The sequence below is a fragment of the Acipenser ruthenus genome, chromosome 32 (assembly GCF_902713425.1).
Source record: "Acipenser ruthenus chromosome 32, fAciRut3.2 maternal haplotype, whole genome shotgun sequence".
NCBI lineage: Eukaryota > Metazoa > Chordata > Actinopteri > Acipenseriformes > Acipenseridae > Acipenser > Acipenser ruthenus.
Genome location: NC_081220.1, coordinates 4,770,605 through 5,014,397, shown reverse-complemented (window position 1 = coordinate 5,014,397; position 243,793 = coordinate 4,770,605). Strand labels below are relative to the sequence as shown.

Sequence of the window (243,793 nt, the reverse complement as noted above, 5' to 3'; positions counted from 1 at the left end):
GGAGGAAAAGGAAGTGAGAGAAAGAACAGCAGGAGGGAAAGCGAGAACGAGTGACTCGTTTGGAAGTGTAAAGGGATGAACTAATGAATGAATCAACAAATTAATCACTGGAATTCTCGAGACTGAAAGATACATAGAAGTTTATAACCGTTTGTCTGAGGGATGCTGTGACAGGAAATGACCGAGGTTGAGACTCAGAGACAGTTTAAACGTTCAAAAATAAAGTTTTTAATAAACAAAAATACAAAATAAACCGGCACAAGGGCCAACCAAAAAGGTTTTAAACATAAAATAAACAAAACAAAAAAAGCAAAACTTACAAAAATAAAGGTTTCCAGGCTGGGCGTTGCCTTCACTGGATTCAAAAACAAACAACCAGAAACACAGCCCACACAAAACACTCTTGTTTCTTCTCCTTCTAGAACACTCCCCCTAGCCAGGGCCTCTCCCCTGGCTTTTATCCCCTGTGGCTGGAGCCCAATTAATCAATAATTGCTGATTATTCAATTAGGGCTCCAGCCACATTCTCACATGTTTTCCTGGCACGGAGGAATTTAACCCCCTCCCTGCCAGTCCCAACCACGTTCTTAAAGACGGGGCAGTCCCCCGTCACAGATGCCTTTTCAAGCAGTCACCCCCTCAAATGTTAACATCAAAGCATATCAGTGTTTCTTTTTTTTTGGAATCGTCAATTATTTTTACCCCGTGATTTCTCCCCAATTTGGAATGTCCAATTGTTTTTAAGAAAGCTCCTGTCTCACTGCTTCTACAACCCCCCACCCCACCTCCCCACCTCCCCCCCCCCACCCCCGCAGTGACTCCTCCTCGGCTGGGAGAGGCTGGAGACAGACAAGCGCACTCAAGCTTTAGTCCTCTGAAACAACACCGTACTTCAAGCTGTCAAGTCAAGCTGTCCACTTTCTTCTTTCTTTGTTTTTTTGTTTCTTTCTTTCACACTGCAAGCCCAGTGTAACACAGCCGGCTCACAGGCAGGCGGGCGTCTGGCCACCCACAGGAGTCACTGGTGTGCGGTGAGACCGTGATTACCCAGCTGACTTGAGCCCCCCTGCCTGGGTGGCACTCTGCTAATTGTGCACTGTCCCCTGGGAGCCCCTTGGAAATCCTCTAGGAATCCCCTAGGTACCTCCTAGGAGCTCCTGGCCACAGCTGGCGATGGCATAGGCCCGGATTCGAAACAGTGCATTCTGCACTCCAGGGTGTGCCTTTACAGGATGCACCACTCGGGAGTCCCCTATTATTGTTAAAGATAATAAAATATTATAATCAGATTTGTAGGTCAACAGATCCACCATAAATAAAGCGGCTTCTTGTTCCTGATGAAGTCATTTCCACCGTGCTGCTGATGTGCTGCTGTGTGAGAGTGCTAATCTGGAGTGAAATGTGTTCAGGCTTTCACACACACACATTGAGAAAGACACACACATTGAGAGACACACATACGCACACTGGAGCACACACACACACATTGAGAGAGAAACACACTGAGACACACACACACACATTGAGAGAGAAACACACTGAGACACACACACACATTGAGAGAGAAACACACTGAGACACACACACACATTGAGAGAGAAACACACTGAGACACACACACACACTGAGAGAGAAACACACCAAGACACACACTGAGACACACACACACACACATTGAGAGAGACACACACTGAGACACACACATTGAGAGAGAGACACACACACACATTGAGAGAGACACACACACACACATTGAGAGAGAAACACACTGAGACACACATTGAGAGAGAAACACACTGAGACACACACACACACACATTGAGAGAGACACACACTGAGACACACACTGAGACACACATTGAGACACACACACACACACATTGAGAGAGACACACACTGAGACGCACACATTGAGAGAGAGACACACACACACACATTGAGAGAGACACACACTGAGACACACACACACACATTGAGAGAGAAACACACTGAGACACACATTGAGAGAGAAACACACTGAGACACACACACATTGAGAGAGAAACACACTGAGACACACACACACACACATTGAGAGAGACACACACTGAGACACACACTGAGACACACATTGAGACACACACACACACACACACATTGAGAGAGACACACACTGAGACACACACATTGAGAGAGACACACACGCACACATTGAGAGAGACACATACTGAGACACACACACACAGAGAAACACACCGAGACACACACACACACATTGAGAGAGACACACACACACACATTGAGATAGACACACACTGAGACACACACACACATTGAGAGAGACACACACAGAGACACACACACACACATTGAGAGAGACACACACTGAGACACACACAAATTGAGAGACATACACTCACTGGAACACACACACATTGCAAGAGAAACACACTGAGACACACACATATTGAGAGAGAAACACACTGAGACACACACACACATTGAGAGAGAAACACACTGAGACACACACACACATTGAGAGAGAAACACACCAAGACACACATTGAGACACACACACACACACACATTGAGAGAGACACACACTGAGACACACACATTGAGAGAGAGACACACACACACACATTGAGAGAGACACACACTGAGACACACACACACAGAGAAACACACCGACACACACACACACACATTGAGATAGACACACACTGAGACACACACACATTGAGAGAGACACACACAGAGACACACACACACATATTGAGATAGAAACACACCGAGAAACAGACACACATTGAGAGACATACACACACACACACACACACACACAATGAGATAGACACACACTGAGACACACACACACATTGAGAGACACACACACACACATTGAGAGAGACACACACTGAGACACACACACACACATATACACACACATTGAGATAGAAACACACCGAGACACAGACACACATTGAGAGACACACACACACACACACACACACACACACACACACACACACACACACATTGACAGTGTTCTCCTCTATTCATTGTCTTCCCTGAATTATAGAAGGCGTTCCTGTTTTTCCGAGTATTCGGGTTCTTCTATAAATGTCACCAAAGTCTCCGAGCCTCTCTCTGAGTGACTGTTCGCCCAGTCAGTTCTGTTATGTGCTGAGAACATTATATCATTGGGTCACTCGGGGTCAGGGGTCACTCTTAGAGAGATCTATGACAGACAACTGAATAAATGTTCATTGAGACATGACTTCAAATCTGTCTGTCTATTTGTTTATCTGCCTTTCTGTCTTGTCTGTCATTCTGTTTATCTATCAGTCTATCTCTCTCCCCTCCCTTCTCCTCTCTCACACTCTCTCCTCTCTCTCCCCACGCAGGCTCGGTGTCTGTCTGGCTGTTGCTCTGGCTGGCAGTCTGCTCCCCTAGCCCTGCCTATTCCTGCCCCAGGCTGTGTGTCTGTTACCACTCCCCGATGGCGGTCAGCTGCCAGTCTCAGAACTTCTCGGCGGTGCCGGCCGGCATTCCCTACGACAGCCAGAGAGTGTTCCTCCAAAACAACCGCATCACAGAGCTGCGGGCGCAGTCCTTCGGCTTCCAGACACAGGTACCATCTTGCCCTGTTCACACTTCACATTTATTTGTAACCCCCTTTTCTCCCTCAATTTATAAATTGTTTTTAAGACTATGTCTGCCTCACCACTGCTGCTGCTGCTGCTGCGATCTCCCCCGCAGTGACTCCTTCTCGGCTGGGAGAGGCTGGAGATAGACAAACGCACTCAAGCTTTTGTCCTCCGAAACAACAACGTGCAAGCCCACACAATAATCTAAATGTAATTCAATTCCAGTACTTATTTTGTTCATATATGTAGTCTTTTACAGAGTTTTTTAAACATACATATATAATTACAGGAAGGTAGGATGTCGGAGACAAATTGAAAATGTATGGGGGGGTCCCTCTTTTAAGTGACACTATTTAACTGTCCCTTGAGTGCAGGTCTCTTAATCGAGGTTTGACTGTAACTCGAAATTGAGCTTGAAAATGATCTTCCTCTCTCTCCCCCACCTCTCTCTCTCCCTCTCATCAGGTCCTGTGGCTCTACTCCAACAACATCAGCTCCATCAAACCCGATTCCTTCAGCGACATGCGAGATCTGGAGGAGCTGGACCTGGGGGATAACCCCTCCCTGCGCACCCTCCACCCTGACTCCTTCCGGGGGCTGGACAAGCTGCAGAGCCTGCACATATACCGCTGCCAGCTGGGGACCCTGCCCGGAAACATCTTCAAAAAACTCTACAGCCTGCAGTTCCTTTACCTGCAGGACAACCTGCTGCAACACATCCAGGTGAGAGAGAGAGAGTTAGACCTCCTATCTAATACAGTGCACCTCCAACCCTGCTCCTGGAGCCCCCCCCCACCCCCCCATCCTATCTAATACAGTGTGTCTCCAACCCTGCTCCTGGAGCCCCCCCATCCCCCCCCATCCTATCTAATACAGTTTGTCTCCAACCCTGCTCCTGGAAAGCCCCCCATCCTATCTAATACAGTGTGTCTCCAACCCTGCTCCTGGAGCCCCCCCATCCTATCTAATATAGTGTGTCTCCAACCCTGCTCCTGGAGAGCCCCCTCTATCCTATCTAATACAGTGTGTCTCAATCCTGCTCCTGGAGAGCCCCCTCTATCCTATATAATACAGTGTGTCTCAATCCTGCTCCCAGAGAGCCCCCTCTATCCTATCTAATACAGTCTGTCTCAACCCTGCTCCTGGGGGGGGGGGAGGGGTGACAGGAGGCAGATACATACAGGAGAGCTATAACACAAATAATTTTAATTTCATAATTTAACATACAACTTTTTGGTAGTACTGAATTTTCATGTGCCAAATATCAATCTCTGTCCCTCCCCTTCCCCCTCCCTCTCTCTCCCCCTCTCAGGACAATCTCTTCTCAGACCTGGTGAATCTCACTCACCTCTTCCTCCACGGCAACCGAATCCGAGTCCTGTCTGAAAATGTCTTCAGAGGGCTGGTCAACCTGGACAGGCTCCTCCTCCACGAGAACCGAGTGCGACAGGTCAACCGCAAAGCCTTCAGGGACCTGGGTCACCTCACCACCCTGTTCCTCTTCAACAACGCCCTAACAGACCTCGCTGCTTCGGCCCTCTCCGATCTCTCATCCCTGCAGTTCCTCAGACTCAACGGAAACCCCTGGAGCTGCTCCTGCCAGGCCCGCCCTCTCTGGGAATGGTTCCGTCAGGTCCGGATCTCCAGCTCCGAGCTCCTCTGCGCCGGTCCCGAGGAGAGGAAAGGTCTAGATTTGAGGTTCTTGAGAGAAATCGATTTCGCTCCCTGCCCCATGATGCCTTACTATCCGAGAGCCCGCGTCACTTACACCTTCAGCACCAGAACGAGATGGTGGTTCCCCAAATCGGGCAAGGCAAGCGGGGGGAATTCGGACAAATCTAAAGGCTTGGATGGAAAGAAAGGACAACAGCAAGACAACAGTTACATCAGTCCAGATAAAAGTCAAACCAAAAGTTACGAAGCTGAGTCCACATTGACGAAAGTTAAAGAGCAAGACTACTGGGAGAAATATGAAAACGAAGACTCCACTATTCGTTGTTACAAGTTGGATTGTTTGAAAGAAGCAAATGGGAAATCCAGAGGCGTTTGTCCAGACGCGTCCCTCTTTCTCCTCTCTCTCTCCCTCACTCTCACCCTCTCCCTCTCTCTCACCCTTCACTTTCTTTTTCCTGAAACCATGTGAAGAGCATTTGTGAATTTCCCCTTAAAGTCTATATTGAAAAGATATTACGATTCAATTACTGCTCTGCAGTGTTGAGTTTCCTATAGACCAGCTCTGCTCTGAAACTGCTGTGCGATAACACCGTGTAACAATTTTTTATTTTTTTTTGGTTCCTGGGTAGTAAGTGTTATTTCCTAATTGCTTATGCCTCAAAAGTATAGAAAATGGCTATTATTCCCCACAAACTTTGCTTTTGTGACCAGGACAGTGATATTTTGAAATTTACCTATTTTCCAGAACATTCCAGATAGATTCAGTGCTGAGTAAACTTGGAGTAACTTCTAGAACTTTCCAGTAATATAAATAGTAGTATAAATACAGGGGCCTTAAGCCCACCAGTTCAGTTTAGTTCCACCTGCCTAAGTGGATACATATCTGCATTTTTCTGAGATGGCATCAAGAGGCTGCAATGATGGCATTCCTGATGGGTCTCCAAGGCGGTTTTACCAAGTTTCCCTGCTATCTTTGCCTTTGGGACAGCAGGGACACCAAGGCGCACTACCACAGGCGGGACTGGCCACAGCGGACCGAATTCTCTGTGGGAAGGAACAACGTCAAGTGGGAGCCACTGGTGGACCCCCGGAAGGTGCTGATGCCACCACTGCACATCAAATTGGGCCTTATGAAACAATTTGTCAGAGCTCTAGATAAGGAGTCGGCAGCCTTCAGGTACCTTCAAGACGTCTTCCCTAAGCTGTCTGAGGCAAAGGTCAAAGCCGGTGTCTTCGTCGGACCACAGATAAAGAAGATCCTGGAGTGCAATGAATTCCCCAAGAAGCTCACTAGTAAGGAGAAAGCGGCTTGGAACAGCTTTGTCGCAGTGGTTCGGGGCTTCCTGGGCAATCACAAGGCCGAAAACTATGTGGAGCTGGTTGAGACTCTGGTGAAGAACTACGGCACAATGGGCTGTAGGATGTCCCTCAAAGTCCATATCCTTGAGGCTCATCTTGATAAATTCAAGGAGAACATGGGAGTGTACTCGGAGGAGCAAGGCGAGCGCTTCCACCAGGATATACTGGACTTTGAACGCCGCTACCAAGGACAGTATAACGAGAACATGATGGGAGACTACATTTGGGGGCTGATTCGTGAAAGTGATTTACAGTATAATCGTAAATCTCGAAAAACTACTCATTTCTAAATCTTTTGTAGTCATTTTTGTATTACTTTAGTATTAATACATGTTAATTTGGATTCATATGTTGTTTTTTTCTGACTTTATGTGAACGAAAAGATACAAATTCGCCCGTTCTCATTGGAAATAGGTAAATTTCAAAATATCACTGTCCTGGTCACAAAAGCAAAGTTTGTGGGGAATAATAGCCATTTTCTATACTTCTGAGGCATAAGCAATTAGGAAATAACACTTACTACCCAGGAACAAAAATTGTGTTACATAGTGTAATGAGTCTTATTAAAACTGCTGTGCGATAATGAGTCCTATTGAAACTGCTGTGCCATAGGGAGTCTCATTGAAACTTCTGTGTGATAGGGAGTCTTATTGAAACTGCTGTGCCATAGGGAGTCTCATTGAAACTGCTGTGTGATAGGGAGTCTTACTGAAACTGCTGTGCAATAGGGAGTCTTATTGAAACTGCTGTGCGATAGGGAGTCTTATTGAAACTGCTGTGCGATAGGGAGTCTCATTGAAACTGCTGTGCAATAGGGAGTCTCATTGAAACTGTTGTGTGATAGGGAGTCTTATTGAAACTGCTGTGCAATAGGGAGTCTTATTGAAACTGCTGTGCAATAGGGAGTCTCATTGAAGCTGCTGTGTGATAGGGAGTCTCATTGAAACTGCTGTGCAATAGGGAGTCTCATTGAAACTGCTGTGTGATAGGGAGTCTCATTGAAACTGCTGTGCGATAGGGAGTCTTATTGAAACTGCTGTGCAATAGGGAGTCTCATTGAAACTGCTGTGTGATAGGGAGTCATTGAAACTGCTGTGAAATAGGATAAGTCTCATTGAAACTGCTGTGCAATAGGGAGTCTTATTTAAACTGCTGTGCGATAATGAGACTTATTAAAACTGCTGTGTGATAGGGAGTCTCATTGAAACTGCTGTGTGATAGGGAGTCTTACTGAAACTGCTGTGCGATAGGGAGTCTCATTGAAACTGCTGTGCAATAGGGAGTCTCATTGAAACTTCTGTGAAATAGGATGAGTCTCATTGAAACTACTGTGCAATAGGGAGTCTTATTGAAACTGCTGTGCAATAGGGAGTCTTATTGAAACTGCTGTGCAATAGGGAGTCTCATTGAAACTGCTGTGCAATATTGAGTCTCATTGAAACTGCTGTGAAATAGGATGAGTCTCATTGAAACTGCAGTGCAATAGGGAGTCTTATTTAAACTGCTGTGCAATAGGGAGTCTCATTGAAACTGCTGTGCAATAGGGAGTCTCATTGAAACTGTTGTGTGATAGGGAGTCTTATTGAAACTGCTGTGCGATAGGGAGTCTTATTGATACTGCTGTGCAATAGGGAGTCTTACTGAAACTGCTGTGCGATAGGCAGTCTTATTGAAACTGCTGTGCGATAGGGAGTCTTATTGAAACTGCTGTGCAATAGGGAGTCTTATTGAAACTGCTGTGCAATAGGGAGTCTTATTTAAACTGCTGTGCAATAGGGAGTCTCATTGAAACTGCTGTGCAATAGGGAGTCTTATTGAAACTGCTGTGCAATAGGGAGTCTCATTGAAACTGCTGTGCGATAGGGAGTCTCATTGAAAGTGTTTGAGAGAGACCCAGGGAAAGCACTGTTTTAAAAGGAACTAATCTAAAAAGTTATATAAAAAAATGAAATGGTGTCTTTCCTATAGACTTGCTCTGTACAGCTCTGCAGTGTTGATCTCTCTTTCCTTTTAACCTGTTCTGTACAGCTCTGCAGTGTTGAGTTTCCTACAGACCTGCTCTGTGCAGCTCTGCAGTGTTGTTTTCTATAGACCTGCTCTGTGCAGCTCTGCAGTGTTCAGTTTCCTATAGACCTGCTCTGTGCAGCTCTGCAGTGTTGGTTCCTATAGAACAGCTGTGTGCAGCTCTGCAGTGTTGAGTTTCCTATAGACCTGCTCTGTGCAGCTCTGCCGTCTTGAGTTTCCTATAGACCTACTCTGTGCAGCTCTGCAGTGTTGAGTTTCCAATAGACCTGCTCTGTGCAGCTCTGCAGTGTTGAGTTTCCTATAGACCTGCTCTGTGCAGCTCTGCAGTGTTATTTTCTATAGACCTGCTCTGTGCAGCTCTGCAGTGTTGAGTTTAATATAGACCTGCTCTGTGCAGCTCTGCAGTGTTGAGTTTCCTATAGACCTGCTCTGTGCAGCTCTGCAGTGTTGAGTTTCCTATAGACCTGCTCTGTGCAGCTCTGCAGTGTTGGTTCCTATAGACCAGCTGTGTGCAGCTCTGCAGTGTTGAGTTTCCTATAGACCTGCTCTGTGCAGCTCTGCAGTGTTATTGTCTATAGACCTGCTCTGTGCAGCTCTGCAGTGTTGAGTTTCCTATAGACCTGCTCTGTGCAGCTCTGCAGTGTTGAGTTTCCTATAGACCTGCTCTGTGCAGCTCTGCAGTGTTGAGTTTCCTATAGACCTGCTCTGTGCAGCTCTGCAGTGATGAGTTTCCTATAGACCTGCTCTGTGCAGCTCTGCAGTGTTATTTTCTATAGACCTGCTCTGTGCAGCTCTGCAGTGTTGAGTTTCCTATAGACCTGCTCTGTGCAGCTCTGCAGTGTTGAGTTTCCTATAGACCTGCTCTGTGCAGCTCTGCAGTGTTGAGTTTCCTATAGACCTGCTCTGTGCAGCTCTGCAGTGATGAGTTTCCTATAGACCTGCTCTGTGCAGCTCTGCAGTGTTGAGTTTCCTATAGACCTGCTCTGTGCAGCTCTGTTCATAATGAATTACAAATTACACTTCTTTTAAAGTCTTTTGCCATTTCTTTCCCAGTTTTATGTCTCTCTCTCTCTTTGACTTTCTTAATTGATACGAAAATCCCTACAAAATATTCTGCAACTGTTTTAAGATGTTTAAAGATGATATATATATATATATATATATATATATATATATATATATATATATATATATATATATATACAAAATGTGTTTCAGATGTTACAATTTGAAACTGTTTTCTTTTTAGTTTGGAATTGCGTGTATTTTATTTAATTTAAGTGCAAAATGACTATTTTTTTTTTGAAGGGACTGGTCCATTTAGGTGCAGTCAAAGAGAGGGGTGAGGGAGTTTGGACTAGTAATAATATTGTAATAATAATAATAATAATAATAATAATAATAATAATAATAATAATAATAATAATATGCACAATAGCCTTAGACCAATCACCCCCTATACTAACTATAATGGACTGTTCCGTGTTACTTTGTACTTTTTTTTTTAAAAAGGTGTTGGATTGACTGAATTTGTGTAATTTTAGGAATTTGTTTATAAAGTTGTGTATTGATTTTTTCATTTATGTATTTATTTGTTTATTTCGTTCATTCATTTTCATAAGTGTTATTTCTCAGGAATTTAAGATTTACAACATTTTATGGATTTTAAAAACAGCACTGTACTGTACTGGAGATATGAGAGCCAGCTAATTCAATACAGTCCAGTCTAATCTAACAGCACTGTACTGTACTGGGGATCTGAGAGCCAGCTAATTCAATACAGTCCAGTCTAATCCAACAGCACTGTACTGTACTGGGGATCTGGGAGCCAGCTAATTCAATACAGTCCAGTCTAATCTAACAGCACGGTACTGTACTGGGGATCTGAGAGCCAGCTAATTCAATACAGTCCAGTCTAATCTAACAGCACGGTACTGTACTGGGGATCTGAGAGCCAGCTAATTCAATACAGTCCAGTCTAGTCTAACAGCACTGTACTGTACTGGGGATCTGAGAGCCAGCTAATTCAATACAGTCCAGTCTAATCTAACAGCACTGTACTGTACTGGAGATATGAGAGCCAGCTAATTCAATACAGTCCAGTCTAATCTAACAGCACGGTACTGTACTGTACTGGACATTTTGGTAGGGAATGTGTTCACATGCGACAATTGACAAGCTCTTACCAAGATGGCAGCCCAACAACAAACAGAAAAAAAAAAACGAAAAAATATTTTAACTATTGTCATTCTTTTAACAAAAAAAAAACATTCTGTGTTGTATTGTGTTGTATTTTTATGTATTTTTGTAAAAAAAAAAACATGTTGAATAAATGCTTTATTTAAAAAAAAAAAAAACTAAAAAAACACCTTTTGTGTTTCCTCTTTTCAAGCAAAATGCAATGGGACTTTATTTGATTTCATGCGAAACACACATACATCAAATATATTTCTGTCAATAAAAACATAATTCTTAAAGGTTATTAAATTAGTTTTATCTTTTCTTAATGAATGTCTTTTAAATTTGTAAAATTATAACCCATTAAAATAGAACAAATCGACAGAAATTAATGCATTTGTCGCTCGTTACCCTTTTTCATTTTTTTATTATTATAAAGTCCAGCCACTGTAAAATATCAGAAATTATCGCGATCGCTAAAACCCAGCCCATCACTGATGTATCATGGGAACAAAGAACAGTCGTTTGAATTTGAATACGAATATATTCAATATTTGACCAAAAAAGAGGGGATATGGCAGGAAGACAAGTAAGAGAATAATCTTTTTTATTGTATTTTCTTAATTAAACAGGAAATAGGAAACTTTTTTTTTCTCAGCGTCTTTTCTGTGTTTTCAACGTGTTGTGTTGTCAGGATACCGTACACACTTAACTCGCTCAGTCAAAAATAGATTTTTTGAAGCTTAACTATTTATTTTTTTGTTGTAATATTTTAAAAAAATCTCCCAATTTGGAATATCCAATTGTTTTTTTATGGCGCTGCTGCAACTTCCCGTATCGACTCGGGAGAACGAAGACTCATCATGCGCATCCTCTGAAACAAACGCCGTCAGCCACCCTCCTCTTGTCACACTGCAAAAGCAAAGCCAGCCGCACCTGGCTGTAGCGGTGTTGGAGGAAACGCAGTTCCGCCCACAACTCGCAGGCGAACGGTCGCCACAGGAGTTGCTGGAGCTTGTTGAGACAAGGATTACCAAGCTGACCTAAGCCCTCCCAACCCGGGTGGCATTCGGCTTATTGTGCGCCGCCCCCTCGGTGTTCCTGTCGGCGATGGCATAGTCTGGATTGGAACCAGCGATCTCCAGGCTATAGAACACACCCTGCATTTCAGATGAAGCGCCTCAGCTGGATGCTCCACTCCCCCCCAACAATTCAGCAATTCAGTAGGCTACATTTGACCCGTTCAGTTAATCAGTGCAGTGTTTTTCACTAGTTTTCTGTTAGGTTCTCATCTGTTTTCTTTCTCAGTATTAGCCGTGATTTCCTGGAAAATGTGACAGTGGCGACCTGCAAGTTTGGTCCATCCATAATTAAATACTCTACTGCAGTTACTGCTTGCTCTTAAATATAACTCTATTTAATGTATTGCAGCTGCTCTTATTTAAACTGCCTTTACATTGATTTCCACATTCCATTTTGCACTCGTTATTCGTCCGATTTGATCTCCATTCTGCTTCCAAGCTGATGGCTGGGAAGCCTATTGTTTCTGTTAGGATTAAATAGCTACGTATTTTGAAATAAAGATGTATTCATTATTATGAACGTTAACAGAAAGTATATTGTATTTACTTTTCCCATGTGTGCTTGCCTTGTACAAATCTGACAGAGTTTCAACAAAGGCATTTGACTTGGGTTCATTAGTTAGCCTATACTGCCATCTACAGCATTACTGCGGGAGCCGTTTATTTCTTTTGGATATTTTCACAACTAACCATGCGAGCATGTAGTCGTGGCCGAGTGGTTAAGGCGATGGACTTGAAATCCATTGGGGTTTCCCCGCGCAGGTTCGAATCCTGCCGACTACGTAAGCTTTGTTTTTAATTGATTGTATGTGTTCATTGTTAATGCATGTTTAAAGCACAGGAAGTCTGAAATATTACTGGTTGTACTTCATATCGCTTCGGTTCATTTTGTTAAAGATTGTTCATTTTGGCACCATTACAAATGCTGTGGTTTCTTTAAAGAAGAAAAGCCATGGCCCGTACGGGGATTGAACCCGCAACCTTGGCGTTATTAGCACCACGCTCTAACCAACTGAGCTAACCGGCCACACACTCAAAACTTGATACTAGAACCCGAGGAAAATAAGTCCTGCGGACATTATGTGTTCTACCAAGATGTTCTCATGTTAAACTGAACAATAACACATTCAAAGTATTGGAAAGGCATAATTAGAGGCCTCGTCATAATGAGGCAGTTTAACAGTGTGAAGGATGTGGTGAGGTGCAGGCTTGCGGTGACTTTCTCTCATTTAACGAACTTGTGATTTGAATACTAACAAGAAAAACAAATCAAATTACCAAGCATTCGATGGACGTTTTAAGAAATAAATAAACAAACAGGTTTGTCAGAAGTGGGATTCGAACCAACGCCTCCAGTAAGACTGCGACCTGAACGCAGCGCCTTAGACCGCTCGGCCATCCTGACTTACACCGACGACTTTGCACAACACTGCAGTACACTGCTGAACCTCCAATGTCTGACGCTACAGTAAATCACCTGGTGTGTGCGTGAACTTATTCTTTATCTGTTTATATTAAGGAGGGCGACCTTTTTCGTCGCATTCTATATGGGATCACAAGGACACTCCTCTTACAGACAGAAAATATACGGCAAACAGAGCGATCGCTTCACGGTTAGAAACAAATCAGAACAGTCTGTTAGCAAATTAACTTCATGAAAAAACCACACAGACATTACATAAATGTTACAGATATGTATCGTAGACACAAAAGTTGTAACATAATTGAGTACATTTGTAAACTATCCGCCAGTAACAGACATTATCTCACATTATCTCTAGTTTCAAACGCATTATCACAGGCGGCACAATTACGACATGGAAAAAATCCAGTATATTTGTCCAGTACACCTAGATCTCTCGAACATTAAAATGAGTCAGCCCTTAAAAAATCATTACATAATCACATCACCAAAACATACATTTTACAAAAATAAATCTGTCATTGAATTAATTTTCCAGTTTTTCATTGCATTGTTTCTTCCCAAGTTCTTAATATCCATCCATATATAATCTTTCACTCTACCAAAAACAATTTTACAAAAATCAATTTCTGTTGCTTGATTTTTTGTTTTATTATACAGATTCATGTTTCTCAACAACCACAAAGCTTCTTTGGCACTGTTGATGATCAGCCATGCCTTCTTCCAATTATCTGTTTTTAAAGCCCCTCTTGGCCCATACATAATCACATTACATGTCAATTCATTTGTTTTGATAAATTTTTTTCAGAAGCACTTTTACCCTCCCCCAACATCCTTTAGCAAACTTACAGTTACAAAAGACATGTTCAACCGACTCAGTTTCTTTACAATCAACTCTTACACATGTATCTGTCATTGCCATTTGTCTTCTGTACATAAGCTGCCGACAAGGTAAGCGTGCATGTACAGATAGCCAAGCTATATGCTTCTGAGTATTAGATAAGCCAGGATATCCTACATTTCTCCACACAACTGTTGACACGTGTGCACATTGAAAATTAACTTTGATTAATTTAACATTTGCCAGTTTCTTTTTCTGCAAATCTCTAGGTTTCCACTTTGCTTTTGGCCAATCCATCAGATCATATTCTAAAATAAACCGTGAAGCCTTCTTGTATACAAAAGGCATCATCCAACTGTAGGGCACTGTCAAATTTATATAAATTAATCCCATCTTTCTTACAAAATGTCCAAAAAAATACCTGGCAAAGGACTGCATTTCTTATTCATCTGAAGAATTGTGTTAATTAGAAAACAGACAAAATTTACATACAAATAAAAAATGACATTAGGAAAACCTTTCCCTCCATTTTTCTTTTCCAACATTACAGTTTCCCTTTTCACCTTTTCCATTCTCCCCCCCCCAAAAGAAAATAAACAGCTCCCTATTAATCGATTTGCAAGATGCTCTGTCCGGAGGAAAAACCTTTGCTACATATAAGAGCATTGACATAAACACCACTTTAATTATTAAAATTTTACCTTCCATTGACAACTTTCTGGGATTCCAGAAAGTGATTTTCTTTCTCACTTTACTCATCACCTCCACCCAATTCCTTACCCCACTCACATTTTTATCAAAAATCATGCCTAAAACTTTAATGTAATCATTCTTCAATTTTAACATTTTCTTAATTTCATCTCTCTCCTCCCACTCCCCCATACAAAAAGCCTCACTTTTCTCCATATTAATTTTCGAACCAGAAGCTTTCCCATATAAAACCATAATTTTCAAAGCTTCCTGAATAGAGTAGAAGTCTTTACACATCAATGTCACATCATCCATGTATGCTAAGGCTTTAACCTCCTGATGATCAGAGCCAGGAATTACCACCCCCTCAATCTGTGTATTCTTTCTAATTTGTAAAAGTGCAGGTTCTAAACAATAAATATATAACAGGGGTGACAAAGGACACCCCTGTCTCACCCCTGACTTCACCTCAAAACCAGCAGACATAAATCCATTAACAATAACTTTACTACTGATGCCTCTGTACAGCATCTTCACCCATCTAATAAATCTTTGATCCAAACCCATGTACTCCAAAACTTTAAACATAAAACAATGATCAACCTGATCATAGGCCTTTTCTTGGTCAAGATTAATTAAACATAAAGGTGAATCTCTCTCCTTTGCATAGATACATGTATCTCTAATCAATACTAAATTCTCAGCAATAGCTCTTCCTGGAACACCACATACTTGGTCAGGATCAATTAATTTTGCCGTTATATTTTGAAACCTAAACATTATTATCTTGGACAAGATCTTATAGTCACAATTGAGGAGACTAATAGGCCTCCAGTTTTTCAGCTCCTCTTTTTCCCCTTTATTTTTAAATAGGAGAGTTATCAGCCCTTCCCTCATAGAATCACTCATTAGTCCACTGCTCAAACATTCATTGAAAACTTCTAATAAATCTTCTTTAATCACTTCCCAAAAGGTGCAATAAAATTCTATGGGCAACCCATCTGATCCAGGAGTCTAACCTGTTTTAAAAGAAAAGCATGCTTCTTTAATCTCATCCAAATTTATATCCCTCAACAAATCATTATTCTCTTCTAATGTTACCTTGGTTTCCAGACTTTTAAGAAACAAATCTTGTATTACAGGAATTGTTTCTCTCTTTTCATAAAGAGATTTATAAAACTCCTCTGCAATTTTTAACATTTCATCTTTCCCTTTCAGAACTCCCCCATTCTCAGTTCTCAAGCCTTGTAGACAACTCTTCTTCCTAAACATTACTTTAAAGAAAAACCTACTACAAGTCTCGTTTTCTTCCATGTAGTTGACTCTAGCCCTAAACATAACCTTTTTTTCCATTTCTAAAAATATCTTGTACAGTTTCTCCTAAATATCTCTTATTTCCTCCTGGAAATCAAACCCCTGACTCTGCAACCCAAACAAGTTTTGTAATCTTTTTTGTAACTTAACATATTTATTTTTCCTTTCCTCTGCCCTCCTCCTTCCTAGTGATATAAAATAGCCTTTTGTCCTACTCTTGATCATTTCCCACCATTCACACACCGAATCAAAACACACTTTCAACTCTTTCCACTCTGTATACCTTTTTTTAAAAGCCTGAACCAAATCCTGATTCTGTAATAATGCACAATTAAATTTCCAAAAACCTCTTCCATATTCAAAATTGTTAACCAGTTCAACAGATACCACCAAACTCTTGTGGTCTGAAAAAAAAAACAGTTTCCAATTCAACATTTTTCACATTTAAAAACTGTGAAACGAAACAAAAATCTATTCTAGAAAAGGAGGACTGTGCATTATTGAACCATGTAAAACCAGGGTCTAATGGGCAAAAGCATTTTGCTGCATCCTTCAAGTGAGCATCTTTCACTATTATTTTTAACAATTTTCCTGATTCATCTAAATTCCACTTCCTTTTATCAGCAGGTAACAATCCACAATTAAAATCTCCCGCCACTATTAGAGTTTTGTTGCTCACTAAAAGCAATCTTAAGTGTTCAAAAATATGTTCCCTCTCTGCACACGTTTCAGCCCCATAAATATTCACTAAACAAATTTCTGTTTCATGATACTTTATATCAACTGCTAACAAACGCCCTGGAATTATATCAGAAACAGATTTAACTTCAATATGAGGGTTTTTAAACAGAATCCCCAACCCTGCAGCCTTTTCTACATTTGATCCCGCCCACACAGATATCCCAACATTCCATTCCTTCTTTAAATTTGCATAATCATTTGAAAAGGAAATACTGCACTCTTGTAAAAATATAATATCGGCACTAATAGATTTAAGGTAACCAAAAACACTCTTTCTCTTATCAGTCCCTTTAATACCTCTAACATAAATTCAATATCATCATTGTATAAACACGAATGACAGAAAAAAACCCAAACTTAATCATTTGTTTGTCCCTTTTTTCCCCCTTCTTTTTCTCTCCCACGTTATGCCACTGATAGTCTCCTCTTGTGTTCTCAATATTATCCTTGTCGTTGATTGTATTGTTATCAACTCCTTTATCTTTGTATTTGTTTGTGGCAGCCATCTTGTCTTTGTCTTTGTCTTTGTCTTTGTCTTTGTCTTTGTCTTTGTTTGTGGCAGCCATCTTGTCTTTGTCTTTGTCTTTGTTTGTGGCAGCCATCTTGTCTTTGTCTTTGTTTGTGGCAGCCATCTTGTCTTTGTCTTTGCCTATGGTAGCCACCTTTTCATTGTTATCTGACTCACCCTCTGCTACAACTGCTGGTTTCAAAAATACAGACACAGCAGAGAATGTCTGCACATCTCCCTCCTCCAGAAATGTAGAGCCCTGGAAATCAGTTCTTTCAATTTCCAGCCCCCGAGTTGGAGTGTCTGGACTACTAATCACAGCCAGGCACTTTTCTTGCTTCCCAATATGTGCAAGTAAATGCTCTCTTTCCTGATCGTGCACAACATCAGGGGCAATATTAACCCCCCAGACTTTCTTTTTTGTTTTAGCCACAGCCTATTCTTCAGGCTTCCGTTTACCAGTCAGCTGTATTATCTCCATTTCATTATCACTGTTATCCTCCTCTGCAGAGACATCAGGCTCATTTTCCGAAAACTCTGAGCTATACAGGTCCTCTTTAAGACTCCTGTCTTCATCCTGCTGTTCCTCTGTTCTCTCTTTGCTGGCTTCCTCCTCCCTTTCAACATCCTGCTGTTGTGTTACTCTCTGTCCTTTAACTATATTGGTATACAACTCTGGGCAAGTTTTGAAAACATGGCCCTCTTCCCCACTGTGGCAAAGTGCCCCACCCCTGTGTGCATTTGTGTGCTCTGTGTTGTATATATGCATGCGTATGTTAATGTTGGTGTATAGATTGGTACACGGGATATAAACAGGTCTGTGTTTCACGTGTGTTTAAATTGTATATTTGTATTTAGGCACGGGATTGCACATCACGCACGTGCATTTAAAATATAATATGCGAGCACGGGGTTGCACAGAATTAATTCACGTGCTGGGATTCAAGTGAATAATGAATTAGTAATTGAATCCCAGCACAATAGTATATATAGACGCACATTTCTTGCACTCAGGGTTAGGTGTTCGGAAGAGGAGAACGGGTGAGAGAGAGAGGAGAGTTAAAATCATTAAAAGTAAAGTGTTTTGTTTGTACTCACCGTGTTTGTTCGTCTGTCCTGCACCGTCTGTTTAGTGTTTAGTCGTTTTGTATGTCTGTTTATTTTGACGCAAGTGCCGTGTCCTGTGTTTTTGTGCTGTTTGAAACCTTTTATTTGTTAATAAACGCTGAGTGCAGCCATTGCACTCAGCTCATCATCACCACCGTCTGTGTATTCCTTTTCTGGTCTGACGCCACCCACTCTGGCCGTCTTTGTGACACGTGGTGTCATCGTGGGATAGCCGCGCCTCCAAGCGTCAGACCAGGAGGGGTTTTGTTAAAAAAAAAAAAAAAAAAAAAAAAAAATATATATATATATATAATGGCAGAAGACGCCACAAAATGGCGGGACTGGTTCCTGGAGAATGCTGGGCTGGAGGCCCAGGCTCTGCCCATAGTCGTTCGGGCCCTGTGGATGATGGACAGTGAGAGATGGGAGGCCTATCAGCAGGAACACACCCCAAACACCTTGGAGGAAGGTGTGGAGTTTCTCCTCAGCTACCTGGAGGCAACGATAAACGGAACAGCAGCCCAGGTAGCAGGACCACCAGCAGAGGAGTACCTGCTGTCCCCATCTCCACCAGCAGAGGGTGAATGCCTGCTGGTTTTGCCTCCACAGCCCAAGCGGGAGACAGATAAAGAGGTGAAGGACAGGGAGGAGGAGTGCCGCCTAAGGGCCAGGCATCCACGGCGATGTAACAAGCCATCGTCGGGGTGCCTCCTCTGCGACCAGGATCACCTGTTCGGCGCGCACATGCCCAGCCGCCACAGCAGAGGGAGCCAGCACCGCCAGGAGCAGAGGAGCTGGAGCTGCCTCTGCCTCCACCACCACCAGGAGCAGAGGAGCTGGAGCTGTCTCTGCCTCCACCACCACCAGGAGCAAAGGAGCTGGAGCTGCCTCTGCCTCCACCACCGCCAGGAGCAGAGGAGCTGGAGCTGCCTCTCCCTCCACCACCGCCAGGAGCAGAGGAGCTGGAGCTGCCTCTGCCTCCACCACTGCCAGGAGCAGAGGAGCTGGAGCTGCCTCTGCCTCCACCACCGCCAGGAGCAGAGGAGCTGGAGCTGCCTCTGCCTCCACCACCGCCAGGAGCAGAGGAGCTGGAGCTGCCTCTGTTTCCGCCACCGCCCGGAGCAGAGGAGCAGGAGCTGCCTCTGCTGCCCGTACCTCCACAGGGAGTACGGTGGCCGGAGCCCCAGAAAGGGGAGCTGCCGGCCACGAAGAAGGGGGACGAGGTCTGGAGACCACTTTCCCCAGCAGCAGTTTCGCTGCAGGAGTTCTTGTGGCCGGAGCCCCACAGGAGGGAGCTGCCGGCTACGAAGAAGGGGGAGGTCGGGGGACCACCTGCCCCCGCAGCTTTTTCGCTGCAGGACGGGACCAGCATGCTGTCAGCCGTGCCACTACCGGCAGGGGAGCTGACAGCATTTCCAGCCATGGGCCCACTGAAGCCTCCCTTCCCAGCCCGAGACTTTGTCCTGGACTGCTGGGTTTTTAAGGGGGGAGGTGGCCGTTGAGGTCATGTGTGCTGCGCACAAGGGGGGGTATATGTGGCAAAGTGCCCCGCCCCTGTGTGCATTTGTGTGTTCTGTGTTGTATATATGCATGCGTATGTTAATGTTGGTGTATAGATTGGTACACGGGATATAAACAGGTCTGTGTTTCACGTGTGTTTAAATTGTATATTTGTATTTAGGCACGGGATTGCACATCACGCACGTGCATTTAAAATATAATATGCGAGCACGGGGTTGCACAGAATTAATTCACGTGCTGGGATTCAAGTGAATAATGAATTAGTAATTGAATCCCAGCACAATAGTATATATAGACGCACATTTCTTGCACTCAGGGTTAGGTGTTCGGAAGAGGAGAACGGGTGAGAGAGAGAGGAGAGTTAAAATCATTAAAAGTAAAGTGTTTTGTTTGTACTCACCGTGTTTGTTCGTCTGTCCTGCACCGTCTGTTTAGTGTTTAGTCGTTTTGTATGTCTGTTTATTTTGGCGCAAGTGCCGTGTCCTGTGTTTTTGTGCTGTTTGAAACCTTTTATTTGTTAATAAACGCTGAGTGCAGCCATTGCACTCAGCTCATCATCACCATCGTCTGTGTATTCCTTTTCTGGTCTGACGCCACCCACTCTGGCCGTCTTTGTGACACCCACACAGATTGCAGTGTTTCTCCTCATGGCAGAGAGCAGTTACATGCGGCCCTCCACAGTTCTTGCATTTAGTTAAAGAACAACTCACAGCCAGGTGTCCCAGTTGTCCACAGTTACGACACAGCTTCGGCATCCCATTGTATACAACAAACCCACGAGCTGCCCCCAAAGTCACATTACTGGGAAGGTGACGCACCCCACCAATCCCCTCTGGATCCTTAAACAGTTGAATGAGCCACTGACGTGCTCCATTCCACACGCCATCTCTGTCCACAACTTTGCGGCTAGATGAAGTAACTTTGCAGTATCTCTTAAGCCATGTTTCCACGTCATATTCATGAACAGACTCATTATAAAACTGTATAGTCACAACTTTAATCTCCCGGTCAGACAGAGGTTCAACCAAAAAATGTTTCAGAGGAAGTTCATTCTTTCTCATTCTATATCTTTGTAAAAACTTTTCCATTTTTTCAGAATTTACAAAACTTACATCAAAGCTTGCCTCAGTTCCAGGTCTCTTGATTAAACAGTTCAGGTCTTTTGAAGTCTCCAACATTTTCTGGATAATCTTTCTACTGAAGTCAATTCTAGTTAGGTAATTCTCTTCAATTTTGCCGCACAATGTAAAACGAATTACATTGTGCCTCCGCACACCTGGTTGCATCGGCATCCCCACAGCTCCTGAAGAAAGCCCCTCCAAATCCCGGCAGAAGACTTCCTCCGAAGCAGGAATGCTTTATACTCTCTAGATAGTTTAGCAATTCTGTTGAAAACAAACTGCAGAAATGATCCCTGAAAGTATTGTTTTATGGGCAAGTGGCCGACCGTCTCCCTCCAACTCTGAGTGGCACCGGTAGCTGTGCCGCTGACAAATTAACAGGAGCTTTCATATAATGCAATTGCTGTTGCCCAGTGAGGTGTTACAACAACATTTCAAACTCATTCCAGACTGCAGGCGGTTAAAAGCTAAATTGGGTTCAAGTTTCTCGTATGATTTAAAAAGTAGGAGCCAGTTGCCTCATTTGCATTGTCTGCCTTCCTCCTTTGCACTGTGAAGTCTATCAGATTTGTGCTTAAAATCTGAATACGATTCCCATTTGAATCGTATATATTTGGTTTCCATTTTAGCTCTATGCATACACACTGTTCTGTTGAGACTCCCAAGGTGTTATGTAATAAAACACCATAATCGGTTAGCACGTTGGGCTGTTAATCGAAATTTTGGTGTTTCAAGCCCACGCAGAGATGATGCTTTTTGCATTTCTTTATCGTATTAGAAAATGGCACTATAATACGTTTTTATTTCCTCCAATTACACTGAAGAAATTATGTGCTGTTTTTTTAATTCAAAAATTAATTAAGAAAAAATAGCCCTAGTCGTGCTGTTTGCAAAAACCCGGGATCGAAGCAGGGATCGTTACAGTCTAACGCTCTCCCAACTGAGCTATTTCAGCTTGACGCGATTTTGCTATCGAGACAGCATTCTTTTCGTCAATCGCCTTTTTGTCAAGCCAGTAAACCTGCATGTAATGAGAAACGTTCAACAGTTCGGAAACACCACAATAGAATCCAATGCCTTTGCAAATGTGTTTCCAAACTGTTAGTTTTTCTCCCAAATGCGGTTTCTCAAAAAATGGTTTTGCCTACTTTTTATTATTATTATTACTTTTTCCAGAGTAAGACCAAAAGGCAAACATCCAGGAAATAGTTAAACACTGCTACAGCGCTTGAACTGTCTCAACAAATGTTTAGCTCTAAAATGTGTACATTAAAAGTCTATTAACATCTTTAAAACAATCATCTGTGTTCCAATAGCGGTTAATCCACATGGTGATCAATAAAGTAAATGCTGGCTTTGTTCACATATTCGCAAGACGTTTTCACGATTCACGCATATTCTGAACAAGCACACTAGAATATGGTAATGAAAGGACAGGAAAATAACTGCTTTATTGGCTCTGGTCTTGTATCGTCACCTTGATTACTGTCCGTAAGAAAGTGGCATTAATCAAAAACCTAATTATGTAAGGTTCCCAATGCGCAAATACGCAGCATACTTAAACTTCTTCACAATCTTAAATCTTCCCACATGAATGTCAAATACGTACTGACAAGTACGGCCCTTTCCCAGTGTAACACTCTGCTGTGTTTGAACACCAACGATGGCTTGGATATGATGTATTAAACCACGATACTATTGTTCCCACTTTCTTTATTACTACCAAATGTGCTTTTCGTGTCAGTCCTTGTGGCCTAATGGATAAGGCACTGGCTTTCTAAGCCATGGATTGTGGTTTCGAGTCCCATCTGGGGTGTGATTTTGTTATAGGAGGCTGTGTGGTCCAGTGGTTAAAGATAAAGGGCTTTTAAACAGGAGGTCCCCCGGTACACATCCCACCTCAGCCACTGACTCATTGTGTGACCCTGAGCAAGTCACTTAACCTCCTTGTGCTCCGTTTTTCGGGTGAGATGTAAATGTAAGTGACTCTACAGCTGATGCATAGTTCACACACCCTAGTCTCTGTAAGTTACCATGTATAATAAAAACGAACATAATTATGGTATGTTTTATTAGCATGAAATATTTTGTAGATCTTGTTATCTGCTAAGTCCGCTCACGCTAGCCAGAACGTGCTCGAGTGCTCTGGCAACAGCCATGAAGCAAGTCAATTTTTCAGTTCAATTAAATAACTACTTTGTTTTTGTGGATGGGGGTGTTTCTTGAAAAGATCAGTTAAATAGCTACGTATTTTGAAATAAAGATGTATTCATTATTATGAACGTTAACAAAAATTATATTGTATTTACATTTCCCACGTGTGCTTGCCTTGTACAAATCTGACAGTTTCAACAAAGACATTTGACTTTGGTTCATTAGTTAGCCTATACTGCCATCTACAGCATTACTACTGGTTTCGTTTACTTCTTTTGGATATTTTCACAAATACTCGCGCGTGCATGTAGTCGTGGCCGAGTGGTTAAGGCGATGGACTAGAAATCCATTGGGGTTTCCCCGCGCAGGTTCGAATCCTGCCGACTACGTAAGCTTTGTTTTTAATTGATTGTATGTGTTCATTGTTAATACATGTTTAAAGCTCAGGAAGTCTGAAATATTACTGGTTGTAGTTCATATCGCTTCGGTTCATTTTGTTAAAGAATGTTCATTTTGGCACCATTACAAATGCTGTGGTTTCTTTAAATAAGAAAAGCCGTGGCCCGTACGGGGATCGAACCCGCAACCTTGGCGTTATTAGCACCACGTTCTAACCAACTGAGCTAACCGGCCACACACTCAAAACTTGATACTAGAACCCGAGGAAAATAAGTCCTGCGGACATTATGATTGTTCTACCAAGATGTTCTCATGTTAAACTGAACAATAACACATTCAAAGTATTGGAAAGGCATAATTAGAGGCCTCGTGACCTTGTGATTTGAATACTAACAAGAAAAACAAATCAAATTACCAAGCATTTGGTGGACGTTTTAAGAAATAAATAAACAAACAGATTTGTCAGAAGTGGGATTCGAACCCACGCCTCCAGAGAGACTGCGACCTGAACGCAGCGCCTTAGACCGTTCGGCCATCCTGACTTACACCGACAACTTTGCACAACACTGCAGTACACTGCTGAACCTCCAATGTCTGACGCTACAGTAAATCACCTGGTGTGTGCGTGAACTTATTCTTTATCTGTTTATATTAAGGAGGGCGACCTGTTTCGTCGCATTTATATGGGATTACAAGGACACTCCTCTTACAGAAAGAAAATATACATCAAACAGAGTGATCGCTTCATGGTTAGAAACAAATCAGAACAGTCTGTTAGCAAATGAACTTCATGAAAAAACCACACAGGCATTACATAAATGTTACAGATATCTTTCGTAGATAAAAAAGTTGTAACATAATTGAGTACATTTGTAAACAATCTGCCAGTAGCAGACATTATCTCAAAGCGCTATCATTTAATTATTTTCAGCTCTTATGAAAGACAAGTATGCTTGCACATTATATCACAGATAACATGATAACCCTAGCTCTTCATTTAATCCCTCGGGTTGTACCGTATGGAAATAGAAATCCATTTGGATTCACATTGTAATAGTTTTTGATCGAGATTATCACCTCCTCGAGCTTGAAATATTTTTTTGTATGCCACGGTATTTAAGATCTGAAACGGAATGTTTGGCATCTATAAAATGTCTAGCTAGTGGTGAGTGGATATCTTTTCTCCTAATTGAACTTTTATGCTCGCTCATTAATGTGCAATCGTAACTGTCTAGTACTTTTACCAACATGCTGTAAATGGCAAGGACAAGAAATCAAATAAATGACATGAGTTTGTGACACCGACCACATATAATGGGGTAAGAAACTCCCATCTGCAACTTAATTGTTTGCAGTTAGTCTGGCAGGACACCTTAATCCAAAATGTAATTATCTCAAAGTGGTCACATACTTGTTCAATTAAGAATTATAAAAAAGTGGGTATACACCTTTCCCTTTGTGCATCTGTGCAATTTTGTCTATCATGGCTTCAGATTCTACCACACTCTCGCCCATTGCTGTTACTGACACTGGTTGTTCAGACCCTGTTGCTTTTACTGACATAAATGCACCTGTGGTGACTAGGAGGGATCAAACAGATCATTTAGCTTCTTCTCTTAGTCTCTTATATCTGAGTGAGCCAGAGAGTGAAGATGAAGGAGACTTGGTTAATAGTGTACAGGAGTTGGAACAAGTGAAACAGGATATACAAGCCATAAATGACCGTATAAGGAATGTAGAGCAGGATGTACGTCAAGCTCAAAGAGTAGCTTTAATCGGGAGGAGATATTCAGAGAGCAGGTGCGAACACGTTTTGGGCAAACTGAAGAATTTGTAGTACAGCCTGTGTTAAAATTGGAAAAGGCTATTATTGATTGTTTAGGCAAGCGAGATAAAGCTTGGGAGCATAAACTTAACAAATTAGCCAGAAAGGCTAGTATCCCTTTATTGTCTTCGGTTCCAGCTGTGAACCAGGCTGAGAAGCATTACCTAGTGAAGGAAGAGGGTCAAAGTTGCCTATTAGAATTAATTTTCCAGAATTTGGTACAGATGAACAAACATCTGACGCAATGATATATGTGGAGCTGTGTGAGGAGTTTTTAGCCTTGCGCCCTATGTCTGACCCTGGATTGATGGCTACCTTGTCGTCTGTTCTGAAAGGATCAACAAAAAGTTGGTGGATTGCGGAACGCCACAATTTACATTCATGGTATGCTTTTAAAATCTCTTTTTTTTAGGCTTTTTTTACCCTCCGATTTCCAAACCGAAATAGAAGATCGACTGAGGAACAGAGTGCAGTCCCCCCAGGAGTGCATTTGAGATTCTGCCTATGACTATCGTGCCTTGTGCATTAAGTGGAGACCTGAAGATTGAAGAAGCAGACGTGGTGCACCGAATCCTCAATAATGCCAATCCCAAACTTGCTAGTGGGCTGCGTGGGGCAATTAAGTCTGTGTCTGAGCTCGTGCAGGTGGGCACGATGATTGAGAGAGACTGGGCTAATCAAAAGGAATATTGGGCGAAGGTGAATAACAAGAACCTTCCATAGTCACGCCCACAAAAGAAGCCAAAGAAACTGGCAGAGGTGAGTGTTATCCACAGCAGGCCTAAAAAAACGTTTAATGAAACCTGGCCTGGATGTTTTATCACTTTTAGCAGTGCAGATAGAAGCAAGAGGGGTTTGCGGACAAGCTTTACTGGACACAGGTAGCACATACTCTCTAATCTGCTGGAAGCTATGGAAGGGGCTTTGCCGTCCAGAAGAAGAACTGACACCTTGTGCGGAGCAGCAGTTTTCCTTGGCAAATGGAACCTCTCACACAGCAATGGGTAAAGCTCACGTTACTTTCAGCTTTCATGACACGTTCTGGTCAATTCCTGTTTTCATCCTGGCAGATAAAGACCTGGCGTTTCCTATCGTCCTCGGGCTGGATTTTCTCGACAAGACCAAGACAAGAATTGACGTGGCAAATAGAAAGTATGGAGTTTGGAATGGAGGGAGATATATCTTTCATCCCTTCCTGGAAAAGACAGCATGGGAACAGGCATGGCGTCCCAGAGACTTGTTGCCCAGAATCTGTTTGCATTATGCGCTTCCACCTCAGAGCCCAAAAACTATCACGGGGCACATTAGCACTATTATCACAGAACCATCAGGTGCGTTGAGTGATTTATTGTCGTTGTTATGACCTGACCTTGTGGGAGTGATGAGGCAGTGGACACGGGTGTGTTCAAACCAGTTGGGAAGAACCAATGTTACAAAGCATGTAATACATACCATTGATGAAGTTCCTGTGCGTTCACGTGCCTATAGAGTCTCTCCACAGAAGCGAGCCATCATTGAGCATTATCTGCACCAGATGAAAGAGGATGGGGTTATTGAACCTTCGACTTCCGCCTGGGCTTCTCCTGTTGTGCTGGTGCCTAAGGCAGATGGATCTTGGCGTTTTTGTGTGGATTATCGGCGGATTAAAGTAAAAACACATTTTGATGCATACCCCATGCCCTTGATACATGATATCCTCTAGTCTTTTAACCCTTTGCAGTCCATTTATTAAGTGTGCGTCAGGTGCGTCAGGTCCAATTTATTTTCACACGTGCAGTTAATTTTAGACGTGCTGTTTAAAAGTATTTTTTTTCCACAGTCAAACAGGTTTAAAAGGCCCTGCATATCAACAAAGCACTCACTAGGCATCTCCAGCCCCTCCCCACCCTTTCGTTCGCTATCGCTTTCACATATGCTAAGAAATAAATAATAATAATAATAATAATAGTCGTACATCCCGATCAATCATCTCCTGATCACTCGTTTTATCACCAAACTCCTCAATAATGCAATCCAAGTCATTATTTTATTACTATAACATCTCAAAAAGCTCGGCAAATGTCCGTGATAGTCTCTGTGCACTGCTACAGTAACAGCCAGCTTGTTTCCTTATGACCGCCCATATGGGATGCTAGGGGCAAGTATGACTATTAAAGATATGCCTTTTTTTATTGGCTTGTCTCAGATCCTGTTGCTCCCACTCGGCTATTGAATGGTTTTCTTGGCTTTTTCCTGAGAAAAAACGACTAGAAAGCTGTTTTTTGCGTTTTTTGATGTCGGACAGGGTCCGACAATGGACCGGATAGTTATAATTGCAATGTCGGACCAGATCTGACATAGGACCACAAAGGGTTAAAGGAGCTAGTGTTTTCAGTTCTCTTGACCTACAGTCAGGGTACTGGCAAGTGACGATGGCTGAGGATAGCAAGAAGAAGACTGCCTTTACCACCCCTTTTGGATTGTTTCAATTCCACGTTATGCCTTTTGGATTGAAGAAAGCCTCTGCCACGTTTCAGCGGCTAATGGAACAGGTCCTCGGTGAATTAAAGGGAGTATCTTGTTTTGTTTATATTGATGATACTAATGTGTATTCAAGGACGGAGGAGCAGCACTTAAGGGACCTTGGAGAGGTGTTTAAGAGATTACACCAAGCTCACCTTTCCTTAAATTTAAAGAAGTGTCATTTGTTTAATCACACTTTGACTTTTTTAGGTCATGTGGTTTCGGGAGATGGCATTTCTGCAGATCCAAAAAAAATTGGATGCCATTCAGTCTTACCCTGAGCCCACAAACCTGAAGGAGGTCCAGCAGTTTTGGGAGTTGACCGGATGGTACCATAAATTCATTCCAGGTTTTGCTGACATCGCAGTACCCTTAAATAACCCGAAGAAGAAGGACATGCTGTGGAATTGGACTACAGAGTGTCATGAGAGCTGGATGAAACTCAAAGCAGCACTACAGTCTCCACCCATCCTCACGCATCCTGATCTTTCTAAACCTTTTAAGGTCTACACAGATGTCAGTGATGTGGGGTTGGGCGCAGTGATGGCTCAGAACTTTGATGGAGAGCATGTTATTGCCTTCTCATCCCGAATCCTCAGTAGTGCTGAAAAGAACTATTCCACTTCAGAGAAGGAGTGTTTGGCAATCGTTTGGGCTGTGGAGAAATGGCGTTATTTCTTGGAAGGAATACAATTATTATTATTATTTATTTCTTAGCAGATCCCTTATCCAGGGCGACTTACAATCATAAGCAAATACATTTCAAGTGTTACAGTACAAGTAATTCAATATGAGCAAGATAAATGCAATGACTTTGGTTCAAGCAAGTACAAGTGTGACAAAATACAATTCAATAATACAGCAGATAACAGTGACAGTGATAGTTACGTCAAGATATGATTAAATACAAAATACTACAGATTAAACACTTGGCAGATTACAGTATTCTGAAGTACAGGATTAAATGCAGTAAAATAGGGGGCAGATAAGAGCAAATAAAGCGCATTTAAGGGAGGATGATAGTGTCCCAGAGGAAAAACAGAGGAGTTCTACAGGTGCTGTCTGAAGAGGTGAGTCTTAAGGAGGCGCCGGAATGTGGTCAGGGACTGGGTGGTCCTGACATCTGTAGGTAGGTCATTCCACCACTGCGGAGTGAGGGTGGAGAAGGAGCAGGCTCTGGAGGCAGGGGAGCGTAGAGGAGGTAGAGCCAGTCCTCTAGTGCAGGAGGAGCGGAGAGGTCGAGTGGGGGTGTAGGGAGAGATGAGGGTCTGGAGGTAGCTGGGTGCAGTCTGGTCAATTTGAAGTTGTAACCGACCATGCAGCTCTAGCCTGGGCCTTCAATTGTCCAAAGACATCCTCCCGGCTCACTAGATGGACACTCAGACTTCAACAATTTGACTTCACTGTGCTGTATCGAAAAGGAAGTCTCAATACCGTTCCTGATGCTTTATCGAAGGTTCCAGTATCTGGTCCATCCAATATTGCAGTCTACTCCAGCAATTCACAGAGCTTCAGCTTGGATTTGCCTGTTTTGTTTGACGAAATTGCGGCCTCTCAGTCAAGGGATAAGAACATCCATGAGATCCTCGCTTCATTAACATCTTCCAACACCACCACCAAACCTGACCGCATCACCTATGTGGAACACCAGGGAGTTGTATATAGGCGGGTACCAATCAAAGGCGATGCATTCAAGTTTCAGCTTGTGGTCCCCTCTGAGTTAACATCAACTTTCTTACAGTACTTCCACAACAATCCACTAGGGGGACATCTGGGCAGGCTAAAGACACTTCTCAGAATGCTGGAGGTGGCCTGGTGGCCAGAGATTCGCAAGGAAACTTGGAGACATACTAAGGAATGCCAGACCTGTCAGCAGTATAAGGCATCGAACACAAAACCTGCAGGAATTTTACAATCCACCACTGTTCCCGAACAGAGAGAAATGCTTAGAATCGACCTGATGGGCCCATTTCCCCGCAGTAAGAGCGGTAACACCATACTTGTGGTAGTTGTTGATTATTACTCAAAATGGGTTGAGTTTTTTTCCATTATGAGATGGCAAGACTCCCCGGATTATTAACATCCTGATTAGGGACATCTTTACTCGATGGGGCACACTACGCTATTTGGTGTCTGACAGAGGGAGCCAGTTCACCAGTCAACTCCTGAAAGGTATCTGTAAGACCTGGGGAGTTGTGAACAAGCTCACTACAGCATACCACCTGCAAATCAACCTCACAGAACTTATAAACTGCACGGTGAAGACAATGATCGCCTCTTATGTGGGGAATAACAATGAAGAATGGGATAAGTGGATTTGCTGATTCCGATTCACCATCAATTCTGCTCGCCAGGAATCCACAGGATTTAGTCCCACTTAACGGGCATTGGGGCGAAGATTAAAAGGGCCATTGGATCGGCTTTGTAATGTAGCTCCCCAGCAAGAGTCGTTAAGACAAAACTTACTTGAAAGGCAACAGCAGTTAGTTCATCAGGTGGTTAGTAATGTAGATAAGGCTCAGACTAGGCAGGCCAAGTATTACAACTCCAAACATAAATATGTAACATTTGAGGAGGGTGATTTGGTCTGGGTTAGGTCACACCCTTTATCTGAAGCTGCTTCTAAGTTTTCAGCTAAGCTTGCGCCCAAATGGACTGGTCCATTTACAGTAATGAAGCGACTTGGACCGGTTAATTATCGAGTGCAGTTTGGTGATCACAAGTGTGACACCTTAAATGTAGTTAACTTAAAACCCTACTTTGGTTTTAAACCCAGTTGTGCCTCTTGTTTGGGGGGGGGATATGTGACACCAACCACATATAATGCGGTAAGAAACTCCCCATCTGCAACTTAATTGATTGCAGTTAGTCTGGCCAGACACCTTAATCCGACATGTAATTATCTCAAAGTGGTCACAAACTTGTTCAATTAAGAATTATAAAAAGTGGGTATATGTGGCAATGCGCCCCGCCCCTGTGTGCATTTATGTGTTGTATGTTGCGTGCGTGTGTAAATGTTGGTGTATAGTCATTGGTACACGGGATATAAACGGGTCTGTGTTTCACGTGTATTTAAAAAGTGTATAATTATATTTAGGCACGGGATTGCACATCACGCACGTGCATTTAAAATATAATATGTGAGCACGGGGTTGCACAGAATTAATTCACGTGCTGGGATTCAAGTGAATTATTAATTAGTAATTGAATCCCAGCACAACAGTATAAATAGATGCACGTTTAGTCACTCGTGGTTAGGTGTTCAGTGAGTGGAGAACGGGATTGGAGACGGAGGTGAAGTAAAGTAATAATAGTAAAAGTAATAGTTAAATCTGCTCACCGTGTTTGTTCGTCTGTCCTGCACCGTCTGTTTAGTGTTTAGTCGTTTTGTATGTCTGTTTATTTTGGCGCAAGTGCCGTGTCCTGTTTTGTGTACCGTTTAAAACCTTTTTATTTGTTAATAAACGCTGAGTGCAGCCACTATAGAAATGATCCCTGAAAGTATTGTTTTATGGGCAAGTGGCTGACCGTCTCCCTCCAACTCTGAGTGGCACTGGTAGCTGTGCCGCTGACAAATAAACAGGAGCTTTCATATAATGCAATTGCTGTTGCCCAGTGAGGTGTTACAACAACATTTCAAACTCATTCCAGACTGCAGGCGGTTAAAAGCTAAATTGGGTTCAAGTTTCTCGTATGATTTAAAAAGTAGGAGCCAGTTGCCTCATTTGCATTGTCTGCCTTCCTCCTTTGCACTGTGAAGTCTATCAAATGTGTTTCCAAACTGTTAGTTTTTCTCCCAAATGCGGTTTCTCAAAAAATGGTTTTGCCTACTTTTTATTATTATTATTACTTTTTCCAGAGTAAGACCAAAAGGCAAACATCCAGGAAATAGTTAAACACTGCTACAGCGCTTGACCTGTCTCAACAAACGTTTAGCTCTAAAACGTGTACATTAAAAGTCTATTAACATCTTTAAAACAATCATGTGTGTTCCAATAGCGGTTAATCCACATGGTGATCAATAAAGTGAATGCTGGCTTTGTTCACATATTAGCAAGACGTTTTCATGATTCACGCATATTCTGAACAAGCACACTAGAATATCGTAATGAAAGGACAGGAAAATAACTGCTTTATTGGCTCTGGTCTTGTATCGTCACCTTGATTACTGTCCGTAAGAAAGTGGCATTAATCAAAAACCTAATTTATGTAAGGTTCCCAATGCGCAAATACGTAGCATATTTAAACTTCTTCACAATCTTAAATCTTCCCACATGAATGTCAAATACGTACTGACAAGTACGTCCCTTTCCCAATGTAACACTCTGTTGTGTTTGAACACCAACGATGGCTTGGATATGATGTATTAAACCACGATACTATTGTTCCCACTTTCTTTAGTACTACCAAATGTGCTTTTCGTGTCAGCCCTTGCGGCCTAATGGATAAGGCACTGTCTTTCTAAGCCAGGGATTGTTGTTTCGAGTCCCTCTGGGGTGTGATTTTGTTGTAGGAGGCTGTGTGGTCCAGTGGTTAAAGATAAAGGGCTTGTAACCAGGAGGTCCCCCGGTACAAATCCCACCTCAGCCACTGACTCATTGTGTGCCCCTGAGCAAGTCACTTAACTTTCTTGTGCTCTGTTTTCGGGTGAGATGTAACTGTAAGTGACTCTGCAGCTGATGCATAGTTCACACACCCTAGTCTCTGTAAGTCGCCACGGATAAAGGCGTCTGCTAAATAAATAATAATAAAATGAACATAATTATGGTAAGTTTTATTGGCATGTGATATTTTGTAGATCTTGTTATCTGCTTAGTCCGCTCACGCTAGCCAGAACGTGCTCGAGTGCTCTGGCAGCAGCCATGAAGCAAGTCAGTTTTTCAGTTGAAATAAATATCTACTTTGTTTTTGTGGATGGGGGTGTTTTGAAAAGATCAGTTAAATAGCTACGTATTTTGAAATAAAGATGTATTCATTATTATGAACGTTAACAGAAAGTATATTGTATTTACTTATCCCACGTGTGCTTGCCTTGTACAAATCTGACAGAGTTTCAACAAAGGCATTTGACTTTGGTTCATTAGCCTATACTGCCATCTACAGCATTACTGCGGGAGACGTTACTTCTTTTGGATATTTTCACAACTAACCGGGCGAGCATGTAGTCGTGGCCGAGTGGTTAAGGCGATGGACTTGAAATCCATTGGGGTTTCCCCGCGCAGGTTCGAATCCTGCCGACTAAGTAAGCTTTGTTTTTAATTGATTGTATGTGTTCATTGTTAATACATGTTTAAAGCTCAGGAAGTCTGAAATATTACTGGTTGTACTTCATATCGCTTCGGTTCATTTTGTTAAAGAATGTTCATTTTGGCACAATTACAAATGCTGTGGTTTCTTTAAAGAAGAAAAGCCGTGGCCCGTACGGGGATCGAACCCGCGACCTTGGCGTTATTAGCACCACGCTCTAACCAACTGAGCTAACCGGCCACACACTCAAAACTTGCTACTAGAACCCGAGGAAAATAAGTCCTGCGGACATTATGATTGTTCTACCAAGATGTTCTCATGTTAAACTGAACAATAACACATTCAAAGTATCGGAAAGGCATAATTAGAGGCCTCGTCATAATGAGGCAGTTTAACAGTGTGAAGGATGTGGTGAGGTGCAGGTTTGCGGTGACTTTCTCTCATTTAACGACCTTGTGATTTGAATACTAACAAGAAAAACAAATCAAATTACCAAGCATTCAGTGGACGTTTTAAGAAATAAATGAACAAAAAGATTTGTCAGAAGTGGGATTCGAAGCAAGCCTCCATTGAGACTGCGACCTGAACGCAGCGCCTTAGACCGCTCGGCCATCCTGACTGACACCGACGACTTTGCCCAACACTGCAATACACTGCTGAACCTCCAATGTCTGACGCTGCAGTAAATCACCTGGTGTGTGCGTAAACTTATTCTTTTTCAGTTTATATTAAGGTGGGCGACCTGTTTCGTCGCATTCTATATGGGATTGTAGCAGCCACACCCAGTGACACCCATCGAGAGTCCTAATACCGACACTACTAAAAATTAATTAAAAGGTTTGGAATAGGAATGACAACAGAATGACAAAGGCAGAATAACAATTCACAAAGCTTTATTACAATGATCCATGATTCACACAAATCAGTTCAAATAACTAACAATAAAATGTATTAAAGTTGTACTAAAAACAAGGAGGGGAAATTGAATAAAGCCAGCCGATAGCCACATTTTAAAAGCATGGGGTATTAGACCAACATATAGCAGCGATTACACTTCTCTTTAAGAGTGCTAGGTGATTGGAAACAGCTCTTCCCAGCAAGGGTTCAACAACAAAAGCCAGATTGTTAATACACACAAGTTTTAACAGTATTAGGGAACGTTAGCTGCAACATTACAGGTTTAACTATATTAGAGCAATTCAACAACAATACAAGTTTAGTTAAGATAATTAGCAGCAACGTTCAGCTTTAGCAGCGGTGTAGCATAAGTAAACAGAACCAAAAGGTGTGGGGACATTTACCTGCTGCTGGAACACTTTTAATCTAACAAAACAAAATTGATGAGACCGGGATTTAACCACACGTCTCAGAGCTTTATTCAACAGACTAGCTCTCGAATTATCCAACACTTTACTTTTGGAATATACTCACACGGCTGTAACACCGCAGACACAGACACAGCGCGTCTCCAGAACACTCATCTACAGCAGCAGCACACCGAATCTCAGGTCCCACGCACCTGTCGGTACTTCCTCTCTCACCCCGCCTCAAAGAAAGAAACTTTCTCCCGACAGCCCGGCTAGCTCAGTCGGTAGAGCATGAGACTCTTAATCTCAGGGTCGTGGGTTCGAGCCCCACGTTGGGCGTCCTTTTTAAATACAAATTGTAGATGTTTCTTCGAGGCAACGGAGCAATGTCTGATTCTGTTCACATTGTATAAAGTATTGCAACACAATTACTTATTGGTCATTGTCATATAGCAATTGCTATTGTAAAATGCGTGCATCCTTTAAAGCTATACCGATATTGAAATAAAGAATCTTACTTTCGTGGGTTGGCTTCAATCTGATTCTTTTTTTACACTTGTCATTACATCATTCATGGAGCAAGTTAGTATGTGCATAATAAACCCAATCGGGCCTTGATACGAGACAACCCTAGTCTGTGCTGAAATGAAATAATGCGGTTTTCTACTAAAGCAAACGCAGCTTGTCAGAATGGTCGAGTGGTCTACGGTGCCAGACTCAAGGACGCTGTCTTTCCAAAGAATTGTGTGTTCTGGTCTCCGAATGGAGGCGTGGGTTCAAATCCCACTTCTGACAGTTCACTTTGACTTATTTTTTAAATGAATCAATTTGTTCATTTTACTATAAAAGATTGTTTCAAGGAAATCAACAGCTGATACCAAACTCTTGTCAGCACTCAATACCATTTTCATTTCCATTTTAAATCGGACTAAAATAGCGTTCCTAACACAGATTGCATTTTTGTTGTAAACTGGCTACTTGTCGAAGTCACTGAAAAATATTTTGTGTAGAAACATGTGTTATTTAACTAAAGATTGTTTTAATATTTCAAATAACATATTACTTTGAAAAACATCTCCGACTGCCACTGGATCGTGGTCTCAGGCTGGGATGCGGACCATTGAGAACAGTATAAACAATCTATTAGTGGAAGTAGCTTACATGAGAAATGCCCTCGTTTAACATGCTAGGATGATCGACTTTGGTATTCTCCAACTGCTGTTTACATTTTCTAACACGTTATGAGGACGAATACAAAGGTTGACAGCTTCCTTGTAAGTGGGGGTAAGCACAAGTTATTTTCAGATGTAATGTCTATTTTAAACTCAATCTAGTCCTGCGTAGTGCAAAAGACATTGCTATATTTTTATATTAGTCAAGCCCTATTTAAAGTGTTCTTAAATTGTTTTGACATTAGCAATGATCAATTTAAATGTGGTTATTGATTTAAACAACTGAACAATTGTGGGCTTGATGGTTTCTTTTTTCTACGTTTCTACCGGAATGAGATACACACTCAAAATGTGTCCCCTTCCTTCAGCAACCCCCGACTGAAGATTGAAGTGGTCATTCCTTGCAGCGAGTAGGTTCCCGATAACAACACTCATTGTCAGCTCGGTGCTCAGAAGAAAACACTGCCACTCCTCCTGGTGGATACCGAGACCAATCCCTTCAAAACGTGTTTCATTCTAGAAATGATCCTTGCAAATATAGTCTTAACTTTTATTAGCAGACCGTCGCCCCCAACTGGCAAGCTCTACTTCATATGAAACAATGACTGGGCAACAACGAGGTGTTACATTAACAATACAAACTAACTCGAGACAGCCAAGCCGTTAAAGCATACCTTAAGTTAGTCATGTGATACAAAAGCAAGTATTGGCATTTTTGCATCGTCTGCCTCGTCAAACAAGCTCGAGCCACAGCACACAGCGCTGCAAGCGACTGAATAAACGAGCTGAGACTACTTTTTAAAGAAATTGAAAACATACCTCTAGTCGAAATACTTGCTATTTAGTTAATTAAATTATTTTTTTTAAATTTGCAATCACAGACTACATTGCCAAAATAAAAAACAACTGACAATCTGATTTGCTCGTATCAAGCTGCGATGAAGCCTATGAGAATCCCTGGCACCATTAAAGGGGAATTAGCTCAAATGGTAGAGCGCTCGCTTAGCATGCGAGAAGTAGCGGGATCGATGCCTGCATTCTCCAAATAATTTTAAAGTATCTGCGTATTTTGTCCCGGCGCATTATGGAGATAAATACAAAGTGTGACAATTCTTTGTAACAGAGACGCCCACCCTGCATGTGTATTTTAATGCACAGTCTGCTAATTTGTAATAATCCCCGGACTGAAAAACTGCAGCGCGTGATATTTTGTAGTTCTTCTTATCTCCTATGTCCGCTAACGCTAGGCACAACGTGCCCGAGTGCTGTAGCAGCAGCCATGAAGCAAGTTAGTTTTTCAGTAGAAATAAGGCTTTTGTGTATGGGTGTTTTGAAAAGATCAGTTAAATAGCTACGTATTTTGAAATAAGGATGTATTCATTATTATGAACGTTGGCAGAAAGGATATTGTATTATTATTTCCCACGTGTGCTTGACTTGTACAAATCTGATAGAGTTTCAACAAAGGCATTTGACTTGGGTTCATTATTTAGCCTATACTGCCATCTGCAGCATTACTGCGGGTGTCGTTTGCTTCTTTTGACAATAATACGGCTGTTTTCACGGAAAACCGTGAGAGCATGTAGCCGTGGCTGAGTGGTTAATGAACAAACAGAGCTGTCAGAAATGGAATTCGAACCCACGCTTCCAGGGTAACTGTGATCTGAACGCAGCGCCATAGCTCGCTCAACCATCCTGAATTAGACACGTCTTTTCACAACATTGCAGTACACTGCTGAACCTCCGATGTCTGACGCTGCAGTAAATCAACTCGTGTGTGTACTTATTCTTTTTCTGTTTATATGAAGGAGGGCGACCTGTTTTGTCGCATTCTATATGGGATTGTAGCAGCCACACCCAGTGACACCCAGTGAGAGTCCTAATACCGACACTACTAAAAATTAATTAAAAGGTTTGGAATAGGAATGACAACAGAATGACAAAGGCAGAATAACAATTCACAAAGCTTTATTACAATGATCCATGAGTCACATAAATTAGTTCAAATAACTAACAATACAATGTATTAAAGTTGTACTAAAAACAAGGAGGGGAAATTGAATAAAGCCAGCCAATAGCCACATTTTAAAAGCATGGGGTATTAGACCAACATATAGCAGCGATTACACTTCTCTTTAAGAGTGCTAGGTGATTGGAAACAGCTCTTCGCAGCAAGGGTACAACAACAAAAGCCAGATTGTTAATACACACAAGTTTTAACAGTATTAGGGAACGTTAGCTGCAACATTACAGGTTTAACTATATTAGAGCAATTCAACAACAATACAAGTTTAGTTAAGATAATTAGCAGCAACGTTCAGGTTTAGCAGCGCTGTAGCATAAGTAAACAGAACCAAAAGGTGTGGGGACATTTACCTGCTGCTGGAACACTTTTAATCTAACAAAACAAAATTGATGAGACCGGGATTTAACCACACGTCTCAGAGCTTTATTCAACAGACTAGCTCTCGAATTATCCAACACTTTACTTTTGGAATATACTCACACGGCTGTAACACCGCAGACACAGACACAGCGCGTCTCCAGAACACTCATCTACAGCAGCAGCACACCGAATCTCAGGTCCCACGCACCTGTCGGTACTTCCTCTCTCACCCCGCCTCAAAGAAAGAAACTTTCTCCCGACAGCCCGGCTAGCTCAGTCGGTAGAGCATGAGACTCTTAATCTCAGGGTCGTGGGTTCGAGCCCCACGTTGGGCGTCCTTTTTAAATACAAATTGTAGATGTTTCTTCGAGGCATCGGAGCAATGTCTGATTCTGTTCACATTGTATAAAGTATTGCAACACAATTACTTATTGGTCATTGTCATATAGCAATTGCTATTGTAAAATGCGTGCATCCTTTAATGCTATACCGATATTGAAATAAAGAATCTTACTTTTGTGGGTTGGCTTCAATCTGATTCTTTTTTTACACTTGTCATTACATCATTCATGGAGCAAGATAGTATGTGCGTAATAAACCCAATCGGGCCTTGATACAATAGACAACCCTAGTCTGTGCTGAAATGAAATAATGCGGTTTTCTACTAAAGCAAACGCAGCTTGTCAGAATGGCCGAGTGGTCTAAGGCGCCAGACTCAAGGACGCTGTCTTTCCAAAGATTTGTGTGTTCCGTTCTCCATGTGGAGGCGTGGGTTCAAATCCCACTTCTGACAGTTCACTTTTAATTATTTTTTAAATGAATCAATTTGTTCATTTTACTATAAAAGATTGTTTCAAGGAAATCAACAGCTGATACCAAACTCTTGTCAGCACTCAATACCATTTTCATTTCCATTTTAAATCGGACTAAAATAGCGTTCCTAACACAGATTGCATTTTTGTTGTAAACTGGCTACTTGTCGAAGTCACTGAAAAATATTTTGTGTAGAAACATGTTATTTAACTAAAGATTGTTTTAATATTTCAAATAACATATTACTTTGAAAAACATCTCCGACTGCCACTGGATCGTGGTCTCAGGCTGGGATGCGGACCATTGAGAACAGTATAAACGATCTATTAGTGGAAGTAGCTTACATGAGAAATGCCCTCGTTTAACATGCTAGGATGATCGACTTCGGTATTCTCCAACTGCTGTTTACATTTTCTAACACGTTATGAGGACGAATACAAAGGTTGACAGCTTCCTTGTAAGTGGGGGTAAGCACAAGTTATTTTCAGATGTAATGTCTATTTTAAACTCAATCTAGTCCTGCGTAGTGCAAAAGACATTGCTATATTTTTTATATTAGTCAAGCCCTATTTAAAGTGTTCTTAAATTGTTTTGACATTAGCAATGATCAATTTAAATGTGGTTATTGATTTAAACAACTGAACAATTGTGGGCTTGATGGTTTCTTTTTTCTACGTTTCTACCGGAATGAGATACACACTCAAAATGTGTCCCCTTCCTTCAGCAACCCCCGACTGAAGATTGAAGTGGTCATTCCTTGCAGCGAGTAGGTTCCCGATAACAACACTCATTGTCAGCTCGGTGCTCAGAAGAAAACACTGCCACTCCTCCTGGTGGATACCGAGACCAATCCCTTCAAAACGTGTTTCATTCTAGAAATGATCCTTGCAAATATAGTCTTAACTTTTATTAGCAGACCGTCGCCCCCAACTGGCAAGCTCTACTTCATATGAAACAATGACTGGGCAACAACGAGGTGTTACATTAACAATACAAACTAACTCGAGACAGCCAAGCCGTTAAAGCATACCTTAAGTTTGTCGTGTGATACAAAAGCAAGTATTGGCATTTTTGCATCGTCTGCCTCGTCAAACAAGCTCGAGCCACAGCACACAGCGCTGCTGCATCGGGACACAGATTGTGGATTTCTAAGCGACTGAATAAACGAGCTGAGACTACTTTTTAAAGAAATTGAAAACATACCTCTAGTCGAAATACTTGCTATTTAGTTAATTAAATTATTTTTTTAAATTTGCAATCACAGACTACATTGCCAAAATAAAAATAAAAAACAACTGACAATCTGATTTGCTCGTATCATGCTGCGATGAAGCCTATGAGAATCCCTGGCACCATTAAAGGGGAATTAGCTCAAATGGTAGAGCGCTCGCTTAGCATGCGAGAAGTAGCGGGATCGATGCCCGCATTCTCCAAATAATTTTAAAGTATCTGCGTATTTTGTCCCGGCGCATTATGGAGATAAATACAAAGTGTGACAATTCTTTGTAACAGAGACGTCCACCATGCATGTGCATTTTAATGCACAGTCTGCTAATTTGTAATAATCCCCGGACTGAAAAACTGCAGCGCGTGATATTTTGTAGGTCTTCTTATCTCCTATGTCCGCTAACGCTAGGCACAACGTGCCCGAGTGCTGTAGCAGCAGCCATGAAGCAAGTTAGTTTTTCAGTAGAAATAAGGCTTTTGTGTATGGGTGTTTTGAAAAGATCAGTTAAATAGCTACGTATTTTGAAATAAGGATGTATTCATTATTATGAACGTTGGCAGAAAGGATATGGTATTATTATTTCCCACGTGTGCTTGACTTGTACAAATCTGATAGAGTTTCAACAAAGGCATTTGACTTGGGTTCATTATTTAGCCTATACTGCCATCTGATTTCCATTACACGAGAGTAGATGTTAAAACTTCATGCTGATTTGAACTCGGCTCTCGTTAAGATAAGCACCAACTAAGACGTAGCTTTACAGTAAACTAATGTGATCCATATGTGTCTCCATCCATTTACGTTTCCTTCCATATGATGATGTAGATATCCTTCTGTCTGGTGTTAATGGCTGAAGTGTAATGCTGGCTCCAGGGATCAGCTTATTTTGCCTCCCTGGCGCATCAGCACACACAACGGCTGCGATGCTGGCTCCGGGGATCAACCAAAGTGCGGCCTCCCCAGCGCATCAGCATGACAACCGTCTGGATTGAGCTAAGTAGGGTACATCTCTGGGGTTTTCAAGTGGGCACCTTCCATCCTCAGTGTTTCGTCGACTAGCCCACGACACCTCAAGAGGGCTCGACGGTGATTCTGGCGTCCCAGCATCACCCCCCTCCGTCCCCCACTCAACTCAGCCCAGCTTACTTACCTGTCCCCAGCCAGAATCTTTCCGTCTCAACCACAGCCAGTTGCTGCTCCTTTCTGCTGCTTCAGATAAGTTCTTCACTGTGCGACGCAACTCTTGGCCACTGAATCCGACGTCTCTGAGAAACCGGGTTGTAGAGTGTGCCACAAATCCTCGACAACCCACTTCCACTGGGTAAACCCGAACTCTCCATCCTCGCTGTTCCGCTTCAGTGGCTAGTTGAGCATACCGCAGTTTCTTCCTCTCATACGCCTCATCTACAACATCCTCCCATGGCACTGTTAACTCTACCAGGTGAACAAGGCGTGCTGATCCAGACCACAAGACAATATCTGGTCGAAGGTTAGTGGTGGCAATCTCAGGTGGAAAAATAAGCCGCTGACCAACATCTGCCAGCATTTTCCAGTCTCTAGCAGCTTCCAGTTGTCCTGGGCGAGAATTGGTTTTAACACCTTTTCTTGGTGGTTGCTCTCCTGGGCGGAGGAATGTTGTCTTTTGTGTGTAATTGTGACAGTCTGGCTCGCAGTGGTGAGGGTGATGACGTCACGGACCAGGAAGTAACTGAATCACAAACAGTGGATGGGCGGGTGAAGCTGAGTGCAGTAGCACTCAGCGTATTTATTAACAAACAAAATATTAAACAAACCAACAAAACACAAAACAAAAGGGCACGAGGGCCAAACGAATGAACAAACAAACAAGTAAGTGATGTGCTGGGTAATCCAGCACGTTTTAGCAATTGTTTTCCAAATGTGGCTTTCTCTCTCCTCTCTCCGCTCTCCCGTACTCTCCTCTACACTCTCAACCCCAAATGCAGAGAGCTGCAGGTTTATATACTCTGGCCGAGGGATTAACTAGTTGGTAATTATCTTATTATCCCCCGGCCAGAGTCTGCACGCGTTTGGTAAGGATGCATGACTGTCAGCTATTTAAGTAATCAGTAGCTGATCAGCCATGCATCCTCACGGGGTTTTTAAATAATAATAAAAGACGCGGCGCTTTTACCCGCGCCGCAAACAAAAATACAAATAATAATAAATAGGGGCGGGACACTCCGCCACAGTAATGTTTTGATGGAACAGGTGACAACTTATTGGTCATGTTACGCTTGTCTTCCAATGCTAAGGCCAAACATTGCAGCACCTGGTCATGGCGCCAAGTAAACCGTCCTTGGCTAAGAGCCACCTTACATCCTGTCAAAATGTGCCTTAATGTTGCAGGTGATGAACACAAAGGACATGAGGGATCCTCTCCTACCCAGAGGTTTAGGTTCTGTGGTGATGGGAGAACATCATATGTTGACCTGATGAGGAAACTGATCCTGCTCTGTTCCATTGACCATAGGTCTTTCCAGCCAATCTTGCGTTGTTCCACACTCTCCCATCTCATCCATTCTCCCTGCTTGGCCTGGGAAATGGCCTTTATACACCTCATCCTCTCCTCCTGCTTTTGCACCTCGTTGACTACCAGCTTCCTCCTTTGAGCTGGGGCCGCCTTGTGCCATGTAGGAGGAGTTGAACTGAAACCAAGACCCCCTCTTCCATGCTGAACTTGCCCCATGATATCACCAATTCGAAGGGCAGCCTTTGCATCTTCCACAGCTTTCTTTGCCGCCCACTTTCTTCCAGTTTTCAACACAGGTGCTGCCTCCCTTACGCATTTATCGCGTGACTCTACTAAAGTCATTTCCAGTCTGACCTTGGCGCACTTAAACTCCTCGGTTAGAGCAGAGACTGGTAGCTGCAGTATTCCTTTACCATAAAGTCCCACTCTGCTGAGGCAGCGTGGAACTCCCAACCATTTCCTGATGTATGAACTGATTAAAGCTTCCAACTTCTCTACTGTTGTCAAAGAAACCTCGTACACAGTCAGTGGCCACAGCAACCTCGGCAGTAGACCAAACTGAAAGCACCAGAGTTTTAGTTTACCTGGTAGAGCCCAGCTGTCTATGCTCTTCAACCCTTCCACTGCTTGTTGTCTAACTTCTCCCACACGAACTGTGTCCTTTAGATCCCCGTCGTACCATCTCCCAAGACTCTTCACTGGCTTCTCAGACACTGTTGGTATTGCCTCACCATTAATGAAGAATGTTTTATCTACTACTTTGCCTTTAATTATAGAGATGCTCCTTGATTTAGTGGGCTTGAATTGCATTCGTGCCCATTCAATGTTATTGGTTAATTTGCCCAATAATCGATTAGTGCAGGCTACTGTTGTAGTCATGGTTGTCATGTCATCCATGTATGCTCGAATTGGTGGTAGTCGCATTCCAGAAGCCAAGCGCTCTCCTCCTACTACCCATTTTGATGCCCTAATGATTACTTCCATTGCCATGGTAAAAGCCAGTGGAGAAATGGTGCATCCTGCCATTATTGCATTGCAGCATTACTGCGGTTGTCGTTTGCTTCTTTTGACAATAATACGGCTGTTTTCACGGAAAACCGTGAGAGCATGTAGCCGTGGCTGAGTGGTTAATGAACAAACAGAGCTGTCAGAAATGGAATTCGAAGCCACGCTTCCAGGGTAACTGTGATCTGAACGCAGCGCCATAGCTCGCTCAACCATCCTGAATTAGACACGTCTTTTCACAACATTGCAGTACACTGCTGAACCTCCGATGTCTGACGCTGCAGTAAATCAACTCGTGTGTGTGTGTGTACTTATTCTTTTTCTGTTTATATGAAGGAGGGCGACCTGTTTTGTAGCATTCTATATGGGATTGTAGCAGCCACACCCAGTGACACCCAGTGAGAGTCCTAATACCGACACTACTAAAAATTAATTAAAAGGTTTGGAATAGGAATGACAACAGAATGACAAAGGCAGAATAACAATTCACAAAGCTTTATTACAATGATCCATGATTCACATAAATCAGTTCAAATAACTAACAATACAATGTATTAAAGTTGTACTAAAAACAAGGAGGGGAAATTGAATAAAGCCAGCCAATAGCCACATTTTAAAAGCAGGGGGTATTAGACCAACATATAGCAGCGATTACACTTCTCTTTAAGAGTGCTAGGTGATTGGAAACAGCTCTTCGCAGCAAGGGTACAACAACAAAAGCCAGATTGTTAATACACACAAGTTTTAACAGTATTAGGGAACGTTAGCTGCAACATTACAGGTTTAACTATATTAGAGCAATTCAACAACAATACAAGTTTAGTTAAGATAATTAGCAGCAACGTTCAGGTTTAGCAGCGCTGTAGCATAAGTAAACAGAACCAAAAGGTGTGGGGACATTTACCTGCTGCTGGAACACTTTTAATCTAACAAAACAAAATTGATGAGACCGGGACCACACGTCTCAGAGCTTTATTCAACAGACTAGCTCTCGAATTATCCAACAATTTACTTTTGGAATATACTCACACGGCTGTAACACCGCAGACACAGACACAGCGCGTCTCCAGAACACTCATCTACAGCAGCAGCACACCGAATCTCAGGTCCCACGCACCTGTCGGTACTTCCTCTCTCACCCCGCCTCAAAGAAAGAAACTTTCTCCCGACAGCCCGGCTAGCTCAGTCGGTAGAGCATGAGACTCTTAATCTCAGGGTCGTGGGTTCGAGCCCCACGTTGGGCGTCCTTTTTAAATACAAATTGTAGATGTTTCTTCGAGGCAACGGAGCAATGTCTGATTCTGTTCACATTGTATAAATATTGCAACACAATTACTTATTGGTCATTGTCATATAGCAATTGCTATTGTAAAATGCGTGCATCCTTTAAAGCTATACCGATATTGAAATAAAGAATCTTACGTTCGTGGGTTGGCTTCAATCTGATTCTTTTTTACACTTGTCATTACATCATTCATGGAGCAAGTTAGTATGTGCGTAATAAACCCAATCGGGCCTTGATACAATAGACAACCCTAGTCTGTTCTGAAATGAAATAATGCGGTTTTCTACTAAAGCAAACGCAGCTTGTCAGAATGGCCGAGTGGTCTAAGACGCCAGACTCAAGGACGCTGTCTTTCCAAAGAATTGTGTGTTCTGGTCTCCGAATGGAGGCGTGGGTTCAAATCCCACTTCTGACAGTTCACTTTTACTTATTTTTTAAATGAATCAATTTGTTCATTTTACTATAAAAGATTGTTTCAAGGAAATCAACAGCTGATACCAAACTCTTGTCAGCACTCAATACCATTTTCATTTCCATTTTAAATCGGACTAAAATAGCGTTCCTAACACAGATTGCATTTTTGTTGTAAACTGGCTACTTGTCGAAGTCACTGAAAAATATTTTGTGTAGAAACATGTGTTATTTAACTAAAGATTGTTTTAATATTTCAAATAACATATTACTTTGAAAAACATCTCCGACTGCCACTGGATCGTGGTCTCAGGCTGGGATGCGGACCATTGAGAACAGTATAAACGATCTATTAGTGGAAGTAGCTTACATGAGAAATGCCCTTGTTTAACATGCTAGGATGATCGACTTCGGTATTCTCCAACTGCTGTTTACATTTTCTAACACGTTATGAGGACGAATACAAAGGTTGACAGCTTCCTTGTAAGTGGGGGTAAGCACAAGTTATTTTCAGATGTAATGTCTATTTTAAACTCAATCTAGTCCTGCGTAGTGCAAAAGACATTGCTATATTTTTATATTAGTCAAGCCCTATTTAAAGTGTTCTTAAATTGTTTTGACATTAGCAATGATCAATTTAAATGTGGTTATTGATTTAAAAAACTGAACAATTGTGGGCTTGATGGTTTCTTTTTTCTACGTTTCTACCGGAATGAGATACACACTCAAAATGTGTCCCCTTCCTTCAGCAACCCCCGACTTAAGATTGAACTGGTCATTCCTTGCAGCGAGTAGGTTCCCGATAACAACACTCATTGTCAGCTTGGTGCTCAGAAGAAAACACTGCCACTCCTCCTGGTGGATACCGAGACCAATCCCTTCAAAACGTGTTTCATTCTAGAAATGATCCTTGCAAATATAGTCTTAACTTTTATTAGCAGACCGTCGCCCCCAACTGGCAAGCTCTACTTCATATGAAACAATGAATGGGCAACAACGAGGTGTTACATTAACAATACAAACTAACTCGAGACAGCCAAGCCGTTAAAGCATACCTTAAGTTTGTCGTGTGATACAAAAGCAAGTATTGGCATTTTTGCATCGTCTGCCTCGTCAAACAAGCTCGAGCCACAGCACACAGCGCTGCTGCATCGGGACACAGATTGTGGATTTCTAAGCGACTGAATAAACGAGCTGAGACTACTTTTTAAAGAAATTGAAAACATACCTCTAGTCGAAATACTTGCTATTTAGTTAATTAAATTATTTTTTTAAATTTGCAATCACAGACTACATTGCCAAAATAAAAATAAAAAACAACTGACAATCTGATTTGCTCGTATCAAGCTGCGATGAAGCCTATGAGAATCCCTGGCACCATTAAAGGGGAATTAGCTCAAATGGTAGAGCGCTCGCTTAGCATGCGAGAAGTAGTGGGATCGATGCCCGCATTCTCCAAATAATTTTAAAGTATCTGCGTATTTTGTCCCGGCGCATTATGGAGATAAATACAAAGTGTAACAATTCTTTGTAACAGAGACGCCCACCATGCATGTGTATTTTAATGCACAGTCTGCTAATTTGTAATAATCCACGGACTGAAAAACTGCAGCGCGTGATATTTTGTAGGTCTTCTTATCTCCTATGTCCGCTAACGCTAGGCACAACGTGCCCGAGTGCTGTAGCAGCAGCCATGAAGCAAGTTAGTTTTCCAGTAGAAATAAGGCTTTTGTGTATGGGTGTTTTGAAAAGATCAGTTAAATAGCTACGTATTTTGAAATAAGGATGTATTCATTATTATGAACGTTGGCAGAAAGGATATGGTATTATTATTTCCCACGTGTGCTTGACTTGTACAAATCTGATAGAGTTTCAACAAAGGCATTTGACTTGGGTTCATTATTTAGCCTATACTGCCATCTGCAGCATTACTGCGGGTGTCGTTTGCTTCTTTTGACAATAATACGGCTGTTTTCACGGAAAACCGTGAGAGCATGTAGCCGTGGCTGAGTGGTTAATGAACAAACAGAGCTGTCAGAAATGGAATTCGAACCCACGCTTCCAGGGTAACTGTGATCTGAACGCAGCGCCATAGCTCGCTCAACCATCCTGAATTAGACACGTCTTTTTACAACATTGCAGTACACTGCTGAACCTCCGATGTCTGACGCTGCAGTAAATCAACTCGTGTGTGTGTGTACTTATTCTTTTTCTGTTTATATGAAGGAGGGCGACCTGTTTTGTCGCATTCTATATGGGATTGTAGCAGCCACACCCAGTGACACCCAGTGAGAGTCCTAATACCGACACTACTAAAAATTAATTAAAAGGTTTGGAATAGGAATGACAACAGAATGACAAAGGCAGAATAACAATTCACAAAGCTTTATTACAATGATCCATGAGTCACATAAATCAGTTCAAATAACTAACAATACAATGTATTAAAGTTGTACTAAAAACAAGGAGGGGAAATTGAATAAAGCCAGCCAATAGCCACATTTTAAAAGCATGGGGTATTAGACCAACATATAGCAGCGATTACACTTCTTTTTAAGAGTGCTAGGTGATTGGAAACAGCTCTTCGCAGCAAGGGTACAACAACAAAAGCCAGATTGTTAATACACACAAGTATTAACAGTATTAGGGAACGTTAGCTGCAACATTACAGGTTTAACTATATTAGACCAATTCAACAACAATACAAGTTTAGTTAAGATAATTAGCAGCAACGTTCAGGTTTAGCAGCGGTGTAGCATAAGTAAACAGAACCAAAAGGTGTGGGGACATTTACCTGCTGCTGGAACACTTTTAACCTAACAAAACAAAATTGATGAGACCGGGATTTAACCACACGTCTCAGAGCTTTATTCAACAGACTAGCTCTCGAATTATCCAACACTTTACTTTTGGAATATACTCACACGGCTGTAACACCGCAGACACAGACACAGCGCGTCTCCAGAACACTCATCTACAGCAGCAGCACACTGAATCTCAGGTCCCACGCACCTGTCGGTACTTCCTCTCTCACCCCACCTCAAAGAAAGAAACTTTCTCCCGACAGCCCGGCTAGCTCAGTCGGTGGAGCATGAGACTCTTAATCTCAGGGTCGTGGGTTCGAGCCCCACGTTGGGCGTCCTTTTTAAATACAAATTGTAGATGTTTCTTCGAGGCAACGGAGCAATGTCTGATTCTGTTCACATTGTATAAAGTATTGCAACACAATTACTTATTGGTCATTGTCATATAGCAATTGCTATTGTAAAATGCGTGCATCCTTTAAAGCTATACCGATATTGAAATAAAGAATCTTACTTTCGTGGGTTGGCTTCAATCTGATTCTTTTTTTACACTTGTCATTACATCATTCATGGAGCAAGTTAGTATGTGCGTAATAAACCCAATCGGGCCTTGATACAATAGACAACCCTAGTCTGTGCTGAAATGAAATAATGCAGTTTTCTACTAAAGCAAACGCAGCTTGTCAGAATGGCCGAGTGGTCTAAGGCGCCAGACTCAAGGACGCTGTCTTTCCAAAGAATTGTGTGTTCTGGTCTCCGAATGGAGGCGTGGGTTCAAATCCCACTTCTGACAGTTCACTTTTACTTATTTTTTAAATGAATCAATTTGTTCATTTTACTATAAAAGATTGTTTCAAGGAAATCAACAGCTGATACCAAACTCTTGTCAGCACTCAATACCATTTTCATTTCCATTTTAAATCGGACTAAAATAGCGTTCCTAACACAGATTGCATTTTTGTTGTAAACTGGCTACTTGTCGAAGTCACTGAAAAATATTTTGTGTAGAAACATGTGTTATTTAACTAAAGATTGTTTTAATATTTCAAATAACATATTACTTTGAAAAACATCTCCGACTGCCACTGGATCGTGGTCTCAGGCTGGGATGCGGACCATTGAGAACAGTATAAACGATCTATTAGTGGAAGTAGCTTACATGAGAAATGCCCTCGTTTAACATGCTAGGATGATCGACTTCGGTATTCTCCAACTGCTGTTTACATTTTCTAACACGTTATGAGGACGAATACAAAGGTTGACAGCTTCCTTGTAAGTGGGGGTAAGCACAAGTTATTTTCAGATGTAATGTCTATTTTAAACTCAATCTAGTCCTGCGTAGTGCAAAAGACATTGCTATATTTTTATATTAGTCAAGCCCTATTTAAAGTGTTCTTAAATTGTTTTGACATTAGCAATGATCAATTTAAATGTGGTTATTGATTTAAACAACTGAACAATTGTGGGCTTGATGGTTTCTTTTTTCTACGTTTCTACCGGAATGAGATACACACTCAAAATGTGTCCCCTTCCTTCAGCAACCCCCGACTGAAGATTGAAGTGGTCATTCCTTGCAGCGAGTAGGTTCCCGATAACAACACTCATTGTCAGCTCGGTGCTCAGAAGAAAACACTGCCACTCCTCCTGGTGGATACCGAGACCAATCCCTTCAAAACGTGTTTCATTCTAGAAATGATCCTTGCAAATATAGTCTTAACTTTTATTAGCAGACCGTCGCCCCCAACTGGCAAGCTCTACTTCATATGAAACAATGACTGGGCAACAACGAGGTGTTACATTAACAATACAAACTAACCCGAGACAGCCAGGCCGTTAAAGCATACCTTAAGTTTGTCGTGTGATACAAAAGCAAGTATTGGCATTTTTGCATCGTCTGCCTCGTCAAACAAGCTCGAGCCACAGCACACAGCGCTGCTGCATCGGGACACAGATTGTGGATTTCTAAGCGACTGAATAAACGAGCTGAGACTACTTTTTAAAGAAATTGAAAACATAATTCTAGTCGAAATACTTGCTATTTAGTTAATTTAATTATTTTTTTAAATTTGCAATCACAGACTACATTGCCAAAATAAAAATAAAAAAAAACTGACAATCTGATTTGCTCGTATCAAGCTGTGATGAAGCCTATGAGAATCCCTGGCACCATTAAAGGGGAATTAGCTCAAATGGTAGAGCGCTCGCTTAGCATGCGAGAAGTAGCGGGATCGATGCCCGCATTCTCCAAATAATTTTAAAGTATCTGCGTATTTTGTCCCGGCGCATTATGGAGATAAATACAAAGTGTGACAATTCTTTGTAACAGAGACGCCCGCCATGCATGTGTATTTTAATGCACAGTCTGCTAATTTGTAATAATCCCCGGACTGAAAAACTGCAGCGCGTGATATTTTGTAGGTCTTCTTATCTCCTATGTCCGCTAACGCTAGGCACAACGTGCCCGAGTGCTGTAGCATCAGCCATGAAGCAAGTTAGTTTTTCAGTAGAAATAAGGCTTTTGTGTATGGGTGTTTTGAAAAGATCAGTTAAATAGCTACGTATTTTGAAATAAGGATGTATTCATTATTATGAACGTTGGCAGAAAGGATATGGTATTATTATTTCCCACGTGTGCTTGACTTGTACAAATCTGATAGAGTTTCAACAAAGGCATTTGACTTGGGTTCATTATTTAGCCTATACTGCCATCTGCAGCATTACTGCGGGTGTCGTTTGCTTCTTTTGACAATAATACGGCTGTTTTCACGGAAAACCGTGAGAGCATGTAGCCGTGGCTGAGTGGTTAATGAACAAACAGAGCTGTCAGAAATGGAATTCGAAGCCACGCTTCCAGGGTAACTGTGATCTGAACGCAGCGCCATAGCTCGCTCAACCATCCTGAATTAGACACGTCTTTTTACAACATTGCAGTACACTGCTGAACCTCCGATGTCTGACGCTGCAGTAAATCAACTCGTGTGTGTGTGTACTTATTCTTTTTCTGTTTATATGAAGGAGGGCGACCTGTTTTGTCGCATTCTATATGGGATTGTAGCAGCCACACCCAGTGACACCCAGTGAGAGTCCTAATACCGACACTACTAAAAATTAATTAAAAGGTTTGGAATAGGAATGACAACAGAATGACAAAGGCAGAATAACAATTCACAAAGCTTTATTACAATGATCCATGAGTCACATAAATCAGTTCAAATAACTAACAATACAATGTATTAAAGTTGTACTAAAAACAAGGAGGGGAAATTGAATAAAGCCAGCCAATAGCCACATTTTAAAAGCATGGGGTATTAGACCAACATATAGCAGCGATTACACTTCTTTTTAAGAGTGCTAAGTGATTGGAAACAGCTCTTCGCAGCAAGGGTACAACAACAAAAGCCAGATTGTTAATACACACAAGTTTTAACATTATTAGGGAACGTTAGCTGCAACATTACAGGTTTAACTATATTAGACCAATTCAACAACAATACAAGTTTAGTTAAGATAATTAGCAGCAACGTTCAGGTTTAGCAGCGGTGTAGCATAAGTAAACAGAACCAAAAGGTGTGGGGACATTTACCTGCTGCTGGAACACTTTTAATCTAACAAAACAAAATTGATGAGACCGGGATTTAACCACATGTCTCAGAGCTTTATTCAACAGACTAGCTCTCGAATTATCCAACACTTTACTTTTGGAATATACTCACACGGCTGTAACACCGCAGACACAGACACAGCGCGTCTCCAGAACACTCATCTACAGCAGCAGCACACCGAATCTCAGGTCCCACGCACCTGTCGGTACTTCCTCTCTCACCCCGCCTCAAAGAAAGAAACTTTCTCCCGACAGCCCGGCTAGCTCAGTCAGTAGAGCATGAGACTCTTAATCTCAGGCTCGTGGGTTCGAGCCCCACGTTGGGCGTCCTTTTTAAATACAAATTGTAGATGTTTCTTCGAGGCAACGGAGCAATGTCTGATTCTGTTCACATTGTATAAAGTATTGCAACACAATTACTTATTGGTCATTGTCATATAGCAATTGCTATTGTAAAATGCGTGCATCCTTTAAAGCTATACCGATATTGAAATAAAGAATCTTACTTTCGTGGGTTGGCTTCAATCTGATTCTTTTTTTACACTTGTCATTACATCATTCATGGAGCAAGTTAGTATGTGCGTAATAAACCCAATCGGGCCTTGATACAATAGACAACCCTAGTCTGTGCTGAAATGAAATAATGCGGTTTTCTACTAAAGCAAACGCAGCTTGTCAGAATGGCCGAGTGGTCTAAGGCGCCAGACTCAAGGACGCTGTCTTTCCAAAGAATTGTGTGTTCTGGTCTCCGAATGGAGGCGTGGGATCAAATCCCACTTCTGACAGTTCAGTTTTACTTATTTTTTAAATGAATCAATTTGTTCATTTTACTATAAAAGATTATTTCAAGGAAATCAACAGCTGATACCAAACTCTTGTCAGCACTCAATACCATTTTAATTTCCATTTTAAATCGGACTAAAATAGCGTTCCTAACACAGATTGCATTTTTGTTGTAAACGATCTATTAGTGGAAGTAGCTTACATGAGAAATGCCCTCGTTTAACATGCTAGGATGATCGACCTCGGTATTCTCCAACTGCTGTTTACATTTTCTAACACGTTATGAGGACGAATACAAAGGTTGACAGCTTCCTTGTAAGTGGGGGTAAGCACAAGTTATTTTCAGATGTAATGTCTATTTTAAACTCAATCTAGTCCTGCGTAGTGCAAAAGACATTGCTATATTTTTATATTAGTCAAGCCCTATTTAAAGTGTTCTTAAATTGTTTTGACATTAGCAATGATCAATTTAAATGTGGTTATTGATTTAAACAACTGAACAATTGTGGGCTTGATGGTTTCTTTTTTCTACGTTTCTACCGGAATGAGATACACACTCAAAATGTGTCCCCTTCCTTCAGCAACCCCCGACTGAAGATTGAAGTGGTCATTCCTTGCAGCGAGTAGGTTCCCGATAACAACACTCATTGTCAGATCGGAGCTCAGAAGAAAACACTGCCACTCCTCCTGGTAGATACCGAGACCAATCCCTTCAAAACGTGTTTCATTCTAGAAATGATCCTTGCAAATATAGTCTTAACTTTTATTAGCAGACCGTCGCCCCCAACTGGCAAGCTCTACTTCATATGAAACAATGACTGGGCAACAACGAGGTGTTACATTAACAATACAAACTAACCCGAGACAGCCAGGCCGTTAAAGCATACCTTAAGTTTGTCGTGTGATACAAAAGCAAGTATTGGCATTTTTGCATCGTCTGCCTCGTCAAACAAGCTCGAGCCACAGCACACAGCGCTGCTGCATCGGGACACAGATTGTGGATTTCTAAGCGACTGAATAAACGAGCTGAGACTACTTTTTAAAGAAATTGAAAACATACCTCTAGTCGAAATACTTGCTATTTAGTTAATTAAATTATTTTTTTAAATTTGCAATCACAGACTACATTGCCAAAATAAAAATTAAAAACAACTGACAATCTGATTTGCTCGTATCAAGCTGCGATGAAGCCTATGAGAATCCCTGGCACCATTAAAGGGGAATTAGCTCAAATGGTAGAGCGCTCGCTTAGCATGCGAGAAGTAGCGGGATCGATGCCCGCATTCTCCAAATAATTTTAAAGTATCTGCGTATTTTGTCCCGGCGCATTATGGAGATAAATACAAAGTGTGACAATTCTTTTTAACAGAGGCGCCCACCATGCATGTGTATTTTAATGCACAGTCTGCTAATTTGTAATAATCCCCGGACTGAAAAACTGCAGCGCGTGATATTTTGTAGGTCTTCTTATCTCCTATGTCCGCTAACGCTAGGCACAACGTGCCCGAGTGCTGTAGCAGCAGCCATGAAGCAAGTTAGTTTTTCAGTAGAAATAAGGCTTTTGTGTATGGGTGTTTTGAAAAGATCATTTAAATAGCTACGTATTTTGAAATAAGGATGTATTCATTATTATGAACGTTGGCAGAAAGGATATGGTATTATTATTTCCCACGTGTGCTTGACTTGTACAAATCTGATAGAGTTTCAACAAAGGCATTTGACTTGGGTTCATTATTTAGCCTATACTGCCATCTGCAGCATTACTGCGGGTGTCGTTTGCTTCTTTTGACAATAATACGGCTGTTTTCACGGAAAACCGTGAGAGCATGTAGCCGTGGCTGAGTGGTTAATGAACAAACAGAGCTGTCAGAAATGGAATTCGAACCCACGCTTCCAGGGTAACTGTGATCTGAACGCAGCGCCAAAGCTAGCTCAACCATCCTGAATTAGACACGTCTTTTTACAACATTGCAGTACACTGCTGAACCTCCGATGTCTGACGCTGCAGTAAATCAACTCGTGTGTGTGTGTGTACTTATTCTTTTTCTGTTTATATGAAGGAGGGCGACCTGTTTTGTCGCATTCTATATGGGATTGTAGCAGCCACACCCAGTGACACCCAGTGAGAGTCCTAATACCGACACTACTAAAAATTAATTAAAAGGTTTGGAATAGGAATGACAACAGAATGACAAAGGCAGAATAACAATTCACAAAGCTTTATTACAATGATCCATGAGTCACATAAATCAGTTCAAATAACTAAAAATACAATGTATTAAAGTTGTACTAAAAACAAGGAGGGGAAATTGAATAAAGCCAGCCAATAGCCACATTTTAAAAGCATGGGGTATTAGACCAACATATAGCAGCGATTACACTTCTCTTTAAGAGTGCTAGGTGATTGGAAACAGCTCTTCGCAGCAAGGGTACAACAACAAAAGCCAGATTGTTAATACACACAAGTTTTAACAGTATTAGGGAACGTTAGCTGCAACATTACAGGTTTAACTATATTAGACCAATTCAACAACAATACAAGTTTAGTTAAGATAATTAGCAGCAACGTTCAGGTTTAGCAGCGGTGTAGCATAAGTAAACAGAACCAACAGGTGTGGGGACATTTACCTGCTGCTGGAACACTTTTGATCTAACAAAACAAAATTGATGAGACCGGGATTTAACCACACGTCTCAGAGCTTTATTCAACAGACTAGCTCTCGAATTATCCAACACTTTACTTTTGGAATATACCCACACGGCTGTAACACCGCAGACACAGACACAGCACGTCTCCAGAACACTCATCTACAGCAGCAGCACACCGAATCTCAGGTCCCACGCACCTGTCGGTACTTCCTCTCTCACCCCGCCTCAAAGAAAGAAACTTTCTCCCGACAGCCCGGCTAGCTCAGTCGGTAGAGAATGAGACTCTTAATCTCAGGGTCGTGGGTTCGAGCCCCACGTTGGGCGTCCTTTTTAAATACAAATTGTAGATGTTTCTTCGAGGCAACGGAGCAATGTCTGATTCTGTTCACATTGTATAAAGTATTGCAACACAATTACTTATTGGTCATTGTCATATAGCAATTGCTATTGTAAAATGCGTGCATCCTTTAAAGCTATACCGATATTGAAATAAAGAATCTTACTTTCGTGGGTTGGCTTCAATCTGATTCTTTTTTTACACTTGTCATTACATCATTCATGGAGCAAGTTAGTATGTGCGTAATAAACCCAATCGGGCCTTGATACGAGACAACCCTAGTCTGTGCTGAAATGAAATAATGCGGTTTTCAACTAAAGCAAACGCAGCTTGTCAGAATGGCCGAGTGGTCTAAGGCGCCAGACTCAAGGACGCTGTCTTTCCAAAGAATTGTGTGTTCTGGTCTCCGAATGGAGGCGTGGGTTCAAATCCCACTTCTGACAGTTCACTTTTACTTGTTTTTTAAATGAATCAATTTGTTCATTTTACTATAAAAGATTGTTTCAAGGAAATCAACAGCTGATACCAAACTCTTGTCAGCACTCAATACCATTTTAATTTCCATTTTAAATCGGACTAAAATAGCGTTCCTAACACAGATTGCATTTTTGTTGTAAAATGGCTACTTGTCGAAGTCACTGAAAAATATTTTGTGTAGAAACATGTGTTATTTAACTAAAGATTGTTTTAATATTTCAAATAACATATTACTTTGAAAAACATCTCCGACTGCCACTGGATCGTGGTCTCAGGCTGGGATGCGGACCATTGAGAACAGTATAAACGATCTATTAGTGGAAGTAGCTTACATGAGAAATGCCCTCGTTTAACATGCTAGGATGATCGACCTCGGTATTCTCCAACTGCTGTTTACATTTTCTAACACGTTATGAGGACGAATACAAAGGTTGACAGCTTCCTTGTAAGTGGGGGTAAGCACAAGTTATTTTCAGATGTAATGTCTATTTTAAACTCAATCTAGTCCTGCGTAGTGCAAAAGACATTGCTATATTTTTATATTAGTCAAGCCCTATTTAAAGTGTTCTTAAATTGTTTTGACATTAGCAATGATCAATTTAAATGTGGTTATTGATTTAAACAACTGAACAATTGTGGGCTTGATGGTTTCTTTTTTCTACGTTTCTACCGGAATGAGATACACACTCAAAATGTGTCCCCTTCCTTCAGCAACCCCCGACTGAAGATTGAAGTGGTCATTCCTTGCAGCGAGTAGGTTCCCGATAACAACACTCATTGTCAGCTCGGTGCTCAGAAGAAAATACTGCCACTCCTCCTGGTGGATACCGAGACCAATCCCTTCAAAACGTGTTTCATTCTAGAAATGATCCTTGCAAATATAGTCTTAACTTTTATTAGCAGACCGTCGCCCCCAACTGGCAAGCTCTACTTCATATGAAACAATGACTGGGCAACAACGAGGTGTTACATTAACAATACAAACTAACCCGAGACAGCCAGGCCGTTAAAGCATACCTTAAGTTTGTCGTGTGATACAAAAGCAACTATTGGCATTTTTGCATCGTCTGCCTCGTCAAACAAGCTCGAGCCACAGCACACAGCGCTGCTGCATCGGGACACAGATTGTGGGTTTCTAAGCGACTGAATAAACGAGCTGAGACTACTTTTTAAAGAAATTGAAAACATACCTCTAGTCGAAATACTTGCTATTTAGTTAATTAAATTATTTTTTTAAATTTGCAATCACAGACTACATTGCCAAAATAAAAATAAAAAACAACTGACAATCTGATTTGCTCGTATCAAGCTGATATGAAGCCTATGAGAATCCCTGGCACCATTAAAGGGGAATTAGCTCAAATGGTAGAGCCCTCGATTAGCATGCGAGAAGTAGCGGGATCGATGCCCGCATTCTCCAAATAATTTTAAAGTATCTGCGTATTTTGTCCCGGCGCATTATGGAGATAAATACAAAGTGTGACAATTCTTTGTAACAGAGACGCCCACCATGCATGTGTATTTTAATGCACAGTCTGCTAATTTGTAATAATCCCTGGACTGAAAAACTGCAGCGCGTGATATTTTGTAGGTCTTCTTATCTCCTATGTCCGCTAACGCTAGGCACAACGTGCCCGAGTGCTGTAGCAGCAGCCATGAGCAAGTTAGTTTTTCAGTAGAAATAAGGCTTTTGTGTATGGGTGTTTTGAAAAGATCAGTTAAATAGCTACGTATTTTGAAATAAGGATGTATTCATTATTATGAACGTTGGCAGAAAGGATATGGTATTATTATTTCCCACGTGTGCTTGACTTGTACAAATCTGATAGAGTTTCAACAAAGGCATTTGACTTGGGTTCATTATTTAGCCTATACTGCCATCTGCAGCATTACTGCGGGTGTCGTTTGCTTCTTTTGACAATAATACGGCTGTTTTCACGGAAAACCGTGAGATCATGTAGCCGTGGCTGAGTGGTTAATGAACAAACAGAGCTGTCAGAAATGGAATTCGAACCCACGCTTCCAGGGTAACTGTGATCTGAACGCAGCGCCATAGCTCGCTCAACCATCCTGAATTAGACACGTCTTTTCACAACATTGCAGTACACTGCTGAACCTCCGATGTCTGACGCTGCAGTAAATCAACTCGTGTGTGTGTGTGTGTGTACTTATTCTTTTTCTGTTTATATGAAGGAGGGCGACCTGTTTTGTCGCATTCTATATGGGATTGTAGCAGCCACACCCAGTGACACCCAGTGAGAGTCCTAATACCGACACTACTAAAAATTAATTAAAAGGTTTGGAATAGGAATGACAACAGAATGACAAAGGCAGAATAACAATTCACAAAGCTTTATTACAATGATCCATGAGTCACATAAATCAGTTCAAATAACTAACAATACAATGTATTAAAGTTGTACTAAAAACAAGGAGGGGAAATTGAATAAAGCCAGCCAATAGCCACATTTTAAAAGCATGGGGTATTAGACCAACATATAGCAGCGATTACACTTCTCTTTAAGAGTGCTAGGTGATTGGAAACAGCTCTTCGCAGCAAGGGTACAACAACAAAAGCCAGATTGTTAATACACACAAGTTTTAACAGTATTAGGGAACGTTAGCTGCAACATTACAGGTTTAACTATATTAGACCAATTCAACAACAATACAAGTTTAGTTAAGATAATTAGCAGCAACGTTTAGGTTTAGCAGCGGTGTAGCATAAGTAAACAGAACCAAAAGGTGTGGGGACATTTACCTGCTGCTGGAACACTTTTAATCTAACAAAACAAAATTGATGAGACCGGGATTTAACCACACGTCTCAGAGCTTTATTCAACAGACTAGCTCTCGAATTATCCAACACTTTACTTTTGGAATATACTCACACGGCTGTAACACCGCAGACACAGACACAGCGCGTCTGCAGAACACTCATCTACAGCAGCAGCACACCGAATCTCAGGTCCCACGCACCTGTCGGTACTTCCTCTCTCACCCCGCCTCAAAGAAAGAAACTTTCTCCCGACAGCCCGGCTAGCTCAGTCGGTAGAGCATGAGACTCTTAATCTCAGGGTCGTGGGTTCGAGCCCCACGTTGGGCGTCCTTTTTAAATACAAATTGTAGATGTTTCTTCGAGGCAACGGAGCAATGTCTGATTCTGTTCACATTGTATAAAGTATTGCAACACAATTACTTATTGGTCATTGTCATATAGCAATTGCTATTGTAAAATGCGTGCATCCTTTAAAGCTATACCGATATTGAAATAAAGAATCTTACTTTCGTGGGTTGGCTTCAATCTGATTCTTTTTTTACACTTGTCATTACATCATTCATGGAGCAAGTTAGTATGTGCGTAATAAACCCAATCGGGCCTTGATACAATAGACAACCCTAGTCTGTGCTGAAATGAAATAATGCAGTTTTCTACTAAAGCAAAGGCAGCTTGTCAGAATGGCCGAGTGGTCTAAGGCGCCAGACTCAAGGACGCTGTCTTTCCAAAGAATTGTGTGTTCTGGTCTCCGAATGGAGGCGTGGGTTCAAATCCCACTTCTGACAGTTCACTTTTACTTATTTTTTAAATGAATCAATTTGTTCATTTTACTATAAAAGATTGTTTCAAGGAAATCAACAGCTGATACCAAACTCTTGTCAGCACTCAATACCATTTTCATTTCCATTTTAAATCGGACTAAAATAGCGTTCCTAACACAGATTGCATTTTTGTTGTAAACTGGCTACTTGTCGAAGTCACTGAAAAATATTTTGTGTAGAAACATGTGTTATTTAACTAAAGATTGTTTTAATATTTCAAATAACATATTACTTTGAAAAACATCTCCGACTGCCACTGGATCATGGTCTCAGGCTGGGATGCGGACCATTGAGAACAGTATAAACGATCTATTAGTGGAAGTAGCTTACATGAGAAATGCCCTCGTTTAACATGCTAGGATGATCGACTTCGGTATTCTCCAACTGCTGTTTACATTTTCTAACACGTTATGAGGACGAATACAAAGGTTGACAGCTTCCTTGTAAGTGGGGGTAAGCACAAGTTATTTTCAGATGTAATGTCTATTTTAAACTCAATCTAGTCCTGCGTAGTGCAAAAGACATTGCTATATTTTTATATTAGTCAAGCCCTATTTAAAGTGTTCTTAAATTGTTTTGACATTAGCAATGATCAATTTAAATGTGGTTATTGATTTAAACAACTGAACAATTGTGGGCTTGATGGTTTCTTTTTTCTACGTTTCTACCGGAATGAGATACACACTCAAAATGTGTCCCCTTCCTTCAGCAACCCCCGACTGAAGATTGAAGTGGTCATTCCTTGCAGCGAGTAGGTTCCCGATAACAACACTCATTGTCAGCTCGGTGCTCAGAAGAAAACACTGCCACTCCTCCTGGTGGATACCGAGACCAATCCCTTCAAAACGTGTTTCATTCTAGAAATGATCCTTGCAAATATAGTCTTAACTTTTATTAGCAGACCGTCGCCCCCAACTGGCAAGCTCTACTTCATATGAAACAATGACTGGGCAACAACGAGGTGTTACATTAACAATACAAACTAATCCGAGACAGCCAGGCCGTTAAAGCATACCTTAAGTTTGTCGTGTGATACAAAAGCAAGTATTGGCATTTTTGCATCGTCTGCCTCGTCAAACAAGCTCGAGCCACAGCACACAGCGCTGCTGCATCGGGACACAGATTGTGGATTTCTAAGCGACTGAATAAACGAGCTGAGACTACTTTTTAAAGAAATTGAAAACATACCTCTAGTCGAAATACTTGCTATTTAGTTAATTAAATTATTTTTTTAAATTTGCAATCACAGACTACATTGCCAAAATAAAAATAAAAAACAACTGACAATCTGATTTGCTCGTATCAAGCTGCGATGAAGCCTATGAGAATCCCTGGCACCATTAAAGGGGAATTAGCTCAAATGGTAGAGCGCTCGCTTAGCATGCGAGAAGTAGCGGGATCGATGCCCGCATTCTCCAAATAATTTTAAAGTATCTGCGTATTTTGTCCCGGCGCATTATGGAGATAAATACAAAGTGTGACAATTCTTTGTAACAGAGACGCCCACCATGCATGTGTATTTTAATGCACAGTCTGCTAATTTGTAATAATCCCCGGACTGAAAAACTGCAGCGCGTGATATTTTGTAGGTCTTCTTATCTCCTATGTCCGCTAACGCTAGGCACAACGTGCCCGAGTGCTGTAGCAGCAGCCATGAAGCAAGTTAGTTTTTCAGTAGAAATAAGGCTTTTGTGTATGGGTGTTTTGAAAAGATCAGTTAAATAGCTACGTATTTTGAAATAAGGATGTATTCATTATTATGAACGTTGGCAGAAAGGATATGGTATTATTATTTCCCACGTGTGTTTGACTTGTACAAATCTGATAGAGTTTCAACAAAGGCATTTGACTTGGGTTCATTATTTAGCCTATACTGCCACCTGCAGCATTACTGCGGGTGTCGTTTGCTTCTTTTGACAATAATACGGCTGTTTTCACGGAAAACCGTGAGAGCATGTAGCCGTGGCTGAGTGGTTAATGAACAAACAGAGCTGTCAGAAATGGAATTCGAAGCCACGCTTCCAGGGTAACTGTGATCTGAACGCAGCGCCATAGCTCGCTCAACCATCCTGAATTAGACACGTCTTTTCACAACATTGCAGTACACTGCTGAACCTCCGATGTCTGACGCTGCAGTAAATCAACTCGTGTGTGTGTGTGTACTTATTCTTTTTCTGTTTATATGAAGGAGGGCGACCTGTTTTGTCGCATTCTATATGGGATTGTAGCAGCCACACCCAGTGACACCCAGTGAGAGTCCTAATACCGACACTACTAAAAATTAATTAAAAGGTTTGGAATAGGAATGACAACAGAATGACAAAGGCAGAATAACAATTCACAAAGCTTTATTACAATGATCCATGAGTCACATAAATCAGTTCAAATAACTAACAATACAATGTATTAAAGTTGTACTAAAAACAAGGAGGGGAAATTGAATAAAGCCAGCCAATAGCCACATTTTAAAAGCATGGGGTATTAGACCAACATATAGCAGCGATTACACTTCTCTTTAAGAGTGCTAGGTGATTGGAAACAGCTCTTCGCAGCAAGGGTACAACAACAAAAGCCAGATTGTTAATACACACAAGTTTTAACAGTATTAGGGAACGTTAGCTGCAACATTACAGGTTTAACTATATTAGAGCAATTCAACAACAATACAAGTTTAGTTAAGATAATTAGCAGCAACGTTCAGGTTTAGCAGCGCTGTAGCATAAGTAAACAGAACCAAAAGGTGTGGGGACATTTACCTGCTGCTGGAACACTTTTAATCTAACAAAACAAAATTGATGAGACCGGGATTTAACCACACGTCTCAGAGCTTTATTCAACAGACTAGCTCTCGAATTATCCAACACTTTACTTTTGGAATATACTCACACGGCTGTAACACCGCAGACACAGACACAGCGCGTCTCCAGAACACTCATCTACAGCAGCAGCACACCGAATCTCAGGTCCCACGCACCTGTCGGTACTTCCTCTCTCACCCCGCCTCAAAGAAAGAAACTTTCTCCCGACAGCCCGGCTAGCTCAGTCGGTAGAGCATGAAACTCTTAATCTCAGGGTCGTGGGTTCGAGCCCCACGTTGGGCGTCCTTTTTAAATACAAATTGTAGATGTTTCTTCGAGGCAACGGAGCAATGTCTGATTCTGTTCACATTGTATAAAGTATTGCAACACAATTACTTATTGGTCATTGTCATATAGCAATTGCTATTGTAAAATGCGTGCATCCTTTAAAGCTATACCGATATTGAAATAAAGAATCTTACTTTCGTGGGTTGGCTTCAATCTGATTCTTTTTTTACACTTGTCATTACATCATTCATGGAGCAAGTTAGTATGTGCGTAATAAACCCAATCGGGCCTTGATACAATAGACAACCCTAGTCTGTGTTGAAATGAAATAATGCAGTTTTCTACTAAAGCAAACGCAGCTTGTCAGAATGGCCGAGTGGTCTAAGGCGCCAGACTCAAGAACGCTGTCTTTCCAAAGAATTGTGTGTTCTGGTCTCCGAATGGAGGCGTGGGTTCAAATCCCACTTCTGACAGTTCACTTTTACTTATTTTTTAAATGAATCAATTTGTTCATTTTACTAAAAAAGATTGTTTCAAGGAAATCAACAGCTGATACCAAACTCTTGTCAGCACTCAATACCATTTTCATTTCCATTTTAAATCGGACTAAAATAGCGTTCCTAACACAGATTGCATTTTTGTTGTAAACTGGCTACTTGTCGAAGTCACTGAAAAATATTTTGTGTAGAAACATGTGTTATTTAACTAAAGATTGTTTTAATATTTCAAATAACATATTACTTTGAAAAACATCTCCGACTGCCACTGGATCGTGGTCTCAGGCTGGGATGCGGACCATTGAGAACAGTATAAACGATCTATTAGTGGAAGTAGCTTACATGAGAAATGCCCTCGTTTAACATGCTAGGATGATCGACTTTGGTATTCTCCAACTGCTGTTTACATTTTCTAACACGTTATGAGGACGAATACAAAGGTTGACAGCTTCCTTGTAAGTGGGGGTAAGCACAAGTTATTTTCAGATGTAATGTCTATTTTAAACTCAATCTAGTCCTGCGTAGTGCAAAAGACATTGCTATATTTTTATATTAGTCAAGCCCTATTTAAAGTGTTCTTAAATTGTTTTGACATTAGCAATGATCAATTTAAATGTGGTTATTGATTTAAACAACTGAACAATTGTGGGCTTGATGGTTTCTTTTTTCTACGTTTCTACCGGAATGAGATACACACTCAAAATGTGTCCCCTTCCTTCAGCAACCCCCGACTGAAGATTGAAGTGGTCATTCCTTGCAGCGAGTAGGTTCCCTATAACAACACTCATTGTCAGCTCGGTGCTCAGAAGAAAACACTGCCACTCCTCCTGGTGGATACCGAGACCAATCCCTTCAAAACGTGTTTCATTCTAGAAATGATCCTTGCAAATATAGTCTTAACTTTTATTAGCAGACCGTCGCCCCCAACTGGCAAGCTCTACTTCATATGAAACAATGACTGGGCAACAACGAGGTGTTACATTAACAATACAAACTAACCCGAGACAGCCAGGCCGTTAAAGCATACCTTAAGTTTGTCGTGTGATACAAAAGCAAGTATTGGCATTTTTGCATCGTCTGCCTCGTCAAACAAGCTCGAGCCACAGCACACAGCGCTGCTGCATCGGGACACAGATTGTGGATTTCTAAGCGACTGAATAAACGAGCTGAGACTACTTTTTAAAGAAATTGAAAACATACCTCTAGTCGAAATACTTGCTATTTAGTTAATTAAATTATTTTTTTAAATTTGCAATCACAGACTACATTGCCAAAATAAAAATAAAAAACAACTGACAATCTGATTTGCTCGTATCAAGCTGCGATGAAGCCTATGAGAATCCCTGGCACCATTAAAGGGGAATTAGCTCAAATGGTAGAGCGCTCGCTTAGCATGCGAGAAGTAGCGGGATCGATGCCCGCATTCTCCAAATAATTTTAAAGTATCTGCGTATTTTGTCCCGGCGCATTATGGAGATAAATACAAAGTGTGACAATTCTTTGTAACAGAGAGGCCCACCATGCATGTGTATTTTAATGCACAGTCTGCTCATTTGTAATAATCCCCGGACTGAAAAACTGCAGCGCGTGATATTTTGTAGGTCTTCTTATCTCCTATGTCCGCTAACGCTAGGCACAACGTGCCCGAGTGCTGTAGCAGCAGCCATGAAGCAAGTTAGTTTTTCAGTAGAAATAAGGCTTTTGTGTATGGGTGTTTTGAAAAGATCAGTTAAATAGCTACGTATTTTGAAATAAGGATGTATTCATTATTATGAACGTTGGCAGAAAGGATATGGTATTATTATTTCCCACGTGTGCTTGACTTGTACAAATCTGATAGAGTTTCAACAAAGGCATTTGACTTGGGTTCATTATTTAGCCTATACTGCCACCTGCAGCATTACTGCGGGTGTCGTTTGCTTCTTTTGACAATAATACGGCTGTTTTCACGGAAAACCGTGAGAGCATGTAGCCGTGGCTGAGTGGTTAATGAACAAACAGAGCTGTCAGAAATGGAATTCGAACCCACGCTTCCAGGGTAACTGTGATCTGAACGCAGCGCCATAGCTCGCTCAACCATCCTGAATTAGACACGTCTTTTCACAACATTGCAGTACACTGCTGAACCTCCGATGTCTGACGCTGCAGTAAATCAACTCGTGTGTGTGTGTGTACTTATTCTTTTTCTGTTTATATGAAGGAGGGCGACCTGTTTTGTCGCATTCTATATGGGATTGTAGCAGCCACACCCAGTGACACCCAGTGAGAGTCCTAATACCGACACTACTAAAAATTAATTAAAAGGTTTGGAATAGGAATGACAACAGAATGACAAAGGCAGAATAACAATTCACAAAGCTTTATTACAATGATCCATGAGTCACATAAATCAGTTCAAATAACTAACAATACAATGTATTAAAGTTGTACTAAAAACAAGGAGGGGAAATTGAATAAAGCCAGCCAATAGCCACATTTTAAAAGCATGGGGTATTAGACCAACATATAGCAGCGATTACACTTCTTTTTAAGAGTGCTAGGTGATTGGAAACAGCTCTTCGCAGCAAGGGTACAACAACAAAAGCCAGATTGTTAATACACACAAGTTTTAACAGTATTAGGGAACGTTAGCTGCAACATTACAGGTTTAACTATATTAGACCAATTCAACAACAATACAAGTTTAGTTAAGATAATTAGCAGCAACGTTTAGGTTTAGCAGCGGTGTAGCATAAGTAAACAGAACCAAAAGGTGTGGGGACATTTACCTGCTGCTGGAACACTTTTAATCTAACAAAACAAAATTGATGAGACCGGGATTTAACCACACGTCTCAGAGCTTTATTCAACAGACTAGCTCTCGAATTATCCAACACTTTACTTTTGGAATATACTCACACGGCTGTAACACCGCAGACACAGACACAGCGCGTCTGCAGAACACTCATCTACAGCAGCAGCACACCGAATCTCAGGTCCCACGCACCTGTCGGTACTTCCTCTCTCACCCCGCCTCAAAGAAAGAAACTTTCTCCCGACAGCCCGGCTAGCTCAGTCGGTAGAGCATGAGACTCTTAATCTCAGGGTCGTGGGTTCGAGCCCCACGTTGGGCGTCCTTTTTAAATACAAATTGTAGATGTTTCTTCGAGGCAACGGAGCAATGTCTGATTCTGTTCACATTGTATAAAGTATTGCAACACAATTACTTATTGGTCATTGTCATATAGCAATTGCTATTGTAAAATGCATGCATCCTTTAAAGCTATACCGATATTGAAATAAAGAATCTTACTTTCGTGGGTTGGCTTCAATCTGATTCTTTTTTTACACTTGTCATTACATCATTCATGGAGCAAGTTAGTATGTGCGTAATAAACCCAATCGGGCCTTGATACAATAGACAACCCTAGTCTGTGCTGAAATGAAATAATGCAGTTTTCTACTAAAGCAAAGGCAGTTTGTCAGAATGGCCGAGTGGTCTAAGGCGCCAGACTCAAGGACGCTGTCTTTCCAAAGAATTGTGTGTTCTGGTCTCCGAATGGAGGCGTGGGTTCAAATCCCACTTCTGACAGTTCACTTTTACTTATTTTTTAAATGAATCAATTTGTTCATTTTACTATAAAAGATTGTTTCAAGGAAATCAACAGCTGATACCAAACTCTTGTCAGCACTCAATACCATTTTCATTTCCATTTTAAATCGGACTAAAATAGCGTTCCTAACACAGATTGCATTTTTGTTGTAAACTGGCTACTTGTCGAAGTCACTGAAAAATATTTTGTGTAGAAACATGTGTTATTTAACTAAAGATTGTTTTAATATTTCAAATAACATATTACTTTGAAAAACATCTCCGACTGCCACTGGATCATGGTCTCAGGCTGGGATGCGGACCATTGAGAACAGTATAAACGATCTATTAGTGGAAGTAGCTTACATGAGAAATGCCCTCGTTTAACATGCTAGGATGATCGACTTCGGTATTCTCCAACTGCTGTTTACATTTTCTAACACGTTATGAGGACGAATACAAAGGTTGACAGCTTCCTTGTAAGTGGGGGTAAGCACAAGTTATTTTCAGATGTAATGTCTATTTTAAACTCAATCTAGTCCTGCGTAGTGCAAAAGACATTGCTATATTTTTATATTAGTCAAGCCCTATTTAAAGTGTTCTTAAATTGTTTTGACATTAGCAATGATCAATTTAAATGTGGTTATTGATTTAAACAACTGAACAATTGTGGGCTTGATGGTTTCTTTTTTCTACGTTTCTACCGGAATGAGATACACACTCAAAATGTGTCCCCTTCCTTCAGCAACCCCCGACTGAAGATTGAAGTGGTCATTCCTTGCAGCGAGTAGGTTCCCGATAACAACACTCATTGTCAGCTCGGTGCTCAGAAGAAAACACTGCCACTCCTCCTGGTGGATACCGAGACCAATCCCTTCAAAACGTGTTTCATTCTAGAAATGATCCTTGCAAATATAGTCTTAACTTTTATTAGCAGACCGTCGCCCCCAACTGGCAAGCTCTACTTCATATGAAACAATGACTGGGCAACAACGAGGTGTTACATTAACAATACAAACTAATCCGAGACAGCCAGGCCGTTAAAGCATACCTTAAGTTTGTCGTGTGATACAAAAGCAAGTATTGGCATTTTTGCATCGTCTGCCTCGTCAAACAAGCTCGAGCCACAGCACACAGCGCTGCTGCATCGGGACACAGATTGTGGATTTCTAAGCGACTGAATAAACGAGCTGAGACTACTTTTTAAAGAAATTGAAAACATACCTCTAGTCGAAGTACTTGCTATTTAGTTAATTAAATTATTTTTTTAAATTTGCAATCACAGACTACATTGCCAAAATAAAAATAAAAAACAACTGACAATCTGATTTGCTCGTATCAAGCTGCGATGAAGCCTATGAGAATCCCTGGCACCATTAAAGGGGAATTAGCTCAAATGGTAGAGCGCTCGCTTAGCATGCGAGAAGTAGCGGGATCGATGCCCGCATTCTCCAAATAATTTTAAAGTATCTGCGTATTTTGTCCCGGCGCATTATGGAGATAAATACAAAGTGTGACAATTCTTTGTAACAGAGACGCCCACCATGCATGTGTATTTTAATGCACAGTCTGCTAATTTGTAATAATCCCCGGACTGAAAAACTGCAGCGCGTGATATTTTGTAGGTCTTCTTATCTCCTATGTCCGCTAACGCTAGGCACAACGTGCCCGAGTGCTGTAGCAGCAGCCATGAAGCAAGTTAGTTTTTCAGTAGAAATAAGGCTTTTGTGTATGGGTGTTTTGAAAAGATCAGTTAAATAGCTACGTATTTTGAAATAAGGATGTATTCATTATTATGAACGTTGGCAGAAAGGATATGGTATTATTATTTCCCACGTGTGTTTGACTTGTACAAATCTGATAGAGTTTCAACAAAGGCATTTGACTTGGGTTCATTATTTAGCCTATACTGCCACCTGCAGCATTACTGCGGGTGTCGTTTGCTTCTTTTGACAATAATACGGCTGTTTTCACGGAAAACCGTGAGAGCATGTAGCCGTGGCTGAGTGGTTAATGAACAAACAGAGCTGTCAGAAATGGAATTCGAACCCACGCTTCCAGGGTAACTGTGATCTGAACGCAGCGCCATAGCTCGCTCAACCATCCTGAATTAGACACGTCTTTTCACAACATTGCAGTACACTGCTGAACCTCCGATGTCTGACGCTGCAGTAAATCAACTCGTGTGTGTGTGTACTTATTCTTTTTCTGTTTATATGAAGGAGGGCGACCTGTTTTGTCGCATTCTATATGGGATTGTAGCAGCCACACCCAGTGACACCCAGTGAGAGTCCTAATACCGACACTACTAAAAATTAATTAAAAGGTTTGGAATAGGAATGACAACAGAATGACAAAGGCAGAATAACAATTCACAAAGCTTTATTACAATGATCCATGAGTCACATAAATCAGTTCAAATAACTAACAATACAATGTATTAAAGTTGTACTAAAAACAAGGAGGGGAAATTGAATAAAGCCAGCCAATAGCCACATTTTAAAAGCATGGGGTATTAGACCAACATATAGCAGCGATTACACTTCTCTTTAAGAGTGCTAGGTGATTGGAAACAGCTCTTCGCAGCAAGGGTACAACAACAAAAGCCAGATTGTTAATACACACAAGTTTTAACAGTATTAGGGAACGTTAGCTGCAACATTACAGGTTTAACTATATTAGAGCAATTCAACAACAATACAAGTTTAGTTAAGATAATTAGCAGCAACGTTCAGGTTTAGCAGCGCTGTAGCATAAGTAAACAGAACCAAAAGGTGTGGGGACATTTACCTGCTGCTGGAACACTTTTAATCTAACAAAACAAAATTGATGAGACCGGGATTTAACCACACGTCTCAGAGCTTTATTCAACAGACTAGCTCTCGAATTATCCAACACTTTACTTTTGGAATATACTCACACGGCTGTAACACCGCAGACACAGACACAGCGCGTCTCCAGAACACTCATCTACAGCAGCAGCACACCGAATCTCAGGTCCCACGCACCTGTCGGTACTTCCTCTCTCACCCCGCCTCAAAGAAAGAAACTTTCTCCCGACAGCCCGGCTAGCTCAGTCGGTAGAGCATGAGACTCTTAATCTCAGGGTCGTGGGTTCGAGCCCCACGTTGGGCGTCCTTTTTAAATACAAATTGTAGATGTTTCTTCGAGGCAACGGAGCAATGTCTGATTCTGTTCACATTGTATAAAGTATTGCAACACAATTACTTATTGGTCATTGTCATATAGCAATTGCTATTGTAAAATGCGTGCATCCTTTAAAGCTATACCGATATTGAAATAAAGAATCTTACTTTCGTGGGTTGGCTTCAATCTGATTCTTTTTTTACACTTGTCATTACATCATTCATGGAGCAAGTTAGTATGTGCGTAATAAACCCAATCGGGCCTTGATACAATAGACAACCCTAGTCTCTGTTGAAATGAAATAATGCAGTTTTCTACTAAAGCAAACGCAGCTTGTCAGAATGGCCGAGTGGTCTAAGGCGCCAGACTCAAAGACGCTGTCTTTCCAAAGAATTGTGTGTTCTGGTCTCCGAATGGAGGCGTGGGTTCAAATCCCACTTCTGACAGTTCACTTTTACTTATTTTTTAAATGAATCAATTTGTTCATTTTACTATAAAAGATTATTTCAAGGAAATCAACAGCTGATACCAAACTCTTGTCAGCTCTCAATACCATTTTCATTTCCATTTTAAATCAGACTAAAATAGCGTTCCTAACACAGATTGCATTTTTGTTGTAAACTGGCTACTTGTCGAAGTCACTGAAAAATATTTTGTGTAGAAACATGTGTTATTTAACTAAAGATTGTTTTAATATTTCAAATAACATATTACTTTGAAAAACATCTCCGACTGCCACTGGATCGTGGTCTCAGGCTGGGATGCGGACCATTGAGAACAGTATAAACGATCTATTAGTGGAAGTAGCTTACATGAGAAATGCCCTCGTTTAACATGCTAGGATGATCGACCTCGGTATTCTCCAACTGCTGTTTACATTTTCTAACACGTTATGAGGACGAATACAAAGGTTGACAGCTTCCTTGTAAGTGGGGGTAAGCACAAGTTATTTTCAGATGTAATGTCTATTTTAAACTCAATCTAGTCCTGCGTAGTGCAAAAGACATTGCTATATTTTTATATTAGTCAAGCCCTATTTAAAGTGTTCTTAAATTGTTTTGACATTAGCAATGATCAATTTAAATGTGGTTATTGATTTAAACAACTGAACAATTGTGGGCTTGATGGTTTCTTTTTTCTACGTTTCTACCGGAATGAGATACACACTCAAAATGTGTCCCCTTCCTTCAGCAACCCCCGACTGAAGATTGAAGTGGTCATTCCTTGCAGCGAGTAGGTTCCCGATAACAACACTCATTGTCAGCTCGGTGCTCAGAAGAAAACACTGCCACTCCTCCTGGTGGATACCGAGACCAATCCCTTCAAAACGTGTTTCATTCTAGAAATGATCCTTGCAAATATAGTCTTAACTTTTATTAGCAGACCGTCGCCCCCAACTGGCAAGCTCTACTTCATATGAAACAATGACTGGGCAACAACGAGGTGTTACATTAACAATACAATCTAACCCGAGACAGCCAGGCCGTTAAAGCATACCTTAAGTTTGTCGTGTGATACAAAAGCAAGTATTGGCATTTTTGCATCGTCTGCCTCGTCAAACAAGCTCGAGCCACAGCACACAGCGCTGCTGCATCGGGACACAGATTGTGGATTTCTAAGCGACTGAATAAACGAGCTGAGACTACTTTTTAAAGAAATTGAAAACATACCTCTAGTCGAAATACTTGCTATTTAGTTAATTAAATTATTTTTTTAAATTTGCAATCACAGACTACATTGCCAAAATAAAAATAAAAAACAACTGACAATCTGATTTGCTCGTATCAAGCTGCGATGAAGCCTATGAGAATCCCTGGCACTATTAAAGGGGAATTAGCTCAAATGGTAGAGCGCTCGCTTAGCATGCGAGAAGTAGCGGGATCGATGCCCGCATTCTCCAAATAATTTTAAAGTATCTGCGTATTTTGTCCCGGCGCATTATGGAGATAAATACAAAGTGTGACAATTCTTTGTAACAGAGAGGCCCACCATGCATGTGTATTTTAATGCACAGTCTGCTCATTTGTAATAATCCCCGGACTGAAAAACTGCAGCGCGTGATATTTTGTAGGTCTTCTTATCTCCTATGTCCGCTAACGCTAGGCACAACGTGCCCGAGTGCTGTAGCAGCAGCCATGAAGCAAGTTAGTTTTTCAGTAGAAATAAGGCTTTTGTGTATGGGTGTTTTGAAAAGATCAGTTAAATAGCTACGTATTTTGAAATAAGGATGTATTCATTATTATGAACGTTGGCAGAAAGGATATGGTATTATTATTTCCCACGTGTGCTTGACTTGTACAAATCTGATAGAGTTTCAACAAAGGCATTTGACTTGGGTTCATTATTTAGCCTATACTGCCATCTGCAGCATTACTGCGGGTGTCGTTTGCTTCTTTTGACAATAATACGGCTGTTTTCACGGAAAACCGTGAGATCATGTAGCCGTGGCTGAGTGGTTAATGAACAAACAGAGCTGTCAGAAATGGAATTCGAAGCCACGCTTCCAGGGTAACTGTGATCTGAACACAGCGCCATAGCTCGCTCAACCATCCTGAATTAGACACGTCTTTTCACAATATTGCAGTACACTGCTGAACCTCCGATGTCTGACGCTGCAGTAAATCAAATCGTGTGTACTTATTCTTTTTCTGTTTATATGAAGGAGGGCGACCTGTTTTGTCGCATTCTATATGGGATTGTAGCAGCCACACCCAGTGACACCCAGTGAGAGTCCTAATACCGACACTACTAAAAATTAATTAAAAGGTTTGGAATAGGAATGACAACAGAATGACAAAGGCAGAATAACAATTCACAAAGCTTTATTACAATGATCCATGAGTCACATAAATCAGTTCAAATAACTAACAATACAATGTATTAAAGTTGTACTAAAAACAAGGAGGAGAAATTGAATAAAGCCAGCCAATAGCCACATTTTAAAAGCATGGGGTATTAGACCAACATATAGCAGCGATTACACTTCTCTTTAAGAGTGCTAGGTGATTGGAAACAGCTCTTCGCAGCAAGGGTACAACAACAAAAGCCAGATTGTTAATACACACAAGTTTTAACAGTATTAGGGAACGTTAGCTGCAACATTACAGGTTTAACTATATTAGAGCAATTCAACAACAATACAAGTTTAGTTAAGATAATTAGCAGCAACGTTCAGGTTTAGCAGCGGTGTAGCATAAGTAAACAGAACCAAAAGGTGTGGGGACATTTACCTGCTGCTGGAACACTTTTAATCTAACAAAACAAAATTGATGAGACCTGGATTTAACCACACGTCTCAGAGCTTTATTCAACAGACTAGCTCTAGAATTATCCAACACTTTACTTTTGGAATATACTCACACGGCTGTAACACCGCAGACACAGACACAGCGCGTCTCCAGAACACTCGTCTACAGCAGCCACACCCCGAATCTCAGGTCCAACCACCTGTCGGTACTTCCTCTCTCACCCCGCCTCAAAGAAATAAACTTTCTCCCGACAGCCCGGCTAGCTCAGTCGGTAGAGCATGAGACTCTTAATCTCAGGGTCGTGGGTTCGAGCCCCACGTTGGGCGTCCTTTTTAAATACAAATTGTAGATGTTTCTTCGAGGCAACGGAGCAATGTCTGATTCTGTTCACATTGTATAAAGTATTGCAACACAATTACTTATTGGTCATTGTCATATAGCAATTGCTATTGTAAAATGCGTGCATCCTTTAAAGCTATACCGATATTGAAATAAAGAATCTTACTTTCGTGGGTTGGCTTCAATCTGTTTCTTTTTTTACACTTGTCATTACATCATTCATGGAGCAAGTTAGTATGTGCGTAATAAACCCAATCGGGCCTTGATACAATAGACAACCCTAGTCTGTGCTGAAATGAAATAATGCGGTTTTCTACTAAAGCAAACGCAGCTTGTCAGAATGGCTGAGTGGTCTAAGGCGCCAGACTCAAGGACACTGTCTTTCCAAAGAATTGTGTGTTCTGGTCTCCGAATGGAGGCGTGGGTTTAAATCCCACTTCTGACAGTTCACTTTTACTTATTTTTTAAATGAATCAATTTGTTCATTTTACTAAAAAAGATTGTTTCAAGGAAATCATCAGCTGATACCAAACTCTTGTCAGCACTCAATACCATTTTCATTTCCATTTTAAATCGGACTAAAATAGCGTTCCTAACACAGATTGCATTTTTGTTGTAAACTGGCTACTTGTCGAAGTCACTGAAAAATATTTTGTGTAGAAACATGTGTTATTTAACTAAAGATTGTTTTAATATTTCAAATAACATATTACTTTGAAAAACATCTCCGACTGCCACTGGATCGTGGTCTCAGGCTGGGATGCGGACCATTGAGAACAGTATAAACGATCTATTAGTGGAAGTAGCTTACATGAGAAATGCCCTCGTTTAACATGCTAGGATGATCGACCTCGGTATTCTCCAACTGCTGTTTACATTTTCTAACACGTTATGAGGACGAATACAAAGGTTGACAGCTTCCTTGTAAGTGGGGGTAAGCACAAGTTATTTTCAGATGTAATGTCTATTTTAAACTCAATCTAGTCCTGCGTAGTGCAAAAGACATTGCTATATTTTTATATTAGTCAAGCCCTATTAAAAGTGTTCTTAAATTGTTTTGACATTAGCAATGATCAATTTAAATGTGGTTATTGATTTAAACAACTGAACAATTGTGGGCTTGATGGTTTCTTTTTTCTACGTTTCTACCGGAATGAGATACACACTCAAAATGTGTCCCCTTCCTTCAGCAACCCCCGACTGAAGATTGAAGTGGTCATTCCTTGCAGCGAGTAGGTTCCCGATAACAACACTCATTGTCAGCTCGGTGCTCAGAAGAAAACACTGCCACTCCTCCTGGTAGATACCGAGACCAATCCCTTCAAAACGTGTTTCATTCTAGAAATGATCCTTGCAAATATAGTCTTAACTTTTATTAGCAGACCGTCGCCCCCAACTGGCAAGCTCTACTTCATATGAAACAATGAGTGGGCAACACGAGGTGTTACATTAACAATACAAACTAACCCGAGACAGCCAGGCCGTTAAAGCATACCTTAAGTTTGTCGTGTGATACAAAAGCAAGTATTGGCATTTTTGCATCGTCTGCCTCGTCAAACAAGCTCGAGCCACAGAACACAGCGCTGCTGCATCGGGACACAGATTGTGGATTTCTAAGCGACTGAATAAACGAGCTGAGACTACTTTTTAAAGAAATTGAAAACATACCTCTAGTCGAAATACTTGCTATTTAGTTAATTAAATTATTTTTTTAAATTTGCAATCACAGACTACATTGCCAAAATAAAAATAAAAAACAACTGACAATCTGATTTGCTCGTATCAAGCTGCGATGAAGCCTATGAGAATCCCTGGCACCATTAAAGGGGAATTAGCTCAAATGGTAGAGCGCTCGCTTAGCATGCGAGAAGTAGCGGGATCGATGCCCGCATTCTCCAAATAATTTTAAAGTATCTGCGTATTTTGTCCCGGCGCATTATGGAGATAAATACAAAGTGTGACAATTCTTTGTAACAGAGAGGCCCACCATGCATGTGTATTTTAATGCACAGTCTGCTCATTTGTAATAATCCCCGGACTGAAAAACTGCAGCGCGTGATATTTTGTAGGTCTTCTTATCTCCTATGTCCGCTAACGCTAGGCACAACGTGCCCGAGTGCTGTAGCAGCAGCCATGAAGCAAGTTAGTTTTTCAGTAGAAATAAGGCTTTTGTGTATGGGTGTTTTGAAAAGATCAGTTAAATAGCTACGTATTTTGAAATAAGGATGTATTCATTATTATGAACGTTGGCAGAAAGGATATGGTATTATTATTTCCCACGTGTGCTTGACTTGTACAAATCTGATAGAGTTTCAACAAAGGCATTTGACTTGGGTTCATTATTTAGCCTATACTGCCATCTGCAGCATTACTGCGGGTGTCGTTTGCTTCTTTTGACAATAATACGGCTGTTTTCACGGAAAACCGTGAGAGCATGTAGCCGTGGCTGAGTGGTTAATGAACAAACAGAGCTGTCAGAAATGGCATTCGAACCCACGCTTCCAGGGTAACTGTGATCTGAACGCAGCGCCAAAGCTAGCTCAACCATCCTGAATTAGACACGTCTTTTTACAACATTGCAGTACACTGCTGAACCTCCGATGTCTGACGCTGCAGTAAATCAACTCGTGTGTGTGTGTACTTATTCTTTTTCTGTTTATATGAAGGAGGGCGACCTGTTTTGTCGCATTCTATATGGGATTGTAGCAGCCACACCCAGTGACACCCAGTGAGAGTCCTAATACCGACACTACTAAAAATTAATTAAAAGGTTTGGAATAGGAATGACAACAGAATGACAAAGGCAGAATAACAATTCACAAAGCTTTATTACAATGATCCATGAGTCACATAAATCAGTTCAAATAACTAAAAATACAATGTATTAAAGTTGTACTAAAAACAAGGAGGGGAAATTGAATAAAGCCAGCCAATAGCCACATTTTAAAAGCATGGGGTATTAGACCAACATATAGCAGCGATTACACTTCTCTTTAAGAGTGCTAGGTGATTGGAAACAGCTCTTCGCAGCAAGGGTACAACAACAAAAGCCAGATTGTTAATACACACAAGTTTTAACAGTATTAGGGAACGTTAGCTGCAACATTACAGGTTTAACTATATTAGACCAATTCAACAACAATACAAGTTTAGTTAAGATAATTAGCAGCAACGTTCAGGTTTAGCAGCGCTGTAGCATAAGTAAACAGAACCAAAAGGTGTGGGGACATTTACCTGCTGCTGGAACACTTTTAATCTAACAAAACAAAATTGATGAGACCGGGATTTAACCACACGTCTCAGAGCTTTATTCAACAGACTAGCTCTCGAATTATCCAACACTTTACTTTTGGAATATACTCACACGGCTGTAACACCGCAGAGACAGACACAGCGCGTCTCCAGAACACTCATCTACAGCAGCAGCACACCGAATCTCAGGTCCCACGCACCTGTCGGTACTTCCTCTCTCACCCCGCCTCAAAGAAAGAAACTTTCTCCCGACAGCCCGGCTAGCTCAGTCGGTAGAGCATGAGACTCTTAATCTCAGGGTCGTGGGTTCGAGCCCCACGTTGGGCGTCCTTTTTAAATACAAATTGTAGATGTTTCTTCGAGGCAACGGAGCAATGTCTGATTCTGTTCACATTGTATAAAGTATTGCAACACAATTACTTATTGGTCATTGTCATATAGCAATTGCTATTGTAAAATGCGTGCATCCTTTAAAGCTATACCGATATTGAAATAAAGAATCTTACTTTCGTGGGTTGGCTTCAATCTGTTTCTTTTTTTACACTTGTCATTACATCATTCATGGAGCAAGTTAGTATGTGCGTAATAAACCCAATCGGGCCTTGATACAATAGACAACCCTAGACTGTGCTGAAATGAAATAATGCGGTTTTCTACTAAAGCATACGCAGCTTGTCAGAATGGCCGAGTGGTCTAAGGCGCCAGACTCAAGGACGCTGTCTTTCCAAAGAATTGTGTGTTCTGGTCTCCGAATGGAGGCGTGGGTTCAAATCCCACTTCTGACAGTTCTCTTTTACTTATTTTTTAAATGAATCAATTTGTTCATTTTACTAAAAAAGATTGTTTCAAGGAAATCAACAGCTGATACCAAACTCTTGTCAGCACTCAATACCATTTTCATTTCCATTTTAAATCGGACTAAAATAGCGTTCCTAACACAGATTGCATTTTTGTTGTAAACTGGCTACTTGTCGAAGTCACTGAAAAATATTTTGTGTAGAAACATGTGTTATTTAACTAAAGATTGTTTTAATATTTCAAATAACATATTACTTTGAAAAACATCTCCGACTGCCACTGGATCGTGGTCTCAGGCTGGGATGCGGACCATTGAGAACAGTATAAACGATCTATTAGTGGAAGTAGCTTACATGAGAAATGCCCTCGTTTAACATGCTAGGATGATCGACCTCGGTATTCTCCAACTGCTGTTTACATTTTCTAACACGTTATGAGGACGAATACAAAGGTTGACAGCTTCCTTGTAAGTGGGGGTAAGCACAAGTTATTTTCAGATGTAATGTCTATTTTAAACTCAATCTAGTCCTGCGTAGTGCAAAAGACATTGCTATATTTTTATATTAGTCAAGCCCTATTTAAAGTGTTCTTAAATTGTTTTGACATTAGCAATGATCAATTTAAATGTGGTTATTGATTTAAACAACTGAACAATTGTGGGCTTGATGGTTTCTTTTTTCTACGTTTCTACCGGAATGAGATACACACTCAAAATGTGTCCCCTTCCTTCAGCAACCCCCGACTGAAGATTGAAGTGGTCATTCCTTGCAGCGAGTAGGTTCCCGATAACAACACTCATTGTCAGCTCGGTGCTCAGAAGAAAACACTGCCACTCCTCCTGGTGGATACCGAGACCAATCCCTTCAAAACGTGTTTCATTCTAGAAATGATCCTTGCAAATATAGTCTTAACTTTTATTAGCAGACCGTCGCCCCCAACTGGCAAGCTCTACTTCATATGAAACAATGACTGAGCAACAACGAGGTGTTACATTAACAATACAAACTAACCCGAGACAGCCAGGCCGTTAAAGCATACCTTAAGTTTGTCGTGTGATACAAAAGCAAGTATTGGCATTTTTGCATCGTCTGCCTCGTCAAACAAGCTCGAGCCACAGCACACAGCGCTGCTGCATCGGGACACAGATTGTGGATTTCTAAGCGACTGAATAAACGAGCTGAGACTACTTTTTAAAGAAATTGAAAACATACCTCTAGTCGAAATACTTGCTATTTAGTTAATTAAATTATTTTTTTAAATTTGCAATCACAGACTACATTGCCAAAATAAAAATAAAAAACAACTGACAATCTGATTTGCTCGTATCAAGCTGCGATGAAGCCTATGAGAATCCCTGGCACCATTAAAGGGGAATTAGCTCAAATGGTAGAGCGCTCGCTTAGCATGCGAGAAGTAGCGGGATCGATGCCCGCATTCTCCAAATAATTTTAAAGTATCTGCGTATTTTGTCCCGGCGCATTATGGAGATAAATACAAAGTGTGACAATTCTTTGTAACAGAGACGCCCGCCATGCATGTGTATTTTAATGCACAGTCTGCTAATTTGTAATAATCCCCGGACTGAAAAACTGCAGCGCGTGATATTTTGTAGGTCTTCTTATCTCCTATGTCCGCTAACGCTAGGCACAACGTGCCCGAGTGCTGTAGCATCAGCCATGAAGCAAGTTAGTTTTTCAGTAGAAATAAGGCTTTTGTGTATGGGTGTTTTGAAAAGATCAGTTAAATAGCTATGTATTTTGAAATAAGGATGTATTCATTATTATGAACGTTGGCAGAAAGGATATGGTATTATTATTTCCCACGTGTGCTTGACTTGTACAAATCTGATAGAGTTTCAACAAAGGCATTTGACTTGGGTTCATTATTTAGCCTATACTGCCATCTGCAGCATTACTGCGGGTGTCGTTTGCTTCTTTTGACAATAATACGGCTGTTTTCACGGAAAACCGTGAGATCATGTAGCCGTGGCTGAGTGGTTAATGAACAAACAGAGCTGTCAGAAATGGAATTCGAACCCACGCTTCCAGGGTAACTGTGATCTGAACGCAGCGCCATAGCTCGCTCAACCATCCTGAATTAGACACGTCTTTTCACAACATTGCAGTACACTGCTGAACCTCCGATGTCTGACGCTGCAGTAAATCAACTCGTGTGTGTGTGTACTTATTCTTTTTCTGTTTATATGAAGGAGGGCGACCTGTTTTGTCGCATTCTATATGGGATTGTAGCAGCCACACCCAGTGACACCCAGTGAGAGTCCTAATACCGACACTACTAAAAATTAATTAAAAGGTTTGGAATAGGAATGACAACAGAATGACAAAGGCAGAATAACAATTCACAAAGCTTTATTACAATGATCCATGAGTCACATAAATCAGTTCAAATAACTAACAATACAATGTATTAAAGTTGTACTAAAAACAAGGAGGGGAAATTGAATAAAGCCAGTCAATAGCCACATTTTAAAAGCATGGGGTATTAGACCAACATATAGCAGCGATTACACTTCTCTTTAAGAGTGCTAGGTGATTGGAAACAGCTCTTCGCAGCAAGGGTACAACAACAAAAGCCAGATTGTTAATACACACAAGTTTTAACAGTATTAGGGAACGTTAGCTGCAACATTACAGGTTTAACTATATTAGAGCAATTCAACAACAATACAAGTTTAGTTAAGATAATTAGCAGCAACGTTCAGGTTTAGCAGCGGTGTAGCATAAGTAAACAGAACCAAAAGGTGTGGGGACATTTACCTGCTGCTGGAACACTTTTAATCTAACAAAACAAAATTGATGAGACCTGGATTTAACCACACGTCTCAGAGCTTTATTCAACAGACTAGCTCTAGAATTATCCAACACTTTACTTTTGGAATATACTCACACGGCTGTAACACCGCAGACACAGACACAGCGCGTCTCCAGAACACTCGTCTACAGCAGCAGCACACCGAATCTCAGGTCCAACCACCTGTCGGTACTTCCTCTCTCACCCCGCCTCAAAGAAATAAACTTTCTCCCGACAGCCCGGCTAGCTCAGTCGGTAGAGCATGAGACTCTTAATCTCAGGGTCGTGGGTTCGAGCCCCACGTTGGGCGTCCTTTTTAAATACAAATTGTAGATGTTTCTTCGAGGCAACGGAGCAATGTCTGATTCTGTTCACATTGTATAAAGTATTGCAACACAATTACTTATTGGTCATTGTCATATAGCAATTGCTATTGTAAAATGCGTGCATCCTTTAAAGCTATACCGATATTGAAATAAAGAATCTTACTTTCGTGGGTTGGCTTCAATCTGTTTCTTTTTTTACACTTGTCATTACATCATTCATGGAGCAAGTTAGTATGTGCGTAATAAACCCAATCGGGCCTTGATACAATAGACAACCCTAGTCTGTGCTGAAATGAAATAATGCGGTTTTCTACTAAAGCAAACGCAGCTTGTCAGAATGGCTGAGTGGTCTAAGGCGCCAGACTCAAGGACGCTGTCTTTCCAAAGAATTGTGTGTTCCAGTCTCCGAATGGAGGCGTGGGTTCAAATCCCACTTCTGACAGTTCACTTTTACTTATTTTTTAAATGAATCAATTTGTTCATTTTACTAAAAAAGATTGTTTCAAGGAAATCATCAGCTGATACCAAACTCTTGTCAGCACTCAATACCATTTTCATTTCCATTTTAAATTGGACTAAAATAGCGTTCCTAACACAGATTGCATTTTTGTTGTAAACTGGCTACTTGTCGAAGTCACTGAAAAATATTTTGTGTAGAAACATGTGTTATTTAACTAAAGATTGTTTTAATATTTCAAATAACATATTACTTTGAAAAACATCTCCGACTGCCACTGGATCGTGGTCTCAGGCTGGGATGCGGACCATTGAGAACAGTATAAACGATCTATTAGTGGAAGTAGCTTACATGAGAAATGCCCTCGTTTAACATGCTAGGATGATCGACCTCGGTATTCTCCAACTGCTGTTTACATTTTCTAACACGTTATGAGGACGAATACAAAGGTTGACAGCTTCCTTGTAAGTGGGGGTAAGCACAAGTTATTTTCAGATGTAATGTCTATTTTAAACTCAATCTAGTCCTGCGTAGTGCAAAAGACATTGCTATATTTTTATATTAGTCAAGCCCTATTAAAAGTGTTCTTAAATTGTTTTGACATTAGCAATGATCAATTTAAATGTGGTTATTGATTTAAACAACTGAACAATTGTGGGCTTGATGGTTTCTTTTTTCTACGTTTCTACCGGAATGAGATACACACTCAAAATGTGTCCCCTTCCTTCAGCAACCCCCGACTGAAGATTGAAGTGGTCATTCCTTGCAGCGAGTAGGTTCCCGATAACAACACTCATTGTCAGCTCGGTGCTCAGAAGAAAACACTGCCACTCCTCCTGGTAGATACCGAGACCAATCCCTTCAAAACGTGTTTCATTCTAGAAATGATCCTTGCAAATATAGTCTTAACTTTTATTAGCAGACCGTCGCCCCCAACTGGCAAGCTCTACTTCATATGAAACAATGACTGGGCAACACGAGGTGTTACATTAACAATACAAACTAACCCGAGACAGCCAGGCCGTTAAAGCATACCTTAAGTTTGTCGTGTGATACAAAAGCAAGTATTGGCATTTTTGCATCGTCTGCCTCGTCAAACAAGCTCGAGCCACAGAACACAGCGCTGCTGCATCGGGACACAGATTGTGGATTTCTAAGCGACTGAATAAACGAGCTGAGACTACTTTTTAAAGAAATTGAAAACATACCTCTAGTCGAAATACTTGCTATTTAGTTAATTAAATTATTTTTTTAAATTTGCAATCACAGACTACATTGCCAAAATAAAAATAAAAAACAACTGACAATCTGATTTGCTCGTATCAAGCTGCGATGAAGCCTATGAGAATCCCTGGCACCATTAAAGGGGAATTAGCTCAAATGGTAGAGCGCTCGCTTAGCATGCGAGAAGTAGCGGGATCGATGCCCGCATTCTCCAAATAATTTTAAAGTATCTGCGTATTTTGTCCCGGCGCATTATGGAGATAAATACAAAGTGTGACAATTCTTTGTAACAGAGAGGCCCACCATGCATGTGTATTTTAATGCACAGTCTGCTCATTTGTAATAATCCCCGGACTGAAAAACTGCAGCGCGTGATATTTTGTAGGTCTTCTTATCTCCTATGTCCGCTAACGCTAGGCACAACGTGCCCGAGTGCTGTAGCAGCAGCCATGAAGCAAGTTAGTTTTTCAGTAGAAATAAGGCTTTTGTGTATGGGTGTTTTGAAAAGATCAGTTAAATAGCTACGTATTTTGAAATAAGGATGTATTCATTATTATGAACGTTGGCAGAAAGGATATGGTATTATTATTTCCCACGTGTGCTTGACTTGTACAAATCTGATAGAGTTTCAACAAAGGCATTTGACTTGGGTTCATTATTTAGCCTATACTGCCATCTGCAGCATTACTGCGGGTGTCGTTTGCTTCTTTTGACAATAATACGGCTGTTTTCACGGAAAACCGTGAGAGCATGTAGCCGTGGCTGAGTGGTTAATGAACAAACAGAGCTGTCAGAAATGGCATTCGAACCCACGCTTCCAGGGTAACTGTGATCTGAACGCAGCGCCAAAGCTAGCTCAACCATCCTGAATTAGACACGTCTTTTTACAACATTGCAGTACACTGCTGAACCTCCGATGTCTGACGCTGCAGTAAATCAACTCGTGTGTGTGTGTACTTATTCTTTTTCTGTTTATATGAAGGAGGGCGACCTGTTTTGTCGCATTCTATATGGGATTGTAGCAGCCACACCCAGTGACACCCAGTGAGAGTCCTAATACCGACACTACTAAAAATTAATTAAAAGGTTTGGAATAGGAATGACAACAGAATGACAAAGGCAGAATAACAATTCACAAAGCTTTATTACAATGATCCATGAGTCACATAAATCAGTTCAAATAACTAAAAATACAATGTATTAAAGTTGTACTAAAAACAAGGAGGGGAAATTGAATAAAGCCAGCCAATAGCCACATTTTAAAAGCATGGGGTATTAGACCAACATATAGCAGCGATTACACTTCTCTTTAAGAGTGCTAGGTGATTGGAAACAGCTCTTCGCAGCAAGGGTACAACAACAAAAGCCAGATTGTTAATACACACAAGTTTTAACAGTATTAGGGAACGTTAGCTGCAACATTACAGGTTTAACTATATTAGACCAATTCAACAACAATACAAGTTTAGTTAAGATAATTAGCAGCAACGTTCAGGTTTAGCAGCGGTGTAGCATAAGTAAACAGAACCAAAAGGTGTGGGGACATTTACCTGCTGCTGGAACACTTTTAATCTAACAAAACAAAATTGATGAGACCGGGATTTAACCACACGTCTCAGAGCTTTATTCAACAGACTAGCTCTCGAATTATCCAACACTTTACTTTTGGAATATACTCACACGGCTGTAACACCGCAGAGACAGACACAGCGCGTCTCCAGAACACTCATCTACAGCAGCAGCACACCGAATCTCAGGTCCCACGCACCTGTCGGTACTTCCTCTCTCACCCCGCCTCAAAGAAAGAAACTTTCTCCCGACAGCCCGGCTAGCTCAGTCGGTAGAGCATGAGACTCTTAATCTCAGGGTCGTGGGTTCGAGCCCCACGTTGGGCGTCCTTTTTAAATACAAATTGTAGATGTTTCTTCGAGGCAACGGAGCAATGTCTGATTCTGTTCACATTGTATAAAGTATTGCAACACAATTACTTATTGGTCATTGTCATATAGCAATTGCTATTGTAAAATGCGTGCATCCTTTAAAGCTATACCGATATTGAAATAAAGAATCTTACTTTCGTGGGTTGGCTTCAATCTGTTTCTTTTTTTACACTTGTCATTACATCATTCATGGAGCAAGTTAGTATGTGCGTAATAAACCCAATCGGGCCTTGATACAATAGACAACCCTAGACTGTGCTGAAATGAAATAATGCGGTTTTCTACTAAAGCATACGCAGCTTGTCAGAATGGCCGAGTGGTCTAAGGCGCCAGACTCAAGGACGCTGTCTTTCCAAAGAATTGTGTGTTCTGGTCTCCGAATGGAGGCGTGGGTTCAAATCCCACTTCTGACAGTTCACTTTTACTTATTTTTTAAATGAATCAATTTGTTCATTTTACTAAAAAAGATTGTTTCAAGGAAATCAACAGCTGATACCAAACTCTTGTCAGCACTCAATACCATTTTCATTTCCATTTTAAATCGGACTAAAATAGCGTTCCTAACACAGATTGCATTTTTGTTGTAAACTGGCTACTTGTCGAAGTCACTGAAAAATATTTTGTGTAGAAACATGTGTTATTTAACTAAAGATTGTTTTAATATTTCAAATAACATATTACTTTGAAAAACATCTCCGACTGCCACTGGATCGTGGTCTCAGGCTGGGATGCGGACCATTGAGAACAGTATAAACGATCTATTAGTGGAAGTAGCTTACATGAGAAATGCCCTCGTTTAACATGCTAGGATGATCGACTTCGGTATTCTCCAACTGCTGTTTACATTTTCTAACACGTTATGAGGACGAATACAAAGGTTGACAGCTTCCTTGTAAGTGGGAGTAAGCACAAGTTATTTTCAGATGTAATGTCTATTTTAAACTCAATCTAGTCCTGCGTAGTGCAAAAGACATTGCTATATTTTTATATTAGTCAAGCCCTATTTAAAGTGTTCTTAAATTGTTTTGACATTAGCAATGATCAATTTAAATGTGGTTATTGATTTAAACAACTGAACAATTGTGGGCTTGATGGTTTCTTTTTTCTACGTTTCTACCGGAATGAGATACACACTCAAAATGTGTCCCCTTCCTTCAGCAACCCCCGACTGAAGATTGAAGTGGTCATTCCTTGCAGCGAGTAGGTTCCCGATAACAACACTCATTGTCAGCTCGGTGCTCAGAAGAAAACACTGCCACTCCTCCTGGTGGATACCGAGACCAATCCCTTCAAAACGTGTTTCATTCTAGAAATGATCCTTGCAAATATAGTCTTAACTTTTATTAGCAGACCGTCGCCCCCAACTGGCAAGCTCTACTTCATATGAAACAATGACTGGGCAACAACGAGGTGTTACATTAACAATACAAACTAACCCGAGACAGCCAGGCCGTTAAAGCATACCTTAAGTTTGTCGTGTGATACAAAAGCAAGTATTGGCATTTTTGCATCGTCTGCCTCGTCAAACAAGCTCGAGCCACAGCACACAGCGCTGCTGCATCGGGACACAGATTGTGGATTTCTAAGCGACTGAATAAACGAGCTGAGACTACTTTTTAAAGAAATTGAAAACATACCTCTAGTCGAAATACTTGCTATTTAGTTAATTAAATTATTTTTTTAAATTTGCAATCACAGACTACATTGCCAAAATAAAAATAAAAAACAACTGACAATCTGATTTGCTCGTATCAAGCTGCGATGAAGCCTATGAGAATCCCTGGCACCATTAAAGGGGAATTAGCTCAAATGGTAGAGCGCTCTCTTAGCATGCGAGAAGTAGCGGGATCGATGCCCGCATTCTCCAAATAATTTTAAAGTATCTGCGTATTTTGTCCCGGCGCATTATGGAGATAAATACAAAGTGTGACAATTCTTTGTAACAGAGAGGCCCACCATGCATGTGTATTTTAATGCACAGTCTGCTCATTTGTAATAATCCCCGGACTGAAAAACTGCAGCGCGTGATATTTTGTAGGTCTTCTTATCTCCTATGTCCGCTAACGCTAGGCACAACGTGCCCGAGTGCTGTAGCAGCAGCCATGAAGCAAGTTAGTTTTTCAGTAGAAATAAGGCTTTTGTGTATGGGTGTTTTGAAAAGATCAGTTAAATAGCTACGTATTTTGAAATAAGGATGTATTCATTATTATGAACGTTGGCAGAAAGGATATGGTATTATTATTTCCCACGTGTGCTTGACTTGTACAAATCTGATAGAGTTTCAACAAAGGCATTTGACTTGGGTTCATTATTTAGCCTATACTGCCATCTGCAGCATTACTGCGGGTGTCGTTTGCTTCTTTTGACAATAATACGGCTGTTTTCACGGAAAACCGTGAGATCATGTAGCCGTGGCTGAGTGGTTAATGAACAAACAGAGCTGTCAGAAATGGAATTCGAAGCCACGCTTCCAGGGTAACTGTGATCTGAACGCAGCGCCATAGCTCGCTCAACCATCCTGAATTAGACACGTCTTTTCACAATATTGCAGTACACTGCTGAACCTCCGATGTCTGACGCTGCAGTAAATCAAATCGTGTGTGTGTGTGTACTTATTCTTTTTCTGTTTATATGAAGGAGGGCGACCTGTTTTGTCGCATTCTATATGGGATTGTAGCAGCCACACCCAGTGACACCCAGTGAGAGTCCTAATACCGACACTACTAAAAATTAATTAAAAGGTTTGGAATAGGAATGACAACAGAATGACAAAGGCAGAATAACAATTCACAAAGCTTTATTACAATGATCCATGAGTCACATAAATCAGTTCAAATAACTAACAATACAATGTATTAAAGTTGTACTAAAAACAAGGAGGGGAAATTGAATAAAGCCAGCCAATAGCCACATTTTAAAAGCATGGGGTATTAGACCAACATATAGCAGCGATTACACTTCTTTTTAAGAGTGCTAAGTGATTGGAAACAGCTCTTCGCAGCAAGGGTACAACAACAAAAGCCAGATTGTTAATACACACAAGTTTTAACATTATTAGGGAACGTTAGCTGCAACATTACAGGTTTAACTATATTAGACCAATTCAACAACAATACAAGTTTAGTTAAGATAATTAGCAGCAACGTTCAGGTTTAGCAGCGGTGTAGCATAAGTAAACAGAACCAACAGGTGTGGGGACATTTACCTGCTGCTGGAACACTTTTAATCTAACAAAACAAAATTGATGAGACCGGGATTTAACCACACGTCTCAGAGCTTTATTCAACAGACTAGCTCTCGAATTATCCAACACTTTACTTTTGGAATATACCCACACGGCTGTAACACCACAGACACAGACACAGCGCGTCTCCAGAACACTCATCTACAGCAGCAGCACACCGAATCTCAGGTCCCACGCACGTGTCGGTACTTCCTCTCTCACCCCGCCTCAAAGAAAGAAACTTTCTCCCGACAGCCCGGCTAGCTCAGTCGGTAGAGCATGAGACTCTTAATCTCAGGGTCGTGGGTTCGAGCCCCACGTTGGGCGTCCTTTTTAAATACAAATTGTAGATGTTTCTTCGAGGCAACGGAGCAATGTCTGATTCTGTTCACATTGTATAAAGTATTGCAACACAATTACTTATTGGTCATTGTCATATAGCAATTGCTATTGTAAAATGCGTGCATCCTTTAAAGCTATACCGATATTGAAATAAAGAATCTTACTTTCGTGGGTTGGCTTCAATCTGATTCTTTTTTTACACTTGTCATTACATCATTCATGGAGCAAGTTAGTATGTGCGTAATAAACCCAATCGGGCCTTGATACAATAGACAACCCTAGTCTGTGCTGAAATGAAATAATGCGGTTTTCTACTAAAGCAAACGCAGCTTGTCAGAATGGCCGAGTGGTCTAAGGCGCCAGACTCAAGGACGCTATCTTTCCAAAGAATTGTGTGTTCTGATCTCCGAATGGAGGCGTGGGTTCAAATCCCACTTCTGACAGTTCTCTTTTACTTATTTTTTAAATGAATCAATTTGTTCATTTTACTATAAAAGATTGTTTCAAGGAAATCAACAGCTGATACCAAACTCTTGTCAGCACTCAATACCATTTTAATTTCCATTTTAAATCGGACTAAAATAGCGTTCCTAACACAGATTGCATTTTTGTTGTAAACGATCTATTAGTGGAAGTAGCTTACATGAGAAATGCCCTCGTTTAACATGCTAGGATGATCGACCTCGGTATTCTCCAACTGCTGTTTACATTTTCTAACACGTTATGAGGACGAATACAAAGGTTGACAGCTTCCTTGTAAGTGGGGGTAAGCACAAGTTATTTTCAGATGTAATGTCTATTTTAAACTCAATCTAGTCCTGCGTAGTGCAAAAGACATTGCTATATTTTTATATTAGTCAAGCCCTATTTAAAGTGTTCTTAAATTGTTTTGACATTAGCAATGATCAATTTAAATGTGGTTATTGATTTAAACAACTGAACAATTGTGGGCTTGATGGTTTCTTTTTTCTACGTTTCTACCGGAATGAGATACACACTCAAAATGTGTCCCCTTCCTTCAGCAACCCCCGACTGAAGATTGAAGTGGTCATTCCTTGCAGCGAGTAGGTTCCCGATAACAACACTCATTGTCAGCTCGGTGCTCAGAAGAAAACACTGCCACTCCTCCTGGTGGATACCGAGACCAATCCCTTCAAAACGTGTTTCATTCTAGAAATGATCCTTGCAAATATAGTCTTAACTTTTATTAGCAGACCGTCGCCCCCAACTGGCAAGCTCTACTTCATATGAAACAATGACTGGGCAACAACGAGGTGTTACATTAACAATACAAACTAACCCGAGACAGCCAGGCCGTTAAAGCATACCTTAAGTTTGTCGTGTGATACAAAAGCAAGTATTGGCATTTTTGCATCGTCTGCCTCGTCAAACAAGCTCGAGCCACAGCACACAGCGCTGCTGCATCGGGACACAGATTGTGGGTTTCTAAGCGACTGAATAAACGAGCTGAGACTACTTTTTAAAGAAATTGAAAACATACCTCTAGTCGAAATACTTGCTATTTAGTTAATTAAATTATTTTTTTAAATTTGCAATCACAGACTACATTGCCAAAATAAAAATAAAAAACAACTGACAATCTGATTTGCTCGTATCAAGCTGCGATGAAGCCTATGAGAATCCCTGGCACCATTAAAGGGGAATTAGCTCAAATGGTAGAGCGCTCGCTTAGCATGCGAGAAGTAGCGGGATCGATGCCCGCATTCTCCAAATAATTTTAAAGTATCTGCGTATTTTGTCCCGGCGCATTATGGAGATAAATACAAAGTGTGACAATTCTTTGTAACAGAGAGGCCCACCATGCATGTGTATTTTAATGCACAGTCTGCTAATTTGTAATAATCCCCGGACTGAAAAACTGCAGCGCGTGATATTTTGTAGGTCTTCTTATCTCCTATGTCCGCTAACGCTAGGCACAACGTGCCCGAGTGCTGTAGCAGCAGCCATGAAGCAAGTTAGTTTTTCAGTAGAAATAAGGCTTTTGTGTATGGGTGTTTTGAAAAGATCAGTTAAATAGCTACATATTTTGAAATAAGGATGTATTCATTATTATGAACATTGGCAGAAAGGATATGGTATTATTATTTCCCACGTGTGCTTGACTTGTACAAATCTGATAGAGTTTCAACAAAGGCATTTGACTTGGGTTCATTATTTAGCCTATACTGCCACCTGCAGCATTACTGCGGGTGTCGTTTGCTTCTTTTGACAATAATACGGCTGTTTTCACGGAAAACCGTGAGAGCATGTAGCCGTGGCTGAGTGGTTAATGAACAAACAGAGCTGTCAGAAATGGAATTCGAATCCACGCTTCCAGGGTAACTGTGATCTGAACGCAGCGCCATAGCTCGCTCAACCATCCTGAATTAGACACGTCTATTCACAACATTGCAGTACACTGCTGAACCTCCAATGTCTGACGCTGCAGTAAATCAACTCGTGTGTGTGTGTGTACTTATTCTTTTTCTGTTTATATGAAGGAGGGCGACCTGTTTTGTCGCATTCTATATGGGATTGTAGCAGCCACACCCAGTGACACCCAGTGAGAGTCCTAATACCGACACTACTAAAAATTAATTAAAAGGTTTGGAATAGGAATGACAACAGAATGACAAAGGCAGAATAACAATTCACAAAGCTTTATTACAATGATCCATGAGTCACATAAATCAGTTCAAATAACTAACAATACAATGTATTAAAGTTGTACTAAAAACAAGGAGGGGAAATTGAATAAAGCCAGCCAATAGCCACATTTTAAAAGCATGGGGTATTAGACCAACATATAGCAGCGATTACACTTCTCTTTAAGAGTGCTAGGTGATTGGAAACAGCTCTTCGCAGCAAGGGTACAACAACAAAAGCCAGATTGTTAATACACACAAGTTTTAACAGTATTAGGGAACGTTAGCTGCAACATTACAGGTTTAACTATATTAGAGCAATTCAACAACAATACAAGTTTAGTTAAGATAATTAGCAGCAACGTTCAGGTTTAGCAGCGCTGTAGCATAAGTAAACAGAACCAAAAGGTGTGGGGACATTTACCTGCTGCTGGAACACTTTTAATCTAACAAAACAAAATTGATGAGACCGGGATTTAACCACACGTCTCAGAGCTTTATTCAACAGACTAGCTCTCGAATTATCCAACACTTTACTTTTGGAATATACTCACACGGCTGTAACACCGCAGACACAGACACAGCGCGTCTCCAGAACACTCATCTACAGCAGCAGCACACCGAATCTCAGGTCCCACGCACCTGTCGGTACTTCCTCTCTCACCCCGCCTCAAAGAAAGAGACTTTCTTCCGACAGCCCGGCTAGCTCAGTCGGTAGAGCATGAGACTCTTAATCTCAGGGTCGTGGGTTCGAGCCCCACGTTGGGCGTCCTTTTTAAATACAAATTGTAGATGTTTCTTCGAGGCAACGGAGCAATGTCTGATTCTGTTCACATTGTATAAAGTATTGCAACACAATTACTTATTGGTCATTGTCATATAGCAATTGCTATTGTAAAATGCGTGCATCCTTTAAAGCTATACCGATATTGAAATAAAGAATCTTACTTTTGTGGGTTGGCTTCAATCTGATTCTTTTTTTACACTTGTCATTACATCATTCATGGAGCAAGTTAGTATGTGCGTAATAAACCCAATCGGGCCTTGATACAATAGACAACCCTAGTCTGTGCTGAAATGAAATAATGCGGTTTTCTACTAAAGCAAATGCAGCTTGTCAGAATGGCCGAGTGGTCTAAGGCGCCAGACTCAAGGACGCTGTCTTTCCAAAGAATTGTGTGTTCTGGTCTCCGAATGGAGGCGTGGGTTCAAATCCCACTTCTGACAGTTCACTTTTACTTATTTTTTAAATGAATCAATTTGTTCATTTTACTAAAAAAGATTGTTTCAAGGAAATCAACAGCTGATACCAAACTCTTGTCAGCACTCAATACCATTTTCATTTCCATTTTAAATCGGACTAAAATAGCGTTCCTAACACAGATTGCATTTTTGTTGTAAACTGGCTACTTGTCGAAGTCACTGAAAAATATTTTGTGTAGAAACATGTGTTATTTAACTAAAGATTGTTTTAATATTTCAAATAACATATTACTTTGAAAAACATCTCCGACTGCCACTGGATCGTGGTCTCAGGCTGGGATGCTGACCATTGAGAACAGTATAAACGATCTATTAGTGGAAGTAGCTTACATGAGAAATGCCCTCGTTTAACATGCTAGGATGATCGACTTCGGTATTCTCCAACTGCTGTTTACATTTTCTAACACCTTATGAGGACGAATACAAAGGTTGACAGCTTCCTTGTAAGTGGGGGTAAGCACAAGTTATTTTCAGATGTAATGTCTATTTTAAACTCAATCTAGTCCTGCGTAGTGCAAAAGACATTGCTATATTTTTATATTAGTCAAGCCCTATTTAAAGTGTTCTTAAATTGTTTTGACATTAGCAATGATCAATTTAAATGTGGTTATTGATTTAAACAACTGAACAATTGTGGGCTTGATGGTTTCTTTTTTCTACGTTTTTACCGGAATGAGATACACACTCAAAATGTGTCCCCTTCCTTCAGCATCCCCCGACTGAAGATTGAAGTGGTCATTCCTTGCAGCGAGTAGGTTCCCGATAACAACACTCATTGTCAGCTCGGTGCTCAGAAGAAAACACTGCCACTCCTCCTGGTGGATACCGAGACCAATCCCTTCAAAACGTGTTTCATTCTAGAAATGATCCTTGCAAATATAGTCTTAACTTTTATTAGCAGACCGTCGCCCCCAACTGGCAAGCTCTACTTCATATGAAACAATGACTGGGCAACAACGAGGTGTTACATTAACAATACAAACTAACTCGAGACAGCCAAGCCGTTAAAGCATACCTTAAGTTTGTCGCGTGATACAAAAGCAAGTATTGGCATTTTTGCATCGTCTGCCTCGTCAAACAAGCTCGAGCCACAGCACACAGCGCTGCTGCATCGGGACACAGATTGTGGATTTCTAAGCGACTGAATAAACGAGCTGAGACTACTTTTTAAAGAAATTGAAAACATACCTCTAGTCGATATACTTGCTATTTAGTTAATTAAATTATTTTTCTAAATTTGCAATCACAGACTACATTGCCAAAATAAAAATAAAAAACAACTGACAATCTGATTTGCTCGTATCAAGCTGCGATGAAGCCTATGAGAATCCCTGGCACCATTAAAGGGGAATTAGCTCAAATGGTAGAGCGCTCGCTTAGCATGCGAGAAGTAGCGGGATCGATGCCCGCATTCTCCAAATAATTTTAAAGTATCTGCGTATTTTGTCCCGGCGCATTATGGAGATAAATACAAAGTGTGACAATTCTTTGTAACAGAGACGCCCACCATGCATGTGTATATTAATGCACAGTCTGCTAATTTGAAATAATCCCTGGACTGAAAAACTGCAGCGCGTGATATTTTGTAGGTCTTCTTATCTCCTATGTCCGCTAACGCTAGGCACAACGTGCCCGAGTGCTGTAGCAGCAGCCATGAGCAAGTTAGTTTTTCAGTAGAAATAAGGCTTTTGTGTATGGGTGTTTTGAAAAGATCAGTTAAATAGCTACGTATTTTGAAATAAGGATGTATTCATTATTATGAACGTTGGCAGAAAGGATATGGTATTATTATTTCCCACGTGTGCTTGACTTGTACAAATCTGATAGAGTTTCAACAAAGGCATTTGACTTGGGTTCATTATTTAGCCTATACTGCCATCTGCAGCATTACTGCGGGTGTCGTTTGCTTCTTTTGACAATAATACGGCTGTTTTCACGGAAAACCGTGAGATCATGTAGCCGTGGCTGAGTGGTTAATGAACAAACAGAGCTGTCAGAAATGGAATTCGAACCCACGCTTCCAGGGTAACTGTGATCTGAACGCAGCGCCATAGCTCGCTCAACCATCCTGAATTAGACACGTCTTTTCACAACATTGCAGTACACTGCTGAACCTCCGATGTCTGACGCTGCAGTAAATCAACTCGTGTGTGTGTGTGTACTTATTCTTTTTCTGTTTATATGAAGGAGGGCGACCTGTTTTGTCGCATTCTATATGGGATTGTAGCAGCCACACCCAGTGACACCCAGTGAGAGTCCTAATACCGACACTACTAAAAATTAATTAAAAGGTTTGGAATAGGAATGACAACAGAATGACAAAGGCAGAATAACAATTCACAAAGCTTTATTACAATGATCCATGAGTCACATAAATCAGTTCAAATAACTAACAATACAATGTATTAAAGTTGTACTAAAAACAAGGAGGGGAAATTGAATAAAGCCAGTCAATAGCCACATTTTAAACCAACATATAGCAGCGATTACACTTCTCTTTAAGAGTGCTAGGTGATTGGAAACAGTTCTTCGCAGCAAGGGTACAACAACAAAAGCCAGATTTTTAATACACACAAGTTTTAACAGTATTAGGGAACGTTAGCTGCAACATTACAGGTTTAACTATATTAGAGCAATTCAACAACAATACAAGTTTAGTTAAGATAATTAGCAGCAACGTTCAGGTTTAGCAGCGGTGTAGCATAAGTAAACAGAACCAAAAGGTGTGGGGACATTTACCTGCTGCTGGAACACTTTTAATCTAACAAAACAAAATTGATGAGTCCTGGATTTAACCACACGTCTCAGAGCTTTATTCAACAGACTAGCTCTAGAATAATCCAACACTTTACTTTTGGAATATACTCACACGGCTGTAACACCGCAGACACAGACACAGCGCGTCTCCAGAACACTCGTCTACAGCAGCAGCACACCGAATCTCAGGTCCAACCACCTGTCGGTACTTCCTCTCTCACCCCGCCTCAAAGAAATAAACTTTCTCCCGACAGCCCGGCTAGCTCAGTCGGTAGAGCATGAGACTCTTAATCTCAGGGTCGTGGGTTCGAGCCCCACGTTGGGCGTCCTTTTTAAATACAAATTGTAGATGTTTCTTCGAGGCAACGGAGCAATGTCTGATTCTGTTCACATTGTATAAAATATTGCAACACAATTACTTATTGGTCATTGTCATATAGCAATTGCTATTGTAAAATGCGTGCATCCTTTAAAGCTATACCGATATTGAAATAAAGAATCTTACTTTCGTGGGTTGGCTTCAATCTGATTCTTTTTTTTACACTTGTCATTACATCATTCATGGAGCAAGTTAGTATGTGCGTAATAAACCCAATCGGGCCTTGATACGAGACAACCCTAGTCTGTGCTGAAATGAAATAATGCGGTTTTCTACTAAAGCAAACGCAGCTTGTCAGAATGGCCGAGTGGTCTAAGGCGCCAGACTCAAGGACGCTGTCTTTCCAAAGAATTGTGTGTTCTGGTCTCCGAATGGAGGCTTGGGTTCAAATCCCACTTCTGACAGTTCACTTTTACTTATTTTTTAAATGAATCAATTTGTTCATTTTACTATAAAAGAATGTTTCAAGGAAATCAACAGCTGATACCAAACTCTTGTCAGCACTCAATACCATTTTCATTTCCATTTTAAATCGGACTAAAATAGCGTTCCTAACACAGATTGCATTTTTGTTGTAAACTGGCTACTTGTCGAAGTCACTGAAAAATATTTTGTGTAGAAACATGTGTTATTTAACTAAAGATTGTTTTAATATTTCAAATAACATATTACTTTGAAAAACATCTCCGACTGCCACTGGATCGTGGTCTCAGGCTGGGATGCGGACCATTGAGAACAGTATAAACGATCTATTAGTGGAAGTAGCTTACATGAGAAATGCCCTCGTTTAACTCGACCTCGGTATTCTCCAACTGCTGTTTACATTTTCTAACACGTTATGAGGACGAATACAAAGGTTGACAGCTTCCTTGTAAGTGGGGGTAAGCACAAGTTATTTTCAGATGTAATGTCTATTTTAAACTCAATCTAGTCCTGCGTAGTGCAAAAGACATTGCTATATTTTTATATTAGTCAAGCCCTATTAAAAGTGTTCTTAAATTGTTTTGACATTAGCAATGATCAATTTAAATGTGGTTATTGATTTAAACAACTGAACAATTGTGGGCTTGATGGTTTCTTTTTTCTACGTTTCTACCGGAATGAGATACACACTCAAAATGTGTCCCCTTCCTTCAGCAACCCCCGACTGAAGATTGAAGTGGTCATTCCTTGCAGCGAGTAGGTTCCCGATAACAACACTCATTGTCAGCTCGGTGCTCAGAAGAAAACACTGCCACTCCTCCTGGTGGATACCGAGACCAATCCCTTCAAAACGTGTTTCATTCTAGAAATGATCCTTGCAAATATAGTCTTAACTTTTATTAGCAGACCGTCGCCCCCAACTGGCAAGCTCTACTTCATATGAAACAATGACTGGGCAACAACGAGGTGTTACATTAACAATACAAACTAATCCGAGACAGCCAGGCCGTTAAAGCATACCTTAAGTTTGTCGTGTGATACAAAAGCAAGTATTGGCATTTTTGCATCGTCTGCCTCGTCAAACAAGCTCGAGCCACAGCACACAGCGCTGCTGCATCGGGACACAGATTGTGGGTTTCTAAGCGACTGAATAAACGAGCTGAGACTACTTTTTAAAGAAATTGAAAACATACCTCTAGTCGAAATACTTGCTATTTAGTTAATTAAATTATTTTTTTAAATTTGCAATCACAGACTACATTGCCAAAATAAAAATAAAAAACAACTGACAATCTGATTTGCTCGTATCAAGCTGCGATGAAGCCTATGAGAATCCCTGGCACCATTAAAGGGGAATTAGCTCAAATGGTAGAGCGTTCGCTTAGCATGCGAGAAGTAGCGGGATCGATGCCCGCATTCTCCAAATAATTTTAAAGTATCTGCGTATTTTGTCCCGGCGCATTATGGAGATAAATACAAAGTGTGACAATTCTTTGTAACAGAGACGCCCGCCATGCATGTGTATTTTAATGCACAGTCTGCTAATTTGTAATAATCCCCGGACTGAAAAACTGCAGCGCGTGATATTTTGTAGGTCTTCTTATCTCCTATGTCCGCTAACGCTAGGCACAACGTGCCCGAGTGCTGTAGCAGCAGCCATGAAGCAAGTTAGTTTTTCAGTAGAAATAAGGCTTTTGTGTATGGGTGTTTTGAAAAGATCAGTTAAATAGCTACGTATTTTGAAATAAGGATGTATTCATTATTATGAACGTTGGCAGAAAGGATATGGTATTATTATTTCCCACGTGTGCTTGACTTGTACAAATCTGATAGAGTTTCAACAAAGGCATTTGACTTGGGTTCATTATTTAGCCTATACTGCCATCTGCAGCATTACTGCGGGTGTCGTTTGCTTCTTTTGACAATAATACGGCTGTTTTCACGGAAAACCGTGAGAGCATGTAGCCGTGGCTGAGTGGTTAATGAACAAACAGAGCTGTCAGAAATGGAATTCGAACCCACGCTTCCAGGGTAACTGTGATCTGAACGCAGCGCCATAGCTCGCTCAACCATCCTGAATTAGACACGTCTTTTTACAACATTGCAGTACACTGCTGAACCTCCGATGTCTGATGCTGCAGTAAATCAACTCGTGTGTGTGTGTACTTATTCTTTTTCTGTTTATATGAAGGAGGGCGACCTGTTTTGTCGCATTCTATATGGGATTGTAGCAGCCACACCCAGTGACACCCAGTGAGAGTCCTAATACCGACACTACTAAAAATTAATTAAAAGGTTTGGAATAGGAATGACAACAGAATGACAAAGGCAGAATAACAATTCACAAAGCTTTATTACAATGATCCATGAGTCACCTAAATCAGTTCAAATAACTAACAATACAATGTATTAAAGTTGTACTAAAAACAAGGAGGGGAAATTGAATAAAGCCAGCCAATAGCCACATTTTAAAAGCATGGGGTATTAGACCAACATATAACAGCGATTACACTTCTTTTTAAGAGTGCTAGGTGATTGGAAACAGCTCTTCGCAGCAAGGGTACAACAACAAAAGCCAGATTGTTAATACACACAAGTTTTAACAGTATTAGGGAACGTTAGCTGCAACATTACAGGTTTAACTATATTAGAGCAATTCAACAACAATACAAGTTTAGTTAAGATAATTAGCAGCAACGTTCAGGTTTAGCAGCGCTGTAGCATAAGTAAACAGAACCAAAAGGTGTGGGGACATTTACCTGCTGCTGGAACACTTTTAATCTAACAAAACAAAATTGATGAGACCGGGATTTAACCACACGTCTCAGAGCTTTATTCAACAGACTAGCTCTCGAATTATCCAACACTTTACTTTTGGAATATACTCACACGGCTGTAACACCGCAGACACAGACACAGCGCGTCTCCAGAACACTCATCTACAGCAGCCACACCCCGAATCTCAGGTCCCACGCACCTGTCGGTACTTCCTCTCTCACCCCGCCTCAAAGAAAGAAACTTTCTCCCGACAGCCCGGCTAGCTCAGTCGGTAGAGCATGAGACTCTTAATCTCAGGGTCGTGGGTTCGAGCCCCACGTTGTGCGTCCTTTTTAAATACAAATTGTAGATGTTTCTTCGAGGCAACGGAGCAATGTCTGATTCTGTTCACATTGTATAAAGTATTGCAACACAATTACTTATTGGTCATTGTCATATAGCAATTGCTATTGTAAAATGCGTGCATCCTTTAAAGCTATACCGATATTGAAATAAAGAATCTTACTTTCGTGGGTTGGCTTCAATCTGATTCTTTTTTTTACACTTGTCATTACATCATTCATGGAGCAAGTTAGTATGTGCGTAATAAACCCAATCGGGCCTTGATACGAGACAACCCTAGTCTGTGCTGAAATGAAATAATGCGGTTTTCTACTAAAGCAAACGCAGCTTGTCAGAATGGCCGAGTGGTCTAAGGCGCCAGACTCAAGGACGCTGTCTTTCCAAAGAATTGTGTGTTCTGGTCTCCGAATGGAGGCTTGGGTTCAAATCCCACTTCTGACAGTTCACTTTTACTTATTTTTTAAATGAATCAATTTGTTCATTTTACTATAAAAGAATGTTTCAAGGAAATCAACAGCTGATACCAAACTCTTGTCAGCACTCAATACCATTTTCATTTCCATTTTAAATCGGACTAAAATAGCGTTCCTAACACAGATTGCATTTTTGTTGTAAACTGGCTACTTGTCGAAGTCACTGAAAAATATTTTGTGTAGAAACATGTGTTATTTAACTAAAGATTGTTTTAATATTTCAAATAACATATTACTTTGAAAAACATCTCCGACTGCCACTGGATCGTGGTCTCAGGCTGGGATGCGGACCATTGAGAACAGTATAAACGATCTATTAGTGGAAGTAGCTTACATGAGAAATGCCCTCGTTTAACTCGACCTCGGTATTCTCCAACTGCTGTTTACATTTTCTAACACGTTATGAGGACGAATACAAAGGTTGACAGCTTCCTTGTAAGTGGGGGTAAGCACAAGTTATTTTCAGATGTAATGTCTATTTTAAACTCAATCTAGTCCTGCGTAGTGCAAAAGACATTGCTATATTTTTATATTAGTCAAGCCCTATTAAAAGTGTTCTTAAATTGTTTTGACATTAGCAATGATCAATTTAAATGTGGTTATTGATTTAAACAACTGAACAATTGTGGGCTTGATGGTTTCTTTTTTCTACGTTTCTACCGGAATGAGATACACACTCAAAATGTGTCCCCTTCCTTCAGCAACCCCCGACTGAAGATTGAAGTGGTCATTCCTTGCAGCGAGTAGGTTCCCGATAACAACACTCATTGTCAGCTCGGTGCTCAGAAGAAAACACTGCCACTCCTCCTGGTGGATACCGAGACCAATCCCTTCAAAACGTGTTTCATTCTAGAAATGATCCTTGCAAATATAGTCTTAACTTTTATTAGCAGACCGTCGCCCCCAACTGGCAAGCTCTACTTCATATGAAACAATGACTGGGCAACAACGAGGTGTTACATTAACAATACAAACTAATCCGAGACAGCCAGGCCGTTAAAGCATACCTTAAGTTTGTCGTGTGATACAAAAGCAAGTATTGGCATTTTTGCATCGTCTGCCTCGTCAAACAAGCTCGAGCCACAGCACACAGCGCTGCTGCATCGGGACACAGATTGTGGGTTTCTAAGCGACTGAATAAACGAGCTGAGACTACTTTTTAAAGAAATTGAAAACATACCTCTAGTCGAAATACTTGCTATTTAGTTAATTAAATTATTTTTTTAAATTTGCAATCACAGACTACATTGCCAAAATAAAAATAAAAAACAACTGACAATCTGATTTGCTCGTATCAAGCTGCGATGAAGCCTATGAGAATCCCTGGCACCATTAAAGGGGAATGAGCTCAAATGGTAGAGCGTTCGCTTAGCATGCGAGAAGTAGCGGGATCGATGCCCGCATTCTCCAAATAATTTTAAAGTATCTGCGTATTTTGTCCCGGCGCATTATGGAGATAAATACAAAGTGTGACAATTCTTTGTAACAGAGACGCCCGCCATGCATGTGTATTTTAATGCACAGTCTGCTAATTTGTAATAATCCCCGGACTGAAAAACTGCAGCGCGTGATATTTTGTAGGTCTTCTTATCTCCTATGTCCGCTAACGCTAGGCACAACGTGCCCGAGTGCTGTAGCAGCAGCCATGAAGCAAGTTAGTTTTTCAGTAGAAATAAGGCTTTTGTGTATGGGTGTTTTGAAAAGATCAGTTAAATAGCTACGTATTTTGAAATAAGGATGTATTCATTATTATGAACGTTGGCAGAAAGGATATGGTATTATTATTTCCCACGTGTGCTTGACTTGTACAAATCTGATAGAGTTTCAACAAAGGCATTTGACTTGGGTTCATTATTTAGCCTATACTGCCATCTGCAGCATTACTGCGGGTGTCGTTTGCTTCTTTTGACAATAATACGGCTGTTTTCACGGAAAACCGTGAGAGCATGTAGCCGTGGCTGAGTGGTTAATGAACAAACAGAGCTGTCAGAAATGGAATTCGAACCCACGTTTCCAGGGTAACTGTGATCTGAACGCAGCGCCATAGCTCGCTCAACCATCCTGAATTAGACACGTCTTTTTACAACATTGCAGTACACTGCTGAACCTCCGATGTCTGATGCTGCAGTAAATCAACTCGTGTGTGTGTGTACTTATTCTTTTTCTGTTTATATGAAGGAGGGCGACCTGTTTTGTCGCATTCTATATGGGATTGTAGCAGCCACACCCAGTGACACCCAGTGAGAGTCCTAATACCGACACTACTAAAAATTAATTAAAAGGTTTGGAATAGGAATGACAACAGAATGACAAAGGCAGAATAACAATTCACAAAGCTTTATTACAATGATCCATGAGTCACATAAATCAGTTCAAATAACTAAAAATACAATGTATTAAAGTTGTACTAAAAACAAGGAGGGGAAATTGAATAAAGCCAGCCAATAGCCACATTTTAAAAGCATGGGGTATTAGACCAACATATAGCAGCGATTACACTTCTCTTTAAGAGTGCTAGGTGATTGGAAACAGCTCTTCGCAGCAAGGGTACAACAACAAAAGCCAGATTGTTAATACACACAAGTTTTAACAGTATTAGGGAACGTTAGCTGCAACATTACAGGTTTAACTATATTAGACCAATTCAACAACAATACAAGTTTAGTTAAGATAATTAGCAGCAACGTTCAGGTTTAGCAGCGGTGTAGCATAAGTAAACAGAACCAAAAGGTGTGGGGACATTTACCTGCTGCTGGAACACTTTTAATCTAACAAAACAAAATTGATGAGACCGGGATTTAACCACACGTCTCAGAGCTTTATTCAACAGACTAGCTCTCGAATTATCCAACACTTTACTTTTGGAATATACTCACACGGCTGTAACACCGCAGAGACAGACACAGCGCGTCTCCAGAACACTCATCTACAGCAGCAGCACACCGAATCTCAGGTCCCACGCACCTGTCGGTACTTCCTCTCTCACCCCGCCTCAAAGAAAGAAACTTTCTCCCGACAGCCCGGCTAGCTCAGTCGGTAGAGCATGAGACTCTTAATCTCAGGGTCGTGGGTTCGAGCCCCACGTTGGGCGTCCTTTTTAAATACAAATTGTAGATGTTTCTTCGAGGCAACGGAGGAGCAATGTCTGATTCTTTTCACATTGTATAAAGTATTGCAACACAATTACTTATTGGTCATTGTCATATAGCAATTGCTATTGTAAAATGCGTGCATCCTTTAAAGCTATACCGATATTGAAATAAAGAATCTTACTTTCGTGGGTTGGCTTCAATCTGTTTCTTTTTTTACACTTGTCATTACATCATTCATGGAGCAAGTTAGTATGTGCGTAATAAACCCAATCGGGCCTTGATACAATAGACAACCCTAGACTGTGCTGAAATGAAATAATGCGGTTTTCTACTAAAGCATACGCAGCTTGTCAGAATGGCCGAGTGGTCTAAGGCGCCAGACTCAAGGACGCTGTCTTTCCAAAGAATTGTGTGTTCTGGTCTCCGAATGGAGGCGTGGGTTCAAATCCCACTTCTGACAGTTCTCTTTTACATATTTTTTAAATGAATCAATTTGTTCATTTTACTAAAAAAGATTGTTTCAAGGAAATCAACAGCTGATACCAAACTCTTGTCAGCACTCAATACCATTTTCATTTCCATTTTAAATCGGACTAAAATAGCGTTCCTAACACAGATTGCATTTTTGTTGTAAACTGGCTACTTGTCGAAGTCACTGAAAAATATTTTGTGTAGAAACATGTGTTATTTAACTAAAGATTGTTTTAATATTTCAAATAACATATTACTTTGAAAAACATCTCCGACTGCCACTGGATCGTGGTCTCAGGCTGGGATGCGGACCATTGAGAACAGTATAAACGATCTATTAGTGGAAGTAGCTTACATGAGAAATGCCCTCGTTTAACATGCTAGGATGATCGACCTCGGTATTCTCCAACTGCTGTTTACATTTTCTAACACGTTATGAGGACGAATACAAAGGTTGACAGCTTCCTTGTAAGTGGGGGTAAGCACAAGTTATTTTCAGATGTAATGTCTATTTTAAACTCAATCTAGTCCTGCGTAGTGCAAAAGACATTGCTATATTTTTATATTAGTCAAGCCCTATTTAAAGTGTTCTTAAATTGTTTTGACATTAGCAATGATCAATTTAAATGTGGTTATTGATTTAAACAACTGAACAATTGTGGGCTTGATGGTTTCTTTTTTCTACGTTTCTACCGGAATGAGATACACACTCAAAATGTGTCCCCTTCCTTCAGCAACCCCCGACTGAAGATTGAAGTGGTCATTCCTTGCAGCGAGTAGGTTCCCGATAACAACACTCATTGTCAGCTCGGTGCTCAGAAGAAAACACTGCCACTCCTCCTGGTGGATACCGAGACCAATCCCTTCAAAACGTGTTTCATTCTAGAAATGATCCTTGCAAATATAGTCTTAACTTTTATTAGCAGACCGTCGCCCCCAACTGGCAAGCTCTACTTCATATGAAACAATGACTGAGCAACAACGAGGTGTTACATTAACAATACAAACTAACCCGAGACAGCCAGGCCGTTAAAGCATACCTTAAGTTTGTCGTGTGATACAAAAGCAAGTATTGGCATTTTTGCATCGTCTGCCTCGTCAAACAAGCTCGAGCCACAGCACACAGCGCTGCTGCATCGGGACACAGATTGTGGATTTCTAAGCGACTGAATAAACGAGCTGAGACTACTTTTTAAAGAAATTGAAAACATACCTCTAGTCGAAATACTTGCTATTTAGTTAATTAAATTATTTTTTTAAATTTGCAATCACAGACTACATTGCCAAAATAAAAATAAAAAACAACTGACAATCTGATTTGCTCGTATCAAGCTGCGATGAAGCCTATGAGAATCCCTGGCACCATTAAAGGGGAATTAGCTCAAATGGTAGAGCGCTCGCTTAGCATGCGAGAAGTAGCGGGATCGATGCCCGCATTCTCCAAATAATTTTAAAGTATCTGCGTATTTTGTCCCGGCGCATTATGGAGATAAATACAAAGTGTGACAATTCTTTGTAACAGAGACGCCCGCCATGCATGTGTATTTTAATGCACAGTCTGCTAATTTGTAATAATCCCCGGACTGAAAAACTGCAGCGCGTGATATTTTGTAGGTCTTCTTATCTCCTATGTCCGCTAACGCTAGGCACAACGTGCCCGAGTGCTGTAGCATCAGCCATGAAGCAAGTTAGTTTTTCAGTAGAAATAAGGCTTTTGTGTATGGGTGTTTTGAAAAGATCAGTTAAATAGCTACGTATTTTGAAATAAGGATGTATTCATTATTATGAACGTTGGCAGAAAGGATATGGTATTATTATTTCCCACGTGTGCTTGACTTGTACAAATCTGATAGAGTTTCAACAAAGGCATTTGACTTGGGTTCATTATTTAGCCTATACTGCCATCTGCAGCATTACTGCGGGTGTCGTTTGCTTCTTTTGACAATAATACGGCTGTTTTCACGGAAAACCGTGAGATCATGTAGCCGTGGCTGAGTGGTTAATGAACAAACAGAGCTGTCAGAAATGGAATTCGAACCCACGCTTCCAGGGTAACTGTGATCTGAACGCAGCGCCATAGCTCGCTCAACCATCCTGAATTAGACACGTCTTTTCACAACATTGCAGTACACTGCTGAACCTCCGATGTCTGACGCTGCAGTAAATCAACTCGTGTGTGTGTGTACTTATTCTTTTTCTGTTTATATGAAGGAGGGCGACCTGTTTTGTCGCATTCTATATGGGATTGTAGCAGCCACACCCAGTGACATCCAGTGAGAGTCCTAATACCGACACTACTAAAAATTAATTAAAAGGTTTGGAATAGGAATGACAACAGAATGACAAAGGCAGAATAACAATTCACAAAGCTTTATTACAATGATCCATGAGTCACATAAATCAGTTCAAATAACTAACAATACAATGTATTAAAGTTGTACTAAAAACAAGGAGGGGAAATTGAATAAAGCCAGTCAATAGCCACATTTTAAAAGCATGGGGTATTAGACCAACATATAGCAGCGATTACACTTCTCTTTAAGAGTGCTAGGTGATTGGAAACAGCTCTTCGCAGCAAGGGTACAACAACAAAAGCCAGATTGTTAATACACACAAGTTTTAACAGTATTAGGGAACGTTAGCTGCAACATTACAGGTTTAACTATATTAGAGCAATTCAACAACAATACAAGTTTAGTTAAGATAATTAGCAGCAACGTTCAGGTTTAGCAGCGGTGTAGCATAAGTAAACAGAACCAAAAGGTGTGGGGACATTTACCTGCTGCTGGAACACTTTTAATCTAACAAAACAAAATTGATGAGACCTGGATTTAACCACACGTCTCAGAGCTTTATTCAACAGACTAGCTCTAGAATTATCCAACACTTTACTTTTGGAATATACTCACACGGCTGTAACACCGCAGACACAGACACAGCGCGTCTCCAGAACACTCGTCTACAGCAGCAGCACACCGAATCTCAGGTCCAACCACCTGTCGGTACTTCCTCTCTCACCCCGCCTCAAAGAAATAAACTTTCTCCCGACAGCCCGGCTAGCTCAGTCGGTAGAGCATGAGACTCTTAATCTCAGGGTCGTGGGTTCGAGCCCCACGTTGGGCGTCCTTTTTAAATACAAATTGTAGATGTTTCTTCGAGGCAACGGAGCAATGTCTGATTCTGTTCACATTGTATAAAGTATTGCAACACAATTACTTATTGGTCATTGTCATATAGCAATTGCTATTGTAAAATGCGTGCATCCATTAAAGCTATACCGATATTGAAATAAAGAATCTTACTTTCGTGGGTTGGCTTCAATCTGTTTCTTTTTTTACACTTGTCATTACATCATTCATGGAGCAAGTTAGTATGTGCGTAATAAACCCAATCGGGCCTTGATACAATAGACAACCCTAGTCTGTGCTGAAATGAAATAATGCGGTTTTCTACTAAAGCAAACGCAGCTTGTCAGAATGGCTGAGTGGTCTAAGGCGCCAGACTCAAGGACGCTGTCTTTCCAAAGAATTGTGTGTTCCAGTCTCCGAATGGAGGCGTGGGTTCAAATCCCACTTCTGACAGTTCACTTTTACTTATTTTTTAAATGAATCAATTTGTTCATTTTACTAAAAAAGATTGTTTCAAGGAAATCATCAGCTGATACCAAACTCTTGTCAGCACTCAATCCCATTTTCATTTCCATTTTAAATCGGACTAAAATAGCGTTCCTAACACAGATTGCATTTTTGTTGTAAACTGGCTACTTGTCGAAGTCACTGAAAAATATTTTGTGTAGAAACATGTGTTATTTAACTAAAGATTGTTTTAATATTTCAAATAACATATTACTTTGAAAAACATCTCCGACTGCCACTGGATCGTGGTCTCAGGCTGGGATGCGGACCATTGAGAACAGTATAAACGATCTATTAGTGGAAGTAGCTTACATGAGAAATGCCCTCGTTTAACATGCTAGGATGATCGACTTCGGTATTCTCCAACTGCTGTTTACATTTTCTAACACGTTATGAGGACGAATACAAAGGTTGACAGCTTCCTTGTAAGTGGGAGTAAGCACAAGTTATTTTCAGATGTAATGTCTATTTTAAACTCAATCTAGTCCTGCGTAGTGCAAAAGACATTGCTATATTTTTATATTAGTCAAGCCCTATTTAAAGTGTTCTTAAATTGTTTTGACATTAGCAATGATCAATTTAAATGTGGTTATTGATTTAAACAACTGAACAATTGTGGGCTTGATGGTTTCTTTTTTCTACGTTTCTACCGGAATGAGATACACACTCAAAATGTGTCCCCTTCCTTCAGCAACCCCCGACTGAAGATTGAAGTGGTCATTCCTTGCAGCGAGTAGGTTCCCGATAACAACACTCATTGTCAGCTCGGTGCTCAGAAGAAAACACTGCCACTCCTCCTGGTGGATACCGAGACCAATCCCTTCAAAACGTGTTTCATTCTAGAAATGATCCTTGCAAATATAGTCTTAACTTTTATTAGCAGACAGTCGCCCCCAACTGGCAAGCTCTACTTCATATGAAACAATGACTGGGCAACAACGAGGTGTTACATTAACAATACAAACTAACCCGAGACAGCCAGGCCGTTAAAGCATACCTTAAGTTTGTCGTGTGATACAAAAGCAAGTATTGGCATTTTTGCATCGTCTGCCTCGTCAAACAAGCTCGAGCCACAGCACACAGCGCTGCTGCATCGGGACACAGATTGTGGATTTCTAAGCGACTGAATAAACGAGCTGAGACTACTTTTTAAAGAAATTGAAAACATACCTCTAGTCGAAATACTTGCTATTTAGTTAATTAAATTATTTTTTTAAATTTGCAATCACAGACTACATTGCCAAAATAAAAATAAAAAACAACTGACAATCTGATTTGCTCGTATCAAGCTGCGATGAAGCCTATGAGAATCCCTGGCACCATTAAAGGGGAATTAGCTCAAATGGTAGAGCGCTCTCTTAGCATGCGAGAAGTAGCGGGATCGATGCCCGCATTCTCCAAATAATTTTAAAGTATCTGCGTATTTTGTCCCGGCGCATTATGGAGATAAATACAAAGTGTGACAATTCTTTGTAACAGAGAGGCCCACCATGCATGTGTATTTTAATGCACAGTCTGCTCATTTGTAATAATCCCCGGACTGAAAAACTGCAGCGCGTGATATTTTGTAGGTCTTCTTATCTCCTATGTCCGCTAACGCTAGGCACAACGTGCCCGAGTGCTGTAGCAGCAGCCATGAAGCAAGTTAGTTTTTCAGTAGAAATAAGGCTTTTGTGTATGGGTGTTTTGAAAAGATCAGTTAAATAGCTACGTATTTTGAAATAAGGATGTATTCATTATTATGAACGTTGGCAGAAAGGATATGGTATTATTATTTCCCACGTGTGCTTGACTTGTACAAATCTGATAGAGTTTCAACAAAGGCATTTGACTTGGGTTCATTATTTAGCCTATACTGCCATCTGCAGCATTACTGCGGGTGTCGTTTGCTTCTTTTGACAATAATACGGCTGTTTTCACGGAAAACCGTGAGATCATGTAGCCGTGGCTGAGTGGTTAATGAACAAACAGAGCTGTCAGAAATGGAATTCGAAGCCACGCTTCCAGGGTAACTGTGATCTGAACGCAGCGCCATAGCTCGCTCAACCATCCTGAATTAGACACGTCTTTTCACAATATTGCAGTACACTGCTGAACCTCCGATGTCTGACGCTGCAGTAAATCAAATCGTGTGTGTGTGTGTACTTATTCTTTTTCTGTTTATATGAAGGAGGGCGACCTGTTTTGTCGCATTCTATATGGGATTGTAGCAGCCACACCCAGTGACACCCAGTGAGAGTCCTAATACCGACACTACTAAAAATTAATTAAAAGGTTTGGAATAGGAATGACAACAGAATGACAAAGGCAGAATAACAATTCACAAAGCTTTATTACAATGATCCATGAGTCACATAAATCAGTTCAAATAACTAACAATACAATGTATTAAAGTTGTACTAAAAACAAGGAGGGGAAATTGAATAAAGCCAGCCAATAGCCACATTTTAAAAGCATGGGGTATTAGACCAACATATAGCAGCGATTACACTTCTTTTTAAGAGTGCTAAGTGATTGGAAACAGCTCTTCGCAGCAAGGGTACAACAACAAAAGCCAGATTGTTAATACACACAAGTTTTAACATTATTAGGGAACGTTAGCTGCAACATTACAGGTTTAACTATATTAGACCAATTCAACAACAATACAAGTTTAGTTAAGATAATTAGCAGCAACGTTCAGGTTTAGCAGCGGTGTAGCATAAGTAAACAGAACCAACAGGTGTGGGGACATTTACCTGCTGCTGGAACACTTTTAATCTAACAAAACAAAATTGATGAGACCGGGATTTAACCACACGTCTCAGAGCTTTATTCAACAGACTAGCTCTCGAATTATCCAACACTTTACTTTTGGAATATACCCACACGGCTGTAACACCACAGACACAGACACAGCGCGTCTCCAGAACACTCATCTACAGCAGCAGCACACCGAATCTCAGGTCCCACGCACGTGTCGGTACTTCCTCTCTCACCCCGCCTCAAAGAAAGAAACTTTCTCCCGACAGCCCGGCTAGCTCAGTCGGTAGAGCATGAGACTCTTAATCTCAGGGTCGTGGGTTCGAGCCCCACGTTGGGCGTCCTTTTTAAATACAAATTGTAGATGTTTCTTCGAGGCAACGGAGCAATGTCTGATTCTGTTCACATTGTATAAAGTATTGCAACACAATTACTTATTGGTCATTGTCATATAGCAATTGCTATTGTAAAATGCGTGCATCCTTTAAAGCTATACCGATATTGAAATAAAGAATCTTACTTTCGTGGGTTGGCTTCAATCTGATTCTTTTTTTACACTTGTCATTACATCATTCATGGAGCAAGTTAGTATGTGCGTAATAAACCCAATCGGGCCTTGATACAATAGACAACCCTAGTCTGTGCTGAAATGAAATAATGCGGTTTTCTACTAAAGCAAACGCAGCTTGTCAGAAAGGCCGAGTGGTCTAAGGCGCCAGACTCAAGGACGCTATCTTTCCAAAGAATTGTGTGTTCTGGTCTCCGAATGGAGGCGTGGGTTCAAATCCCACTTCTGACAGTTCTCTTTTACTTATTTTTTAAATGAATCAATTTGTTCATTTTACTATAAAAGATTGTTTCAAGGAAATCAACAGCTGATACCAAACTCTTGTCAGCACTCAATACCATTTTAATTTCCATTTTAAATCGGACTAAAATAGCGTTCCTAACACAGATTGCATTTTTGTTGTAAACGATCTATTAGTGGAAGTAGCTTACATGAGAAATGCCCTCGTTTAACATGCTAGGATGATCGACCTCGGTATTCTCCAACTGCTGTTTACATTTTCTAACACGTTATGAGGACGAATACAAAGGTTGACAGCTTCCTTGTAAGTGGGGGTAAGCACAAGTTATTTTCAGATGTAATGTCTATTTTAAACTCAATCTAGTCCTGCGTAGTGCAAAAGACATTGCTATATTTTTATATTAGTCAAGCCCTATTTAAAGTGTTCTTAAATTGTTTTGACATTAGCAATGATCAATTTAAATGTGGTTATTGATTTAAACAACTGAACAATTGTGGGCTTGATGGTTTCTTTTTTCTACGTTTCTACCGGAATGAGATACACACTCAAAATGTGTCCCCTTCCTTCAGCAACCCCCGACTGAAGATTGAAGTGGTCATTCCTTGCAGCGAGTAGGTTCCCGATAACAACACTCATTGTCAGCTCGGTGCTCAGAAGAAAACACTGCCACTCCTCCTGGTGGATACCGAGACCAATCCCTTCAAAACGTGTTTCATTCTAGAAATGATCCTTGCAAATATAGTCTTAACTTTTATTAGCAGACCGTCGCCCCCAACTGGCAAGCTCTACTTCATATGAAACAATGACTGGGCAACAACGAGGTGTTACATTAACAATACAAACTAACCCGAGACAGCCAGGCCGTTAAAGCATACCTTAAGTTTGTCGTGTGATACAAAAGCAAGTATTGGCATTTTTGCATCGTCTGCCTCGTCAAACAAGCTCGAGCCACAGCACACAGCGCTGCTGCATCGGGACACAGATTGTGGGTTTCTAAGCGACTGAATAAACGAGCTGAGACTACTTTTTAAAGAAATTGAAAACATACCTCTAGTCGAAATACTTGCTATTTAGTTAATTAAATTATTTTTTTAAATTTGCAATCACAGACTACATTGCCAAAATAAAAATAAAAAACAACTGACAATCTGATTTGCTCGTATCAAGCTGCGATGAAGCCTATGAGAATCCCTGGCACCATTAAAGGGGAATTAGCTCAAATGGTAGAGCGCTCGCTTAGCATGCGAGAAGTAGCGGGATCGATGCCCGCATTCTCCAAATAATTTTAAAGTATCTGCGTATTTTGTCCCGGCGCATTATGGAGATAAATACAAAGTGTGACAATTCTTTGTAACAGAGAGGCCCACCATGCATGTGTATTTTAATGCACAGTCTGCTCATTTGTAATAATCCCCGGACTGAAAAACTGCAGCGCGTGATATTTTGTAGGTCTTCTTATCTCCTATGTCCGCTAACGCTAGGCACAACGTGCCCGAGTGCTGTAGCAGCAGCCATGAAGCAAGTTAGTTTTTCAGTAGAAATAAGGCTTTTGTGTATGGGTGTTTTGAAAAGATCAGTTAAATAGCTACATATTTTGAAATAAGGATGTATTCATTATTATGAACATTGGCAGAAAGGATATGGTATTATTATTTCCCACGTGTGCTTGACTTGTACAAATCTGATAGAGTTTCAACAAAGGCATTTGACTTGGGTTCATTATTTAGCCTATACTGCCACCTGCAGCATTACTGCGGGTGTCGTTTGCTTCTTTTGACAATAATACGGCTGTTTTCACGGAAAACCGTGAGATCATGTAGCCGTGGCTGAGTGGTTAATGAACAAACAGAGCTGTCAGAAATGGAATTCGAATCCACGCTTCCAGGGTAACTGTGATCTGAACGCAGCGCCATAGCTCGCTCAACCATCCTGAATTAGACACGTCTATTCACAACATTGCAGTACACTGCTGAACCTCCAATGTCTGACGCTGCAGTAAATCAACTCGTGTGTGTGTGTGTACTTATTCTTTTTCTGTTTATATGAAGGAGGGCGACCTGTTTTGTCGCATTCTATATGGGATTGTAGCAGCCACACCCAGTGACACCCAGTGAGAGTCCTAATACCGACACTACTAAAAATTAATTAAAAGGTTTGGAATAGGAATGACAACAGAATGACAAAGGCAGAATAACAATTCACAAAGCTTTATTACAATGATCCATGAGTCACATAAATCAGTTCAAATAACTAACAATACAATGTATTAAAGTTGTACTAAAAACAAGGAGGGGAAATTGAATAAAGCCAGCCAATAGCCACATTTTAAAAGCATGGGGTATTAGACCAACATATAGCAGCGATTACACTTCTCTTTAAGAGTGCTAGGTGATTGGAAACAGCTCTTCGCAGCAAGGGTACAACAACAAAAGCCAGATTGTTAATACACACAAGTTTTAACAGTATTAGGGAACGTTAGCTGCAACATTACAGGTTTAACTATATTAGAGCAATTCAACAACAATACAAGTTTAGTTAAGATAATTAGCAGCAACGTTCAGGTTTAGCAGCGCTGTAGCATAAGTAAACAGAACCAAAAGGTGTGGGGACATTTACCTGCTGCTGGAACACTTTTAATCTAACAAAACAAAATTGATGAGACCGGGATTTAACCACACGTCTCAGAGCTTTATTCAACAGACTAGCTCTCGAATTATCCAACACTTTACTTTTGGAATATACTCACACGGCTGTAACACCGCAGACACAGACACAGCGCGTCTCCAGAACACTCATCTACAGCAGCAGCACACCGAATCTCAGGTCCCACGCACCTGTCGGTACTTCCTCTCTCACCCCGCCTCAAAGAAAGAGACTTTCTTCCGACAGCCCGGCTAGCTCAGTCGGTAGAGCATGAGACTCTTAATCTCAGGGTCGTGGGTTCGAGCCCCACGTTGGGCGTCCTTTTTAAATACAAATTGTAGATGTTTCTACGAGGCAACGGAGCAATGTCTGATTCTGTTCACATTGTATAAAGTATTGCAACACAATTACTTATTGGTCATTGTCATATAGCAATTGCTATTGTAAAATGCGTGCATCCTTTAAAGCTATACCGATATTGAAATAAAGAATCTTACTTTCGTGGGTTGGCTTCAATCTGATTCTTTTTTTACACTTGTCATTACATCATTCATGGAGCAAGTTAGTATGTGCGTAATAAACCCAATCGGGCCTTGATACAATAGACAACCCTAGTCTGTGCTGAAATGAAATAATGCGGTTTTCTACTAAAGCAAATGCAGCTTGTCAGAATGGCCGAGTGGTCTAAGGCGCCAGACTCAAGGACGCTGTCTTTCCAAAGAATTGTGTGTTCTGGTCTCCGAATGGAGGCGTGGGTTCAAATCCCACTTCTGACAGTTCACTTTTACTTATTTTATAAAAGAATCAATTTGTTCATTTTACTATAAAAGATTGTTTCAAGGAAATCAACAGCTGATACCAAACTCTTGTCAGCACTCAATACCATTTTCATTTCCATTTTAAATCGGACTAAAATAGCGTTCCTAACACAGATTGCATTTTTGTTGTAAACTGGCTACTTGTCGAAGTCACTGAAAAATATTTTGTGTAGAAACATGTGTTATTTAACTAAAGATTGTTTTAATATTTCAAATAACATATTACTTTGAAAAACATCTCCGACTGCCACTGGATCGTGGTCTCAGGCTGGGATGCTGACCATTGAGAACAGTATAAACGATCTATTAGTGGAAGTAGCTTACATGAGAAATGCCCTCGTTTAACATGCTAGGATGATCGACTTCGGTATTCTCCAACTGCTGTTTACATTTTCTAACACCTTATGAGGACGAATACAAAGGTTGACAGCTTCCTTGTAAGTGGGGGTAAGCACAAGTTATTTTCAGATGTAATGTCTATTTTAAACTCAATCTAGTCCTGCGTAGTGCAAAAGACATTGCTATATTTTTATATTAGTCAAGCCCTATTTAAAGTGTTCTTAAATTGTTTTGACATTAGCAATGATCAATTTAAATGTGGTTATTGATTTAAACAACTGAACAATTGTGGGCTTGATGGTTTCTTTTTTCTACGTTTCTACCGGAATGAGATACACACTCAAAATGTGTCCCCTTCCTTCAGCATCCCCCGACTGAAGATTGAAGTGGTCATTCCTTGCAGCGAGTAGGTTCCCGATAACAACACTCATTGTCAGCTCGGTGCTCAGAAGAAAACACTGCCACTCCTCCTGGTGGATACCGAGACCAATCCCTTCAAAACGTGTTTCATTCTAGAAATGATCCTTGCAAATATAGTCTTAACTTTTATTAGCAGACCGTCGCCCCCAACTGGCAAGCTCTACTTCATATGAAACAATGACTGGGCAACAACGAGGTGTTACATTAACAATACAAACTAACTCGAGACAGCCAAGCCGTTAAAGCATACCTTAAGTTTGTCGCGTGATACAAAAGCAAGTATTGGCATTTTTGCATCGTCTGCCTCGTCAAACAAGCTCGAGCCACAGCACACAGCGCTGCTGCATCGGGACACAGATTGTGGATTTCTAAGCGACTGAATAAACGAGCTGAGACTACTTTTTAAAGAAATTGAAAACATACCTCTAGTCGATATACTTGCTATTTAGTTAATTAAATTATTTTTCTAAATTTGCAATCACAGACTACATTGCCAAAATAAAAATAAAAAACAACTGACAATCTGATTTGCTCGTATCAAGCTGCGATGAAGCCTATGAGAATCCCTGGCACCATTAAAGGGGAATTAGCTCAAATGGTAGAGCGCTCGCTTAGCATGCGAGAAGTAGCGGGATCGATGCCCGCATTCTCCAAATAATTTTAAAGTATCTGCGTATTTTGTCCCGGCGCATTATGGAGATAAATACAAAGTGTGACAATTCTTTGTAACAGAGACGCCCACCATGCATGTGTATATTAATGCACAGTCTGCTAATTTGTAATAATCCCTCGACTGAAAAACTGCAGCGCGTGATATTTTGTAGGTCTTCTTATCTCCTATGTCCGCTAACGCTAGGCACAACGTGCCCGAGTGCTGTAGCAGCAGCCATGAGCAAGTTAGTTTTTCAGTAGAAATAAGGCTTTTGTGTATGGGTGTTTTGAAAAGATCAGTTAAATAGCTACGTATTTTGAAATAAGGATGTATTCATTATTATGAACGTTGGCAGAAAGGATATGGTATTATTATTTCCCACGTGTGCTTGACTTGTACAAATCTGATAGAGTTTCAACAAAGGCATTTGACTTGGGTTCATTATTTAGCCTATACTGCCATCTGCAGCATTACTGCGGGTGTCGTTTGCTTCTTTTGACAATAATACGGCTGTTTTCACGGAAAACCGTGAGATCATGTAGCCGTGGCTGAGTGGTTAATGAACAAACAGAGCTGTCAGAAATGGAATTCGAACCCACGCTTCCAGGGTAACTGTGATCTGAACGCAGCGCCATAGCTCGCTCAACCATCCTGAATTAGACACGTCTTTTCACAACATTGCAGTACACTGCTGAACCTCCGATGTCTGACGCTGCAGTAAATCAACTCGTGTGTGTGTGTGTACTTATTCTTTTTCTGTTTATATGAAGGAGGGCGACCTGTTTTGTCGCATTCTATATGGGATTGTAGCAGCCACACCCAGTGACACCCAGTGAGAGTCCTAATACCGACACTACTAAAAATTAATTAAAAGGTTTGGAATAGGAATGACAACAGAATGACAAAGGCAGAATAACAATTCACAAAGCTTTATTACAATGATCCATGAGTCACATAAATCAGTTCAAATAACTAACAATACAATGTATTAAAGTTGTACTAAAAACAAGGAGGGGAAATTGAATAAAGCCAGTCAATAGCCACATTTTAAACCAACATATAGCAGCGATTACACTTCTCTTTAAGAGTGCTAGGTGATTGGAAACAGTTCTTCGCAGCAAGGGTACAACAACAAAAGCCAGATTGTTAATACACACAAGTTTTAACAGTATTAGGGAACGTTAGCTGCAACATTACAGGTTTAACTATATTAGAGCAATTCAACAACAATACAAGTTTAGTTAAGATAATTAGCAGCAACGTTCAGGTTTAGCAGCGGTGTAGCATAAGTAAACAGAACCAAAAGGTGTGGGGACATTTACCTGCTGCTGGAACACTTTTAATCTAACAAAACAAAATTGATGAGTCCTGGATTTAACCACACGTCTCAGAGCTTTATTCAACAGACTAGCTCTAGAATAATCCAACACTTTACTTTTGGAATATACTCACACGGCTGTAACACCGCAGACACAGACACAGCGCGTCTCCAGAACACTCGTCTACAGCAGCAGCACACCGAATCTCAGGTCCAACCACCTGTCGGTACTTCCTCTCTCACCCCGCCTCAAAGAAATAAACTTTCTCCCGACAGCCCGGCTAGCTCAGTTCGTAGAGCATGAGACTCTTAATCTCAGGGTCGTGGGTTCGAGCCCCACGTTGGGCGTCCTTTTTAAATACAAATTCTAGATGTTTCTTCGAGGCAACGGAGCAATGTCTGATTCTGTTCACATTGTATAAAGTATTGCAACACAATTACTTATTGGTCATTGTCATATAGCAATTGCTATTGTAAAATGCGTGCATCCTTTAAAGCTATACCGATATTGAAATAAAGAATCTTACTTTTGTGGCTTGGTTTCAATCTGATTCTTTTTTTACACTTGTCATTACATCATTCATGGAGCAAGTTAGTATGTACGTAATAAACCCAATCGGGCCTTGATACAATAGACAACCCTAGTCTGTGCTGAAATGAAATAATGCGGTTTTCTACTAAAGCAAACGCAGCTTGTCAGAATGGCCGAGTGGTCTAAGGAGCCAGACTCAAGGACGCTGTCTTTCCAAAGAATTGTGTGTTCCGGTCTCCGAATGGAGGCGTGGGTTCAAATCCCACTTCTGACAGTTCACTTTTACTTATTTTTTAAATGAATCAATTTGTTCATTTTACTATAAAAGATTGTTTCAAGGAAATCAACAGCTGATACCAAACTCTTGTCAGCACTCAATACCATTTTCATTTCCATTTTAAATCGGACTAAAATAGCGTTCCTAACACAGATTGCATTTTTGTTGTAAACTGGCTACTTGTCGAAGTCACTGAAAAATATTTTGTGTAGAAACATGTGTTATTTAACTAAAGATTGTTTTAATATTTCAAATAACATATTACTTTGAAAAACATCTCCGACTGCCACTGGATCGTGGTCTCAGGCTGGGATGCGGACCATTGAGAACAGTATAAACGATCTATTAGTGGAAGTAGCTTACATGAGAAATGCCCTCGTTTAACATGCTAGGATGATCGACTTCGGTATTCTCCAACTGCTGTTTACATTTTCTAACACCTTATGAGGACGAATACAAAGGTTGACAGCTTCCTTGTAAGTGGGGGTAAGCACAAGTTATTTTCAGATGTAATGTCTATTTTAAACTCAATCTAGTCCTGCGTAGTGCAAAAGACATTGCTATATTTTTATATTAGTCAAGCCCTATTTAAAGTGTTCTTAAATTGTTTTGACATTAGCAATGATCAATTTAAATGTGGTTATTGATTTAAACAACTGAACAATTGTGGGCTTGATGGTTTCTTTTTTCTACGTTTCTACCGGAATGAGATACACACTCAAAATGTGTCCCCTTCCTTCAGCAACCCCCGACTGAAGATTGAAGTGGTCATTCCTTGCAGCGAGTAGGTTCCCGATAACAACACTCATTGTCAGCTCGGTGCTCAGAAGAAAACACTGCCACTCCTCCTGGTGGATACCGAGACCAATCCCTTCAAAACGTGTTTCATTCTAGAAATGATCCTTGCAAATATAGTCTTAACTTTTATTAGCAGACCGTCGCCCCCAACTGGCAAGCTCTACTTCATATGAAACAATGACTGGGCAACAACGAGGTGTTACATTAACAATACAAACTAACTCGAGACAGCCAAGCCGTTAAAGCATACCTTAAGTTTGTCGCGTGATACAAAAGCAAGTATTGGCATTTTTGCATTGTCTGCCTCGTCAAACAAGCTCGGGCCACAGCACACAGCGCTGCTGCATCGGGACACAAATTGTGGATTTCTAAGCGACTGAATAAACGAGCTGAGACTACTTTTTAAATAAATTGAAAACATACCTCTAGTCAAAATACTTGCTATTTAGTTAATTAAATTATTTTTTTAAATTTGCAATCACAGACTACATTGCCAAAATAAAAATAAAAAACAACTGACAATCTGATTTGCTCGTATCAAGCTGCGATGAAGCCTATGAGAATCCCTGGCACCATTAAAGGGGAATTAGCTCAAATGGTAGAGCGCTCGCTTAGCATGCGAGAAGTAGTGGGATCGATGCCCGCATTCTCCAAATAATTTTAAAGTATCTGCGTATTTTGTCCCGGCGCATTATGGAGATAAATACAAAGTGTGACAATTCTTTGTAACAGAGACGCCCGCCATGCATGTGTATTTTAATGCACAGTCTGCTAATTTGTAATAATCCCCGGACTGAAAAACTGCAGCGCGTGATATTTTGTAGGTCTTCTTATCTCCTATGTCCGCTAACGCTAGGCACAACGTGCCCGAGTGCTGTAGCAGCAGCCATGAAGCAAGTTAGTTTTTCAGTAGAAATAAGGCTTTTGTGTATGGGTGTTTTGAAAAGATCAGTTAAATAGCTACGTATTTTGAAATAAGGATGTATTCCTTATTATGAACGTTGGCAGAAAGGATATGGTATTATTATTTCCCACGTGTGCTTGACTTGTACAAATCTGATAGAGTTTCAACAAAGGCATTTGACTTGGGTTCATTATTTAGCCTATACTGCCATCTGCAGCATTACTGCGGGTGTCGTTTGCTTCTTTTGACAATAATACGGCTGTTTTCACGGAAAACCGTGAGAGCATGTAGCCGTGGCTGAGTGGTTAATGAACAAACAGAGCTGTCAGAAATGGAATTCGAACCCACGCTTCCAGGGTAACTGTGATCTGAACGCAGCGCCATAGCTCGCTCAACCATCCTGAATTAGACACGTCTTTTCACAACATTGCAGTACACTGCTGAACCTCCGATGTCTGACGCTGCAGTAAATCAACTCGTGTGTGTGTGTGTACTTATTCTTTTTCTGTTTATATGAAGGAGGGCGACCTGTTTTGTCGCATTCTATATGGGATTGTAGCAGCCACACCCAGTGACACCCAGTGAGAGTCCTAATACCGACACTACTAAAAATTAATTAAAAGGTTTGGAATAGGAATGACAACAGAATGACAAAGGCAGAATAACAATTCACAAAGCTTTATTACAATGGTCCATGATTCACATAAATCAGTTCAAATAACTAACAATAAAATGTATTAAAGTTGTACTAAAAACAAGGAGGGGAAATTGAATAAAGCCAGCCAATAGCCACATTTTAAAAGCATGGGGTATTAGACCAACATATAGCAGCGATTACACTTCTCTTTAAGAGTGCTAGGTGATTGGAAACAGCTCTTCGCAGCAATGGTACAACAACAAAAGCCAGATTGTTAATACACACAAGTTTTAACAGTATTAGGGAACGTTAGCTGCAACATTACAGGTTTAACTATATTAGAGCAATTCAACAACAATACAAGTTTAGTTAAGATAATTAGCAGCAACGTTCAGGTTTAGCAGCGGTGTAGCATAAGTAAACAGAACCAAAAGGTGTGGGGACATTTACCTGCTGCTGGAACACTTTTAATCTAACAAAACAAAATTGATGAGACCGGGATTTAACCACACGTCTCAGAGCTTTATTCAACAGACTAGCTCTCGAATTATCCAACACTTTACTTTTGGAATATACTCACACGGCTGTAACACCGCAGACACAGACACAGCGCGTCTCCAGAACACTCATCTACAGCAGCAGCACACCGAATCTCAGGTCCCACGCACCTGTCGGTACTTCCTCTCTCACCCCGCCTCAAAGAAAGAAACTTTCTACCGACAGCCCGGCTAGCTCAGTCGGTAGAGCATGAGACTCTTAATCTCAGGGTCGTGGATTCGAGCCCCACGTTGGGCGTCCTTTTTAAATACAAATTGTAGATGTTTCTTCGAGGCAACGGAGCAATGTCTGATTCTGTTCACATTGTATAAAGTATTGCAACACAATTACTTATTGGTCATTGTCATATAGCAATTGCTATTGTAAAATGCGTGCATCCTTTAAAGCTATACCGATATTGAAATAAAGAATCTTACTTTCGTGGGTTGGCTTCAATCTGATTCTTTTTTTACACTTGTCATTACATCATTCATGGAGCAAGTTAGTATGTGCGTAATAAACCCAATCGGGCCTTGATACAATAGACAACCCTAGTCTGTGCTGAAATGAAAAAATGCGGTTTTCTACTAAAGCAAACGCAGCTTCTCAGAATGGCCGAGTGGTCTAAGGCGCCAGACTCAAGGACGCTGTCTTTCCAAAGAATTGTGTGTTCCAGTCTCCGAATGGAGGCGTGGGTTCAAATCCCACTTCTGACAGTTCACTTTTACTTATTTTTTAAATGAATCAATTTGTTCATTTTACTATAAAAGATTGTTTCAAGGAAATCAACAGCTGATACCAAACTCTTGTCAGCACTCAATACCATTTTCATTTCCATTTTAAATCGGACTAAAATAGCGTTCCTAACACAGATTGCATTTTTGTTGTAAACTGGCTACTTGTCGAAGTCACTGAAAAATATTTTGTGTAGAAACATGTGTTATTTAACTAAAGATTGTTTTAATATTTCAAATAACATATTACTTTGAAAAACATCTCCGACTGCCACTGGATCGTGGTCTCAGGCTGGGATGCGGACCATTGAGAACAGTATAAACGATCTATTAGTGGAAGTAGCTTACATGAGAAATGCCCTCGTTTAACATGCTAGGATGATCGACTTCGGTATTCTCCAACTGCTGTTTACATTTTCTAACACCTTATGAGGACGAATACAAAGGTTGACAGCTTCCTTGTAAGTGGGGGTAAGCACAAGTTATTTTCAGATGTAATGTCTATTTTAAACTCAATCTAGTCCTGCGTAGTGCAAAAGACATTGCTATATTTTTATATTAGTCAAGCCCTATTTAAAGTGTTCTTAAATTGTTTTGACATTAGCAATGATCAATTTAAATGTGGTTATTGATTTAAACAACTGAACAATTGTGTGCTTGATGGTTTCTTTTTTCTACGTTTCTACCGGAATGAGATACACACTCAAAATGTGTCCCCTTCCTTCAGCAACCCCCGACTGAAGATTGAAGTGGTCATTCCTTGCAGCGAGTAGGTTCCCGATAACAACACTCATTGTCAGCTCGGTGCTCAGAAGAAAACACTGCCACTCCTCCTGGTGGATACCGAGACCAATCCCTTCAAAACGTGTTTCATTCTAGAAATGATCCTTGCAAATATAGTCTTAACTTTTATTAGCAGACCGTCGCCCCCAACTGGCAAGCTCTACTTCATATGAAACAATGACTGGGCAACAACGAGGTGTTACATTAACAATACAAACTAACCCGAGACAGCCAGGCCGTTAAAGCATACCTTAAGTTTGTCGTGTGATACAAAAGCAAGTATTGGCATTTTTGCATCGTCTGCCTCGTCAAACAAGCTCGAGCCACAGCACACAGCGCTGCTGCATCGGGACACAGATTGTGGATTTCTAAGCGACTGAATAAACGAGCTGAGACTACTTTTTAAAGAAATTGAAAACATACCTCTAGTCGAAATACTTGCTATTTAGTTAATTAAATTATTTTTTTAAATTTGCAATCACAGACTACATTGCCAAAATAAAAATAAAAAACAACTGACAATCTGATTTGCTCGTATCAAGCTGCGATGAAGCCTATGAGAATACCTGGCACCATTAAAGGGGAATTAGCTCAAATGGTAGAGCGCTCGCTTAGCATGCGAGAAGTAGCGGGATCGATGCCCGCATTCTCCAAATAATTTTAAAGTATCTGCGTATTTTGTCCCGGCGCATTATGGAGATAAATACAAAGTGTGACAATTCTTTGTAACAGAGACGCCCACCATGCATGTGTATTTTAATGCACAGTCTGCTCATTTGTAATAATCCCCGGACTGAAAAACTGCAGCGCGTGATATTTTGTAGGTCTTCTTATCTCCTATGTCCGCTAACGCTAGGCACAACGTGCCCGAGTGCTGTAGCAGCAGCCATGAAGCAAGTTAGTTTTTCAGTAGAAATAAGGCTTTTGTGTATGGGTGTTTTGAAAAGATCAGTTAAATAGCTACGTATTTTGAAATAAGGATGTATTCATTATTATGAACGTTGGCAGAAAGGATATGGTATTATTATTTCCCACGTGTGCTTGACTTGTACAAATCTGATAGAGTTTCAACAAAGGCATTTGACTTGGGTTCATTATTTAGCCTATACTGCCATCTGCAGCATTACTGCGGGTGTCGTTTGCTTCTTTTGACAATAATACGGCTGTTTTCACGGAAAACCGTGAGAGCATGTAGCCGTGGCTGAGTGGTTAATGAACAAACAGAGCTGTCAGAAATGGAATTCGAACCCACGCTTCCAGGGTAACTGTGATCTGAACGCAGCGCCATAGCTCGCTCAACCATCCTGAATTAGACACGTCTTTTCACAACATTGCAGTACACTGCTGAACCTCCGATGTCTGACGCTGCAGTAAATCAACTCGTGTGTGTGTGTGTACTTATTCTTTTTCTGTTTATATGAAGGAGGGCGACCTGTTTTGTCGCATTCTATATGGGATTGTAGCAGCCACACCCAGTGACACCCAGTGAGAGTCCTAATACCGACACTACTAAAAATTAATTAAAAGGTTTGGAATAGGAATGACAACAGAATGACAAAGGCAGAATAACAATTCACAAAGCTTTATTACAATGATCCATGAGTCACATAAATCAGTTCAAATAACTAACAATACAATGTATTAAAGTTGTACTAAAAACAAGGAGGGGAAATTGAATAAAGCCAGTCAATAGCCACATTTTAAAAGCATGGGGTATTAGACCAACATATAGCAGCGATTACACTTCTCTTTAAGAGTGCTAGGTGATTGGAAACAGCTCTTCGCAGCAAGGGTACAACAACAAAAGCCAGATTGTTAATACACACAAGTTTTAACAGTATTAGGGAACGTTAGCTGCAACATTACAGGTTTAACTATATTAGAGCAATTCAACAACAATACAAGTTTAGTTAAGATAATTAGCAGCAACGTTCAGGTTTAGCAGCGGTGTAGCATAAGTAAACAGAACCAAAAGGTGTGGGGACATTTACCTGCTGCTGGAACACTTTTAATCTAACAAAACAAAATTGATGAGACCGGGATTTAACCACACGTCTCAGAGCTTTATTCAACAGACTAGCTCTCGAATTTTCCAACACTTTACTTTTGGAATATACTCACACGGCTGTAACACCGCAGACACAGACACAGCGCGTCTCCAGAACACTCATCTACAGCAGCAGCACACCGAATCTCAGGTCCCACGCACCTGTCGGTACTTCCTCTCTCACCCCGCCTCAAAGAAATAAACTTTCTCCCGACAGCCCGGCTAGCTCAGTCGGTAGAGCATGATACTCTTAATCTCAAGGTCGTGGGTTCGAGCCCCACGTTGTGCGTCCTTTTTAAATACAAATTGTAGATGTTTCTTCGAGGCAACGGAGCAATGTCTGATTCTGTTCACATTGTATAAAGTATTGCAACACAATTACATATTGGTCATTGTCATATAGCAATTGCTATTGTAAAATGCGTGCATCCTTTAAAGCTATACAGATATTGAAATAAAGAATCTTACTTTCGTGGGTTGGCTTCAATCTGATTCTTTTTTTACACTTGTCATTACATCATTCATGGAGCAAGTTAGTATGTGCGTAATAACACAATCGGGCCTTGATACAATAGACAACCCTAGTCTGTGCTGAAATGAAATAATGCGGTTTTCTACTAAAGTAAACGCAGCTTGTCAGAATGGCCGAGTGGTCAAAGGCGCCAGACTCAAGGACGCTGTCTTTCCAAAGAATTGTGTGTTCTGGTCTCCGAATGGAGGCGTGGGTTCAAATCCCACTTCTGACAGTTCACTTTTACTTATTTTTTAAATGAATCAATTTGTTCATTTTACTATAAAAGATTGTTTCAAGGAAATCAACAGCTGATACCAAACTCTTGTCAGCACTCAATACCATTTTAATTTCCATTTTAAATCGGACTAAAATAGCGTTCCTAACACAGATTGCATTTTTGTTGTAAACTGGCTACTTGTCGAAGTCACTGAAAAATATTTTGTGTAGAAACATGTGTTATTTAACTAAAGATTGTTTTAATATTTCAAATAACATATTACTTTGAAAAACATCTCCGACTGCCACTGGATCGTGGTCTCAGGCTGGGATGCGGACCATTGAGAACAGTATAAACGATCTATTAGTGGAAGAAGCTTACATGAGAAATGCCCTCGTTTAACATGCTAGGATGATCGACTTCGGTATTCTCCAACTGCTGTTTACATTTTCTAACACGTTATGAGGACAAATACAAGGTTGACAGCTTCCTTGTAAGTGGGGGTAAGCACAAGTTATTTTCAGATGTAATGTCTATTTTAAACTCAATCTAGTCCTGCGTAGTGCAAAAGACATTGCTATATTTTTATATTAGTCAAGCCCTATTTAAAGTGTTCTTAAATTGTTTTGACATTAGCAATGATCAATTTAAATGTGGTTATTGATTTAAACAACTGAACAATTGTGGGCTTGATGGTTTCTTTTTTCTACGTTTCTACCGGAAAGAGATACACACTCAAAATGTGTCCCCTTCCTTCAGCAACCCCCGACTGAAGATTGAAGTGGTCATTCCTTGCAGCGAGTAGGTTCCCGATAACAACACTCATTGTCAGCTCGGTGCTCAGAAGAAAACACTGCCACTCCTCCTGGTGGATACCGAGACCAATCCCTTCAAAACGTGTTTCATTCTAGAAATGATCCTTGCAAATATAGTCTTAACTTTTATTAGCAGACCGTCGCCCCCAACTGACAAGCTCTACTTCATATGAAACAATGACTGGGCAACATCGAGGTGTTACATTAACAATACAAACTAACTCGAGACAGCCAAGCCGTTAAAGCATACCTTAAGTTTGTCGCGTGATACAAAAGCAAGTATTGGCATTTTTGCATTGTCTGCCTCGTCAAACAAGCTCGAGCCACAGCACACAGCGCTGCTGCATCGGGACACAGATTGTGGATTTCTAAGCGACTGAATAAACGAGCTGAGACTACTTTTTAAAGAAATTGAAAACATACCTCTAGTCGAAATATTTGCTATTTAGTTAATTAAATTATTTTTTTTAAATTTGCAATCACAGACTACATTGCCAAAATAAAAATAAAAAACAACTGACAATCTGATTTGCTCGTATCAAGCTGCGATGAAGCCTATGAGAATCCCTGGCACCATTAAAGGGGAATTAGCTCAAATGGTAGAGCGCTCGCTTAGCATGCGAGAAGTAGCGGGATCGATGCCCGCATTCTCCAAATAATTTTAAAGTATCTGCGTATTTTGTCCCGGCGCATTATGGAGATAAATACAAAGTGTGACAATTCTTTGTAACAGAGACGCCCACCATGCATGTGTATTTTAATGCACAGTCTGCTAATTTGTAATAATCCCCGGACTGAAAAACTGCAGCGCGTGATATTTTGTAGGTCTTCTTATCTCCTATGTCCGCTAACGCTAGGCACAACGTGCCCGAGTGCTGTAGCAGCAGCCATGAAGCAAGTTAGTTTTTCAGAAGAAATAAGGCTTTTGTGTATGGGTGTTTTGAAAAGATCAGTTAAATAGCTACGTATTTTGAAATAAGGATGTATTCATTATTATGAACGTTGGCAGAAAGGATATTGTATTATTATTTCCCACGTGTGCTTGACTTGTACAAATCTGACAGAGTTTCAACAAAGGCATTTGACTTGGGTTCATTATTTAGCCTGTACTGCATCTACAGCATTACTGCGGGTGTCGTTTGCTTCTTTTGACAATAATACGGCTGTTTTCACGGAAAACCGTGAGAGCATGTAGCCGTGGCTGAGTGGTTAATGAACAAACAGAGCTGTCAGATATGGAATTCGAACCCACGCTTCCAGGGTAACTGTGATCTGAACGCAGCGCCATAGCTCGCTCAACCATCCTGAATTAGACACGTCTTTTTACAACATTGCAGTACACTGCTGAACCTCCGATGTCTGACGCTGCAGTAAATCAACTCGTGTGTGCGTGTACTTATTCTTTTTCTGTTTATATGAAGGAGGGCGACCTGTTTTGTCGCATTCTATATGGGATTGTAGCAGCCACACCCAGTGACACCCAGTGAGAGTCCTAATACCGACACTACTAAAAATTAATTAAAAGGTTTGGAATAGGAATGACAACAGAATGACAAAGGCAGAATAACAATTCACAAAGCTTTATTACAATGATCCATGATTCACATAAATCAGTATAAATAACTAACAATAAAATGTATTAAAGTTGTACTAAAAACAAGGAGGGGAAATTGAATAAAGCCAGCCAATAGCCACATTTTAAAAGCATGGGGTATTAGACCAACATATAGCAGCGATTACACTTCTCTTTAAGAGTGCTAGGTGATTGGAAACAGCTCTTCGCAGCAAGGGTACAACAACAAAAGCCAGATTGTTAATACACACAAGTTTTAACAGTATTAGGGAACGTTAGCTGCAACATTACAGGTTTAACTATATTAGAGCAATTCAACAACAATACAAGTTTAGTTAAGATAATTAGCAGCAACGTTCAGGTTTAGCAGCGGTGTAGCATAAGTAAACAGAACCAAAAGGTGTGGGGACATTGACCTGCTGCTGGAACACTTTTAATCTAACAAAACAAAATTGATGAGACCGGGATTTAACCACACGTCTCAGAGCTTTATTCAACAGACTAGCTCTCGAATTATCCAACACTTTACTTTTGGAATATACTCACACGGCTGTAACACCGCAGACACAGACACAGCGCGTCTCCAGAACACTCATCTACAGCAGCAGCACACCGAATCTCAGGTCCCACGCACCTGTCGGTACTTCCTCTCTCACCCCGCCTCAAAGAAAGAAACTTTCTCCCGACAGCCCGGCTAGCTCAGTCGGTAGAGCATGAGACTCTTAATCTCAGGGTCGTGGGTTCGAGCCCCACGTTGGGCGTCCTTTTTAAATACAAATTGTAAATGTTTCTTCGAGGCAAAGGAGCAATGTCTGATTCTGTTCACATTGTATAAAGTATTGCAACACAATTACTTATTGGTCATTGTCATATAGCAATTGCTATTGTAAAATGCGTGCATCCTTTAAAGCTATACCGATATTGAAATAAAGAATCCTACTTTCGTGGGTTGGCTTCAATCTGTTTCTTTTTTTACACTTGTCATTACATCATTCATGGAGCAAGTTAGTATGTGCGTAATAAACCCAATTGGGCCTTGATACAATAGACAACCATAGTCTGTGCTGAAATGAAATAATGCGGTTTTCTACTAAAGCAAACGCAGCTTGTCAGAATGGCCGAGTGGTCTAAGGCGCCAGACTCAAGGACGCTGTCTTTCCAAAGAATTGTGTGTTCTGGTCTCCGAATGGAGGCGTGGGTTCAAATCCCACTCTGACAGTTCACTTTTACTTATTTTTAAATGAATCAATTTGTTCATTTTACTAAAAAAGATTGTTTCAAGGAAATCAACAGCTGATACCAAACTCTTGTCAGCACTCAATACCATTTTCATTTCCATTTTAAATCGGACTAAAAAAGCGTTCCTAACACAGATTGCATTTTTGTTGTAAACTGGCTACTTGTCGAAGTCACTGAAAAATATTTTGTGTAGAAACATGTGTTATTTAACTAAAGATTGTTTTAATATTTCAAATAACATATTACTTTGAAAAACATCGCCGACTGCCACTGGATCGTGGTCTCAGGCTGGGATGCGGACCATTGAGAACAGTATAAACGATCTATTAGTGGAAGTAGCTTACATGAGAAATGTACTCGTTTAACATGCTAGGATGATCGACTTCGGTATTCTCCAACTGCTGTTTACATTTTCTAACACGTTATGAGGTCGAATACAAAGGTTGACAGCTTGCTTGTAAGTGGGGGTAAGAACAAAGTTATTTTCAGATGTAATGTTTTTATTTAAGCTCAATATTGTCCTGCGTAGTGCAAATCACATTACTATATTTTTATATTAGTCAAGCCGTATTTAAAGTGTTCTTAAATTGCTTTAGCATTAGCAATGACCAATTTGAAATTTGCTTATTGATTTTAACAACTGAGCAATTGTAGGCTTGATGTTATCTTTTTTTCTGAGTTTCTACCAGTATGAGACCAATCTTTCTAGCCGGGGGAGGTTTCAGTCCCCGCCCACCTACATAGTATTCAGGAGGAGGAAGGCTCTGGTGATTTCAAGGGTTTTGCTGCAAATGTGTTTCTTACCCGTTAAGTGCCATTGTCCTAATCTGAGACTACTTTGTCATTTTTGGCGCATTTTTAATTGGCATGTTATTTGAATTTTCTTTTAACTCTATTGTTATGATAACTTACTCTAATTTTGTTAACCGTAACAGTTAAATCTAGATGTAAGGTATCAGATTAAATAAACACACCTTGTGTTCAGATTTTTTTTTTTTGTTTTAATAAATGTATTTGTCCTCTATGGGTAGAGTCAGGTAAACTGCATACCTGCCGTTTCTACACCTTAACATTTACAAAATACACACACTAAATTGAAAAGTAATAACACAAAGTCTTGCCTTCAGTTAATATTTTAGAAAATCTATTTTGCTAACAGAAGACAATGTCTCTCTGGTGTTGGCCTGTCATTAGATTGCCGATTTAAAATCCCTGGTCCCATCGTAGAAGCAGGATAGTTTATTCACAAATAAATACATACACGTTTGTTTATGTTTCTTTTGTTGGTAAATTAACCCAATACATTATTGCATTCTGCCACGTAATTAGACGATCAAAGCCCATTTGTGCCAGTGCGCATTCAAAGGAGACGCGCTGAGAGAATCCTAGTTAAATACTAGTTTTACTGATTTAAACTAGTTGTTTAATGTTTTCTTTACTTTTAAAGCTGAGAATCAAACACACTTGCGACAACTTCATAGCCCTGCTGGCTACGAACACGTATCGAGTCGGCTGTTTCCTATAACCCTGGTGATACCGAGTGTTTTCCAAGTATCAGCATTCGGCATTACCATGCGTTTGGCATGCTTGCTGTGCACTCTAGCATTGCATAACAAGCATGTAGGATGCCGGGACTTCGTGGCGCAATGGTAGCGCGTCTGACTCCAGATCAGGAGGTTGCGTGTTCAAATCACGTCGAGGTCAAAGCCTTCTTTGTTTCTATTCCGCACTATTTCGTTGTTTAACGTGTTTGGATTTGAATGTTTCCGTGCATTTATTTAAACAATTTAGCCTACACAACATATCGATTGTATAGCGATCAAACAGAGATTTATTGTATTGTGATTTTTTTTTTATGTTTCATTTGATACTGCACAATAAATTAAAGTGACTCCCAAATTAATGTTGGCCAGTCTTCAATGACATAGTTGGGTAATAAAGTCATATTAACACTTCCTTGCATGTTATATTGAAAACAGCTCTACAAATACTAGTTTTGAAGAAACTTAAAGTACAGCAAGTAATGATTGATGCCTTAAAGCTTAACAGACCTTTACAAATTAACAAAGAAAACATAAAAAAGGGGCACATAGTCGGCAGGATGTGAACATGAGCGGGGAAACTCTAACATCTTTTAAGTCCATCACCTTAACTACTTGGCCAAAACTACTTTGTGTAAAGTACCAAGTTCTATAAACATATCACAGACCAAGAACAAATACACACAGTTTGTTTTTAATAAAACATTGACGAAACCACAATCCCTGGTTTAGGAGGCTAGTGCCTTATCCTTTAGGTGACTGCGGCACTTTCATATGGATAGTAGTCAGCGTGACAAAATACGACCAGAGGGAAAAAAGCAGTGGTTTCCGTGTCATTCCATTGCCATATTACATTGTGCATGTTCAGAATATGTGGGAATCCTGAAAACAGCATTGTAATATGTGAACAAATCAATAACTGAATTTAATTAACGCATGGATTAAACGCTATTGAGTGTTACGGTTGTTAATTAACTTGCAAAGCAAACGTTTTAGAGCTCAATTTTTAAGAGAGTTCAAGAGCTGACATATGCAGGAGCTGGCAATATTGACGTATTCCCAAGGGCTTTATCTTTTGGTCTTTCTGGGAACAATTTAAAAAGAAAAGAAAGCAATGTCATTTGTAAAGAAACGAATTTGATAGAAAACCTAACGTTTTCGAGGTCATTTGTCGATTTAAATGTGTCCAGTAATGTGCACATTTCCCTGATTGCGAATATAATACGAAGTCTTACCTTCAGTTAATATTTTAGAAAAACTGCTTTGCAAACAGAAGAAAAACAATCTAGCAGAGGATGGTTTCGATCCATCGACCTCTGGGTTATGGGCCCAGCACACTTCCGCTGCGCCACTCTGCTGCTGTTGCCGCATAACTCAATTACCAAGCAGCAGAAAAAAAACTGAACTCATCGTGTTAACCAGCCACACGGCAGTGGCCGGGCCAAACCATGGAAACGTCGTAAATCAGAGATGATCCGTTTTCTTTTCTCCCAAATACGTTATGCAAAGTATGCAACTTTTCTGCCCACTTTGATCACAGGCAGTTTTATTCCCCAGTTTCGGCGGCCAATTCCAATATTCTGTCTCTCGAAAGCATCTTAAATCGTGGAAAGCGCTCTTTGTTTAAAATTACACAGAAGACTTATTTTGTTCGACCAGGCTTACAATTAGATATTTTCTTGTTTTCAAATAGATTTTTTGAAGCGCATATGGGGCACTATAGAAAATATATATGATTCATTGATTGAATGTTGGCCTGCGTTCGGTCTGGCAGGGTTAATTCTTAAAAAGACAACGCCGAAGGTTCTGATAAATGATTGCAATTATTTGAGATGCTGCATGTAGACAATAATGTAGGAGCACCACCACAGTTCCGACAAGGTTCCATAGTGTAGTGGTTACACGCAGAAGGCCCTGGGTTCGATCCCCAGTGGAACCACTGCAGTTTGTTTTTAAATTATATCAATCCCTGGTCAAGACAAAGTCTCTCTGGGGTTGGCCTGTCATTAGATTGCTGATGTAAGATCCCTGGTCCCATCGTAGAAGCAGGATAGTTTATTCACAAATAAATACATACACGTTTGTTTATGTTTCTTTTGTTGGTAAATTAACCCAATACATTATTGCATGCTGCCACGTAATTAGACGATCAAAGCCCATTTGTGCCAGTGCGCATTCAAAGGAGACGCGCTGAGAGAATCCTAGTTAAATACTAGTTTTACTGATTTAAACTAGTTGTTTAATGTTTTCTTTACTTTTAAAGCTGAGAATCAAACACACTTGCGACAACTTCATAGCCCTGCTGGCTACGAACACGTATCGAGTCGGCTGTTTCCTATAACCCTGGTGATACCGAGTGTTTTCCAAGTATCAGCATCGGCATTACCATGCGTTTGGCATGCTTGCTGTGCACTCTAGCATTGCATAACAAGCATGTAGTATGCCGGGACTTCGTGGCGCAACGGTAGCGCGTCTGACTCCAGATCAGAAGGTTGCATGTTCAAATCACGTCGAGGTCAAAGCCTTCTTTGTTTCTATTCCGCACTATTTTGTTTTTTAACATGTTTGGATTTGAATGTTTCCGTGCATTTATTTAAACAATTTAGCCTACACAACATATCGATTGTATAGCGATCAAACAGAGATTTATTGTATTGTGATTTTTTTTATGTTTCATTTGATACTGCACAATAAATTAAAGTGACTCCCAAATTAATGTTGGCCAGTCTTCAATGACATAGTTGGGGAATAAAGTCATATTAACACTTCCTTGCATGTTATATTGAAAACAGCTCTACAAATACTAGTTTTGAAGAAAGTTAAAGTACAGCAAGTAATGATTGATGCCTTAAAGCTTAACAGACCTTTAAAAATTAACAAAGAAAACATAAAAAAGGGGCACATAGTCGTCAGGATGTGAACATGAGCGGGGAAACTCTAACATCTTTTAAGTCCATCACCTTAACTACTTGGCCAAAACTACTTTGTGTAAAGTACCAAGTTCTATAAACATATCACAGACCAAGAACAAATACACACAGTTTGTTTTTAATAAAACATTGACGAAACCACAATCCCTGGTTTAGGATGCTAGTGCCTTATCCTTTAGGTGACTGCGGCACTTTCATATGGATAGTAGTCAGCGTGACAAAATACGACCAGAGGGAAAAAAGCAGTGGTTTCCCTGTCATTCCATTGCCATATTACATTGCGCATGTTCAGAATATGCGGGAATCCTGAAAACAGCATTGTAATATGTGAACAAATCAATAACCGAATTTAATTAACGCATGGATTAAACGCTATTGAGTGTTACGGTTGTTAATTAACTTGCAAAGCAAACGTTTTAGAGCTCAATTTTTAAGAGAGTTCAAGAGCTGACATATGCAGGAGCTGGCAATATTGATGTATTCCCAAGGGCTTTATCTTTTGGTCTTACTGGCAACAATTTAAAAAGAAAAGAAAGCAATGTCATTTGTAAAGAAACGAATTTGATAGAAAACCTAACGTTTTCGAGGTCAGTTGTCGATTTAAATGTGTCCAGTAATGTGCACATTTCCCTGATTGCGAATATAATACGAAGTCTTACCTTCAGTTAATATTTTAGAAAAACTGCTTTGCAAACAGAAGAAAATCAAGCTAGCAGAGGATGGTTTCGATCCATCGACCTCAGGGTTATGGGCCCAGCACGCTTCCCCTGCGCCACTCTGCTACAGCTGTCTCATGATTGAATTAGCACAGATGAGTGATTTCACTCGGGCAGCCTAGCAGGTGGTCTGCTGCGAGTGATTTACTGACACACCCACACCTTTCACTCCCGTCTCCAAGATATTCCGTCACAACTACAACAGTACAATAATAACTGAGACCCGAACAGTGTCACAGACGGTTCTAGCATGTCCCTTTTGTCCTATAAGTCATTAGATCCTTTTGCAAGGAAGGCCTTGGTTGCAAGGGTGTGCGGTTCTTTGATGGACTCAGATTCAGTTAAAATGTGTTTGCCCACTGACGACGGGAAGGAGAATGTAGAGATGGGAGCCCAGCTAACAAGATTTAAGTTTTGCAGGTATCAGGCTTTTAAAGACTGTCACCCACACCTGTGAGCAGAAACTGACTCACTGAGAGCAGAAACTGTCCCAAAACTGTCACAGCTACTGGAAGCAGGCTGATCTTTGGGAAACAAATTGAACATTTGTGAAAGTGCAACAAATCTTGTAATGACTGTAATGTATTTTAAAGAATATACAAATATTAGAAAATATTATTAGCAGATCTGTGGAAGGCCTGTGAGAAGGAGTTCATTGCATTGAAGGTCAGGCTGACCTGCTGAAAGTTCCAAACCTCCCTTATCAGACAAAAGCATCTTTTTTAATTAGACTCAGTCACAAAACATTCTTATCCAAAGAGAGCAGAATGGTAGAATCTATGAAACAGTTAATATGCGAGAAGCAATCGAACTAGGTTTGATTATAGTAAGAAAAAGCAAAAATATTTAAATAAATAAGAAACCCAATATAATAACATTAAGTAAATGTATGAGCAGTCCAATTAATATTAATAATAAAAAATTAACCTCTTGCCTTCTGTGTATATCAATGAAGTAAAACAGAATTGTAGTTTATAAGAGATTGCTACATTGACATATCTGAATTAGAACTACATATTATAAAATCATTTATACTATGAACTGTAACTCTAACAGTAAACTTACTGAAGGAATACAACTAATGTTGTAACCTCGTTCTCACCTGCTTGTGGTACAGGCAGTGTTGAAGATGACTCATTGGTGTTGGCTGATGAAGCGGGGATTTTTGATGGGCAGCGATTTAAAAGCCAAGATCGTCTGTATAATGAGCGATCTCGTTAATATTAACGAACAGAAATACCTTTTGGATAACAGAAGATACGCGTTTATCTTACAATAATCATTTTCTATATAGAACAGAAATTAATTAGAACCTGGCAGGAAGAGATGTGAACAGAAAGTGTAGTACGCGATAATTGATTAGGTTAGATATTGGTTTGAAATAATGAGTATTAGAAAATGCTTACGATAGTATTTCATATTAATCAACCCTAAAATTGGCAAAAAGCAAAGGTTGTCTTAAAACCCGCTTTATCTGGATACATATCAAAGAAGTTGTCACCTGTTCCATCAAAACATTACACACAAAAGACAACATTCCTCCTTCGAGGAGAGCAACCACCAAGAAAAGGTGTTAAAACCAATCCTCGCCCAGGACAACTGGAAGCTGCTAGAGACTGGAAAATGCTGGCAGATGTTGGTCAATCGCTTATTTTTCCACCTGAGATTGCCACCACTAACCTTCGACCAGATATTGTCTTGTGGTCTGGATCAGCACGCCTTGTTCACCTGGTAGAGTTAACAGTGCCATGGGGGGATGCTGTAGATGAGGCGTATGAGAGGAAGAAACTGCGGTATGCTCAACTAGCCGCTGAAGCAGAACAGCGAGGATGGAGGGTCCGGGTTTATCCAGTGGAGGTGGGTTGTCGAGGATTTGTGGCACACTCTACAACCCAGTTTCTCAGAGATGTCAGATTCAGTGGCCAAGAGTTGCATCGCACAGTGAAGAACTTATCTGAAGCAGCAGAGAGGAGCAGCAATTGGCTGTGGTTGAGACGGAAAGATTCAGAAAGATAGACAGAAAGATACGCTGATGGACGGGTAAGTAAGCTGGGCTGAGTTGAGTGGGGGATAGAGAGGGGTGATGTTGGGAAGCCAGAATCACTGTTGAGCCCTCTTGAGGTGTCGTGGACTAGTCGACAAAACACTGAGGATGGAAGGTGCCCACTTGAAGACCCCAAAGGTGTACCCTACTTAGCTCAATCCAGATGGTTTTCATGCTGATGCGCTGGGGAGACCGCATTGTGGTTGATCCCCGAAGCCAGCATCGCAGCCGTTGTGCGTGCTGATGCGCTATGGAGGTAAAATAAGCTGATCCTTGGAGCCAGCATTACACGTCAGCCATCAACACCAGCCAGAAGGATATCTGCATCATCATATGGAAGGAAACGCAAATGGAAGGAGACACAGATGCAGATGGATCACATTAGTTTACTGCAAAGCTATGTCTTAGTTGGTGCTTATCTTGGTGAGAGCCGAGTTCAAATCAGCATGAAGTTTTAACATCTAATCTCATGTAATGGAAATCTGCGTGTATGTGGTTTTATGTTGTCTAATTAAAGTGTTTGTCTGCCAAGATATGTTTTAAGGGGCTTAGTGGTCAGGTGGTTAAAGAAAAGCTCTTGTTACCAGGGGGTTCCTGGTTCAATCCCTGCTCAGCCACTGGCTCATTGTGTGTGACCCTGTCCCTGAGCAAGTCACTTAACCTCCTTGTGCTCCTTCCTTCAAATGAGATGTAAAACCCAGGTCCTATTGTAAGTGACTCTAAGCAACAGTGGTGATGCACAGTTTATCTGTAAGTTGCTTTGAATAAAAACATCTACTAAATAAATAAATAAAACTGATAACCTTAAAAATGATTTCCAGTTATTTAAAATAAAAAATAAAACCTTTGCTACAGGCACTGCTGACTCTTTACTTTTAGTGTTCTCAGTAAAAAATAAGGAAACATGGAAATAGATGTGCAGGAACCACGTAGCTATTTATTCGACAGTGAGAAAGATCAAAAGATTTAGCTACTTAAAGAAAACCTGCCTCTCTGTCTGCCGAATCCACCTGCTGGACACTTGTTGAATAACTGCTCATGTCCTTCCTTCCACAGGCTCGTGTTTGTTTCTGTCTTTGACCATAGTTTCAGGGGAGAGCGCGAACGCAGTCCCCCACTACCAGAAATTATGCAGTCGAGATTCCCGCATTTGGGGAATTCGCAGGGGTCAGCACAGCCGGAGTTCAATGGCCAAGCCTCGCCCTGGGTGAACCTTTTTCTTTTTTTAAGTTTTATTAAGTTCTGAAACAAATTTACAAATCCAAATAATAATGGCATATTGTGGCAATGTGCCCCATCCCTGTGTGCATTTGTGTGTTGCGTGCGTGTGTAAATGTTGGTGTATAGTCATTGGTACATGGGATATAAACTGGTCTGTGTTTCACGTGTATTTAAAAATGTAGATTTGTATTTAGCACGAGGAGGGCACAAATCACTTCACATGCTGGTTAAATGTAATATGTGAGCATGGGGTTGCACAGAATTAATTCACGTGCTGGGATTCAAGTGAATAATTAATTAGTAATTGAATCCCAGCACAATAGTATATATAGACGCTCATTTAATTCAGTAAGGGTTGGGTGTTCGGTGAGTGGAGAACGGGAGAGAGAGAAGGAGAAAAGTAATTGTTAAAATAATAATTAAAAGAAGCTCACCGTGTTTTGTCTGTTTGGTCCGTTTTTGTTTGTCTTTTTATTTTGGGGTATAGTGCCGTGTCCTGTTTTTGTGTTTAAAACCCTTTATTTTCTGTTCTGTTTGGTTATTAAATGCTGAGCGCGATCACGCGCTCAGATTCATCAAAACCCCAAGTCTCTGTTTATTTCCTGCTTCTGGTCTGACGCCACCCACTCCAGCCGTCTTTGTGACACGTGGTGTCCTGCGTGGGATTTACAGCGCCTCCAGGACTCAGGCCAGAGCAGGAACCGCATATTTGGATTAAAAAAAAAAAAAAAAAAAAAAAAAAAAGAGGAAATATGGCAGAAGACGCCATCAAACTGCGGGACTGGATCCGGGAAAATGCTGGGCTGGAGGCTCAGTCGATACCAGTAGCCGCCCGGTTCCTGCGGTTGATGGACAGTGAGCGATGGGAGGCGTATGCAAGGGAACACACCGTAAGCACCTGGGAGGAAGGTGTGGAGTTGGTCCTCAGCTACCTGGAGGGAGTTATAACTACAACAGCCCAGGTAGCAGGTCCACCAGCAGAGGAAGAATGCCTGCTGTCCCCGTCTCCACCAGCAGAGAAAGAATGCCTGCTGGTTTTGCCTCCACAGCCCAAGCGGGAGGAGCCAGAGCGTCCACAGCCCGAGCGGGAGGAGCCTGAACGTCCTACGCCTGAGTGGGAGGAGCCCGAACGTCCTACGCCTGAGTGGGGGGAGCCCGAACGTCCACAGCCCAAGAGGGGGGAGTCGGTGCGTCCACAGCCCAAAAGGGAGGAGTCGGTGCGTCCACAGCCCAAAAGGGAGGAGTCGGTGCGTCCACAGCCCAAAAGGGAGGAGTCGGTGCGTCCACAGCCCGAAGAGAGGGAAGTCGGGGCTTCCACAGCCCTAGGACCCAAGCTGCCAGCAGAGGGAGAATACCTGTTGGTTCACCTGCTGCTGCCATCCCGAGAGCTAAAGGGGGAGGAGCCATCGCTGCCATCCCAAGAGCCAGAAGGGGAGGAGTTACAGGTGCAACCCCCTGAATTTTTCTGGGGGGGAGAAGGGCAGGATGCTGGTGTCCCCCAGCAGCCTCTATTTATGCTGCTGAAGGAAGCACGGCGCACACCAACCCAGCCGCCACAGCAGAGGGAGCCAGCACCGCCACAGCCTCCCTCTGAGTGGCCAGCATCAGCCCCATGGCCTCTGCCTCCACCGCAAGGAGCAGAGCAGCAGGAGCTGCCTCTGCCTCCTCCACCTCCACCGCTTCCTCCACTAGGAGCAGAGCAGAGGAGCAGGAGCTGCCTCTGCCTCTACCACCTCCAGGAGCAGAGGAGCAGGAGCTGCCTCTGCCTCCACCACCGCCAGGAGCAGAGGAGCAGGAGCTGCCTCTGCCACTTCCAGGAGCAGAGGAGCAGGAGCTGCCTCTGCCTCCACCACTGCCAGAAGCAGAACAGCAGGAGCTGTCTCTGCTTCCCGTACCTCCACCGCAGGGAGTACGGGGGCCGGAGCCCCAGAAAGGGGAGCTGTCGGCCACGAAGAAGGGGGAGGAGGTCTGGAGACCACCAACCCCAGCAGCAGTTTCGCTGCCGGAGATCGTGGGGGAGGTCAGGAGACCTGCTCCCACTGCAGCTTCTTTGCTGCTGTCGGAGCCCCACCAAAGTGAGCTACCGGCTACAAAGACAGGGGGAGAGGTCAGGAGACCACTTTCCCCAGCAGCAGTTTCGCTGCAGGAATGGACCAGCATGCTGTCAGCCGTGCCACTACCGGCAGGGGTGCTGACAGCATGGCCAGCCATGGGCCCACTGAAGCCTCCCTTCCCAGCCCGAGACTTTGTCCTGGACTGCTGGATTTTTAAGGGGGGAGGTGGCCGTTGAGGCCATGTGTGCTGTGCACAAGGGGGGGTATATGTGGCAATGTGCCCCATCCCTGTGTGCATTTGTGTGTTGCGTGCGTGTGTAAATGTTGGTGTATAGTCATTGGTACATGGGATATAAACGGGTCTGTGTTTCACGTGTATTTAAAAATGTAGATTTGTATTTAGGCACGAGGAGGGCACAAATCACTTCACATGCTGGTTAAATGTAATATGTGAGCATGGGGTTGCACAGAATTAATTCACGTGCTGGGATTCAAGTGAATAATTAATTAGTAATTGAATCCCAGCACAATAGTATATATAGACGCACATTTCATTCAGTCAGGGTTGGGTGTTCGGTGAGTGGAGAACGGGAGAGAGAGAAGGAGAAAAGTAATTGTTAAAATAATCGTTAAAAGAAGCTCACCGTGTTTGGTCCGTTTTTGTTTGTCTTTTTATTTTGGCGTATAGTGCTGTGTCCTGTTTTTGTGTTCCAACCTTTTATTTTCTGTTCTGTTTATTAAGCTTAACCAAAACTCCAAGTCTCTGTTACTTCCTGGCTCTGGTCTGACGCCACCCACTCCGGCCGTCTTTGTGACACATATATATTATACAAAAAAAACATCATATTGTTACATATTACAAAACATATTTGCAAAAATTAACTTACCTAAATACCTTCCTGTGGCAAAGTGGTTAGTAAGGGGAACAGGTGTAGCGGTGATGCGGTGCAGGAGTGACAGGCAGACAACGATAATCCAGTGGGAAAACTTTATTTTATTTTAATTCCTGGTCTAGTGACCATAAATAATAAGCCCCAGCAATACACAACGATGTGTAGAGCGCAGGGATGAAAACACAGGTTTACAGTCCTGGCAAAAGAAAACAAAAACACGTTCACCCGTCTCGGGTGCGTGCAGTCGTGCGGGTGGTGAGTGAATACACTTTATTTTGTGACGGTTCGTGATGTGGTGATCCGGCTTGTGCTGGCCCACGGCGACAGCTCCGGATGTGCTTTAGCTGTCTGGTGATTCCAAAAACACACAGTTATTTTACAGCTACAAACAAACACAAACACACACACGCAACTCTCTATAGAGTGATACAGTTACAGTACTTTACTGTCTCGTCCTTCTCGGTCCTTGGCTTAACCCAAACGAAGGAAAAGAACAGCATTACCCTGGCCCCTATATGTAATCCCGCATGATATCTAGGTAAACGGTTGCAGCTGTCTTTTTACTTGCAGCTGCCCCTAGTTTACCTGTCAAATCAATACGGTCTTACAACAGAGTCTCGCTTCCTTCCAGGCTGACCCACTTCCCGGTCCCGGAAACGAACTGTCAGGCCAGCCCTTCCAGATACTTCTCCTCCCATTCTTTAGCGCCCTCACAGGTCGGGAGGAAGATTTATCACCAGAACTCATTGTATTTCTGTCACATATCCCACCGGTCAGAGTGGAGCCGAAGGAACACTCGGCTAACTCTACCTTTCCCATTGCTCCCCCCTCCCGGGAAAAATAATCTGCATTTTGGTGTCTTTCCCTGCACGGTGTACCATATGGTACATGAAGGGCTGCAATGCCAGATACCACCGAGTTATCAGGGCATTGCTGTTCTTCATTGTGCTTAACCACTTGAGTGGGGCGTGGTCTGTGACAAGATCAAATGAGTGTCCCAGCAGGTAGTATCGTAAAGAGTGAGTAGCCCATTTAATGGCCAAACACTCTTTTTCGACTACGGAGTAGTTACGTTCCCGAGGTAACATTTTTTTGCTTACGTACAATATCGGGTGTTCTACTCCAGCTACTTTTTGGGACAAGACTGCACCCAAACCTCCATCCGAGGCGTCGGTGTGGAGGATGAATCTCTTGGTGAAATCTGGGGTAATAAGAGTGGGGGCCTGGCAAAGTTTACGCTTGATCGTATCAAACGCCCCCTGACACTCAGCTGACCATTTAATTAAATTTGGCGCACTCTTTTTGGTGAGGTCGACTAACGGGTTAACCACTGTGGCATACTCGGGGATGAAGCGGCGGTAATAACCGGCTAAGCCCAGTAGTGACCTCACCTGAGTCTTGGTTTTGGGGATCGCTGCATCAACCAAAGCCTGGATTTTGGTGACCACAGGTCTCACCCTTCCATTTCCCATTAAAAATCCCAAATATTGAGTCTCTGTTTTGGCAAACGCACATTTTCTCAAGTTAGCTGTCAGCCGGGCTGCTCTTAGAGACTGAAGAACGGCTGCAAGCCTAGCCAAATGCTCTCGCCAGGTGGAGCTGTAAATCACCACGTCATCAATATACGCTGCTGCATATTCATGATGTGGGCGTAAAACCTGGTCCATCAGTCTCTGAAAGGCAGCGGGTGCACCATGTAGCCCAAATGGCATGGTTTTAAAGTGGAACAGCCCTTCTGGTGTTGAAAATGCGGTTTTCTCTCTGGAGCTGCGGGTTAAAGGGATTTGCCAGTATCCCTTCGTCAGGTCCAGAGTGGAAATAAACCTCGCTTTTCCCAGTCTGTCTAAAAGCTCGTCGACCCGAGGCATGGGATACGCATCGAACTTAGCAATAGCGTTTACCTTTCTGAAATCCACGCAGAAGCGGTTCGTGCCGTCCTTCTTAGCCACTATAACAATGGGGCTGCACCACTCGCTCCTGGAAGGTTCAATCACCCCAAGCTCGAGCATATCCCATACCTCTTTGCGCACGCCACTTCGTCGACTTTCCGGGATCCGGTACGGTCTCTCTCGCACTGTGACACCTGGTGGAGAGATAATGTCATATTCAACTAAGTTTGTCCTGCCGGGCACATCAGAAAAAACATCACTGAACTCCTCAATAAGCTTACGCAGCTCTCTTTGCTGATCCGGAACCAACTGTTCCCCCATTGAAATCGCTCTTGTGCTCGGGGTCTCTGGACAGGGGCCTAAATCATCCTCCATATTGCCTGGGGCTATAAATAAGACCTCCCTTGCCTGCCAGGGCTTTAACAAATTAACATGGTAAATTTCACGTTCATTCCGGCAATCGGGCTGTCTAATTTCATAATTTACTTTCCCTATAGCCCGAATCACCTCATACGGCCCCTGCCATTTGGCACACAGTTTTGATTCTGATGAGGGAAGTAGCAGCATTACCTTGTCCCCTGGTCGAAAGGTACGAATCCGTGCATTTTTGTTGTAATGCTGCTGCTGTCGGTGCTGAGCCGATCTGAGGTTGTCTTGGGCCAAACGACTGACCAAATCCAGGCGATCTCTTAGTAGGAGCACATACTTCACTACATTTTTAGACGAGCCTTTGTGCTCCTCCCACCCCTCTCTCAGCAGGTCGAGAATGCCGCGAGGCTGCCGGCCGTACAGGAGCTCAAAAGGGGAGAACCCCGTTGAACTCTGGGGCACTTCTCTCACCGCAAACAGGAGGTAGGAAAGACGCGATGCCCAATGTTTCAGCTCTTGTGTTACAAATCGCCTCAGCATCGACTTTAAGGTCTGATTAAGACGTTCAACCAGACCGTCCGATTGTGGATGATAAACGGACGTCCTGATGGGACGTATTTTCAATATTTTGTACACCTGCTGTAACGTATTGGACAGAAAATTGGTCCTGTGATCGGTCAAAATCTCCTTGGGGATCCCTACTCTAGCCATAATCTGCGCTAACTCGGTGGCTATTGCAGCGGCACTAGTGGACCTCAATGGAACTGCCTCCGGGTATCGCGTTGCGTAATCCACCACCACTAATATATGCGTATACCCGGAGTCAGAAGGTAGCAAAGGGCCCACTATGTCCATTGCAATGCGCTCGAAAGGAGTGGAAATAATCGGCAGTGGGACCAAAGGGGCGGGGCGCACTCGACCCGGCGCTACTCGCTGGCAGTCTGGGCATGTGGCTACATATCTCGACACATCAGTATGAAGACCTACCCAATAGAATCTAGCCAATATCCGTTCCCTCGTCTTCTCGGCTCCGAGGTGCCCCGCAAAAGGGATATCATGCGCCAGCCTCATGACCTCGGTCCGACAAGATGGGGGAACCAACAATTGTGTTACAGGCTGTCCTGTGCCCGCGGCTAGGTTTACCCTATACAGTAATTGCCCCTTGATACTGAAATGTGGATATACTAGCGCCCCAGCGCCGTCAACATCCTTACCTTCAATGGACCGGACCTGCCCCCAAGCGTGCACCAGTGACGGGTCATTATGTTGGCCCCACACTAGGTCCGCGCTTGAGTACCACGGGTCCGGTACATTGAGAGGGGCTGGAATAACTTCTGCTCTAGTTGGTCCAGTAACCTCGCTCTCTCGGTCACACTGCGTTCCCACTCCCTTCGACTGGCGTTTGTTACCATTGCAGCACTCTCCCACCAGACCCCAGCCTTGTCTCACAAATGCTCCCTCCCATTTCGCGGTCCGTCTCTCCTTATTTGTTTTTCTAGGACGGAAAAGAGGGGAAAACATTTCAGTGTGAAAAGGAAACACATCACCAATTCGTTCCTTTTTTTCTGCCACGTTTACGTGTGTGGCTGAGACTGCCATTATTTGCATCAATTCTTTGAATTCTGGCCAGTCTCGGCCCAGAATAACTGGGTGTGGCAACCTTTCCGCCACCCCGACTACAAGGTGACGTTTTATCGGTCCTACCGATAAATATACTTTTAATGTGGGGTATGCCGCCGTGTCTCCATGGATACAGGAGATGGCCACCTGACCTCGTGGCCGCCACGACACACCGCCCAGGAGAGCTGTCCTAATCAAAGTCTGCTCACACCCTGTGTCCACTAATGCGTGGGTTTTCACATTCCCTAACACAACATTAATCAAACAAGGCCCCTCCCGACCATTTTCCCCCCGCTTACCAGTTTCAGGTGCCCAATTGCACGCGGCCACGTCACACTCCATGGCAGCGGGGCATGACCTGGCCAGATGTCCCGGCTGGTGGCACCTAAAACAGATAGGAGGGACAGAGGGGGCATAGGTTAGAAATCTGTCCCGCTGCTATTATGGCAACGGGGCAGGGGCAGCACCTCTACCCCAGTTGGGGGCCAACCTTGGTCTCCATGGGGGGGAGGCAAGGGGGCCCAATGGGGTCGGTGCTCTAGGAGGTCTGGGTCCCTGGAATGTGGGGGGTGGTGGTGGTGGTGTTGGAGTAGAGGGAGGGAGAGGTCGGCTGCTCCGAAGGGCAGGGGCCGACAGGATCCCGATCCGGGCAGAGGTCAGGGAGTCCTCGAAATCTTCAGCCAGTTTGACCGCCTCCTCCAGGGTGTCGGGGTTGTGGCGCCGTATCCACGCCTGGGTCTCGGCGCCGACCACATGGCAGAACTGCTCTACCACAATGGCTTCCCCCATCTGCTGGGCAGTCTTCTTCCCGGGGGTCAGCCAGTGCACCATGTGGTCGCACAACCGCTCTGCAACCACCCTGGGGCGTGTCTCCGGGGCTCTCTGGTACTCCCTAAACCGCGCCCGGTGGGTCTCCGTGGTGATGTTCAGACGGCGGAGGATAGCCTGCTTGACCAGGTCATAATCGGTGGCGTGATGGTCGCTCATGGCTTGGTAGGCTGCCTGAGCCTCCCCAATCAGGCAGGGTCCCAACTGGCTGGCCCAGAACTCCCGCGGCCAAGCCGCCGCGGTAGCCAGCCGCTCGAACGCCACCAAATACGCCTCCGGGTCATCCTCCGCCAACATCTTCATTGCCCGTGCCTTCGGGGGCGACATCAGCGGTGTTGTGGTAGGGGTCGTCGCTGCAGCAACGGCCAACCCTACCCGTTTAATGAGCACCGTGTAGCGCTACTCCCTCCTTCTCTCCTCTGCGTCGCGCCTGCTCTCCAGCGCCTGCAGCAGCTCCGCCAGTGCGTTGCGGTCCATAGTCCCGTGCTCTGACACCACGTGTGGCAAAGTGGTTAGTAAGGGGAACAGGTGTAGCGGTGATGCGGTGCAGGAGTGACAGGCAGACAACGATAATCCAGTGGGAAAACTTTATTTTATTTTAATTCCTGGCCTAGTGACCATAAATAATAAGCCCCAGCAATACACAACGATGTGTAGAGCGCAGGGATGAAAACACAGGTTTACAGTCCTGGCAAAAGAAAACAAAAACACGGTCTCGGGTGCGTGCAGTCGTGCGGGTGGTGAGTGAATACACTTTATTTTGTGACGGTTCGTGATGTGGTGATCCGGCTTGTGCTGGCCCACGGCGACAGCTCCGGATGTGCTTTAGCTGTCTGGTGATTCCAAAAACACACAGTTATTTTACAGCTACAAACAAACACAAACACACACACGCAACTCTCTATAGAGTGATACAGTTACAGTACTTTACTGTCTCGTCCTTCTCGGTCCTTGGCTTAACCCAAACGAAGGAAAAGAACAGCATTACCCTGGCCCCTATATGTAATCCCGCATGATATCTAGGTAAACGGTTGCAGCTGTCTTTTTACTTGCAGCTGCCCCTCTTTTACCTGTCAAATCAATACGGTCTTACAACAGAGTCTCGCTTTCTTCCAGGCTGACCCACTTCCCGGTCCCGGAAACGAACTGTCAGGCCAGCCCTTCCAGATACTTCTCCTCCCGTTCTTTAGCGCCCTCACAGGTCGGGAGGAAGATTTATCACCAGAACTCATTGTATTTCTGTCACACTTCCCCTCACCCTTGTGCCTTAATCCGATATCTTCTACTCACTCAGAACAAAATAAAAACTGGATCCTCTAATTAAACTAACACTTAAGGACAATTTGGGAAACCATCTGCTCCCTCTCCAGCCCCCAGATTTTACTCACTTCATCTCCTGATCTGTGCACCAAGTCTCGTGCCACATAATCCCTTGCTATCGAAAGTGCTAGAGCATACACTGCTTCTGCGGACAATGCACATTTCTTCCACAGCAGTATGTTCCTTGCTTTCCACAAAGCATATTTTGTGCAATTAATGATCGACCAGATCTTGCCAAACTTCTCTTTACTTATCTTTATACTTGACAATCCATAAAGAATGCCATGCTCTGTCAAGACTATCTTTCTCTCTATTTTCTCCAACCAAATATACATCTTCCGCCACACTTCCTGTGCAAAGGAGCAGGACCACATCAAATGATGTACCGTCTCTTCCCCCAAACATCTTGGCCTTATGCAAACAGGACTAGCTGTTCCACCACGTCGATATAAAAAGCTTCTTAGAGGAAGACACTGATGGACCACACTCCAAGCCAAATCCCTATGGGCATTCAAGAGATAGGAGGCAGATACATTTCTCCACACTGTCCTACAGTCCTCCTCCACTAATGTCCCAACTGGGAGCAAAGCTAACCCTTCTGTGCAAACTAGCTGTTCTAGGCGAGCACAAGATATCTCCTCTAGGGCAAGACTATTTACTTTATATTTAACAATAAATGTTTTTACAAAATTATAAATAAAAGGCCGTTGTTCTGCATATGGCACCTTTAAACTCAGCCGCATTTTCCATAGCTGACAAATAATCCCTTTTAACCAAAACCCTGCAAAGAAAGTCCATTTCCTAAGACTCTGGTTTGTACAAACACACCCTTTAACCACACAAGTCACAAAAATGCAATGCAGTTTTTCCCCCAAGTCAGGGACATTTTTCCCACCACAATTTAAGGTTTTATACATTATCTGTTTTTTAACCTTCTCGCTTTTACTGCCCCATAAAAACTGAAACATTGCTCTTTGTATAACAAAAAGACATTGGCGAGGTATTGGGAATATAAACTCTAAAAAAACCAGGGAAGACAACACCTCTGTCTTAATAACTAAAATCCTACCAGACAAAGTTAGTTCCCTCATACCCCACTGTCACAAAGACGGCCGGAGTGGGTGGCGTCAGACCAGATGCAGGAAATAAACAGACAGGGATTTGGGGTTTGGTAAGCATTCGCTCAGCATTTAATAATTAACACAGAACAGAAAATAAAAGGTTTTAAACACAAAACAGGACACGGCACTTGTGCCAAAATAAATAGACAAACAAAACGTACTAAACACTTAACAAACGGTGCACGGAGAGACAAACAAACACGGTGAGTACAAACACTTCTAGATTTCACTTTACTACTTTCCTCCTTCTCCTCACCCGTTCTCCACTCTCGAACACCCAACTTCGAGTGAATGCTACGTGTCTCTATATATACACTGTTGTGCTGGGATTCAATTACTAATTAATTATTCACTTGAATCCCAGCACGTGAATTAATTCTGTGCAACCCCGTGCTTACATATTACATTTAACCGGCACGTGAAGTGATTTGTGCCCTCCTCGTGCCTAAATACAAATCTACACTTTAAATCACACGTGAAACACAGACCCGTTTATCCCGTGTACCAATGACTATACACCAACATTAACACACGCACGCAACATACAACACATAACACACAAAATACACACAGGGGCGGGCACTTCGTCACATATACCCTCCCCTGTGCAAAGCACACATGGCCTCAATGGCCACCTCCCCCCTTAAAAATCCAGCAGTCCAGAACAAAGTCTCGGGCTGGGAAGGGAGGCTTCAGTGGGCCCATGGCTGGCAATGCTGTCAGCACCCCTGCCGGTAGTGGCACGGCTGACAGCATGCTGGTCCACTCCTGCAGTGAAACTGCTGCTGGGGAAAGTGATGTCCTGACCTCTCCCCCTGTCTTTGTAGCCGGTAGCTCCCTTTGGTGGGGCTCCGACCACAGTACTTCCGGCAGCGAAGAAGCTGCTGTGGGAGCAGGTCTCCTGACCTCCCCCACGATCTCCGGCAGCGAAACTGCTGCAGTGGGAGCAGGTCTCCAGACCTCCTCCCCTTTCTTCGTGGCCGACAGCTCCCCTTTTTGGGGCTGCGGCCACCGTACTCCCTGTGGTGGAAGTACGGGAAGCAGAGACAGCTCCTGCTGTTCTGCTTCTGGCAGTGGCGGAGGCAGAGGCAGCTCCTGCTCCTCTGCTCCTGGAAGTGGCAGAGGCAGCTCCTGCTGCTCTGCTCCTGCCGGTGAAGATGGTGGAGGCAGAGGCAGCTCCAGCTGCTCCTAGTGGAGGAAGCGGTGGAGGTGGCGGAGGCAGAGGCAGCTCCTGCTGCTCTGCTCCTTGCGGTGGAGGCAGAGGCCATGGGGCTGATGCTGGCCACTCAGAGGGAGGCTGTGGTGGCTGGGCTGGTGTGCGCCGTGCTCCCTTCAGCAGCATAAATAGAGGCTGCTGGGGGACACCAGCATCCTGCCCTTCTCCCCCCCAGAAAAATTCAGGGGGTTGCGCCTGTAACTCCTCCCCTTCTGGCTCTTGGGACAGCAGCAATGGCTCCTCCCCCTTTAGCTCTCGGGATGGCAGCAGCAGGTGAACCAACAGGTATTCTCCCTCTGCTGGCAGCTTGGGTCCTAGGGCTGTGGAAGCCCCGACTTCCCTCTCTTCGGGCTGTGGACGCACCGACTCCTCCCTTTTGGGCTGTGGACGCACCGACTCCTCCCTTTTGGGCTGTGGACGCACCGACTCCTCCCTTTTGGGCTGTGGACGCACCGACTCCCCCCTCTTGGGCTGTGAACGTTCGGGCTCCCCCCACTCAGACGTAGGACGCTCGGGCTCCTCCCACTCAGGCGTAGGACGCTCGGGCTCCTCCCACTCAGGCGTAGGACGCTCAGACTCCTCCCGCTTGGGCTGTGGAGGCAAAACCAGCAGGCATTCTTCCTCTGCTGGTGGAGACGGGGACAGCAGGCATTCTTCCTCTGCTGGTGGACCTGCTACCTGGGCTGTTGTTCCACTTATAACTCCGTCCAGGTAGCTGAGGACCAACTCCACCCCTTCCTCCCAGGTGCTTACGGTGTGTTCCCTTGCATACGCCTCCCATCGCTCACTGTCCATCAACCGCAGGAACCGGACGGCTACTGGTATCGACTTGGCCTCCAGCCCAGCATTTTCCCGGATCCAGTCCCGCAGTTTGATGGCGTCTTCTGCCATATTTCCTCTTTTTTTTTTTTTTTAATCCAAATATGCAGTTCCTGCTCTGGCCTGAGTCCTGGAGGCGCTGTAGATCCCACGCAGGACACCACGTGTCACAAAGACGGCCGGAGTGGGTGGCGTCAGGCCAGATGCAGGAAATAAACAGACAGGGATTTGGGGTTTGGTGAAGCTGAGCGAATGCTTTCGCTCAGCATTTAATAATTAATAGACAGAACAGAAAATAAAAGGTTTTAAACACAAAACAGGACACGGCACTTGCGCCAAAATAAATAGACAAACAAAACGTACTAAACACTTAACAAACGGTGCACGGAGAGACAAACAAACACGGTGAGTACAAACACTTCTAGATTTCACTTTACTACTTTCCTCCTTCTCCTCACCCGTTCTCCACTCTCGAACACCCAACTTCGAGTGAATGCTACGTGTCTCTATATATACACTGTTGTGCTGGGATTCAATTACTACTTAATTATTCACTTGAATCCCAGCACGTGAATTAATTCTGTGCAACCCGTGCTTACATATTACATTTAACTGGCACGTGAAGTGATTTGTGCCCTCCTCGTGCCTAAATACAAATCTACACTTTTTAAATCACACGTGAAACACAGACCCGTTTATATCCTGTGTACCAATGACTATACACCAACATTAACACATGCACGCAACATACAACATATAACACACAAAATACACACAGGGGCGGGCACTTCGTCACACCCACATACCAAGTTCCTGTTTTATTCTTGCAATTCTGCCCTCCCAATTTTTACTACTCAATTTGGCCCAAATAATACCCCTAAAATCTTTATGAAATCATACTTCTCCACTAAACCAAAATCAATCTTTGCTTCTTTCCAACATTCACTCTTCCCCACATTAATTTTGGATGAAGATGCTGAAGCAAATTTATCACAATGCCAAAAGACCTTGGCGACTGATGCATTGTCAGAACAGAAAACTGTTATGTCATCCATGTACAGGGTAACTTTAATATCCTGCTTCCCACTCCCAGGTGCAATTATTCCTGTAATACCACAGTCCTGTCTAATAGCACATGCCAAGGGATCCATCCCCAACACAAAAAGTAATGGGGACAGCGGACACCCCTGCCTTACCCCAGATAGTACCTTAAAAGGTTCAGACAAAACCCCATTTATTATTATCCTACTAAAACAATCCTTATACAACAAATGTATCCAGGAGCAGAAAGCAGGCCCAAAGTTCATTTTTACTAATATTGACATAATGAAGCTGTGGTTGAGATGATCAAAAGCTTTCTCCTGATCTAGACTTAAAAGACAAAGAGGCACATTCCTGTCCTTCACATATTCTATTATATCTCTAACTAGAGCCAAACTATCATTTAGTAACCGTCCTGGTATCCCACAAGTTTGATCACTATTTACAACAGACGAAATTACAGATTGCAGTCTTAAAAATATTACCTTTGATAGGATCTTCAGGTCTACACAGAGTAAAGTGACTGGCCTCCAATTCTTTATTTCTTTCTTGTCCCCTTTTTTATATAATAAGGATATACAACCTTCTCTCATGGTTGATATCAATATACCTTTACCCCAAGATTCATTATACACGTCCAAAAGATCCTTACCCACTAAATCCCAAAATATGTCATAAAATTCGATTGGTAAACCATCTATCCCTGGCACCTTATTTTTTTAAAAGCTTTTTACAGCCCTCCCCAGTTCTTCTAAACTGATCTCTTTCTCTAAATTCTGTCTCTCAGTATCACTTAATTTTAAATCAATTTTACTTAAATAAAATTCTAACCAGGAACCTTCTATTTCCTTAACATCATATAACTCTTCATAAAAGGCCTTAGCACAACCCAGAACAGCCTCACTAGAGGATTGTTCTACCTCATTTGTATCAAATAAACTATGAATTGCTTTTTTCCCTTGATTCATCTTCTTAAAAAAGAAGTGAGTGCACTTTTCATTTTCCTCACAAAAACGGACCCTACTACGAAAAATAATACTCCTACTAAAAGAACTATAAAGTTTGGACATCTTCATTTTAGTAATAGCTATATCATTAGCCACATCAAAACCATCTCAACATAATATACAGCCTCTGCAAGTTAGTTAATTTCCCTAACTTATATCTTTCCCCTTTTGCAATTTTCCTTCCCTCGTTAATAAAAAATACTTTCACTCTCTTTTTAACATCCTCCCACCATTCTCCCACAGAATTATACAAAAATTTTAGGGTCTGCCAGTTCCTATATCTTCCTCTAAATCTCTGCACAATCTTCTCCTCTTTTAATAAAAGTACATTTAATTTCCAAACACCTTTCCCAAAATTAGTTTTACCTTGAATATCCAACTCTGTGTATAATAAAGAATGGTCTGAATAAAAGACTGGATGAAGACTAAAATCATCAACCTTAATGTCTTTGGAAACTAAACAATAATCGATGCGAGATCTAACTGAAAAATTACTGCTTGACCATGTAAAAAAATCAGAATCTGAAACTCTGACTCCAAATACATCTTTTAAATGAAAGTCCTCAATGATGGTCTGAAGTACTCTCGAGCTGCCATCTAGATAAAACTCAGTTTTGGATTTTCTATCTTTTTTCGAAATTAAACAATTAAAGTCACCACCAATTATAATATTGAAATTGCAAACTAAAAGTGGCGATAGCCTATTCAACAAATCCAACTGTTCCTGCAAATCCACGGGACAATAAACATGAATTAAACGTACCTTTACCGCCCACCAATCTACATCCACCACCAATAACCTCCCATCAACCACCCTTCTTATTGCTCTTATGTCAAAACCCTTCCCTTTAAACAAAATTGCCACACCCGCTGCTCTGTTACCATTGTCACCCGACCAGACTGACAACCCAGAATCCCACATTTCTTCATATTTACAATAATTATCCTGATAAGGGATCCAACATTCTTGTAACAGGAAAATATCATCTTTCCTATTTTTCAAAAAATCAAAGACTGAAAGATGTTTGACGGGGTCCTTGATGCTTCTCACATTAACAGAGACTAATGAAAGTACCATTACTACAAGGAAAGGAAAGCAATACCGGATGGATATCAAGTCTGTTTTCTCCCACTTTTCCCTTTTTTTCTTTTTCTTCCCTTTTGTACTCTCCATCCCTTCACCAGTCTCTATTCTCATGTGAGTAGCAGATGCAAAAGTACTTACATTATCAGAGTCCAAAAACGATTGCCCTGAAACCGAAGCAGAGTCCGAACCTGCTTCTGACTCTGAATTGTCTGCCCATTCTTTGTCCTTCATCTTCCTTTTTCTGCTCTCGGAGGCAGATAAATCCATTTCTCCTTCCTCCTCACCACTCTGCTCAGAAAGCTCCTGCCCTGGTAAATCTGATGTCTCCGGTAGAAAACCAGTTTCGCCCAGATCCTGTTCAGTGTCAACGGACCCAAGTGCTTCCACCAAAAGGTTAACTTCTTCCAAAACCTTAAGTTCATTTGGTTGTTGAGCATTGATTTCCGTCGCTAAAATACGATCTTCAGTAGACTCCGAGACTGGTGCTGACTCTGGCTCTGGCTCTAGCTTTGGCCCTGGCTCTGATTCTGGCTCCTGGAATAGATCCTCTAATCCCAGACCCTCCACGGATAGTTTCGACACTGAAGTTGGTTCTGGATCCACCTCAGCGGGGGATTCTGTTGGCTTCTCTGACAAATTAGCAGCTCCCTGTTTCTTAAGTCGATTAGCATAGGCAAACGGACAGTCTCTGAAAACGTGATTTGAATCCCCACATAGGTTACACTTCAAGGGGAGTTCACATTCATTGGAAAAATGGCCAAAAGCACCACAATTCCTGCAAAACTTCTGGTCACAATTGGCTGAAAAATGCCCAGTTTGTCCACAAGATCTACATACTTTGGGCTGACCCATATAGAACACATATCCTCTACAAGAACCTATTTGAATGGTGTTAGGTAAGTGCTTGTAGTCTCCACTTACAATGTCTCTACGAAGTTTAGCTTGAAACTTCCTTTCCCCGGTTTTCACGCCATCATCGTCTTTTACCGTCGATCCAACAATCACATCGCAGTATTGTGACAGCCAGGTTAAAATATCCTCATATTGTACCAGTTCAGAAAACATTACCACGTGGATTACTTTTAACTCCCTTGTCAATGGAACAATAGCAATATTCTTAAACCGGTCTCCAAATTTTTTAAATTTTTCTAAACAAACTTCAAGCATGGCAAAAGTTGAAAAGATAACTTCAAAAGTTTTCTTACCAGGAAAGGCAAAGATGAAATCCAGATTTCTAGGGTGAAAACCCAGTCCTTTTTGCAAGACATTCCTACTAAACTCCAATCGGTCCATAACCAAGTCATTCAAAAGCTCAAAACGAATAGCATTCCGTCGCACTCCAAAAGCCGACATCTTCAAACAGCAGGTACTCCAAAACAAAGGAACAAAAAAAGAATTCCTCAAAATCCATCCAACGATACAGAATGAAAAATCCAACGTTCCTTCATGATCATGGTATCTCCCCTGCCAGGTAAGTATGAGTTGTATACATTTCGACTCGTCACCCGTCCACAAGAGACACTTTTCAAAGAAACGGTGCCTACATCTGCAATTTAAAGAAACATTGTTTTCCTAGTGTAACACTTTCATTGTTATTATATCGCACTTTCCAGTCTGTTGGGTGTAATGGGTTCCTTCATTTTTCAGTATAAGTATTTATAAATTGCATTCCCGTAATGCCTCTCGGTATATATTTGCATGCGCCTTTATCATTGGAGGACAAGATGCCAGCATTTACACAGGACGACGTCAGTCGTGCAGCAGCATGTGAGATGTTCCGCAAAAGAAGGGATGGGACTGTATACACGTCTGCGTAAACGAAATAAAAAGTGGAACAAATGTACGACTTTCAAAAAGAAAGAAAGCAAAACATTGGTCAAACATTTGTTAAGGTCACACATAATATAAATAAACTCGAATGAATGAACGGGTCACTAAATCCGTTCTTGGTTGATATATGCTCGTTTTGTTCTCTTGTTTGGCACAATAATCTAAACACGCAGTTTGTGGCTTTAAAACATGTCTCGTTCTGTTACTATAAAAAAGTATATCATCAACTTTTTTTCTTTTTTTAAATTAATTAAACTAACTATAAATAGCAAAACTCGTCAGTACTTTTGTCTTAACCCTGTTCACATTTGTTTGTATCCGACCGCTACTGGTAGTTTCGGTTTAGAATATAATACGATCACCCTTTCTGTCCTAATTCAGTTTTCAAAACCAGTAAAGGCCGATACAATACTTACTTGTTCGTGTGTGGAATGGGACAATAAAAAAACAAAAAATGAAAACGATGTTTATCTTTACAGCTTCCAGGTTAATAACATAAATAACAGGGAAAACAGCGCCCCCTGTCAAGCTGCAGAAAGAAAAGCTTACAGCACCTGGTATTCCCAGGCGGTCTCCCATCCAAGTACTAACCAGGCCCAACCTTGCTTAGCTTCCGAGATCAGACAAGATCGGGCGTTCTCAAGGTGGTATGGCCGTAAGCGAACGACTCTCTTGGTTGATCTCTTTCATAGTATTAAATTAATATCATTCATGCAATAACACGATAGGGGAGGGATTTCCAGATCTCGAATTTGTCACAAATGTTAACATTTAAGTACTGCAAGGGTCCCTCTTCTCCAGTTAGAGACAGCATACATGTGGTTACATGATACATGGATGAAGGCTTATTGTGACCTATTCGACTCCTCGAGACCATCGCTTTCAATTCAAACACAAAATGTCTCGTTTTCAATCGCTCGACAACACCCACAGTACAGAAATGTGCATTAATGATCAACAAAATGAGAATACGTTAAAAAAAATGATGTAAAGCTGGTAGATTCGTATCTCAGAGGAACGGGAAATTAAAACAAGGTAAAGGCAATCATTTAAATAAAGCTGAATCAATAACGGATAACGACATAGAACGTCTGTACAGCAGTGAAACACTATGTTTAAAAAAAAACAACTGTACCGCTGAACCTCGTCTTCTTTAATATTAGCAACTTTGTAACTTTGATACACGTGCCGCTGACTCGTTACTTTGTCTTCTCAATATGAAACACTTCACAATACATGTACATAAAACACTTAGGTACTTTCTAGAGCATTGTACGCTCCGAAAGAAAAAACAAAATCTCATTCCCAGTCTGACAGGGCCACCTGCTGGAGATATATAGAATAATCGCTAATTGCTTTCAATACCTGTGTTTTTAACTTTGACTATAACATCAGGGGAGAGCGCGAACGCAGCCCTTCACTCCCAGAAATGATACAGTCGAGATTCCCGCATTTGCAACAAGTGAGTTGTTCCACAAAAGGGATGGGTGTGTAGAAAAGCCTACACGTCTGCGTGAATGAAATTAAAAAATGTAAACAAATGTTTGCCCAATGTGTCTTTTGTACATTCTCTGCTTCAAATCAGAGGTGCCATCAAGTATAAAAAGGTGTGTGGGGGGCACAATGTTGGACGAATAGCTCTTTTGCATAAAGACCATTAAAATGTATTGTTTTATGCTGCAAAGCTCAAGGCTAGCTCTCCCTTCTAGTAAAACGTATTACCATCCATGAGCCTTGCTATTGGCCGGCACATGTGCAGCCCAGAGCTGCTTAAGTGTTACTGTTTGTGACAAATGAGAGATCTGGAAATCCCTGCCCCAACCTGTCATTGCATGAATGATATTAACTTAATACTATGAAAGAGATAAATCAAGCGCGTCCACTTACGGCCATACCTCCTTGAGAACGCCTGATCTCGTTTGATCTCGGAAGCTAAGCAAGGTCGGGCCTGGTTAGTACTTGGATGGGAGATCACCTGGGAATACCAGGTGCTGTGAGCTTTTTTTCTGCAGCGTGACAGGGGGCGCTGATATTTATATTATTAACCTGGAAGCTGTAAAGATAAACATCGTTTTCATTTTTTGTTTTTTTATTATCCCATTCCACACACGAACAAGTAAGTATTGTATCGGCCTTTACTGGTTTTGAAAACTGAGTTAGGACAGAAAGGGTGATCGTATTATATTCTAAACCGAAACTACCAGTAGCGGTCCAATACAAGCAAATGTGAACAGGGTTAAGACAAAAGTACTGACGAGTTTTGCTAGTTATAGTTAGTTTAATTAATTTAAAAAAAGAAAAAAAAAGTTGATGATATACTTTTTATAGTAACAGAACGAGACATGTTTTAAAGCCACAAACTGCGTGTTTAGATTATTGTGCCAAACAAGAGAACAAAACGAGCATATATCAACCAAGAACGGATTTAGTGACCCGTTCATTCATTCGAGTTTATTTATATTATGTGTGACCTTAACAAATGTTTGACCAATGTTTTGCTTTCTTTCTTTTTGAAAGTCGTACATTTGTTCCATTTTTTTTATTTCGTTTACGCAGACGTGTATACAGTCCCATCCCTTCTTTCGCGGAACATCTCACATGCTGCTGCACGACTGACGTCGTCCTGTGTAAATGCTGGCATCTTGTCCTCCAATGATAAAGGCGCATGCAAATATATACCGAGAGGCATTACGGGAATGCAATTTATAAATACTTATACTGAAAAATGAAGGAACCCATTACACCCAACAGACTGGAAAGTGCGATATAATAACAATGACAGTGTTATATTAGGAAAACAATGTTTCTTTAAATTGCAGATGTAGGCACCGTTTCTTTGAAAAGTGTCTCTTGTGGACGGGTGACGAGTCGAAATGTGTACAACTCATACTTACCTGGCAGGGGAGATACCATGATCATGAAGGTGGTTCACCCAGGGCGAGGCTCGGCCATTGCACTCCGGCTGTGCTGACCCCTGCGAATTCCCCAAATGCGGGAATCTCGACTGCATAATTTCTGGTAGTGGGGGACTGCGTTCGCGCTCTCCCCTGAAACTATGGTCAAAGACAGAAACAAACACGAGCCTGTGGAAGGAAGGAGATTCCCGCATCCGTTATTGATTCAGCTTTATTTAGATGATTGCCTTTACCTTGTTTTAATTTCCCGTTCCTCTGAGATACGAATCTACCAGCTTTACATCATTTTTTTTTTAACGTATTCTCATTTTGTTGATCATTAATGCACATTTCTGTACTGTGGGTGTTGTCGAGCGATTGAAAACGAGACATTCTGTGTTTGAATTGAAAGCGATGGTCTCGAGGAGTCGAATAGGTCACAATAAGCCTTCATCCATGTATCATGTAACCACATGTATGCTGTCTCTAACTGGAGAAGAGGGACCCTTGCAGTACTGCTCAGCCTAAAGAACCACACGAGTTGTTTGAAAGGGGGATTTATTTTGTAGAATAAACATCAAATTGGTTTCAGGGCATACAGTCCTCCAGCGGCAACACAGCTCAGTACAGCTGATATCCATTACAACACTGCTGCAGATTCAACCTAAAAGAGGGTAATATACGAAATGGATGCCTTTGAGAACTTAACACTTTCAATGCCAACGCGTGGCTACTACTTTGTGAACATACAATTTCGCAAGAATCTAATGGCACTTTTAACGCTGTTATATACACACACACACACGGGCCCGCACATGTGGAGCCCAGAGCTGCTTAAATGTTAACGTTTGTGACAAATTCGAGATCTGGAAATCCCTCCCCCAACCTGTCATTGCATGAATGATATTAACTTAATACTATGAAAGAGATCAACCAAGAGAGTCGTTCGCTTACGGCCATACCACCTTGAGAACGCCCGATCTCGTCTGATCTCGGAAGCTAAGCAAGGTCGGGCCTGGTTAGTACTTGGATGGGAGATCACCTGGGAATACCAGGTGCTGTGAGCTTTTTTTCTGCAGCTTGACAGGGGGCGCTGTTTCCCCTGTTATTTATGTTATTAACCTGGAAGCTGTAAAGATAAACATCGTTTTCATTTTTTATTTTTTTATTGTCCCATCCCACACAGGAACAAATATGATAGTTTAATATGTTGCACACACCATTCTTAATTCCTCAATTCGTGACGAAATGTGACCCAGAAAGTTAAAAACAGTACATAAAATAAAATAGAATAAAAAATATGTATAGGGACACAGACATGCATACAGAGATATTATTATTATTATTATTATTATTATTATTAATAATAATAATAATAATAATAATAATAATAATAATAATACAGTATTGAACATGCCCCCTGCTGGAAGCTTCTGGGAGAGCTGTCAATTTGTTGTCCTGTGCATGAGTGTAGTGCTGCTTGAAAACTCTCGCCCCTCGCTGGATTGAAACCGGACATTTACATAACCTGTGCAGGGAGGTGTTGTTTACCTGTATTTTACTTCATGGCTCACATTTCTTAAAGAGTAAGGGTTTCTGCATGGATCACGTGTGTTAGGTTTAATTTCGAGTTTTATGTTTTGTTTTATAGTTGTATTTAATGATCTTTTGGAATACTGAAGTTATTACAGTAATGATGCTGTGCACAACGGTAGTAGTAGCTGTGTGTGTGGTCCTGTTGGATGTGCCTAATCTTGTTCTGTCTAGGAAACAGACAGGCTAATTAAGGGACAAACGAATAATGCAGTACTAAGCTACATCTGTAAATCTTAACCAGTCTAATAAACAGATGTTTTCTGCTTATTATGCAAAGGCTGCCCTTCGAATCGGTGATATCATGGGGCAAGTTCAGCATAGAAGAGGGGTTCTTGGTCTCAGTTCAGCTCCTCCTACATGGCACAAGGCAGCCTCAGCTCAACAGAGGAAGCTGGTGGTCAACGAGGTGCAAAAACAGGAGGAGAGGATGAGGTGCGTAAAGGCCGTTTCCCAGGCCAAGCAGGGAGAATGGATGAGATGGGAGAGTGTGGAACAACGCAAGATTGGCTGGCAAGACCTATGGACATGGAACAGAGCAGGATCAGTTTCCTCATCAGGTCAACATATGATGTTCTCCCATCACCACAGAACCTAAACCTCTAGGTAGAAGAGGATCCCTTATGTCCTTTGTGTTCATCACCTGCAACATTAAGGCACATTTTGACAGGCCTTAGCATTGGAAGACAAGCGTAACATGACCAATAAGTTGCCACCAGTTCCATCAAAACATTACACACAAAAGACAACATTCCTCCACCCAGGAGAGCAACCGCCAAGAAAAGGCGTTAAAACAAAGCCTCGCCCAGGACAACTGGAAGCTGTTGGTCAACGGCTTATTTTTCCACCTGAGATTGCCACCACTAACCTTCGACCAGATATTGTCTTGTGGTCTGGATCAGCACGCCTTGTTCACCTGGTAGAGTTAACAGTGCCATGGGGGGATGCTGTAGATGAGGCGTATGAGAGGAAGAAACTGCGGTATGCTCAACTAGCCGCTGAAGCGGAACAGCGAGGATGGAGGGTCCGGGTTTATCCAGTGGAGGTGGGTTGTCGAGGATTTGTGGCACACTCTACAACCCGGTTTCTCAGAGACGTCGGATTCAGTGGCCAAGAGTTGCATCGCACAGTGAAGAACTTATCTGAAGCAGCAGAGAGGAGCAGCAATTGGCTGTGGTTGAGACGGAAAGATTCTCGTTGGGGATCTCAAGTACAATAGAAAGAAAGAAAGATACGCTGATGGACGGGTAAGTAAGCTGGGCTGAGTTGAGTGGGGGATGGAGAGGGGTGATGTTGGGAAGCCAGAATCACTGTCGAGCCCTCTTGAGATGTCGACAGTGGACTAGTCGACAAAACACTGAGGATGGAAGGTGCCCACTTGAAGACCCCAGAGATGTACCCTACTTAGCTCAATCCAGACGGTTTTCATGCTGATGCGCTGGGGAGACCGCATTGTGGTTGATCCCCGAAGCCAGCATCGCAGCCGTTGTGCGTGCTGATGCGCTATGGAGGTAAAATAAGCTGATCCTTGGAGCCAGCATTACACGTCAGCCATCAACACCAGCCAGAAGGATATCTGCATCATCATATGGAAGGAAACGCAAATGGATGGAGACACAGATGGATCACATTAGTTTACTGCAAAGCTACGTCTTAGTTGGTGCTTATCTTGGTGAGAGCTGAGTTCAAATCAGCATGAAGTTTTAACATCTACTCTCATGTAATGGAAATCTGCTTGTATGTGGTTTTATGTTGTCTAATTAAAGTGTTTGTCTGCCAAGATATGTTTTAAGGGGCTTAGTGGTCAGGTGGTTAAAGAAAAGCTCTTGTTACCAGGAGGTTCCTGGTTCAATCCCAGCTCAGCCACTGGCTCATTGTGTGTGACCCTGTCCCTGAGCAAGTCACTTAACCTCCTTGTGCTCCTTCCTTCAAATGAGATGTAAAACCCAGGTCCTATTGTAAGTGACTCTGCAGCAGCAGTTGTGATGCACAGTTTATCTGTAAGTTGCTTTGAATAAAAACATCTACTAAATAAATAAATAAAACTGATAACCTTGAAAATGATTTCCAGTTATTTAAAATAAAAAATAAAACCTTTGATACAGGCACTGCTGACTCTTTACTTTTAGTGTTCTCAGTAAAAAATAAGGAAACATGGAAATAGATGTGCAGGAACCACGTAGCTATTTATTCGACAGTGAGAAAGATCAAAAGATTTAGCTACTTAAAGAAAACCTGCCTCTCTGTCTGCCGAATCCACCTGCTGGACACTTGTTGAATAACTGCTCATGTCCTTCCTTCCACAGGCTCGTGTTTGTTTCTGTCTTTGACCATAGTTTCAGGGGAGAGCGCGAACGCAGTCCCCCACTACCAGAAATTATGCAGTCGAGATTCCCGCATTTGGGGAATTCGCAGGGGTCAGCACAGCCGGAGTGCAATGGCCGAGCCTCGCCCTGGGTGAACCACCTTCATGATCATGGTATCTCCCCTGCCAGGTAAGTATGAGTTGTACACATTTCGACTCGTCACCCGTCCACAAGAGACACTTTTCAAAGAAACGGTGCCTACATCTGCAATTTAAAGAAACATTGTTTTCCTAATATAACACTTTCATTGTTATTATATCACACTTTCCAGTCTGTTGGATGTAATGGGTTCCTTCATTTTTCAGTATAAGTATTTATAAATTGCATTCCCGTAATGCCTCTCGGTATATATTTGCATGCGCCTTTATCATTGGAGGACAAGATGCCAGCATTTACACAGGACGACGTCAGTCGTGCAGCAGCATGTGAGATGTTCCGCGAAAGAAGGGATGGGACTGTATACACGTCTGCGTAAACGAAATAAAAAAATGGAACAAATGTACGACTTTCAAAAAGAAAGAAAGCAAAACATTGGTCAAACATTTGTTAAGGTCACACATAATATAAATAAACTCGAATGAATGAACGCGTCACTAAATCTGTTCTTGGTTGATGTATGCTCGTTTTGTTCTCTTGTTTGGCACAATAATCTAAACACGCAGTTTGTGGCTTTAAAACATGTCTCGTTCTGTTACTATAAAAAGTATATTATCAACTTTTTTTTCTTTTTTTAAATTAATTAAACTAACTATAACTAGCAAAACTCGTCAGTACTTTTGTCTTAACCCTGTTCACATTTTTTTGTATCAGACCGCTACTGGTAGTTTCGGTTTTGAATATAATACGATCACCCTTTCTGTCCTAACTCAGTTTTCAAAACCAGTAAAGGCCGATACAATACTTACTTGTTCGTGTGTGGAATGGGACAATAAAAAAAAACAAAAAATGAAAACGATGTTTATCTTTACAGCTTCCAGGTTAATAACATAAATAACAGGGGAAACAGCGCCCCCTGTCAAGCTGCAGAAAGAAAAGCTTACAGCACCTGGTATTCCCAGGCGGTCTCCCATCCAAGTACTAACCAGGCCCGACCTTGCTTAGCTTCCGAGATCAGACGAGATCGGGCGTTCTCAAGGTGGTATGGCCGTAAGCGAACGACTCTCTTGGTTGATCTCTTTCATAGTATTAAGTTAATATCATTCATGCAATGACAGGTTGGGGGAGGGATTTCCAGATCTCGAATTTGTCACAAACGTTAACATTTAAACAGCTCTGGGCTCCACATGTGCGGGCCCGTGTGTGTGTATATAACAGCGTTAAAAGTGCCATTAGATTCTTGCGAAATTGTATGTTCACAAAGTAGTAGCCACGCGTTGGCATTGAAAGTGTTAAGTTCTCAAATGCATCCATTTTGTGTATTACCCAGAGGAGGTATGACACGGGCCGTTTTTGGGGATGGAAACGCATAACAGTCTAGCATTTTGATTGGTCCATGTCTGTCACATGAATTTCTCGTCACACGGGTTGAAAAGCGTGCAGGCATTTTTAACATTGTGATCAGAGAGAGGGAGTGATCTGCTTTCCACAACCTTTCCATTAAAATATAATGTGGTATTACGCTGTACTGATATAACAAACTATGGGTGATTACTTTATATGAATTATCATGTTATGCACGAATGTAAGAATTGGCTTTCTGTGGTGGTGTAGTTTTTTCTTTCAAGTAGCATATATCTATAATCGTTTTTGTGATGTATTTTAATATAAAATGTATACACTATTGCAGTTTTGTTAGAGGATACATTATTTTACCTCTAATGTAATCACAGTTTTACATATAGACTGCCCATGTTTTCATTCACGTCCCAAATTCTGGTCCGCTTAGTTTTTAGATAACGTCCCAAATTCTGGGCCGCTCTGACAACATCCCAATTTCTGGGCTGCTCTGGTTTTTAGATAACGTCCCAAATTCTGCATTTTCGAATTCAGGCCAGTTTTTGAGATATTCTGCTTAGCTGACAGCCGAGTTTCTAAGTCATGCATGCACAGTTTACCATAAACTGGACCATTAATTCATTTAAGAGTAACCCTTAGTACATGAATTAAAGTTAATGTATTTTTTACTCTCCCAGAAAAGATTTAGGAACATGGTATACTAAAAAAAAAAAAAAAGGACATCGCATTTGCTTATGTAATGTCCATCAGTATATAGTGAGGCGTAGGGGTTTATCAGAACTTCTGGGTTTAAGAGACCAGTGCCATTCAACAACTTCAAATAAATCCTATTGTATTGTATTAGTCAGCATTTCCCTTATCTATTCCTGATAGTTTATACTGTAGGTCAGGGGTTTTCAACCTTTTTTTCAAACTGTACCTCTTCTATCTGGAGGTTTCAGCTCGAGTACCCCTTTACAATTTCCGCTCAACTGAACGGTACCTCACTTACAATAAAATGGAGAATTATCTGATGACCCCCCCCCCGTTTATTTAATAAATCTGGGTGACAAACTGCTGGTTTAGGACAGAACAACTAACAATAGGCTTAATTCTTAAAACTTTTAACTACAAGTATTTGGATGCACAGAATTAAAAAGACAAATGTTGGGTTAGGAGCACACCCATTTTTTGTAACTTTGAGGGCCTTTTTTAAATTTTGACAGCCTTTTGTAAAAGGGAAAGCCTTTTGATACCCAGCATACACTGCAATACCTAGCAAAGTTATACACTGATATTCTGATAGCACAGCAATTCAAAAGAAGTTTGTAATTGGTTGTGTTCCTCAAATACACAATAAAAAGTGATATTTATAGGGTATACAGATATACAGCGATACAGTGGTTTCGGACATCTAAGAACAGGTACTGCGAGCATGTGGATTCATACCCAGAGGTACTCTGTAGCCTCCTAAGACATTCACAGCTTGTTTGACACCCTCTTGTAGTTGCCTGTTTCTGCATATAAAACAAAATGCTGTTTGTCAATCTCTCTTTTTTCTTATAAATCAGTCTTTGCTAGAATCATTCCAAAAACACTTGAATCAGTTAGGGACTACCAGTCTGACACTACAGGCCTTTAAATTGCAGTACCAATTTGCAAGTTGCTAAGTGGTTGCGTTCTTCAAATTTGCACTGCAAAGTGATATTTTAAAGAATAGGGTATATAGTTCTTTTTTTCGCCTCTGCTCGCTTTTGGTGCAAAACTATGAACCGATACACTCAAGCTGATACTGTGATCACAAAACACTTAGAATGGACTTAAATTGGTGTGCTGCACATTAAAGTGACCCCATCTACACCTCTTACCTGTTTAATATCAAATACACCATGCGGGAGTCTTTTCAGAAGACACAGTAGTTGGAGACTTACATCTTTGCTTGAATGTTCATTACCCGGTTTACTAAATATTCTAAGAGAATGACGGAGGACACACATGACATTAAAGAGGTAAGCAATTAACTACTGTATTAAAATGAACATGTAGATCAAAGATCCTCTTTAGCTTCCACTGTGTCCCACTCAATTGGGTCATAGTGGAAATTGCGTTCTTATTGTGACAAAGCCCTCTTCTCCTTGCTGTTTTGTGCCCAAGTGATTCAAATCCAAACTGCACGCTGTACTAATGCAACAAACTAAGAACAACTGTGTCTTTATCGATGGGCCTTTCTCCACACAAGCACAAATAAATCATGTACAGAATAAGTGAAAACTAAAATATCCATTAATATTATTTGTGTCAGTTCTGTATAACCCCATACATAATTCTCCTTAAAAAAACCTAAAGATAAAATGTCTTACAATTAGTTACATCTTAGTGCTGTCAATTTGTTGTGCTGTGCATGAGTGTAGTGCTGCTTGAAAACTCTCGCCCCTCGCTGGATTGAAACCGGACATTTACATAACCTGTGCAGGGAGGTGTTGTTTACCTGTATTTTACTTCATGGCTCACATTTCTTAAAGAGTAAGGGTTTCTGCATGGATCACGTGTGTTAGGTTTAATTTCGAGTTTTATGTTTTGTTTTATAGTTGTATTTAATGATCTTTTGGAATACTGAAGTTATTACAGTAATGATGCTGTGCACAACGGTAGTAGTAGCTGTGTGTGTGGTCCTGTTGGATGTGCCTAATCTTGTTCTGTCTAGGAAACAGACAGGCTAATTAAGGGACAAACGAATAATGCAGTACTAAGCTACATCTGTAAATCTTAACCAGTCTAATAAACAGATGTTTTCTGCTTATTATGCAAAGGCTGCCCTTCGAATCGGTGATATCATGGGGCAAGTTCAGCATAGAAGAGGGGTTCTTGGTCTCAGTTCAGCTCCTCCTACATGGCACAAGGCAGCCTCAGCTCAACAGAGGAAGCTGGTGGTCAACGAGGTGCAAAAACAGGAGGAGAGGATGAGGTGCGTAAAGGCCGTTTCCCAGGCCAAGCAGGGAGAATGGATGAGATGGGAGAGTGTGGAACAACGCAAGATTGGCTGGCAAGACCTATGGACAATGGAACAGAGCAGGATCAGTTTCCTCATCAGGTCAACATATGATGTTCTCCCATCACCACAGAACCTAAACCTCTAGGTAGAAGAGGATCCCTTATGTCCTTTGTGTTCATCACCTGCAACATTAAGGCACATTTTGACAGGCCTTAGCATTGGAAGACAAGCGTAACATGACCAATAAGTTGCCACCAGTTCCATCAAAACATTACACACAAAAGACAACATTCCTCCACCCAGGAGAGCAACCGCCAAGAAAAGGTGTTAAAACAAAGCCTCGCCCAGGACAACTGGAAGCTGTTGGTCAACGGCTTATTTTTCCACCTGAGATTGCCACCACTAACCTTCGACCAGATATTGTCTTGTGGTCTGGATCAGCACGCCTTGTTCACCTGGTAGAGTTAACAGTGCCATGGGGGGATGCTGTAGATGAGGCGTATGAGAGGAAGAAACTGCGGTATGCTCAACTAGCCGCTGAAGCGGAACAGCGAGGATGGAGGGTCCGGGTTTATCCAGTGGAGGTGGGTTGTCGAGGATTTGTGGCACACTCTACAACCCGGTTTCTCAGAGACGTCGGATTCAGTGGCCAAGAGTTGCATCGCACAGTGAAGAACTTATCTGAAGCAGCAGAGAGGAGCAGCAATTGGCTGTGGTTGAGACGGAAAGATTCTCGTTGGGGATCTCAAGTACAATAGAAAGAAAGAAAGATACGCTGATGGACGGGTAAGTAAGCTGGGCTGAGTTGAGTGGGGGATGGAGAGGGGTGATGTTGGGAAGCCAGAATCACTGTCGAGCCCTCTTGAGATGTCGACAGTGGACTAGTCGACAAAACACTGAGGATGGAAGGTGCCCACTTGAAGACCCCAGAGATGTACCCTACTTAGCTCAATCCAGACGGTTTTCATGCTGATGCGCTGGGGAGACCGCATTGTGGTTGATCCCCGAAGCCAGCATCGCAGCCGTTGTGCGTGCTGATGCGCTATGGAGGTAAAATAAGCTGATCCTTGGAGCCAGCATTACACGTCAGCCATCAACACCAGCCAGAAGGATATCTGCATCATCATATGGAAGGAAACGCAAATGGATGGAGACACAGATGGATCACATTAGTTTACTGCAAAGCTACGTCTTAGTTGGTGCTTATCTTGGTGAGAGCTGAGTTCAAATCAGCATGAAGTTTTAACATCTACTCTCATGTAATGGAAATCTGCTTGTATGTGGTTTTATGTTGTCTAATTAAAGTGTTTGTCTGCCAAGATATGTTTTAAGGGGCTTAGTGGTCAGGTGGTTAAAGAAAAGCTCTTGTTACCAGGAGGTTCCTGGTTCAATCCCAGCTCAGCCACTGGCTCATTGTGTGTGACCCTGTCCCTGAGCAAGTCACTTAACCTCCTTGTGCTCCTTCCTTCAAATGAGATGTAAAACCCAGGTCCTATTGTAAGTGACTCTGCAGCAGCAGTTGTGATGCACAGTTTATCTGTAAGTTGCTTTGAATAAAAACATCTACTAAATAAATAAATAAAACTGATAACCTTGAAAATGATTTCCAGTTATTTAAAATAAAAAATAAAACCTTTGATACAGGCACTGCTGACTCTTTACTTTTAGTGTTCTCAGTAAAAAATAAGGAAACATGGAAATAGATGTGCAGGAACCACGTAGCTATTTATTCGACAGTGAGAAAGATCAAAAGATTTAGCTACTTAAAGAAAACCTGCCTCTCTGTCTGCCGAATCCACCTGCTGGACACTTGTTGAATAACTGCTCATGTCCTTCCTTCCACAGGCTCGTGTTTGTTTCTGTCTTTGACCATAGTTTCAGGGGAGAGCGCGAACGCAGTCCCCCACTACCAGAAATTATGCAGTCGAGATTCCCGCATTTGGGGAATTCGCAGGGGTCAGCACAGCCGGAGTGCAATGGCCGAGCCTCGCCCTGGGTGAACCACCTTCATGATCATGGTATCTCCCCTGCCAGGTAAGTATGAGTTGTATACATTTCGACTCGTCACCCGTCCACAAGAGACACTTTTCAAAGAAACGGTGCCTACATCTGCAATTTAAAGAAACATTGTTTTCCTAGTGTAACACTTTCATTGTTATTATATCGCACTTTCCAGTCTGTTGGGTGTAATGGGTTCCTTCATTTTTCAGTATAAGTATTTATAAATTGCATTCCCGTAATGCCTCTCGGTATATATTTGCATGCGCCTTTATCATTGGAGGACAAGATGCCAGCATTTACACAGGACGACGTCAGTCGTGCAGCAGCATGTGAGATGTTCCGCAAAAGAAGGGATGGGACTGTATACACGTCTGCGTAAACGAAATAAAAAGTGGAACAAATGTACGACTTTCAAAAAGAAAGAAAGCAAAACATTGGTCAAACATTTGTTAAGGTCACACATAATATAAATAAACTCGAATGAATGAACGGGTCACTAAATCCGTTCTTGGTTGATATATGCTCGTTTTGTTCTCTTGTTTGGCACAATAATCTAAACACGCAGTTTGTGGCTTTAAAACATGTCTCGTTCTGTTACTATAAAAAAGTATATCATCAACTTTTTTTCTTTTTTTAAATTAATTAAACTAACTATAAATAGCAAAACTCGTCAGTACTTTTGTCTTAACCCTGTTCACATTTGTTTGTATCCGACCGCTACTGGTAGTTTCGGTTTAGAATATAATACGATCACCCTTTCTGTCCTAATTCAGTTTTCAAAACCAGTAAAGGCCGATACAATACTTACTTGTTCGTGTGTGGAATGGGACAATAAAAAAACAAAAAATGAAAACGATGTTTATCTTTACAGCTTCCAGGTTAATAACATAAATAACAGGGAAAACAGCGCCCCCTGTCAAGCTGCAGAAAGAAAAGCTTACAGCACCTGGTATTCCCAGGCGGTCTCCCATCCAAGCACTAACCAGGCCCAACCTTGCTTAGCTTCCGAGATCAGACAAGATCGGGCGTTCTCAAGGTGGTATGGCCGTAAGCGAACGACTCTCTTGGTTGATCTCTTTCATAGTATTAAATTAATATCATTCATGCAATAACACGATAGGGGAGGGATTTCCAGATCTCGAATTTGTCACAAATGTTAACATTTAAGTACTGCAAGGGTCCCTCTTCTCCAGTTAGAGACAGCATACATGTGGTTACATGATACATGGATGAAGGCTTATTGTGACCTATTCGACTCCTCGAGACCATCGCTTTCAATTCAAACACAAAATGTCTCGTTTTCAATCGCTCGACAACACCCACAGTACAGAAATGTGCATTAATGATCAACAAAATGAGAATACGTTAAAAAAAATGATGTAAAGCTGGTAGATTCGTATCTCAGAGGAACGGGAAATTAAAACAAGGTAAAGGCAATCATTTAAATAAAGCTGAATCAATAACGGATAACGACATAGAACGTCTGTACAGCAGTGAAACACTATGTTTAAAAAAAAACAACTGTACCGCTGAACCTCGTCTTCTTTAATATTAGCAACTTTGTAACTTTGATACACGTGCCGCTGACTCGTTACTTTGTCTTCTCAATATGAAACACTTCACAATACATGTACATAAAACACTTAGGTACTTTCTAGAGCATTGTACGCTCCGAAAGAAAAAACAAAATCTCATTCCCAGTCTGACAGGGCCACCTGCTGGAGATATATAGAATAATCGCTAATTGCTTTCAATACCTGTGTTTTTAACTTTGACTATAACATCAGGGGAGAGCGCGAACGCAGCCCTTCACTCCCAGAAATGATACAGTCGAGATTCCCGCATTTGCAACAAGTGAGTTGTTCCACAAAAGGGATGGGTGTGTAGAAAAGCCTACACGTCTGCGTGAATGAAATTAAAAAATGTAAACAAATGTTTGCCCAATGTGTCTTTTGTACATTCTCTGCTTCAAATCAGAGGTGCCATCAAGTATAAAAAGGTGTGTGGGGGGCACAATGTTGGACGAATAGCTCTTTTGCATAAAGACCATTAAAATGTATTGTTTTATGCTGCAAAGCTCAAGGCTAGCTCTCCCTTCTAGTAAAACGTATTACCATCCATGAGCCTTGCTATTGGCCGGCACATGTGCAGCCCAGAGCTGCTTAAGTGTTACTGTTTGTGACAAATGAGAGATCTGGAAATCCCTGCCCCAACCTGTCATTGCATGAATGATATTAACTTAATACTATGAAAGAGATAAATCAAGCGCGTCCACTTACGGCCATACCTCCTTGAGAACGCCTGATCTCGTTTGATCTCGGAAGCTAAGCAAGGTCGGGCCTGGTTAGTACTTGGATGGGAGATCACCTGGGAATACCAGGTGCTGTGAGCTTTTTTTCTGCAGCGTGACAGGGGGCGCTGTTATTTATATTATTAACCTGGAAGCTGTAAAGATAAACATCGTTTTCATTTTTTGTTTTTTTATTATCCCATTCCACACACGAACAAGTAAGTATTGTATCGGCCTTTACTGGTTTTGAAAACTGAGTTAGGACAGAAAGGGTGATCGTATTATATTCTAAACCGAAACTACCAGTAGCGGTCCAATACAAGCAAATGTGAACAGGGTTAAGACAAAAGTACTGACGAGTTTTGCTAGTTATAGTTAGTTTAATTAATTTAAAAAAAGAAAAAAAAAGTTGATGATATACTTTTTATAGTAACAGAACGAGACATGTTTTAAAGCCACAAACTGCGTGTTTAGATTATTGTGCCAAACAAGAGAACAAAACGAGCATATATCAACCAAGAACGGATTTAGTGACGCGTTCATTCATTCGAGTTTATTTATATTATGTGTGACCTTAACAAATGTTTGACCAATGTTTTGCTTTCTTTCTTTTTGAAAGTCGTACATTTGTTCCATTTTTTTTATTTCGTTTACGCAGACGTGTATACAGTCCCATCCCTTCTTTCGCGGAACATCTCACATGCTGCTGCACGACTGACGTCGTCCTGTGTAAATGCTGGCATCTTGTCCTCCAATGATAAAGGCGCATGCAAATATATACCGAGAGGCATTACGGGAATGCAATTTATAAATACTTATACTGAAAAATGAAGGAACCCATTACACCCAACAGACTGGAAAGTGCGATATAATAACAATGACAGTGTTATATTAGGAAAACAATGTTTCTTTAAATTGCAGATGTAGGCACCGTTTCTTTGAAAAGTGTCTCTTGTGGACGGGTGACGAGTCGAAATGTGTACAACTCATACTTACCTGGCAGGGGAGATACCATGATCATGAAGGTGATTCACCCAGGGCGAGGCTCGGCCATTGCACTCCGGCTGTGCTGACCCCTGCGAATTCCCCAAATGCGGGAATCTCGACTGCATAATTTCTGGTAGTGGGGGACTGCGTTCGCGCTCTCCCCTGAAACTATGGTCAAAGACAGAAACAAACACGAGCCTGTGGAAGGAAGGAGATTCCCGCATCCGTTATTGATTCAGCTTTATTTAGATGATTGCCTTTACCTTGTTTTAATTTCCCGTTCCTCTGAGATACGAATCTACCAGCTTTACATCATTTTTTTTTTAACGTATTCTCATTTTGTTGATCATTAATGCACATTTCTGTACTGTGGGTGTTGTCGAGCGATTGAAAACGAGACATTCTGTGTTTGAATTGAAAGCGATGGTCTCGAGGAGTCGAATAGGTCACAATAAGCCTTCATCCATGTATCATGTAACCACATGTATGCTGTCTCTAACTGGAGAAGAGGGACCCTTGCAGTACTGCTCAGCCTAAAGAACCACACGAGTTGTTTGAAAGGGGGATTTATTTTGTAGAATAAACATCAAATTGGTTTCAGGGCATACAGTCCTCCAGCGGCAACACAGCTCAGTACAGCTGATATCCATTACAACACTGCTGCAGATTCAACCTAAAAGAGGGTAATATACGAAATGGATGCCTTTGAGAACTTAACACTTTCAATGCCAACGCGTGGCTACTACTTTGTGAACATACAATTTCGCAAGAATCTAATGGCACTTTTAACGCTGTTATATACACACACACACACGGGCCCGCACATGTGGAGCCCAGAGCTGCTTAAATGTTAACGTTTGTGACAAATTCGAGATCTGGAAATCCCTCCCCCAACCTGTCATTGCATGAATGATATTAACTTAATACTATGAAAGAGATCAACCAAGAGAGTCGTTCGCTTACGGCCATACCACCTTGAGAACGCCCGATCTCGTCTGATCTCGGAAGCTAAGCAAGGTCGGGCCTGGTTAGTACTTGGATGGGAGATCACCTGGGAATACCAGGTGCTGTGAGCTTTTTTTCTGCAGCTTGACAGGGGGCGCTGTTTCCCCTGTTATTTATGTTATTAACCTGGAAGCTGTAAAGATAAACATCGTTTTCATTTTTTATTTTTTTATTGTCCCATCCCACACAGGAACAAATATGATAGTTTAATATGTTGCACACACCATTCTTAATTCCTCAATTCGTGACGAAATGTGACCCAGAAAGTTAAAAACAGTACATAAAATAAAATAGAATAAAAAATATGTATAGGGACACAGACATGCATACAGAGATATTATTATTATTATTATTATTATTATTATTAATAATAATAATAATAATAATAATAATAATAATAATACAGTATTGAACATGCCCCCTGCTGGAAGCTTCTGGGAGAGCTGTCAATTTGTTGTCCTGTGCATGAGTGTAGTGCTGCTTGAAAACTCTCGCCCCTCGCTGGATTGAAACCGGACATTTACATAACCTGTGCAGGGAGGTGTTGTTTACCTGTATTTTACTTCATGGCTCACATTTCTTAAAGAGTAAGGGTTTCTGCATGGATCACGTGTGTTAGGTTTAATTTCGAGTTTTATGTTTTGTTTTATAGTTGTATTTAATGATCTTTTGGAATACTGAAGTTATTACAGTAATGATGCTGTGCACAACGGTAGTAGTAGCTGTGTGTGTGGTCCTGTTGGATGTGCCTAATCTTGTTCTGTCTAGGAAACAGACAGGCTAATTAAGGGACAAACGAATAATGCAGTACTAAGCTACATCTGTAAATCTTAACCAGTCTAATAAACAGATGTTTTCTGCTTATTATGCAAAGGCTGCCCTTCGAATCGGTGATATCATGGGGCAAGTTCAGCATAGAAGAGGGGTTCTTGGTCTCAGTTCAGCTCCTCCTACATGGCACAAGGCAGCCTCAGCTCAACAGAGGAAGCTGGTGGTCAACGAGGTGCAAAAACAGGAGGAGAGGATGAGGTGCGTAAAGGCCGTTTCCCAGGCCAAGCAGGGAGAATGGATGAGATGGGAGAGTGTGGAACAACGCAAGATTGGCTGGCAAGACCTATGGACATGGAACAGAGCAGGATCAGTTTCCTCATCAGGTCAACATATGATGTTCTCCCATCACCACAGAACCTAAACCTCTAGGTAGAAGAGGATCCCTTATGTCCTTTGTGTTCATCACCTGCAACATTAAGGCACATTTTGACAGGCCTTAGCATTGGAAGACAAGCGTAACATGACCAATAAGTTGCCACCAGTTCCATCAAAACATTACACACAAAAGACAACATTCCTCCACCCAGGAGAGCAACCGCCAAGAAAAGGCGTTAAAACAAAGCCTCGCCCAGGACAACTGGAAGCTGTTGGTCAACGGCTTATTTTTCCACCTGAGATTGCCACCACTAACCTTCGACCAGATATTGTCTTGTGGTCTGGATCAGCACGCCTTGTTCACCTGGTAGAGTTAACAGTGCCATGGGGGGATGCTGTAGATGAGGCGTATGAGAGGAAGAAACTGCGGTATGCTCAACTAGCCGCTGAAGCGGAACAGCGAGGATGGAGGGTCCGGGTTTATCCAGTGGAGGTGGGTTGTCGAGGATTTGTGGCACACTCTACAACCCGGTTTCTCAGAGACGTCGGATTCAGTGGCCAAGAGTTGCATCGCACAGTGAAGAACTTATCTGAAGCAGCAGAGAGGAGCAGCAATTGGCTGTGGTTGAGACGGAAAGATTCTCGTTGGGGATCTCAAGTACAATAGAAAGAAAGAAAGATACGCTGATGGACGGGTAAGTAAGCTGGGCTGAGTTGAGTGGGGGATGGAGAGGGGTGATGTTGGGAAGCCAGAATCACTGTCGAGCCCTCTTGAGATGTCGACAGTGGACTAGTCGACAAAACACTGAGGATGGAAGGTGCCCACTTGAAGACCCCAGAGATGTACCCTACTTAGCTCAATCCAGACGGTTTTCATGCTGATGCGCTGGGGAGACCGCATTGTGGTTGATCCCCGAAGCCAGCATCGCAGCCGTTGTGCGTGCTGATGCGCTATGGAGGTAAAATAAGCTGATCCTTGGAGCCAGCATTACACGTCAGCCATCAACACCAGCCAGAAGGATATCTGCATCATCATATGGAAGGAAACGCAAATGGATGGAGACACAGATGGATCACATTAGTTTACTGCAAAGCTACGTCTTAGTTGGTGCTTATCTTGGTGAGAGCTGAGTTCAAATCAGCATGAAGTTTTAACATCTACTCTCATGTAATGGAAATCTGCTTGTATGTGGTTTTATGTTGTCTAATTAAAGTGTTTGTCTGCCAAGATATGTTTTAAGGGGCTTAGTGGTCAGGTGGTTAAAGAAAAGCTCTTGTTACCAGGAGGTTCCTGGTTCAATCCCAGCTCAGCCACTGGCTCATTGTGTGTGACCCTGTCCCTGAGCAAGTCACTTAACCTCCTTGTGCTCCTTCCTTCAAATGAGATGTAAAACCCAGGTCCTATTGTAAGTGACTCTGCAGCAGCAGTTGTGATGCACAGTTTATCTGTAAGTTGCTTTGAATAAAAACATCTACTAAATAAATAAATAAAACTGATAACCTTGAAAATGATTTCCAGTTATTTAAAATAAAAAATAAAACCTTTGATACAGGCACTGCTGACTCTTTACTTTTAGTGTTCTCAGTAAAAAATAAGGAAACATGGAAATAGATGTGCAGGAACCACGTAGCTATTTATTCGACAGTGAGAAAGATCAAAAGATTTAGCTACTTAAAGAAAACCTGCCTCTCTGTCTGCCGAATCCACCTGCTGGACACTTGTTGAATAACTGCTCATGTCCTTCCTTCCACAGGCTCGTGTTTGTTTCTGTCTTTGACCATAGTTTCAGGGGAGAGCGCGAACGCAGTCCCCCACTACCAGAAATTATGCAGTCGAGATTCCCGCATTTGGGGAATTCGCAGGGGTCAGCACAGCCGGAGTGCAATGGCCGAGCCTCGCCCTGGGTGAACCACCTTCATGATCATGGTATCTCCCCTGCCAGGTAAGTATGAGTTGTACACATTTCGACTCGTCACCCGTCCACAAGAGACACTTTTCAAAGAAACGGTGCCTACATCTGCAATTTAAAGAAACATTGTTTTCCTAATATAACACTTTCATTGTTATTATATCACACTTTCCAGTCTGTTGGATGTAATGGGTTCCTTCATTTTTCAGTATAAGTATTTATAAATTGCATTCCCGTAATGCCTCTCGGTATATATTTGCATGCGCCTTTATCATTGGAGGACAAGATGCCAGCATTTACACAGGACGACGTCAGTCGTGCAGCAGCATGTGAGATGTTCCGCGAAAGAAGGGATGGGACTGTATACACGTCTGCGTAAACGAAATAAAAAAATGGAACAAATGTACGACTTTCAAAAAGAAAGAAAGCAAAACATTGGTCAAACATTTGTTAAGGTCACACATAATATAAATAAACTCGAATGAATGAACGCGTCACTAAATCTGTTCTTGGTTGATGTATGCTCGTTTTGTTCTCTTGTTTGGCACAATAATCTAAACACGCAGTTTGTGGCTTTAAAACATGTCTCGTTCTGTTACTATAAAAAGTATATTATCAACTTTTTTTTCTTTTTTTAAATTAATTAAACTAACTATAACTAGCAAAACTCGTCAGTACTTTTGTCTTAACCCTGTTCACATTTTTTTGTATCAGACCGCTACTGGTAGTTTCGGTTTTGAATATAATACGATCACCCTTTCTGTCCTAACTCAGTTTTCAAAACCAGTAAAGGCCGATACAATACTTACTTGTTCGTGTGTGGAATGGGACAATAAAAAAAAACAAAAAATGAAAACGATGTTTATCTTTACAGCTTCCAGGTTAATAACATAAATAACAGGGGAAACAGCGCCCCCTGTCAAGCTGCAGAAAGAAAAGCTTACAGCACCTGGTATTCCCAGGCGGTCTCCCATCCAAGTACTAACCAGGCCCGACCTTGCTTAGCTTCCGAGATCAGACGAGATCGGGCGTTCTCAAGGTGGTATGGCCGTAAGCGAACGACTCTCTTGGTTGATCTCTTTCATAGTATTAAGTTAATATCATTCATGCAATGACAGGTTGGGGGAGGGATTTCCAGATCTCGAATTTGTCACAAACGTTAACATTTAAACAGCTCTGGGCTCCACATGTGCGGGCCCGTGTGTGTGTATATAACAGCGTTAAAAGTGCCATTAGATTCTTGCGAAATTGTATGTTCACAAAGTAGTAGCCACGCGTTGGCATTGAAAGTGTTAAGTTCTCAAATGCATCCATTTTGTGTATTACCCAGAGGAGGTATGACACGGGCCGTTTTTGGGGATGGAAACGCATAACAGTCTAGCATTTTGATTGGTCCATGTCTGTCACATGAATTTCTCGTCACACGGGTTGAAAAGCGTGCAGGCATTTTTAACATTGTGATCAGAGAGAGGGAGTGATCTGCTTTCCACAACCTTTCCATTAAAATATAATGTGGTATTACGCTGTACTGATATAACAAACTATGGGTGATTACTTTATATGAATTATCATGTTATGCACGAATGTAAGAATTGGCTTTCTGTGGTGGTGTAGTTTTTTCTTTCAAGTAGCATATATCTATAATCGTTTTTGTGATGTATTTTAATATAAAATGTATACACTATTGCAGTTTTGTTAGAGGATACATTATTTTACCTCTAATGTAATCACAGTTTTACATATAGACTGCCCATGTTTTCATTCACGTCCCAAATTCTGGTCCGCTTAGTTTTTAGATAACGTCCCAAATTCTGGGCCGCTCTGACAACATCCCAATTTCTGGGCTGCTCTGGTTTTTAGATAACGTCCCAAATTCTGCATTTTCGAATTCAGGCCAGTTTTTGAGATATTCTGCTTAGCTGACAGCCGAGTTTCTAAGTCATGCATGCACAGTTTACCATAAACTGGACCATTAATTCATTTAAGAGTAACCCTTAGTACATGAATTAAAGTTAATGTATTTTTTACTCTCCCAGAAAAGATTTAGGAACATGGTATACTAAAAAAAAAAAAAAAGGACATCGCATTTGCTTATGTAATGTCCATCAGTATATAGTGAGGCGTAGGGGTTTATCAGAACTTCTGGGTTTAAGAGACCAGTGCCATTCAACAACTTCAAATAAATCCTATTGTATTGTATTAGTCAGCATTTCCCTTATCTATTCCTGATAGTTTATACTGTAGGTCAGGGGTTTTCAACCTTTTTTTCAAACTGTACCTCTTCTATCTGGAGGTTTCAGCTCGAGTACCCCTTTACAATTTCCGCTCAACTGAACGGTACCTCACTTACAATAAAATGGAGAATTATCTGATGACCCCCCCCCCGTTTATTTAATAAATCTGGGTGACAAACTGCTGGTTTAGGACAGAACAACTAACAATAGGCTTAATTCTTAAAACTTTTAACTACAAGTATTTGGATGCACAGAATTAAAAAGACAAATGTTGGGTTAGGAGCACACCCATTTTTTGTAACTTTGAGGGCCTTTTTTAAATTTTGACAGCCTTTTGTAAAAGGGAAAGCCTTTTGATACCCAGCATACACTGCAATACCTAGCAAAGTTATACACTGATATTCTGATAGCACAGCAATTCAAAAGAAGTTTGTAATTGGTTGTGTTCCTCAAATACACAATAAAAAGTGATATTTATAGGGTATACAGATATACAGCGATACAGTGGTTTCGGACATCTAAGAACAGGTACTGCGAGCATGTGGATTCATACCCAGAGGTACTCTGTAGCCTCCTAAGACATTCACAGCTTGTTTGACACCCTCTTGTAGTTGCCTGTTTCTGCATATAAAACAAAATGCTGTTTGTCAATCTCTCTTTTTTCTTATAAATCAGTCTTTGCTAGAATCATTCCAAAAACACTTGAATCAGTTAGGGACTACCAGTCTGACACTACAGGCCTTTAAATTGCAGTACCAATTTGCAAGTTGCTAAGTGGTTGCGTTCTTCAAATTTGCACTGCAAAGTGATATTTTAAAGAATAGGGTATATAGTTCTTTTTTTCGCCTCTGCTCGCTTTTGGTGCAAAACTATGAACCGATACACTCAAGCTGATACTGTGATCACAAAACACTTAGAATGGACTTAAATTGGTGTGCTGCACATTAAAGTGACCCCATCTACACCTCTTACCTGTTTAATATCAAATACACCATGCGGGAGTCTTTTCAGAAGACACAGTAGTTGGAGACTTACATCTTTGCTTGAATGTTCATTACCCGGTTTACTAAATATTCTAAGAGAATGACGGAGGACACACATGACATTAAAGAGGTAAGCAATTAACTACTGTATTAAAATGAACATGTAGATCAAAGATCCTCTTTAGCTTCCACTGTGTCCCACTCAATTGGGTCATAGTGGAAATTGCGTTCTTATTGTGACAAAGCCCTCTTCTCCTTGCTGTTTTGTGCCCAAGTGATTCAAATCCAAACTGCACGCTGTACTAATGCAACAAACTAAGAACAACTGTGTCTTTATCGATGGGCCTTTCTCCACACAAGCACAAATAAATCATGTACAGAATAAGTGAAAACTAAAATATCCATTAATATTATTTGTGTCAGTTCTGTATAACCCCATACATAATTCTCCTTAAAAAAACCTAAAGATAAAATGTCTTACAATTAGTTACATCTTAGTGCTGTCAATTTGTTGTGCTGTGCATGAGTGTAGTGCTGCTTGAAAACTCTCGCCCCTCGCTGGATTGAAACCGGACATTTACATAACCTGTGCAGGGAGGTGTTGTTTACCTGTATTTTACTTCATGGCTCACATTTCTTAAAGAGTAAGGGTTTCTGCATGGATCACGTGTGTTAGGTTTAATTTCGAGTTTTATGTTTTGTTTTATAGTTGTATTTAATGATCTTTTGGAATACTGAAGTTATTACAGTAATGATGCTGTGCACAACGGTAGTAGTAGCTGTGTGTGTGGTCCTGTTGGATGTGCCTAATCTTGTTCTGTCTAGGAAACAGACAGGCTAATTAAGGGACAAACGAATAATGCAGTACTAAGCTACATCTGTAAATCTTAACCAGTCTAATAAACAGATGTTTTCTGCTTATTATGCAAAGGCTGCCCTTCGAATCGGTGATATCATGGGGCAAGTTCAGCATAGAAGAGGGGTTCTTGGTCTCAGTTCAGCTCCTCCTACATGGCACAAGGCAGCCTCAGCTCAACAGAGGAAGCTGGTGGTCAACGAGGTGCAAAAACAGGAGGAGAGGATGAGGTGCGTAAAGGCCGTTTCCCAGGCCAAGCAGGGAGAATGGATGAGATGGGAGAGTGTGGAACAACGCAAGATTGGCTGGCAAGACCTATGGACAATGGAACAGAGCAGGATCAGTTTCCTCATCAGGTCAACATATGATGTTCTCCCATCACCACAGAACCTAAACCTCTAGGTAGAAGAGGATCCCTTATGTCCTTTGTGTTCATCACCTGCAACATTAAGGCACATTTTGACAGGCCTTAGCATTGGAAGACAAGCGTAACATGACCAATAAGTTGCCACCAGTTCCATCAAAACATTACACACAAAAGACAACATTCCTCCACCCAGGAGAGCAACCGCCAAGAAAAGGCGTTAAAACAAAGCCTCGCCCAGGACAACTGGAAGCTGTTGGTCAACGGCTTATTTTTCCACCTGAGATTGCCACCACTAACCTTCGACCAGATATTGTCTTGTGGTCTGGATCAGCACGCCTTGTTCACCTGGTAGAGTTAACAGTGCCATGGGGGGATGCTGTAGATGAGGCGTATGAGAGGAAGAAACTGCGGTATGCTCAACTAGCCGCTGAAGCGGAACAGCGAGGATGGAGGGTCCGGGTTTATCCAGTGGAGGTGGGTTGTCGAGGATTTGTGGCACACTCTACAACCCGGTTTCTCAGAGACGTCGGATTCAGTGGCCAAGAGTTGCATCGCACAGTGAAGAACTTATCTGAAGCAGCAGAGAGGAGCAGCAATTGGCTGTGGTTGAGACGGAAAGATTCTCGTTGGGGATCTCAAGTACAATAGAAAGAAAGAAAGATACGCTGATGGACGGGTAAGTAAGCTGGGCTGAGTTGAGTGGGGGATGGAGAGGGGTGATGTTGGGAAGCCAGAATCACTGTCGAGCCCTCTTGAGATGTCGACAGTGGACTAGTCGACAAAACACTGAGGATGGAAGGTGCCCACTTGAAGACCCCAGAGATGTACCCTACTTAGCTCAATCCAGACGGTTTTCATGCTGATGCGCTGGGGAGACCGCATTGTGGTTGATCCCCGAAGCCAGCATCGCAGCCGTTGTGCGTGCTGATGCGCTATGGAGGTAAAATAAGCTGATCCTTGGAGCCAGCATTACACGTCAGCCATCAACACCAGCCAGAAGGATATCTGCATCATCATATGGAAGGAAACGCAAATGGATGGAGACACAGATGGATCACATTAGTTTACTGCAAAGCTACGTCTTAGTTGGTGCTTATCTTGGTGAGAGCTGAGTTCAAATCAGCATGAAGTTTTAACATCTACTCTCATGTAATGGAAATCTGCTTGTATGTGGTTTTATGTTGTCTAATTAAAGTGTTTGTCTGCCAAGATATGTTTTAAGGGGCTTAGTGGTCAGGTGGTTAAAGAAAAGCTCTTGTTACCAGGAGGTTCCTGGTTCAATCCCAGCTCAGCCACTGGCTCATTGTGTGTGACCCTGTCCCTGAGCAAGTCACTTAACCTCCTTGTGCTCCTTCCTTCAAATGAGATGTAAAACCCAGGTCCTATTGTAAGTGACTCTGCAGCAGCAGTTGTGATGCACAGTTTATCTGTAAGTTGCTTTGAATAAAAACATCTACTAAATAAATAAATAAAACTGATAACCTTGAAAATGATTTCCAGTTATTTAAAATAAAAAATAAAACCTTTGATACAGGCACTGCTGACTCTTTACTTTTAGTGTTCTCAGTAAAAAATAAGGAAACATGGAAATAGATGTGCAGGAACCACGTAGCTATTTATTCGACAGTGAGAAAGATCAAAAGATTTAGCTACTTAAAGAAAACCTGCCTCTCTGTCTGCCGAATCCACCTGCTGGACACTTGTTGAATAACTGCTCATGTCCTTCCTTCCACAGGCTCGTGTTTGTTTCTGTCTTTGACCATAGTTTCAGGGGAGAGCGCGAACGCAGTCCCCCACTACCAGAAATTATGCAGTCGAGATTCCCGCATTTGGGGAATTCGCAGGGGTCAGCACAGCCGGAGTGCAATGGCCGAGCCTCGCCCTGGGTGAACCACCTTCATGATCATGGTATCTCCCCTGCCAGGTAAGTATGAGTTGTACACATTTCGACTCGTCACCCGTCCACAAGAGACACTTTTCAAAGAAACGGTGCCTACATCTGCAATTTAAAGAAACATTGTTTTCCTAATATAACACTTTCATTGTTATTATATCGCACTTTCCAGTCTGTTGGATGTAATGGGTTCCTTCATTTTTCAGTATAAGTATTTATAAATTGCATTCCCGTAATGCCTCTCGGTATATATTTGCATGCGCCTTTATCATTGGAGGACAAGATGCCAGCATTTACACAGGACGACGTCAGTCGTGCAGCAGCATGTGAGATGTTCCGCGAAAGAAGGGATGGGACTGTATACACGTCTGCGTAAACGAAATAAAAAAATGGAACAAATGTACGACTTTCAAAAAGAAAGAAAGCAAAACATTGGTCAAACATTTGTTAAGGTCACACATAATATAAATAAACTCGAATGAATGAACGCGTCACTAAATCCGTTCTTGGTTGATATATGCTCGTTTTGTTCTCTTGTTTGGCACAATAATCTAAACACGCAGTTTGTGGCTTTAAAACATGTCTCGTTCTGTTACTATAAAAAGTATATTATCAACTTTTTTTTCTTTTTTTAAATTAATTAAACTAACTATAACTAGCAAAACTCGTCAGTACTTTTGTCTTAACCCTGTTCACATTTTTTTGTATCAGACCGCTACTGGTAGTTTCGGTTTTGAATATAATACGATCACCCTTTCTGTCCTAACTCAGTTTTCAAAACCAGTAAAGGCCGATACAATACTTACTTGTTCGTGTGGAATGGGACAATAAAAAAAAAACAAAAAATGAAAACGATGTTTATCTTTACAGCTTCCAGGTTAATAACATAAATAACAGGGGAAACAGCGCCCCCTGTCAAGCTGCAGAAAGAAAAGCTTACAGCACCTGGTATTCCCAGGCGGTCTCCCATCCAAGTACTAACCAGGCCCGACCTTGCTTAGCTTCCGAGATCAGACGAGATCGGGCGTTCTCAAGGTGGTATGGCCGTAAGCGAACGACTCTCTTGGTTGATCTCTTTCATAGTATTAAGTTAATATCATTCATGCAATGACAGGTTGGGGGAGGGATTTCCAGATCTCGAATTTGTCACAAACGTTAACATTTAAGCAGCTCTGGGCTCCACATGTGCGGGCCCGTGTGTGTGTATATAACAGCGTTAAAAGTGCCATTAGATTCTTGCGAAATTGTATGTTCACAAAGTAGTAGCCACGCGTTGGCATTGAAAGTGTTAAGTTCTCAAATGCATCCATTTTGTGTATTACCCAGAGGAGGTATGACACGGGCCGTTTTTGGGGATGGAAACGCATAACAGTCTAGCATTTTGATTGGTCCATGTCTGTCACATGAATTCTCGTCACACGGGTTGAAAAGCGTGCAGGCATTTTTAACATTGTGATCAGAGAGGGAGTGATCTGCTTTCCACAACCTTTCCATTAAAATATAATGTGGTATTACGCTGTACTGATATAACAAACTATGGGTGATTACTTTATATGAATTATCATGTTATGCACGAATGTAAGAATTGGCTTTCTGTGGTGGTGTAGTTTTTTCTTTCAAGTAGCATATATCTATAATCGTTTTTGTGATGTATTTTAATATAAAATGTATACACTATTGCAGTTTTGTTAGAGGATACATTATTTTACCTCTAATGTAATCACAGTTTTACATATAGACTGCCCATGTTTTCATTCACGTCCCAAATTCTGGTCCGCTTAGTTTTTAGATAACGTCCCAAATTCTGGGCCGCTCTGACAACATCCCAATTTCTGGGCTGCTCTGGTTTTTAGATAACGTCCCAAATTCTGCATTTTCGAATTCAGGCCAGTTTTTGAGATATTCTGCTTAGCTGACAGCCGAGTTTCTAAGTCATGCATGCACAGTTTACCATAAACTGGACCATTAATTCATTTAAGAGTAACCCTTAGTACATGAATTAAAGTTAATGTATTTTTTACTCTCCCAGAAAAGATTTAGGAACATGGTATACTAAAAAAAAAAAAAAAGGACATCGCATTTGCTTATGTAATGTCCATCAGTATATAGTGAGGCGTAGGGGTTTATCAGAACTTCTGGGTTTAAGAGACCAGTGCCATTCAACAACTTCAAATAAATCCTATTGTATTGTATTAGTCAGCATTTCCCTTATCTATTCCTGATAGTTTATACTGTAGGTCAGGGGTTTTCAACCTTTTTTTCAAACTGTACCTCTTCTATCTGGAGGTTTCAGCTCGAGTACCCCTTTACAATTTCCGCTCAACTGAACGGTACCTCACTTACAATAAAATGGAGAATTATCTGATGACCCCCCCCCCGTTTATTTAATAAATCTGGGTGACAAACTGCTGGTTTAGGACAGAACAACTAACAATAGGCTTAATTCTTAAAACTTTTAACTACAAGTATTTGGATGCACAGAATTAAAAAGACAAATGTTGGGTTAGGAGCACACCCATTTTTTGTAACTTTGAGGGCCTTTTTTAAATTTTGACAGCCTTTTGTAAAAGGGAAAGCCTTTTGATACCCAGCATACACTGCAATACCTAGCAAAGTTATACACTGATATTCTGATAGCACAGCAATTCAAAAGAAGTTTGTAATTGGTTGTGTTCCTCAAATACACAATAAAAAGTGATATTTATAGGGTATACAGATATACAGCGATACAGTGGTTTCGGACATCTAAGAACAGGTACTGCGAGCATGTGGATTCATACCCAGAGGTACTCTGTAGCCTCCTAAGACATTCACAGCTTGTTTGACACCCTCTTGTAGTTGCCTGTTTCTGCATATAAAACAAAATGCTGTTTGTCAATCTCTCTTTTTTCTTATAAATCAGTCTTTGCTAGAATCATTCCAAAAACACTTGAATCAGTTAGGGACTACCAGTCTGACACTACAGGCCTTTAAATTGCAGTACCAATTTGCAAGTTGCTAAGTGGTTGCGTTCTTCAAATTTGCACTGCAAAGTGATATTTTAAAGAATAGGGTATATAGTTCTTTTTTTCGCCTCTGCTCGCTTTTGGTGCAAAACTATGAACCGATACACTCAAGCTGATACTGTGATCACAAAACACTTAGAATGGACTTAAATTGGTGTGCTGCACATTAAAGTGACCCCATCTACACCTCTTACCTGTTTAATATCAAATACACCATGCGGGAGTCTTTTCAGAAGACACAGTAGTTGGAGACTTACATCTTTGCTTGAATGTTCATTACCCGGTTTACTAAATATTCTAAGAGAATGACGGAGGACACACATGACATTAAAGAGGTAAGCAATTAACTACTGTATTAAAATGAACATGTAGATCAAAGATCCTCTTTAGCTTCCACTGTGTCCCACTCAATTGGGTCATAGTGGAAATTGCGTTCTTATTGTGACAAAGCCCTCTTCTCCTTGCTGTTTTGTGCCCAAGTGATTCAAATCCAAACTGCACGCTGTACTAATGCAACAAACTAAGAACAACTGTGTCTTTATCGATGGGCCTTTCTCCACACAAGCACAAATAAATCATGTACAGAATAAGTGAAAACTAAAATATCCATTAATATTATTTGTGTCAGTTCTGTATAACCCCATACATAATTCTCCTTAAAAAAACCTAAAGATAAAATGTCTTACAATTAGTTACATCTTAGTGCTGTCAATTTGTTGTGCTGTGCATGAGTGTAGTGCTGCTTGAAAACTCTCGCCCCTCGCTGGATTGAAACCGGACATTTACATAACCTGTGCAGGGAGGTGTTGTTTACCTGTATTTTACTTCATGGCTCACATTTCTTAAAGAGTAAGGGTTTCTGCATGGATCACGTGTGTTAGGTTTAATTTCGAGTTTTATGTTTTGTTTTATAGTTGTATTTAATGATCTTTTGGAATACTGAAGTTATTACAGTAATGATGCTGTGCACAACGGTAGTAGTAGCTGTGTGTGTGGTCCTGTTGGATGTGCCTAATCTTGTTCTGTCTAGGAAACAGACAGGCTAATTAAGGGACAAACGAATAATGCAGTACTAAGCTACATCTGTAAATCTTAACCAGTCTAATAAACAGATGTTTTCTGCTTATTATGCAAAGGCTGCCCTTCGAATCGGTGATATCATGGGGCAAGTTCAGCATAGAAGAGGGGTTCTTGGTCTCAGTTCAGCTCCTCCTACATGGCACAAGGCAGCCTCAGCTCAACAGAGGAAGCTGGTGGTCAACGAGGTGCAAAAACAGGAGGAGAGGATGAGGTGCGTAAAGGCCGTTTCCCAGGCCAAGCAGGGAGAATGGATGAGATGGGAGAGTGTGGAACAACGCAAGATTGGCTGGCAAGACCTATGGACAATGGAACAGAGCAGGATCAGTTTCCTCATCAGGTCAACATATGATGTTCTCCCATCACCACAGAACCTAAACCTCTAGGTAGAAGAGGATCCCTTATGTCCTTTGTGTTCATCACCTGCAACATTAAGGCACATTTTGACAGGCCTTAGCATTGGAAGACAAGCGTAACATGACCAATAAGTTGCCACCAGTTCCATCAAAACATTACACACAAAAGACAACATTCCTCCACCCAGGAGAGCAACCGCCAAGAAAAGGCGTTAAAACAAAGCCTCGCCCAGGACAACTGGAAGCTGTTGGTCAACGGCTTATTTTTCCACCTGAGATTGCCACCACTAACCTTCGACCAGATATTGTCTTGTGGTCTGGATCAGCACGCCTTGTTCACCTGGTAGAGTTAACAGTGCCATGGGGGGATGCTGTAGATGAGGCGTATGAGAGGAAGAAACTGCGGTATGCTCAACTAGCCGCTGAAGCGGAACAGCGAGGATGGAGGGTCCGGGTTTATCCAGTGGAGGTGGGTTGTCGAGGATTTGTGGCACACTCTACAACCCGGTTTCTCAGAGACGTCGGATTCAGTGGCCAAGAGTTGCATCGCACAGTGAAGAACTTATCTGAAGCAGCAGAGAGGAGCAGCAATTGGCTGTGGTTGAGACGGAAAGATTCTCGTTGGGGATCTCAAGTACAATAGAAAGAAAGAAAGATACGCTGATGGACGGGTAAGTAAGCTGGGCTGAGTTGAGTGGGGGATGGAGAGGGGTGATGTTGGGAAGCCAGAATCACTGTCGAGCCCTCTTGAGATGTCGACAGTGGACTAGTCGACAAAACACTGAGGATGGAAGGTGCCCACTTGAAGACCCCAGAGATGTACCCTACTTAGCTCAATCCAGACGGTTTTCATGCTGATGCGCTGGGGAGACCGCATTGTGGTTGATCCCCGAAGCCAGCATCGCAGCCGTTGTGCGTGCTGATGCGCTATGGAGGTAAAATAAGCTGATCCTTGGAGCCAGCATTACACGTCAGCCATCAACACCAGCCAGAAGGATATCTGCATCATCATATGGAAGGAAACGCAAATGGATGGAGACACAGATGGATCACATTAGTTTACTGCAAAGCTACGTCTTAGTTGGTGCTTATCTTGGTGAGAGCTGAGTTCAAATCAGCATGAAGTTTTAACATCTACTCTCATGTAATGGAAATCTGCTTGTATGTGGTTTTATGTTGTCTAATTAAAGTGTTTGTCTGCCAAGATATGTTTTAAGGGGCTTAGTGGTCAGGTGGTTAAAGAAAAGCTCTTGTTACCAGGAGGTTCCTGGTTCAATCCCAGCTCAGCCACTGGCTCATTGTGTGTGACCCTGTCCCTGAGCAAGTCACTTAACCTCCTTGTGCTCCTTCCTTCAAATGAGATGTAAAACCCAGGTCCTATTGTAAGTGACTCTGCAGCAGCAGTTGTGATGCACAGTTTATCTGTAAGTTGCTTTGAATAAAAACATCTACTAAATAAATAAATAAAACTGATAACCTTGAAAATGATTTCCAGTTATTTAAAATAAAAAATAAAACCTTTGATACAGGCACTGCTGACTCTTTACTTTTAGTGTTCTCAGTAAAAAATAAGGAAACATGGAAATAGATGTGCAGGAACCACGTAGCTATTTATTCGACAGTGAGAAAGATCAAAAGATTTAGCTACTTAAAGAAAACCTGCCTCTCTGTCTGCCGAATCCACCTGCTGGACACTTGTTGAATAACTGCTCATGTCCTTCCTTCCACAGGCTCGTGTTTGTTTCTGTCTTTGACCATAGTTTCAGGGGAGAGCGCGAACGCAGTCCCCCACTACCAGAAATTATGCAGTCGAGATTCCCGCATTTGGGGAATTCGCAGGGGTCAGCACAGCCGGAGTGCAATGGCCGAGCCTCGCCCTGGGTGAACCACCTTCATGATCATGGTATCTCCCCTGCCAGGTAAGTATGAGTTGTACACATTTCGACTCGTCACCCGTCCACAAGAGACACTTTTCAAAGAAACGGTGCCTACATCTGCAATTTAAAGAAACATTGTTTTCCTAATATAACACTTTCATTGTTATTATATCGCACTTTCCAGTCTGTTGGATGTAATGGGTTCCTTCATTTTTCAGTATAAGTATTTATAAATTGCATTCCCGTAATGCCTCTCGGTATATATTTGCATGCGCCTTTATCATTGGAGGACAAGATGCCAGCATTTACACAGGACGACGTCAGTCGTGCAGCAGCATGTGAGATGTTCCGCGAAAGAAGGGATGGGACTGTATACACGTCTGCGTAAACGAAATAAAAAAATGGAACAAATGTACGACTTTCAAAAAGAAAGAAAGCAAAACATTGGTCAAACATTTGTTAAGGTCACACATAATATAAATAAACTCGAATGAATGAACGCGTCACTAAATCCGTTCTTGGTTGATATATGCTCGTTTTGTTCTCTTGTTTGGCACAATAATCTAAACACGCAGTTTGTGGCTTTAAAACATGTCTCGTTCTGTTACTATAAAAAGTATATTATCAACTTTTTTTTCTTTTTTTAAATTAATTAAACTAACTATAACTAGCAAAACTCGTCAGTACTTTTGTCTTAACCCTGTTCACATTTTTTTGTATCAGACCGCTACTGGTAGTTTCGGTTTTGAATATAATACGATCACCCTTTCTGTCCTAACTCAGTTTTCAAAACCAGTAAAGGCCGATACAATACTTACTTGTTCGTGTGGAATGGGACAATAAAAAAAAAACAAAAAATGAAAACGATGTTTATCTTTACAGCTTCCAGGTTAATAACATAAATAACAGGGGAAACAGCGCCCCCTGTCAAGCTGCAGAAAGAAAAGCTTACAGCACCTGGTATTCCCAGGCGGTCTCCCATCCAAGTACTAACCAGGCCCGACCTTGCTTAGCTTCCGAGATCAGACGAGATCGGGCGTTCTCAAGGTGGTATGGCCGTAAGCGAACGACTCTCTTGGTTGATCTCTTTCATAGTATTAAGTTAATATCATTCATGCAATGACAGGTTGGGGGAGGGATTTCCAGATCTCGAATTTGTCACAAACGTTAACATTTAAGCAGCTCTGGGCTCCACATGTGCGGGCCCGTGTGTGTGTATATAACAGCGTTAAAAGTGCCATTAGATTCTTGCGAAATTGTATGTTCACAAAGTAGTAGCCACGCGTTGGCATTGAAAGTGTTAAGTTCTCAAATGCATCCATTTTGTGTATTACCCAGAGGAGGTATGACACGGGCCGTTTTTGGGGATGGAAACGCATAACAGTCTAGCATTTTGATTGGTCCATGTCTGTCACATGAATTCTCGTCACACGGGTTGAAAAGCGTGCAGGCATTTTTAACATTGTGATCAGAGAGGGAGTGATCTGCTTTCCACAACCTTTCCATTAAAATATAATGTGGTATTACGCTGTACTGATATAACAAACTATGGGTGATTACTTTATATGAATTATCATGTTATGCACGAATGTAAGAATTGGCTTTCTGTGGTGGTGTAGTTTTTTCTTTCAAGTAGCATATATCTATAATCGTTTTTGTGATGTATTTTAATATAAAATGTATACACTATTGCAGTTTTGTTAGAGGATACATTATTTTACCTCTAATGTAATCACAGTTTTACATATAGACTGCCCATGTTTTCATTCACGTCCCAAATTCTGGTCCGCTTAGTTTTTAGATAACGTCCCAAATTCTGGGCCGCTCTGACAACATCCCAATTTCTGGGCTGCTCTGGTTTTTAGATAACGTCCCAAATTCTGCATTTTCGAATTCAGGCCAGTTTTTGAGATATTCTGCTTAGCTGACAGCCGAGTTTCTAAGTCATGCATGCACAGTTTACCATAAACTGGACCATTAATTCATTTAAGAGTAACCCTTAGTACATGAATTAAAGTTAATGTATTTTTTACTCTCCCAGAAAAGATTTAGGAACATGGTATACTAAAAAAAAAAAAAAAGGACATCGCATTTGCTTATGTAATGTCCATCAGTATATAGTGAGGCGTAGGGGTTTATCAGAACTTCTGGGTTTAAGAGACCAGTGCCATTCAACAACTTCAAATAAATCCTATTGTATTGTATTAGTCAGCATTTCCCTTATCTATTCCTGATAGTTTATACTGTAGGTCAGGGGTTTTCAACCTTTTTTTCAAACTGTACCTCTTCTATCTGGAGGTTTCAGCTCGAGTACCCCTTTACAATTTCCGCTCAACTGAACGGTACCTCACTTACAATAAAATGGAGAATTATCTGATGACCCCCCCCCCGTTTATTTAATAAATCTGGGTGACAAACTGCTGGTTTAGGACAGAACAACTAACAATAGGCTTAATTCTTAAAACTTTTAACTACAAGTATTTGGATGCACAGAATTAAAAAGACAAATGTTGGGTTAGGAGCACACCCATTTTTTGTAACTTTGAGGGCCTTTTTTAAATTTTGACAGCCTTTTGTAAAAGTGAAAGCCTTTTGATACCCAGCATACACTGCAATACCTAGCAAAGTTATACACTGATATTCTGATAGCACAGCAATTCAAAAGAAGTTTGTAATTGGTTGTGTTCCTCAAATACACAATAAAAAGTGATATTTATAGGGTATACAGATATACAGCGATACAGTGGTTTCGGACATCTAAGAACAGGTACTGCGAGCATGTGGATTCATACCCAGAGGTACTCTGTAGCCTCCTAAGACATTCACAGCTTGTTTGACACCCTCTTGTAGTTGCCCGTTTCTGCATATAAAACAAAATGCTGTTTGTCAATCTCTCTTTTTTCTTATAAATCAGTCTTTGCTAGAATCATTCCAAAAACACTTGAATCAGTTAGGGACTACCAGTCTGACACTACAGGCCTTTAAATTGCAGTACCAATTTGCAAGTTGCTAAGTGGTTGCGTTCTTCAAATTTGCACTGCAAAGTGATATTTTAAAGAATAGGGTATATAGTTCTTTTTTTCGCCTCTGCTCGCTTTTGGTGCAAAACTATGAACCGATACACTCAAGCTGATACTGTGATCACAAAACACTTAGAATGGACTTAAATTGGTGTGCTGCACATTAAAGTGACCCCATCTACACCTCTTACCTGTTTAATATCAAATACACCATGCGGGAGTCTTTTCAGAAGACACAGTAGTTGGAGACTTACATCTTTGCTTGAATGTTCATTACCCGGTTTACTAAATATTCTAAGAGAATGACGGAGGACACACATGACATTAAAGAGGTAAGCAATTAACTACTGTATTAAAATGAACATGTAGATCAAAGATCCTCTTTAGCTTCCACTGTGTCCCACTCAATTGGGTCATAGTGGAAATTGCGTTCTTATTGTGACAAAGCCCTCTTCTCCTTGCTGTTTTGTGCCCAAGTGATTCAAATCCAAACTGCACGCTGTACTAATGCAACAAATTAAGAACAACTGTGTCTTTATCGATGGGCCTTTCTCCACACAAGCACAAATAAATCATGTACAGAATAAGTGAAAACTAAAATATCCATTAATATTATTTGTGTCAGTTCTGTATAACCCCATACATAATTCTCCTTAAAAAAACCTAAAGATAAAATGTCTTACAATTAGTTACATCTTAGTGCTATTTTGTTTCCTTCGATGCACTTTGTAATGCATACTGAAATAACACTGTGCATACATATGTAATATACTACGGAATCAATCAAAATATTTTATGAAATATATCTATTTCATTTAACTTATAAACTGGAGGGAGCCCCCTTTCTCTTAGGGGGTGAGGGAGGGGTCTCAATACCTCAAGACTGCCCTGGACTGGAGGAAGCACCCTTTCTCTAAATGCCCATTTAACCCTTGCCCTCTCTCTTTGACGTACCCATGGTTTAGTGTACCAAATTGTGTGGTGCTACAACAAGGACTATATTAAACTACATTATTTCCAGTACTATTTAAATTATTCTGATGTGAATAATGTATATCAATACAGATGGATAAAATACAGGACCAAGGTAAAACTATTAACATGAGCTATCTGGATCCCATGGTATAGCAACATTATTACACTGTGTATTCAAATGTAGTTCCCACTGTAATTGAAATGCAGGTAAAATATCAATCAATGAAAACCAGGTACGTGTTCTTTATACATACCCATGTAAGAACAAATAACAGCATATCTAGGAAACAAGCCAAACAATGAAAGTACTTCAAAATAAAAAGTTATAATATTGTTATAAATATATACTGCAAGTCATTTTATACTACAACTTTTATGTTGGCCCCGCTAATTATATGTATCAGTTTCTAAGCACCTCCGCCACCCTGTTTAGACATGGATATGTGACGTGGTTCATTAGTACACTGATATATGTGTGCAGCGTGGAATTGAAAATGAACAGGCAGTAACCGTGGCAGGTGGGGTCTGTCATGGCATCAAAACAGCCAGCAAGCATATACTCACGCTGTCATTCACCACAAAGTGCTTTCAATCCCCGTGTTCTGCTTCCCCCTGTGGATTACGTCAACATCCCAAGGATGCAAGCCACTGTGGAAATAGTGGAGCTACACAGACCCCCGTCTCTATACACTGGCGGCCAGGTGTCTTATTGCAACCCCCCTCCCCCCTCTGTTAAAACATGCAAAAAGTTGTTTTATTGTTTCTGAAGACACACAGCAGCCTTCAACAGGCAGGATTCATACTTGCTCTAAGCAAGTCTAATACTGCATTCAAATCTGATTGTATTTTTTGTATTTGTTTTTTCTTTTCAAAATCGGCTGCAGAACACTTAATGATCAAGAGGACTAAAGGTCAACGAGCCACCTCTGATCACACGGTCAAGCCAATCTCCTCTTTACCCTCCATGCTTAAACGACTTGATTCCCAACCGCATTGGAGCCCCATGACAGTGCAGCAGCCCTGTATGTCCCCAGGTGAAGAGTGTGATCGGGCTGTGCTGGCAGGATTCATGGTGCTTTTACAGGGGAGCCACTCGACATCCTCATAGTATAACAAGCTTTATCACAATTACATCACTTACATAGATATGGAAATTAAGTATCACAGCTTTAGAACAGTTTATTCGATTATTTTACTCCCCTATTTGGAATGTCCAACTACGCTCCCTCAACTCAGCAACTGCCCACAACGGCTCAGGAGAACGAAAGGGCAGCGGGCGTCCTCCGATCCACAAACCAATCACCTCTCTACACCCAGGAGCTCTATGTGGTGAGGTGACCCAGTCCCTGATAGTTTTGCCCCCGTAACCCGCAGAATCCCCAGCGCCTGTAGGTCTGTCACATTTTTTCGTATATCTCAGAAACCGTTTTAACAACTGTGATGAAACCTGGCGAGGACATTCCTCAGTGATGGTGGAGTCTGGGTACACACGTTTCCATGTCCAGTGCACAGCCAGCCTCTCTAGATCTTGATGAAGAGGAGCCCGGTCACCACAGCGAAGCCCATGAGCAGCAGCAGCAGCTTGGGGCCGCGCTTCTCCGGGGAGCCCAGCTCGTGGGGCAGGATCTCGAGGAAGGTGATGTAGAGGAAGGTCCCGGCCGCTATGCCCTCGAGGACCGAGCGGGGGAGTTGGTGCACGGCACTGGCGCTCTCCGTCAGGGTGATGCCCAGCCCGATGCCCAGGGGAGACATGGCAGAGAAGAGGAGCAGGCAGGCCGCCACGACACCCTTCCGCAGCCGGTTCTGCACCAACTTCAGGGTGAGGCTGAAGGCGATGACGCACTTGTGGATCAGCAGGGCAGCACAGATCTCCAGCACCTTCTCCCGCTGCGCCTGCAGCCCCACGGCCAGGCCCTCAAATACAGAGTGCAGCGACAGCGACACCACCAGGATCAAGCTCCGGGTGGCGGAGTGGGAGTTGAAGTCGACGTGCAGATGGATCCCCCCCTCATCCCTGTCCCCCTCCCCCCTACTGGGAACATGGTGCCTGTGGACAGGCTCCTGATGATCCCAGCTCCCCGATTGGATGCTGGAGTCCCCCAGGAGGGCCCGTCTCTCCTCCAGGGAGCTGGCTGATTGGTCCTTGTAGGCCAGCACCATTTGTTCCATCACAAGGACTAGGAAGAAGCCCATAGCCATGATAAACTCAGGCAGGGGGAACTGGAGCTGCACAGGCAAGCAAAGGAAGTAAAAAAAAAAAAAAAAAAAAAAAAAAAGATTAAAAGCAAAATAATAGAGGCGTTTAAATCCACAGGAAATATCAGTGTCACTGCGGGGAATTTGGATACATGAGTTTAGCACAGAGAGAAGAACAAGGGAGCATGCATTGGAGCTGAGTGGAAGAAAGTTTAGAACAGAAGGTAGGAAGCACTTTTTTACACTGAGAGTTATAAATGCATGAAACAGCATACCAGGTGACGTAGTAGGATCTAAAACACTGGGAACACTTAAAAAAAGACTAGATTGTGTGCTTTTAAATGAGTTCCCCTCAGTAGGGGAGAATGGTGTGCTAACATGAGCCTTGATGGGCCTAACGGCCTGTTCTCGTTCCCAGGCTTTCCTTCTGTTCTCATGTACTCACAGTGACCTGGAGGCTGTCGAACACCTCTGTGATCCCGGCCAGGTAGTCAGGGACCAGGTCCAGCAGGCAGGTAGCCAGGAACACACCGCCTGCAAAGCAGCTCACCAGACTGAGCACGGTCCTGCGCGTGGCTGCACAACAGGGGACACACACACAGGATCATCACCATGGGACATACACACAGGGTCAACACCATTGGACAACACACAGGACCAGCACCATGGGACACACACACACAGGGTCAACACATGTTTCACTTTAAAACACACCACAGCCAAGAGTAGAACAAATAGAGTGAAGGGGGAGGGGAGTGAGGATGTGATCACTATTTTTAAAATGTTAGTGAAATGTAGACTAAAGATTGAGTATGGGTACTATAAATTAATGAATAATATAGAAAAATGTGAAGAACTGTGGTGTGTTAATGACATATTGTAAGGAAATTGAAAAGTCAGAAAGTCTCTCTCTCTCTCTCTCTCTCTCTCTCTCTCTCTCTCTCTCTCTCTCTCTCTCTCTCTCTCTCTCTCTCTCTCTCTCTCTCTCTCTCTCTCTCTCTCTCTCTCTCTCTCTCTCTCTCTCTCTCTCTCTCTCTCTCTCTCTCTCTCTCTCTCTCTCTCTCTCTCTCAATCATAAAATTCTAGGTGATGCAAATCCTTTGACCAAAGCTGTACAAGAAACTTGAAATTCAAGGACAAACGTTACAACTGGAAGTCTCTGATAGGAATATAACGAATCTCCCTCCTGACCTGTGAGGGCGCTCAGCAGCGAGGACAGAGTTCTTTGGATGGGCTGGCCTGACAGTTCTTTCCCCGGGTCGGGAAGTCGGTCAGTCTGGAAGAAGGCGAGACTCTGTTGCAAGAACGTATTGACCCAGAAGGGAAACAATTTAGCAGCTGCAGATAGAAAAGGCAGCTGCATTCGTTTACCAAGGGGTCATGCATGACAGCATATAAGGGGGACGGAGAATCGTAATCGGTTCCTTTGCTTTTGTTACGAAACATAACTCGGAAGGACCCGTGCAGCATTTTTACAATATTGTGACTGTGTTTTTGTCTTGTCTATCATTGTTAATTGTGTTTTATAGATGGCTAACATGTTTCGGAGCTGTCGTTGAGGGCCAGCATAAAACCCGGTACAGCACTGCACTATTGTCACTCATTAAACTGTATCATCCGCCACGAGCACTACAGCATGCACCCAGGACTGGTGACCGTGTTTGTATATTGTGGGAGAGATACCTGTGTTTATTGTTTGGGACTGCAACCCGTTATTATTTAACCCCGTGCATTACACGTTGCTGTGTATTGCCGGGGATCATTGTTTTGGTCACCAGACCTGGATTATAAAAAATAAACAAACCCTTTTCCATATCGGATTACAATCTCTGTGTTATTCCTGCACTGCATCACCTCTGCACCTGTTCACAATCACCCACTTTGCCACAGTCTCTCAAGACACTGGAAAAGAGTTGCAGTCGAAACTTTAGAATTTAAGTTTCTTTTCGTGTTTCTAAATTCAGCGCTATTCAGTGTTTAATAGTTATGGATCGATACATGCTTGCCTACGGCAGTATACATCCTAAATATTAGTTCCCTGGGCCTGGGATATAGTGCAGGCATCAATACATACAGCAGTGTGCACGTTTATTAGAACACGCCTTTACTTCTGTAGTTTTCATTTGTTGTGCATATGACATTTAATTGATGACTTTAAGAGTCCACACACACACAGTGTGGTATAAAACATTCCTTATGGCTCACTGCAGCTCAAGTGGGCTGGGGTGTTTCACCCCTGGTCACTTATATATTTTTTTAGTTGAAAAGCTCTTGAAACAAGCTTATTGACACCAACGTTATTGACACCAACGTCTAGTCAATCCTCTGCTTGGGGGAAACAATGGGCCATGAAAATGGGCATGTTTTCCACCTCCAGTTCAGTCATTGGAGCCCTTATATGTGGTTTACGTATCACCAGCAACCACACATTCGTGCTCGTAATTGTATTATTACTTGTACTGTGATTCTTGAAATGTATTTTTGTTTACGACTGTAAGTCGCCCTGGATAAGGGCGTCTGCTAAGAAATAAATAATAATAATTCTATCTAAATGCTTCACTGTTATCAGGAATATGTCATGATATGAAATATAGATGCTGGCCTCTTGCAGTAGTAAAACACAGGGTAAGGTTCCAAGGCTTCTTCATAGTCTATTCTATATATGCATCAATGTTGTGTAATCCATAACTATTAAACACTCAATAGTGATGAATTTAGACTACACAGAAACTTAAATTCAATGACAAGCATTTCAAACGTTTGTCATTAAATTTAAGTTTCTTTCAGTATTTTTATATTCAGCATTAAGTGTTGTACACATCTAGTCTTATACACATTTTAAATTATACACATAAGACTCCCATTGCATAGCAGTTTGATCCATTCATGTTTTTACTATGAGTTTATTAAGACACACCAGAGCTTGTTAGCTATACACTGTGGCTAACCAAGCTCGTAGTAAAACCTGGAATGGGTGAAACTGCTGTGCAATAGGAGTCTTATTTCCATCCCTGATCTCTCTATCTCCCACTGTTACCACCAGTATAACGTTAGCTATCTTCTCGATAAATTCAGCTAAAAACCTCTCTCTGCCAATGACTAGCTACAGGGGTGGAAATATGACTCCCGTTGCATAGCAGTTGGATCCAATCCTGCTTTTACTATAAGTTTAATAAGACACACCTGAGCTTGTTACCTACACACACTGGGGCTAATCAAGTTTGTAGTAAAACCTGGAATGGGTGAAACTGCTCTACAATATGAGTCTTATTTCTATCCTTGCACAGTGACATGCTGCAGATTTCAAAGGGAGGAAACAAGTGTGCGTCCCTACAGCTATAACTGCCATGGAGGAATGCAAACCAACTGGAATATCAACAATGCAAGCTTTATAATCCCGAAACGTGCACATGAGTCTCATTCCCATCCCTGCTCCCCCTCCAGACTCACCGGTGGCCACGTTGATTCTCCCCGAGCCCCGCAGTACACAGAGGGGTATGACGCCACACAGTAGGGTCATGACCAGCAGCACAGCCAGGGAGCCCAGCTTTACCTCCAGCCCTGTGAGCGAGGGGAGAGGGGCGTCCCCAGCCTTCCACACCATGGGAGCCCCGGGGACCCAACCGGTCCGCGAGCCCATCTCTCTCGCTGCAGCTCTGCTTCACACACATACACTGGCCACTCACGTCAAGCACACACTCGATCCAAACAGATCAATCATGGGTGAGGTCCTGGACGATAAAGAAGGAAAAGCTTGTTTATTATTGTCATTGATGCAATACTTGAGAAGCTACAATCTAATCCAATCCAATCCATATCAGACCTGAGGTCAATTATAATTACAATTACTGCATAATCCTTTGCTGAAATCGCAAATCCAATGCTGTTCAATTAGTTAAAATGATGCTGCAGTAATTGCAATTATAATTAGAATTACATGAAAAAAACATAAATAGCTCCACACATTAACATGTTTACTCTGTTTATTCTACCAAGCAGTAATCACAGATACAAATACACAAACTAACTACAGAAAGTGGTTGAAAATATGAGAAGAATGTTCGGTCAATATAAAAAAACAACTTTGTGTGCAACTGAATTGTAATTGTTCAATTATATGGTAATTACAATTACACAGGTGTGCAAAGATTCAACTACAATTACATTGTAATTGCAATTAATGACAAATTCCAATAGTAATTGACCCCAGGTCTGATACAAATGTACTCTTGTACAGCAAGCAGTCTTCATGTCAACGGCATCCCAGGGAGGCACGTCACAATTACAATGTAAAAGATCCCTGTTTTGGATGTGCTTGTGGCTCGATGCGTTACAGCTGTGAATAAGCACACAGGTTAAAGAAACAGGTCTGGGTTGGTTTATAGTACGTGTATCAGTGCTTCAAACCTACCTGCTTACAGCAGTGAACAAGGACATATTTAAAGTTAGTAGGTTCAAACTATTATTATTAACCCTTTCGCTGCTAGGGCTTTTGGAACCCTCAGTGCTAGAGGTTTTTCCTGAATTTGGCGCATATATATATATATATATATATATATATATATATTATATATATATATATACACAGTATATATATACACAGTATATATATATCAACTGGTCTAAGTCTGCCCTGTTGCCTCTGAATACTGCAATGACTGATATAGTATTGCCTGCAAACATACAGGTAGTCATCCATCTTTACACTCGACTGTACTCACCAACTTTAATACGATTTTCAGGCAGGTTGAGGGTGATTTAAACAGATGGATGCAGCTGGGTGTCCATACTTTGGGAATGAGAATGTGCTTTTGTTTTAAACAAAATATAAATCTGATCACAAAAAAAAGAAAAATGCACTGTTTAAATGATGTGATCGATACACCATTCACATATTTCTAGAGATTAAACCCTCCCACACAGTGACATTTTTGAAGCGATCGGTTACTCACAGCCTGCGGGACAGTGTGATATATGGGAGGAAGTACACCGTACGTCCATGAGCACTTTAGGAGTGTATTTTTAGCACGTACATCATATGTCCCCTAGCACTGAAGGGGTTAACATACTGTAGATGTGTTACTGTGCCTGTGTATGGTGCTCTTCTGTTCTAGTTTCCTGCCTTTGATATATGTAACACAGGCTAGATCAGTGTGTTTATTGAAGACAGCGCCACTGTCATTTAATGATCTGCTCTTTTGATCTGTTCTCCTGAACTAATGTCCCAAGCAAATCAGACTTACCAAAAAATAAATTAAAAAACAACAAAACAAACACACAGTACTGTATGAGAGTGATTTCAATAGGAATCGCTCACACACAGTACCGTATGAGAGTGATTTCAATAGGAATCGCTCACAAACACAGTACTGTATAAGAGTGATTTCAATAGGAATCGCTCACAAACACAGTACTGTATAAGAGTGATTTCAATAGGAATCGCTCACACACACACGCAGTACTTTATGAGAGGGATTTCAATAGGAATTGCTCACACACACACGCAGTACTGTATGAGAGTGATTTCAATAGGAATCGCTCACACACACAGTACTGTATGAGAGTGATTTCAATAGGAATCGCTCACACACACACGCAGTACTTTATGAGAGTGATTTCAATAGGAATCGCTCACACACACAGTACTGTATGAGAGTGATTTCAATAGGAATCGCTCACACACACAGTACTGTATGAGAGTGATTTCAATAGGAATCGCTCACACACACAGTACTGTATGAGAGTGATTTCAATAGGAATCGCTCACACACACAGTACTGTATGAGAGTGATTTCAATAGGAATCGCTCACACACAGTACTGTATGAGAGTGATTTCAATAGGAATCGCTCACACACACAGTACTGTATGAGAGTGATTTCAATAGGAATCGCTCACACACACACAGTACTGTATGAGAGTGATTTCAATAGGAATCGCTCACACACACAGTACTGTATGAGAGTGATTTCAATAGGAATCGCTCACACACACACACAGTACTGTATGAGAGTGATTTCAATAGGAATCGCTCACACACACAGTACTGTATGAGAGTGATTTCAATAGGAATCGCTCACACACACACACAGTACTGTATAAGAGTGATTTCAATAGGAATCGCTCACACACACGGTACTGTATGAGAGTGATTTCAATAGGAATCGCTCACACACACAGTACTGTATGAGAGTGATTTCAATAGGAATCGCTCACACACACACAGTACTGTATGAGAGTGATTTCAATAGGAATCGCTCACACACACAGTACTGTATGAGAGTGATTTCAATAGGAATCGCTCACACACACACGCAGTACTGTATGAGAGTGATTTCAATAGGAATCGCTCACACACGCAGTACTTTATGAGAGTGATTTCAATAGGAATCGCTCACACACACAGTACTGTATGAGAGTGATTTCAATAGGAATCGCTCACACACACAGTACTGTATGAGAGTGATTTCAATAGGAATCGCTCACACACACACACAGTACTGTATGAGAGTGATTTCAATAGGAATCGCTCACACACACACGCAGTACTGTATGAGAGTGATTTCAATAGGAATCGCTCACACACACACGCAGTACTGTATAAGAGTGATTTCAATAGGAATCGCTCACACACACACAGTACTGTATGAGAGTGATTTCAATAGGAATCGCTCACACACACAGTACTGTATGAGAGTGATTTCAATAGGAATCGCTCACACACACACACAGTACTGTATGAGAGTGATTTCAATAGGAATCGCTCACACACACACACAGTACTGTATGAGAGTGATTTCAATAGGAATCGCTCACACACACACACAGTACCGTATAAGAGTGATTTCAATAGGAATCGCTCATACACACAGTACTGTATGAGAGTGATTTCAATAGGAATCGCTCACACACACAGTACTGTATGAGAGTGATTTCAATAGGAATCGCTCACACACACAGTACTGTATGAGAGTGATTTCAATAGGAATCGCTCACACACACAGTACTGTATGAGAGTGATTTCAATAGGAATCGCTCACACACACACGCAGTACTGTATGAGAGTGATTTCAATAGGAATCGCTCACACACACGGTACTGTATGAGAGTGATTTCAATAGGAATCGCTCACACACACACACAGTACTGTATGAGAGTGATTTCAATAGGAATCGCTCACACACACAGTACTGTATGAGAGTGATTTCAATAGGAATCGCTCACACACACACAGTACTGTATGAGAGTGATTTCAATAGGAATCGCTCACACACACAGTACTGTATGAGAGTGATTTCAATAGGAATCGCTCACACACACAGTACTGTATGAGAGTGATTTCAATAGGAATCGCTCACACACACACAGTACTGTATGAGAGTGATTTCAATAGGAATCGCTCACACACACAGTACTGTATAAGAGTGATTTCAATAGGAATCGCTCACACACACAGTACTGTATGAGAGTGATTTCAATAGGAATCGCTCACACACACACAGTACTGTATGAGAGTGATTTCAATAGGAATCGCTCACACACACACACAGTACTGTATGAGAGTGATTTCAATAGGAATCGCTCACACACACACAGTACTGTATGAGAGTGATTTCAATAGGAATCGCTCACACACACACGCAGTACTGTATAAGAGTGATTTCAATAGGAATCGCTCACACACACACAGTACTGTATGAGAGTGATTTCAATAGGAATCGCTCACACACACACACAGTACTGTATGAGAGTGATTTCAATAGGAATCGCTCACACACACACACAGTACCGTATGAGAGTGATTTCAATAGGAATCGCTCACACACAGTACCGTATAAGAGTGATTTCAATAGGAATCGCTCACACACACACAGTACTGTATGAGAGTGATTTCAATAGGAATCGCTCACACACACAGTACTGTATGAGAGTGATTTCAATAGGAATCGCTCACACACACACAGTACTGTATGAGAGTGATTTCAATAGGAATCGCTCACACACACAGTACTGTATGAGAGTGATTTCAATAGGAATCGCTCACACACACACAGTACCGTATGAGAGTGATTTCAATAGGAATCGCTCACACACACACGCAGTACTGTATGAGAGTGATTTCAATAGGAATCGCTCACACACACACAGTACTGTATGAGAGTGATTTCAATAGGAATCGCTCACACACACAGTACTGTATGAGAGTGATTTCAATAGGAATCGCTCACACACACACAGTACTGTATGAGAGTGATTTCAATAGGAATCGCTCACACACACACACAGTACTGTATGAGAGTGATTTCAATAGGAATCGCTCACACACACAGTACTGTATGAGAGTGATTTCAATAGGAATCGCTCACACACACACAGTACCGTATGAGAGTGATTTCAATAGGAATCGCTCACACACACACGCAGTACTGTATGAGAGTGATTTCAATAGGAATCGCTCACACACACACAGTACTGTATGAGAGTGATTTCAATAGGAATCGCTCACACACACAGTACTGTATGAGAGTGATTTCAATAGGAATCGCTCACACACACAGTACTGTATGAGAGTGATTTCAATAGGAATCGCTCACACACACAGTACTGTATGAGAGTGATTTCAATAGGAATCGCTCACACACACACGCAGTACTGTATGAGAGTGATTTCAATAGGAATCGCTCACACACACAGTACTGTATGAGAGTGATTTCAATAGGAATCGCTCACACACACACACAGTACTGTATGAGAGTGATTTCAATAGGAATCGCTCACACACACACACAGTACTGTATGAGAGTGATTTCAATAGGAATCGCTCACACACACACAGTACTGTATGAGAGTGATTTCAATAGGAATCGCTCACACACACACGCAGTACTGTATGAGAGTGATTTCAATAGGAATCGCTCAGAGTGAATGCACACATCACAAAAGCGCAAGAGATAGTATAACAAATGAATAAAGAAAGAAAACAAAATAGTTTTAATCTGATTATTGTTTGATATATTATTTTTATCTTTCACAACAAATGGTATGAGTTGGATTAAAATTTTGGAGCCCATTGTGGGTCAGCGAGACAAGGTGAATAGCTTATGGAAGCAGGTCTATATGCAGGCTGAGTGAAGAGGAACACAGTATTATTAATGGAAGAAATTTATCACACAGAAAGAATGAGCTGTGAGTGTGCTGGTGAGCCCGATCATTACCACTCACTAGAGAGTGACATGAAGACAGGACTCCTGCGGGACCTACAGGACTCACAGGATTCCTGTGGTACGGGAAAAAATTGTGTTAAATTTTACGGGATGGAATGGTACAGGAGTGAAGTTCACGGGAACAGGAAATAAAAAAAATAAAGCTCTCAGGACGGGTAAGAACGGGATTTAAGCTTCAGGGAATGGGAAGGAACAGGACTACTCTGCCACCAGCAGAGCCTATGACGTGGAATTTGACTGTTACCATAAACATAAAACATAATAACAGGTCCCACTTGAACATATAATTACATTCATTTTACCAAATTATGTTGAATCGCACTACAATTAATCAAATAATACCCGGAAATACACAGAGGGCGATTTCCATTTCCTGGTGTGGAGCCAGGAGACTGTGACATCAGAGGGAGATACCCGCAGGCTGCTTGCATCTGCCAGTATGGCTGACAGCAGCAGTGAAAGTGAGAGTGGCCTCATTTTATCAGTTTAAGACACCTCTTATGAATGTGAATCATGTAGTGATAGACCTGACCTAGAGAGAGAAAACAGAGATTGTCTCCCGTATCAATTCGAGGAGTATGCCTCCGAATCAGAAGGGTCAAACTCGGAGAGAGACCGACATCAACCCGGAGGGACAAAAGATGTACGCGGGAAACAGCGTCTTGGCAAAACGGAATGTTTAATAAAAACCCTTAGGTTTAACATTGATACTTAAAATATTTCATAATTACCCATAATTGTATAGTTATGTCAGTCCTTTAGTTAACAATATTGATACATGAATTACTGATACTAGCAGAATAACCAAACGCTGTGGATTGCTACTGGCATGTATTTAACATATCTCTCTCTATATGCACAGTATATTAAGGATGTGCACATTTTCGGTTTTTGTGAATATTACCCCTAATCACAATGCAGAGATGCCAACGGCTTCGATTTGGCCATAGCAGCTACTATTTTGGAGGTTCTGTTAGGGCACTACCTTGAAGGGGTATGTATAATACTATGCTTTTTAATAAAATAAATAAATAAATAAATAAATAAATAAATAAATAAATAAATAAATGATGGATACTCCCTGAACGTTTATGAAATATTATTTCAATACCTTTTTTTTTTTTTTTTTTTTTTTTTTATGAATTAATGGTTCGTAATACATACTAAAATCTCTGAGCCGAGTTGCTTAGTAACCGGTTTAGAAACTGAAACTGCCGCACAAAACTCTACAGTTGTTTTTATATTACCGTATTTATATATTACATCTTTATTGCACATGGTGCTTATAAAGACATTGTGCTTGCACTGTATTTTTTTTTCTGAAAAAAACTAAAACTAAAAACAAATTACTAGCAGTATGCCGGTAGTGTTTAATGCAAAACCTTATAAACCCTAATTTTATACATGAATACAAAAATATCTGTACCTCCAAATAATAGTTTGTCTCTGTACATCACGGGACGGGATTTTTTGACAGGACAGGGTGGGACAGGAATTAAAAAAAAAAAAAGTTACGTGACGGGGAAAGTGTGGACATTACAGGATGGTACAGAATTGTTAAGGATGACACTTTCATGGGATGGGACAGGAACGTTTTCGACAGGAGAGGATGGGACAGAACTGACGTTCCCGTGTCACTCTACCACTCACAACAAGCAACGCGTCGTGTGCAGTGAGTGTTTAATTCCCGGAATGGACTCTCTGTCTGGAAAGGGGCAGGCTTGTTAGTTTTTCGGACGCGCCCTCGCTTCGGGCATAACCTTAAAGTTTTACTATGTTTTATTTTCATCAGCTGAGATGGATAAACTACACAGATGTTGACAACAAAAGCAGTACCGCATTTCCCTCGACACACGCTTACAGAAATGAGACCCTTGAAAAAACAAACAAACAAAAACAAAGTTTGAGAAGTACAGTACATGCAATATAAACTATCTGGACTCATTTGAGACGTGCAAATCGCCAAACGACACCTCTTTAGCAACCTTCACACTACAACACATGACGTGTGGTTATATATGGTATGCAAAAATAGACTTCCGTTGCAAAATAATCAGTTTTAGTCAAGTCACATTTTACAGTGACAATGACCCGCGCACGCAACATTAGCTGGCGTAACGAAAACCACATTCTGTTTAGTTAGAAATATGTATTTGACTAGCCTAAGAAACACAACCTTTTTTTTAATACAAAATAAATACAATAACAGACTGTATTATGGAATCTGAAATAGCTACTTACAGGTTTTTTTCCAGCCACACTCTTGTCACGATTTTCACCGACACTCAGTCTCCTCAGCCGACGAACCACAGAACACAAGTCGGGGAAGTAGGCGGGATTTAGGGGTAATTGACATTCCAAATGACCAATTACACTACGGAACTTCACAGCCCAATGAGCATAAGAAACTGCATCTGTGTTCCGCCATTTTGATTCCGTCTTATCTATAGTTCAATTCAAGCTGCCTCTGTTGGAGCCACAATGGCGTTGTTTACACACCGTGCTTCAAAAAACAAGAAAAACATAAACAAGATCGCTCGGTTGGCAGATGCTTCTTTGCACAAATTACACTTTATATTCCACGAGGAATAACTGTCTTTGTGCCGCAGAGCACACCACCACAATAAAAACGGTACGTCACAAACTTCGGTCAGGATGTTTTCAATCTGAGTGACTAACCAATCGCGTAAAGGGCAATCCCTCCCTCCACCTTCACAACAAAACCGCCTCCGAACTCCGCGCTGCAGTCCCGCCTGCCTCGCGTCGATTGTTCAGAGCTGCCTGCCAGTGACCAATCAGACGCAGGGGGTCTCTTTCACGCCGGTATACCCTGTTGGGTTGCAAAGTGGTTGACGTAAGAACTGCCAGCCTGGAAGGCAGAGACGTAGGGTGAGTGGATCTTCCAATCCGTGCAATTTGGGTATACGCAGTAATGTGTGATAGGCTATATTATTTGGAAGTTATGACAGATAGCTACTAATACTATAGTAAATCACCAGTTTGCATTTTTAATGAGCCTCAAAAAATCACACACATGAATCACATATTCCTATGGTGTATCCCTGAGGGTTTGAATAGGAGGAATGGTTACCCCAGCCTCCAGGACAATGCCGTTCTTGTTTGTCTGGCTCTGCAACTAAACGCCCTACCTACTTCATTGCGTATTTAGTGAGGGGCGCCGTTCCATATGTTAACATTTTAAGCTTTGGGTGATGTACACAGCGAGTCGTTTTGCAGTAATCGGTAAAGCAACAAGACAGTAACAACCGTGAACTTCAGCACGGCCCTTCGACGAGGCAGGATTGCTACTAGGAGGACTGTATTTTGTTTTCAGTTTCGGAGAACTTTGGACACAAAAACATTACCTCTCCTCAGCTCTGACGGTTTTGCAGTAACTCAAAGCAACAAACCAAGGTACCGTGTTTACCAGTTATCTTTGGTTGAAATTATTTATTGTAGTTGGGGGGGGAAGGGACGGGACTGGCTTTTTTTTCTTCCACGATGTACCAGCTCTTTAAGTTTCCCACAGTGGAACCAGAGAGGTATGGTAAAGCACATAAGGAAATTAAGTGTAAGTTTTAATTTTACACTAAAAAGTAATTCTAAGGGAATGTCTACTACGTTTTCCATTGTTTAGTCTCCTGTGAACGTTTCTGTATTAACAAGCATGTATTGTTGGAGGCTGTGTGGTCCAGTGGTTAAAGAAAAGGGCTTGTAATCAGGAGGTCCCTAATTCAGATCCTGGCTCACTCACTGTCTGACCCTGAGCAAGTCACTTAACCTCCTTGTGCTCCGTCTTTCGGGTGAGATGTTGTTGTAAGTGACTCTGCAGCTGATGCATAGTTCACACACCCTAGTCCTTGTAAGTCACCTTGAATAAAAACGTCTGCTAAATAAACAAATAATAGTAATTGTTGATATTCCAGTTGGTTTGCGTTCCTCCATGGCAGGTGTAGGGGCAAAAGCTTGCTTCCTTCCCTTCAAACCTACAGCGTGTCACTGTGCTGGGATGGAAATAAGACTGATTGCAGTTTCACACATTCCAGGTTTTAATACAAGCCTAATTAGCCACAGTGTGTATAGATAACAAGCTCAGGTGTGTCTTATTAAAATCGTAGTAAAATCAGGAATGAGTCAAATTGCTTTGCAGTGGGAGTCTTATTGCCATCCCATGTCACTAAAACAAAAGTGCTTTCAAGATGCCTTTTACTCCAATGTGCGCTGCACTGAATGTCACTGTATGATTATTTACACATGTTCATAATATCTTAGATATTAAACGGTCTAGATAAAGCTAAACCAGACACTACTTCAGATTGAGCACAGAGAGAGCAAGAGGGCATGAATGGAAGCTGAGTGAAAGTGAGTTTAGAACAGAAGGTAAGAAGCACTTTTTTACACAGAGAGTTAACATGCATGGAATAGCATACCTGGTAGTAGTATTTAAAATACTGGGAACATTAAAAAAAAAAAAAAAAAAGACTATATTGTGTGCTTTTAAATGAGTTGCACCTGGTAGGGGAGAATGGTGTGATAAGAAGGTACAAGCACTTATGGGCCAAATGGCCTTTTCTCATTCCCAAACCTTTCTTCTGTTCTTATTAGCACTTGTCCAGTTTTGATGTAACCAGGCATTTGTTCTGAGGTAGTATTCTACCACCTGTGCTTCATAGATTACAGTGACCCGTGAACCATTTCACTGAGTATTGCCTAATGTAGGGTCTTATTTCTAGTATGTGTCAGAATAATATTCAACAGCCCTGTTGATAGAAATAGTGAAGACGAAGGTTGTACAAACCTTTTAATCTGTTTGCTTTGCTTAAACCAGGATGTAAAGATCCTGTCTTTATCAGCACACAGGAAGCTTAAAGTACTACTGAGCTTCATAACTCCAGTGTGCACACCCTGTATAAACAGACAGGGCCTGTGTTACTATATGTTCAGGAATAATGTGTCTGTGAGACTTTTAGGGCATACATGAAGAACTGAAAAGCAATTCTGGTGAATAATATTCTCATTGTTGTTTAATTTGTTACACCCTTTGAGTGGATACCCCTAATATGTGCCTTATAAAGAGCTGGTTCTTATGTACAGTACAGCATACACCGTAGGATCTATCACAACATAGTTACCAATTCTTAAAGACGCGTGCATTTTACCTAATTGTTTATTCATATTGTCTTCATTACTGGTTCAATGTGTTATTTATTTATTTATTTTTTTAAGATTCATGTTAGGTACGGTACTTACAACACTCGAGTGGCTGTAAGACATCAAGGACACAGAGCTTTAAAGTGTTAAACTAAATGAGATAAGATAATTGAGACCTGGAACAAGGGAAAATAACCGTTAATTGCTATTTATAAATTAATTCACCATTTCTCTGACGGTGTGATATATTCACTCATGTTCTGTCTACATATTTTAAGCAAGAGATTAAAAACCTTTTCATGTTGGATGTTCATTAGGTAACTTCCACTATCAGTGTGAGGAGATCGGGTTCTGCCAGCCTGTAATCCTAACTGGGGCTGACACAGACAGACAGACAGACAGACAGAGTCCTGATTGAAATGGGTTTGATCTGCTGCTGCTGATGGAAACAAACAAGTCTGATTTCAAACCGCTTTAAATTCATTCCACATGGCAGGTGGAAACATGGCCTCAGTCTCCACAGATAAGCAGGCTGCTGCACTGACCTGCACTGACGAGGGGGGGCAGTGTTCAGTGTGAGTCCCATACAGATAAGCAGGCTGCTGCACTGACCTGCACTGACCAGGGGGGGGCAGTGTTCAGTGTGAGTCCCATACAGATAAGCAGGCTGCTGCACTGACCTGCACTGACCAGGGGAGGGGGGGCAGTGTTCAGTGTGAGGCCCATACAGATAAGCAGGCTGCTGCACTGACCAGGGGGGGCAGTGTTCAGTGTGAGTCCCATACAGATAAGCAGGCTGCTGCACTGACCTGCACTGACCAGGGGGGCAGTGTTCAGTGTGAGTCCCATACAGATAAGAAGGCTGCTGCACTGACCTGCACTGACCTGCACTGACCAGGGGGGGGGGCAGTGTTCAGTGTGAGTCCCATACAGATAAGCAGGCTGCTGCACTGACAGGAAGGGCAGTGTTCAGTGTGAGTTCCATGGCTGTGGGGAGGCTGAGCTTGCTTGTTTTGTTTCTCCAGGAGATGGACGAAGAGAATCAGGGAGTGTTCTTCGGACAACGGGAAGAGGAGGAGGAGGGGGTTGAGGGACCCTTCGTCTGCTCCGATCCCCTGTACGGGGGTCCTGAGACAGGCATGGAAGAGTGGGCTATGAATCAGCACTGTGTGAGTACCACTGACCCACTGACCTCACTGCTCATCAGTCACATGCCAAGTATTTGTTCATGTTGTGCATGCAAGGTTTTGATTTTTTTTTTATCCTATATTGTAAAGGTGCAATTAGCAATCGGACAGGTAATAATGGACACTAATGGAGAATACTTTATTATTCAAAAGCATTCCTGTACAATTAAAAACGTGCACATGCATATTATCATACACAGTGATATCATGGATTGAGAAAACCTTATCGGTATAAAAACAAGATGACGACTGGTTTTGTTTCATTAGGTTCTGCCATTTCACATCACTCTGGCAACGCGCCAGGAAAGGATTGAGGCTCATAAAATAAAAGCTTTGCTGATTTAATAAACGATTTATTCCTTTTTGGATCTCTTGTGATCATGCTACCTCCATTTTAAAAGTTCACCACAGTACATTTGCACAGTCATTTTGCAGTTTTCCCATGGCTATACCAATCATTTACCATGTTTTGCTACTGTGTTACTGTGCTTACCTGTGCTTTATACCACTTTGCTGTGCTGTAAGGACAGTGCTGATAGGAGCTAATAGATTGTAATGCCTGGGTTACTATCTCTGCTTTCTCTTCACAGGGTTTGAACGACAGTGAATCGGAAGATGTCTTGCACTCCATCATTAACCCAAATGAGGTGTACAGTTCTAATCAGGCACTCGAGTCACCCTCAGAGAGTGACAGTGGAATCTCCGAGGACCCCCGCTCTGACAGCCCACCCCACAATGGGGCTAGCCAATCAGAGGTGCCTTCCGTCGTCACCGCGACACCCACACTCTATCAGGTTGTCTATGACATCAGCGGGCTGGATGGGGTGAAGACTGAGCCTGGATCCAGCAGCGTGGATGTGATATCCATAGAGCTGGGTCAGTGAGAGTGTCTTTAACTGTCTTTAACTGCAGTGTCTGTATCAGGGTTATATTGAACTGCAGTGTGTGTATCAGGGTTATATTGAACTGCAGTGTCTTTATCAGGGTTATATTGAACTGCAGTGTCTGTATCAGGGTTATATTGAACTGCAGTGTCTGTATCAGGGTTATATTGAACTGCAGTGTCTGTATCAGGGTTATATTGAACTGCAGTGTCTGTATCAGGGTTATATTGAACTGCAGTGTCTTTATCAGGGTTATATTGAACTGCAGTGTCTGTATCAGGGTTATATTGAACTGCAGTGTCTGTATCAGGGTTATATTGAACTGCAGTGTGTGTGTATATATGCTTATTTGAAAGTTTTCCATTCCAGTGGTTTGATTTCATATGTACAACAAAGCAAAACCACAGAAGCAATGAGGTGTGTTCTAATAAACTTGCGCACTGCTGTAGCTCTCAAGTGCCCAGTTTATAGTTCTAGTAAATGTGCTGTTGCAGAACTTTGAGTTTCATAGGGTATTTTATTTTATTTTATTTTTTTAAATGTTAAGGTAAAGTTTGGAGTTAGCAAGACTGTGATGCTCTCAAACTCTAATAATGCCCCCCGGTTGCCCCTCTCGCTCCCTGCTGTGTGTTCCAGATGAGTGGAGCTCCCAGATGCTCATTCCCCAGGGCTGTATCATGAGTGAGCTGCCCTCCCTCCCTGTGTGCGCAGCGGGGAGAACCAGCCCACTGACCGCCAACGACCCCTGCAGTCTGGGCTCGCTACCGGTACGTAGGGAACCAAACCCTGCCAGAGTCACACTCCTGTACATGTGCGTTGATGCCACTCAGGAATTATTACACCTTCTGTACAGACTGTGTAAGACGCTTCAAGTTTCATTTCTCTGGTTTCAAATCCTCCTGTACAGACTGTGTAGGAAGCTTCAAGTTTCATTTCTCTGGTTTCAAACCCCCCTGTACAGACTGTGTAGGAAGCTTCAAGTTTCATTTCTCTGGTTTCAAACCCCCCTGTACAGACTGTGTAGGAAGCTTCAAGTTTCATTTCTCTGGTTTCAAACCCCCCTGTACAGACTGTGTAGGAAGCTTCAAGTTTCATTTCTCTGGTTTCAAACCCCCCTGTACAGACTGTGTAGGAAGCTTCAAGTTTCATTTCTCTGGTTTCAAACCCCCCTGTACAGACTGTGTAGGAAGCTTCAAGTTTCATTTCTCTGGTTTCAAACCCCCCTGTACAGACTGTGTAGGAAGCTTCAAGTTTCATTTCTCTGGTTACAAACCCCCCCTGTACAGACTGTGTAGGAAGCTTCAGGTTTAATTTCTCTGGTTACAAACCCCCCCTGTACAGACTGTGTAGGAAGCTTCAGGTTTCATTTCTCTGGTTACAAACCCCCCAGTACAGACTGTGTAGGAAGCTTCAGGTTTCATTCCTCGGTTACTGTCCCTTTTTTATTTTTTTTATTTTCAAATTGGTTCTTATTGCTGTGACTGAAATATTGTGTTTTTTTTTTATTTTTTGTAAGTCTTATGTGAGTTCAAGAGCTGCTGTTCAGTTCTAGTTGCCTCTCATAGACATGTGTAACCACAGGTGACAGCACCTGAACACACAAAAAAGTAAACGCAGTGTTTGAGTAATTGGAATACAAACCATTCCAGGTGTGTATTTCTGTGCATTTGCTTGGCTGGCTGCACAGTAATGAGTTCCATTCACGTTACAGTGTGCCACAGTGTAAAGTAATATCTAGCTCTCTCTCTCTCCAGCTGTACCCTGATCTGATGCTGACAGAAGAGGAGCAGAGATTGTTGAACCAAGAAGGGATTGCATTACCCAACAACCTGCCTCTCACCAAGGTACACCTAACATGGTCTGCTTTAGAAAGACACTTGGTATGTGGTCACAATCCATCTGTCTGGGGAAGGTTATCAGTGTTGCACGATGCTTCACCTATGGGTGTTAGTGCCGTGCGCAACACTCAGAGAGATGAAAAGTCTCAGCTGATTGGCGGTGTTCCGCTTTTACTCAGTCCCCCGGGGGTATTGATGTGATCAGTGCAGATACGGGAGGAAGAAAATGTTCCCAATGTTTTTTTTTTTTGTTTGTTTTGTTTTTTAATCTTTCATTTTTTTTAAGCTATCAACACATTTGTGATAGTTGGTGAGGTTTATATATATATATATTTTTTTTAAATAAAAAAAACTGAAAAAATAAGGCCCGGTTTCATTAAAGCAGTTGTTTTTACATTACGTACCCCATTAGTGTTTGCAGACGGCTGTATTGACAAGTTGCTATTTCATTGGTCCACAAACAAGTACACATTGCAGAAAATAATGGAACGAAAGGAAGGTGCTGGCGAAAAATTAAGATACAAATATATTTATTTTTGTTTCACTTGTGCAGCGAGCGGGCGAGCGACGTGGGGTGGGGGGGCTTGATCACAGAGATTGTTGACAAAGAGCCCCACTCTTCTGGACTAATCCATAAATTAGGCATGTATAGCTCACCTTTAAACCGTGAGCACCGTCTCTGCCTTTATTAATGCTTTCCTGTTAAAAATATACTGACGGTACTCTTGCATCTTATACAACAATTACTAAGTCTGCATTTTTTAACTGGTCTGCATGCGACCAGTTATGTGAACCCCTGCTTATGGATCAGCAGTGTACAAGGCATTGGAAAGCCATATCCTCTGCAGAAAACATGTAGACATATGTGGCAAAGTGGTTAACAGTGTGCAGGTGCAGGAATGCAGCAGTGATCAATGAACAGACAGACAACAATAATCCAGGTGCAATGATATTTTGCAATGAAAACTACAAAGCGGTGTGTAATTCAATGTGTTAACGTAACATTATTCAGCAGGTTTCATTCGACTTTATGAAGCCAAATTAGTTCATTCTATAGGATGATGCAAAACTTTTGTTCATAGCTGTCATGGCCTGCCATAGACACAGGTTACGTTATGTCAGCCAAAGTTGTTTTATAAGAATAAGATTACAACAATAGACAATTCTACCCACATAATAGAATATGAAACAGAAGCGGAGTATGTTGTTGGTACAGATGTAGGTGTCTTTGAGTGATATAACCTAGAGACATCAACATAAACTAATGCACCTCTTTTGCTTAGGTACTGCATACTGAATTCACATATACAAAAAAACTTTATAATAGGGTAATGCTTACTGCTTTCATCCATATCTTAGACTTCTGTGCTTAATCAGAAAGTGACTTTTGTCACTGGTTGTTGTTCTACCCTCTAACACTGGATGGCGATGTTTGACTTTTTTCTAATGCTCTGTGTGTCTCCAGCAAAACTACAGGAAGCTTGATAGCAAAGGGGCAGCTCCCTCGCTGGCGCCAGCTCCTCCTGATATATAAAGGCACTTAGACTGAGCTAGCCTGTGTTACACACGTCTATGGCAGGCAACTAAAAACTTTCTTAATCAAGTTCAAGTGGCCCGAATTCTGAGGAGGTGTGTCCTGCATTGATGGTTGGTGATGATAATGATGCATTAAAGCACACGTGAGTGAGGGAATAAGAAAATAAGAAAGTTTACAAACGATAGGAGGCCATTCAGCCCCTCTTGCTCGTTTGGTTGTTAGTAGCTTATTGATCCCAGAATCTCATCAAGCAGCTTCTTGAAGGATCCCAGGTTGTCAGCTTCAACAACATTACTAGGGCAGGCGCTGTGTGCCGAGGAAGGGCTGTGGAACTCACGTCTCCCTCGTGAAGTAGTTTGACGATCAAGTCAGTTTGCGCTAGTCCCCTAAGCGTCTGTATTAAGCGGCTTGATTTTAGTGATGATGATGATGATGGTTATGTCGTTTGCCGAAGGCGGAGGAGCGCATTCTGAAGAAAGTGCGTCGGAAGATCAGAAACAAGCAGTCTGCTCAGGACAGTCGGCGGAGGAAGAAGGATTACATCGACGGGCTGGAGAGCAGGTTAGGAGCAGCCACCACTTCACAACACACTGTGCCAGCAAGGCAGAGACATGCACACACACAATTTCACAACACACTGTGCCCTACCCAGCAAGACAGACACATGCGCACACACCACTTCACAACACACTATGCCAGCAAAGCAGACACATGCTCACAACATTTCACAACACACTGTGCCACACAAACACGCATTCTTAAAAAGTGATCTTTCACACACACGGGTTCTTCTATGTGGGAGCTCAGAGCATGGTGACAAACACATGGCTGACTTTCACAGAACACGACGTAGTGCAAAGGCCCTGTTACTTTCATCTGTCACCCTGCAGATATACAGATATAGCCATGTTTTGCATCACCCTTTAAAATGAACTAATTTTGCTTCCTAAAGTTGAATGAAACCTACTTAATAATTTAAAGTTAACATATTGAATTACATACCACTTTGTAGTTTTCTATATACTTAACAAAACAAATGACAAGAATTGAAATATGTGATATTTTGAAATCTAACATAAAATATTGTACTACTGTTATGGTATCCACTAGACACTTGCAATATGATTTTCTAGTTTCTTTGATTATATGATGTTAAATAAAAGATCTGAATCATGTTCATACAGTTTTAAATTTTTTATTATGTCTCAATCCTAAGATTTGAGAGTGATGCAAAACGTTTGGCCATAGCTGTACAGGTGCTTGTTCATATTACCATTGCCAATAGCAGGTCTGGCTGGTTTGACATGATGGTGTGTGCTGTCTGTGTTGCAGAGTGTCTGCTTGTTCAGTGCAGAACCAGGAGCTGCAGAAGACGGTGCACCAGCTGGAGAAACACAACATGTAGGTGCCTGTGGCAAAGTGGTTGAGTGGGTACAGGAGCAGTGCATAATGAAGCAGACAGAGAGGATTATAAGCCAGTTCGGAAAGGGTTATACTGTTTTATATCCAGGTCTGGTGACCAAATAATAATCCCCGGCAATACACAACAATGTGTAGAGCACAGAGTAAATAACAACAGGGCTGCAGTCCCAAATAATAAACACAAATATCTGTCCCACAATATACAAACACGGTCACCAGTCCTGGGTGCGTGCAGTAGTGCTCGTGGTGGGTGATACAGGTTTATCAGTGACAGTAGTGCAGTGCTGTTTCGGGTTTTGTGCTGGCCCTTGGCGACAGCTCCAGAACGTGTTAGTCGTCTAATAATAACAAACAAGACACTCGTGATACGTATATTCACTGGGTCTCTCACGGGTCCTTTCAGGTTCAACAACACAAACCAAACCGAAGGAACAGATTGCGTCTCTCCGTCCCTTTCGTGTCGTCACACATGACCCCTTGGTAAACGAGTGCATCCGCCCCTCCAATCTGCGACTGCACTTTGTTTTCCTTCCGGGTCAATGCGTTAATGCAATGGAGTTCCATCCCCTTTCTAGCTGGCCGACTTCCCTTGACCCCTGGGAAAGAACTGTCGGGCCAGCCTGTCCAAGGAACTCTGTTCTCACTGCTTAGCACCCTCACAGGTCGGGAGGGAGATTTACTACCAAGAATCACTGTATTTCTGTCACAGTGTCACAGAGACACAGGCTGGAAACACTGCAGGAATCAGTGGACCAAAAACAAAATCAACAACCCTTGTGACACATATTTTATTATGTAAAAAATTATACTTTCTGAAAATGGGTTTTATACAGGGTGGCTCCTAATTCACTCATCGTTGTTGTTTTGCACTGTTTTCAATTCTATTTAAATGCTGACATTATTGAACAGCCCTCTGGTGGCCAAGCAGTGTGTCACAGAGGCTCTGTGTCACAGACACTTTCCTTTGCATGTCGTCCTCCACACACCCTCCAGTTTTCACGATGAATCTGACATTATAAGAGACAATATTGTATATTTTGCCCATCAGGATGCTTTGTTGGATCGGTCGGCCACACCCCGCACAGAAATATGAATCTGTTCCTCTTATGTTTTGATTAGAGACAAAACCAGTATTAACCACGGTGCCTGTGACCCCTAGAACACCCTGTATGCACCCTGCATTCTTACTGGCATCGGTGCTTTCTAAGGCAGACAGCTGACAAAGCATCCACAGCATCTCTGTTTTAAACTCAGATGACCCCAGGAACCGTTTTTTTTATTTTTTATTTCAAAACAGTGATCCAGATTTTGTAATCCTGTATTTTGTGATCGAGATTACTTTTATCTGGATTGTTTTGATCTGTTTTTTCACTGCTGCTGGATCACATTTATCCAAATAATTACGATTACAAGTAATTTCTGTCACAAAATATAGTATTACAAAATCCGGATCACTGTTATGCAGATTTCAAGTTTTGAAAAACCAGCCCCAGGTGATCAGAAATAGGACGGGCGTCATCCTGATTACACTCGGCTGCAGCTTTTACTGGAAGCAGTAAAGTGGAGCTTTTGCACCCCTCTGATTGTTTTTCTCTCTGTACCTTCCTTCCATTACCAGGTCCCTCATAGCCCAGCTGAGGAGGCTGCAGTCCCTCATCAAGCTGACCTCAACCAAGGCAGCGCAGACTGGCACTTGTATCCTGGTGAGACACACATACACAGGGATGAAAATACGACTCCTGTTGCAGAGCAGCTTCACCCACTCCAGGTTTTACTACAAGCTTGATCAGCCACAGTGTCTATAAGTAACAAGCTCAGGTGTGTCTTTTTAAACTCGTAGTAAAGAGCAGGAATGGATCAAACTGCTATGCAATAGGAGTGTTATTGCCATCCCTGTATGCAGTGTTAACAATCCCAGATAGTAGCTGAATCGATACTGGTAGTAATAGTAATGCGTGGTGTGTTTTCCAGATCTTCATCTTCTCTCTGGCTCTGATCATCTTCCCCAGTTACAGCCCTTTCAGCTCGGAGCCTGTGGTCAGTGAGGAGGGGTACAGACCCGCAGGGGGTGAGCAACACGACCGACACACCGATCCAGGCATTGCCTTATAGGAGATTCCCATTGTAAAAGCACAGTCAAGTGTAGTAAAGCACAGTTGAAAGCATGGTAAAGCATATTAAAAAACATACAACGGTAAATTAAACCAAATACATGTTTCCCATAGTAAACATGTAATAAAGCACAGTGAAAGCATTGTAAAGCCCAGAGAGGTATGGTAAAGCATATCAATGCACAGTATATCCAATGGGAAAAGCACAGCAAAATTGAACAATTACTGTTGTGAACTGAGTGCTGAGCTAGTCCACCAAGAGAACAGTGACTGGTGTGGAAGACAGGGAGGCAGTGTGGATAGTGGTTAGAGGTGAGATACTGGGAGGGAGGGAGGCAGTGTGGATAGTTGTTAGAGGTGAGATACTGGCAGAGAGGGAGGCAGTGTGGATAGTTGTTAGAGGTGAGATACTGGCAGAGAGGGAGGCAGTGTGGATAGTTGTTAGAGGTGAGATACTGGCAGAGAGGGAGGCAGTGTGGATAGTGGTTAGAGGTGAGATACTGGCAGAGAGGGAGGCAGTGTGGATAGTGGTTAGAGGTGAGATACTGGCAGAGAGGGAGGCAGTGTGGATAGTTGTTAGAGGTGAGATACTGGCAGAGAGGGAGGCAGTGTGGATAGTGGTTAGAGGTGAGATACTGGCAGAGAGGGAGGCAGTGTGGATAGTGGTTAGAGGTGAAATACTGGGGGGGGAGAGGCAGTGTGGATAGTGGTTAGAGGTGAGATACTGGCAGAGAGGGAGGCAGTGTGGATAGTGGTTAGAGGTGAAATACTGGGGGGGAGAGAGGCAGTGTGGATAGTGGTTAGAGGTGAGATACTGGCAGAGAGGGAGGCAGTGTGGATAGTGGTTAGAGCTGAGATACTGGGAGGGAGGCAGTGTGGATCTAGTAGTTAGAGATACTGGGAGATACTTAATCTGACTTCTGTTATCTCATTCCAGTGATATCGAGAAACATTCTAACAGAGACAGAATCTTTTAGAATGTCGGACACAGCAGATGATGTCATCACCGATAACAAGATTCCATCCCTTCAAGAACTCCCGCCCTCCAACTCAGACACTGGCCAGTCGGAAAACACGGATCCTTCCAGCATCACCTTTCAAAAGCCAATCAGCAGTGAAGAGGATGCAAATAATAAGAAAGAAGAGGGCCTTATCCAAGCCAATGTCCTTCAGGAGGTCAAGATGAAAAACGTGTCCTTGCCGAGTGAGCCAGTCGATTCTGTGGACCCAGAAAGCCAGCCGGCGCTGGATGTGATGCCAGTGAAAGGACACGGTGACAGAAGCCTTGATTCTGCCAAGCCAGTCCACGCAGACGAAATGTAACCACATTCTTAAGAATTGTCTAGAAAACCTTATTCTTTTAGTCCCTGCTGGTGTGTCTGTTGCAAACATTCAAGCTGTTCTGTAGGTCCTTTACGGTCTGCTTTCCAGCATTCATATTGGGTATTAGGAGGGAGCTGTAATGTGTTACTTGTCCACCAGCTGGAGTTGGTGTACATACTGATTAGTGGTTTAAAAGGTAACCTGATAAGGCTCTGAAATATCTTAACAGACATATTCTTGTTCAGATTTACTCTGTTATTTTCTGTTTCTGATGTCACTTCCCAGAGAACTTTTTTATTAAGTTTACAGCACCCGTTGCCTATATAGAGCTCTCAATCATGTCTTATCTCTACAGCCAGTCCACCAGAGTGTAACTATTAAGATGTTCCCCCTGCAACACACTGCCCCCCCAGTGGATGTAACAAATACTACAACGGTAGAACAAATGTGGTATTTCTTACATTCAGTGGGGGCAGTGTTGCAGGCGGGTAGGTTTATGGTTACACTGTGGTGTAAAAAAGAATACACTTGATTTAAAAAAAAAAAAAAAAAAGTTATTTCAGTAAATTTAAAACAGTCTACAAATAAGAAATAAAATACATCAAACTGAATTATATGTCCCTTCACTAGGAAGCCCCCCCCCCCATTAAAACCACATATTGCTGGTCTATTTTGGCAAGGTGTCACTGCACACCAAACCCGTCTGTTGGACACGTTGTCTACAAGTTTAGCGAAGGTTGTTGCACTTAATTCCTGTTGGAAATATCATCTTAGAATAGCTAAAACATAGTTATCTGCTTAGTTTTGCTTTAGGATCTACTGCAGAACATGAAGCTTTCATTTATAACCCCTATCCAACTGCTGCAGGGGGGTGTATGCATGTCAGGCTCACAGACTGACTAAAGTCATGTTTCCACCTGCCACTGGGACTGACTTGAAAGTGGTTTGAATTCAGATTTGTTTGTTTCCATCAGCAGCAGATCAAATCCATTTCAATCAGGACTCCGTCTGTCTGTCTGTCTGCCTGTCTGTCAGCCCCGGTTAGGATTGCAGGCTGCCAGAACTCGATCACTCCACACTGATGGTGGAAGTTACCCAATGAACGTTCAACACAAAACATGTCAGAGGGGGTTTATGAAAAAGAAAAAAAGTAGACAGAACATGCTGGCGTGATAATATTATACTGTCAGTATAAATAGCAATTCTACATACGTTGGTGTAATTGAATTGTCGACTGCAGATAGAAACGGCTGCAGCGTCAGTTTGATACTGGGAACAAGAGGAGTTTCACAGACTGGTTTCCTGGTGCAGATGGAAACATGGCATTAGTGGAAAGCAGATTTCAAAAGAAAGAGTTAAAACTACCTTCATTTAAACAAGCTGGACTCTCAACACAGGCTGCACAGCTACATGTTTGTAGGACATGGCTTTAATGCATAAAAAGAATACTTGCAGATCCAGTATTGAGCTGACCACAGTTTTCTTTTGCAGGCAGATTTTCACTATAAGCGTATTAATAATGAACACTGCAAAGCAGTATGATCTGATTTGATGTTTTCTTATTTTTATTTTCTTGTATTTATATATTAAAGGGGAAAAAGATCTAGGTAGAAGTGTCTGTTCCATCTCTGTTCCTAAATTGGGTGGAGACTGAACTGCTCCCTTCAGTCCAGGGCAGGCTTGAGGCATGGAGACTGAACTGCTGCCTTCAGCCCAGGGCAGGCTTGAGGCAGGGAGACTGAACTGCTCCCTTCAGCCCAGGGCAGGCTTGAGGCATGGAGTCTGAACTGCTCCCTTCAGCCCAGGGCAGGCTTGAGGCAGGGAGACTGAACTGCTCCCTTCAGCCCAGGGCAGGCTTGAGGCAGGGAGACTGAACTGCTCCCTTCAGCCCAGGGCAGGCTTGAGGCAGGGAGACTGAACTGCTCCCTTCAGCCCAGGGCAGGCTTGAGGCAGGGAGACTGAACTGCTCCCTTCAGCCCAGGGCAGGCTTGAGGCAGGGAGACTGAACTGCTCCCTTCAGCCCAGGGCAGGCTTGAGGCAGGGAGACTGAACTGCTGCCTTCAGCCCAGGGCAGGCTTGAGGCATGGAGTCTAAACTGCTCCCTCACCCCCTAAGAGAAAGGGTGCTCCCTCCAGTCCAGGGAGCAGTTTCCCAATAACAGTAGTACTAGGGGTTTGAAGATGCTAATTATGATCCACTGCAGCTGCTTTTGATCGATCTTCCAGTGTTTCCCAAAGCCCCACGTGAAACTACAGCTTAACTAGCAATCTTGGAAGTGCAGCTTCTGGTGGGGTCTGCTTCGCACTTAAAGGCATAGGCACGTTTGCAACACATATACGTGGTATAAACGATTGTTTGCTTTTGGGAACAAAGCCCAAAGAAAAAAAGTGTTTGAAGATGGGGGCAAAATAATTCTGCAGTTATTTTAGACACCAAACTACTGTATTTTTCATCCAATGTAGAATGCCTGTAACGCTTCAACAATCTCTAAAGAAGTGGCTGTCAGTAACAAAAGCACTATGAGCCGAAAATAAATAATTAAAAGTAGTGCTGGATATTTTAAGTGCCGCGAGACTTTATTCTCTCGTACGTGATTCTCGGCCGCTTTCTTAAACATTATAGAAACTCAGTACACTGCAGTATAAGTAAACGGTTTTGAAAACAAAAAAAAACGATATTAAGTCTAAGTGTTGTTTTGCAAGCGGTGACTTTCGCTTTAACTCTTGAAACTCAGCCCCATTCATTTAGGTTACGCACATATTACTCAGGCACCATAAAAGCCACCTACCTGGTTCATGGCTTGTTTAAAAAGCAGATTCGGGTCTTTCCAAAGACGTATGTATGTGGTGTAGGATACTACGGAACTACGATTGCCTCAAGTTACGCCTCTCATCATGTGACAGAGTTCACAGCTTAGGTTTCGTTTTGAGATAGGACGATATAAAAAAAAAAAAACGACAGTAAAATGATGTCCCAAGTGGACGGAGTTACTAAACAGTGGAGACATTTCTGGAGCCCGTAGAGCACTTTAACAGCGCACTCGCAATGATTTTAACGTGTTCACGCTTGCCCTGACAAAATGTTTATTGACATAATCAAGCATTAATTCACATAAATAACAGTCAGTCACTTTATATTACAGCATCGCCGCAATGTATTCAGTACTAAGTGCGCTCCACAAATGGCGTTGGATATGCCTGATCCTGTTGCAACTTAGATAACATAAAAGGAAATTTGGTGTCTTTTCATTTGGTAGTGTAGCATTTCCGGGGAACAAACGAGACAGACCACCGTAACAAAACCTCATTCAGATGTTTATTTACTCAACGTCAGGACACCACAACACAGCCCCGAGCTGCTCGCAGGCAGCTCCTAAATAGAGACACCCCCCCCCCCCCCCCTTCAAGCCCTGATAAGCATACTTATATATAATAAATTATTTTGTATTAAAGTGTTCATTAAACACCTCCATGAACATTTTAGGACAACCTCAGACCTCTTGTGAACTGACATAGAGGTTCAAAAACTACTGGAGTTACGATGCTGTTTCAAAACGCTGTTGGTTTGGTTCAAGGAGCTTTTGGGAAACGGCCCCCAGGGCAGGCTTGAGGCATTAGACTTAACTGTTCCCTCCTTCCTTAAGAGAAAGGGGTTCCCTATAGTCCAGAGCAGGCCCACCGCTTGTGTTTTGCCAGATCAGCTGATAAATATTCCATCTAATTCTCCAGTAGTGCTGCCAAGTCTGCACCAAAATCTAGCACAAAATAAATACATAAATACATTATAATAAAACTGGCAAAGACAGCCTGCAAATGATACTATTCCCCGAGTACAACACAAAAGTCGTCGGATATTACATCAAGAGAGAAATTAAACAGACACGCCATTGATCATTTTACCAGTAAGCAAAAGGAAAACCGCGAGATGGCTCTTACTTTGCATGGGATTCCACAGGGAGCATTGGCTCTGATGTTCCTGTGGGGTAGGGAGTCAAAATCAGCAGGGACTGTTTCTCCTCACCACACTACAGTGGACTTTAATTCCCAGGCCCCAGTGAGTTCAAAACTGACACTTACAGTGCTAACCTTTGTCCTCTAGGGGCGGTAGATCACATCTGCCTTGACGCTCCTGGGTGTAGAGGGGATTGCTTTGGGTTAGGAGGCTGCCCGCTGCCCTTTAGTTCTCCTGAGCTGTGGTAGGGTTGCTGGGGTGAGGGGAGTCCATTGGGGAGAAACATGTTGATAAATAAATAAACAGGGTTTGCGATGCTAGTTTGAGGACTGTCCATTTCAGTTTGTCCAAGTAGCGAAAAACAAGCAAAAAGTAAATAAGAACATAAGAACATAAAAAAGTTTACAAACGAGAGGAGGCCATTCAGCCCATCTTGCTCGTTTGGTTGTTAGTAGCTTATTGATCCCAGAATCTCCAAGCAGTTTCTTGAATGATCCCAGGGTGTCAGCTTCAACAACATTACTGGGGAGTTGGTTCCAGACCCTCACAATTCTCTGTGTAAAAAAGTGCCTCCTACTTTCTGTTCTGAATGCCCCTTTATCTAATCTCCATTTGTGTCCCTGGTCCTTGTTTATTTTTTCAGGTTAGAAAAGTCCCCTGAGTCGACATTGTCTATACCTTTTAGGATTTTGAATGCTTGAATCAGATCACCACATAGTCTTCTTTGTTCAAGACTGAATAGATTCAATTCTTTTAGCCTGTCTGCATACAACATGCCTTTTAAACCCAGGATAATTCTGGTTGCTCTTCTTTGCACTCTTTCTGGAGCAGCAATATCCTTTTTGTAACGAGGTGACCAGAACTGAACACAATATTCTAGGTGAGGTCTTACTAATGCATTGTAAAGTTTTAACATTACTTCCCTTGATTTAAATTCAACACTTCTCACAATATATCCGAGCATCTTGTTGGCTGTATCCAAAAAGGATTTGGGCTGCAGTGAGTTAATGAATGAATGAAAGAATACATAAGAGGAACTCTGTTTGTCCCCTGCACTCTTCATGTGAGTTTATAATGAGATTTACCCTCATCATCAATGCCCCTTTGGTGAGCTGCCCTTATTATTCCGTTTGTAATCAGTGCTGCAAGTTTATTTGCTTGCATTCATTTCACAACATGATAAACAAGCATCGCCTTTCGGTAGCTTCAAAGGACAAGTTTCTGTATGATGGAAACTTTGCCTACAAGTGACGGCCTTAAATTAAATATCTATTAAAATTACCATAGGGGCTTGTGACAGAGATATAATGAATCTTGGTTGTAAATCTCCCTCCCGAACTGTGAGGGCGCTAAGCAGTGAAAGTAGAGTTCTTTGGACGGGCTGGCCTGACAGTTCTTTCCCAGCGCCGGGAAGTAGGTCAGTCTGAAAGAAGGCGAGACTCTGTTGCAGGAATGTATTGACCTGGAAGGGAAACGACATAGCAGCTGCTGATTGTAGAGACAGCTATACTCGTTTACCAAGGGGTCATGCGTGATAGCATAAAAGGGGACGGAGAATCACAATCTACTCTTTCGCTTGGTTTTGAGAGAGAGTGAAACTGGAAGGACCGGGAGAAACCCAGAAAGAATAAAAAAAGGATTTGTGAGTGTTTTTTGTTTGTTTGTTGCTGTTAGTAATTGTCTTTCGTTTGTGAATCACTAAGCGGCTAACACGTATCCGGAGCTGTCGCCTTGAGCAATCACTACCCGGAACAACACTACACTACAGTCACTTTATAAATTGTTATGACCCACCACGAGCACTAATGCACGCACCCGGACTGGTGACCGTGTACAGTATTATTGTGGGGTGGATAACATGTGTTTATATTATTTGGGCTGCAACCCATTATCATTGTTACCTCCGTGTTTTACACATTGGTGTGTATTGCCGGAGGTTTATTGTTTGGTTGCCAGACCGGGATTACAAATAAAAGACCCCTTTTTTCCAAACGGATTCCAGATTCTGGTTGTGATTATTCCTGCACTGCATCACCTCTGCACCTGTTCTCACTCAGCAGCCATTTTGCCACAAAGCTATATTTGCAGAACTTATCTTTTGCCATATTCTTATTTGTTTCCATGTGTATTGAATAGCAATCTACAGGTCTGTTCGTTCGGTTCCTAGTAGCTGGTTGATCTCATAACATTGTCAAGTCAGGTCTTAAAGGACCCCAGTGATTCTGCCTCAAAAATATGACTAGGTAACCCACTTAATTTCCAACTGTTCTCTGGTCCTAGGTTTTGTGCTGTACTTAAAAATTAGTGGTTAGAGTTTACTTTTAAGATTTTAAAGACTTCAGTTATTAAAATCTCCTCTAATTTTTCTTTGTTCTAGGCTACTGTTCAGCTATGGCCAAAAGTTTTGCATCACCTAGAATTGTAGGATTGATTTTATATATATATATATATATATATATATATATATATATATATATATATATATATATATATATATATATATATATAGTAAGCACTTGGATATCTGTTACCCAGATACACATCAGTCGCATTTTACCGCCCTTGTATTAAGAATAAAATCAATCCCCATTATAACAAATGAATGCACTTACCCGTCACATACGATTTTTGACTCGTTCACCGTTTTCTGATACAATGCCCATCTCTTTTTTTCTCTGCATGCCAAATCAGACTGTTTTTATTGTGCAGTTACACAGCGCTTCTTCCAGTTTCACCGGACGGAAATGCAGCCAAAATAAAACGGAGAGAGAAGCTACGATAATGTAACAGTTAATCATTAACAGTTTTAGATACTGAGATGTATTTTTTTAATCTGTTATCTTTATTTGCTTTTGTGCATTTTCATTTGCAAGTGAACTCTGACATTAGGGCCTTATATAGCACTATATTCAACATTTTTGAACACTGACTCTGGATACTGTTTTAATTCTGGAAACTGTTGTTGTTTTATTCTAATCTTTTGTTAAACTGCATAACCTTTTACGTTGTACGCAGTTCTGTGGATGGGTCAAGAGTATAGCACAGCAGAACGAAGGCTCGCGCAGGGTAGTGCTGTGTGCGCAACTCGTAATTTACGCAGTGCTTCAGACCCTAAACACCCCTACCACGTGACCATAATACCCCACGAACCTTAGGTTTAGGTTATTGTTATGAAATAAACTCTGTTTTAGTACCTAAATTTGTCACCCTTATCATGTGATCAGGCTATAGTATATAATGACTGAGTGAGCTACTGAGTAAAAAAAAAAAAAATGAAACTGCTGAATGTTACGTTAACATATTGAATCAGATACTGCTTTATAGATTTCCATATACTTCACAAAAAACTGACAGACACTATACTATTATGGCTTCTGGTAGATTTTTGCAATATAATTTTATAGTTTCTTTGATTACAGGATGTTAAACATAAGATGCTCATATAGTTTATTTTTATATCTCAATCCTAAAATTCTAGGTGATGCAAAACTTTTGGCCAAAGCTGTAGGTAAGCATTGTAAATCCAAGAGAGGGATGGTAAACGCATATTAAAAACCATGGCAAAGCATGGTAAACTAATGCATAACAATGCAAAAGCATGGGTGAAAACTAAACTATTTTGCCAAATTACCATGGTAAACTTTCATAAGGGGTCATCAGCAGTGCTAAACATATCAATTACCTCTGTAATAAAACCAACATGCTGTAAACTACTGTCTTAATAATAATAAATATAGCTGCAAGCAGCAATGACCAGGGTCCAAGCGCCACACCATGCGTCCTGTGACCGTATTTCACATGTGGCATAGTAGCCTATTAGCCTTTACTGATCTGTAGTATATTGTACCATATCTGTTGCTATATGTGTTCCATAGTAACCATTACCATATCTGCAGTCTGTAAGAAGCTATAAGCAAGTTTTGCATTTGACCATTATATATATATGCTAACTTCACTATAACGAACCCTTCTTACAACGAACACCCGTTTAACGATCCCAAAAGCAAGAACCGACTTTCTCAATGCAAATTAGCCCTATTAGAACGATCACGTACAAGATTGACCCGGATACAACGGTCTCAGTACTGACTGACACTGAACTTTCTCCAGTGTCAAGCGTGTTATTCTCTCCGTGAAAACAAAGACAGTGGTTGACTAATTCAAAGATAACGCTAATTCAAAGATGACCTATTGCAGTACGAATCATGCATGACGAATGCAATCGTTGCCTGTCTGTCATCTTCACACAAACTGCAGCCAGGCAACGGGCGTGAGGAGCAATCTACGCTGGATAGTTTTTTCAAGATAAAGGACACGTGTTTAGTGTATTCAGCATGCAAGTGTACATTCTTTACTTTTTCATTTGTTTACCATTTTCTTTTAGACATACATGTAGCAGGGCTATTGCCCTGCACAGGTGAACAATTAGTGTTGGTGTAACTTATATGTGGAAACGTGTTTGGTTTGTGTGCTTGTAATGTAGTAGAGAGCGGACCAGGTGACAATTAACCAAACACTGTTAGCTATGTGTACAAACGTTAACCAAACGTGTACAAACGTCCAAGGACCACAACACAGATAAGTAAGCTTTTTAGCTTTTTGCAATTTTTATTGCAATGAATGGCCACAATAATCTTTATCAAAATAACAATTTACCCAATAATACAAACAGAACTGAAAACAATATTCTAGGTGAGGTCTTACTAATGCATTGTAAACTTTTAACATTACTTCCCTTGATTTAAATTAAACACTTTTCACAATATATCCAAGCATCTTGTTGGCCTTTTTTCATAGCTTCCCCACATTGTCTAGATGAACAAATTTCTGAGTCAACATAAACTCCTAGGTCTTTTTCATAGTCCCCTTCTTCAATTTCAGTATCTCCCATATGATATTTATAATGCACATTTGTATTGCCTGCGTACAGTACTTTACACTTTTCTCAATTAAATGTCATTTGCCATGTGTCTGCCCACATGGCAAATGTATTTATCTTGCTCTTATTGTATTATTACTTGTACTGTAACACTTGAAATGTATTTGCTTACGATTGTAAGTTGCCCTGGATAAGGGCGTCTGCTAAGAAATAAATAATAATAATAATAATGCTGTCTAGATCATTTTGAATGACATTTGCTGCTGCAACAGTTTTTGCCACTCCTCCTATTTTTGTGTTGTCTGCAAATTTAACAAGTTTGCTTACTATACCAGAATCTAAATCATTAATATAGATTAGGAATAGCAGAGGACCTAATACTGATCCCCGTGGTACACCACTGGTTACCTCGCTCCATTTTGAGGTTTCTCCTCTAATCAGTACTTTCTGTTTTCTACATGTTAACCACTCCCTAATCCATGTGCATGCATTTCCTTGAATCCCTACTGCATTCAGTTTGAGACTTAATCTTTTATATGGGACTTTGTGGCAAACACTGTTACCAAAACAGAAAGTACTGATTAGAGGAGAAACCTCAAAATGGAGCGAGGTAACCAGTGGTGTACCACAGGGATCAGTATTAGGTCCTCTGCTATTCCTAATCTACATTAATGATTTAGATTCTGGTATAGTAAGCAAACTTGTTGAATTTGCAGACGACACAAAAATAGGAGGAGTGGCAAACACTGTTGCAGCAGCAAAGGTCATTCAAAACGATCTAGACAGCATTCAGAACTGGGCAGACACATGGCAAATGACATTTAATAGAGAAAAGTGTAAGGTACTGCATGCAGGCAATAAAAATGTGCATTATAAATATCATATGGGAGATACTGAAATTGAAGAAGGAATCTATGAACAATATTTTATATTGACTCAGAAATGTCTTCATCTAGACAATGTGGGGAAGCTATAAAAAGGCCAACAAAATGCTCGAATATGTTGTGAAAAGTGTTGAATTTAAATCAAGGGAAGTAATGTTAAAACTTTACAATGCATTAGTAAGATCTCACCTAGAATATTGTGTTCAGTTCTGGTCACCACGTTACAAAAAGGATATTGCTGCTCTAGAAAGAGTGCAAAGAAGAGCAACCAGAATTATCCTGGGTTAAAAAGGCATGTCATATGCAGACAGACTCAAAGAATTGAATCTACTCAGTCTTGAACAAAGAATTCTACAGGGTGATCTGATTCAAGCATTCAAAATTCTACAAGGTATTGACAATGTCGACCCAGGGGACTTTTTCGACCTGAAAAAAGAAACAAGGACCTGGGGTCACAAATGGAGATTAGATAAAGGGGCATTCAGAACAGAAAATATGAGGCACGTTTTGACACAGATAATTGTGAGGGTGTGGAACCAACTCCCCAGTAATGTTGTTGAAGCTGACACCCTGGGATCCTTCAAGAAGCTGCTTAATGAGATTCTGGGATCAATAAGCTACTAACAATCAAATGAGCAAGATGGGCCAAATGGCCTCCTTTGGTCTGTAAACTTTATGTTCTTCTTATGTTCCTCACTATCTTGTAAAGCGCTTTGTGATGGTGGTCCACTATGAAAGGCACTATATAAAATAAATATTGATTGACTGATTGTATGTAATTCAATAGGGTTGTATTAGAAGGTTCATTTGATGCCAGTCACACACTGTTTTTTTTTTTTTTTTTGGAGGGGGTTGGGGGGGTTCTGTTAACAGAAATCGTTTGACAATGTGTGAATACTATAAATCACACATTACATGTCACTCACATGCAAAAATTCAATATTTTGATTTGTATAATGCATATTACTTAAACAAAAGTTGTTGTGTATGGGGGTAAAACAACAGGGTTTCAGTCCCAAACAAAAATGTTTCACAAAATAATAACACAGTACAGCGATTATTATTAATTAAAAATGGACTATTTTAGTAATTATAAGACTGTTCAGACATTAACTTTGTCACCCTACACCACCTCACCACCCAACAGGCATGTATACAAAGAGTAGAACATACAAACAGAATAGATGGCAAACCTTAAAGTACGCAGGTACAGAATGGTACTGCAATTGCTCTTTCATTTGACATACATGCCTACATCCTGGAGCTGAAGTGGTTAACAGTGCTGGTGAGACCCCTGTGGTAGTGTGCGGGGTTGCCCTGTTGCCTGGAAAAAGTCGAGAAAACGATTCAATGGCTGAGTGAGACCGATAGGAGCCGAGAGAAGTCGAAAAAAAGGGGCGTATCTCATGAATACTGATAGCCCCAACACCACATAGATAACACAGACATAAACAAACAAGATAGCTGCTTCTGCATCCAGCGCTCAAAGAATATCACAGACACTTGCAGATAGTAATAAAATAACGACTTGGATCACATTATTGAGGAGTTTGATGATAAAACGAGTGATCAAGAGATGATTTATCAGTATGCACTACTATGTAGAGGTATGTGAAAAATACAGCGAACAAGGGGTGGGGCGGGGCTGGAGATGCAGTACTGAGTGTCCTGTTGATATGCAGTGCCTTTTAAACCTGTTTTACTGTGAAAAAAATACTTTTAAACAGCACGTCTAAAATAAACTGCGCATGTGAAAATAAATTGGACCTGACGCGCCTGAGACATGCTGAATAAATGGACCGCTAAGGGTTAATCCATTGTCACTGAGGCCGAAATGAACTGTGGGCCGTTATCTGTGGTAATAACCCGTGGCAACCCCTAGCAGGCGATCAGTGTGTCCAGTATGTGGTTTATGGTCTGACAGATGACTGACCCAATGGGAACGACCTCAGGCTATTTAGAGTGCAGATAATACACAACCACCAGATAGCGCTGATGATGGAGAACACCATGAATTTCCCCACAAATGTCCAGTTGTAGGTGTTCCCAGGGTTGAGATGGCCAGGTAACTGTCTGCAATGGTGGTGGGACAGTCTGTCCAGATTTGACACTGACCAAACAAGCTGTACAGTCCATGACCAGTAAAAATGTTGGTCAATGCCAGGCCACTACACCAGGTCCTGCCAACGTTGCTTGAGCATAACAGTTCCCAGATGACCCTTGTGTGCCATATTCAGAACCCATGCTTGCAGCACGCTTGGCACCACTGTACAGTGACCCCAGGCCACACAGAAATCATTCCAGCAGGACAGCTCTTCTTTGATCCTGAAAAACTGTGCCAGTTCGTCCACCACCTGGGATGGCTAGCCTTCTCTGATATAGGAGCGCAGGGTGCAGAGAAGGGAGTCCTCCTTTGATACCTGCCGGGAGCACTAGGCGGGACACCACGTCCTGGAGGGGTCCATGTAACAGCTGGATCAGATCTTGCTCGGTGTCCTCTGACTGAAGTCCGGGTTCTGGAGCTATAACTGATCTGGATTAAAGGTCTGCAACAGTATTGTCACACCCAGGGGTGAACTGAAGCTGGAAATTGTACTGCTGTAGCTGGTTCGACCATCTGTACAGTCAGTGGTCTGTGCCCAGTGCCTGATGTGGACATCAAAGCTGTGAGTGCAGGTACATGTGCCAGCGTTCGCATGCCCAGATGCATGCCAGCATCTCTCTCTCCCACAGTATTTCTGCTCCATGGGGCTCAAAGTACAGGAAGCAAAAGCTATTGGCTTCTCCACACCATCCTGCATCTGGGACAGAACAGCCCCCAACGCCATGACTGATGCATCACAGGTGACCAAGGTGGCGCTGTTGAGGTCAAAATGAGCCAGAAGAGGTGCTGTGGTGAATTGCATTTTAAGTGTGTGTACAGCCACTTGGTAAGCCATTGTCCAGTCCCAGAGGCCACCTTCTTAAGAAGCCAACGTAACGGTGAAGTGGTGGCAGGTACTGTGGGAAGAACCGAAGATAGTAGGCTATCGTACCCAAGAAGAAGGAGAGCGGAGAGGCAGATTTAGGCTCAGGAATGCGGTGAATTGCTTCCATATTGGACGGGAGAGGGGAATCCCTTGGGCCGAGAGTTTAAAGCCCACAAACTCTATTTATGGCACTGTGGAAAGACATTTGTAACCATTCAGCGTTAAGTCATCTACTGAGGTGTTGCGACCATGCACCATGATGTCATCCAAATACAAGGATACTCCCGGGATGACATGATTTTTTTAACAGCTGGGTGCAGAGCTCAATCAAATGGCATGTGGGTGTAGCGAAAAACTCCAGTAACAAATGCTGGTGAGGTCCTGCTGGCTGGATCAAGGGGAACTTGGAACTCGGAGTCCCAGACTTTTTCTTCGCGATAACCAAGTTGGAAATCTAGGGGGATGCATTAATGGGCTGTGCAACTCCAGCTTCTAGCAGGAGTTTCAGCTCCGTTAACACCTGGTCCCACAAGGCAAAGTTCAGGAGTGACACCTTGGCAACAGTGTCCAGGAGCAGAGGAATACACATGTCATTAAGATGTAGAACACATGTTTTAAAACTTGATGGGGTCGAGAACACAGTATGGATTGTGGCTGGTGCTGAGTGCGGGGTCTGGGGCTGAGCAGGGTCTTGTGCTGGGGTGGAGTGACACCACATGACAAAGTGGTTCAATTTGCTGCAATTCCTGCATTGTTGTCCACAGGCAGGGCAGGCAGGGGCTCTGGACTCATGCCTGGTGGACCCACAGTTCCTACAACATGGCCTATAATGTGCAGGGTGCTGCTGCACTTCTTGTACAGCGAGGTCAGAGTCTGTCTCATGAGGTTAAAGGTTGCTGCATGTTCTCAACTGCAGAGTCTGTGGCTGTAGCATGTGAGAGCATCGCAGTAAGCTTTTTAGCACTATGAAAAGCCACTTGGCTGGCTATCTTTATGGCTAGAGTCAGTGTTAAATCGTCAGATTCAAGTAATAATCACTCCCTCACTTGTGTACTAGACGTCTTCTCAATAAGCTGGTCTCTCCAGGCCATTGACCCCGTTGTCTGAATTTGAACCATCGGATGAGAGGCTCAAATGTGGAGTGAGTACACTGATGGCCTCATCATAAGTGTCACGAAAACGCGTTGTCCCTCTGTGCTCAGACAGTGTATCAGCATAGCGCATTTACATGGATCGGACACATTATCCAAGCCCATTTCAAGCAGATATGTATGAAACTAGTCCAACCAGCAAGCCCATGGGACGGGCTGTTTGCCAGGCAGAGCCAAAAAAAGAAGGCGGTGGGGTAAACAAATTCCGCCATCCTTGTCGCCAATGTTGTATTGTACAAGCTGACACGAAACAGTGTTGTTGTAGATTAACCACGGAGCTCGTTTATTTATTGCTGTGTACTAGAATACCTAAGATGGCATCTCTGTCGTACATATACACTTGCTCACTTACAGCATCACGTATCCTAGCAACAGCAAGCACGACACAACATGTAACCCAGCAACCACAACAGCATTGCAAAGTCAGAACAGTATGTACAATGTCAACTAACAGGACATAACACATAGTATAACCAAAAGCATGGGAGTACTGCAAATGTACTGTGGTAAACAATTTACATATGTATATCTGTGCACAATTCTGCCACGGTGGATGGGTGCATTATCATCTTGAAAGCAGTGCAGCAAAACCTCGCTCAGTTCAGTGTGTATCTGTGATATAATGCGGAAGGGGGTGTTTAGGGGAGTCGCGGCAGACCCATGTCCCTTTAAAGGGGGTCCTAACTATCATACCTCTATTCCCTCTATTCAAACCCAATGCCCTTCTTAATAGCTGCTCAATAAAGATACCTGCTGCAGGATCCCCAAGGGAGACAGCTGCTCCTGGGGTGATCCAGGGTTTGTAAAACAGGGATGGTTAATGGATACTGCACATTACCCAGGAGGCATCCCGCCAGCACAAACAAAACCCTTCAAGCAAACCCCAGAGTCCTGTGAGTGCACAAACTGCATTTACACAATTAAGATTTGCAACTTAATTTCACTCAAAGAGGAGAGAAATAGAGGCTTTGTTTTCTATTGCTTTGACTCAGTCCTTTTTTTATATGGTCCCTTACAGAATGTATTTGGCACACTTGGGATTGCATAACCATTGTTAAACTACCCTCAAAAGTTCACCACAGTAAATCTGCATGGTAATTTAGCAGCTTTCCCATGCGTTTACCATGGTTGCACTATGTATTTACCAAAGTTTAACATGATTTACTGTGCAAAGTTTTATGATTGTTGCAGGCGTTTGGCTTATTAACATTATTTCTGGTTCTCCTTTTCCTGTGCTATTTAGTGAATTCAGGATTTTTCAAATACAACACTATAGGTAAACTAGTGCATCCTGGTTCATGTGCTGTAGATCACACAGAAACAAAGCCAAAAGCAAAACAAAAAGGAATTCATCATTTCTGCAAAGGGATTAGACAATATCTCCAATGAGCAACCCCCTATCCTCCTATTTTGTATTGGATAAGCTGCCCCTTGTGGCCAATGTCCAAGTGGCAAGTGTAATTGCCTGACAGCACAAACTGGGCCCTGCTGGAGAGACCACAGTGAATAAGAAAACCCCACTGTGGGAGGGGAAGGACACCTGCTGAGAAAGAAGTGGATTATAAGAATCGTGATTCAGGGATTAGGAAAAGTGTCTTGTTTCTTAATACTAGAGGCACAATGAAACGACCTGCCTCAAGTATCTCCCTGTGACTTTGTGATTATAATAAAATTCATCTCATTATTGTAGCCTATTTAGCAGTCTATTCCTGCAGCACGCATGGGTACTCAAGATCATTCTTTTTTTTCCCATTTGCCAGCCAGTGTAATTAAAAGACAGGTGTCCGCTGCAATACTATAGTGGAACTAGAATTCACTGGAGAGAAATTAAACTTGATAGGTGTTGGTATCAAATGATGTTCAGCAGGGTGATATTCAGCAAGTTGAATCTGGTAATGCATTAAAGGGCTATTTATTGTAGCATCGTCTGTTTTTTTTCTAATATTTCATTTCTTACCTGGTATACACTTTACATCTATAAAGACATTTTAACTCATCTAACCTTGAAAAAATAGAACACTCCCACACACTGTATTTTGCCAAATCTCACTTTTTTTATTCTTTAAAAGAAAATAGAAGCTAATGTTTCAGACCGAAGATTTGGCAAAATACAGTGTGCGGGAGTGTTCTATTTTTTAATTCTGACATGCGGTCTCCTACGCACCTGTGATGAGACTAATCAGGAGTGCAGATGTTTAATTTTGAACTGATCTAACCTTCCTTTACAAATTTTTACCACAGTCATTTTACACAGTAATTCTGCTTTTTTCCCCCCATGGTTATACTCTGCATTTGCCATAGTTTACTATGGTTTCCCATGTTTAATTTGTTTTACCAAACCTCTCTATGCTTTACAATGCTTCCCTATGCTTTACCAGACCTCTCTGTGCTTTACAATGCTTCCCTATGCTTTACCACAGCTCTCTGTGCTTTACAATGCTTCCCTATGCTTTACCACACCTCTCTGTGCTTTGCAATGCTTCCCTATGCTTTACCACACCTCTTTACAATGCTTGCCTATGCTTTACCATACCTCTCTGTGCTTTACAATGCTTCCCTATGCTTTACCACACCTCTCTGTGCTTTGCAATGCTTCCCTATGCTTTACCACACCTCTCTGTGCTTTACAATGCTTCCCTATGCTTTACCAGACCTCTCTGTGCTTTACCATGCTTTAACTGTGCTTTATTACACTTCTCTTTTACTGGGGGGATGGCTTTTGTAAGGGCTGTATCTTAATGGCAGGCAACCAGAACAAAAATCATGGAAAAACACCTTTTCCACCTGCTTCAGAGGGTTCAAGTGTATTCTCATTTTTCAAAGCACTGTTTAACCGAATCATTCCTTAGTGTGTGACTATGCCCTCTGCATTATAATCCCAAGATCAAAGTATCTATTTCACTCTAATAAGTGCTTTGAATGCAAACTCCCAACATAATCAAATGCAGATTGAATCCAGTTTTGTGGTTGTTGCCAGGTCTTTAATACCAGCAGAAAAAAGAAGACAGCAAGCTAGAGGGATGAGCAGTGTGGAGTAGTGATTAGGGCTCTGGACTCTTGACCGGAGGGTCGTGGGTTCAATCCCCAGTAGAGGACACTGCTGTTGTACCCCTGAGCAAGGTACTTTACCTAGATTGCTCCAGTAAAAACCCAACTGTATAAATGGGTAATTGTATGTAAAAATAATGTGATATTTTGTAACAATTGTAAGTCGCCCTGGATAAGGGCGTCTGCTAAGAAATAAATAATAATAATAATGAGCACCCATAACATATTCATCCCTCTAATTAGTTCTTTGTTGAATACATTGACATTTATAGAAATATTCTCATTTAGGATCAAGCACATGAACCAAAAACGATACAAAATCCTCTTAAAACAAAAAGAAAAGCAATTATGAAGCTCATTTGATTACAGGCCCCACGCCTTGGATTGTTATCTCATAACACTACAAGCAGTGGAAGTATTCTGTTTGGGTCAAATATGCCTCTCTATGTGTTCAACATGTATTATGTCTATGGAAAATAATAAAGAATACATATTGAATAGGTACAATATACACACTGGCAGCCAGAAAGATGATGTCACCAGGCTTGAAAACAGACGGGGGGGGGGGGGGGCAGGGTATTTATTGCCCCTTTTATCCCACTCAGACCCCTTACTAAATATATTGGTATCCCTGCAAAGCTAATCATTTTCTCGTTATATATATGCAAAAGATTTTGTATTGATTTGATTTATTCTATGTCCCTTATGCAGTAAGTCCATCCCTGTATTAAGAATCCATTTTTGTGACCTGACGGCCTGAATAGCAAAGTTTTGTATAAAAGGTTTTGTAACCAACGTTTGGATCCTTGGGTTACAGCTGAGCCTAGTTGCTGAAACAATACTGTTAGGTGACCAAGTCCAGTCATTCTTTCTGATAAGTGATAGAAATATCAAAGTGCCCCAATCAGAGAACACTGTGATCCAGGCAGGTGGAGGTTATAGAGCAGTAAATAGCAGCTGTTATCACTGTGCCACCTCCAACAGGCAGCAAAATGAATTATAATGGATCCTGCAGAAGATAATGTAAGATATTTGTTTTATTACTGATAAGTGATGGACTTGTTAAATCTGTGATAAAAAAAGACTTAGCAATTGTTAATGTAAGCCAGTTACTGAGCTCCCCAATATGGCAGTAGAGAGGACAGGCTTGATGCATAGAGATTGAACTGCTCCCTCACCCCCTAAGAGAAATGGTGCTCCCGCCAGTCCAGGGCAGGATAAAGGCATGGAGACTGAACTGCTCCCTCCCTCATCCCCTAAGAGAAAGGGTGATCCCTTATCCAGGGCAGCAGGCTTGAGGCAGGGAGACTTGATTTGGCCCTGCAAAGGCTACATTTCTGGTATCTTTAATGGCTGTACATAAGAGATGGAGAACAGTGCATCATTATTAATAATTAACCTAAAGGGGAATGGCTTCCCCTCTGTACAGAATGAACTGCTCAGGTAATCTTTAGGAAGTTGTTGAATAATTCAAAAGTAGAAAATGTGTCTGTTAAAGAGAAAGCACTCAGGGTAAGTGTCTGTGCAACACATTCCCACTCCCCGCTTAATAACCAATGCTTTAAAAGACATGTTCTTACCTCGTCAGGAAAACAACATTCCTACACACACAATGTGATACTGTGTGCACACGTGACGTGACTGTGAAGCGCAGTTTCAGATGTCAAGTGCAGTTGCACTTCCAATCCACTAACATGTAAATTACATCTTAGAACATGAATAAATACTTTTAGAACATGCTCGGCAGTTGTATAATGCAGTGCACACAAAGCAAAGTTTTTCAAAACAGTATGTTCACACTAAGAGCCCCAGATATTATCAAGCACACGATTTATGAATATTCTTTAACTGCAACTAGTCAAACTTCTTGACTACTTTTTTCTCAACTATTCGTCGCTGTCAAATTAACTAAATGGCGCAAGCGCATAATACAACAGTAAGATGTGTGTTTAGTTGTCCTGAAGTCCGCAATCTTAGAGTTTCATCTCTATGCCATCACATATAAGAGTTAGCACATTTTCTCATACTTTAAGTAACATTTTGAAATATTCATGTTAAAGCACTTAGTAGTACTGAGTTTTGTTTGAAGTGATTATCACATTGAATTGAGCCATATATGAGCTATCTATGGTGTAAGAGCAAAACCAGCAGGATAAGACATGGCACTGCAAGAAATAAATGATTGTGTAATGTCTGGTGGGGGCAGGTTGTCACATAATGTTTGGGGTCAGTGGTCACATGTGACAACCGGCCCAACTATAGCCCATACACATGTACAGCTATGGCCAAAAGTTTTGCAATCACCTAGAATTTTAGGATTGAGACAATTTATATATTTAAAAAAATGCATGGACATAATTTAGGTCTTTTATTTACATTGTGTGATCAAAGAAACTACAAAATGATATGACAAAAGTCTACCGGAAGCCATAATATTACTATAGTATTTCATGTTAGTTTTGTCAGTTTTTTGTGAAGTATATGGAAAACTACAAAGCGGTAAGTAATTCAATATGTTAACGTGAAGTTATTCAGCAGGTTTCATTAGACTTTATTAAGCAAAATTAGTTCATTCTATAGGGTGATGCAACACTTTTGGCCATAGCTGTACAGACATCATTTTATGTCGACGTGTATGCTGTGTTAATTTTATGCTTGTCCTCACATTCTATGGCAGCTATAATATGATTTTGTATCATGGGTTCAACAGTTGAAATTAGTCCATTTGTAGTCTTAAGCTGCATCCACACTGGACGCGAGAGACATCGCCGAATGTCAATCCACACCAGACACGACTTGAAAACGATCAACAAGACTGGAAATAAATACATGACCCCACCCCTGCATTCCTATTGGACACGCAAGAGATAGAGATAAAAGGTTATCACCCTGACCTCAATTGTGTTTCTTTACAAGTTCATTCATTGAGCCATTTTATTAACTTCTTTAAGTATTTTAAAGTGCAACATCATTATTATTATTATTATTATTATTATTATTATTAGTAGTAGTAGTAGTAGTAGTAGTAGTAGTAGTAGTAGTAGTAGTAGTAGTATCCGTGTTATCATGTGCAAGTCACCATTGCCTTGTATTACTATCGATGCCGTTCTGCAAATCTATTTTTCTACTTTATCGTAAACTCTATTGAAGACTGTGACGCATCAGATCATGGGTGAGTGTCAAACTTAATTTACTTATGAATAATTATACACAGAACAAGGTCGTGTGCCGTGGCAAGACGCAAGACTTTAATTTAATTTTTCCTTTAAAACAGTCCAGTGAACAGACATGGCTCATAATCTTCAAAACCATGAGCTTGGTAATGTTGGGATGTGTCACATAGAATACAGACATGTTGCAGGCTTTGTTTTACAATGTATAGAATAGTAGGACCTTGATAATATTTGTTTGTTTGGTAAATCTCTATGCCTATGTAAAGGCATTCTTCTGGTCACATATTTGTGCCACAGAACAATTTAGTGAACAAAACATTATTTATCATAAAAGCAAACAAACAAACCAAAAAAAAGCCATAGCTTAAAATTAGGTCGCATGTTCAAGTTGTGTGAATGCAGGACCTTTTTTGTGTCATTTTTAAAGCCAGCAAAAGTGCACATTTTTCATTTAAATGCTGGATATATAGACTGCATGTATGGTCCAATTTATTTTTGCTTATTAAACTGTGGCAAAATGGTAGATTGGTAGCAGGTGTATATCAGGTGCAGTGCTGATGCAGTAATTCCAATAGCAAACAGAGAACAAAGTACTGGTGAAATGAGGGTTTTAATGATTATAAATCCAATTGTCTGATGACCAGCCAGAAAACAATAATGAGCTGGCAATACACAGCAATGTGTATTGCACAGTAATGAAAAAGGGTTGCAGTCCCACAAACAATAAACACGGTACAAAACACACACAATTAGACACATACGATCACTGTTCCAAAGTGAGTGCTCTCAGTGCGTGTGGTGAAGTACAATATATTACGTGCTATTGGTGAAAAACAAGTGCTGTGTTGATCCGGCTTTGTGCTGGCGAAAGCTCCAGAATTGTGTTTAGCCGTCTAGTGCTATTTAACAAAAAAAAACACAGGCAGTTACTAAACAGAAAATACCAACAAAACACTCACAAACTCTTTATTTTTATTTTGGGGATATCTTCCGGTCCTTCCAGTCTCCTCGTATCTCTGAAACCCAAGCGAAGGAAAAGATTTACAATTCTCCGGCCCCTTTTATACGATTATGCATGACCCCTTGGTAAACGATTACAGCTGACTCTATTGCCTGCAGCTGCTACCTTGTTTACCTTCCAGGTCAATACATTATCGCACTGGAGTCTCGTCTTTTCCAGGCTGACTGAATTCCCGACCCAGGGAATGAACTGTCAGGACAACCTGTCCAAAGCCTTTCCCTTTCGCTACTTAGTACCCTCACAGGTCGAGAGGGAGATTTACAACCAGAACTCCCTGCACGGTGTACCATATGGTACATGAAGGGCTGCAACGCCAGATACCACCGAGTTATCCGGGCATTGCTGTCCTTCATTGTACTTAACCACTTGAGTGGGGCGTGGTCTGTGACAAGATCAAATGAGTGTCCCAGCAGTTAGTATCGTAAAGAGTGAGTAACCCATTTAATGGCCAAACACCCCTTTTCAACTACGGAGTAGTTGCGTTCCCGAGGTAGCATTTTTTTTACTGATGTACAGTATCGGGTGTTCTACTCCATTCTACTCCATCCCAAAGCGTCGGTGTGGAGGATGAATCTTTTGGTGAAATCTGGTGTGATAAGAGTGGGGGTCTGGCAAAGTCTACACTTAATAGTATCAAACACCCCCCTGACACTCAGCTGACCTCTTAATTAAATTTGGAGCACTCTTTTTGGTGAAGTCAACTAAAGGGTTAACCACTGTGACATACTTGGGGATAAAGCAGCAGTAATAATCTCAGTAGTGACCTCACCTGAGTCTTGGTTTTGGGGATCGCTGCATCAACCAAAGCCTGGATTTTAGTGACTACAGGTCTCACCCTTCCATTCCCCATTAAGAATCCCAAATATTGAGTCTGTCTTGGCAAACGCACATTTTCTCAGCTGGGCTACCTTTAGAGACTGAAGGATGGCTGCAATCCTAGCCAAATGCTCTCGCCAGGTGGAACTGTAAATGACCATGTTATCAATATACGCTTTGCCTTTGTCAAGTCCAAAGTGGAGATCGCCTTACCCAGTTTGTCTAAAAGTTTGAACTTGGCAATAGCGTTTACCTTCCTGAAATCCACGCAGAAGCGGTTGGTGCCATCTTTCTTAGCCACTATGAAAATAGGACTGCACCACTCGCTCCTGGAAGGTTCAATCACCCCAAGCTCGAGCATGTCCCATACCTCTTTGCGAACGCCACTTCGTCGACTTTCTGGGATCCGGTAAGGTCTCTTCTGCACGATGACCCCTGGTGGAGAGATAATGTCATATTCAACCAAATTAGTTCTGCCGGGCAAGTCAGAAAAAAACATCGCTGAATTCCTCAATAAGCTTAGGCAGCTCCCGTTGCTGGTCTTGAACCAATTGTTCCCCCATTGGAATGATTTTTGTGCTAGGAGTCTCTGGACAGGGGCCTAAATCACCCTCCATGTTGCTTAGGGCTATAAACAAGACCTCCCTTGCCTGCCAGGGCTTTAATAAATTGACATGATAAATGTCATGTTTATTACGGCGATCGGGCTGTCTAATCTCATAATTCACCTTTCCTATAGCCCGAATCACTTCATAAGGCCCCTGCCATTTAGCACATAACTTGGATTGTGATGAGGGAAGTAGCAGCATTACCTTGTCTCCTTAGTTCGAATTAGTGCATTTTTGTTGTAATGCTGCTGTTGTCAGTGCTGAGCCGATCTGAGGTTGTCCTTGGCCAAATCTAGGCGATCTCTTAGTAGGAGCACATGCTTCACTACATTTTTGGATGAGCCTTTGTGCTCTTCCCACCCCTCTCTCAACAGATCGAGGATGCCACGAGGCTGTTGGCCGTACAAGAGCTCGAAGGGGGAGAACCCTGTCAACTCTGCGGCACCTTTCTCACTGTAAAAAGGAGGTAGGGAAGGAGCGATGCCCAATGTTTTTCCTCTTGCGTTACAAACCGTCTCAGCATCGACTTCAAGGTCTGATTAAAACATTCCACCAAACAGTCCGTCTGTGGATGATAAACAGACATCCTGATGGGACGTATTTTTAATATTTTATATACTTGTGCTGGACTTTTGGGCTTTTTAGGGGGAGGTGGCCGTTGAGGCTATGTGTGCTGCGCACAAGGGGGGTATATGTGGCAATGTGCCCCACCCCTGTGTGTATTTTTGTGTTTTATGTTGCGTGTGTTAATGTTGCTGTATTGTAGTTGGTACACAGGATATAATATGGGTTATGAGCACAAATGTTTAAAATGTATAATTGTATTTAGGCACGGGGATTGCACTTAGTTCACGAGTTCACAAGTCAATAATGAATTAGTAATTGAATCCTGGCACAACAGTATATATAGATGCACAGAGCACTCACTAGGGGCTATGTGTTCGTGAGTGGAGAACAAGTGTGGAGAGGAGAATAAAAAAGTAAGAAAATAAATAATTGCTCCGAGTGCTGGAAGCACCAGCACCGTACTTGTTTAGTGTTCTTCCACTGTCTGTCTTGTTCGTCTATTTATTTTGACCCAAAGTATTTACAATAAACTGGCGCAAGCAAGCACATTTACCATTTCATCTGTCCTGTCTGGTTCTGACGTCACCACTCAGCCAGACTGTCACAACCTCCCGCAAATATTCATACGCATTTATTCATTCAAATATTCATACGCATTATACGACAACGATGCTGACAGCTCTAATGGTGTAACTGGAATCTAATGATTCCAGTTACACCATTTCAAATCTAATATATATATATATATATATATATATATATATATATATATATATATATATATATATATATACAATGAGTGTACAAAATATTAGGAACACCTGCTCTTTCCATGAAATAGACTGACGAGGTGAATCCGAATGAAAGCTATGATCCCTTATTGATGTAACCTGTTAAATCCACTTCAACAATCAGTGTAGGTGAAGGGGAGACAGGTTAAAGAAGGATTTTAAGCCTTGGCACAATTGAGACATGGATTGCTTACTGTATGTGTGCCATTCAGAGGGTAAATGGGCAAGACAAAAGATTTAAGTGCCTTAGAACGGCGTATGGTAGTAGGTGCCAGGTGCCTTGAACTGCAACGCTGCTGGGTTTTTCACGCTCAACAGTTTCCCGTGTGTATCAAGGATGGTCCACCACCCAAAGGACATCCAGCCAACGGCAGGCCAGTGGTCGAAAACGGCTCATTGTTGAAAGAGGCCAAAGGAGGCTGACACGAATTGTGCAGAGCAACAGACGGGCTACAGTTAGTCAACTGACAGTCCAGTACAACATTGGTGCCGAAAGACCCATAAAAGAATGCACAACTCGTTGTACCTTGACACGAATGGGGTATGGCAGCCGACAACAGAGTTCCACTTCTTTCAGCAAAACACAAGAAACTGCGGTTGCAGTGGGCTAAGGAACGAAAACACTGGACACTGGAGGATTGGAAAAACATTGGCTGGTCTGATAAATCCCAGTTCCTGCTGTTTCACGCTGATGGGAGGACTAGGGTATGGAGAAAACCACATGAGTACATGCATCCATCATGTCGCGTGTCAACATTGCAGGCTGGTGGTGGTGGTGTGATGGTGTGGGGTGTGTTTTCATGGCACACATTGGGCCCCTTGATAAAAGTGGAGCAACGTTTGAATGCCACAGGATAGCTGAACATCATTGCATTCAGGTTCATCCCTTCATGGCAGCAGTGTATCCATCTGCTAATGGATTTTTTTCAGCAGGATAATGCCCCAAGGCTAGGATTGTCCAGGAATGGTTCCACGAACATAACAGTGAATTCAGCTTACTGCAGTGGCCTGCCCAGTCACCAGATCTCAATCCAATTGAGCATCTGTGGGATGAGATGGAACAAGCTATTCAGAGTAGAGATCCACTACCGGCCAACTTGACACAACTGTGGGAAGCATTGGAGTCAACATGGGCCAGCATCCCTGTGGAACACTTTCGACACCTTGTAGAGTCCATGCCCCGACGAATTGAGGCTGTTCTGAGGGCAAAAGGGGGTGCAACTCAATATTAGGAAGGTGTTCCTAATGTTTTGTACACTCTGTATATATATATATATATATATATATATATATATATATATATATTGTGAGATGGCAGAGAGGGGGTTAAAACCTCTCTGCAGAAAAAACATGTGCGGAATGCACATTTGTTTTGTTTAATTGTTTGTGTTAATTGTTTAATTGTTTTATTGATTGAACATTACCTGCACCTGGCTACTATTGAAAATTGGAGCCAGGTGCAGGGTTTAAAAGGAGAGCAGTCAGTCTGCTCTGGGCGGCTGCTGAAGAGGGCAGAGGCCCAACTGTGCTGGTGTGTGGGTACAGCCGTAATTAAATGAAAAAGGTAAAGTGAAGCCTTTTTGTTGTGTGTGCTGTTTTGTTTGTTTTGTTTTGTTACAGGTAAACAGCTTAGCTGTCCTGTTGTTTAGTTTAGGTTCCTGTTTTGTTTTAGTTAGTGCTCAAAGAGAGCTAGGTGTTTGTTTTGTTTATTTTTGTTTTTGTGTTTTCATTAATAATAGCGCAACCGCACTTAAAAATCCATTTCTGTGTGTTGTGTCAGTGTTTTTAAAGGGGCAACGAACCGTGGTGAGTGCGATTCTTTCACATATGGTGGCAGCGAGTGTGGGCGCCCCTAGAGACCCAAGAATGGATTTTAGAGATTTAATTGAGAGGTTTAATAAGAACACCGCTGCTCAGGAGGAGCAGACAAGGAAGATGGAGAGGCAGAGACAGGAGCTGGGCGTGGCCCCATTGATAATACAAGAGCGGGAGCCAACGGAACTGGAGCTGCTACTGCAAAAGTGGGAGCTGCCGTCCCGAGAGCCAGAGGGGGTGGAGCTGCCGTCCCGAGAGCCAGAGGGGGTGGAGCTGCCGTCCCGAGAGCCAGAGGGGGTGGAGCTGCCGTCCCGAGAGCCAGAGGGGGTGGAGCTACCGTCCCGAAAGCCAGAGGGGGTGGAGCTGCTGTTACCAGAGCCCAGAGAGGAGGAGTCGCCTCTCCCAGAACCATCATCCATGCAAGTGAGTCCGGTGTTGCCGAGGGAGGTCCCCAGTCCCGTCATCGTGGACACCTGGCCGGAATGCCCAGACCTCCCTGCGCTGGACCTTGCTCCCAGGTCGCAGCACTGCCAGGCACAGTCGCTTACCTGGTCCCTTACTCCACTCCCCCTGGAATCCCAGACGTCGCTGCGCAAGAGGCAGACGTCGCTACGCAAGGGGCAGAGGTCACTAGCGTTCCCCCTGCTGATTGCTCCGCTCCCCTTGCATCGTGCTGCGCTCCACCTGGAATTCCAGAGGTCGCTGCGCAGGTCCACAGGCGCACGCCTCTGCCTGTCAGTCCTGGCTCCCGGTCACCGGTCCGCGCTATGGTCGCCCTGGACAAGCCGTCTGGGTCCAACCCACCCTCAAGCCCGCCCGTGGAAGAGGGCGAAAATAGACATTTGTGGACTTGAGGGTGGGTGGTCTTTTAAGGGTGGAGGGAG

General features: G+C 41.6%; 3 protein-coding genes, 102 non-coding genes and 1 pseudogene across 109 annotated transcripts; 62 read left to right on the top strand and 44 right to left on the bottom strand.

Annotated features, from left to right (window-relative positions):
• Nucleotides 1-3,388: 3,388 nt before the first annotated feature.
• Nucleotides 3,389-5,934, top strand: LOC131703148 (reticulon-4 receptor-like 2; the record flags this gene model as incomplete). The annotated part of the gene is made up of 3 exons (XM_059006092.1): nt 3,389-3,613; nt 4,095-4,352; nt 4,942-5,934. Coding segments are annotated over 3 exons (1,314 nt in total), but the record flags the coding sequence as incomplete, so codon positions are not given.
• A 6,714-nt stretch (nt 5,935-12,648) lies between these two features.
• Nucleotides 12,649-12,730, top strand: trnas-uga (transfer RNA serine (anticodon UGA)). The gene has a single exon. It is a non-coding gene; the product is annotated as a tRNA-Ser (tRNA).
• Nucleotides 12,731-12,900: 170 nt separating this feature from the next.
• trnai-aau (transfer RNA isoleucine (anticodon AAU)) lies at nt 12,901-12,974 on the bottom strand. Its single transcript has one exon. It is a non-coding gene; the product is annotated as a tRNA-Ile (tRNA).
• A 296-nt stretch (nt 12,975-13,270) lies between these two features.
• Nucleotides 13,271-13,352, bottom strand: trnal-cag (transfer RNA leucine (anticodon CAG)). The gene has a single exon. It is a non-coding gene; the product is annotated as a tRNA-Leu (tRNA).
• Nucleotides 13,353-21,429: 8,077 nt separating this feature from the next.
• Nucleotides 21,430-21,522, bottom strand: LOC131703604 (small nucleolar RNA U3; annotated as a pseudogene).
• A 2,152-nt stretch (nt 21,523-23,674) lies between these two features.
• trnas-uga (transfer RNA serine (anticodon UGA)) lies at nt 23,675-23,756 on the top strand. The gene has a single exon. It is a non-coding gene; the product is annotated as a tRNA-Ser (tRNA).
• Nucleotides 23,757-23,926: 170 nt separating this feature from the next.
• On the bottom strand, nt 23,927-24,000 carry trnai-aau (transfer RNA isoleucine (anticodon AAU)). Its single transcript has one exon. It is a non-coding gene; the product is annotated as a tRNA-Ile (tRNA).
• Nucleotides 24,001-24,226: 226 nt separating this feature from the next.
• trnal-cag (transfer RNA leucine (anticodon CAG)) lies at nt 24,227-24,308 on the bottom strand. Its single transcript has one exon. It is a non-coding gene; the product is annotated as a tRNA-Leu (tRNA).
• An 8,946-nt stretch (nt 24,309-33,254) lies between these two features.
• trnas-uga (transfer RNA serine (anticodon UGA)) lies at nt 33,255-33,336 on the top strand. The gene has a single exon. It is a non-coding gene; the product is annotated as a tRNA-Ser (tRNA).
• Nucleotides 33,337-33,506: 170 nt separating this feature from the next.
• On the bottom strand, nt 33,507-33,580 carry trnai-aau (transfer RNA isoleucine (anticodon AAU)). Its single transcript has one exon. It is a non-coding gene; the product is annotated as a tRNA-Ile (tRNA).
• Nucleotides 33,581-34,913: 1,333 nt separating this feature from the next.
• Nucleotides 34,914-34,986, top strand: trnak-cuu (transfer RNA lysine (anticodon CUU)). Its single transcript has one exon. It is a non-coding gene; the product is annotated as a tRNA-Lys (tRNA).
• A 345-nt stretch (nt 34,987-35,331) lies between these two features.
• trnal-caa (transfer RNA leucine (anticodon CAA)) lies at nt 35,332-35,442 on the top strand. Its single transcript has 2 exons — nt 35,332-35,369; nt 35,397-35,442. It is a non-coding gene; the product is annotated as a tRNA-Leu (tRNA).
• Nucleotides 35,443-36,158: 716 nt separating this feature from the next.
• On the bottom strand, nt 36,159-36,364 carry LOC131703547 (small nucleolar RNA U3). Its single transcript, XR_009309988.1, has one exon. It is a non-coding gene; the product is annotated as a small nucleolar RNA U3 (small nucleolar RNA).
• A 2,103-nt stretch (nt 36,365-38,467) lies between these two features.
• Nucleotides 38,468-38,540, top strand: trnak-cuu (transfer RNA lysine (anticodon CUU)). The gene has a single exon. It is a non-coding gene; the product is annotated as a tRNA-Lys (tRNA).
• A 347-nt stretch (nt 38,541-38,887) lies between these two features.
• trnal-caa (transfer RNA leucine (anticodon CAA)) lies at nt 38,888-38,998 on the top strand. Its single transcript has 2 exons — nt 38,888-38,925; nt 38,964-38,998. It is a non-coding gene; the product is annotated as a tRNA-Leu (tRNA).
• Nucleotides 38,999-39,713: 715 nt separating this feature from the next.
• LOC131703546 (small nucleolar RNA U3) lies at nt 39,714-39,919 on the bottom strand. Its single transcript, XR_009309987.1, has one exon. It is a non-coding gene; the product is annotated as a small nucleolar RNA U3 (small nucleolar RNA).
• Nucleotides 39,920-44,913: 4,994 nt separating this feature from the next.
• trnak-cuu (transfer RNA lysine (anticodon CUU)) lies at nt 44,914-44,986 on the top strand. The gene has a single exon. It is a non-coding gene; the product is annotated as a tRNA-Lys (tRNA).
• Nucleotides 44,987-45,331: 345 nt separating this feature from the next.
• trnal-caa (transfer RNA leucine (anticodon CAA)) lies at nt 45,332-45,442 on the top strand. The gene is made up of 2 exons: nt 45,332-45,369; nt 45,397-45,442. It is a non-coding gene; the product is annotated as a tRNA-Leu (tRNA).
• Nucleotides 45,443-46,158: 716 nt separating this feature from the next.
• Nucleotides 46,159-46,364, bottom strand: LOC131703515 (small nucleolar RNA U3). The gene has a single exon (XR_009309957.1). It is a non-coding gene; the product is annotated as a small nucleolar RNA U3 (small nucleolar RNA).
• A 2,140-nt stretch (nt 46,365-48,504) lies between these two features.
• Nucleotides 48,505-48,577, top strand: trnak-cuu (transfer RNA lysine (anticodon CUU)). Its single transcript has one exon. It is a non-coding gene; the product is annotated as a tRNA-Lys (tRNA).
• A 347-nt stretch (nt 48,578-48,924) lies between these two features.
• On the top strand, nt 48,925-49,035 carry trnal-caa (transfer RNA leucine (anticodon CAA)). Its single transcript has 2 exons — nt 48,925-48,962; nt 48,990-49,035. It is a non-coding gene; the product is annotated as a tRNA-Leu (tRNA).
• A 716-nt stretch (nt 49,036-49,751) lies between these two features.
• On the bottom strand, nt 49,752-49,957 carry LOC131703545 (small nucleolar RNA U3). The gene has a single exon (XR_009309986.1). It is a non-coding gene; the product is annotated as a small nucleolar RNA U3 (small nucleolar RNA).
• A 2,560-nt stretch (nt 49,958-52,517) lies between these two features.
• Nucleotides 52,518-52,628, top strand: trnal-caa (transfer RNA leucine (anticodon CAA)). The gene is made up of 2 exons: nt 52,518-52,555; nt 52,583-52,628. It is a non-coding gene; the product is annotated as a tRNA-Leu (tRNA).
• Nucleotides 52,629-53,178: 550 nt separating this feature from the next.
• On the bottom strand, nt 53,179-53,384 carry LOC131703594 (small nucleolar RNA U3). The gene has a single exon (XR_009310033.1). It is a non-coding gene; the product is annotated as a small nucleolar RNA U3 (small nucleolar RNA).
• Nucleotides 53,385-55,526: 2,142 nt separating this feature from the next.
• trnak-cuu (transfer RNA lysine (anticodon CUU)) lies at nt 55,527-55,599 on the top strand. The gene has a single exon. It is a non-coding gene; the product is annotated as a tRNA-Lys (tRNA).
• A 345-nt stretch (nt 55,600-55,944) lies between these two features.
• trnal-caa (transfer RNA leucine (anticodon CAA)) lies at nt 55,945-56,055 on the top strand. Its single transcript has 2 exons — nt 55,945-55,982; nt 56,010-56,055. It is a non-coding gene; the product is annotated as a tRNA-Leu (tRNA).
• A 716-nt stretch (nt 56,056-56,771) lies between these two features.
• Nucleotides 56,772-56,977, bottom strand: LOC131703590 (small nucleolar RNA U3). The gene has a single exon (XR_009310029.1). It is a non-coding gene; the product is annotated as a small nucleolar RNA U3 (small nucleolar RNA).
• A 2,145-nt stretch (nt 56,978-59,122) lies between these two features.
• Nucleotides 59,123-59,195, top strand: trnak-cuu (transfer RNA lysine (anticodon CUU)). Its single transcript has one exon. It is a non-coding gene; the product is annotated as a tRNA-Lys (tRNA).
• Nucleotides 59,196-59,542: 347 nt separating this feature from the next.
• Nucleotides 59,543-59,653, top strand: trnal-caa (transfer RNA leucine (anticodon CAA)). Its single transcript has 2 exons — nt 59,543-59,580; nt 59,608-59,653. It is a non-coding gene; the product is annotated as a tRNA-Leu (tRNA).
• A 716-nt stretch (nt 59,654-60,369) lies between these two features.
• LOC131703544 (small nucleolar RNA U3) lies at nt 60,370-60,575 on the bottom strand. Its single transcript, XR_009309985.1, has one exon. It is a non-coding gene; the product is annotated as a small nucleolar RNA U3 (small nucleolar RNA).
• A 2,142-nt stretch (nt 60,576-62,717) lies between these two features.
• On the top strand, nt 62,718-62,790 carry trnak-cuu (transfer RNA lysine (anticodon CUU)). Its single transcript has one exon. It is a non-coding gene; the product is annotated as a tRNA-Lys (tRNA).
• A 347-nt stretch (nt 62,791-63,137) lies between these two features.
• On the top strand, nt 63,138-63,248 carry trnal-caa (transfer RNA leucine (anticodon CAA)). The gene is made up of 2 exons: nt 63,138-63,175; nt 63,203-63,248. It is a non-coding gene; the product is annotated as a tRNA-Leu (tRNA).
• A 716-nt stretch (nt 63,249-63,964) lies between these two features.
• Nucleotides 63,965-64,170, bottom strand: LOC131703558 (small nucleolar RNA U3). The gene has a single exon (XR_009309999.1). It is a non-coding gene; the product is annotated as a small nucleolar RNA U3 (small nucleolar RNA).
• Nucleotides 64,171-66,312: 2,142 nt separating this feature from the next.
• trnak-cuu (transfer RNA lysine (anticodon CUU)) lies at nt 66,313-66,385 on the top strand. Its single transcript has one exon. It is a non-coding gene; the product is annotated as a tRNA-Lys (tRNA).
• A 347-nt stretch (nt 66,386-66,732) lies between these two features.
• Nucleotides 66,733-66,843, top strand: trnal-caa (transfer RNA leucine (anticodon CAA)). The gene is made up of 2 exons: nt 66,733-66,770; nt 66,798-66,843. It is a non-coding gene; the product is annotated as a tRNA-Leu (tRNA).
• Nucleotides 66,844-67,559: 716 nt separating this feature from the next.
• LOC131703543 (small nucleolar RNA U3) lies at nt 67,560-67,765 on the bottom strand. Its single transcript, XR_009309984.1, has one exon. It is a non-coding gene; the product is annotated as a small nucleolar RNA U3 (small nucleolar RNA).
• A 2,140-nt stretch (nt 67,766-69,905) lies between these two features.
• Nucleotides 69,906-69,978, top strand: trnak-cuu (transfer RNA lysine (anticodon CUU)). Its single transcript has one exon. It is a non-coding gene; the product is annotated as a tRNA-Lys (tRNA).
• Nucleotides 69,979-70,325: 347 nt separating this feature from the next.
• Nucleotides 70,326-70,436, top strand: trnal-caa (transfer RNA leucine (anticodon CAA)). Its single transcript has 2 exons — nt 70,326-70,363; nt 70,391-70,436. It is a non-coding gene; the product is annotated as a tRNA-Leu (tRNA).
• A 716-nt stretch (nt 70,437-71,152) lies between these two features.
• On the bottom strand, nt 71,153-71,358 carry LOC131703542 (small nucleolar RNA U3). Its single transcript, XR_009309983.1, has one exon. It is a non-coding gene; the product is annotated as a small nucleolar RNA U3 (small nucleolar RNA).
• A 2,133-nt stretch (nt 71,359-73,491) lies between these two features.
• Nucleotides 73,492-73,564, top strand: trnak-cuu (transfer RNA lysine (anticodon CUU)). The gene has a single exon. It is a non-coding gene; the product is annotated as a tRNA-Lys (tRNA).
• Nucleotides 73,565-73,911: 347 nt separating this feature from the next.
• trnal-caa (transfer RNA leucine (anticodon CAA)) lies at nt 73,912-74,022 on the top strand. The gene is made up of 2 exons: nt 73,912-73,949; nt 73,977-74,022. It is a non-coding gene; the product is annotated as a tRNA-Leu (tRNA).
• A 716-nt stretch (nt 74,023-74,738) lies between these two features.
• LOC131703580 (small nucleolar RNA U3) lies at nt 74,739-74,944 on the bottom strand. Its single transcript, XR_009310020.1, has one exon. It is a non-coding gene; the product is annotated as a small nucleolar RNA U3 (small nucleolar RNA).
• A 2,139-nt stretch (nt 74,945-77,083) lies between these two features.
• Nucleotides 77,084-77,156, top strand: trnak-cuu (transfer RNA lysine (anticodon CUU)). The gene has a single exon. It is a non-coding gene; the product is annotated as a tRNA-Lys (tRNA).
• Nucleotides 77,157-77,503: 347 nt separating this feature from the next.
• On the top strand, nt 77,504-77,614 carry trnal-caa (transfer RNA leucine (anticodon CAA)). The gene is made up of 2 exons: nt 77,504-77,541; nt 77,569-77,614. It is a non-coding gene; the product is annotated as a tRNA-Leu (tRNA).
• A 716-nt stretch (nt 77,615-78,330) lies between these two features.
• On the bottom strand, nt 78,331-78,536 carry LOC131703541 (small nucleolar RNA U3). The gene has a single exon (XR_009309982.1). It is a non-coding gene; the product is annotated as a small nucleolar RNA U3 (small nucleolar RNA).
• Nucleotides 78,537-80,675: 2,139 nt separating this feature from the next.
• On the top strand, nt 80,676-80,748 carry trnak-cuu (transfer RNA lysine (anticodon CUU)). Its single transcript has one exon. It is a non-coding gene; the product is annotated as a tRNA-Lys (tRNA).
• Nucleotides 80,749-81,095: 347 nt separating this feature from the next.
• On the top strand, nt 81,096-81,206 carry trnal-caa (transfer RNA leucine (anticodon CAA)). The gene is made up of 2 exons: nt 81,096-81,133; nt 81,168-81,206. It is a non-coding gene; the product is annotated as a tRNA-Leu (tRNA).
• Nucleotides 81,207-81,922: 716 nt separating this feature from the next.
• On the bottom strand, nt 81,923-82,128 carry LOC131703579 (small nucleolar RNA U3). The gene has a single exon (XR_009310019.1). It is a non-coding gene; the product is annotated as a small nucleolar RNA U3 (small nucleolar RNA).
• A 2,139-nt stretch (nt 82,129-84,267) lies between these two features.
• Nucleotides 84,268-84,340, top strand: trnak-cuu (transfer RNA lysine (anticodon CUU)). The gene has a single exon. It is a non-coding gene; the product is annotated as a tRNA-Lys (tRNA).
• Nucleotides 84,341-84,687: 347 nt separating this feature from the next.
• On the top strand, nt 84,688-84,798 carry trnal-caa (transfer RNA leucine (anticodon CAA)). The gene is made up of 2 exons: nt 84,688-84,725; nt 84,753-84,798. It is a non-coding gene; the product is annotated as a tRNA-Leu (tRNA).
• Nucleotides 84,799-85,514: 716 nt separating this feature from the next.
• On the bottom strand, nt 85,515-85,720 carry LOC131703540 (small nucleolar RNA U3). Its single transcript, XR_009309981.1, has one exon. It is a non-coding gene; the product is annotated as a small nucleolar RNA U3 (small nucleolar RNA).
• A 2,142-nt stretch (nt 85,721-87,862) lies between these two features.
• On the top strand, nt 87,863-87,935 carry trnak-cuu (transfer RNA lysine (anticodon CUU)). Its single transcript has one exon. It is a non-coding gene; the product is annotated as a tRNA-Lys (tRNA).
• A 347-nt stretch (nt 87,936-88,282) lies between these two features.
• On the top strand, nt 88,283-88,393 carry trnal-caa (transfer RNA leucine (anticodon CAA)). Its single transcript has 2 exons — nt 88,283-88,320; nt 88,348-88,393. It is a non-coding gene; the product is annotated as a tRNA-Leu (tRNA).
• Nucleotides 88,394-88,943: 550 nt separating this feature from the next.
• LOC131703539 (small nucleolar RNA U3) lies at nt 88,944-89,149 on the bottom strand. The gene has a single exon (XR_009309980.1). It is a non-coding gene; the product is annotated as a small nucleolar RNA U3 (small nucleolar RNA).
• A 2,142-nt stretch (nt 89,150-91,291) lies between these two features.
• On the top strand, nt 91,292-91,364 carry trnak-cuu (transfer RNA lysine (anticodon CUU)). Its single transcript has one exon. It is a non-coding gene; the product is annotated as a tRNA-Lys (tRNA).
• A 347-nt stretch (nt 91,365-91,711) lies between these two features.
• On the top strand, nt 91,712-91,822 carry trnal-caa (transfer RNA leucine (anticodon CAA)). Its single transcript has 2 exons — nt 91,712-91,749; nt 91,777-91,822. It is a non-coding gene; the product is annotated as a tRNA-Leu (tRNA).
• Nucleotides 91,823-92,538: 716 nt separating this feature from the next.
• LOC131703570 (small nucleolar RNA U3) lies at nt 92,539-92,744 on the bottom strand. The gene has a single exon (XR_009310011.1). It is a non-coding gene; the product is annotated as a small nucleolar RNA U3 (small nucleolar RNA).
• Nucleotides 92,745-94,868: 2,124 nt separating this feature from the next.
• Nucleotides 94,869-94,941, top strand: trnak-cuu (transfer RNA lysine (anticodon CUU)). The gene has a single exon. It is a non-coding gene; the product is annotated as a tRNA-Lys (tRNA).
• A 346-nt stretch (nt 94,942-95,287) lies between these two features.
• Nucleotides 95,288-95,398, top strand: trnal-caa (transfer RNA leucine (anticodon CAA)). The gene is made up of 2 exons: nt 95,288-95,325; nt 95,353-95,398. It is a non-coding gene; the product is annotated as a tRNA-Leu (tRNA).
• A 704-nt stretch (nt 95,399-96,102) lies between these two features.
• LOC131703538 (small nucleolar RNA U3) lies at nt 96,103-96,308 on the bottom strand. Its single transcript, XR_009309979.1, has one exon. It is a non-coding gene; the product is annotated as a small nucleolar RNA U3 (small nucleolar RNA).
• A 2,140-nt stretch (nt 96,309-98,448) lies between these two features.
• Nucleotides 98,449-98,521, top strand: trnak-cuu (transfer RNA lysine (anticodon CUU)). Its single transcript has one exon. It is a non-coding gene; the product is annotated as a tRNA-Lys (tRNA).
• A 346-nt stretch (nt 98,522-98,867) lies between these two features.
• trnal-caa (transfer RNA leucine (anticodon CAA)) lies at nt 98,868-98,978 on the top strand. Its single transcript has 2 exons — nt 98,868-98,905; nt 98,933-98,978. It is a non-coding gene; the product is annotated as a tRNA-Leu (tRNA).
• A 704-nt stretch (nt 98,979-99,682) lies between these two features.
• LOC131703536 (small nucleolar RNA U3) lies at nt 99,683-99,888 on the bottom strand. The gene has a single exon (XR_009309977.1). It is a non-coding gene; the product is annotated as a small nucleolar RNA U3 (small nucleolar RNA).
• Nucleotides 99,889-102,028: 2,140 nt separating this feature from the next.
• Nucleotides 102,029-102,101, top strand: trnak-cuu (transfer RNA lysine (anticodon CUU)). The gene has a single exon. It is a non-coding gene; the product is annotated as a tRNA-Lys (tRNA).
• Nucleotides 102,102-102,451: 350 nt separating this feature from the next.
• Nucleotides 102,452-102,562, top strand: trnal-caa (transfer RNA leucine (anticodon CAA)). Its single transcript has 2 exons — nt 102,452-102,489; nt 102,517-102,562. It is a non-coding gene; the product is annotated as a tRNA-Leu (tRNA).
• A 716-nt stretch (nt 102,563-103,278) lies between these two features.
• On the bottom strand, nt 103,279-103,484 carry LOC131703535 (small nucleolar RNA U3). The gene has a single exon (XR_009309976.1). It is a non-coding gene; the product is annotated as a small nucleolar RNA U3 (small nucleolar RNA).
• A 2,139-nt stretch (nt 103,485-105,623) lies between these two features.
• Nucleotides 105,624-105,696, top strand: trnak-cuu (transfer RNA lysine (anticodon CUU)). Its single transcript has one exon. It is a non-coding gene; the product is annotated as a tRNA-Lys (tRNA).
• Nucleotides 105,697-106,043: 347 nt separating this feature from the next.
• Nucleotides 106,044-106,154, top strand: trnal-caa (transfer RNA leucine (anticodon CAA)). Its single transcript has 2 exons — nt 106,044-106,081; nt 106,116-106,154. It is a non-coding gene; the product is annotated as a tRNA-Leu (tRNA).
• Nucleotides 106,155-106,870: 716 nt separating this feature from the next.
• LOC131703534 (small nucleolar RNA U3) lies at nt 106,871-107,076 on the bottom strand. Its single transcript, XR_009309975.1, has one exon. It is a non-coding gene; the product is annotated as a small nucleolar RNA U3 (small nucleolar RNA).
• A 2,142-nt stretch (nt 107,077-109,218) lies between these two features.
• trnak-cuu (transfer RNA lysine (anticodon CUU)) lies at nt 109,219-109,291 on the top strand. Its single transcript has one exon. It is a non-coding gene; the product is annotated as a tRNA-Lys (tRNA).
• Nucleotides 109,292-109,638: 347 nt separating this feature from the next.
• On the top strand, nt 109,639-109,749 carry trnal-caa (transfer RNA leucine (anticodon CAA)). Its single transcript has 2 exons — nt 109,639-109,676; nt 109,704-109,749. It is a non-coding gene; the product is annotated as a tRNA-Leu (tRNA).
• A 550-nt stretch (nt 109,750-110,299) lies between these two features.
• On the bottom strand, nt 110,300-110,505 carry LOC131703533 (small nucleolar RNA U3). Its single transcript, XR_009309974.1, has one exon. It is a non-coding gene; the product is annotated as a small nucleolar RNA U3 (small nucleolar RNA).
• Nucleotides 110,506-112,647: 2,142 nt separating this feature from the next.
• Nucleotides 112,648-112,720, top strand: trnak-cuu (transfer RNA lysine (anticodon CUU)). Its single transcript has one exon. It is a non-coding gene; the product is annotated as a tRNA-Lys (tRNA).
• Nucleotides 112,721-113,067: 347 nt separating this feature from the next.
• On the top strand, nt 113,068-113,178 carry trnal-caa (transfer RNA leucine (anticodon CAA)). Its single transcript has 2 exons — nt 113,068-113,105; nt 113,133-113,178. It is a non-coding gene; the product is annotated as a tRNA-Leu (tRNA).
• A 716-nt stretch (nt 113,179-113,894) lies between these two features.
• LOC117969627 (small nucleolar RNA U3) lies at nt 113,895-114,100 on the bottom strand. The gene has a single exon (XR_004662619.2). It is a non-coding gene; the product is annotated as a small nucleolar RNA U3 (small nucleolar RNA).
• A 2,124-nt stretch (nt 114,101-116,224) lies between these two features.
• On the top strand, nt 116,225-116,297 carry trnak-cuu (transfer RNA lysine (anticodon CUU)). The gene has a single exon. It is a non-coding gene; the product is annotated as a tRNA-Lys (tRNA).
• Nucleotides 116,298-116,644: 347 nt separating this feature from the next.
• trnal-caa (transfer RNA leucine (anticodon CAA)) lies at nt 116,645-116,755 on the top strand. Its single transcript has 2 exons — nt 116,645-116,682; nt 116,710-116,755. It is a non-coding gene; the product is annotated as a tRNA-Leu (tRNA).
• A 716-nt stretch (nt 116,756-117,471) lies between these two features.
• On the bottom strand, nt 117,472-117,677 carry LOC131703532 (small nucleolar RNA U3). The gene has a single exon (XR_009309973.1). It is a non-coding gene; the product is annotated as a small nucleolar RNA U3 (small nucleolar RNA).
• A 2,142-nt stretch (nt 117,678-119,819) lies between these two features.
• trnak-cuu (transfer RNA lysine (anticodon CUU)) lies at nt 119,820-119,892 on the top strand. The gene has a single exon. It is a non-coding gene; the product is annotated as a tRNA-Lys (tRNA).
• Nucleotides 119,893-121,066: 1,174 nt separating this feature from the next.
• LOC131703531 (small nucleolar RNA U3) lies at nt 121,067-121,272 on the bottom strand. Its single transcript, XR_009309972.1, has one exon. It is a non-coding gene; the product is annotated as a small nucleolar RNA U3 (small nucleolar RNA).
• A 2,561-nt stretch (nt 121,273-123,833) lies between these two features.
• On the top strand, nt 123,834-123,944 carry trnal-caa (transfer RNA leucine (anticodon CAA)). Its single transcript has 2 exons — nt 123,834-123,871; nt 123,899-123,944. It is a non-coding gene; the product is annotated as a tRNA-Leu (tRNA).
• Nucleotides 123,945-124,659: 715 nt separating this feature from the next.
• On the bottom strand, nt 124,660-124,865 carry LOC131703530 (small nucleolar RNA U3). The gene has a single exon (XR_009309971.1). It is a non-coding gene; the product is annotated as a small nucleolar RNA U3 (small nucleolar RNA).
• Nucleotides 124,866-127,005: 2,140 nt separating this feature from the next.
• trnak-cuu (transfer RNA lysine (anticodon CUU)) lies at nt 127,006-127,078 on the top strand. Its single transcript has one exon. It is a non-coding gene; the product is annotated as a tRNA-Lys (tRNA).
• Nucleotides 127,079-127,424: 346 nt separating this feature from the next.
• Nucleotides 127,425-127,536, top strand: trnal-caa (transfer RNA leucine (anticodon CAA)). Its single transcript has 2 exons — nt 127,425-127,463; nt 127,491-127,536. It is a non-coding gene; the product is annotated as a tRNA-Leu (tRNA).
• A 1,652-nt stretch (nt 127,537-129,188) lies between these two features.
• Nucleotides 129,189-129,260, top strand: trnaw-cca (transfer RNA tryptophan (anticodon CCA)). The gene has a single exon. It is a non-coding gene; the product is annotated as a tRNA-Trp (tRNA).
• A 2,284-nt stretch (nt 129,261-131,544) lies between these two features.
• On the top strand, nt 131,545-131,616 carry trnaw-cca (transfer RNA tryptophan (anticodon CCA)). Its single transcript has one exon. It is a non-coding gene; the product is annotated as a tRNA-Trp (tRNA).
• Nucleotides 131,617-135,876: 4,260 nt separating this feature from the next.
• Nucleotides 135,877-136,042, bottom strand: LOC131703614 (U1 spliceosomal RNA). The gene has a single exon (XR_009310048.1). It is a non-coding gene; the product is annotated as a U1 spliceosomal RNA (small nuclear RNA).
• A 17,602-nt stretch (nt 136,043-153,644) lies between these two features.
• On the bottom strand, nt 153,645-153,763 carry LOC117395658 (5S ribosomal RNA). The gene has a single exon (XR_004543591.2). It is a non-coding gene; the product is annotated as a 5S ribosomal RNA (ribosomal RNA).
• Nucleotides 153,764-154,983: 1,220 nt separating this feature from the next.
• On the top strand, nt 154,984-155,102 carry LOC131703537 (5S ribosomal RNA). Its single transcript, XR_009309978.1, has one exon. It is a non-coding gene; the product is annotated as a 5S ribosomal RNA (ribosomal RNA).
• Nucleotides 155,103-155,988: 886 nt separating this feature from the next.
• On the top strand, nt 155,989-156,152 carry LOC131703612 (U1 spliceosomal RNA). Its single transcript, XR_009310046.1, has one exon. It is a non-coding gene; the product is annotated as a U1 spliceosomal RNA (small nuclear RNA).
• Nucleotides 156,153-156,944: 792 nt separating this feature from the next.
• On the top strand, nt 156,945-157,063 carry LOC131703460 (5S ribosomal RNA). The gene has a single exon (XR_009309916.1). It is a non-coding gene; the product is annotated as a 5S ribosomal RNA (ribosomal RNA).
• A 2,865-nt stretch (nt 157,064-159,928) lies between these two features.
• On the bottom strand, nt 159,929-160,092 carry LOC131703611 (U1 spliceosomal RNA). Its single transcript, XR_009310045.1, has one exon. It is a non-coding gene; the product is annotated as a U1 spliceosomal RNA (small nuclear RNA).
• An 896-nt stretch (nt 160,093-160,988) lies between these two features.
• On the bottom strand, nt 160,989-161,107 carry LOC131703325 (5S ribosomal RNA). Its single transcript, XR_009309790.1, has one exon. It is a non-coding gene; the product is annotated as a 5S ribosomal RNA (ribosomal RNA).
• Nucleotides 161,108-166,259: 5,152 nt separating this feature from the next.
• Nucleotides 166,260-166,423, bottom strand: LOC131703610 (U1 spliceosomal RNA). Its single transcript, XR_009310044.1, has one exon. It is a non-coding gene; the product is annotated as a U1 spliceosomal RNA (small nuclear RNA).
• An 893-nt stretch (nt 166,424-167,316) lies between these two features.
• Nucleotides 167,317-167,435, bottom strand: LOC131703505 (5S ribosomal RNA). Its single transcript, XR_009309947.1, has one exon. It is a non-coding gene; the product is annotated as a 5S ribosomal RNA (ribosomal RNA).
• A 1,220-nt stretch (nt 167,436-168,655) lies between these two features.
• Nucleotides 168,656-168,774, top strand: LOC117433107 (5S ribosomal RNA). Its single transcript, XR_004548883.3, has one exon. It is a non-coding gene; the product is annotated as a 5S ribosomal RNA (ribosomal RNA).
• An 886-nt stretch (nt 168,775-169,660) lies between these two features.
• LOC131703613 (U1 spliceosomal RNA) lies at nt 169,661-169,824 on the top strand. The gene has a single exon (XR_009310047.1). It is a non-coding gene; the product is annotated as a U1 spliceosomal RNA (small nuclear RNA).
• Nucleotides 169,825-170,616: 792 nt separating this feature from the next.
• On the top strand, nt 170,617-170,735 carry LOC131703449 (5S ribosomal RNA). The gene has a single exon (XR_009309905.1). It is a non-coding gene; the product is annotated as a 5S ribosomal RNA (ribosomal RNA).
• Nucleotides 170,736-173,597: 2,862 nt separating this feature from the next.
• On the bottom strand, nt 173,598-173,761 carry LOC131703606 (U1 spliceosomal RNA). Its single transcript, XR_009310042.1, has one exon. It is a non-coding gene; the product is annotated as a U1 spliceosomal RNA (small nuclear RNA).
• Nucleotides 173,762-174,657: 896 nt separating this feature from the next.
• LOC131703318 (5S ribosomal RNA) lies at nt 174,658-174,776 on the bottom strand. Its single transcript, XR_009309782.1, has one exon. It is a non-coding gene; the product is annotated as a 5S ribosomal RNA (ribosomal RNA).
• Nucleotides 174,777-179,928: 5,152 nt separating this feature from the next.
• Nucleotides 179,929-180,092, bottom strand: LOC131703596 (U1 spliceosomal RNA). The gene has a single exon (XR_009310035.1). It is a non-coding gene; the product is annotated as a U1 spliceosomal RNA (small nuclear RNA).
• Nucleotides 180,093-180,987: 895 nt separating this feature from the next.
• Nucleotides 180,988-181,106, bottom strand: LOC131703308 (5S ribosomal RNA). The gene has a single exon (XR_009309773.1). It is a non-coding gene; the product is annotated as a 5S ribosomal RNA (ribosomal RNA).
• Nucleotides 181,107-186,255: 5,149 nt separating this feature from the next.
• Nucleotides 186,256-186,419, bottom strand: LOC131703587 (U1 spliceosomal RNA). Its single transcript, XR_009310026.1, has one exon. It is a non-coding gene; the product is annotated as a U1 spliceosomal RNA (small nuclear RNA).
• Nucleotides 186,420-187,314: 895 nt separating this feature from the next.
• On the bottom strand, nt 187,315-187,433 carry LOC131703302 (5S ribosomal RNA). The gene has a single exon (XR_009309767.1). It is a non-coding gene; the product is annotated as a 5S ribosomal RNA (ribosomal RNA).
• Nucleotides 187,434-189,026: 1,593 nt separating this feature from the next.
• On the bottom strand, nt 189,027-204,438 carry LOC131703265 (zinc transporter ZIP1-like). 2 transcript variants are annotated; one of them, XM_059006362.1, is made up of 5 exons: nt 204,025-204,438; nt 197,282-197,393; nt 196,011-196,291; nt 193,006-193,136; nt 189,027-192,590 (listed from the first exon to the last, which is right to left on the bottom strand). In XM_059006362.1, exons 3-5 carry the CDS (start codon nt 196,198-196,200, stop codon nt 191,886-191,888), a joined length of 1,026 nt encoding a protein of 341 aa, XP_058862345.1. In that variant the 5' UTR covers nt 196,201-196,291; nt 197,282-197,393; nt 204,025-204,438; the 3' UTR covers nt 189,027-191,885. The 2 variants fall into 2 exon arrangements, with proteins under 2 accessions (XP_058862345.1, XP_058862346.1); XM_059006363.1 differs by lacking the exon at nt 197,282-197,393.
• A 124-nt stretch (nt 204,439-204,562) lies between these two features.
• LOC117962638 (cyclic AMP-responsive element-binding protein 3-like protein 4) lies at nt 204,563-219,908 on the top strand. Of its 4 annotated transcripts, none has more exons than XM_059006360.1 (10): nt 204,563-204,672; nt 207,960-208,103; nt 208,712-208,997; nt 209,642-209,772; nt 210,760-210,849; nt 212,835-212,941; nt 213,713-213,781; nt 215,421-215,505; nt 215,774-215,870; nt 216,851-219,908. In XM_059006360.1, exons 2-10 carry the CDS (start codon nt 207,963-207,965, stop codon nt 217,234-217,236), a joined length of 1,392 nt encoding a protein of 463 aa, XP_058862343.1. In that variant the 5' UTR covers nt 204,563-204,672; nt 207,960-207,962; the 3' UTR covers nt 217,237-219,908. The 4 variants fall into 4 exon arrangements, with proteins under 4 accessions (XP_058862343.1, XP_034772744.2, XP_034772747.2 ...); XM_034916853.2 differs by lacking the exon at nt 204,563-204,672 and adding an exon at nt 204,679-205,197; XM_059006361.1 differs by lacking the exon at nt 204,563-204,672 and adding an exon at nt 206,001-206,163.
• Nucleotides 219,909-243,793: the final 23,885 nt, after the last annotated feature.

Bases quoted from the DNA above. Each gene is read 5' to 3' on its own strand.
- LOC131703265 (XM_059006362.1), bottom strand. From the start codon at position 196,200: ATGGGCTCGCGGACCGGTTGGGTCCCCGGGGCTCCCATGGTGTGGAAG. The intron at 193,137-196,010 runs GTGAGTCTGGAG...CCTGTTGTGCAG, and splicing joins GAGAATCAACGTGGCCACCG to CCACGCGCAGGACCGTGCTC. The intron at 192,591-193,005 runs GTGAGTACATGA...TTGCCTGTGCAG, and splicing joins TCGACAGCCTCCAGGTCACT to CTCCAGTTCCCCCTGCCTGA.
- LOC117962638 (XM_059006360.1), top strand. From the start codon at position 207,963: ATGGACGAAGAGAATCAGGGAGTGTTCTTCGGACAACGGGAAGAGGAG. The intron at 209,773-210,759 runs GTACGTAGGGAA...CTCTCTCTCCAG, and splicing joins GCAGTCTGGGCTCGCTACCG to CTGTACCCTGATCTGATGCT. The intron at 215,506-215,773 runs GTGAGACACACA...TGTGTTTTCCAG, and splicing joins AGACTGGCACTTGTATCCTG to ATCTTCATCTTCTCTCTGGC.